Source organism: Anolis carolinensis, chromosome 4, assembly GCF_035594765.1.
Source record: "Anolis carolinensis isolate JA03-04 chromosome 4, rAnoCar3.1.pri, whole genome shotgun sequence".
Taxonomy (NCBI): domain Eukaryota; kingdom Metazoa; phylum Chordata; class Lepidosauria; order Squamata; family Dactyloidae; genus Anolis; species Anolis carolinensis.
Window position 1 is genome coordinate 81,446,152 of NC_085844.1, and position 240,126 is coordinate 81,686,277.

The following is a 240,126-nucleotide window of genomic DNA, read 5'->3' on the forward strand; positions in this document are numbered from 1 at the left end:
TTAGAAGGCACGATCATCAAGTTTGCAAACGACACAAAACTGGGAAGTTTTGGAACACTCCAGAAGACAGGAGCAGAATTCAAAACGATCTTGACAGACTAGAGAGATGGGCCAAAACTAACAAAATGAAGTTCAACAGGGACAAATGCAAGATACTTCACTTCGGCAGAAAAAATGGAAATCAAAGATACAGAATGGGGGACGCCTGGCTTGACAGTGTGTGCGAAAAAGACCTTGGAGTCCTCGTGGACAACAAGTTAAACATGAGCCAACAATGTGATGCGGCTGCTAAAAAAGCCAATGGGATTCTGGCCTGCATCAATAGGGGAATAGCGTCTAGATCCAGGGAAGTTATGCTCCCCCTCTATTCTGCCTTGGTCAGACCACACCTGGAATACTGTGTCCAGTTTTGGGCACCACAGTTGAAGGGAGATGTTGACAAGCTGGAAAGCGTCCAGAGGAGGGCGACTAAAATGATTAAGGGTCTGGAGAACAAGCCCTATGAGGAGCGGCTTAAAGAGCTGGGCATGTTTAGCCTGCAGAAGAGAAGGCTGAGAGGAGACATGATAGCCATGTACAAATACGTGAAGGGAAGTCATAGGGAAGAGGGAGCAAGCTTGTTTTCTGCTGCCCTGCAGACTAGGAACAATGGCTTCAAACTACAGGAAAGGAGATTCCACCTGAACATCAGGAAGAACTTCCTCACTGTGAGGGCTGTTCGACAGTGGAACTCTCTCCCCGGGGCCGTGGTGGAGGCTCCTTCCTTGGAGGCTTTTAAGCAGAGGCTGGATGGCCATCTGTCGGGGGTGCTTTGAATGCGATTTCCTGCTTCTTAGCAGGGGGTTGGACTGGATGGCCTATGAGGTCTCTTCCAACTCTACTATTCTATGATTCTATGATTCTATGGTAATTTCTGGCAGAATCGCATCATAGAATCATCTGGAGGGCCTAGACAACTTCCAAGAAATTACATATTTTATCAGATGGTAGTAGAGGAAACAGGGGTACTGGCTCCACAGGGACGAGGTCGAACAGAATATACAATTTTGCTTTCAGTTTGTCTTCTTTGGAAATCCTCTCTCATTTTACAAGAAAACAAATTCAGCCACTGAACATAAACACTGCTTTCTCTATACCAATGCAAAACAACACAAAACATTATTATATAAATCAACATAAAGCACTGTTCCTTCACAAAAGTCAAACACCCCTAGAACATTTTTGGCCAAGAAAATCAGAGTTTGCTATAAGTCAGAAATGACTCAAAAAGGCTAAACTGACATTGAGCGCCAATTAGACTTAGACAGTGCCCCATCCTTTATTATCGATGGAGTCAGTAGGTTTTGTACCTCCCCTATGAAATATCTAACAATATTTTTGGATGATGTGATATCAAATGTAATCGTTCTTAAATGGTTTAATTGTTTAATATGTATTAATTTTAAATTTTTAAAATTGATATTAAGTCATTGTATGTTTTCGGGCCCCTGGTGGTGGCTCAGTGTGTTAAAGCGCTGAGCTGCTGAACTTGCAGACCGAAAGGTCCCAGGTTCAAATCCCGGGAGCGGAATGAGCGCCCGCTGTTAGTCCCAGCTCCTGCCAACCTAGCAGTTCGAAAACATGCCAATGTGAGTAGATTAATAGGTACCGCTCAGGCGGGAAGGTAACGGCGCTTCATGCAGTCATGCTGGCCACATGACCTTGGAGGTGTTTACGGACAACGCCGGCTCTTCGGCTTAGAAATGGAGATGAGCACCAACCCCCAGAGTCAGTCACGACTGGACTTAACGTCAGGGGAAAACCTTTACCTTTACTCTATGTTTTCAAGGCATCTAATGGTTGCCATATGTCAGCTGCCTTGAGTCCCCTTCGGGGTGGAGAAAGGCAGGATAGAACTAAGGTACATAAATAAATAAATTACACTGGCCAATACACATTTTGGTGCCTCAAATGTCAGCCCTGTTTCTGGGTATATTTGAACTGCTGATTCCCAAAATGACACCAGTTCCCCCCTATCAGCTCTAGTTTTTGAGATGCAGAACATTTGCCATCTAACAGGCTCATCTGCTCACACATAGAAAATCATGATAACTACAGTAGAGTCTCACTTATCCAAGCCTCGCTTATCCAAGCCTCTGGATAATCCAAGCCATTTTTGTAGTCAATGTTTTCAATATATCATGCTAAATTCATAAATACAGTAATTACTAAGCATTACTGCATATTGAACTACTTTTTCTGTCAAATTTGTTGTATAACATGATGTTTTGGTACTTAATTTGTAAAATCATAAGCTAATTTGATGTTTAATAGGCTTTTCCTTAATCTCTCCTTATTATCCAAGATATTCGCTTATCCAAGCTTCTGCCGGCCCGTTTAGCTTGGATAATAATAATAATAATAATAATAATAATAATAATACTTTATTTATACCCCGCCACCATTTCCCCGTGGGGACTCGGGGCGGCTTACATGGGGCAGAGGCCCAAACAACATAAGGACAAAAACAAAAGTAACATAATACAATCACAATATAAAACAGATAAAACAGTAATGCAATATATCAATTAAAACAACAATACAGGATAAAAAATTACATTAAAAACACATAAAAGGTAAGACCGTAATAAATACAGGATAGATTAATTAAAAACCCTCTGGGGCTGATTAATTAATGACTGTATCTCCGAAGGCCTGCTGAAACATCCAAGTCTTCAGTTGTTTCCTGAAGGAAGATAGAGAGGGAGCCAAGTGAGACTCTACTGTACATCTAAGAAACTAGAGCTGATGTGATCTATCCAACACAGTTTTCTGCATCAGTACCCCAAATAATCCCAGGAACAGGCTTTAAAACCAGCATTTCTTTTGTTGGACTGTGTTATTGGCTCCAGCCTTACTTAAAAAATATCGGTGCATGTTAATATTCAGATGCTACATTTTAACAGTAACAGTGATTATATGCTTGCTTTGCATGGACTTAGGTCAGGAGAAGCACTTTTGTCAGGAACTGTTTGGTGGTGTGCAGGACTGCAGCTGTGCATGTCTATGTAACATACCTGTAGTTAAATGTAGCCCGAGAGTCCTCAGAAAAATCTTCTCTAGCTCAATCAGGAAATGCTAGGAATGCTGTTAATGAATTCCATTGATGCTGACCCTTATAGCTAAAGAGGCTAGTTTTCAAAATGTTGGAATGCATGCAGAGGGTCAAAGGAATGGAGACTTTAATCTTCAGCAAGAGGGAGGATGGAGGCTTTCTTTCTGCTGGAAGGAGATGCAGAGTGGGCAATGCCAAGCGTGACTGTACTTCCCAGTTTTGTGGACACCTCAGCCACCGTCTAGCCAGGTGTGCCTCACCTTGCTTGCTCACTGGGACTGTGCAGTAAGGTGCGGCTCTTTACCACAGACGTACTGTGTGTGTTTGTGTGGAATTTGGCCTTAGACAAAGCTTGAGGAAAACACCACCGGAGGCAAAGTTATCTGAGCAAAGAAGTAGTCACCAGCTCTTAGCTAATTATAGCTTCCAGTTGGAGTTACCGATAGCCCAGGGTGCTTTAAAAAAACTTCTATTGTCTGCTCAATTCAATACCAAAAATTGCAGTATCTACTTTTTAGCAGTGTTTTGCGGGGTTTTTTTCATGCATTAAGCATTTTGTGCATGGAAAGCACTTAATCACATAGAACCTGCAAAATAACATTTTGAGTGCTCAAAACTTTACCACTCCAGACATAATCTTGGTAGTCCTTAGAACTGTGCTGTCAAATACCGAGGTATATGATGCCAAAAAGGCTTGCTTTCTGTAGAATTAAAATGAATGAAAGTGACAGTCATAACTAACCAACAGAAACAAGGAAATCTTATTCTATTATCTTACAACCGCAGCAAGAATGACTTTTGCCAAATATTGGAGAGAGAAAGAAACTCCGGAAATAAGGTGTTGGACAAATAAGATCTGGGAAATAATGAATATGGATCAGTTAACATATTTATTAAAAAAAGCAACCAAGGAAAACAAAACAAAAAAAAACAGACAGACTGGGAAATGGTCAAAAGTTATTTAAAAGAAGAAGAATTCAAAGTAATTATCTGAACTGAGACAGAAGACAAAGTCTGTATAGCGTCAGGGTATGTAAAAATTTAGCAAGGTGTAAAACAGAGACACTAGAGTGTGATGGTGGAGGAGAAGATGGTAAAACTTCTTTTATGCAAGATGCCGTGTAAAAGATGGAAGTCAATTTTATATGTTTTTTTCTCTTTATTATTATTTTCTTTTCTTTTTTTCTCCTTTTATTTTCTTTTTTCTTCTTCTTTTCGCTGTTATATTTCCTTCTATTTTAATTTTATGTTGTAAAGCATTAATAAAAAATTATTTAAAAAAAATAACTAACCATGGCTTTCCAGCAGACAGAACTCACCAAGACATCTCAAAACACAATATTCACAGACACATATTGTGGATTAATTTGCACGGATCAGGGTAATAGCAATTCCCACATGTTCTGCACATCTTTGACAGAAAAGAGTTCCAACATAACTTTTTCTAGATTCACCTGAGCTTGGCTGATGCTCATCCTGATGCTCACTGATGTATTTTATGATTGTTATTTTACTGTTATTGTTTTAATTTATATGCTGTTGTCATATTGTTTTATCTGTTGATTGGGCTTGGTCCCCATGTGAACTGCTCCAAGTCCCCTCAGGGAGATGGAAGCAGAATATAAATATATAGTTTATTGACACAACGACGTTGTATGACACAGCAAACAAGATAGACATGCTGAATTTCGTCTCACAAAATCACAAGTCGAACACTTCCCAAGTGTCTAGGACTGTGTGATGTATTTTCAGATGATGCGTGCAGATCCCAGCAGGGTGGCCTTTTGCAGTTGGCAGATCGTAATTTTGTCAATGTCTATTGTTTCCAAATGCCGGATGAGATCTTTTGGCACGGCACCCAGTGTGCCCATCACCACCGTGACCACCTGTACTGGTTTCTGCCAGAGTCTTTGAAGTTCAATTTTGAGGTCCTGATAGCGGCTGAGTTTTTCCTGTTGTTTTTCATCAATGTGACTGTCACCTGGGATGGCAACATCAATTATCCAAACCTTGTTCTTTTCCACAACTGTGATGTCTGGTGTGTTGTGTTCCAGAACTTTGTCAGTCTGGATTCGGAAGTCCCACTGTATCTTTGCGTGTTCATTTTCCATGACCTTTGCTGGTTTGTGATCCCACCAGTTCTTTGCTGCTGGCAGGTGGTACTTGAGGCATAAGTTCCAATGGATCATTTGGGCCACACAGTTGTGCCTCTGTTTGTAGTCTGTCTGTGCAATTTTCTTACAGCAGCTGAGGAGATGATCAATGGTTTCGTCAGCTTCCTTGCACAGTCTGCATTTTGGGTCATCAGCTGATTTTTCGATCTTGGCCTTTATTGCATTTGTTCTGATGGCTTGCTCTTGGGCTGCAAGGATCAGGCCTTCTGTCTCCTTCTTCAGGGTCCCATTCGTGAGCCAGAGCCAGGTCTTCTCCTTATCAGCTTTTCCTTCAATTTTGTCAAGGAACTTTCCATGCAGTGTTTTGTTGTGCCAGCTGTCAGCTCTAGTTTGTAGTGCAGTTTTCTTATACTGGTTTTTTGTCTGTTGTGTTTTGAGGAGTTTCTGATTTTTGACTTCAATCAAAGCAGGTTCTTCACTTTGCTTTACATATTCTGCCAGGGCATGTTCTTCTTCTTTGACTGCTTGTTTTACTTGTAAGAGTCCTCTGCCCCCTGATCTTCTAGGCAGATAGAGCCAGTCAACATCACTGCGAGGGTGCAGTGAATGATGAATGGTCATGAGTTTTCTTGTTTTTCTGTCCAAATTGTCCAGTTCTGCCTGTTTCCAATTTATAATGACAGCAGTATATCTTATGACAGGTATGGCCCAGGTGTTTATGGCCTTGATGGTGTTGCCTCCATTGAGCTTGCTTTTGAGAATTTTTCTGACCCTTTGTGTGTATTCTTTGCTGACTACAGTTTTCGCATGTTCATGCTTGATGTTGTCCAGCTGTAATATGCCCAGATATTTATAGGCCTCTGGCTCGTGACCCTTTATTGTTTGGCCATTGGGCATATTTATGCCATTATTTTCAATGATTTTTCCCTTCTTCAATGCCACTGTCGAACATTTGTCCAAACCAAACTCCATGTTGATATCAGTGCTAAAAATTCGGACAGTGTTGGTCAGAGACTGGATTTCAGTTTCCGTTTTCCCATATAGCTTCAGGTCATCCATGTACATCAAATGTGAAATTTTGTGAGAATTCTTAGATGTTTGGTAGCCGAGATTTGTTTTTTTGTAAGATTATTGACAGAGGGATCATGGCAATAATGAAAAGCAGAGGGGACAATGAATCTCCCTGGAAAATTCCTCTTCTGATGTTGACAAGTCCATAGCTTTCATTTCCAACAAACAGTTCAGTTTTCCAGTGCTCCATCATGTTTTCAATGAAGGTGCCAACGTTTTTACTAATCCCGATGGCGTCCAGGCACTTGATGATCCAGCTGTGTGGGAGTGAGTCAAAGGCCTTTTTGTAGTCAATCCACGTCATGTGAAGATTAGCTTTTCGGCTCTTACAGTTCTCCAGAATCATTTTGTCAATCAATAACTGGTCTTTTGTGCCCCTACTTTTCAGTTTGTTGCCTTTCTGTTCATCTGGCAAGATGTTTTTTTCTTCAAGATAGTCTTGAATTCTGTCAGCTATGATGCAGTCGGTAGTTTAAACATAGTGGGCAGACACGTTATTGGCCTGTAGTTTCCTGGTGCTGCTCCTTTTGTTGGATCCTTTTGTATCAGGTATGTTCTTCCAGTTGTTAGCCATTCACTGATACTTCCTTTCTGCAGCATCTCATTGAATTGTTGGGCCATTTTTCCATGTAAACTAATCAGATGTTTGAGCCAAAATCCATGAAGTTGATCACTACCAGGCGATGTCCAGTTCTTGACTTTTTGCACTCGTCTGCTGATCATTTCAGTTGTTATTTCCATCTGTTCCATTTTGTTCTGTGAGAATTTTCCTTCAAACTCCTTTATCCACCCAGCATTTTTGTTGTAGTTTTTATTATTTTCCCAAAGTTCTTTCCAGTACTTTGTTGTTGCAGTTTTCTCTGGCTTTATGGTTACTGTGTCTGTTGTTTGGTTCAGGCTCTGGTAGAACCGTCTTTGGTCTGATTGAAACAGTTGATTTTGTCTGTACTGGATGATTCTGGCTTCCTACCTTTCAATTTTTCTGGCTGTTGCTGTAATTTGTTCTTTCACGATTTCCAAAGCTTCTTTAATTTTTCTGGTGTTCAGCCAGTACTTTCGGATCAGGTATTGCTTGATTTTGTCATTCTTCAGTTTCCTCTCTTTCATATTTTTCAGGTTACTTGCATCTGATCTAAGTTTCTTGATTTTCAACTCTAGCCTGACCTTCCACTTTGGTTTTCCAGTCGATTTTCTTTGGGGCTGCCTTTGTTGTAGGAGCCCAAGTTCTTCTGTTGCTATCACTGCTGCACTGTAGGCAAACTGGTTTGTTTGTTCAATTGATGTTATTTGGACAGTGGAGAGTGCTGCATTCACATCTTTCATGAGAGGCGCCAGGTGTCTCTTGGGCACTGTTTTTAGAGTTGGGAGCCGCTTTCTTATTGCATTTGCTGCAGCATGAGCCATGATCTTATCCTTGAGCTCTTGTTGTCTTGCTGTCAAGGTTTCTGGTGGTTCAACAGATGTTTCAAGTGCTGGTTCCTCAAATTCTTGCAAAAGCGCCACACTTTCTTCTGGTTCAATCTGTTCCACCATTCCAAGTGTTGCTGGAGTCTCTGCTGCTGTGTGTGCTGTGGTCTGATGGTAATCTACTTTGCAAATTTTCTGGATTTCTTTGAGTTCAACTTCACTGAACACTTTGTTTCTGATTATGAATCTTCGTTGGTCAGCCAGTCGGGGTTCTGTTATCTGTGAGTCAGGGTACTCTTGTTTCCATAGCTGATGCATCCTTTTTTGGTAGCCACGCCTTTGAGGTTCAGATTTGTAGTAGCATTTCATAATTGTGCGGTTTTCTGGCATTGTATATTTTTGCCACTTCTGTGACTGTTCATTTGGGTTTTGATGATTCCGTAGCCCACTTGTCGATGGATGTCCAGAATCAGCAGCATCCACCACGGTCCTTTTTATCCTGGGCGACGACCGAGCCAGTATAGACTTCGTTTGGGTTTGATTCTCCATAATGCTAATGGGTTAGGTGCTCTTGGTTGTGCTCCTCAGCTGAGGCCTCTCTGGCTTGGTTGGACCTGCCAGTAGTTACACTACCGCCAGCACAGCGCTCAGTCATCATTGGAGCAGCTAAGCCCCCCCACCACGTCAAGGTGGCACCTGTGGGGGGGCATATTATTATTATTATTATTATTATTATTATTATTATTATTATTATTATTGGCTCGTAGATTTTGGTACTGTTACATTATCCGGGCAGAGTCCAAAAGGGGATGCTAGGCAGAGAAGGAGAGTCCATTTTATGGGGGGGGGGGGAGTTGAAGGAGGAAAATTATTTCTCCTGTTTTCACTGGTTATTCCCCCTTCCCACTTCCCATTTCACAAGCGAGGGTTGTTTCCACAACTGCAACATGGGTGGGGGGGAATAACAGGAAAACAGGGGGAAATGGTTTTACTCCGTCAAACCCCCCTCACTAGGCTTGAGCAAATTTTTCGTTAGTTCGTTAAATTCGTTAAAAATTCGTTTCGTAAGTACTTTTGAATTGACATTTGAACCATCTGCTCACTGCCTTACAAATATTACGAATTTGAATAATAAAAGTACCTTTTTTCGTTTGTTGCTGATGTCTTCGGATGTAGCTGTAGCCCCTCTGAGAGGAGAAGCCATGTTGGCATGCCTCTCAGCCAATCAGAGCAGAAGAGGGAGGGAGGGAGAGGCATGGCCATCGATCTGCTAGCATTTTAAAAATGCCATTGAGACGCCCCCCCCTCCCCACGGGGACCACCGGCTCAGTAGAAGCCTTCCGCATTGCTCTCTCTTCCCTTCTCTCTCTCCCCTCCCTGCTTCTCTCTCTCTCTGAGAGGTCGCAGAGAGGGGGGGGGAAGCAGGGAGGGAGGGAAGAGAAGAGAGAAGGGAAGAGAGAAGAGAAGAAAGAGCCATGCCTGCTCCTCCTTGCCCTGCCTTGGAGCCTTCCCGTTTGGTTTTGCTTCTTTAAGGCAGTTGGCTTAAAGGGGAAACCCCAGAGCCTGTGGAGCCTTTCTAAAGAGCCAGAGGATATCCCTTTAAGAGATATCTCCAGGAGGAGACGCCAAACCCAAAACAGCTCCTGCTCCCAGAAAGGAATCTGGCACCAGCTCACTTGCAACAGATTCAGTGCCATGTAATCATGTGAGTTGTAGTTTTACAAAGTCCCTACCTAGCCTTCCCTGCAGAAGAGAGCCAGTGCCATGCCAAACTACAGCTCCCAGTTTTTTGTCAGATTGTTTTGAATTTCAACTCCCACAATTCCTAACACCAGACATGGGCAAAGTTTACCCTTGCCTGGTATAGAAGCATTCTATTCTTCTTCTCCAGACATGCCAACAGTATTAAGTGATAAAATCTTGGGCATTTTTTCCTTTAATGCTAAAAGTTCATAGGTTGTTCAGCAACAGCCTACTGTCTGGGTTGCTATGAGTTTTCCGGGCTCTATGGCCATGTGCCAGAAGCATTCTCTCCTGACGTTTCACCCACATCTGTGGCAGACATACTCAGAGGTTTTGACGTCTGTGCGAAGCTAGGCAAGTGGGGTTTATATATCTGTGGAAGGTCCAGGGTGGGAGAAAGAACTCTTGTCTGTGGGAGGCAAGTGTGAATGTTGCAATTGGTCACCTTGATTAGCATTGAATAGCCTTGCAGCTTCAAAGCCTGGCTGCTTCCTACCTGGGGGAATCCTTTGTTGGGAGGTATTAGCTGGCCCTGATTGTTTCCTGTCTGGAATTCCCATTTTCTGGGTGTTGTTCTTTTACTGTCCTGATTTTAGCTTTTCTGTTGAAATTGTCCATGTGCTTCTTGTGGATTTCAGTGGCTTCTCTGTGTAGTCTGACACGGTGGCTTTTAGAGTGGTCCAGCATTTCTGTGTTCTCAAATACTGGCTGTTAGGAATTGTGGGAGTTGAAGTCCAAAACATCTGGAGGGCCAAGGTTTGCCCATGCCTGATTTAGATCCATCTAAAAAAAGGGTATATTTGCCAAGCCCTTTGAGTACGACCTTGGAAATATCTGGCTATTGCTCATGCGCGTCCGCCATTAACGAATTACTTTTGAAACTAACGAATTTTCGTTAAATTTCGAAAAATTTTGAGGGCAAAATTCGGAAATGACATCAGAAACGAAACGCTGGCGCCCTCTACTTTTGAAACGAGTTTAGAATCAATTTTTTCATGGATCGCTCAAGCCTACCCCTCACCCCATAAAATGGATTATCCTCTGTCTAGTGCCCCTTTTGGCCTCTGTCCGGATAATAGAACTGTACCTAGATTTTTTGTAATATTTAGGTTTATATTTAAAAACATATTGGCGGAGCATCAGTGAGAGTATGGTCTACAAATAACAGATCTACTGCTCTACACCACATACTCCAGATATTTTATATCTTTTACCATCTTGATCACATTTTGATGTTGCTGGGCCATGTATGTCCCAGTTTTTATCTCTGAAATGCTGGAGTATATACTAGGTAGTGGAGGTTTTCCTACAAACAGAGTGAGACAGAAAAAGTGAGAGAGCCACAACTGAACTGTACTAAACAATCACAGTCCTGGTTGATAAGGTGAAGGTATTGTTAGCACATAGTTCTTCTGGAGAGATACATGGTATTCAGCTTATTTTGAAATGAGTTCTTCCCCACCAAGCATTAGATTTAGAATTTGGGTGTGCTCTTGGAATTCCTCATTGTTACAAATGTTCTTGGAATTCCTCGTTGTTACAAATGTTCTCTGTGGCACTTATCTGACCGCATCTCCTCATACCAACCGGCCCGCTTCTTAAGATCTTCAGGGGAGGCCTTACTCTCACTTCCATCATCGTTGCAAATGTGACTGACATCAACAAGGGAGAGGGCATTCTTGGCGGCTGCTCCTAATCTATGGAACACGCTCCCAAAAGAAATTAAAACATCTCCCTCCCTTGTCTCTTTCAAGAACCAACTAAAAACCTTCCTGTTTAAACATGCATTTAGCGAAGAAAATTAATCAGGAATGACAGGAATATCACATGTTACGGACTGGAGTAGAGTGCAATATATGTCTCGATATGATGACTCATGAACTTGAATGAATACTGTAGGTTTTTTTCTCTTAATCTGTTTATCCTATTATGCTTATATTATTGATGTACTCTGATTGTTGTTTATGTAATTTTAATATGTTGTAAGCTACTTTGGGTCCCGTGAGGGGAAAGGCAGGATATAAATAAAGATGTATTATTATTATTATTATTATTATTATTATTATTATTATTATTATTATTATTATAATATTATGACACAGCAAACAAGATAGACATGCCGGATTTCGTATCACAAAATCACAAGTCGAACACTTCCCAAGTGTCTAGGACTGTGTGATGTATTTTTGGATGATGCGTGCAGATCCCAGTAGGGTGGCCTTTTGCAGTTGGCAGATCGTGATTTTGTCAATGTCTATTGTTTCCAAATGCTGGCTGAGATCTTTTGGCACGGCACCCAGTGTGCCCATCACCACCGGGACCACCTGCACTGGTTTCTGCCAGAGTCTTTGCAGTTCAATTTTGAGGTCCTGATAGCGGCTGAGTTTTTCCTGTTGTTTTTTGTCAATGCGACTGTCACCTGGGATGGCGACATCAATGATCCAAACCTTTTTCTTTTCCACAACTGTGATGTCTGGTGTGTTGTTGTTGTTGTTGTTGTTGTTGTTGTTGTTGTTGTTATTATTATTATTATTATTATTATTATTTATTGCCTTTTCAGACTCTTTTTCTGTCCAACATGGGTCATGCTCTATATATCCTTCCATTTATATGACTACAATGAATTTTGCATAGGACTACCTTAGAAAATCCTGTCTTCAGCTGATATAGAATAAAACAGTAACAGCTTTAAGTAGGATTCAGCAATGTGAACATGGTAACATACCATATTGATCCTACCATGTGGCGCAGGCTGGATAGTAGCCAGCTGCAATAAATCACTCTGACCAAGAGGTCATGAGTTCAAGGCCAGCCTGTGCAGGAGTGAGCACCTGACAATTAAAATAAAAAAAATAGCCCTGCTCGTTGTTGACCTAAGCAACCCGAAAATAGTTGCATCTATCAAATAGGAAATTTAGGTACCACTTATGTGGGGAGGCTAATTTAACTAATTTACGACACCATAAAAATCACCCAGCAGCATTTGGAATGAGGAAGTATTGGCGTCACAGTGGATAATGAAGCAGCTGCTTCCCCTGTGGCCGGAATCAAGCATACCCTCAGGAAGCTGGAAGCTGGAGAAGATTAAATTGCCTCTGTGTCTGTCTTTGTCTCTGTCTCTATGTTCATATGGCATTGAATGTTTGCCATGTATGTGTACATTGTGATCTGCCCTGAGCCCCCTTCGGGGTGAGAAGGGCAGAATATAAATATTGTAAATAAATAAATAAATGAATGAATTATTTGCCTTCATTTGTAAATCCATTTCTGGGTCCAATTCAAAGTGCCAGTTTTCACTTATAAAGCCCTTCACAATTTGAAACCTCATAATTAAAGGGGCCCAAACTGGTGTCATTCAGGTGTTTTGTGCTATGTTTGCATTGAGCTATGTCAGTTTTTGGATCGCAGATTCTGCTGACATCCACACTTGGCCAAGGTGAATAAAAGACTCTGTTTTTTGCCTTCATCCTGTCTGTGTCTTATTTGGTCCTTTGGGAAGCGTGACATTCTGGGCTTCTGAACCTATGGTTCTTGCAGATCTGAAATCACTCAACACTTTTGTTGTTGTTTATTCATTCAGTCGCTTCCGACTCTTTGTGGCCTCATGGACCAGCCCACGCCAGAGCTCCCTGTCGGCCGTCGTCACCCCCAGCTCCTTCCCGGTCAAACCAGTCACTTTAAGGATACCATTCATTATTTATTTATTTATTTCAAATATTTCTATCCTGCCCTTCTCACTCGGAGGGACTCAGGGCATCTATCTTGCCCTTGGGCGACCTCTCATTCTTTTTCCTTCCATTTTCCCCAGCATCATTATCTTTTCCAAACTTTTCTGTTTTCTCATGATGTGGCCAAAGTATCTTTGCCTCTAATATCCTTCCCTCCAGTGAGCAGCTTTATTTCCTGGAGTATGGACTGGTTGGATCTTTTTTCGGTCCAAGGCAATCTCAGAACTTTCCTTCAACACCACAGTTCAAAAGCGTCTATCTTCCTTCGCTCAGCCTTTCTTATGTTCCAGCTCTCACATCCATAGGTTACTACAGGAAATACCATTTCTTTAACTCACTCAACACTACAAGTGTGCGAAAGTGATACTAAAAGTTATTGAAGACTATTCCAAACACCACAGACTTAACTAGCTGGCGGTTGTTCCAAGCACTATTGAACACTGTTTTCCTTCTACTGTGCTGCTGGCAATTTCTAAGATCTTCTCTTTCCCTAAAACCAGGTTGATACACCTATGTTATTTTTGGCACTGGTATATTGCCAAACCCAACATGCTTTTGGCAGATGTTGAAACCAGAACATTTTACAATCCCATTTTGCAAGACAGGTTGTCATTGTGTTGAATGCTTCCTTGCCTCTTGGTGCATGTATCTCCAGGGAACTGTGTAGATCAAGGTAGGAAATCTTTGGCTTTCTAAGTCCTTAAGTTCAGCCTTTTGTTTGCATGCAATTTTTCCAGAACAACTCCTTTTATTTTTAGTTTTAACAACCTCCACATGATTACCACATGGTCTCATGACATGTTTGAAAATGTCTTATCCTGCTTCCCAGCCGTCATGTGTGTGCTAGGCTGCGAACATAAATTTGCAAAAGTATGCTCTTTTTCCATGGAAAGGATCATTAAGCTGAGGTACTATTCAAGTTGATGGTTAAAAGGGAAATGTAATGGTCTTCAGTCCCCTTTGTGTCCCTAAATTTTACAAGACCCAGGTTTCCATTTTGCAGGGAAAAATGTGTCCCCAGATGCCACCAAATTTTATCAAAGTACCTTTATAAATCAAAACACATTGCATCCTTTCAGTTCCTAAAGTCCCCCTTTTTGGTTTAAACTTGTGTGAAACATTCGTAAGTGAAAAAACAGCACAGATTATTGGCAAGGTTTCTGTATAACTTAGAGCAGCTGTGGGAGGAATGGCCACAAAAAAAAGCCAACAGCTGTTTCTGCTTGAACTAAAAAGCAACAGAACAGAACAAGTAATGTAGCAAGCTATTCTGTTTTCTTTGTAAAAGTATGTATCCTTTTTGGACTTCATAATAAGTTTAATTTTTTTCTGGATCATATAGATAGAATGAACAGAGCCCCCGATGGTGCAGCGAATTAAACTGTTGAGATGCTGAACTTGCTGACTGAAAGGTCGGCAGTTTGAATCTGGTGAGCGGGGTGAGCTCCTGCTGTTAGCCACAGCTTCTGCCAACTTAGCAGTTTGAAAACATGCAAATGTGAGTAGATCAATAGGTAACTCTCTGGCGGGAAGGCAGCGGCACTCCATGCAGTCATGCCGGATACATTACTTTGGAGGTGTCTACGGACAACTCTGGCTCTTGGGCCAGAAATGGAGATGAGCACCACCCCCCAGAGTCAGACACAATTAGACTTAATGTTAGGGGGAAACTTTTACCTTTTACAGGTAGAATATAACATATCCACATTTCCTCACAAGAATGATTAGAAAACTACATGAGCGATGTATACCCAAAAAAAGATTTCCATATATACTCGTCCCCTTCCGCTGTCCCCTATTGTCAACACCTTATTAAATTCCACATTTAATTCCTATTTATATCCATCCCTTTTCCTCTGTTTTCTCCCTCCCTCCCTCTCACCACCTCCCTCCAGGAAAATCTTCTTTATAATTCATTCTATTTGTTTGATCATAAAGATAGTCTGGTTCAGTTCCTTGTATTTTCTATTTCCTTTTACCTTGACTATCAGTTCTTTCAATTTCCCTTCCCATTCCCCCCTGAGATATCTATTAATATGTTTATTTTTCCTATCCATAATGTAATCTTGGAGCATGTAATCTGCTAAATATTCATACAATTTCTGCATATCCCATTTTTATACTCTTTCCATCCCAGGACAATTGTAGCTCATGCCACAGCTTTAAAGCCTGCAGGAATCCTTTTGGGAGCTGTTAGCTGGCCCTGATGGTTTCCTGTATGGAATTTTTTCTGAGTGTTATTCTTTATTTACTGTCCTGATTTTTTTAAAAAAATATTGCAATTGGTCAGCTTGATTAGCATTCAATAGCCTTGCACCTTCAAAGCCTGGCAACATAAAATTAATAGTACTATTTCACTGAAAGACCCCAGCGGCCATCCAGTCCAACCCCCTTCTGCAGGCAGGAAAAGCACAGTCAAAGCAACCTAAACATGCCAACCCAGCCTTTGAATAATAATAATAATAATAATAATAATAAGAAGAAGAAGAAGAAGAAGAAGAAGAAGAAGAAGAAGAAGAAGAAGAAGAAGAAACTCAGCCGCTATCAGGACCTCAAGATTGAACTTCAAAGACTCTGGCAGAAACCAGTACAGGTGGTCCCGGTGGAGATCGGCACACTGGGTGCTGTGCCAAAAGATCTCAGCCAGAATTTGGAAACAATAGACATTGACAAAATTACGATCTGCCAACTGCAAAAGGCCACCCTACTGGGATCTGCACGCATCATCCGAAAATACACCACACAGTCCTAGACACTTGGGAAGTGTTCGACTTGTGATTTTGTGAAACGAAATCCAGCATATCTATCTTGTTTGCTGTGTCATACAATAATAATAATAATAATAATAACAACAACAACAATAATAATAATAGGAAACCTACTAGTTAAACTTTAGAGTTACTGCCTCTTACCTTTGCTTACCTCACAGGGTTGATTCAACTCCTAACAATCCCCTTTTATCTTGAAATCCCTTTAGAGAATGAACATCAGAACTTTTCAGGGAGGAATTCTGGGAAATGTATTTTGGGAAGGCGACGTCCCGTGTGCCAGAGAATTTAAAAGGCCCCCCACCTAAACTACATTTCCCAGCACTCTGCTCTCTTCTCGTGCTAAATCCTCAATGTGAGTGTGGTCTGCCTATCTCTCTCTGGGCTGGTCAAATGGCCCGGTCATTCAGCCAGACATCCTTCTCTCCCACCTGCTTACCTCGTGGCCCCCTTGGCACCCTCTTTGGGGAAACAGAGGGGCTTGTCTCTCAACTCTGGCCTCACCATCCTTTTTGGGGCCCTTTAGGGGAACCAAACCCAGCCCTTTATGGGGAAAAGTGGCACCCACAATGGAGACCTGGAGCCACTTACAAGACTTACATAATTCTTCTGAAAAGTCATAGGTCAGTGTTTTGTGTGGGCACCTCTTCTGTTTCTTCATATTGTGTCATATGTACAAATCTTACAGCTCTACTGCTTCCACTGTATAAGGTAAAAGTAAGGTAAAAGTTTCCCCCTGACATTAAATCTAGTCGCGTCCCACTCTGGGGGTTGGTGTTCATCTCCATTTCTAAGCCAAAGAGGCGGCAATGTCTGTAGACACCTCCTAGGTCATGTGGCCAGCATGATTGCATGGAGCACTGTTACCTTCCTGCAGAAGCGGTACCTATTGATATACTCACATTTACATGTTTTTAAACTGCTAGGTTGTCAGAAGCTGGGGCTAATAGCGGGAGCTCATTCCACTCCCCAGATTTGAACCGCTGACCTTTCGGTCAGTAAGTTCAGCAGCTCAGCGGTTTAACTTGCTGCACCATTGAGGACTCCTCCACTGTATAAACAAACCAGTTTATCTGGGAAGGGAACTGTAGGCATTGAGATTTCAGAGTCAAAACCTGAGATGTGGGGATGAACTTCCCTTATGATATGCCAAGAATTGGCCCTTGATGATGTCCCAAGAGTGGAACCATGAGGGATGATCCCTGACGTATTATTAAGCATGAAACATAGTTGTACAAAATATCCCATTCAAATAGAAAACACCAAGTCCAACGGATTATGAATGCACATACATGCACATACACTTTTCAAGAGTGCTCTATTGTCCTGAGATTCCTCGCCTTCATCTGGAGAACTAGAGAAGAGAGCCTAGAAACCTAGGTGATCTGGTAGAAATCTCTGGCCAATTCCCCCTTAAGTCAAGTTGTGAAGTGACCTTAGAAATCCAGTCTCTTCACTGTTTTACTATATGACGCTCAGGTGTTACTATTTATTCTTCAGCTATTGCTCTTTAGTTTTTACTAAGAGAAGGCACAATGCCATTTCAAACCTGCCAGATTAATTCCATAGCTGCTTGCTTCTTGAATTGACTCTCTTCCCTCCTTCCAAATCCCTTTTTCTCGTCGCATCTTTTTTGTCCGAGGGACTTTTTGACCAGCCACACCAACCAAAAATGTTGAAACTGTATGCTTAAATCCATGAGTCTCCCACGAGCCACTTTGGGTTTCCTGTGGGAGAGATAAAGCGGGGTATAAATAATATTCATCATCATCATCATCATCATCATAATCATCTCCTCTATTGTCTCGGATTTTTTGTTACAGTAGGCCCTCTACTTTTATGGAGATTAGATGTGCAGGATGTCTACAAAACTGGGAAACTACCAATTTAAAAAACCCACTGAGATATCATTTCTCTAAGAGTCTCTAGGTGAGAGGTCCTCAAACTGTTTAAGGCGAGGGCCAGTTCATGGTCTCTCAGACTGTTGGAAGACCCCCAACATGAACTACATAATTCCTATGCACATTGCACATATTTTATTTGTAGTGCAAAAAAGGGTTGTTGTTGTTGTTGTGTGCCTTCAAGTTGTTTCAGACTTAGGTCGACCGTAAATCTAAAGTTTAGGACAGGAGCCAGGTAAAAGATCTTAGAGCAGTAGTTCTCAACCTGGGGTCCCCAGATACTTTTGACCTACAACTCCCAAAAATTCCAGCCAGTTTACCAGCTGTTAGGATTTCTTGGAGTTGAAGGCCAAAAACATCTGGGGACCCCAAGTTGAGAACAACTGCCTTAAAGGCTTGCATCCAGCCCGTGGGCATTATTTTAGGGATCCCTGTTCTAGGTTCTCCAAAATGACTATATGGACAACTTCTGTTGGACCCAGAGCTTTCGATTTCTAATGAGAAAATATTATTCAAATCTGCAAATAATCAAACTAACAAATATGAACCTTCTATTTTCTAGTGTTGCCATGGCATTTGACTACTCAGCCAGAAAAAAGCACCTGATGAAGCAAACCAAGGCATGGTGATCTCATCTTATGGTGTTGTAGCAATGGCTGTTCTGATCCCCTCGGCAATCTGCAACCACAGAAGATTACCCTGTCTGAATCAGCATCGACATCTTAAAGCTGTGGAAGCTGTCAGACAATTCAAGAGATTATGGGAAACACCTGAGCATTAATTATCTAAAATTACAGTTTAGAATCAGCAACACCAGTTACAAGCAAATAAAATTTTTTTTATAAAAAAATATCAACTTGGAGTGAGTTTAGAAATCAAGAGAAGTGGATAAAACTAGAGTGTCTCTATATACAACTTCCCATATGCATTTCCATCAACTAAATGGCATAGAAAGGAGTCCCTAATGAAATAATGAAGTGTGTGGGGCATAAATCCTTAACTATTTCATCCTTGTAATCAAAATCAAATAATTATGGTAGTTTTCTCTCCATCTTAGGAGAAAATTAGGAGAAATTTATTTATTTATTTATTTATTTATTTATTTACAGTATTTATATTCTGCCCTTCTCACCCCGAAGGGGACTCAAGGCGGATTACAGTACACAGATACATGTTAAACATTCAATGCCGTTATTAGACATATAACATATACAGACAAACAATAGAGGCTATTTAATGTTTTCTAGCTTCCAACTAATAGACTGACAAAATTACGATCTGCCAACTGCAAAAGGCCACCCTGCTGGGATCTGCACGCATCATCCGAAAATACATCACACAGTCCTAGACACTTGGGAAGTGTTCGACTTGTGGTTTTGTGAAACGAAATCCAGCATATCATTCTTGTTTGCTGTGTCATACAACGTCGTTGTGTCAATAATAATAATAATAATAATAATAATAATAATAATAATAATAATATATTTATATACCGCCCTATCTCCCAGAAGGAACTCAGGGCGGTTTACAACAAAGATACAGACATATAATGCACAACAATATAAAAACACAATATTACACAAAAATAAAATTTACATTAAAATAACAAACAGTAAAATCACAGCAGCTTCATGAGGGTATGCTAGATTCTGGCCATAGGGGGAGCTGCCACTTCATCATCCACTGTGACATTGAGTCCTTTTTGATGGCAGTACTTCCTCATTCTTCATGCTGCCGGCAGTTTTTTATGCTGTCGCAAATTAAGTTAAATTAGCCTCCCTGCATTAAGTGGTACCTAGAATTCTCTACTCACAGACTCAACTGTTTTCGAGCTGCTTAGGTGGGCAGCAAGCTAGGCTATTAACGGTTGGGAGCTTAACCTCGACCCGGGCTTGAACCAATAACTTCTCAGTCAGTAGTGATTTATTGCTGCTGGCTACTAACCAGCTGCGTCACAGCCAGGCCCCTCATAGTATTCTCCCCATATTCAAACCCTCAAAGCAGGGGTTCTCAAACTTTCTGTACTGTTCCATTATTTGGACAGAGGCCACTAGGAAGTGTTAGAGAGAGACACGGGGTGGGGGGGAGTAGAAGGATGAAAACAATTTCCCTCATTTTTGCTTGTTATTCCCTCTCCCCGCTTCTCATGCCATAAACTAGGTTTGTTTCCACGACTGGGGCATTGGGGGGGGGGGATAACAGGAAAACACGGAGAAATGGTTTTACTCCTTTAGCCCACCCTCCATCCCCATAAAATGGACTATCCTTCTCTCTCTACTGCCCCTAGTGACCTCTGCCTGGATAATGGAACAGTGCCCAAACTTTTTCAGCTACCGATCCCATTTTGAAGCAAAAGTTTATTGTGGAATCCTAAGAAATGTTTTTATATTCTATTATATATATGATATATATTCTATATCAGACATGGGCAAAACATTTGATGCATTGCGTTTTGACCAACCAGACAGGCCAGTGACAGATGGGTGGGGAGTGTTTGTGTGAACTGATTGGAAAAAAAATGAACAAATTCCTGTGCACACTGCACATATCATTTGTAGTGCAAAAAAGGAAAGAATGAACAATACAATAATTAAAATCAAGAACAGTTTTGACCAGGGGTCCCCAAACTAAGGCCCGGGGGCCGGATGCGGCCCTCCAAGGTCATTTACCTGGCCCCCGCCCTCAGTTTTATAATATAATATTTTTATATCAGTTTTAATAATATAATATATTGTAGATACATATAATATTGATAATAATCTTATGTTATACAATATAATACTAATAATAATACCATATAATAATATTAATGATATGGTATATATTACATATTATATAATAGTATAGTGGTATAGTTCAAGATAGTAATATATAATGCTAATATTGTGTTATGCTAATAATATAATATATTGTATGTACATACAGCTGCTCTGAGTCCCCTTTGGGGTGAGAAGGGTGGGATATAAATGTAGTAAATAAATGCAGTAAATAAATAATTAATTTTAGACTTTGGCTCAGCCAAAGTCTGACATGACTTGAAGGCACACAACAACAACAACAACAACAACAACAACAACAACAACAACAATCCTAATTAACTTGACTATCTCATTGGCCAGTAGCAGGCCCACACTTTCCATTGAAATCCTAGTAGGTTTATGTTGGTTAAAATTGTTTTCATTTTTAAATATTGTATTCTTTCGTTGTTATTGTTGTTGTTGTTGTTACACTACAAATAAGACATGTGCAGTATCCTTAGGAATTTGTTTGTATTTTTTTTTTCAAATGATAATCCGGCCCCTCAACAGTCTGAAGGATTGTGGACTGGCCCTCTGCTTAAAAGGTTTGGGGACCCCTGGTTTTGACCAACATAAAGTTAACAGTATTCCAGTGGAAGATCCCAGTGGCCATCCAGTTCACCCCCTTCTGCCATGCAGGAAAAGCACAATCAAAGCACTCCCAACAGTTGGCTATTCAGTCTTTGTAACAGCAACAGCAACAGCAGCAGAAACCCATGGGACTATCCAGTTCAACTCACTTCTGCCAGGCAGGAAAAGCATAATCAGAGCAGTGGAAAGAGGAAACAGTTTTGAAAGCAAGGAAAACGAGAGGGAGAGGATCTGGGTACTGAGCCCCTCAATATTCTTAGTGGAGCTCCAAGGGATTCGTAGAGCAATATTTCTCAATCTGGGAGTCGGGACCCCTGGGGGGGGGGGTCACCGGGGGGGGGGGGGGTGTCAGAGGGTTCACTAAAAACCAGTTTTTTCTGTTGGTCATGGGGGTTCTGTGTGGAAAGTTTGGCCCAATTCTATTGTTGGTGGGCTTCAAGGGGTTCTTTGATTGTAGGTGAACTATAAATCCCAGCAATGACAACTCCCAAATGTCAAGGTCTATTTCCGCCAAACTCCACCAGTAACCAAATTTGGGCATATTGAGTATTCGTGGCAAGTTTGGTCCAGATCCATCATTGGGTTGTTGTATGTCTTTTGGGCTGTATGGCCATGTTCCAGAAGTATTCTCTCCTAACATTTTGCCCAGGGCCGTAGCCTGAAAAAAAATTAGTTTATCCATGCCTCACAACCTCTGAGGATGCCTGCCATAGATGTGGGCGAAACTTCAGGAGAGAATACTTCTGGAACATGGCTACACAGCCTGAAAGACATACAACAACCCTGTGATCCCGGCCATGAAAGCCTTCAACAACACAGTTCCATCATTGTTTGAGTCCACAGTGCTCTCTGGTTGTCGGTGAACTGCAACTCCAAAACTCAAGCTCAATGCCCATCAAACCCTTCCCATATTTTCTGTTGATCATGGGAGTTCTCTGTGCCAAGATTGGTTCAGTTCCATTATTGGTGGAGTTCATAATGCTCTTTGATTGTAGGTTAACTATAAATCCCAGTAACTACAACTCCCAAATGACAAAATCATCCCCCCCACCTCACTAGTATTCAAATTTGGGCGTATTGGGTATTTGTGCCAAATTTGGTCCAGTGAATGAAAATACATCCTGCATATCAGATATTTACATTACTATTTGTAGCAATAGCATAATGACAGTTATGAAGTAGCAACAAAAATAATTTTATGGTTGGGGGTCACCCAACATGAGGAACTGTATTCAGGGGTCGCGGAATTAGGAACGTTGAGAACCACTATCGTAGAGCATACTTCGAGAACTGCTGTCCCAAAGTACAGTAGAGTCTCACTTATCCAACATAAACGGGCCGGCAGAATGTTGGATAAGTGAAAATGTTGGATAATAAGGAGGGATTAAGGAAAAGCCTATTAAACATCCAATTAGGTTATGATTTTACAAATTAAGCACCAAAACATCATGTTAGACAACAAATTTGACAGAAAAAGTAGTTCAATATGCAGGAATGCTACGTAGTAATTGCTGTATTTACAAATTTAGCACCAAAATATCACGACGTATTGAAAACATTGACTACAAAAACGCGTTGGATAATCCAGAACGTTGGATAAGCGAGTGTTGGATAAGTGAGACTCTACTGTATTGAAGGAGAATTATTATGCAGCAAAAATATGGTTTTTGTGGCAAAAAAAGGAAAGAAAAACAAACGATAGCTGCTGGCATTGCTTATCAAGCAATCAGGTAGCAACACTTGCTGAAATTCCCTCTTCTATACTATTAAAGGTACAGAAGCCTACCATAATTTTCACCCTGGCAACCCCTTGAGTGCGGTTACAGTTATAATCACAATGTTAAACATTTTTAAGAAGTATTCTAATTGAGCAAAGATGAGTGAAGACATGCCCAGCTTGTTCCACAACCTGGCACAGATTTATCTGAGAGTAAAAGCAAACTTCTTAATGGAGTTGTATTGGACATTCATGATTAACTGATGTACATGTGTGTGTTTGGGGAGGGGGACTCTCTGCAGTGAGCCTGGCTTTTGGCTTGCTCCCATAGGTAGCTTTTAATGAGGAAGACCCAGATTAAGGCCTGTCTTGCAACCCTTCTGCCACCTATCCCACCTATCTTCGTGGCTGACTGCCAGGGGCGTTTGCTGCTCTGCTCTGCCAAGACCCATCCCTCTGAATGGCTAAGAAGAAACTGTTAAGTGTCTCCTTGCACTGTACATGGGCTGGGCCCTCTCTTTTTCAAAAAATTTAATTATTCACTAGGTGAGTCAGACTGGAAGCAAGTTCTTTTCTTCCTGTCTAGAGTGATTCAGGCAGAGGGAGGTGATAAAAACCACCTGAAACAAGAAGAGGAGACACAGCGGAAGTCTTGCCCCCTTGATCCCGAGACCCTCCTTGGAAGAGAGCGGGGCTGGAGTGCCTTTTGGACCCGGGGACTAGATCCCTCCTGAGTTTCCAGAAATGCCTCAGCATTGGCTTGTCACTTTGAGCTGCCTTGCAGCCTCTCTTCTCCTCCCTGCAGCTGTTGGCACCCGAAGAAGAGAAGGTGAGGCTCGCAAGCTGAAAATCCTCCTGTTTTCATAAGATTTCATTTAAGTCTCTCGCCTGCCCCACTGCCCCATTTAGCTCTCAGGGAAGTGCCTTCTCCAAGCTGTTGAACAACTTCTTGACAAGACAGAAGTAACTCAAGAGCTGTCTTTTAATGCGCATCTGGGATTTCCCTGGGCAGGAATAGTTCGTTGCAGACCAGTTTTCTGAAAATGGGCAATGAAGGTGATGGGACTGGCTCTTCACTTATTTACCTTCTTCAGGTTTGGAAATCCCTCATTCTCTACAATCTGCTCACCTTAATCTAGAAGTAGATGGGGAAGCACACTATGTGGTTGCGTAGCAACAACAACCCAATAATAATAATAATAATAATAATAATAATAATAATAATAATAATAATAGGTAAAGGTTTTCCCCTGATGTTAAGTCCAGTCGTGACCAACTTGGAATTTGGCAGAAAAATTAGGCAATACCTCAAGCTAAGTAAAGATAGTTTTCCCCCTGACATTAAGTCTAGCCTTATCCGACTCTAGGAGTTGGTGCTTATCTCCATTTATAAGCCGAAGAGCCAGCATTGTCTGTAGACACCTCCAAGGTCATGTGGCCGGCATGACTGCATGGAGCGCCATTACCTTCCTGCTGGAGCGGTACCTATTTATCTACTCACATTTGCATGTTTTAGAACTGCTAGGTTGGCAGGAGCTGGGGCTAACAACGGGCGCTCATTCTGCTCCCGGGATTTGAACCTACCGTGTTTCCCCGAAAATAAGACAGTGTCTTATATTAATTTTTGCTCCCAAAGATGTGCTAGGTCTTATTTTCAGGTGATGTCTTAGTTTTCCATGAAGAAGAATTCACATTTAATGTTGAACAAAAAAATGAACATTTTATATACTGTACAGTAGTTGTCATCACAAACCAGCATAACCAGACAAACTGTGAATCCTATTAATAATTTCTTGTTACTACCATTATTTCCATGTATAACACTCTATGATACGTACATTTACCAATCCTGAATGTTCTGGTTTGGCGGGCATGTTTCCAAACGAAAACTTTGCTAGGTCTTATTTTCGGGGGAGGCCTTATATTTAGCAATTCAGCAAAACCTCTACTAGGTCTTATTTTCTGGGGATGTCTTATTTTAGGGGAAACAGGGTAGGACCTTTCGGTCTGCAAGTTCAGCAGCTCAGCGCTTTAACACACTGCGCCACCACCAGGGGCCTTAATATTATTATTATTATTATTATTATTATTATTATTATTATTATTAACAACAACAACAACACTTTATTTATATTCCGCCCTATCTCCCCAAGGGGACTCAGGGCGGACCACAGTACAAATTCACAGCAAACATTCAATACCGTTTGGTCGGACAGGACAGAACAGACAGATAGAAGGAGGTATGTTGTCTTAAGTCCAATTTTTGTTGCTTTGGAGGTTGAGTTTGTGCTCCATTCTCTATGTCGAAGAGCCATCAGGACTCCCTCCTTCCACCTTCCTTTTGGTCACTGCATTTCTGATCTTGTTCTTTATGGTATCGTAAAATACCTCCCCTGCAATTTGTGGTACCTAATTTCTCTACTTACAGCTCTAAGCTGTTTTCGAACTGCTTAGGTAAACACTGAGCTGGGCTTGACAGTCGGGTGCTCACCCCGACCGGACTTCGAACTGGACACCTTTCAGTTGGTAGATCTTATCACTGCTGGTGATTTACCAGCTGTGCTACAGCCCAGCCAAATTCTTTATTCATTATGATGCAGTTGGATAGCTGAATTGAAGAGAACAGGGTCAAGGATTTAGATTCATGTCCCATCAGACCAATAGATATGTCTTTCATAGATCTGTAGTCCAAAGGGACCAGGGGTGGATGTTACTAATATTAATAATAATATTATGGATGATGATGATGATAACTTTATTTCTATTCCACCCTATATCCCCAAAAGGACTCAGGGCGGATTCCAACAAACAACGGCATACATTCAATGCCTTAAAAAAACAAATAAATATTGGCATAAAATCCCAACAAGACTCCTGTAGATTAACACAGGAGAGTTAAGTTTTAATTATGTTCTCATCCATAAAGTTAGAATAGATAGGTCCCAAGAGCTTAAAAGCTTAAAATAGATATATCCCAAAAGCTTAAAATATGCTTTCTTTTTTTTCTGAACTCTTCAGATGTGTTCACATATGCAATGTGCTTGCTCACCCATCCTATATGCCTTTTAGGACAATGCAATAATCTGTGAGGCCACTATTTTTTTATATACTTGTCAGTCCTGAAGTAGAGCAAGATGTTCAGTTTCCAAGATTTATCATTTGAGTGCCTACAATCTTTGTTTATCTCTCGTGGCAATACTCCCAGTAGAAGGCTTTTGTACAATAATGATATAATTGTCCTGGAATGGAGCCTGCATTTCTGTGAGTGTGTCTTTAAAATTATGTGTATACATCTAACATATAATGTTATATATGTATTACAGATTGGGTATTCCTTATCCCAGTGGTTCTCAACCTGTGGGTCCCCAGGTGTTTTGGCCTACAACTCCAGAAATCCCAGTCAGTTTACCAGCTGTTAGGATTTCTGGGAGTTGAAGGTCAAAATATCTGGGGACCCACAGATTGAGAACCACTGCTTTATTCAAAATGATTAGAAACAAAATTGTTTTGGGTTTTGTTTTTTTGGATTTTGGAATATTTGCATATACACAATGAGATATCTTAGAGAAGAGACTCAAGTCTAAACCCAAGATTTATTTATGTTTCATAGATACCTTGTGCACGTAGACAGAAAGTAATTTTATATATAAGATTTTAAATAACATTGTGTGTTAAACAAAATTGGTGCACATTTGAATCTAAGGCTCTTTGAGTCTCCTTTGTGGAGAGAAAAAGCAGAGTATAAACAGACATAATAATAATAATAATAATAATAATAATAATAATAATAATAATAATAATAATAATAATAATGGATTGGGCCATCAAAAAGCAAAGGTGTCACTGTACGTGTTCAATTTTGGTTTGGAAGCATTTTGGATTCCAGTATTCCAGCTAATAGAAGAATCATGTCAACTAGAACTTGACCCAATTGTCATATCTTGTTCTTACAGTTGTTGTAAAACAACCAAGTCATTACCCTTCACGTGGAGATATCTTTCTTTCTGTACATAATTCTGCAAGATATAATAATAATAATAATAATAATAATAATAATAATAATAATAATAATAATAATAACAATAATGACAACTTTATTCTTATACCCTGCCACCATCTCCCCCAAATGGGACAAATGTCCACAAGATATAAAAGCAAACATAATCAATAAAACAAAACACATTAAAAGGAGTATCATAAAATACAAAAAACCAAAATAAAACAGACTGAACATTACAGAGTAAAACAGATTACATTGGAGCTCCATCACACTAGGTTCCACAAAAAACAAAGACCAAAAGTCTAAAAAGGGCATGATCGAGCTATAAAATGGCTGGGCAAGGGATAGTGCAAATGGTGTACCATAGGGCCGGGGAAGGGAATGAAGTGCAAAACAAAGTACTTTCTGGTGAACTAGGGACCTGGTATCTATAACTAGGGATTAATCAATGCCTGCTGGAATATCTATGTTTTCAAATCCCTACAGAAGGAGGACGGTGTGGGGGCTTGCCTAGTCTCCCTGGGGAAGGAGTTTCAAAATTGGGGGGCCACCACCAAGAAGGCCTTCTCCCTCGTCCCCACCAGCCATGCTTGCGATAGTGGCGGAAGCGAGAGAAGCTCCCCCCCCCCCCAGAAGATGTTAAAGCCCACGCCAGTTCATAGGGGAAGATGGGATCACGTTGATATGTTGGGTCCTAAGCATTTAGGGCTTTGTAGGTCATAACCTGCACCTTGAATTGGGATTGGAAATTTATCAGCAGCTAGTGGAGCTGCTTTGATATAAGCACCGTGCACTCCTTGTAATTAGTTTATATAATATATACATATTTCTGGGGGCTCCACGAGAAAATTTTGCTTCAATAAGGGCTCTGTGGCTGAAAAAGTTTGAGAACCCCTGATTTACAGCCAAGTCACGAAGAAAAGGCTACTAGGATTCCAAAGATACCAAAGTGTGCGTTTATAAACTACTACTTTGTTGGCTTAATTAAAAGGTGTAAGCGGGTACATACAAAGTTTTTTAAAATTGCTAAATAGACAGTGGGGAGTAAAGGCGAAATCTATTCAGTTCTTTCTCTACATGCTCAACTCTTTTAGTTTATCCTCCTGTTAGGCTCTGATATTATGAGGTCACCAGTTTGGGAAAAGCATCAGACAGTGGAACAGATAACATTATTTACTCTTACTATGCTATGTTTGGTGATAAAAGTAGCCCACCACTATCTACTTTATAGCAAAACCTGTGATTGCTTTAACACAGAGACATGATTATCCCACCTCTAAGCTCCCGCTGTCAGCTCCAGCTTCTGCCAACCTAACAGTTCGAAAAGATGCAAATGAGAGTAGATCAATAGGTACTGCTCTGGCAGGAAGGTAACAGCTCCATGCAGTCATGCTGGCCACATGACCTTGGAGATGTCTACGGATAACGCTGGGTCTTCGTCTTAGAAATGGAGATGAGCACCAACCCCCAGAGTCGGACACGACTAGACTTAATGTCAGGGAAAAACCTTTACCTTTACCTTATGATTATCTTCTCCAGTTCATGCTTCTCACATACCATGTTCCTATATAATATTTTTTGCAGCTTTGGACTGTCCTTTCACCTTTGAGCATATGAACAGCTGAATATCCTTTTGACTTTCGGTTGCATCATTAGCCACTGCTTTATTCATAATCCTCTGCTCTTGCCCAGTAGCTCACGGAGTGTCTTCTAACCTGGAGTCGCAACTTCTGGCATAATCTCTTGTTTAATTTAGGATTGTCTCATCATAGAGTTTTTAAGATAAAAGAGTTCATGACCTATTTACCATCACCTTGTTCTGCACAGTAGTAACAAGGGTTAGCTATGATGTCACTCCCGTTGTCTCTCGACTTCATCAGAGGAGGTGCTTTTTGGTGGCATACCTTCCCATTTGTGACAGAGCTCGCCAGTGCCCATCCCACAACAACAACAATAATAATAATAATAATAATAATAATAATAATAATAATAATAATAATAATAGAAATTATCATTGAAAGTGAGGGCATAAATATGCCTAATGGCTAAACGATAAAGTGTCACCAGCCAGAGGCCTATAAATATCTGGACATATTACAGCTGGACAACATCAAGCATGAACATGTGAAAATTGTGGTCAGTAAATAATACACACAAAGGGTCAGAAAAATTCTCAAAAGCAAGCTCAATGGAGGCAACACCATCAAGGCCATAAACACCTGGGCCATACCTGTCATAAGATATACTGCTGGCATTATAAATTGGACACAGGCGGAACTGGACAATTCGGACAGAAAAACAAGAAAATTCATGACCATTCATCATTCACTGCACCCTCGCAGTGATGTTGACCGGCTATATCTGCCTAGAAGATCTGGTGGCAGAGGACTCTTAAAAGTAAAACAAGCAGTCAAAGAAGAAGAACATGCCCTGGCAGAATATGTAAAGCAAAGTGAAGAACCTGCTTTGATTGAAGTCAAAAATCAGAAACTCCTCAAAGCACAGCAGACAAAGAATCAGTACAAGAAAACCGCACTACAAACTAGAGCTGACAGCTGGCATAACAAAACATTGCATGGAAAGTATCTTGACAAAATTTGAAGAAAAGCTGACAAGGAGAAGACCTGGCTATGGCTCATGAATGGGACACTGAAGAAGGAGACAGAAGGCTTGATCCTTGCAGCCCAGGAGCAAGCCATCAGAACAAATGCAATTTTTTGAAATACAGAAGCCCAACCTGAACCTAGAATATTATGTTTTTAATCCTCAAAGTTGAATTTTAAATGCTCAACTCCAATTTTTACTAAGTTAAGAACTGAGAGTGCTCTGTTGTATGTTTGCATACACATAGTAGAAAATGATTTATTCTATCCTGGGGGTTTGCGCATTTGTGTAAATACTTTGATATCTTGAATGTTAACTATTAGTGAAGGAGTTTAATGGGGGATATTATAAATTCTGTCTAGGTGAAGAAAAACAAATGATTAGCATAAGAGCCAAACTGGGGGAAATCCATTTATTAATTTTTCCATCTTAGCCTTTTTGCCAAAGAATAGTTTTAATACTGCTTTAGTGTATCTCTCTCTCTCTCTCTCTCTCTCTCTCTCTCTCTCTCTCTTTCTCTCTCTCTCTCTATATATATACACACACACACATACATATACATATATATACATACAGTAAAGTCTCACTTATCCAACACTCACTTATCCAACATTCTGGATTATCCAACGCATTTTTGTAGTCAGTGTTTTCAATACATTGTGATATATTGCTGCTAAATTCGTAAATAAAGTAATTATTACATAACATTACTGTGTACTGAACTACTTTTTCTGTCAAATTTGTTGCATAACATGATGTTTTGGTGCTTAATTTGTAAAATCATAACCTAATCTGATGTTTAATAGGCTTTTCCTTAATCCCTCCTTATTATCCAACATATTCGCTTATCCAACGTTCTGCCAGCCCGTTTATGTTGGATAAGTGAGACTCTACTGTATATATATATATATATATGAATTGTGAGCAGGATCTCAAACTCAGTATCTTAGAAAACAGGAGGGGCCAGGAAGTAAATGGGAAAGAGCAGGCAAGGGAATAGAATAAGAGACTTAACATAATCTTGCCTTGTTTTCATGTGTGTGTGAGAGAGTATATTTAAGTTTATTATAACCTGTTTACATTTCCTGTGATTGAATAGGAGCCAAATTCAAACAGTTCTGTTGCCAGAAAGCCAAGCCCTTCCCTGAGCACAAATTGTACATATTAAACCAATTTAGTACATGTGCTTGATTTATGAGCTGCTTTCTGGATGTTTTTGGCTAGGCACATCAGCACCCATTTGTAATATAAGAGGAAGCAGCTAGACTGAACAAGTGTGGTGCATTATACCTTCTAGTTACTCCATTACTATGCAGCAACCATACAGTAAATGTGTAGAATGGAGACTATTCACTGAAACCTGTAGAAAGAAACATGAAGGCTTTGTTTTGGACCTGTATCCGTTACATTTTATATTCCAGCAAAGCATGACGAAAATCAAGCTGCTGCCTATCATGTTCATAGTAACACAAAAGAAAATTGTTTTCAAGGTAGGGCATTTTCAGCACAACTTGGAAAGTACCTTGTGCTTTTGTACTTTTAAACACTTCCTTCCCAAAAATTCAGCCTGCTTGACTTTGGATGTTATAAGCACATTGAGGAGAAGGCACTACCACTATTAAATTACAACACAGCTATGTCTGATAGCTTGGACTGCTTCAGCTGAGTAAATGCATCAGTCCATTTGCCTGAATGAACAAAGTAGAAATGTGCTGATCCCAAAATTCTGTCTTTCTAAGGACTGAAAAATAAAATGGCGCAATTCCTTCTAGTTTATCCAAATAGTAAGTCCTCAAACTAATAATCTGGCAGGCTGAATATTCACTGCTGATAAAATGCAGTCTTGCCTGACCCATTCCAATTGGAAACCATTCAGTTCCTCCATATTGTGTCCTGGTGTCTCCTTGAAGAGTGCAGGTTATGCATCATAACAATAAAATGTTATAGCACACTCATTCTTTAAAAACAGTTCATACTTGTTCATGATCTACTACTCAATGAAAGGTTTTGCTATACTATACAAAGCAGAAATCGATTTGTTTTTGAAATTCCTTGGTTTGCTCAATTTTCCATCTTATGTTTGCAATATGATCCATTGTGCCTCTTCCTTTCCTGAATCCAGTTTTGACATCTGGCATTTGTTGTTCCATATATGGCAAAGGTATACATATATGTACACAAGCTGTTGAACACTTGCATTCTGCATTCCAAATGCATTTGACTCCTTTTATATTTGCTTCTCATCTGTCCTTAATTCCTTCATTAGTTTCATCTGTCACCCAGTGAAGTATTTATTTCTTTTTGGTTATAGATAATGTCTTTTTACATTTCTCCCTTATAGTGTCATTGGCTTTAATCCACAGTTTTTCTGGCTTCTGGTCAATTAGGTTTAACAGTGCAATTCTATATTTACATTATCTTTTAACTTTTTAGGTTGTATGTTGGTACTACTCTTGGTTTAGTGCTCTTCTTTAGCTTTATTCTGAGGCCCCTTCCACACAGCTGAATTAAATCCCACATTATCTGCTTTGAACTGGAATATACGGCAATGTGAACTCAGAAAACCTAGTTCAAAGTAGATATTGTGGGATTTTCTGCCTTGATATTCTGGGTTATATGGTTGTATGGAAGGGTTCTGATACTAGTAGTTCACAGGCTATGTCACAATCTGCTCCTGGTTTTGTTTTTGCAGAGAGAATGAAATGAGCTTTTCCATCTTCTGCCTACTGTACTTGTTGGCCATCAGGTGAATCCTATGTATACAGTTGCCTATCTGGTTGCTTGAAACAGGTGTTTTCAATGAACAGATGATGCAAAATTCAGTCAGTTACTCTCCTGCTTCACTTTTTGACTTTAGGCTAAAGTACTGCAAAACAAATTTGTTTTATGAATGAAATCTAAAGGCTGGTTTGTTTGTGGCTGTTAATTAATCATCCCTCTGGCTGATATTTGAATTTTCACATCTCTCCAAAGTCTCTGCTTTCCAGTAAAGTGAGTCTACCTATTTACTGCCAGCCATGAAGTATCAAACAATGAAGTGATGCACAAGAACAGACAAATTAACCTTCAGGCCATGTCTGCAGTCTTGATGGTGGTTAGTCTGCTATTGCATCTGATCTCCCCAACTGGGGCTTGTGTTCAAAGCAATCCTGATTAGAGCAGGCATAGCTACCAGACACATGCTGTTATAGAATCAAAATATTGGAGAGCCTTTTTGGTCTGTGCAGGATATCAGCTCCAATATTTGTAAGCAGCGTAAATCAATTAGATATTTCTTGGTGGGGAATTTGAATGTTCATTTGCTGTTTAAAATTCTAGAGGAATTAATCCAAATTAGTTAGTCCACTATATGTTGTAAATCAGCCTATCCCAAACTAATACCCTCTGGATATGTTGAATGATATCTAGTTATCAAGTTAGGGCCGGCTGCTATCATCGGTAAGCCTGACCTTTGAACCTTATTGAATCTATGCGTATCTTCAGTTTTACTATGAAAGCCCAATGCAGCAATGGAATTGAATTCAGAAGCTTTCTGAAGGACTTTCAGGGGATGCAACAACACTAGGAAGCAGTGCAAATTTCTCTTGTAAAAACCATGCAATTACAGACATGCTTATCATGATGTAATTGACTTCAAAGATGCTATTGACAGTTACAAGACATTTTAAAAAAACCCACAGAAGATTCAAAGCATGGTTGGATGATGTCATGTAAACCAGTTGAGCTATGGGGTATGAAAATTGCTATGTGGTGCTAATTACGTGTGCCACTTAATCTGATTACTAGTAGTTCTTGCCATATAAGGTCGGTTTGGTTTGGTTTGGAAAAAATGAGCTAGCTGGATTATTTCTGACTGAGAAGGTAAACCTATTTTTGAGCTTTACTTCTTGAAGGAATGCTGAAAAGTATGGAGTTAAGGAGTTGCATGACTGAATGCTCTTCCATCCAACAGAAGTCAACAGAATATACAGGCCATGGGGAGGCTGTCTGCCTGCCTTGAGAAAGTACATAATGGGCACAGTTGCAAAGGTGAGGCTCACCACTGATAGCAGCCACTATAGTGCCACTTGGAACCGGTTTGGGAGGACCTGGTTTTGCTGCACAAGTGATTAGATTGACAGGTCTAGAACTGGTTTGAGGCCAGATGGGTAACTACACTAACCATGGGACCTGGCCTTAAAACACTATGACATTTTTTTCTTCCCATTTTCCGGAGAGACGCTCATCAGTACTTCAGAAGCATACTGGGTGGGGAAAAAAGTGAAATTGGTTGGTTGGAGTGAAATTAATCAGTTACCCCTCATAGAGGATCAATTAGTTTCCTGCTACCATGTTTTATCATTCTATATAAAACTAGCTGTGCCCGGCCACACGTTGCTGTGGCGAAGTATGGTGGTATTGGAAATAAAGTATTGAGGAATTGGTTGTAGTTAAGATAAAGGGTAAAGGTTTGGGTTAGGGTTAGGGTTAGGGTTAGGGTTTTTCCCTGACATTAAGTCCAGTCATTTCTGACTCTGGGGGTTGGTGCTCATCTCCATTTCTAAGCCGAAGAGCCGGTGTTGTCCATAGACTCATCAAAAGTCATGTGGGATGACTGCATGGAGCGACGTTATCTTCCCGCCGGAGCAGTACCTATTGATGCACTCACATTTGCATGTTTTTGAACTTCTGGGTTGGTAGAAGCTGGGGCTAACAGTGGGGGCTCTCTCCGCTCCCCCAATTCAAACCTGCGGCCTTTCGGTCCAGAAGTTCAGCAGCTCAGCGCTTTAACATGCTGCACCATCAGGGATATTATTTCCTAAAGGTTGTGAATATACAATATTTCTGATTTCTGGAAGAATCCTTTCTTGGGAGGTGTTAGCTGGCCCTGATTGTTTCTTTTGTGGAATTTCCAATTTCTCTGCTTTCAGAGTGTTGCTCTTTATTTACTGTCCTGATTTTAGAGATTATATTATTCTGCATTATTCTATCCCAGTAATTATTTCATATTAAAGTAGAATCTCACTTATCCAACATTCGCTTATACAATGTTCTGGATTATCCAACGCAGTCTGCCTTTTCGTAATCAATGTTTTTGTAGTCAGTGTTTTAAATTCATTGTGATATTTTAGTGGTAAATTTGTAAATACAGTACAGTAGAGTCTCACTTATCCAACATAAACGGGCCGGCAGAATGTTGGATAAGCGAATATGTTGGATAATAAGGAGGCATTAAGGAAAAGCCTATTAAACATCAAATTAGGTTATGATTTTACAAATGAAGCACCAAAACATCGTGTTAGACAACAAATTTGGAAGAAAAAGTAGTTTAATACACAGTAATGCTATGTAGTAATTACTGTATTTATGAATTTAGCACCAATATATCACAATATATTGAAAACATTGACTACAAAAATGCGTTGGATAATCCAGAACATTGGGTAAGTGAGGGTTGGATAAGTGAGACTCTACTGTAATTACTACATAGCATTACTGCTCATGGAACTACTTTTTCTATCAAATTTGTTGTATAATATGATGTTTTGGTGCTTAATTTGTATAACGATTACCTAATTTGATGTTTAATCGGCTTTTCCTGAATCCCTTCTTATTATCCAACATATTCACTTATCCTGCCGGCCTGTTTATGTTGGATAAGTGAGACTCTACTGTATATTGATAATCTCATATTATCTGCTTAGAACTGGATTATATGAGACCTCTTCTTCACAGCTGTATAAAACGCACACTGAAGTGGATTATATGGTAGTGTGGAGTCAAGATAATCCAGTGACAAGCAGATAATATTATAAATGGGTTATATAGCTGTGTGGGAGGGCCTTGAGTCTACACTGCCATATAATCCAGTGCAAATTAGATAATCCCTGGAAGAGGCCTAAATCTGCCTGTCCCCTGGGCTGAGCTGGTTGCTAGGAGACCAAATGGGCAGAGATTAGCCCTCTAACTGACAGCAATTGGATAAAAACAATTACTCCTTTCCCTCTAATTAGGACTTTATTTTTCTTTTCTTTTTGTTGTATCAACCTAGAGGCATGGATGATGGGTTGTGTTGTCAAATTTCGAGGTTGGGGGGCCTGTAGTTTTGTTGTTTTGTCGGTCGCCGTGATGCCATCACTCATTTATATATATAGATAAAGCCATCAGAAACTAGTTTGCAAATTCAGCAATTCTGGTGGCTTTAAATGATGTAGAATGATAAACTATGGTTTGAGCTAGATCATGATTCATTCTAGTAATAGTTTGACAAGACAACAGAAATTATGGCTATGATCATCACTGTACCCCAGCAAAAGAGTTTACTCACGTACTAAGAAGGCAGCCATGTGGGGAAAAGGTAGTTAAGAGGGGCTCACCATTGATTGCATTAACATTCGTGGTGCATCAGAGGTTATATATCATGGCATTTTTAGTTGCATTACTTCTCTCTACCCTACCTGCCAGATGCCTACATAGTGTGTATGTTCCTGATTACATCTCTGTATCCACATTCCTGTGACCATAAATAGGTATAGCAAGTGTGCTCAGGCTGCAGAGATATTCCAGGACACTCAGCAATGCTGATGATTAGAACTAGTTTTCTTTCTGCTTAGAAATAACTGTTTTTGCAAATGTGGTGTCCTCTGTTCATTCTATTCCTCCCAATTTTTTTTGGATATTTTCTGTGTATTACTGATTATGCTCACTATTTATGGCCTTTGTATACCACCTTCAATAACAACAACAACAAGTCCTGGTGACTTGTTCAAAACCAAACAATCTTTTTTTAGCCAAGCATAGATATGAAACTTTGCAGCACTCTTACTATATGTTAGCCCTACAGTTAGGCAGAACAAGCTGACCTTAGGCATGGAGTGTCAAGAGAAGGTTGCTTATGATTTACTTCATTCTTGTTGCATTTTAACTGGTAGTGGTGTGGAGGGAGAGCATGTGGGATTTTCTGCTTCATGTGTCAAAATAACTTTCCGGCTCCAGATAATATACATCTTGACTTGGGTTGTGTGTACGCCATTTATTGCTTTCCCTCAGCAGTAAAAGTTTGGAGTGAGTTCTGTGTCCATGATATGAAGGCTTTGTTCTGTGATGCCAAATCTAGGGACACATCACACAATTACAGTTGAATTATCTTCCTTTATTCGCCATGATTCCATCTGATAGAATTCCAGAAATTAAATTTTCTGCGGCACTGGAGCTCTCTGACTGAGCATTCCAAATGCTCCTGTCTAAACTGCAGATCCCACAATTCCATAGCGCAGAACCATGGCAGCTAAAAGGGCCTTATGTTTTTGTAATATGAATGGACTCCAGATGTTTAATTTATTAACACTAATGATGTCCCATCCGGGTGGGAGAAGCATCATTTTAGGACCTCTTAACACTGGGAGTTTTCAGCCCCATTTTTGTGGTTGTCAATGGGGCTTGGACAGGACCTGCTGAGTGCCATCAGATGACACTCAACAGACCCCACCCACATACTTCCTGAAGTGGAGAGAAGTATTGCAAAATGCAGAGGGAAGTTTTTTCCTCCCTCTCCCCACATATGATGGCGGAAAGGGCAACAGGCCAATACACATTCCCATGCGTTGCTGCTCTTTCTCTCACCTGATGGGACAATGAGCCTTATCCCATTCCCACCATATGATGGGGGAAGGAGAGAGGGTATGTGGGGTGGGGTGGAAAAGGTAGGCCGGGCTGGGTTGGGAGGGAGCGGTAAGGAGGAGACGAAGAGCATTTGGTGCGGCAAGGGGCAGTTGATGCAGTGAGGCAGTTCATGCGGGGGCAGTTGGTGTCTGAAGGGAGGGTCCTCCTATCATCTTGGGGCGGCAGTGGGCCACCAAGTTCCCAGGATGAATGGAGGAGAAATACCACTGCCGAGAGCTCTCTGGAGAGCTCTTGGCAGCACCATATCTCTGCGTTGGCCCTCCTTTCAGCCTGGGGCCACGCTGGGCCTTCATACTCACAAGGAAGGAAGGCCAAGGCAGACGAGGGCAAGAGGGAAGAGCTCAAGTGGTTGCGTCTGTCCCATGGGGCTGAGTTTACCCATGCCTCGTATAGATGGTAGCTGCAGATTTGTTTTGCTTTTATATGCCCCTTATGCCTTTTGCTGTCACCTACTGGTGAAATAGCACGGTCCCAGGGGCCATGTGAAGAAGTTCATACCATGGCGTTTCATCCAGTTCCATTCAAAATCAAATTGTATCATTTCTTAGAGCCCATCACACATTGTTCTTTCTTTGCACTAAAGTCTAATCCTGTACCTTGCATTTGTATCGTTCTTGTCGCACCTCAGGTTAGCTTCACCTTGCTAAAGAAACCAAGCCACACACAGGAAGTAGTCTTTTGTAGTTTATTTAGAAAATAGGCAAAAGATAGTTCATAAAAAGGGTAAAAGTTCAGTTCCAAAAGGTAGGTACAAAACCAAGGCTGTAAGCATTAAGTCCACAGAAACATAGAGCATAAAACAAGCTCCTTTTCATAGAAGCCAAATGTCCCAGCAAACAGAATATATCCACAAGATATTACAGGAAAGCAGACTTGCTTCTAGATCAAGCAATGGAGTTGCATTGACAAAGAGCTCTCTGCGAGCAGACTGTTTTAAAAGCATGACATAAAGGTGTTCCGTTGCCCTTTGAACTCTCGTTTATTGGCTATGTGAAGGCTTCTCTGCAACCCTCTAAATTCTAGTCTTGTAGCCCGATCGAGATCCCCAGATTCAAGGTCACTGAGCTCATTATCAGGCGGCAAAGCGTTATCCTCCCTTTCCACGCCCTGCACTTGAAAGTCCTCGCTAGAAACAACATCATGATTTATTCCCATGGGAACAATTCCCTGCTCTTCATTTCCCACAGCTGGAATGCTCCTATAATTCACAGCATCAGAGGCATCCTCCAATTCATCCTGAATCCCATCATTATGCACATATAACCCAGAATCTTCATCAGAGTCATGCAAAGGCACATCAGAATCACACAAAGGCAAAGGCTGAGCCATAACAGTTCTTCTGATCAATCTAAAATATCTGAACAACATCATTTGCACATGTTTTTAAGTATATGCCACAAAACGTATTATGGAAAGTGGATATAAGGTGGGGAATACGTATTCCAGGGATTTCTTCACATGTGCCACTGGAATAATTGGATATTGCCATGGAATGTGGTGATAGAAACGGTGCCTGCCCAGGGGACACAGGGACCTGTCACCTTACGTTCTGCTCCGTCCTGGCTTCCCCCCTGCCTCATCACACTGAGGGGAGCCTCTTAAACTCAACACGACCCATCTTTCCTAATGGAAAGACAGGGAGTCTTCCATCATCTGCCACCAGCTTATTTTTGGTGGCAGCAAGGCTTTTTTTTTCCAGTTTGGCCATGGAGCTGCCCTGGAAGTAGTTTTAATGGTTATGATGGGAGCCATTGGGCTATGTAGCCAAACTCATAAAAGCCCGTCATCACCATTGAAAAGAAACCCATGTGATTCGACTGAAGGTGTTATCGGATTACAGCTCCTATGGTGGATATTGATAAGGATGGCAGCTCACTCATTTCTGTCTTATGCCCACCCTAGTCATTTTGGCTTTTTAAAAAATCTGGAGGAAATGTCAGAGTTTTGTATCATGTGCTGCTTCAACCTGTGCTACTAAGGAAGCAGCAAATTACCTACATCTGAAGGAAAAGGAGGACTTCAGCAGAAGCACCCTGGGGAGTTTCAGAAAGCGAATGAAGCTGCTGACAGGCACCATGAGCTGAGGCACTGCCTGGGGCAGTGGGCTGATTAAATTCCAGGTGCTGTTGAGCAGGGTTTGAAGGGAATGAGATCAGCTCTACTTGGCTTGGCAGCCATGGCAAATCCTGCCTAGGTGTGACACGTAGGAACCGCTCAGGTGCTTGGAATGCAAGTGTCATGCCTGAACTTGATCGTATGTGTTGGCAGCCAACTGGAGGATTAGCTGGAGCAGCTGATGGGTGCTGTTCTCTGGGTCTCCAATACTAATACTTAAGAATAAGAGCATGCTTAGTAAAAATGCAACAAAAAGGTTTTGCTACAACTGACTTACAGAACGAATTTGGAAACTCTAATCTGCAGGCATTGGGATGCGAGAAAGGCTGACATGTCACTCTTGAAAATACATTCTCTCTAGTATTGTTATGAAGAAGTTTTCTGGGCAGAATTCTCTCCTCTTTTGTGTTTCATGTACTTACATGTACTTACAAGCATTCTGGAGGTTAAAAAACATTCAGTGCAAATCTGGACTTCAGAAGATAATCAGCATCAAAAATAAACCACATGATATTTCTATGGGTACTGGACATGGAAATTAAATTTAGCTGTTATGTCTTGTTGATGGTAGTAGAAATAAATAGAAGCTTTACCACAGTTTCTGAATCAAGATAAACCCTGCAGTATAATAAAATGTCAGTCAGGCTTATGCAACAGGTAACAGTATCTTTACTTTAGTTCAAAATTTCAAACAGGGCAGCAAAATATATATCAGTCTTTCTGAATTCACACAGAGAACATGGGAATAAACGGTTCCTTTAAATATGCCCCATTTGCCTTATAAATAACTAGGCTTCGGAGAGTATGGCAGCCATTTCCTCCCTAACCATTTTTAGTCTGCGCTCGTCTTCTCTCCGAGATGAAGGTGGCAGTTAAAACCGTTTGCCTCAACACCAAACTAGAGGCAGCAGCCAATCGGAATTCTGGCTTCTGGCTGGCTCAGCCAATCAGCTGTCGCCACATGCCCTTCCAGTCAACTCATTCTATCATGGTGTCTTTTTACAAACCCTTACATATTTTATGGTCTTATTAGACAAATTGTTGATTAACAGGTTATCTGTCAATAGACAATTTGTCTAGCAAAGATATAAGGCACAATACTTTTGACAAATGCTCCAGACTTTAAAAGTTGTGCCCACAAAACTGGCCTGGAAAATTGCCATGTATCCAAATTTTGTATCAGTTACTTATGCACATTAGGAATTCTGTAATGCCTATTCATTTGTTATTACAGTGACCTGGCAAACGCCTCAATGGTTGTAGCACCGTGCAGAAACTTATTCCTAGGGCAAATGGCACTTATTTTTATGTACCAAGCAAAAAAATTTTTTCAGATGTCTGAATGATATTTTTGAGAGTTTTTTTTTTTAAAAATGGCACCACCATTTTTGCTTTTCATAGTATTAAATTTGCTGATGTGCTTTCATTGTTTATATTTTAATATATTGTGTAAGGTGTCATCATGTGATATAAATTGGGAGCCTTTTCATGCCCTGAAATACCACACTCCTTTGAAGGTAACTTTTGGAACAGCTAGAATCTCACTTTATCAGAAGTCTTGCTGCATTCAGTAACTGAACCGTTTGCACCCCCAACCCTCAATTAGTTCATACTTAAGAGTCGGATTTCACAAACCTATAGACTACGCCTTCCAAATACAAGGCATGTGGCCAAATCTGGCCCACCACATCATTTTATGTGGCCCATGAGGCTTTCAATGCCAGGGCAACATACATTTATACTGTCTTACAATCACAAATGGCCCTTTAAAGGGAACCATAAGACTAATGTGGCTCTCGGTAAAAATGAGTCGGACACTCCTGGCATAGATAATGTGAACATAATATGGGTTGGGAGGGAGCAGTAGAGAGGAAACCAAGGTCATTTGGTGTGGTGAGGTGGGGGAAGTTGGTGTCTGGAGGGAAGGTCCTCCTCTCATCTTGGGGAGTCAGTGGGCCACCAAGTTCCCAGGATGAACGGAGGAGAAATGCCACTGCCGAGAGCTCTCTGGAGAGCTCTTGGCAGCGCCATGTCTCTGCCTTGGCCCTCCTTTCAGCCTGGGGCCACAGTGGGCCTTCATACTCACAAGCTGAGAGGAAGGCCAAGGCAGACGAGGGCCAGAGGGAAGAGCTCAAGTAGTTGCGTCTGTCCCATGGGCCTGAGTTTACCCATGCCTGGTATAGATGGTAGATGCAGATTTGTTTTGCTTTCTTATACCCCATACTGTTATCCATCACCTTTATTTGATGCATGGGGGGAAAGCAATGAAACAAAGAGATAGAGAAATGGAACACTGTCAAGAAAAGGCGGCACCTTCTTCAACTTCCCATGCCTAGCCTCTAAGAAAGCCCCACAACACAATTTGTGAAGATTAGAAGTAACATGGAAGACTATGCTACACTAGTTCAGAGGTGGAAAATAGTGTGTAGTCCTCCCCCCTCAAATATAGCATATTAGCATGTTGGTGAAGTTTGAAGTGTCTGGAGACCTGTGACTCCGACCAGCCAATATTCCATATCAGGTGGAGTCCAGCTACATGTTATCCCATGACTTTTTGGTTGACGCTGAATATACAAGCTAAATGTAATCTTCAAACTGCAGATGTCAAATTAATTATGTAGCGCTGTGGCGCAGGCTGGTTAGCAGGCTGGTTAGCAGCCAGCTGCAACAAATCACTCTGACCAAGAGGTCATGAGTTCGAGGCCAGCCCGTGCCTGCGTTTGTCTCTGTCTCTGTTCTATGTTATGGGATTGAATGTTTACCTTATATGTGTGCAATGTGATCCGCCCTGAGTCCCCTTCGGGGTGAGAAGGGCGGAATATAAATACTGTAAATAAATAATTAAATATCCAAAAATGTTGTGCAGGTCTATTTTGTTTAATAGCCATTACCTTTGTTTTTCAGCCTGTGATTGTAATGGGAAATCCAGACAGTGCATGTTCGACACTGAATTACTCAGACGAACAGGCAATGGATATGTGTGCCTCAACTGTATTGACAACACAGAGGGGCCTCACTGTGAACGGTGTAAGGAGGGCTTCTATCGCCAGTGGGATCAAAACGGTTGTGTGGCCTGCAACTGTGACCCTACAGGTAAGCAGGAATGCATGAGGAACAAAAATTGATTGAACCTTAGCCACCTTGAATCCAGAACAATTCGCTATGGAAGTGTTGTCCAGAAGTTATGTTTTTAAGGTTAACATATAACATAATATGTGAATGAGACAAACACATTAATCATATGAATTGGTACCATCAGGCCAAGATTGGTACCATCAGGCCAAGATTGCCTGCAGTTTCCTGCTAAGCAGGCACCTGTTTCCCACTGAGGATCAAACTAGTTAATATGTTCAATACATTTTCAAGAGAGGGGTCCTTTAAGTGGCGAAAAATGACTCATTGTTAGAGTAAGTAATTTTTCTCACCTACACATTTTACTTTCAATATACTTTCTTTTGTCATTGATTGCTGGTAACTAAACATAGACTTAATGTTCATAATTGTAAGAAATTAACATTCCCCTTAAAGTCTGTTTTGGCCCCCAGGTTTGTTGGGATGCAATTTGAGAAAAAGGCTAGAGACAAATTATACATTTTGTTTGTCTTACAGTTGATCTTAGCTAATTCTGTTTGTATTTCTAGAAATCTGTTTTAAAAACCATTGTGAGTTCTTTAACTATATGAGACCAAAACCAACTCTGCAATGCATTTGATGTCATTAATGTGAATTTTTATTTAATATATGAGAGTCTTTATAAAATAAATAAGACAATACAATCTTGTTGCAGCCCAGCCACCTACTTGATCCCCTTTTTACCAAAACACCACACCGATGAACAAGAATAAGTTTATTAAGTATCTAATATAAAAACAGTTTCCAAATACATCCATGAGTTAGCTTTCTAGAAGCTTAACAAAAGCAATGACCGACTCTGAACAGGAATTCCAAAAATCACTTAAGGCAAAAGCAAGAAACTGTAATCCAAGGTGTATTTCACTTAAATTAGAATTATATCCAAAAGCTTGAAAGCAGGAACATGATCATAATCCAATGGCTTGATACTTGAACTTGACTATAATCCTAAAAGATTGAATTTAAAACATGATTTGTAATCTAAATAGGCATGGAACTTAAACAGGAAAACAGAACAGAACCCCTAACTCGGAGCTCCCAAGACAGGCAATTTGAACATGAAAATCCAACGTTGATCTCTCCGCTGAACATTGACTCCAGTTCCTTGAGAATACTCCCTTGCTCATGATATCATTCTTTCTCACACCTGTGTTAAGCAAAGGCTGGATAGCTATCTGTCAGGGGTGCTTTGAATGCGATTTCCCGCTTTTTGGCAGGAGGTTGGACTGGATGGCCCATGAGGTTTCTTCCAACTCTATGATTCTATCGCTTTTCAAACAAAGAGCACTCTAAGAGTACCTCAATGTTCAGGTCACAACATCTCCCCAAACTAGGAGGGACACTTTGCATGTAGGAATGGTGTGTCTGTTATATCAATGCTGTGACAGCTTTTCTATATCTCCCTGTGATGCTGTAACTGAGTAAGATTCATAAACCACATATTCTGTAACAATCAGAATTGAAAACTCCAGTATGGCATTTCACTAGATTCTCCCTCCTAGGTTCTGTTGGAGTACAGTGTGATAACCTGGGTCGATGCCACTGCAAACCTGGCGTGAGAGGTGATAAATGTGATAGATGCCAGCACAATTTCCATTCCTTCTCAGAGACTGGCTGCATACCTGCTGGGCAGTTACAGTAAGTGGAGCTTTTAGATGCTGGAGGATTATGTGTTTGTAAATTCTCAATTAAAAATAATCCTGTTCTTAGGAAACAACACTATAGGTTTTCGAAGCATCATAGTTGCCGTTTTAAACATTTGCACAGATTTGTTGTGCAGGATTTACAGTAAAGTCTGCAGAAGATGCTTCAGCTATACTCCACAAAAAGCAAAATCAGCATGTTTAGCAAGTCTTGCAAATGTTGACGTGTTGTCAGTAAATGTTTGATTTTTATACCTATTTTATATATCTATATACTTGGGGCCACATAAAAAATTATTGCACCAAAAAGGATCACAACTGGAAATGTTTAAGAAGTCTTGTTCTAAACAATTTAGCTCAGTGTTCATAATGCTCTCAAAGTAAATCGCCAGCTGGCAAGAGAGGAGGAAAATATGGTAATACAAGCCACACAGCATCTTCTTCTGGAAGTGCAATGTTCTGGGCAGCAGCCTATTCTGTTTAGTGAATTAGTGGCTATCTCTAGTAATTTTCTGAGTATACAATATCAATATATCACTAAGGGCCCGGGCTGTGGCGCAGGCTGTTCACTCTTAGTCACTCTTGGTCAAATCACTCTGACCAAGAGGTCATGAGTTCGAGGCCAGCTCGGAGCCTGCGTTTGTCTTCTGTCTTTGTTCTATGTTAAGGCATTGAATGTTTGCCTTATATGTGTAATGTGATCTGCCCTGAGTCCCCTTCGGGGTGAGAAGGACGGAATATAAATACTGTAAATAAATGAATAAATAAATAAATAAATAAATAAATAAATAAGGTGGCTCAAAGGGGGGGGGGGTGACACGTAGCACCACCTGTTTCTTTCTATATTGAATTGCATGTGTGTTTCCATTATTATTATTATTATTATTATTGACACAAAGACATAGTATGACACAGCAAATGAGATATATATGCTGGATTTCGTATCACAAAATCACAAGTCGAACACTTCCCAAGTGTTTAGGACTGTGTGATGTATACATATTTCCATTATTATTATTATTATTATTATTATTATTATTATTATTATTATTATTATTATCAACACAACGACGTTGTATGGCACAGCAAACAAGATAGATATGCTGGATTTCGTTTCGCAAAACCACAAGTCGAACACTTCCCAAGTGTCTAGGATTGTGTGATGTATTTTCTGATGATGTGTGCAGATCCCAGTAGGGTGGCCTTTTGCAGTTGGCAGATGGTGATTTTGTTAATGTCTATTGTTTCCAAATGCCGGCTGAGATCTTTTGGCACAGCACCCAGTGTGCCCATCACCACCAGGACCACCTGCACTGGTTTCTGCCAGAGTCTTTGAAGTTCAATTATTATTATTATTATTATTATTATTATTATTATTATTATTATTATTAATTTCTATCCCACTTTTCTCCCATGGGTGGGATTCAAAGAGGCGTACAACATATAAAATTCATACAAATACATCTGACCACAATACATAATCAGTTAAAACATCATATCCCAATATAAAAATCCAATTAACATATCAAATAAAACAATTTAAAATGTACAGCAAGCACCATTTAAAGATATCTATAAGCTCTGGCCACTGAAGTTATTTGTCAAGTGTTATCAAAATATGGTGAGTATAAGACTTAATCTGAATGTTGTCATTGTTTATCATAGGATTTCCCACTGTAATTGTGATCCAGATGGAAGCACGGGGGAATGTGTGTCAGGACGTTGCATTTGCAAAACAGCAGTTACAGGAGATCAATGCAGCAGGTACTTGTACACAATTATATATGGTGAAAGATTTGTTTAAATAATTCATCAAATGAATTCTTTCCTTCATCAAAGAATTCATTTAATAGGCTAAGGTGTTTGTTTTGTTTTGTTGATTTCAAAGAGCATAGTTTCTTTCTGACTTGTTATGCATCAGGACTATGTGAATCAAATTACGGTAAGTGTGCAAGCATGGAATTATGAATGTGATGCCAAGATATCTGATTCCACTCAGTAAAATGTGGGGTTTTTAAAGTATCTGGAAATGAGGCCCAGCCGTGTCTGATTAAGACAGAGCAGAATTTCCAGAAGGAAAGAAGAAATCTTCCAGTCCTCTGTTCCATTTATCTTCATTTATAGTTTTTCCATTTCCCCTGTCTCTACTGTTGACATTTGTCAGCACATACTGCAAGTGTTGAAGTGCACAGTAACAAAAACCTAGAGCTACACAGTGCATAGAATCTCAGAATCATTTCCACAAGGGCCATCTAGTCCAATCTCCTACCACGATGCAGGTAAAGCACAAAGCACCCCTGACAAATAACCATCCAGCCTCTGTTTAAAAGCCTCCAAACAAGGAGCTTCCACCACATCCTGAGGCTATGCGTTCCACTGTTGAACAGCTCTTATGGTTAGGATGTTCTTCCTATTCTTCAGGTGGAATCTCCTTTCCTGTAATTTGAACGCATTGCTCTGAATCTTAATTTCCAGGGCACCAGAAAACAAGCCTGCTCCCTCTTCCTTATGACATCTTTTCCAATATTTAAACAGGGCGATGAGAGCTCCTCTTAGTTTTTTCTTCTGCAGGCTAAACAGACACAGCTCTTTAAAACACTCCTCATAGGGCATGGTTTCTAGCTTGTACAGAGTTACATAGAGTTACGCAGTGTAATTCTGGGGCCAGGCTGTGGCACAGGCTGGTAAACAGCTGCTGCAATAAATCACTCTGACCATGAGGTCATGAGTTCGAGGCCAGCCTGTGGCGGGGTGAGCACCCGTCAATTAAAAATAAAATATAGCCCCTCCTGTCAAGTAGGAAATAAGGTACCACTCATAAAAGTGGGGAGGCAAGTTTAACTAATTTACAACGTTGGAATGAGGAAGTGAGGAAGTGCCATCAGAGTCGATGATGAAGCAGCTGCTCCCCCCGGTGGCTAGAATCGGACATCTCCTCAGGAGAAGGTTAAAATTGCCTCTGTGTCTGTCTGTCTGTTGTCTCTATCTCGGTTTGATGTGTTTATGGGCATTGAATGTTTGCCCTATATGTACATAAGGTGATCTGCCCTGAGTCCCCTTCGGGGTGAGAAGGGCAGAATATAAATACTGTAAATCAATAAATAAATAAGAATGCTCATTGTATCGACTCTTAGGACCTCATCACATGGAGCTTGAGAAGTATGAGGGACTGTCTGTCTAGCAAAGGGAATCGTACCTTTTGATCCCCAATTGTCCCATTTCAAGTTCTGCCTTCCCATCACATGTGTTCCCCTCTTCTGGTTTTCACCCCTTGTTGCCTGCAATCCAAACCATCACACGGGGAAGCCTGCATATGATCATGTTTTAAAATGTAAAATCTCACGATACTGTAGCATAGGAAAATTACATCTGCGGATACATTAGGATTTTACACAGTGCATATGGAACTAATTATAGCATTTATTTCGAATTCATTAAAAAAATAAATCAGGATAAAATAATTGCTTTTAAAATACTATAAGGTGACATGGGTAATACTAATATCCATAAAAATATTAAAAGTAATTTACATTTTCAATTCAAATACAAAGAAATAGGGAGGCAGAGCAGCCCTTTTTCCGAGTTTAGCAATGCCTCTATTGCACAATATTTGTCATTTTAATTTTTTGGGGAAAAAATCATAGTAGTACTCAAAACAGAAGAGAAATATCACTGCTCTCCAAAAGATTTCCCATTTTAACACACTTTATAAAATCAGTGTGCAACAAAATGGGACAGCCAAGTTTGACAGTTCTCATCCTATGTGTTTTTCAGCTGAAACTACTGTTCTAGCATGTGCCAGGAGCTCAGAACACGATTACTTGCTTATGTTCTGGGCTCCCTCCTTTCAGCATGCTTCATCTCCATTTCAAGGATGAAGGGCAACCAATGATGGCCGGAAGTAGGCAAACGTCATGTGGTGGGCTCCGTGCCTCTCCGTTCTTGAAATGGAGATGAAGTGTCCTACAACAGGGGAAAAGCCCCATGTGGTACTTAGACATGACTAGAATGAGACAGAAGAAAATGAGTTTGGTATGAGGTTGTTTTGTTTCTAGTATAGTTCCATCTTTCAATACCTAGGATGACTCTACTTCCTACCTGAATATGCATGTGATCAGATATCCAAGTCTGTTCATAAAAAACGAGTAGAGTGGCAGGTCCAGAGCACCAAGAGACAGGATATTGTATATTTTAAAAGTCTTGATAGATTCCTGCTTAGTGAATGAACCCAAAGGGTGCTCACCAATGCGTCGTCTTCATCTTGGAAAAAAGTGACAAGTGGAGTGCCGCAGGGTTCTGTCCTGGGCCCGGTTCTGTTCAACATCTTTATTAACGACTTAGACGAAGGGTTAGAAGGCACGATCATCAAGTCTGCAGATGACACCAAACTGGGAGGGATAGCTAACACTCCAGAAGACAGGAGCAGAATTCAAAACGATCTTGACAGACTAGAGAGATGGGCCGAAACTGACAAAATGAAGTTCAACAGGGACAAATGCAAGATACTTCACTTCGGCAGAAAAAATGGAATGCAAAGATACAGAATGGGGGACGCCTGGCTTGACAGCAGTGTGTGCGAAAAAGACCTTGGAGTCCTTATGGACAACAAGTTAAACATGAGCCAACAATGTGATGCGGCTGCTAAAAAAGCCAATGGGATTCTGGCCTGCATCAATAGGGGAATAGCGTCTAGATCCAGGGAAGTCATGCTCCCCCTCTATCTACCTTGGTCAGACCACACCTGGAATACTGTGTCCAGTTTTGGGCACCGCAATTGAAGGGAGATGTTGACAACCTGGAAAGCGTCCAGAGGAGGGCGACTAAAATGATTAAGGGTCTGGAGAACAAGCCCTATGAGGAGCGGCTTAAAGAACTAGGCATCTTTAGCCTGCAAAAGAGAAGGCTGAGAGGAGACATGATAGCCATGTACAAATATGTGAGGGGAAGTCATAGGGAGGAGGGAGCAAGCTTGTTTTCTACTGCCCTGGAGACTAGGACACGGAACAATGGCTTCCAACTACAGGAAAGGAGATTCCACCTGAACATCAGGAAGAACTTCCTCACTGTGAGAGCTGTTCGACAGTGGAACTCTCTCCCCCGAACAGTGGTGGAGGCTCCTTCTTTGGAGGCTTTTAAGCAGAGGCTGTATGGCCATCTGTCAGGGCTGCTTTGAATGCGATTTCCTGCTTCTTGGCAGGGGGTTGGACTGGATGGCCCATGAGGTCTCTTCCAACTCTACTATTCTATGATTCTATGATTCTATGATTAGACCTTTCTTTCAAATTCTGTGGATGTTTCTATAAGCTCCTTAAACACATTCCTTAAGTGGTGTGGACTAAATTCTACAGCAAAGGCCAGGAGTATCTAGCTAACCTTTGTGACAATAAGAAAGCATGCCCTGGGGTGGGATTTCTTATTAGAGAGAAGTCCACCATTGCTTGCGTCCTTGATAATTACAACTCTAAGAGTGGAGGTGAGGCCATATGGCAAGATCCTTTCCAGACCTGTGTTACTGTTGAGGTACATTCCATACTGTTTAGACTGCACTTTTCTGTGAAATGTGTTTGCATACAAGAAGGATCTTGCAAGATTTATTTTCCCCTGTTCAGAGAAGGAACTTTAAGAATCTTATCTGTGGGGAGATTAGGAATTTCCTTTCCCTTGATATAGAGATATCAAGGGAATGTAGAGATATACATTCACATTCTTACATGCATGAGTTAGGCTAACCACTTCATCAGATATTGGCATATCTCTGAAAGTATACACATTCATTGATACTTCATTTGATAGGATGTGTTTTCTCTATTTCCACTAAACACATACACGTTTGCTGAGAGTCACCAAACTTGGTGTATTATCAGGCATCTCCTGAACAAACATTTTGGATTTCTTTATATTTATGACCTACGTTTGACCACACGGGGAAGATATAGGCTGATATCCCAAGCCTTTTCATGTAGTCAACGATCTCTAGTTTGGGTGAGAGGTTATTGTTTGACATGAAACAAGTTCTAAGGATTGTGTGTGCTACCTCTCAAGCTCTTATTTCATGTCATTTCTAAGGAAGATTATCAACATCAATCTGAGCAATGCCAGATAAGTTTGCTAGTAGCAGCTGCTGGCTTCCATGTCAGTGGAGTGCTTCACTTACTCCAAGTTTTAGACTGAACTTTCAGGGGATTTGGAGTCAACATGGGCGGCAGCAGTCAGAAGGAGTGGAGGCTGTTAAGACGATTGAGCAATGATCCTTCACAAACGAATACCCATGCCAACATAAAGGTAGATCAGATAGTGCATTAACTTCTGAAGAATGGGAAACCCAAGCTTCCCACCAAAGTAGGAAGGAAACCAACAGTCAGACAACCAAATAACGAGAACAACAACCTTCATGAAGCTTTTACATCTTTTGAATTGGACATGGTCCTCATAAATATAAAATGGCAAAGCAACTGGCCTGGGCAACCTACAGATGTAACAAATTAAGAACTTTGGCCCAAAAAGCAAGGTACTGGCTGCTGAAGCTGATGAACATCTGCATTTCATCCTGTCAGATCCCCAAAATCTGGAGGAAAGCAAGAATTTGGTGGGAATAGATTCTCAAGTTAGTTATTCCATTGTCCTTTCCCATATGTGTTGCAATGAAGGTATCTGGATTGATAATAAGATATGTCATGATCACCACCTTTTTTGCATATATGAACTCATAAGAAAGCAATCACATGATGTATTGATTTTTGTCTCTCACACAGTTGCAAGCAGGGCTATTATAACCTTGATGCGGAAAATCCAGAAGGCTGCTCTCAATGCTTCTGTTCTGGACACTCAACTACATGTACTAGTGCAAAAAACTATAGCATGCATAAGATTACCTCTGCTTTCCAACAAGGTAAGAATGTCACTGTCATCTGCATTTTCTTTTGCATGAGCAATACTTTGGGTGTTGCACAGAATTTTGTTGCAATTCCAATTGCCAGTACCAAACATCATAAGCTTGCATGATAGAATAACTGAATTAGATTGATATCCCTGTCTTTGTCCAATTTTCCTTTGGTAAGAATGTGTATCTTTTTAAAATCTAGATTTCATTTTACAGCTATTTCCCTGTTTCCCGGAAAATAAGACATCCCCTAAAAATAAGATCTAGTAGTGATTTTCCTGAATTGCTAAATATAAGCCTCCCATGAAAGTAAAACCTAGCAAAGCTTTTGTTTGGAAGCATGCACTGCCAAACAGAACACCAGAGCAGATCGGAAAATGTACGCTACGTACCATAGATTGTTGTACATGGAAACAATGGTAGTAACAAGAAATTCTTGACAGGATTCAGTTTGTCTGATTATGCTGGTTTGTGATGACACTACTGTACAGTATATAATAAATGTTGATTTTTTGTTCAACAATAAATGTGAATTCTTCTTCAAGGAAAAATAGGACATCCCCTGAAAATAAGACCTAGCACATCTTTGGGAGCAAAAATTAATATAAGACACTGTCTTATTTTTGGGGAAAACACGGTATTGGTAGATCAGATGTCAATCGCCTCTGAGAAGCCTGCTCCGACAAATGCATTTATTTATAACGGATAACAATGGCTTTTAAAAAAATCACAATTTGATTGAAATTGCTGCTAAAAGTCATCTGTAGCTTCCACCAAAATATCCATCTTGACAGTTAACTAGCAGGAAAAAAAGTATCTGCTTAGGTGTTTCACATTAGGATCAACACATCTAAAATGGCACCCTGCTGATTGTAATGTTTATTTATTGTTTAAATATGTGTCATCGTGCCCCACTCCCCCAATGAGTTAAAGACCATATATGGGCCTTTCTGCTCTCCAGTTTATTCCTACAACAACCATCTAAGTTAGGTCATACTGTTAATGGATGGCTCAAGTCATCCAGTAGGTTTCATGTCTTGTTGGGAACCTGGACCTAGAATTCCTAATTCCTAACCCAGCTTTCTAACCACTGCACCACACTGGAAGGTCATCTAGCCCCACATCCAGGGGATCATTTAGTCCTTAAAAGTAGGAATGTTCCTGTTTACCATGCCTCCTTCTTTATATGCAATTTTCTTCTATCTAAGATAAGAAGTGTCACAGTCACATTTCTTGAGTCAGTGAGTGTCGATTTGATATCCAAGCTCTTTCAATAAACTGTGATTTTCTTGTATTCCAGGGGATGAAGGCTGGCAAGCTCACGGAAATGGGTCCCCTTTTCAGCTCCATTGGTCTTCCTACCATAAGGAAGTTTATGTGGCAACAAGAAGACCAGGTCCTATCCATTTCGTGGCACCAGGTATGTATAGTTGTACTCTACAGAAGGGTGACAATACAGAAGACAATCTGATAGTCTCTTTGTATTCCTTAATCTATTCTAATATTATCACAACATGATCTCCAGCAGCTAGCTTGTTTCTCGAAATCAGTAGAACTAGAAATGAACTTGAAAAAACTGAAATGGATGAAAAATGAGCAGTGTGTCCAGGGGCGTATCATTATAAACAGAGATTAAATGAAAAAAAGTTATATATATATATATATATATATATATATATATATATATATATGAATGACAACAAGTACAGTCAAATAATTTGGCAAATGGCACATGAGCAAGAAAACGCAAGATTACTTGGATGGCTTTTAATCAAAATGGGACAATGATAACAGATGATAAGCTGCCAGTGAAGGTCAGAGCAGATATCTTTAACACTACAGTTTTAATGGCAATATTCTACACATCTGAAACCATGGACAACAACAAAGTTAGAGGAGGAAAAACTGGCGGTGACTCAGAGAGCAATGGAAAAAAAGATGTGTGACATGACAATAAGAGAGAAAGTCAGCAATAAAGAACTGCGTCAAAGACCAGGGTACATGATGTAGTCAGTAAAATCTATGAGGCAAAAAGAAGATAGCATGAACAAAAGACAACAACAACAACAACAACAACAACAACAACTTTATTTTTATACCCCTCCTCCCCAAGGGGAATCGGGGCAACTTACATGGGGCCAAGCCCGGACAATAACACTCAATAGAAAATAAAAACACATCATATAAAATACAATTTACACATTAAACAGTAAAAACACAGGGTTGTTTTATGTTTTCCGGGCTGTATGACCATGTTTTAGAAGTATTCTCTCCTGATGTTTTGCCCACATCTATGGCAGGCATCCTCAGAGGTTGTGAGGTATGGAGAAACTAAGCAAGGAAGGTTTATATATATCTGTGGAAAGTCCAGGGTGAGAAAAGTTTCTCAGACTTCCCACAGATATATATAAACCTTTCTTGCTTAGTTTCTCACATATGTAGCATGGACCCTGTCAAATTAATCTTGTCAGTAGCACACTTTTTGAGCTGTCATTTATTTCATATTTTCTTTGTAGCCAAGTTCCTTGGAAACCAGCAGTTGAGTTATGGGCAGACATTGTCTTTTGATTATCGCGTGAACCGACCTGGACATCACCCTTCGCACCATGACGTTGTCTTGGAAGGAGCCGGTTTTAAAATCAGCACTCCTCTTGCGCCCCATGGAAGGGTGCTGTCTTGTAGAGGCAGCAAGACATACACATTCAGGTAAATTGCTTAGGACGTCCAGGAACATTCGTCTGTATAATACAGTGCCACTTCCTTAACGATGGGAGGAAAGTAATTGAATCAGTTGTCATGGGCAGGTACACATATTGATGGCTGACCTTTGACAACTCCCATATTAAGTGGTATAGTAGAGGTAGAGGTTTTCCCCTGACATTAAGTCTAGTCGTGTTCAACTCTGGAGGTGGTGCTCATCTCCATTTCTAAGCCGAAGAGCCGGCGTTGTTTGTAGACACCTCCAAGGTCATGTGGCCAGCATGACTGCATGGAGCGCCGTTACCTTCCCGCTGGAGTGATACCTCTTGATCTACTCACATTTGCATGTTTTCGAACTGCTAGGTTGACAGAAGCTGGGGCTAATAGCGGGAGCTCACCTTGCTCCCCGGATTCGAACCGCTGACCTTTTGGTTAGCAACAGTTTAACCCACTGTGCCACCAGGGGCTCCTGGCATTAAATGGTATACATATGACTAAACCAAATCAATAGCAGTGTTTGAGTGAAACAAAAGCTGTCATATGGTTTATTAAGTCGTATACATACAAATAAACCATATGACAGCTTTTGTTTTGTAAGCATGTAGCATTTGGGTAGTTTTTTACAAGGTCATATATATATATATATATATATATATATATATATATATATATATTCACTCAAAGAATGCTACTGATTTTCCTGTACAGTAAATATAGCCTGTTAATTGCATATGCTCCCATTCAAGGTCCTATGTGCAGCTCATCACAATAATGGATTCTTGGCACACAATCAGGTGGTTAATGTGAAAATCAGTGGCTTTGACCATTGCTTAGCAAAAAGAGCCAATTGACTTTAGAAGAAAAGTTCTCAGCCTTTTTAAAGTGTCTTTCTTCAGGGAAGGCAAACAAAGAGTGATTTAATGCATGGCCTGCAGGTACAGACAAAACGTGCTCCACATTCTTTTTGGCCTCTGCCACCCAACCAGTGTCAACGTTAATTTAACTTCCTGAAGCACTGTTGAGATGCGGTGAAAGGTAAAGTGCAGAGGAGCAATGCAGCCATTCTGCTCCAATTATTTTCCACCCTGGGGCTAAACCAAAGAAGGTGCACATCTCAATTTCTGGTCCACAATTTCACTTTAGGTTTGTTGTATGTTTTCCAGGCTGTATGGCCATACAGCCCGGAAAACATACAACAACTCTGCGATCCCGGCCATGAAAGCCTTCGACGACACAATTTCACTTTATTTCTCTTTACCTTAATTCATCTCTTTTTCGGTGTCCCTTTTACTGTTACTAAGAATGTTAATGGCAAATACAAAAACCTGAAATTGCAAACATAGATTACTAACTGGAGCTGGTAATAGGGAGCACACCATGCCCCTATTAAAGCAGCTCCACTAGCTGCCGATGAGTTTCCACACCCAATTCGAAGTGCAGGTTATTACTAATAAAGCCCTTTATGCTTCAGATCCAACCTATCTTCGAGACCACATCTCTTTCTATGAACTGGCACAGGCTTTAAGATAAACCGGGGAGGACTTCTCTCAGTCCCACCTCCGTCTCAAGTGTGCTTGGTGGGTACAAGGGAGAGGGCCTTCTCGGTGGTGGCCCCCCGGCTATGGAATGCCCTTCCGAGGGAGATCAAGCTAGCCCCTACCCTCCAAACCTTCCACACACAATTAAAGACTTTTCCAACAATCATGTTTAGACTCTCTTATAATACATATGAGGACCATTTGACTCTTTTTTAGCACTTTACAATTCTGAGGTCCAATACTGCTATTTTATCTACAGCAATTGCTCTTTTATTGTTTTTACCAGGGGGTACCATGAATTTATGATGTTTATTGCCTATGTTTTGTTTTTCGCTTGTTGTATTTTGTACTTTGTGTCACACCTTGAGTGTTTTGTGAGCCGCCCCAAGTCCCTCTGGGAGATGGTGGCAGGATATTTATTATGTATTATATTTCTATGGGAGCCCCCAGTGGCACAGTGTGTTAAAGCGCTGAGCTGCAGAACTTGCGGACCAAAAGGTTACAGGTTTGAATCCGGGGAGTGGAGTGAGCTCCTGCTGTCAGCCCCAGCTTCTGCCAACCTAGCAGTTCGAAAACATACAAATGTGGGTAGATTCATAGGTACCGCTCCAGCGGGAAGGTAACGGCGCTCCATGCAGTCATGCCGGCCACATGACCTTGGAGGGGTCTATGGACAACGCCGGCTCTTCGGCTTAGAAATGGAGATGAGCACCAACCCCCAGAGTCGGACACGACTGGACTTAACGTCAGGGGAAACCTTTACCTTACTATTATATTTATATAGATTATACCATTGGATGTGGATGACACACTTTGAAGTGAAGAGGGCTGCACTATGCCAGCAGGCTACAACATTTCAATATGGCCATAATTTTGGCAACCAAAAGTGACATGGCATTATTCTCAGTCACTTTGAGAGGTTGTTCTATGTTGTTTTTGTTTATTGTTTTGGACCAGTGGGTCCAACTTTGAAGAGCACTTAAAAGCATTTTATTTTAAAAGACATTGGGGTTTTGGTGATTCCACTGAGATCCTTGGACATTTTTAGAACAAATGCCCACAGCCTGTGGATTGCATTATTTCCACCCTTTTCATTGGATCACCGAAGAATTGTATTTTGTTTATGTGTTTGTGCTCTAACAAACTCGAAGTGTATCATTTTCTTCCTAGAAATTTTAGCTTTTTACCATTGTCAGCAGTAAAACATCTATAGATTGCTGTTTTTCACTTTTAAAAAATCATTCGTAGGTATCCATGCAAAGGGAAATGTTGTACTTAAGTATAGCTGCACAGATATTTTTTCGCATGACCTCAATTTATTTCTTTTTCTCTGATCTCCAGGTTGGATGAGCACCCAAACAGTAACTGGAATCCTAGGCTGAGTAGAACTGAGTATCGCCAATTAATTGGGAACTTGACAGCTCTTCGAATCAGAGCTACTTTTGGAGACAGTGAGTTGGAATTAGGATGGTAGAACATGGTTTAAAAATGGATTGTGTACAGTTGTTCGGTTTTTTTTTTCCAACTGGCTGAGATGGTAGCAGGATATCTAAAAACTGTAAATAGGGACTTGGTTAGTTAGTTATAGCCTCTTTTCCCAAAACTGAGTGTATAATTGGTGCCACAGGAATGTGAGGCCACTGGATTGATTGAAAAAAACGTTTTCACTAAATTCCAGGGAAACTACTCACTGAAATTCAAGTGAAAATGTGTAAAATATCTGAAATGGGGATTCAGATGAACTGCTGAGTAGATGTATATTCATGAGACATCCACTCTGAGAGCCTTGCTTTACTTTCACAAAAATGAGACATTTGCCTTTTCAGATACGCTTTTCTTGGATTTGCTCATGCCCACTGCTTCGATTACTTGGTTTTGATCAGGGATCTTTGAATGGTATTTAGGGAAACATAAAAGAGTTGCCATTCTGTTAGAGAGATATACATGTTGGGTGAAGCATTTATCATAACATAACTGAAAATTCTGCTTATAGCAGCAGAAGTGAAATTATATACATAGTGTGATAAATATGATGCATAGTTTGATTGAAATTGTATGAAAGCTGTATGGGGATAAAGGTAAAAGTTTTCCCCTGACATTAAGTCTAGTCATGTCCAACTCTATGGGTTGGTGCTCATCTCAATTTCTAAGCCGAAGAGCTGGTGTTGTCCGTAGATGCCTCCAAGTTCATGTTGCTGGAGTGACCGCATGGCGCACCGTTACCTTCCCGCCTGAGCGGTATCTATTGATCTACTCACATTTGCATGTTTTCGAACTGCTAGGTTGGCAGAAGCCGGGGCTAACAGCAGGAGCTCACCTCTCTTCCCGGATTCGAACTCCCGACCTTTCGGTCAGCAAGTTCAGCAGCTCAGCAGTTTAACCAGCTGCACCACTGGGGGCTCCAGTGTATGACTGGGGTCTATATATCCTGAAGATACTATCCTAAGAATATTGAAGCTTGGAAAACTGCAAAAGGCTGAAGGAGGAAAAACTGCTAAACTGCTGAATTGCTAACAAATGAGCTGATCTGTTATTGCGAGACTTGCTGCTCAAACAACTGCTCCTGTTAGAAATTTTCCAGTTGGGATTTTGAGGTGCATGGTACTCATCATATTAACTTCCCAAGCATTCACTGCAATCTGCTTTCTATGTGTCTTTTTTTTTTTCAGCCACAGGCTACCTTAGTAATGTCATTTTGATTTCGGCACAGCCAACACCTGGTACGCCAGCACCCTGGGTGGAACAATGTGTGTGCCCCGCTGGATATCAGGGGCAATTCTGTGAGAAATGTGCTCCAGGATACAAGAGAGAGGATTTTGCTAGACGTGGAGCTTTCAGCAACTGTGTGCTGTGCAATTGCCAGGGAGGAGGACTCTGTGACCCAGACACAGGTATGGAAATTCATAGGGAGCCTATTGTTCTGGTCATTCAGGTTTTTTTTATTTATGTGGACAACCGTCTGGCCCTTAATAAGAAAGTCTGTGAATCTTCAACTTGTTACCAGAGTGTCTAAACAGGATTCTATAAGGGATAGTTGGGCATGACATCACTTTCCCCTTATTTCATGAACAAAGTGCAGCGTTCCCTCACTACTTCGCGGTTCGCTTTTTGCGGATTCGCTGTTTTGCGGTTTTTTAATAAACTCTAAAAGAATATTATAAATAATTAGAAATTACAATTTACAGCCTAAAGAAGGGAGGAAGGAGAAGCCAAAGGGAGAGAAAAGGAGCCCAAGCGGCAACGGGAGGATAAGGAGGCGATTTATCAACACACAATTGGTTGATAAAGACTTAAAAGAGTGTATAACTACTAAAATCTATATATATAAAAAGGTAATGAAATTTAGGCCTAGGACAAAACAACAAAACTACACATCCCAGAAACACTAAACTTGGCAGCACAACCCATCACCCATGCCTCTACGTTCATACAACAAAAAGAAAAGAAAAATAAAGTCCTAATTAGAGGGAGAGGAATAATTGTTTTTATCCAATTGCTGCCAATTAGAAGGCTAAGCTCCGCCCACTTGGTCTCCTAGCAACCCACTCAGCCCAAAGGAAGGCAGAGTTAGGCCTCACTTAGGCCTCTTCCACACTGATTTTATGGCAGTGTAAACTCAAGGCCCTTCCACACAGCTATATAACCCATTTATAATGGACTTAATGTCAGGGGAAAACCTTTACCCTTTACCTTAACCACCACCAATTCCTCAATACTTTATTTCCCATACCACCAGACTTCGCCACAGCAACGCGTGGCCGGGCACAGCTAGTAATGTATAAATATATAGCGTCCGAACTTTGCGGATTTTCAATTATTGCGGGTGGTCCTGGAACCTAACCCCCGCAATAAGTGAGGGAACACTGTAATGCCCAATGCAGGCAGATTTTATTTATTTATTATTTATTTACCATATTTATATCTTACCTTTCTCTACCCCTGGGGGTACTCAAGGCGGCTTACAGATGGCACTACATAGTGCCTGAAACATTAAACATAAAATAAGATTAGATTAAAATTGAACATACATTAAAACATAGTTGAAATACAATCCAATGTTGAGACATGTCATCAAAAGGTGAAGTCTAAGTCCGTTCCCTGATCAATTGCACGATTTCCAATAAATTTATTGCACTGAACTGTTTCTCAAAGGCCTGCTCCCAAAGCCAAGTTTTAACTCTCTTTCTCTTTCATTTCCTCCTTTTTTGAGGAAGAAGGCTTATTCCAAACAGGCAAACACATTAAACTAGGTCCACTTAGGACGCCACTCCACAGTCCCCAAACCTATTATTTCTTACCTTTTTTTAACAGTAAAAAGATCTCTCCTGCCCTCTATGGGACATAAAAAATAATGTTGCCAGGTGTTAGCTCCCATAAGCTGTTTTAGCCATTAGAAGCATTTGATCAGGCATGGGTGTCTTGGATTTCAACTTCCAGAAATCCCAGCCAGCTTACCGGATGTTAGGAATTGTGGGAGTTGAAGTCCAAAATACCTGGAGGGCCAAAGTTAGCCCATGCCTGCATTAGAAGCATCTTCCAGCCACTTACTACACTGAAAAAAAATGCCCACACTTTCTGATTGGTAAATGGATATTTTCTGATAAAATATTGAAAAACACATGCTAAGATTCGTGGAGGCATGAGTATAAATTTGGCATTTAGGATCTGGCAGGATGTATGGGTAGTTCTGGAATTTGGGAGGTTGCCCATTTCTGTTGATGTGCTTAATTTTTTTCAGATTTACTTTTATGTCTTTTTTGTAAATAGGACAGTTTGGCATTGGGATCCCAGTTGGTTGTTCTAATCAGAAGTGGTTGTAAATTATTAAAACTAAGGGGAAAATAGAGTATGTATAAGTAAAGTTTTGATTAAAGTTTTAATAATGATGTTAATAATATCCATCTTTTTATTAATATGTTAGTACTACATAAGTATTTTTAATTCTAACCATATTTTTTTTAAAAATCACTACACAAATAGAAGAAGCCTGTTTCGTATTTTGTTTAGAACCTGGCATTCTCGGAGTTCTAATAACAGCTGCACAAAGAACATCAAGACAAATTCAGCCTTTGAGCCATGTGTTGTCAAACTCTCTGCTATTATTCTTTTCACCGCTTTCTGTCTTGCTTTAGGAGAGTGCTATTCTGGAGATGAAAACATGGAGCCCATACACGCTGCCTGCCCAGCAGACTCTTACCGCCCCACCTGGAACCCACAGAGCTGCCAACCGTGCCCTTGTCAAAGAGGATACGGCTGTTCAGTCCGACAGAGCACAGGAGAAATTGTTTGCAACAAGTGCCTTCCAGGCACTGATGGTAATCCCTAAATTACCCATACACATAATAAAAGTGAAATTATCTATGTATGTGTTTGGCGGGGGTGTCCACTTACACGAACAGGCTCCCACTTCCACAAATAGTAGCTCCCACTACTCAGGAGACACCAACAGCCTTCACTCGAATGACATTGCAAGTTATAGAGAGCACTGTGAAATGTCCAAGAGCCCTCCACAAACACCATACTGCCCACCACCCAAGTGAAGACTTTCATACAGGGACAATTTCCTTCTAGATTTTCTGTTTTTCCTCCACCATAGACATCCCAGTGTTTCTTACTCTCTCAATTAGTGTGGAATTTGCATGACCCTGCCCACTGCATCTCCCATAACCCTTTCCTATTCTTTTCTGTGGCACACAGCAAACAGAGGAATTGATCAGCAACTGAACATAGAGAGGTTTGGGGAGAATTCACCATGATTTATAGGAGTTGTAGGTACTGGGTGACACCTGTCCTGCTGTATAAATGGAATGTATCCCTATTTGCAGCATTAAGACATTGAATTATGGAGGGAAGTACTAGAGAAAGGCACCTTAATGAAATCCACAAGCTCAACTCCTGACTCCTATCAAATATAATTATTTGCTGTAGTAGGCTAGGAGCCAGGAGATGGAAATGGAATCAAAGCTGAGAATTAAAGCCAGTATTTAAGTCAGGACATAAGGTCAAACCTGGGAACAAGATGGAGGAGGCCTATGCTTAGGTTTTCTAGCGTCAAGGGGGATGTATAGAGCGAGATCCAAATGTTGCTTGGTCATGATTATCTGCATGTTTTTCCTTCTCTCCTGTAGGGGTTCGCTGTGAGTTTTGCATCTCTGGCTATTTTGGAGACCCTTTGGGTGAACAGGGTCCAATACGGCCCTGCCAACCATGTCAGTGTCAAAACATTGACCCAAATGCTTCCTGGATGTGCAACCAATTGACAGGGGAATGCCATTGCAGGGATGGGTTCTTTGGAAATCCTGTGTCTCTTAACCCAGCAGAAAAATGCAAAGGTAACCATGATCCTGAGAAAATGAATCAAGGTCATCTCAGAGAATCACATTCCATTTTAGATTATAAAAACTAGAATGAACTGGACAGTGGGATAACCAAAGAATGAATAATTGTAATCAAATGGTTACCTAAAGTCTCAGTCAGTCAGTAGCCTTTATTTCATTCAACAAACCATTGGCTAAAGTAAAGAGAGAGTACAATGATGGAATACAGCATTTGAATAATTTATAACATTGCATTTGGCTTATGGTTAATAACAAGTATCTCCATTCTCTGTTGGTTAGATGACTATCTTTATAATCTAGAACAAGAACTGATTACTGGTTAGTAGTAAGTCTCCTAGGTACCCTTTGTTACACTCTCGACACTTACAGATTTTTCATGAAGCACTTGCGGTTTTTTGCCGCTGCAAAGAGAAATTTGGCCACCTGCTCCGTTACCCTTCTGTCAAGATCAGACAGTAAATAACTGGAGTACCAATTTAGGGTTCTTCCTAGCCATTTGGTGAGTAGAGGGGATATTAACCTTAGTCTATCATGCTTGTAAATTGTACAAATAAAAAAGTACATGTATTACAGTTTTGACATTACCCTCCCCACAAGGTCATGCTCTGTGTTCGTTCATATTTAGTACCTTTGTATCTACCCTCTAGTATGGCTGATTTGAGTGCATTAAATCTGGCCCAACTAAAAGCAAAGTGAAATTTTGAGACATTTAAATTTTCTAGATACTTAGCACCCCCCAAAGAATTAAATGTTAGCCCTAAACTCAATGGGGATCATGTGGAGCGCGCCCGAATCAAAATCTGATTGTCATGTCACTCGTTCAGTGAATTCCAGATCTTTTGCCTGTAAGGCAATAGGCTTGTGCACGGATTCGGTTTGGTCAGTTCCTTTTGGCCAATCCAGCTTGTTTGGCTTGTTCAGCTGGCTAAAACAGTAAGGTCTCAGCTGCAACGGCTCATGTGGCTGCCGGGTGCAGCTTCTTCCCTTCTATTTGGGAGCACGTTGCACATACTTCCTTAAACCTGTTCTTTAAACCCAGGCTTCCTCAAAAGGAAGAAATAAAAGGAGCTCAGGAAGGATGCTTCCTTAACCCCATTGTTCAAACCCAGGCTCTCTTGAAAGGAAGAAAGAAAAGGATCCCAAGAATGGAAAAGGGGTCCTAGTAAGTTCCCATTTCTCTCCAATGGGCTGGATCTTCCGGGAACTTTCAGCTGCCTGGTCAAATATAGATTTTACCATTAGCCAATTTTCGGGAGGGTCCCAAAAATGGATCTGGGTACCCAATAAAATTTGGATACCAAAACGGATTACCCTCCAGCCGAATTGCACATACCTAATAGACATGTCTGACAGACCTTTGAACTGTATGGTTGCTTCTAGGTACTTGAATGTTCATGTGTGGTTTGGAGAGCCACCCAATGAAGAACATGCCCAGCCTTTCCGTTAGAGAAACTGGGGTGATTGTCTCATGGAGAAGAAGCAGGGAAGAGCTACAAAGTGCTAGAAGGCAAAATCAGATGTGGCAGATGGCCTATCCAATATCCTTTAAAGATATCTTGTCCACTAATCACTAAAGTAAGATTACCTGTGAATGAAATTGGTCATTTTTTCCTTTGCCAGGGGCAAAAAAGATCTCTTGGTCCAGACCTAGGTACAATTGAAATTGTTAGATAGCTCTATCACATTTGTCTGGTCTGAAAAGCAGTTGGTTGCAGCTTGTATCTTGCATAAGGAGAAATACAAAATATTAATTGAATGAACCAGTGATTAAATGAATGAACAAATAATTTAATTGATTGGATCATATGTGTTTTTGCCTTTCTGAGGCCCCTTCTACACTGCCATATAATCCAGATTATCAAAGTAGATAATCCACATTATCTGCTTTGAACTAGAATCATAGAATCATAGAATAGTAGAGTTGGAAGAGACCTCATGGGCCATCCAGTCCAACCCCCTGCTAAGAAGCAGGAAATCGCATTCAAAGCACCCCCAACAGATGGCCATCCAGCATCTGCTTAAAAGCCTCCAAAGAAGGAGCCTCCACCACACTCCGGGGGAGAGAGTTCCACTGCCGAACTGGATCATATGAGTCTACACTGCCATATAATTCAGATCAAAGCAGATAATCTAGATTTTATATGGCAGTGTAGATGGGTTCTGAGTTAGCAAGGACTATCTCTTACAGCTGAAGAGTACGTTATTTGTGGGCCTTTCTGACACTAAACTTTCTTTTTCTTACCTGTGCAGCTTGCAATTGTAATCCAGTGGGAACTGTTGAGCCCCTGCAGTGTCAGAGAGATGGAAGCTGCATTTGTAAACCAGGATTCGAAGGACAAAGCTGTGAACACCGTCTCCACTGTCCAGCCTGTTACAGTCAAGTGAAGACTCAGGTTGGCTTTTGCTTTTATCATGTTCTCATATGTATCATTCCAACATCCAACCCACATTAGATCTGATAAACAAATCAATCTCAGATCTCCAAATGCTATCTGAAAATACATGTGACAATAGCTTCCCATTTATAATTTCAGCTGTTTGGGCTCTTTTTTTTTTACAGGTTCCCGAAAATTGGGAGTCAGGTGATTATACACTATTGGGAATGTTTGGAAGAATTTGGAAGCCATTAAAAAATCGTAGTGAATAGTATAAAGTATGAAGTCCCTAGGCCACAATTTTACCACTCTTGCATTATAAGCTAACTTCCCTAATAAATAATAAAAACATTCTTTATAGACCTCCCTCTCTCCCCGAAGGGACTCAGAGCGGTTACATACAAAAAGGCAAGCATTCAATGCTGTAGTCAACAGAAACACCTAAGGATAGTTTGAATCCTCATATGAAATTCTCCTTGAACTTAAGTATAGCTAGTTCTGTAAACCATTTGGGTGGGGAACTACCAGGATCGAGATGTAAATTGATCCAAGCTATTGTAAAGAACAAAGCCTAAAATAACCAGTATAAACTGTAATACATAAATAAATAACCTACATTCTAACTTTCAGTTTTGAATCCCATCACTTTTAGGTTCTTGAATGTTCTGGCTTTGCTGGCCAAGTCCTGAATGTTCCTTTTTACATAGTATCTAATCTATACATGATTTTCTGTTGCTTTGTGACATGGATAACATATCTTGTTTCTAGGTAGATCAATACCTCCAGAGACTACAGGGACTTGAAACACTTGTACACCAGATAAAAACCAATGGACACCAAGGAGATAGTGCAGAACTAGAGAAGAAGATGCGAGAGGCCGAAGAGATGCTCCAACAAGTCTTGAGAGAAGCCCAAAGCTTACAAGGTGATTTGAGCCTCTCAGATTCCCATAGGACTGAAAAGTAGGAAGTTGGGGAAAAGAAATGCTGAGAAATGTAGAAACCATTCTTTCCTCTTTTTTTCATACTGGTCTTAAGTACCAGTAGTGGAAGCAGATAAAATGACTCTTGTAGGTATTTTTGTTTTTGATTTTGAAGCCACCCTCTCTTTTTTTCTACTTTGGGTCATGCTCTTGGGTTATAGAAGCAAATATGAGAGAATATTTAACTGAATTTGGCAGTAATGTGTAATAATATTAGCTGTTGAGCGAGCTGCAAAAGGGCCATATAAAAATGGTGATGTGCTACTGAGCAGCCTATTAAGGGTAGGAAGATTTCCATCTTTGCCTCCATTTTCTCTGATAATTACCATACCAGCATGTCAAGACTGAGCATATTCTAAAGCAAAGCTTTTTATACTTGTTATCTTTACAAGTGGACAATGGCATACATTGTATTGATTAACCCATCGGCCGTATCAAAACATTTAACAAACACATTTAACACATACACATACAGCCTACAGCCTACATTACAATCAAAGTTAAAACAAGCAAGTTGTTAACAAAGGGTCAAGATCCTGATCAAATATCTGCATCACCCTACAATTTACCACAATTGACTCCAAATATGCAGTTCTCAACTGAGTTGCTTTAAATAGAAAAAGGGCTGTTTTGTATGTTGTTTTAGCATTCTGGCCAGCCAATAATGTAGTTTTTATATAAGGATTTTAGTATGTCTTTTGTATAATGTATGTTCCAAGGTATTGGTTCCTCTCTTTCTTACACTAGTTCCAGCTAAATAGTACATGTGTGATTTCTTCTACCTCTGCCGCTCCACAGATACAAAATCATTCATTATATGGAATTTGATTAAACCTTCCATGTCTGACCATTGTGTCCAGCTGCTCAAATCTAATTCTGGTAAATACCCTCCTGAGGTGTTTAGGCATTTCTGTCTTTAGATATTGGGCTGTTTAAAAACGACTTAGCCATTTACATGAGCTGGCTTTACTGAGGGTGGCAATATCTTTCTGAGCGTCTATATCCAGTATTCGTTAAGCGACAATCTTTGTATCTAGTTCTTCTAGGAGATTTGGATATAGAATTGGAAGTCCTCAACTTCTAATATTTTCAACTGAACTAGCCAAGAAGTCTGATATTGATTTTTTTTTTTGTCTGCTCTAACAGGCACAGTTTTGATAGTCTGTCATTAGCCATGGCATTCCATTTTAACCAGTAGTTGTATGCCCTAATTTTGGATAGGCCATCAACTGTATATATTCCCAGTTCTGCTCTTACTGTGGCAGCTGGGGTCCTTTTCTCCACTCCCAAAAAGCTTCTCAGGTGCTGTGATTGAGATTGCTCCAATAATGGTACCTGGTTTAGGCCCCAAACTTCAGCTCCGTATAGGAGCATGGGGGTAACCTTAGCCTTATATACTTTAAGAAGTGGGTCTAAAGATCCTGGTTAGCTATTATTTGTTAATTTAAGAAGTAGATTTGCATGTACTCTCGCTCTGGCTTAGTTCATTTGATGGTGTGGAGCCAGGAACAGGTCTCAGAAAAAACAACTCCTTGGTACATAAAAGTGCAAACTTCCTCTATTAGTTCACCATCCAGAAACCATCTATGTCTTTTGTGTCGTTTGCCAAATACCATTATTTTTTACTTTTATTTATTAATAATTAGGCAGTTGTTATTACAATAAGAATCAAATCTTCTCAGTAGCCTACGTAGCCGCCCTGAGTCTTCCTTTGGGGGTGAGAAGGACGGGATACAAATGTATGAAATAAATAATAGCCCAACTTGCAAATATGACATTAAGATCATGTCATCAGCATATAGCAAGATATTAAGGCATGTTTTAAGCACCTTAAGCATATGTACCTCTGGGTTGTTCAACTATTCAGGTAGATCATTTACATATAAGCTAAATAGTGCTAATATACATCTTTGTCTGACTCCTTTATATGTTTACTAGCTGTGCCCGGCCACGCATTGCTGTGGTGAAGTATGGTGGAAGGGCCTTGAGTCTACACTGCCATATAATCCAATGCAAATTAGATAATCTGTGGAAGAAGCCTAAGTGAGGCCTAAATCTGCCTGTCCCCTAACTGAACCCTGGCTGTCCCTTGGCTGAGTTGGTTGCTAGGAGACCAAGTGGGCAGAGATTAGCCCTCTAAACTGGCAGCAATTGGATAAAAACTATTATTGCTCTCCCTCTAATTAGGACTTTATTTTTCTTTTCTTTTTGTTGTATCAACCTAGAGGCGTGGATGATAGGTTGTGTTGTCAAATTTCGAGGTTGGGGGGCCTGTAGTTTTGTTGTTTTGTGGGTCGCCGTGATGCCATCACTCATTTATATATATAGATACTCCATTTGTCGTGGCTCCTTGCATCCCAAATCACACTTTCAGGTAGGCGTTAGTGTAAAATGCTTTAATCAGTGCCAGCAGTCTGGGTTCCATATTGAGGTCAGTTAATTTCCTCCATAACATCTCTCTATTTACAGTATTGAATGCTGCACTAAGGTCTATAAAGGCAGTATACAGTTGTTTCCCTCTGCTGACATATTTTGCAGTTATATGATTTAAAACAAAGCAATGGTCAAAGGCTGATCTACTCTGGCTGAAGTCAGCCTGTTCTTCAACAAGCATATATATTTCTTTTTTCCAGCACTCAACTCTATTCAGGAGATATCTGGCATATATTTTGGCCACAATATCAATTAAACTAAACGGCCTGTAATTACCAGGATTCTTTTTGATCCCTTTTTGTGTATGGGGTCAACTATTGCCATCTTTCATCCAACTGGGATCTGGCAGGTGTTTCATTATGTGTGTAAATAAGCCTGCTAATAGAGGGGCCCACTAGTCCAGATGTTTTTAAATAGACCAGCAGGTGGGTATTTTCCCCTGACAGCAATGAAGAATTCCTGTCACATGTTAAATTTCATGGTTTTACATGTGTCTACATGGAGTATTAAAATAAGTTGATTGCTAATCGACTTAGGAAGGGCAGGAGAGAAATACACTTTAGAAGTGGCAAAATATCAGGAATCCACATCATGTGATGGGCTTAGTAGCTGTTTCTTAAATGTGTAGAAACACTGATTTTACTGCATGTGATAAAGTTCTTGGAGGCAGAGACTGACACGTAGAGTGTAGGGAGGAAAAGGAGCTGGCAGGGGGACCAGACATGACTAGGACTAAAGAGCAGTGAGCTCAAAGAGAAGTGTACATATTTTCGACTGGGTTTCCATCCTCCTCTCCTTCTGTACCTTCTGTACAGGCTTCTTTTGAGATGGAGGGACAACTAGAAAATCAGCCTGCCTTTTAGCAAGCCTGGCAAATGCAAAAGCTTGTTTTCTGCTGCTCCAGAGACTAAGACATGGAATAATGGATTCACTTTGCAGGAAAGAGATTCCACCTCAACATTAGGAAGAACTTTTGAATAGTCAGAGCTGCTCGACAGTGAAATATACATTCTTGGATATCTCCTTCTCTGAAGCTTTTCAAGCAGAGGCTGGATGGCCATCTGTCAGGAGGGTTTTGACTGGATGCTCTTGCATGGTAGAAATGGGGTTGGACTGGATGAGTCTTGGGTTCTTTCCAATTCTGTGTTTATATGAATCTATGTTCTAGAGAAATCTCTTCCTTTCCAAGTGAGGATATCACAAGACTAATATGAACTGTATTTGTTGGTTTTGCTTACACATCCCTGGCCATATACCTAGTATATCAACCACTTTGTTTTCTTTTAAGAGAGAAAAAGTGGCTAATAATAATAATAATAATAACAACAACAACAACAACAACAACAACAACAATTCAACCTGCTTTGTACCTAGCCAAGTAAAAACTTTTTTTTTTTACTTTTCTTCACATTCAAGCTTCTGACAGGACCTTGGGGAGCCGTCTGTCAAAGATGAAGGCTCAGGGCTTGATCTACCAGAGTCGTTTGGATGAGATAAATGAGACAACTGACAGACTGCAGTCTCTGGGAAGACAATACCAGAACCAGGTGCAAGATACCAGGAGGCTGGTGGCAAGAGCTCGTACAGATTTGGAGCAAAGCAAAGCACAAATGGAAAGCATGGCAAGTATCTTCTTCAATCAACAGCACATTTAGATATAATAGTATTTGATTTCAGCGGAATTTGTGTAGCTGCTTAATCACTGTTACAGAATGTGTAGCTGAAAGATACGTTTCCATACCTGTTCCACCTTAACAAACACTACAAAACAATATATGTGGATCAAAAAGTCCTTCAGAATTTTGTTTACAATAGTAGCTATCCAAATGCACGTTGAAGACAACAGCCTTTCCTAGTATTTACCTCCTCAATCTGGTTTTAGAGGTAGGTACTGCCTCTTAACATGGCACTGTTGGGCTGTTATGTCTATTGTTATACTCATCTCTTTTCAAAGTTATTTTGTTAGTTCTTGAATCTATCAACTAGTAAGCCAGAAAAGGAGAAACAAATGGAAATGTGGTGCCTTCTATACATATTGGATGGCTAGGAGTAATGAGAGATGTAATTCATCATGTCTGGAGGGTAGCAGGTTGGGAAAGTCTGCTGTAATATATTCTCTACTCTTGTTGTTATGTGCCTTCAAGGTTTTTCTGACCTATGGTGACCCTATTGTAGTCTTTTCCTGATAAGAATTATTCAGATGAGGTTTGCCATTGGCTTCCTCTGAGGCTAAGAAAGTGTGACTTGCCAAAGGTTACCTAGCAAGTGTCATTAATTTCAACTCTGGTTTCCAGTCACAGTCTAATGCTCAAACCACGCTGGATCTCTCATATCTAGACTTAGACTATTTTAAATTCTTTATGGTCCAGAACACAGTCCAGATGCACTATTCCAGCTAGTTACCATTAAAAAGATGAAAATACTATCTGGAGTAATACTGACACTCTTCCCTAATGTCAGAAGAAGAGAATGAGCACACTTTCTTTCACTAAAGATCAGGAATTATTTCTTTTCTTTGCATCTCTGTGTGTGATCCAGCCAGAGGATAAGAAGAATTGAGTGCATGATGAAATGTATTGAATTCTAGAACATTTCATAGTGTGCACATGTTGATAGTTCTTTCTCTCCCTACTCAGATTATTCCATCTCCAGGTATCCCTGGGGGTTCAAACAGTTTTTTAAACCTGGCACAAGAAGCAATGGAGTTAGCAAATAGGTGAGTTAATTTTTGTTTTTACCCAGACTGCTCCAACACCATTCATGTCTTAAAAACAGTAGCAGCTCAGTATTTTTGAGAAAAAAGCCCATGGCAAGTGCATTAGCAAAATTCCTGAAAAAAGTTCTATTCACAGAAATAGAACAAAGGGAGAGGAGGGGTAGTAGCTTTATATGTCAACAACAGTTATGTTGCAGAAGAGATGCAATAGTGCAATCTGAGAAACCAGCTTGAAACATCTGGATAAAAATCAAGGGAACTGGGACTCAAAAAGATCTCGTCGTGGATGTTTACTACAGATCTCCGAGCCAGGATGAAGAACATGAGAAAGCCTTCTGTCAACATTTGACCAAACAGGCACAAAGAAGAGATATAGTTGTCATGGGTGATTTCAACTAACCCGTTATCTGCTGGAAAGCAAACTCGGCCAAGAGTAAAAAGTCCAACAAATTCCTCGCTTGCCTTGCAGACAATTTTATGGTCCAGAAGGTAGAAGAGGCAACAAGGGGATTGGCAACTCTTGATCTCATGCGGAGGACCTGATCAATGCAGTCAAAGTGGTCAGATCCTTAGGGGCAAGTGACTATGTGCTCCTGCAGTTTGCGATACAAAGGAAGGTTGAAACTAAGACAAGTCAAACATGCATTCTAGACTTTAGGAGAGCTGACTTCCAAAAACAGAAGGAAATACTGAGCGGCATTCCATTGATGCCAATACTAAAAGACAAGGGAGTTAAGGATAGATGGGAGTTTTTCAAAAGTGAAATACTCAAGATGCTAATGCAAACAGTACCAACAAAGAAAAAAATAAGACAACTGTAAAGAAGTCAGAATGTATGTCCAAAGAACTTCTAACTTTGTTTCTTCCCACGATTGTGAGGTCAGAAGTATTGTGCTCCAAAACTCTGTCATGATGATGATGATGATGATGATGATGATGATTATGATTATTATTATTATTTTATTATGACACAGCAAACAAGATAGATATGCTGGATTTCATATCACAAAATCACAAGTCGAACACTTCCCAAGTGTCTATGACTGTGTGATGTATTTTCGGATGATGCGTGCAGATCCCAGTAGGGTGGCCTTTTGCAGTTGACAGATCGTAATTTTATCAATGTCTATTGTTTCCAAATGCCGGCTGAGATCTTTTGGCACGGCACCCAGTGTGCCCTCACCACCGGGACCACCTGCACTGGTTTCTGCCAGAGTCTTTGAAGTTCAATCTTGAGGTCCTGATAGTGGCTGAGTTTTTCCTGTTGTTTTTTGTCAATGCAACTGTCACCTGGGATGGCAACATTAATGATCCAAACCTTTTTCTTTTCCACAACTGTGATGTCTGGTGTGTTGTGTTCCGGTCTGGATTCGGAAGTCCCACAGTGTCTTTGCGTGCTCATTTTCCAATACTTTTGCAGGTTTGTGATCCCACCAGTTCTTTGCTACTGGGAGGTGGTACTTGAGGCATAAGTTCCAATGAATCATTTGGGCCACATAGTTGTGCCTCTGTTTGTAGTCTGTCTGTGCGATTTTCTTACAGCAGCTGAGGATATGATCAATGGTTTCGTCGGTTTCCTTGCAGAGTCTGCATTTTGGGTCATCAGCTGATTTTTCGATCTTGGCCTTAATAATAATAATAATAATAATAATAATAATAATAATAATAATAATAATAATAATCTCTCCCAAAGGAAGCTCAAGCAACTTACAATCACTGAGCAGACTCAAAAAATACATTCAAGTCAATTCTTGTAAAATCAGTACTCCAACAGTTTCGACTTTGATATTGTGTTATGTAAAGGGGGTGGAAAGATAGCAGATACATAAATCAACCTCTCTGTCTTTCTCCTCTCCCTGCCCCACCCCCTAACAATTTAACTCAATTTCTAGATATTTCTCTTTTTGCCTTTCAGCCACATGCAACTGGCAAATACCATTGAGCAAGCATCCCGTGCCGCAGAAGATGCCTCCCAACAGGCATTAACATTGCTGCAGCCATATTTGAGTGGAGGAACCACACTGGCCAACTCTGTTCATGGACTCCAAGAAAAGTATGTCTAAAGGTGCTTTGCCTGCACTTTCAGGGCTGACATAATTAACATTCTTTTTTCCTCTTCATCAACTACATGATCATGATTTCAGTGCCTGCTAATGTGATGGAAGCTTTGTATGGGGAAAGAGGTTTTGTTTACTGAAGGGCACACAGAGACAGAGGGCTCCTCTGGGCCACCAGGAGCAAAGAAATCATGGATGCTTTTCACTCTGATGGGTAAAAGTATCTTGAAATATTTGAAGTGGGGTCTGGATCAACAGAAAACATGTCGTGTTTTTTATTGATTCAAAGACTAGGGCACAAATGAATTCAAATTACAAGAAAAAAAGAGTTGGGAGCAAAGAAATATCAATACTTGTATAACTGATTAGCAAAAAGGGGGGATCTAGGTTATGCCTGTCACTTGTTGCACTTCTCTGTATTTTTCATTGGTCTGCCTTTGGCGAACCTTTCGCTTTCTTTTTATCTGCAGAAGTTGCTTCCTCTTCTTTGAAAAATTCGTCTCTTTGTTCTCCTTCTCTGGGCAGGAAGCATCCATGGGGTCCTAACCCTTGTTAGGAGGTGCTGTGCTCTTAGCTTTGAATATGTTTTTAATTAATTTTATGGATTTTAACTTTTGAAAAATACCATTGATATTTAATTCTGTTTTAATGTTTGTATATTTGTAGTTTTAAAATTGTATTTAAATGCTTTTAATGTAAGCTGATTTGAGTCTCCTTGTGAAAAAAATACTGCTACTACTATTACTAATACTTATAACAGATGCTAGCTTTCACTCATACATGAGAGCTAGTGTTTGAGTCTCTTCTAATCAAATTTGGGTGATTATCATTATTATTATTATTATTATTATTATTATTATTATTATTATTATTATTATATTTATTGGATTGCTGTGAGGTTTCCTGCCTGTATGGCCATGTTCCAGAAGCATTTTCTCCTGATGTTTCACGCATCTATGGCAGGCATCCTCAGAGGTCGTGATTGCAAGGGATGTCTCTCAGAACAGGATTGCTTAAAATTTCAATAGTTTGTTCGTAAGAATACATTGGTCACTAAGAGAAAGCAGCCTCACATGTTTAGGTTTAAAAACTGTCTTTTCCTCTCCCCGCTCCCCCCAGATATGATGAAGCAAAGCTGCTCTCAAGTGCATTGGAAGCTGATGCTGGCAAAGCTGTGTCTGATGCCGATAAGGTCTATCAGGATAGCCAGCTGTTGTTTGGCTCTCTGACACGCTTACCAAAGGTTGACATAAACTTTTTTCAGGTGAGATCCATGTCTCTGTGCATGCAGGCACACATTTGCATGATCCAAGATATTTTGAGGAATTCTTCTCCATGTTAGTTAACCAATGCTTTCATTCCTTCAGGGTAGAGCAGGGGTTCTCAAACTTTTAGAGACCTTTTTGAAGCAAAGCTTTCCACGGAGCCCCAAGAAGTGCTAATATATTACGTTATCTTATGTTATAAATAAAATATATATATCAGGCATGAACAATTTTTTTGATGCATTGCATTTTAAAATTTGACAAACGGACTGGGCCAGTAGCAGATTGATAGAGAGTGTTTGCGTGAACTAATCGGGAAAATGAACAAATTCCTTTGCACGGTGCACTTTTTTTCATAATTTTTAAAATTATACATTTAAAAACAAAATCAAAATGTATTTTCCACACAAAGAAAAAAGGGGCAAAATAAGGAGGGGGTGGTAAGGGTTGTGGAGCTCTGAATAGTAGATTAAGATTATATAAATGTCTACTATATTGTCAAGGGAGAGGAAGGGGATTGAGGGGGAAGAGTACTTATGTTTGTTATAATTGTTACATCTATATCTTCAACTCAAGTACTATTTTACACACCATCTACAGTTTTAAAAGTTCCAAATGTCCTGTAAAACAAAGCAAAAATAATAGTAATAATTTCTCATACTATCCGATATCCTTCCAAAATTCTTTTCCAGTTCTTTACTGGAATAATTTTAGTTATTACCATACAATTCAATTCCCTTTGTTAGTAAATTAATATTATACAAATGAGAATCCACATTTTTGAAATGGCCGAAATGGACAAATTAACTTTGGTCCTACAACAAACAAATACACAGAAACTTCAAGATGGATGGAAACCTTTTATTGAATTTATAAAGAACCAAAGGAAGATAACCACAGCGAGATTCGCTGAGTAAAATAATATTAATAGTATATAGATACTGTGTGTGTATACTCTACATTTAAGAGACTTTAGAGGTTTAAGATAATTGATCTATCGGTACTGTTTAATTAGAATAGAAATGTTTGCAAGCCTTGCTATTTAGATATTGCATAAGGACATACATACATATATATACACACACAAATACATAATGTGTGTGTAGTGTTAAAAAAGAAGAAAATATCACACTGCACATACCTTGTTTGTAGTGCAAAATAAATAAAGACTAAATAAATAAATAACAATATTTAACCAACATAAACTTAACAATATTCTGGTGGAAGATCCCAGCAGCTTCTAAACAGCTCTTCTTATCCTCCTTTGATGTTTCAGGGAGAAGCCACTCAACTCCGGCAGAGAGCAGACTCCTTATCAAGCTTAGTGGAAACGTACATGGCAGAATACAGACAGCTACAAGGCAACACCAAGAACTGGGAGGATGAGATGAAAATGCAGTTGCAGAAAGGCCAAAATGACAGACTGGTAAGGCACACCCCTCTTAATGAACAGGAAGGCATTGCTAGGCAATAGCTTTTGGGAGCCATGAAATCCTTTCCCCACAGTTCCTCCCTACCTCTTACTGTCACCTCTTACTGTCACTGATGTTTGAATGCCTCCCTGCTTGGATTACAGATTGCCAGTTCTTACCTTGAATGAAATCCATGAATTTCATTCATGGATTTTTCTGCCAATGTTATCATTTTATTTTAAGGGCAACCTGTTTTCCTCTGAGAGCCAGCTTAGTGTGGTGGTTTGAACATTGGCCTACGACTCTGGAGACTAAAGTTCAAATTGGACCTCACTGCAGCATTTGACACAGTCGATCATAATCTTTTGACCCACCGCCTTGCCGTTGTTGGAGTCAGGGGGACAGCTTTAAATTGGCTGGCCTCCTTTCTTCACAACCGTGGACAGCGAGTGGAGAGGGGAGGCCTGGTCTCTGAAAGGTCCCCTCTACTTTGTGGGGTGCCTCAAGGGGCCATTCTCTCCCCTCTGTTGTTTAACATCTATATGCGACCACTTGCTCAGCTGGTCCGAGATTTCGGGCTTGAGTGTTATCAATATGCTGACGACACTCAGCTTGTGTTAAAGATGGAAGGTCGACCGGATTCTGTACCCGACAATTTTCATCAGTGCCTCAAGGCCATTATTGGATGGTTGCGTTCCAGTAGGTTGAGGGTGAATCCAGCAAAGACGGAGATCCTATGGCTGGGCTGACCGGGCAGTGGGGATATCCAGTTGCCAATTCTGGATGGTGAAGCGCTATGCCCGTCTTCACTAGTAAAGAGTCTGGGAGTCCTCTTGGACCCTTCACTGACGATGGAGGCCCAGGTCTCTGCCGTTAGCAAAACTGCCTTTTTTTCATCTTCGGCAGGCTAGACGGCTAGCCCCCTATCTGTCTAGGGACAACCTGGCTACAGTGATCCAGGCTACGGTCATCTCGAGACTGGACTATTGTAACGCCCTTTACATTGGCATTCCTGTGTCGGTGATCCGGAAGCTCAAATTGGTGCAAAATGCAGCTGCCCGGCTCCTTGTGGGAGTCCCAATGAGATGCCACATAACACCAATCTTACGGCAGCTGCACTGGTTACCAATTGAGCACCGGATCACTTTCAAAGTGATGGTACTTACCTTTAAGGCCTTACATGGTCTAGGGCCGATGTACCTGAGGGACCGCCTCACTCCCTACAAACCCCAGAGATCCCTCCGTTCTGAGGACCAAGACCTGTTGGAAGTCCCCAGTTTTAAGACCTTGTGTCTAACAGCAACTAGACGCAGAGCCTTTTCAGCAGTGGCGCCATCTCTCTGGAACACCTTACCACCTGAAGTCCGTGCCTTGCGGGACTTGTCAGCCTTCCGCAGGGCATGTAAGACACACCTGTTTCGGCAGGCCTTTGAGTTCTGTTAGATGTTTTAAAAGGTGCTTTTAGGATGTTTTTAAGATGTTTTTTAAAGATGTTTTAAGATGTTTTTAAATTGTTGATTTTAGCCGGTTCTTGTAAGCCGCCCCGAGCCCTAGGGGAGTGGCGGCATATAAGTTTGAAAAATAAATAAATAAATAAATAAATTCCCATCTGGCCATTAAAATTCACTGGAGGTCCTTAAGAAAATCACATTCTCTGAGCCACAAAGGGTGGCCAAGACAAGCCCCAAATCCTATCAAGGAAACTCCGTGATAGGTTTATCTTTGGGTCACCATGAGTTGGAAATAACCTGAAAGCACATGACAAGAACATGTTGTCAACTAAAAATGTGCCTTAAAAATAAAAGACTAGAAGGTAGATTTATTTCATATCCTACTATTCAAAATCCAACAGACAAATTCTAAACCCTTAAACATAACAGTTACCTGAACCCTGGGAATGAGTTGTATTTTCTGTGTGTTTCATTTGTTTTCTTGTCCCGCTGCCTCACTGCAGGTGTCAACTCAACTGTTGTCTCGTGTCAACCTTGCCAAGAGTAAAGCCCAGCAGGCACTGAGTGCTGGCAATGCCACTTTTGAGGAAGTTGACAGCATCTTAAAGAATTTGCGAGGTGAGTTGCTTAAAAGTCTAAGTCATGACCTAAGTCAGTGACTCCCAAACGTTGGTCGTTCAGGTATTTTGGACTTCAGCTCCTATCACCTTGTCACATGGCTGCCGAAAAAGGCAAACATTGCTTCACTTCGTCTCAGAGACTGGGGAAGCCATCACCCACACTCCACATCACCCAACTCCTTCAGCTGTTGATTCCATAGGGGGGAGTGTGGTGCACATGATGAGTGTGCGGCTTCCACAAGAAGCCTCCCGTGTTGCCACAGTGGTGGCATGCCAGTTCCACCCTCCTTCACCCACAGAGCTGGCACGGTGTCATCTGATGACACTGGCTCCACGGGTGACTGAGGCTAGATTGGTGCCGAGCTAGGATATCACCTGCAAATGGCTTTGCTTCCTTTATTTTGAGACAGCTTAGTTCACAACCTCTTAGCCACAAACAATTGGATATTTTAAACATTGTGGTTGTACACTCAGTGATTTCGGCTGTGACTTCTGTTCCCTTCTTCCCTTCACCCACCCTACAGATACAGATAAAGAAACTGTTAGTGCTGCTTGGGTTCAGTACCTGTCATGCTTGATTAGGGAAATATCTGAAATAGTCTTGGGTGGGGGGGGGGGAAGAGAAGATGATCTGAGATCATCTTCTAGACTCAGGAACCAGGATATAACTGGAGAAAACAAAAAAAGTGGGATGAGAGCTGTTAAATTTGCCAGTGTTGAATCACTTCAGTGACATGGTATTCCTGTGGGCGGTCCCCTTCCAAACACTGACATTTCTCTCCCAAAATCCTACTACGAGGGTTATCCAGAAAGTAGATTATGTTTTGGAATTAAAAATGGACAAAGTATAAGAGAAAACATTTACCATATGCAGTTGAAAGCCACACCCAAATACCACTTCTCAACATAGTCGCCATTCAAATCTAGGCATTTATCATAGTGATAGCTTGGAAACTCCTTCCCCACTAAATTGTGCTGCTGAGCAAGCTCAGGAAAGCGGCCTAGAGGAGAGCGGTGTAGGCTCCCGAGGAGAAGCAACCAGGATCGGCCAGGGCTTGCAAGCGTTTGCAAGCCCTGGCTGATCCTTCTTGGGAGCCTACACAGCTCTTTTCTAGGCCGCTTTCCGGAGCTTGCTCAGCAGCCAGGCTGAGCAGGCCTCCTTAGGTAAGCCCGTGCCTTTTCCTTGAGCCAGCAGAAAGGGAGGGGAAGCCACAATGTTTTGATTCTCTCTTGAGATCTCCTTGCAAAAGAAGTGAGAGCAGGGTTCTTCCTTGCTCGCTTTTGCTCCTCTCTTCCTGGTGCATTCATTGTTCAGCCTGGCTGTGTTTCAGCATTACAATAGCACGGGGATTTTGCTGTTTCATGGGGATGTCCGGCCCCACGCGACGGGTCGCACACTGTTGAGGGCAGAGGCGGCAGTATTTAGTGGGGAAGGAGTTTCCAAGCTCATTCATCGCTATGATAAGTGCATAGATTTGAATGGCGACTATGTTGAGAAGTGGTGTTTGGGTGTGGCTTTCAACTGCATATGGTAAATGTTTTCTCCTATACTTTGTTCATTTTTAATTCCAAAATGTAATCTATTTTTTGGATAGCCCTCGTACATGAGCCTGGCATGGTATTTTTTCTATTTAATGTAATCATTCAAAATACGGAAATTTCAACATATCTTGGTTTTTCCCTGTCTGTACTGCTAGTTATTTTACTTCTGGAATGAAGAGTACTGCGATTGGTAGAAAATCCCAGTATCCCCAGTGGTGTCTCTTTAAGATCAGTGCCTGGGGTCTACTCCAGAGCAGCTGGATTGGAGAGAGGGGAAAGCCCAGTATCCCCAGAGATCCCCCCCCCCCCAAGGTTTTCTTTTAAAAAAAATGGAGTGGGTGGGAACTTGACTTGTTGCTCATATGATAAATCTGAAAAAGAATGATTACAGGATAAAAAGAAAGTAATAATATGTGATACGGAATGACAAATAGAACTATGTGCTTCGTAACACTACAGCTACAGGACTAAACACCATGGTAATATGACATTCCTCCCCTAGGCATACACATGCATGGGATAAAGTCCTTTGTTTACCTTTCTCCCTTTTCTGCTTGTAGAGTTTGATCTTCGAGTAGGAGACAGGCAAGCAGAGGCCAGAGAGGCCATGCGAAAGCTTCCTCTCATCAGCAGTATGGTTGCCAGTGCCAATGAGAAGACAACGCGTGCAGAAACAGCCCTGGGCACTGCCGTAACAGAAGCTGGATCAGCCAGGAGAATGGCCGGAGAAGCAAAGGAAATAATTGGCGGCATCGATCAGGTAGAGGAGGAACAGGATGCATTAAAAAAATGGGTATGGGGATGATTGACACTGCACACTGAGGATTTCAACAAAACTCTACTTTATAATGGAGGTTTATTTCGGGGAACAATTTGTCATTCAAAACTGTATCACCAAATACAAGGAGATAACAGCTTTCAAGAGGTCAAAAGGTCTTTACATTTTGACACTTCCTGCTGCTCTTAATAGCTCTGAATTGCAGAATCTCATAATGTCTGGCTCTTGTGATGGCTTCCTCTTTCCCAGCCGACGAATCTGTTTCTTCAAATGTGAAGGCCTATGTGTGGTACCCTGGTTAAAGCAGGACATGTGAGATGCAGATTCTAAACCCCACTTTTTGGAGCCCTTGGAGCTCTTTGACACTGCCCCTATATCCCAGGATCTGATTGCTGATTATCTGCTTATCCAAAATTATCTGGCAGTGGAGACTTATATGATCCAGTTTAAAGAAGATAATCTGGGACCAGATCCTGGGATATAGGGCAGTGTAAAGGTAAAGGTTTCCCCTGATGTTAAGTCCAGTCATGTCTGACTCTAGGGGTTGGTGTTCATCTCCATTTCTAAGCCGAAGAGCCGGCTTTGTCCGTAGACACATCCAAGGTCATGTGGTCAGCATGACTGCATAGAGCGCCGTTATCTTCCTGCCGGAGCGGTACCTATTGATCTACTCACATTGGCATGTTTTCGAACTGCTAGGTTGGCAGAAGCTGGAGCTAACAGCGGGCGCTCACTCCGCTCCCGCGATTTGAACCTGGGACCTTTCGGTCTGCAAGTTCAGCAGCTCAGCGCTTTAACACACTTTGCCACCGGGGCAGTGTAGAAGGGGGAAATTCTGTGCAATGCACTGGGTGAGCTTGGGCCAGTTCCCCTCTCTCAACCAAAATTGATGTTGGGATATTGTAGATCAGTGGTTCTGAACCTGGGGTTCCCCAGATGTTTTTGGCCTACAACTCCCAGAAATCCCAGGCAGTTTACCAGCTGTTAGGATTTCTGGGAGTTGAAGGCCAAAAACATCTGGGGACTCCAGGTTGAGAACCACTGTTGTAGATGGCGAACTGTCTATGCTGCCTTGAGCTCAGTGGAGGAAAGTGAAGTTACAGATCGAAATCTATAAGTATGTTAACTACAGTTTTACTTTGTTCCCGTCTCAAGGAGATAAGGCGATTGGCTTTGGAAGCCAACAGGACAGCAGATGGAGTGCTAACCCTGGAGCAAGGGATTGTGTCTCTGCGGAAAGAGACCAAAGATACGGAAAGTGAATTACAAAAGAAGACACTGGAAGTGGACATGGATGCCGCCATGGCCCAGGAAGTGAGTTTACATTTTTCATGCAACCGTCTTTTTAAGGCTTCCGCTTAAGTGAGAAAGCCTGCTAATATTTTTTCATTATTGCCACCAGGCTCTTCAAATGTCACAGAGCGCCAAGGGAGATGCTAGCAGTGCTGGGATGGCTGTCCAAACCCTGCTTGGTACCTTGGAAAATGTTTTACGAATGATGGGTAAGAGACCTCCTGATTTCCTATCAGGGTTGCAAGCATAACTTGAGTAACAGTAGGAACCACTTATTGTAGAGCAGGGGTTCTCAAACTTTTCCAGCCACTGAGCCCTTTTTGAAGCAAATGTTTATCGTGGAGCCCCAAGAAATGTTTATTTATTATATTATATATAATGTATAATGTATATATATGAGGCATGGGCATTCTTTTTGATGCATTGTGTTTTAAAATTTGACAGACAGGCTGGGCCAGTGGCAAATGGATGGAGAGTGTTTATGTGAACTAATTGGGGGGGGGGGGGGATGAACAAATTCCGATGCACCTGCACATATTTTATTTGTAATGCCAAAAAGGGAAAGAAAGAACAATACAATATTTAATTACAGTATTTCAGTGGGAGATCCCAAGGCCTATCCAGTTCAACCCCCTTCTGCCATGCTGGAAAAGCACAATCAAAGCACCTCCTGAGTAGTGGGAGGGAAATCGGGTTTTGGAAGCAAGGAAGGCGAGAGAGAAAGGATCTAGGCGGTGAGGGAGCTGAGGGGAAAAGGTTTTTTGGAGGCAGAAGGAGGGCGAGGAGCAGGAAAGATGAGGGAAAACTTGGAGGAAGAAGGAGGAGGAAACCACAGAGTCCCCCTGTATGCTTCATGGAGCCCCAAGGGCTCCGCAGAGCACACTTTGAGGACTGCTGTTGTAGAGAACGGCATGTTTTAATTTGTTAAACTGAAAATTCAGGATAGATTTGATACTTTTTGGAGCCCTTTTCACTCTAACATTTTTAAGAAATTGGGAGAAAATGAAGATAGCCTTTGTAAGGTGGTATGTAACCTCTCAGAAAGACATATGTATTAAAATTTTAAAAATGCATAAATATAATCAGTTACAATATTTGATTTAACACTTTCTCTAACAATACTCCTATGTATTTGTTCTTCATTTTATTGCCTACATGCTTAATGAGCAGTTAGGTATGGAACTTTAATTCTGCACTAGCAAAAGTATCATTTATGTAAATCTGGAAGAATGTTTTAGCTTTAGGATTTGTTACTAATATCTGAAATTGAAATGTGTTGATTCAGAAAGTATTGTTATATGTGGCACATTTTGTTTTGTGACTAGTTTTTGGAAGGACTTAAGTTGCAAATCATATTGCTGAGACACATTCCACTGAAGAAATGGAGGAAGAGTGAGCTAATTGCAAGAATACCCATCTGAACACCTCATTTGACGTAGACTGCAAAATGGAATGGAGAGTGTACATTCAGAATTTTTTGTAATAAGCTTTTGTTTCCCTTGCTTTTGCAGACCAGCCCGAGGCCTTGGATGATCAAGGTGTGACTTTGCTTGAGATGAATCTCAATAAGGCCAGACAAAGACATAATCAATTGAAAGAGCTGATGTTACAACTGGAGCAAACATCCAGACGGCAGAAACTTCAGGTCCAGACACTGTATAAGAGCATTATAGAGATCAACGCAGATATCAAGAACTTGGAGGAGATACGAGATAATCTCCCTCCCAAGTGTTATAATGTACAACCCATTGAGAGACCTTGAAGCTTTACGAGGTCGGGGAAGCAAACTGACACGTATTCTTTCTGCCAGCACTTGGACTCAGCATCTGGATCAGAGAAAGGATTTGGGATGATGCAGGAGGTCCATCCCTCCTAAGGCTACATGTAATCCCACTGAATAGACTCTTTTCAAGTTGCATCACCACCATGCAGCCATTAATCAGTTGGGAAAATACTGAAAGCTAGTCCAGTCGATCCAGTCTTGGGGAGCAAGAAATAAAAAATGCCCTGGCTTACTGTGTGGACTCAGTTGGAGCCAGGCGCTGAATTACTATCTGATAACCTTTCTCCAAAGCTGGAGAAGGATGGAAGCTTGGAAGAATTGTCTTTTGGATTACAATTCCCAGAATCTTCAAGGTCCCATTGCCAGTGGCCATGTAGTCTATGAAACTGTGGAAGGTATAGTCCAAAAGTATAAGTCTTCCATGCTTTGTCTGCAATCCCATTAAATTAATTGCCCCCAGTCATCAATTGTTTTATTACTTCAAATAACTCTTTAACATTCATTTATCCCATCTGTATCTCAGGGCCCTTCCATGCAGGCCCTATATCCCAGGATCTGGTCCCAGGTTTTCTGCATTTAACTGGATTGTATGACACTGCCAGATTATCTGGGATAAACAGAAAACTGGGATATAGGACCTGTCTAGAAGGGCCTTCAGAAAATAGTTTCTCTTCAGAACACCTTACATAATATCTCCGTAATATCAAATGACAACAATTACAACAAACATTATTAACATGAATAGCATACACTGGAGGTTCTGAAAGCATATCTGTGTAACAGAACTTAACTGGTTCAATCACCATTACATCAGCTCAGGATACTGGGAAATAATTTTATAGGATTTTGGTAGAAATATTTAAAGGAGTGCTCAGTATTCGGATGAAACTATCACTCTCACCATCCTTTCTACGTAACTTTATAGAAATAATTTACTAGGTCTTCTTATCCATTTTCTTCCAGTTTTGCTACTCCATGTCCTGGGATGGGGCACTTATTGTCAGTAATGAGCCAAGTCCAGCATATATTTTAAAAATCTGAAGGACTAAAAGGATGGAGCACGTCCCAGAGTGGTTAAGGTAGTTTTGCAGTAAGAAGATACCTTTGCTGTCTTCAAACATGAGTTTAGCCAAAAACCATCACGGCTTGGCCTGGGCGTACGGGGAGGGAGATGACTTTTTATGAGGAAGATATACCGAGTTATTTAATTAGCTTTTGAAGTATGGGTTTCCACCATTACAATGTGTATGTTAAAAATTGTTCTAGAATGTACTTTTGAAAAAAAAAGTAATTCAAATTCGTGCTTTCAAACTGTGTCATAGACAAGTTTAAAGGTGCTATGTATTTTCTATCATTGATGAGAAGGAAAGCCCAATAAATAATGGATTCCAGTGGTTCAAGAAGGCTGCCATGTTTATTTCTTAGTTCTGTTTATCATTCTGGAAACTGGAGGAAAAAATGGTAGGGGAAAAATCAACTTGAATATTTAATAAAGGGAGGTAGTCAAGAAATTGATTGTGATTGTAGTAATGCCCAAGAACACATCTGTTTCATTAACCGAAATACATTTATATACAGTATAATAATGTTTATAATATCAATATTTTAATTCCAGCAGGGGTTGTTGTTGTTTATTGGTTCAGTTGCTTCCAACTCTTCATGATCTCATGGACCAGCCCATGCCAGAGCTCCCTGTCGGCCATCGCCATCCCCAGCTTCTTCAAGGTCAAGCCAGTCACTTCAAGAATACCATCCATCCATCTTGCCCTTGGTCGGTCTCTCTTCCTTTTTCCTTCTTTTTCCCCCAGCATCACTATCGTCTCCAAGCTTTCCTGTCTTCTCGTGATGTGGCCAAAGTACTTCATCTTTGCCTCTAATATCCTTCCCTCCAGTCAGCAGCCGGGCATTATTTCCTGGAGGATGGACTGGTTGGATCTTCTTGTGGTCCAAGGCACTCTCAGAATTTTCCTCCAACACCACAGTTCAAAAGCATCTATCTTCCTTTGCTCAGCCTTCCTTATGGTCCAGCTCGCACATCCATAGGTTAATACAGGGAATACCATGGCTTTAACTATGTGGACCTTCGTTGCCAGTGTGATGTCTCTACTCTTCACTATTTTATCAAGATTGGTCATTGCTCTTCTCCCAAGAAGGAAACGTTTTCTGATTTCCTAGCTGCAGTCTGCGTCTGCAGTAATCTTTGTACCTAGAAATACAAAGTGCAGCAGGGGACACCATACAAATAGAAATTCTGTAAACCAGGGATCCTCAAACTTTTAAAGTTGAGGGGCTGGTTCATGGTTCATCAGACTGTTGCAAGGACTGGACTATAGTTTGAAAAACAAAATGAATGATTTCCTATACACGCTGCAAATATCTTATTTCTAGTGCAAAAAAATAAAATAAAGAACAATACAATGTTTAAAATGATGAACAATTCTAACCAACATAAACTTACCAGTATTTCAGTGGGAAGTGTGGGCCTGCTTTTGGCTGATGAGATGGTTGAGTTAATTAGGATTGTTGTTGTTGTGTGCCTTCAAGTTAATTCAGACTCAGGGCGATCCTAAAGCAACCCTTTCACAAAGTTTTCTGGTCAAAATTTATTCAAAGGGGTCTTTGTCTCCTTCTGTGGCTGGGAGAGTGTGACTTGCCTAAAGGTATTCAGTGGGTTCAGAGCCAGAGTCCAACGTTCCAACCACTACACCACACTTTGTGAATTCCTTCCCTCTTTTTCCTGACAACCTTTCTTCCTTCCTTCCTTTTCTCCCTCCTTCCTTTCCTCCCTCCCTCCCTCCTCCCTCCCACCTTCCCTTTTATTTATTATTATTTATTTAATTTATATACCGCTCTTCTCCCCTCTTTCCTTTTCTCCTTCTTCTCTTTCTTCTTTCCCCCTTCCCTTCCTTGACTCCTTTCTTGTCTCTTTTTCTTTCTTCTTTCACTCCTTTCTCCTTCCTTCCTTCCTTCCTTCCTTCCTTCCTTCCTTCCTTCCTTCCTTCCTTCCTTCCTTCCTTCCTTCCTTCCTCTCTCCATCCATTCCTTTTCTCAGTGAATAGCAGAGGCGTAAGTGTAGCAGGAATGGCAGGGTCTGGGGAAAAAAAAAACTTTGGTGGGTCAGATCTGGCCTTAGTTTGAGGATCCCTGGTATAAACTGTTGAGTATTGCCACATGTGTGTCTTGTTTCCAGGATTTTCCATGCTCTAAAGTGGCACTTCAACGCTTTCCTATAAGGAAATAATCTTGAAAGCCAAAAAACATTTCATTAGCATAAGTTTATTATATCATTTTAAATACTTTGCCAATTAATTTGACCAGTTCATTTATGGCCCTGACAAACATTTTTTTAAACAACAACGATCTCCAGCATATTCCATTAGAGGGGAGCTGGCATCTTCAATACTTTTTTTTCTCCTTTTACAACTTTTTTTTAACTAAAGCAAATTTTACAGTTCAAAATTGCAAGTTCAGTAATGGAAAACAAACACTTTTTCCCTCCTCCCCTCCCTCCCCTTTTCCCCTGTGCAGCTAAAACCCATTTCTTTGTTGTGTACATCAGAATTTAGGGATTACTCCCATCTCAAACCCTTCCCAAGATGACCTTTCCCCGTTGAATTTATGCTACACCGTGTCCCCCACCCACACCCACCATAAGCATAATTGAGCATATGAAGGCAAAGAGAGGACTTGTAAGATATTATATAATCATTTGTACCACAATGCTATGTTCCTAAGGCATGCTGTCCTAAAACTGGATGAAATTGGATAGTGGCCTGATAATCCATTTTTTGTTCAAGAGTAAAGAGAGTCCGTCCTTCAAAGTTTTTTTTTTAACTGCCTTCATCTTTTGTTTCTGCCATGAAGCTGTCTGACTTTCAAGCCTTTCAGATGTCCGAGGTTTCTGCCAGATGCAAATACAGTCAGATACGTGGTTGACGTTGCACTTTGCAGCTTGGTATTGAGACATAATAGTGGAGTCCAGCAAGAGGTTGTGGCTGCTCTCAGCAACAGAGGCATGTGAAAGAGAGAGTACTTTGGAGATGCACGACAGGACAGCGAGCAGGCAATTTTTATAGAGTCAAGTAGGATATCTAAGCCTTCTGTGAGTAGAAAAATCCTCATCAAAGAAACTGTCTCTTTTGTACATCTGCCTATCACAGCAGTGAGTGTCCACGGATACTGAATGCTTTTGGAGTGCTACCAAATGGCAATGCCGGGCTTCACAGAGCCAATTTGGTCTTCATGTGTCCCATCATCCACTCTGATTCCTAAGTGTTTGTGTGGAAATGGCTGCCTAAGCTCTTCACTGGATGACATGAATACTCGACACAAAAGTCTGCGTCCACAGAAGTTGAATGGGGAGTTGCCAGGTTTTATTTACTCGCCTTCTAATGGATTTTTATGACTGTTTTACTGATGTTGATGTCTTATCGATGTGAAAAATTGTTTTTATTGTTTCATCACTGTTATTGTATTTTTATGTCGGGCATGGCCCCATGTAAGCCGCACCGAGTCCCTCCGGGGAGATGGGGCGGGGTATAAAAATAAAGTTATTATGATTATTATTAATGGAGAGCGAGGTGGGCAGGGAGGAGAACCACATAACATTATTGTCTACTCCTATCCCTATTCTATTTCCCAGTGTTGTTTCTCTGACATTTTAAAGGGCAGAGGAGTAGTGCAATCCTCATAGGTGCAGTTGGTCTTAGGGGTAATCTTCAATTTTTTTAAAGAGGCATCATTTTAAAGAGGGTTGTGACATATAGGGCAAGTATTACTGCCTGGCTTATGTTCACTATGAACATTATCCCAGTAAGTTTTGGACCTTCCCCAGATACAATTATGTCACATCCACATTCCCCAGATACAATAATTATGTCACAAGCCGCCTTGAGTCCCCCTCGGGTAGAGAAAGGGGGGATATAAATATGGTAAATAAATAAGAAATAAATCCACCGGCACAATGAACACAGGGAGGAAGGGCTATGTCCCAGTAATGTGAAAGTCAATTGCAATTTCATGTTTGTTTTAGATCAGTGCTTCTCTGTTGACTGGTTTGGGGAATCAGCAATTGTTTTCCCCGTGTGCCAGGAACCAGTACCAAACATAGGCCCGAGCTGTGGCGCAGGCTGGAGAGCAAGCCAGCTGCAACCAGCTGCAATGAATCACTCTGACCAGGAGGTCATGAGTTCGAGGCCCGCTCGGAGCCTATGTTTGTCTTGTCTTTGTTCTATGTTAAAAGGCATTGAATGTTTACCTATATGTGTAATGTGATCCGCCCTGAGTCCCCTTCGGGGTGAGAAGGGCGGAATATAAATGCTGTAAATAAATAAATAAATGTTTCTGCCCATTTCCTGGAATGGTTCCGGGACTGGTTACTGGTCCAAGGACCACTCTTTCAATAGCTCTGGTTTGGAGTAGGATTTGTAGTGTGCATGACCAGGATTTTCTCCCAGTGTAACAGAGACTGGTGGTATATTTATGCCCATTGGTTATGCCTATTTCTTTCTTCCCTATCAACTCATCCTGGACTAGCTAGCTGACACTGGTCTACAGACCACCACTTCGATAGCATTGATGGAGACTGCAATTATTGTTAACTGCCTCCATCCAGAAGTAGCTCCTGAAAACTCCAGACAACGAACAATCAAGGGCCAGTTAACACCTCCCAAACAGAGGATGTCTCCAGGCAACAAAGGCTGGGCTACCTCTATGCAGATACCACTCTGAATCCCCTTCAGGGAGAGAGAGAGTGGGATAAAAATGTAGTTAAGAAATATCCTCACTACTTTTCAAACTTCATGGCTACTTCATGCTAATTAAAGCTTCTAATTGTAACATTCACACTTTCTTTAAACAGGCAAAGGTTCTTTCTCCCATCCTGGACATTTCACAGATAAGTTTACACTCCACTTGCCTCACTGCCAACAGAACTTCTGAAGATGCCAGCTACAGATGTCGGTGAAACGTTAGGAGATGATGCTACTGGAACATGGACATACAGCCCGAAAAACCCACAGCAACCCAGTGATTCCAGCCATGAAAGACTTCAACAAGACAGATTTTGAAAAGTTGATCTGTTTCCCACTCACTGCCTCCCTCTGAAAAGAACTATTAGTTTTAAGAGTCATGCTACCCAAGGAGGCTAGAAGAGCCTGGCTAGGTCTGAGCTACAAAAATCCCTATTGCTGAAGCATCCCTAACACTCTTAAGCAACCTACACTTGTAGAAATATCACATGGAAGACTCATCGACACACCTGTGAGCCTGTACTAGTCTAGAAAGTTGGTAGTGCTAAATTGCCCTCAAATATCATCCAGTAATCCTTGCTTTTTCTCAGTAGCTATAACACAGCTTGCAACTGGCTGAAGTACAGAAACTACTTAATCCTATGCAGCTGCTGGCATTTATTTCATTATTATTATTGCCATACTTTGCAATGGGCATGGCAATGGGGAAATATCTCTTTCTCAGGATAAATTTAAGCAGCAACTTCATTTCCAGGAGCATTTGAAAGAATTCAGGAAAACAAGAAGGCCACACCTGAGTGTATAATTAATATATAGTTGTGGGCACAAAAGGATGTTTGTATGTGTTACTGATAAAGGAAAGCAGTTGAGAATTGAACCTGGATGAGGAGAAGTATTGTCAAATACACAACAAATGGTCAGACTTAGGCTCCTTCTACACTACCATGTAAACCAGATTATCAAAGCAGATAATCCACATTATCTGCTTTGAACTAGAGTCTACACTGCCATATAATCCAGTTCAAAGCAGATAATCTATATTTTATATGGCAGTGCAGAAGTGGCCTAAGGGCCCTTCCAGACAGGTCCTATATCTCAAGATCTGATCCCAGGTTTTCTGCATTAAACTGGATTATGTGAGTCCCCACAGCCAGATAATCTGGGATAAATAGAAAACCTGGAATCAGATCCTAGGATATAGGTCTAGTCTGGAGGGGCCCTTTGTGTCCAGAAAAAATGAGCTTTCGCCCAAACAAGGGACACTTAATACAATGTGTAGTCAAAGAGACACTGTGAGAAAATGGGATGGGTAACTCACCGCTTCCCCAGAGTGTAGACTCAACAGAAACCCCATTTTAAATTCCCACCCTTTCAAAAAAAGTATTTATTTACAATAGGAAAGGATGTGCTACATATTAAGCAAGTCTGCTTTTCTCCCTTATTGTACCAGCAACTTTTTTTCTTTTTTCTTTCTTTGCCCAACATTGGAATTTGGACTATTTTCTGCCTTTTTGTCTTGAATTCAAGGCCGAATTCTTCCACTGCTGACCTAAAAAGCCTGGGCTTTCTACCAAGTGGGTTAGAATCTCCTGCCAACTGCACCGTAATTTTAATGGATTGCAACAATAAAAAGGATCCAATAAAAGCTCTAAAAATAAAAAACGCACTGAGATTTATTTAGCTGATACGCGACGGGAGAGAGAAATGAATAACCTTTCTGGGTCCCAAGGGGTGCTGTGAAGGCAGAGTGTCCTTTCCCTGAATGCATGCTGGGAAGGTGGGCACCACAGCCTCCCCGTTTTAGGCACGTGGCACCTGATACTCAATGCTGTTCTCCTACTTTACTGTGGGGAAAAGGATAGCTTGATGGTATAGATCAGTGGTTCTCAACTTGGGGTCCCCAGATGTTTTGGACCTACAACACTCTGAAATCCCAGCCAGTTTACCAGCTGTTAGGATTTCTGGGAGTGGAAGGCCAAAACATCTGGGGACCCACAGGTTGACAACCACTGGTGTAGATGCACTCAGTTGCTTGGTTGTATGCAGCGCTTTCCTGCACTTGAGTGGGAAAGGGTGAGGTGGGGACATCAGAGTGGAAGAGGCAGATGCACGCAAGAGGCAGTGAAAAAAGAAAAAAAGAGAGAAAGTGAGAAAGAGAACTGTGATGAACAACCATAGGAAAGTTGAGCGATTGGGCTCTGTTGCAATGCCAGAGGAGCTTTACCCAGAGGCATTCAGGTACAGCTGACTCTTGAGGATGTAATCGATGACTGGTTGAGACAGGTAATCCACAACGTGCCCATCTCCATGCTGAAGAGCTAGTCTGCAGAGGAAAGAAACAGGGAGGGAGGAAAGGAGTCAATTTCTTAGAAGTGGGAAGAAATTGCAGACAACTTATCTGCTTGACAGAGAGGACATTGATCTCGCAGAATGTCTTGTACCAGTGCTATCATGTGGGATTGCTTTATGGAAACATGATTACATTGAATTTTATCTGGGTTCATTGTTGGGTATGCTTTTTGCATTCACAGGACTCACTTATGTAGGTATACATTGATACCTTGACTTAAGAGTTTATTTAGTTCCATGTCCAAGCTCTTAACTCAAAACACTCTTATCGCAAATTGAATTTTCTCATTGAAATGCTATTACAGTAGAGTCTCACTTATCCAAGACGCGCTTATCCAACTTTCTGGATTATCCAATGCATTTTTGTAGTCAATGTTTTCAATAGATAGGGGGCCGGGCTGTGGCGCAGCTGGCTAGTAACCAGCTGCTATAAATCACTACTGACCAAGAGGTCATGAGTTCGAAGCCCGGGTCGGGTTAAGCCTCCGACCATTAATAGCCCCGGCTTGCTGTTGACCTATGCAGCCCCGAAAGACAATTGCACCTGTCAATTAGGGAAATTTAGGGACGCTTTATGCGGGAGGCTAATTTACAACACCATAAAACTGCCAGCAAAACACGAGGAAAGGAATGAGGAAGTACAGCCACTACTGGACGGTGAAGCTCCCCCTCTGGCCGGAATCGTGAAGCTGGAAAAATGTTAAAAATGCCTCTGAGTCTGTCTAATGTATGTTGTTTGTCTGTTGGCATTGAATGCTTGCCATATATGTGTTCATTGTAATCCACCCTGAGTCCCCTTCGGGGTGAGAAAGGTGGAATATAAATACTGTAAATAAATAAATAAATAAATAAATAGATCGTGATATTGTGATGCTAAATTCATACATACAGTAATTACTACATAGCATTACTGCATATTGAATTACTATTTCTGTCAAATTTGTTGTATAACATGATGTTTTGGTGCTTAATTTGTAAAATCATAACCTAATTTGATGTTTAATAGGCTTTTCCTTAATCCCTCCTTATTATCTAACATATTCGCTTATCCAATGTTCTGCCGGCCCGTTTATGTTGGATAAGTGAGACTGTACTGTACTTCTGTATACTGTACTCATTCCAGCCTCTTGCACACACACTCTCTCTCCATGAAGCAAAACAGACTAGGAGTAAAGACCACACAAAATCAACCAAGATCAAAACAGACAGCAATCTTCCAAAGCGGATAAGAGCATGAGGCATGGAAGCTGCTCCCTTGAAGCCCTAAAGCCCTGTACTTTTGCACTAGCGCTCCCCCTTAACTCAAAATGCTGCTCGTATGTCAAAGTGAAACCCAGGCTGAGCGACAGTTCTAACTCTAAATTCTTTGAAGTTGGGATGCTCTTAAGTCGAGGTTTCACTGTATATTTGTATTAATCTCAGCCAGATGACTGGTGCTAAAAAGGAGAGTCAATGTGGTTGTTTTCTTAATAGTACGGATGGAGACACTCTGGCCTCCTGATATTCAGAACTACATATCGTACCATCAGTCAGCATTGAACATCCTGGGCAGAGCTGATGGCAGTTGAAAGCCAAAATAGCTGGAGAGCAGAAGGGTCCTTCCTCTGTTTTAAAGCATAATCAATCTCCTTTTCTTAAAACAAAAAGGATATCTATACAAAGAGCAGTCTCTGAAGTAGGTAGAATACATAATAAAATCACGCTGTTGTATCTGGGTTATTACTTGTCAACTTAAGGTGAGGGATTATATGGTATAGTTTGTCATATTGGTAACCAACACATTAGAAGCAGTAGGAGTACTACTGGTGTTACCACTGGTGGGGAACAGACATGTATCAAAATATGTAGAAATAGACACGTAATCAAAGGATTAAGATCTGCTCAAAGGTATAGGAGGTGGACAAAACAGCCTGTTGGCTTTAATGTCTTGAATTCTTTGCAAACTTTGTTACTTCTGACACCTATTCCTCACCTGTAGCCCTCACTTCACCTACCTGCTTTTGGTGGAACTGACAATGGCCATGGGGTGATTCACATCGTCCTTCACAACCAGAATATTGTTCTGTGGAAAAACCATTGACAGAACATTGGCATGAGTTCGCCTTCTGTGCTGATGATGCCCGGTATTGAAATATCACTTCTGTGCCAAGAGTTCAGACTACTTAGTGCAAGAGGCAAAGCTTTTTCAGTAGCAGCATCTTCGCTCTAGAAGCTTTCTCTCTCTCCAAGTATATTTAGCTGCACTTAATTTGATGGAAATGCTGGAGTTTTCTTTTATTCAGGCAGGCATTTTAAGGGAGATGCTAGAGTAATTTACATGAGAAGTAATCTCTCTGCAAATAATGTTGGCAATTTTTAACTTAACTAGCTAGTCTCTGTTCTTATCTTCCATGAAATATGTTATTGACACTTGTGACTTTATTGTTAGGAGTAGAGCTAAGGCCTGGACCCTCTTTTTTTTTTTTGCACAAGTACCATTTTGAAAAGTATGTATCTATATATTTTTCCTCATTTATTAGACTTGGTGGGTTTTTATTTTATTTTATTTTTATTGATGGCCTCTTTCCGTGCATTGATGCTTAATGTAGCATGATTTGTGGCATCATTGTGACATCACCCTTGTAAGATCACCAGGGTTCATCTTTTATGACATCGCAAGGGTTGTCCTTAGATATCAGAGTTTGATTCTGAACTCTCCAGGCATGGTTAGTTTTGGCTTGGCGACCCAGTTAGATGCCTCCCGGACTATTCTGGAAGGCCAGTTGATGTAGTAGAAATTTCAGAAATAAATACAATGCATGAATACTTTTCACAGAGAGTGACCATGCCAAGTGTTCTTTCTTCATCTTAAGTGGAAATATGGATATCTGGCCATTAAAAAATGAAGAATTATGGAGTACTAGTCCCAATCAGTCAGTCTCTAAATTTGTGGTTAGTTGACAACACCATTCCATTGTTTCTTTTTCAAGAGGAGTGAAACCAAAGATACCTTTGATAGCACAACAATAGAACCATAAGGCAACATGGGCAGGCCAGCTACTAACTTATTTCTATTGGAACGCCAACATTTTAAATATGGAATATTTCCCAAAGAAACAAATAACTTCAGAGCAGGATCAGGCAGATATAGGCCACCACATCAAGCTGAAATATTTGGGTGACAGGAAAGGTCAATGACTTGTTAATTATTTATTTTCTTAAAATTTTATCTCTATTACCAGGATTGGGAATTTGTTGGATTATCTGCTTCATGTGTCAAAAAATGATGGGCTGGCTTTGGGTTTGATAGCCTTGGTTATGAGACAAAGCACAATTTACTGCTTTGTCTTAGGCAACAAAATGTCCTGAGCCTGCCCTGATGCAGAGCTTTGGCTGGAAATAAAAGAGCTAATTCACTTTTCTTCTTCCCCTGAATGTAGAACACATAGAGTACAGTGTTCCCTCATTACCTCGCAGTTCACTTTTTGTGGATTCGCTGCTCCGTGGTTTTTCAATAAACTCTAAAAGACTATTATAAATCATAAAAATTATAATTTACAGCCTAAGGAAGGGAGGAAGGAGAAACCAAAGGGAGAGAAAAGGAGCCCAAGAGGCAGCGGGAGGAGAAAGCGGCCATTTATCAACACACGATTGGTTGATAAAGACTTAAAATAGTGTATAACTACTAAAATAATGTATAAACATTAAAATAAATATAGCATCCCTACGTTGTGGATTTTCACTTATGGCGGGTGGTCCTGGAACCTCACCTCCGCGATAAGTGAGGGAACATTGTATTCTCATACTTGGTTAATTGTTATCTAATGATAAATACACACAAATGTCTATACAATGTAAATGTGCTATGTAATTTAGAGCATCATGTACAAACATTATAACATTATATTACAGTTTCCTTTAAACATTACAGTCTGGAAGATACTCCTGTGAATTACAACAGTTGACTGTACTTATTATCTTCATTATTGTTGTCAACTCTCAGGTTATAATGTTTGTACATGATGCTCTAAATTACATAGCACATTTTATGTTTTGAACCTTTATAGTATTTGCTTATCTTTTTCACATAGAAAGAAGATAGCTCTATACTCAGAGAGGCCTGACTATTTCTGTGGCCTTTACATGTCACATCTCTTTTTATGTTTTGAACCTTTATAGTGTTTGCTTATCTCTTCGTAATTGTTATCTAAGCAAGTTCCAGGCATTCCTATTTACAGGAAGACATTCCTACCAGGATCCCCATAATACAAATAAAACAGACTAGAATAGGATGGAGTTGAATAATAAAGTAGGGAAAAGACACCAGGCATCTTGGTTGCATTTTTCCCCATCTCAGAGGCTTCCCACACATGGATAAGTTGTTAATTAAATAATACTTTCCTGGTGTTTCTTGACATGCCCAGGTTGATATCTGACAGGTAATGTACCATCATTAACAGGCAGTGTTTGCTTTGCTACTTATTCATCCAGTAGAAAATATTTCTTCCTGTTATATATGAAATGACAGTATGCCTATTCTTTGACAGTCAATGGAACTACAGTACATGAAATAACATTGCCAAGTTGTCACCTTTTCCTCATACAGGTAAGGTTGTAAATTGCTAACCTTGCTTAAAACAAGTTTGGGCAATCGTAGCTCTACATATGCTTTGGTCTGAAGCATCCACAATCCTACCCATTCACTATCCTGTTGAGGCTGATGGAAGCTGTATCTCCCCACTCCAACACACAAAATATGGATTGCTACAATTACCCGACACTGCCTTAAACAGTCATCTGAGACAAAATATGCCTAAAGTGGGGAAATGGTTGAGTGAAGTGACATCAGTGAAGGCAGGAAGCAAAGTGTAGATATAGGACTTACTTTGTACTTGCGAAGTATTGAGGAGTGGTTCATGATCCTGTCTGTGTCAGCACCATCTCGTGGCACAACAACAATGCCAAAGTCCCCAACTATTACCTCCATCTGTTACAAGATAAAAAGAACACATGTGTTGTCGAAGGCTTTCATGGCCGGGATCACAGGGTTGTTGTATCTCTTTCGGGCTGTGTGGCCATGTTCCAGAAGTATTCTCTCCTGACGTTTCACCCACATCTATGGCAGGCATCCTCAGAGGTTGTGAGGTATGGATAAACTAAGTAAGGAAAGGAAAGAATATATATCTGTGTAGAGTCCAGGGTGTGGCAAGAGTCCTTTGTCACTGGGAAGCTAGCATTAATGTTTCAGTTAATCACCCTAATTAGCATTGGAAAGGTTTTTATCTCTTGCCTGGGGGTATCCTTTGTTAGTCATTAGCTGTGCTCTGCCCTTAGAGTGTTGGTTCCCATCCACTGTTTTGATTTTAGAGTTTTTTTAATACTGGTAGCCAGATTTTGTTCATTTTCATGGTTTCTTCCTTTCTGTTGAAGGATCCCTCTCTCCTCTGCAGGAGTCTACCGGATACCATGCAGCTGTGGACAAGTATACATAGGGACCACCAAACACAGCGCCCAAACAAGAGTCAAAGAACATGAAAGGCACTGCAGACTAATTCAACCAGAGAAATCAGCCATAGCAGAGCACTTGATGAACCAGCCTGGACACAGTATATTATTTGAGAACACAGAAATGCTGGACCATTCCAACAACTATCATGTCAGACTACACAGAGAAGCCATTGAAATCCACAAGCATGTGGACAACTTCAACAGAAAGGAAGAAACCATGAAAATGAACAAAATCTGGCTACCAGTATTACAAAACTCTAAAATCAAAACAGTGGATGGGAACCAACACTCTGAGGGCAGAGCACAGCTAATGACTAACAAAGGATGCCCCCAGGCAAGAGACAAAAACCTTTCCAATGCTAATTAGGGTGATTAACTGAAACATTAGTGCTTCCCAGTGACAAAGGACTCTTGCCACACCCTGGACTCTACACAGATATATATTCTTTCCTTTCCTTACTTAGTTTATCCATACCTCACAACCTCTGAGGATGCCTGCCATAGATGTGGGCGAAACATCAGGAGAGAATACTTCTGGAACATGGCCACACAGCCTGAAAGACATACAACAACCCAAAAAGAACACACTTTAGTACCAAAAAGGAATACTTTGTTTGGCTTCTTTCAAGTGTGAATAAGCTTCTGAGTTACTTATGCCTAGTGAAGACGGATTTCACATGCTTAAGTGCACTTTGGATCCATTTATCTTCTAAATTGAACACTCAGCTCAGTCATCTTTCCAGAAAATGTTTTAAAGCATGTCAGGGCATATTTATTTTCTGCCTGAGCTATTGTTTCATTTCTCTAAGATGCCCTGGAAACTGAAGAACTGGGAGGGGAGTTTTGGAAATCAGTTCCCAAAACACTTGGGAGGAAGTCATGACAGTTACCCTGACATAAAAAGTGATGTATGATTTGTTGCTGTAATTTTCTGTCAAACTGATTTTGACATAAGGCAACACTGTAGAAGAGAGATCTCCATGGGTCCTGTTCATTAAGAACTCTGTTCAAGTCTTGTAAACCCAGGGCCATGGCTTCCTTTATTGGCTCGATCCATCATAATGTAGGCTTTCTCTTTTCTATTGCCCTTCCACTGGGCTGGGCTGTATATGTGTACAGTAGAGTCTCACTTATCCAAGACTCGCTTATCCAAGGTTTTGGATTATCCAAGCCATTTTTGTAGTCTATGTTTTCAATATATCATGATATTTTGGTGCTAAATTTGTAAATACAGTAATTACAACATAACATTACTGCGTATTGAACTACTTTTTCTGTCAAATTTGTTGTATAACATGATGTTTTGGTGCTTAATTTGTAAAATCATAACCTAATTTGATGTTTAATCCCTCCTTATTATCCAAGATATTCGCTTATCCAAGGTTCTGCCGGCCCGTTTAGCTTGGATAAGTGAGACTCTACTGTATTTTAATTGCTGGAAGGATTTCCAGGTCATTAGGCAAGCCATGCTACCTCCCAAGTTTCCGTTGAAAAACATACAGAAGGGAGAAAGAAACAGGCAGAAGGAATAGCTTCAAGGAACTGGCACAGAAGAAACACCAACATCACAATAAGGCTACCGTCCACATCAGCTCTATAGCCAATGGGTTTTTAAAGCTAACATATTGCTTAACATTAGGATTGGCTGCGGATGTTGGAGGTAAGTTCTGTTCATAATGCAGATTCCTGTTAATGGTAGACAGATAATTCAGAGTCAGTAATAAATATCAGACTTCACTGTATAATATCCTCAAATGCACCTATTTATGTGATCCATAGCAGTAGTAAAGGTAAAGGTTTCCCCTCGACATTAAGTCTAGTTGTGCCCAACTCCGGGGGTTGTTACTCATCTCCATTTCTAAGCCGAAGAGCCGGAGTTGTCCATAGATGCCTCCTAGGTCATATGGCTGGCATGACTACATGGAGCGCCATTACCTTCCTACCTATTGATCTACTCACATTTGCATGTTTTCGAACTCCTAGGTTGACAGAAGCTGGGGCTAACAGTGGGAGCTCACCCCATCATGCAGATTTAAACCGCCGACCTTCCAGTCAGCATGTTCTGCAGCTTAGTGGTTTAACCCGCTGTGCCATCACGGCCCCTACAGCAGTAGTACAAAGTATATTTTTTCATTAGGAAAAAATACAGCCATTCGTTTATACTGTGGAAAGTGAGGTAAAGATGGGCATCCTGTGCTTTCTCAAATATGTTGGACTACAGTTCCCAATAATGATCGTTCATCAAGATATTCTTTTAAAAAAACCCTTTGTCACATTTTCATTTTAACTGGTGCATTTACTTTTTAGAAATAGGAACCCCTGGTGGCGCAGTGGGTTAAACCCTTGTGCTGGCAGGACTAATGACTTGAAGGTTGGGTTGCTGACCTGAAAGTTGCCGGTTTAAATCCAAGCTGAGGAGAGCGTGGATGAGCTCCCTCTATCAGCTCCAGCTCCTCATGCGGGAACATGAGAGAAGCCTCCCACAAGGATGGTAAAAACATCAAAAACACCCTGGGCAACGTCCTTGCAGACGGCCAATTCTCTCACACCAGAAGTGACTTGCAGTTTCTCAAAAAAAAAAACTTGAAAAAAACCTTTTAGAAAAGGTCAACACCATTAAAAAGAGAGAACAAGTGAACTGGCCTCCTGTTTGAACCATTCTCTTTCCCACTTCTGAATTGGTTGTCTACAAACATCGAACAATGTAAGGTAAAGGTTTTCCCCTGACGTTAAGTCCAGTCGTGACCGACTCTGGGGGTTGGTGCTCATCTCCATTTCTAAGCCGAAGAGCTGGCATTGTCCATAGACACCTCCAAGGTCATGTGGCCGGCATGACTGCATGGAGCGCCGTTACCTTCCCACTGGAGTGGTGCCTATTGATCTACTCACATTTGCATGTTTTCGAACTGCTAGGTTGGCAGGAGCTGGGGCTAACAGCAGGCGCTCATTCCGCTCCTGGGATTTGAACCTGGGACCTTTTGGTCCGCAAGTTCAGCAGCTCAGCGCTTTAACACACTGTGCTACCAGGGCCCCTGGAACAATGTAGAGGCCAGGAATATATTGCATATATTTCTCAACTACATTAAAATCTGTAAATTTTATTCAAATATTTATTTATTGGTATATTATGCTGCTGTTCTCTTTCTGGCACAGGTCTGTCTGCAATTCCTCTTTTCAGTCTGAAAAATAGTTCAGCTTTACTGCTGCGTTTTATTGGGCTGTTCTCAGATTCCAAGCCCCTAAAGCAAGATGGATAGGGTTTTGTAGCTATTATTAAACATACCGCTTGCAGAGTTTATTTTTGAAAAATGCTGATTTCCTGCACTGTTGTGGAGACATTTCTAACCATATTGGGTCCTGGAAGGCTCTCTCTGCTCACATGCCACATTTAGCACTTATATTATGTGATCGTGTGCTCCGTCATACATCTTTTTGGGATGACACTCTGCAAAAATGCCCCAAGAGCATTCTTTCGTTGCTGTGTTTTTAAATGTCTTGTTGTGTGTAAATGACAAATAAAAATCAAGTACAAATAGTACATTAACTAACAGAAACTGTACAATGACATTTATCAAACCCTTACCCTCCTTACCTCCCACCTATGACTCCTGACACTACTCAATGTGAATCTTATACCTATTAAAACCTACCCTTATATCTGTTTTCAATAAATTCCCCTTGAGACTACTTTAAAGTCTACATTTGTCTTCCTTTCCAAATATCCAAATGTGAGCCTCCATTTTTTATCGGTCTCATTGTTTCCTCTCTGAATACCATTAGTTATCTTGGCCATTTGAATATATTCTCATAGTTTTCTCTCCACTCTTGTCCCCCTTCTAAGATTTTGTTATTGTTAATCACGCAGCAACAAAGCTGTACTGGCAAATTTCTTCATTTCCTTTGCTGATTCTCTCTCTGAATAATCCAAAAAGATGCATTTCTGGGGGGTTTTCTGAACCTTTTTAGTAATCATTTTGTTTGTTTCTTTAACCGCCTTCTCCCAAAATTTTTGTATCAACCTACAGGTCCACCAAACATGGAAAAAAGTACCTTTCTGCATCTTCCAACGCCAGCATTCCCCTTGATAAAAATTTATCTATTTTAGCTATTATCTCTGGGGTTGTGTAGCTTATGTAGAACAATGTGTACATATTTTCTCTAATGGATCCAGTTGTTGAAAATTTAAATCCTCTTTTTCATAGATGTTCCCAGATTTCCAAATCAATATTTTTCCTTAGATGTTTAGTCCTCAAAATCAGTGAGAGGAATTACTGAAAGGGTGCATGAAACAGAATTGCTTACTTTTACACTGTGGACTATTTGGGATACAGAGAATTCTTTTATTTTTATTTATTATAATTCAAACTTAGGTGGCCATTCTGTTTGAGACATATACAGGTATCAAAGAATTATCGCATGTGGCAGACAAATCAGCATTACGGTAGGAAAACAGCGTCTTTGCTCTGAAACTATAATGTCATGTTGATTCCTTTCCTTCAGCTCTCCCAGTAGTAGACCTTTTGAAGGCATTTCTTTTACAAAAAGAGACTGTCAATATATTGATAATAAATGATATACTTTCTAGGCTGTTTTCCACTGGGAGAGCAGTGGGAAAGGACCAATGTCATGTCCAAGGCAAAGATGCTGTGGTCTTGCTGCAACTGTTATTTGTCTGCCTTATTTGATAAAATGGGAGAGATAGCTAATATCCTAGAAAGCAGGATATGAGTCCAAAATGACCTTAACAGATAAGAGAGTTGGGTCAAAACTATCAAAATAAATTTCAACAGGAGTAATGTAAGATACTACACTTAGGCAAAAAAAAAAAAATGAAATGCACAGATATAGGATGGGTGACACGTGGACTGAAAACAGTACATGTAAACGTGATTTAGAAGTATTAATAGACACAAGGTGAACATCAGTCAACAATGTGATGTGAGTACAAAAAAGCCACTGTTATTCTAGGTAAAAGGTAAAGGTTTCCCCTGACGTTAAGTCCAGTCGTGACCGACTCTGGGGGTTGGTGCTCATCTCCATTTCTAAGCCGAAGAGCCAGCGTTGTCCATAGACACCTCCAAGGTCATGTGGCCGGCATGACTGTATGGAGTGCTATTCTAGACTGCATCAATATGAGTATGGTGTCTAGATCGAGGGAAGAAACAGTACCAGGGCTGGACTGTAGCACAGCTGGTAAACCACCAATAGTAATAAGATCTACCAGCCGAAAGGTGGCCAGTTCGAAGCCTGGTCAGGATGAGCGCTTGACCCTCAAGCCCAGCTCACTGTTTATCTAAGCAGTTCGAAAACAGCTTAGAGCTGTAAGTAGAGAAATTAGGTACCGCAAATTGCAGGGGAGGTATTTTACAATACCATAAACAACAAAACCAGAAATGCAGTGACTAAGTGGAAGATGGAAGGAGGAAGTCCTGATGGGTCTTCATCATAGAGAATGGAGCAACAGCATCCCCCTGTGACTGAATCCGAGCTCAGTCTCAATCTCCGAGGCATCAAAAAACTGAACTTCAAGACAATATACCTCCTCTGTCTGTCTGTTCTGTTCTGTTTGTCCAAACGGCATTAAATATTTGCCATGTATGTGTACTGTGATCCGCCCTGAGTCCACTTGGGGGGATAGGGCGGAATATAAATAAAATGTTGTTGTTGTTGTTGTTGTTGTTGTCGCTCCCGCTTCCGTCACAAGCGCGGTTGGTGGGGACGAGAGAGAGGGCCTTCTCCATGGTGGCCCTCCAGCTCTGGAACTTGCTCCCCAGGGAAATTAGGCAAGCCAAACCCTGGTGGCATTCAGGAAGAGCTTGAAAACCTGGCTCTTCACACAGGCCTTTGGATAAAGATTGCCCATTCCCATCACAATCCTGTTCCATGACCATTTCTGCACTGGTTGCACTTTTTCCTGGTTAATTTGACATTGACTCAGGGTTTCTCCCATCCCAAATAGCTCTCCCACGAATCTGCAGCACCTTATCAGTTATCTCGAGTTTACAATTTTTACAATCTGCACTTTACCTAGTCTGTTATTACAACCTCGCTGTTTTTAATTTCATGTTTTATTAAGTCTGTTTTTTATTTTTATAGGTTAATGTTTAAATTTTATAATTGTGTATGTTTTGTCTATTGATGTATTGTATACGGTTATTGTTTTTATCCGGGCTTGGCCCATGTAAGCCGCCCCGAGTCCCCTTCGGAGAAGATGGAGGCAGGATATAAATAAACTTATTATTATTATTATTTTATTATGTCACAGCAAACAAGATAGATATACTGGATTTCGTATCACAAAATCACAAGTCAAACACTTCCCAAGTGTCTAGGACTGTGTGATGTATTTTCGGATGATGCATTATTATTATTATTATTATTACTAGCTGTGCCCAGCCACGCGTTGCTGTGGCGTTGTCTGGTGGTGTTGGTGAGAAATTGTTGAGGTAGTGGTGGTATTGAATGTCTGTTGTATGGTTGTCTTTATGTTTAGTATGCACACTGAAGTGGATTATATGGCAGTGTGGAGTCAAGATAATCCAGTGCAAAGCAGATAATATAAGATTCTAAATGGGTTATATAGCTGTGTGGAAGGGCCTTGAGTCTACACTACCATATAATCCAGTTCAAATCTGATAATCTGTGAAAAGGGCCTAAGTGAGGCCTAACTGTGCCTGTCCCCTGGGCTGAGTAGGTTGTTAGAAGACCAAATGGGCGGAGCTTAGCCTTCAAACTGGCAGCAATTGGATAAAAACTATTATTCCTCTCCCTGTAATTAGGACTTTATTTTTCTTTTCTTTTTGTTGTATCAACCTAGAGCCGTGAATGATGGGTTGTGTTGTCAAATTTCGAGGTTGGGGGGCCTGTAGTTTTGTTGTCTTGTCCGCTGCCCTGATGCCATCACTCTTTTATATACAGTAGAGTCTCACTTATCCAACACTCACTTATCCAACGTTCTGGATTATCCAACGCATTGTTGTAGTCAATGTTTTCAATGCATTGTGATATTTTGGTGCTAAATTTGTAAATACAGTAATTACTACATAGCATTAATGTGTGATGAACTACTTTTTCTGTCAAATTTGTTGTATAACATGATGTTTTGGTGCTTAATTAGTAAAATCATAACCTATTTTGATGTTTAATAGGCTTTTTCTTAATCTCTCCTTATTATCCAACATATTCGCTTATCCAACGTTCTGCCGGCCCGTTTATGTTGGATGAGTGAGACTCTACTGTATATAGATGATGATGATGATGATGATGACAATGATGATGATGATTATTATTATTATTTATCATCATCATCACTCTATTCCTCCTGGTCACATCTCACCTTGAATACTGTGTCCAGTTCTGGGCACTACAATTTGCTTCAGGTCCCTCTACCTTTATTAGAATTGAAAATGAAGGCTTCATGCCAATGGAAAAGGAGACTGGAAGCAGACGTACCACTCTGTGGCTTCATTGTCACATTAAAAACTACATGGAATATTATGCTGAATTAGTGGCTGCTGGGATGTCAGAAGATGGAATGAAGGAGGGACAAGAGAAAAAGAGCAAAGGAACAAGCAACAGCAGATTACAGCTTTGACCATCTCATTGTAACTACTCACATCAGCTTCATTCCACAGGCCTGGGATGCAAAAGGATTCTAGCAAGTCACTGCCACACAGGAGGAGGATTCGGAGCTCTGTGGGAGAGAAGAAAGAGACATTGAGATACAGACATTGTTCTCAAAAAATAGCCTTGCACTTATCTCTTTCTCAAGACCTAGAGATAGAAGGACAGAGATAAAAGATGCCGAAAGGAGAGGAAAGAGCTGAGGTTTTGACAGAGAACTATTTCTCAGATTTTGTTTTCAGGCTTGGCTGCCTCTCACAGGCATCTCCAACCTGTGTGCCTTGCGTGATTGTGCTGCTACTATAAGTAGCCTCTGGAATGATTTAGACAATTTATAAGAGTGTCGTAGCAATTCTCCAATGGACTGCGTAAGCAGATTGCATGTACTGCTTGCTGCAGGCAGGATGTCTGTTAATGTGCCTGTCAGGATAGGATGTGTAGTCAAAATGATGACTTCTAGGAGTCATTTCAGTTCTAAAACACCAAAATATATAAAGAACTCTTTTGTAAAAAAAAAGCAACTCAAAACAGCTCAAGCAAATTATTATTTTTCTCATCAGATTCAAATTGATATAAGAGGGGTGGGCAAAATGTATCTCCCCAAGGTCATTGTATCGTGCAGATTTTAAAATTCTAGACAGAAAATTACTCCAAATCAATCAAAGCTACACCTAAATACATCAAAATATACCTCCATGGCAGAATTAACCCTTCACAACCCTATCCCCAAGAAACCGGTAGAAAATTAGTGAAAACTCAACTGGACTGTGGCGCAGGCTGGTTAGCAGCCAGCTGCAACAAATCACTCTGACCAAGAGGTCATGAGTTCAAGGCCAGCCCGATGACTGTCTCTGTCTCTGTCTCTGTTCTATGTTATGGCATTGAATGTTTGCTTTATATGTGTAATGTGATCTGCCCTGAGTCCTCTTCAGGGTGACAAGGGCAGAATATAAATACTGTAAATAAGTAACTTCAGATTCATTTCAGTGAAGGAGCAGCTAGGAATTCTGCATTCTTTTGGAGCTATTTGTCAAACTATTAAACATATTGGGAACATATGATCACCCAGATGCTATTGATCTGCAGTTCCCAACCACCTTATGCATTATAGCTAATGGTGAATAATGCTAGGAGATGGTCCAACAAGACACGGAAGGCCACATTTTCTTCATCCCTCTTTGAAATCACTGCAGTCTTATCGCTGGAATAATAATAACACTTTTTATATATATTCTGCCATATCAGGGCAGATCCCAGTACACATACACGGCAAACAACCAATGCCATTTGGAGACAGGACAGAACAGAATGCATGTGCTTCTCTATGTGTGGACTCACATATCAGAGCAGCACTTGCTTGCAGAAATTATGTGACACCTTAAGTGTTGAGAACTATAATTCTGTCCTCCAAGGAAAACAAAATGTATGTGCAATTCCTAGGCCCCTTATACACTGCGCCATATCCCAGGATCTGATCCCAGATTATTTGCTTATTACAAATTGATCAGAAAGCCAGAGAGAATCAGAGTCACAGGATGTGTACCTGTGCGATGGTGTCAATGGTATATGACAAGTGGGATGGCTATATTCATCTGGATGTATTAAATCCTAGCATATGACATCTCACTGTCTTAAAGGCTTCTGTGCTGGGAATCTGGGCCTTACAATGGGAAAAAACCCTTTTCTTACTTTGTTCTAATCTGATGTGAATTCACTCTCACATATTAGAGTGAAAACTGGAGATGGCTTCTGTCCTTCTACAGCAGTATAGAAAAAAAGAATTTCAACAGGTATTACTTTTTGTCTGGGTTGCATGGCAAACAACACCTGTTGAAATGCACCTTTCTTCACAACAATTAGAGGGTCAGGAGCTGCCTCCAGTTTTTAGTCTGGCAACACTACACATACGTGTACACACAGAGAGAGATGGCTGCTTTGATTCAGTTTGACTGAGCATTATTCATTCCATATATTTTCCTTGCTGTGGCTAACAACAGTGGTGTGGAGTATGGTGGGGCTGTGACCACTGAAAGGTGATAAAGGATAACTTTCCCCTATTTAAATCTGATCTTCCTACAACCACCTCCTGTATAAGGAGGAGACATCAGGGATCCAGTCACAAAACATCCATATCACATGCTGTTTGGTCCCCTAGGAAACTTGTCACCTTTGGTTCCTGATACTAATGGTGTTGGAAGGGACCCTTTCCCTTTGCCACATTTAGCAAATATGTTTTTGTTTTTTTACTTTGACTCATTGGTGATGATCTTGACTTACCAATCTCTTCATATCTCATCACTGTCCCCAAATTTGCATTCTCATCTGGGTGGGAGGAAGAGAGGAAAAGAACAAGGTGGAACTTAGATTTCACAAAACCAGTGGCAGGTCTACCCATTAGTACACTGCTCTGATGTTTAATGCAAGTCACAAGTAAATAATCATTTATTCATACAACTGTACTTAAAATAAAGCAAAAGGTAAAGGTTTTCCCTTGACACTAAGTCTAGTTGTGTCCGACTCTGAGGATTGGTGCTCATCTCAATTTCTAAGCCAAAGAGCAGGTTTTGCGTAGACATCTCCAAGGTCATGTGGCCAGCATGACTGCATGCAGCGCTGTTACCTTCCCGCCAGAGCGGTACCTATCAATCTGCTCACATTTGCATGTTTTCAAACTGCTAGGTTGGCAGAAGCTGGGGGTAACAATGGGAGCTCACCCCGCTCTCCGGATTCGAGCCGCCAACCTTGTGGTCAGCAAGTTCAGCAGCTCAGCAGTTTAATCTGCTGCACCACCAGGGGCTCCAAATATTTAAATACTTAAAGTACTTAAAATAGGTTATATAAAAATACAATGTTAAAACAATGACATTAAAATCAATGTTCCAAACCAGTGCTACTTATGATATTTAATGTTTGAGGCTCGAAATTCCTTTTCATCCAATGTGCTGGACTGATTCCATATTTGTGTCCCTTGGATACAAATAATTATTTCCTGGAAACTCTCTAAGGATCTGTAACTAATGGTTTGTGGATGGTTACTGGTCCGGGGCCACACTTTGAATAGCACTGCTCAACATAATAATAACAATAGGTGCTACATAACACACATGGCAACAGATCTGTTGACAACCAATGTGATGACTACATTGTAGTTCTGTACCAGACTTCAGAGATTCAGGTTCTTCTAGCTTTGGGTCCCTCTTCCATTTATGACTTTTGTAATTTTGACCACATTTCAATATTGCTTGGTCATCTATGAAATGTTCATAGGTATCCAACTGCTGCTCTCAACTAGAACTGAACCATGGAACGAACAAGATGTGTTGAATTGCCATTCAAGAAATAATTTGGTAGGTCTACTCTAGGTGTAATTAACCAACAGGATTCAGGTCATTGACTCCAGGACAATTTCAAGAGACTGATTTTTTACACTCACAGCTCATGACTTTTAACTAGTAGTGATAAGCTATATTTCTTTAACGTACCCACAAAGGTGAAACGCTCCATTGGGGGACGAACACAGCAAATCCTGCTCAGGCTCTCACCCACTTTCCCCAACAGCTTCACTAAAAAAAGGAAAAAGTAGAGAAAGGGAGAAAAATCAATGGCCAAAATAAAATGAGAGCAGTTTTATGCTTAGAAATGAAACAGTATTTTGCAAAAGGCTTTATCTCACATACTGATGGTAGTACAGTAGAGTTCCGGCTATCCGAGTTAAAGTTATCCTTTTGGATAACTGGATCTGTTGGATAATAGGGAGGCCCAGCCTAGGGAAACCGGGGGCGCATTGCTGTTTAGCAACACGCTTCTTGTTTCCTCAAAGTATCAGTCAGGCCTTTACCGAAGGGAAGAAACTCTTCCCTTCGGTAAAGGGCAGAGACTGGGGAAATGCGGAGCAACACCTCCGCATTTCTCCAGGCAAGCGCTTTAACCGGAGGGAAGAGAAAACTCTTCCCTTCGGTAAAGGCCTGACTGAGACTGGGGAAATGCGGAGCACGTTGCCAAACAGCAATGCGCTCCATGTTTCCCCAGTCAAGTGCCTTTACTGGAGGGAGGAAACTCTTACCTTACCTTCCATGGCTGATGCATGGCTGTGGCGGGGGAGGGGATACGACGTGGCACCTCGGATAATATGGAGTGTCAGATAAGCGGAGCACGTATAAGTGGAACTCTACTGTATTTGTCATTACAGTTTTGATTCCCTGAACTGCATCAAAATATTTAAAATATCACCACATTTAAGTGAAAAATCACTCTGAAATAATAATAATAATAATAATAATAATAATAATAATAATAATAATAATAACAACAACAACAACAACAACAACAACTTTATTCTTATACCCCGCTCCATCTCCCCGAAGGGACTCGGGGCGGCTTACATGGGGCCATGCCCAAACACAACAATATAAAAGCAAACAAAACAATAAAGCAAATCATTCAGCAATAAAACATCAATATCGATAAAAATGGTCGTAAAAGGTCAACATACAAAATAAGGTGTTAAAAACATGGATTAAAATCACAGATCTGGGCCAAAGTGCAAAATATGTCAGAGTCATCAGAGAGAGGTAGTTGCCCAACTGACGTAGTCATTAAAGTGCTAAGTATAATACTGAGAAGGCATACCTATGGGTCTATGCTAAGTAGACAAATAGGTCGAATCTACGAAGGTCAATTATCAAAGGCCTTTTGGAAGAGCCAAGTTTTCAGGCTCCTCCGAAAGGAGAGGAGGGTGGGGGCCTGCCTGATCTCCCTGGGAGCGAGTTCCAAAGCCGGGGAGCCACTACAGAGAAGGCCCTCTCCCTCGTCCTCACCAACCGTGACTCTGATATCTTCACTCTGAGATTTAGCATGAATGGACGTACAAAAATATAGTCAATCCTAGCCATGTTTACCTAGAATACAGTTGCAGCAATTTCACAAACTTATATGTAAGTGTTTAGACCAGGGGTTCACAAAAGTTTTCAGTGCTGAGCCCTTTTTGAAGCAAACGTTTCTCGTGGAGCCTAAGATACGTTATAATTTATATTACTTTAAATGTATATGTATATAAGGCATGGGAAAACTTTTTGACCATCATCTATTTAACAAGATTTAAGACTCCAGGGGCCATCTAGCCCAACCCCCTTCTTTCAAATAGGAAATGGGAGGGAAATAGGGTTTTGGAAGTGAGGGTCTGCAAGAAAGGCAAGGAAAAACGGCTTTGGGGGCAAGGGAAGTGAGGGAAAAAAGGTTGGGAAGGTGGGAGGAGTGCGAGAAGCAGGAAAGAGGAGGGAAAGTTTTGGGGGGGAGGGAACCACAGAGCCCCTCAGTATGCTTCACGGAGCTCCAGGGGCTCCGCCGGAGCACACTTTGAGAACCACTGCTTTGGACTGGAGGAAGTAATAATATCACTTCATTCTGCTTTGATCAGATCCCACCTGTAAATTTGGGTTCTTGGCATAACAGTTCAAGACGGATATTGATAAAAGGTATAGAAACAAACCTTGAGGAACAAGGTTGGGAAAATGAAGAAGAGAAGACTAAAACATGACATTACAACAACCATATTTTAGGAGCTGCTGTCAATTGGGTGTGATAACGCCACACCTCTGGAGTTTATGACATAAAGCACTGATTCAAATCTGAATAAAAGTGATTCTGCAATTGCATTAGGAAGAACATCCTTACAAAAACACCTATTGATAGTGGAACAAATTGCCTGAAAGAATGGTTTTTAAACAGAGATTGGATGGCAATCTCTCAGGGGTACTTTAGATGTGTATTCCTGAATGGCAGATGGTTAGACAGAATGGCTCTTGTGGTCTCTTTCCAGCTCTTAAGAGTCTACGATTTTATGTAGCAACTGGATGATCAGTCTAAGGACCTTATCCCTCGGGCAGGAGAAAGGGGGGGGGAGGGAAGTGGAGGAAAGAGAAGGAAAGTCCCCTTAAGAATGGGGACTTGCTCTACCCTGACTAGATCCATCTTCGGGGATGGCCAGCCATCCCATGACCTTTCCTCATCCTCTTCCGGCTTTCCTCCATTTCCTGTCGCTCTCTTGGATCAGGAGTTGGGGGAAAACCCGACTCCTGAAAATGAACTCCCCTGACCATCTTCACATGTTGGTGAGATGGATTTCCACACACAGCCACTGGAAGTGGCTGTGTGTAGTGGGAAGACCTCAGTGGGATTCCATTACACCAGCATATGAAGACAGTCAGAAAATGGGGGAAAATTAGGCACATTGCAGATGACATACAAATGGGAATAACCAAATACTAGCATTTTTTCTTTTAAATGAAAAGCAGCCTAAAGTTTGATGTGTGGGAGCATGCATAACTCTTTTTCTGCCAAAACCTTTCCTATATAAAACTGCCTTCAGACATTTCTCCCCTTTTAGATGTTTATATGTATAAGTTATGTGCATGAACCCTGAAGGGAGGAAAGCAGCAGGGAGCTAGTGTTGGTTTTGAAGCAGGGGGAAAAGGTTAGTGAGACAGAGGAAAGAAGTTCTTTCCCTTGGCACTTTTTCCAACCTCTCAGTTGGGATCCCACCACATACTTTTATATGCAACATCGGTTATCCCACAGAGCCTGATCCTAGTCATATTTCCTCAGGAATACATCCTACCAAATTCAATGGGGTTTACTAACAAGTAAAGCATGCACAGGACTAGAGCCTTTGCTTATCCCCCCACCACATAACATCATTTGCACAACGCTTTTTTTTAGTAAGAATACTGTTTTCAAACAACAGCCTAAATGAGAGAAGCTATTACATGACTGCTGTATCTTTCTGTTACATGACTGCTGTATCTTTCTGCAAGAAAGTATGAAGTATGTTTGGAAAAATAACCAAAAACAATCTATATAATAAAAGTGAAAAATGTGTATGTGTGTATGTGGCGGAGGTGTCCACTTACACAGACAGCCTCCCGCCTCTGCAAATAGCTATAGTTTCAACTGAGCCCTCCCTCCATGACATGCAGGTTATGGTGAGCACCATAAACATGTAGCCCAAACCCTGCCCGCGTCCTCCATAAACACCATTCTGCCCCCCACCCAAGTGAAGGCTTTCATGTGGGAACAATTATATCCTAGATGTTCTGTTTTTCCTCCAGAATTGACATCCCAGAGTTCCTTATTTTGCATGACCCAACCCATTGCCTCTACCTTAACCCTTTCCTATGGCACACATTTAACAGAGAAATTGATCAGCAACTGAACAAGAGGTTTGGGGAGAATTCATCATGATTTACAGGAGTTGTACTTGACCTACATCCAGAGACCACTGTGAATCCAACCAGTGATGGATCTGGTCCAAACTTGCTACGGATGATGGGACTTGCAGTACCTTCACTGATACTATGACCCCCACCAACAATGAACTGGGACCAAACTTGGCACAGAGAAAGTAAAAGTAAAGGTTTCCCCTGACGTTAAGTCCAGTCATGTCTGACTCTGGGGGTTGGTGCTCATCTCCATTTCTAAGAGCCAGCATTGTCCGTAGACACCTCCAAGGTCGTGTGGCCGGCATGACTGCATGGAGCGCCATTACCTTCCAGCCGGAGCGGTACCTATTGATCTACTCACATTGGCATGTTTTTGAACTGCTAGGTTGGCAGAAGCTGGAGTAACAGCGGGCACTCACTCCGCTCCCAGGATTTGAACCTGGAACCTTTTGGTCTGTAAGTTCAGCAGCTCAGTGCTTTAACACACTTCGCCACTGGGGTTCAGAGAAGCAAAGCAGTAAATGGTCATTTTCTCATGTCCTGGGGAACATAGTAACTCAAGCTAGCAGTATGAATCTGATTAAGGAGGCACAAAATCTCACAATCGTATCTTTCCTTCCCTAGTAACAAAGTTACAGCAGTAATAAACTAAATGGCATGCTGCCTTTTCTTTATAATCAGATTCAGCTGCCTGAGGCCGGCTCTTCAATCCACATGGGCAACAAAAGATGGTCTTGTTTACCTTTTCCTCCCCATCTGTAGCCTTTGCTTGAAAATCTATAGCCCTGGAGGTTTCCGCAGCCTCCTCTAAGGATGTCTGGACAGAGTTTGTTGCTTCCTGTGGGGACCTACCTGCAGTGGGTTTGTTTGCGAGGTTGTTGTTCTGATAGATGGGCTGTGGAGTCTCGTTCTGTGGCTGTCCAATCACTGGAGTCAGGGATGGTGTGTTCACATTGGAGAGGATGCAGCCAGTAACCCGCTAGGAGAAACAGCAACTGTCAGTAGGGATTTACAGCATTCAAGACCATTGGGAAAATGGGTTATAGTTATGTTCACCAACCATAATATATCTTTCCCTATTTTCAAAAATATACCAGGTTATACATCCTCTTTGACAAGTTCCTGCCTGCAAAATTCTAGCTCAGGGGTTCTTAAACTTTTTCAGCCATGGAGCCCTTTCTGAAGTTTGTTGTGGAGTCCCAACTTCCCAAGAAATGTTTATATATTATATTATATTATATTATATTATATTATATTATATTATATTATATATTATATTACGTATCAGACATGGGAAAACTTTTAGATCAACATAAACTTAACAGTATTTCAGTGGAAGATCCCAGGGGCCATCCTGACCAACCCCCTTCTGCCTTACAGAGAAGGGACAATCAAAGCACCCCCAAAAGATGGCTAAGCAGCCTTTGTAATAACAACAACAACAACATCATGAACATGTCAAGATACTCTGGGACTTCCGAATTCAGACAGTCAGAGTTTTGGAGCACAATACTCCTGACCTCACGATCGTGTTAAAAAACAAAGTATGGATTGTCGATGTTGCAATCCCAAGGGACAGCAGGACTGAAGAGAAACAACTGGAAAAGCTAACACGATATGAGGATTTAAAGATCGAATTGCAAAGACTCTGGCACAAGCCAGTCAAGGTGGTCCCAGTGGTGATCGGCACACTGGGTGCAGTGCCTAAAGACCTTGGCCTGCCCTTAAACACAATCGGCGCTGACAAAATTACCACCTGCCAGCTGCAGAAGGCCACCTTACTGGGATCTGCACGCATTATTCACTGATACATCAGACTTGGGAAGTGTCCGACGTGTGATCCAATACAACAACCAGCAGAGTGTTGGCTGTGGACTCATCTTGTTGTGTTTCAAATAATAATAATAATAATAATAATAATAATAATAATAATCACAATCTGCCAACTGCAAAAGGCCACCCTACTGGGATCTCATCCAAAAATACATCACACAGTCTGTTAGACACTTGGGAAGTGTTTGACTTGTGATTTTGTGATACAAAATCCAGCATATCTATTTTGTTTGCTGTGTCATAATAATAATAATAATAATAATAATAATAATAATAATAATAATAATAATAATAGCAGAAACCCCAGGGGCCATCCAGTCCAGCCCCCTTCTGCCATGCAGGAAAAACACAATCAAAGCACCCCCGACAGATGGCCACCCAGCCTTTCCAACAACAACAACAACAACAACATTTGTTGTTGTTGTTTATTAACCCTATGAGCCATCCTGTACAATCTACTTCTGCAAGCAGGAAAAGCACAATCAAAGCATCCCCTGAGCGGTGGGAGGGAAATAGAGTTTTGGAAGCAAGGAAAGTGAGGGAAAGGATCTGGTCAGTGAGGAACATGAAAAATAAGGCTTTTGTGGGTGAGGGTGGCAAAGAAAAATGGCTTTTGGCGATAAGGGAGGAGGGAAGGCTTTTCAGGGTGAGGGAGGCAGGGGAGAGGAAGGCGAAGGAAGAAGGATGGAAAGCCTTGAGGCGGAGAGAAGTGTGGAGCCCCTCAGTATACTTTGCGGAGCACATTTTAAGAACCACTGTTGTAGCTCAAGCATGGGCAAACTTTGGCCCTCCAGAAGGTTTGGATTTCAACTCTCACAATTCCTAACAGCCAGTAAGCTGGCAGGGATTTCTGGGATTTGAAGTCTGAAGTTTGCCTGTTCTATCTTCACCACCTACTGGCACCTGAAACTAAGCAGACATGAACACAGCCAAGCTTGACTCACAAACAGTTGGGTTTTGACAAGAATTATTGTAATAATGAAACTAATAGATACAACACAGTTGGATTCAATGAAAGATCCGTACACAAAGCAAGATTGGGCTGCACTGAACAAGAAGGATCTCAGGATTTGCTAAGGAACAGGTAAAAAGGACAAAGCAATTTGGAGTTGGCAGCCTAGCCCTGGGTTTTTGAAAATTATTTTGGAAATGATAGTTTTTAATCTGATTATATGAGGCAGTTCTTAGGATCTTAACCAAGTACGTAAATTCAGGATCACTTAGCATTATGATCAAGGGTATGGAGAACAATCTCTATGAGGAGCGGCTTAAAGAGAGGGGCATGTTTAGCCTGCAGAAGAGAAGACTGAGAGAAGATATGATGGCCATATATAAATATGTGAGGGGAAGTCATAGGGAGGATGGAGTAAGCTTGTTTTCTGCTGCCCTGGAGACTAGGACGGGGAAGACTGGCTTCAAACTGCAGGAAAGGAGATTCCACTTGAATATGAGGAAGAACTTCCTAACTGTGCGAGTTGTTCAGCAGTGGAACTCTCTGCCTCGAAGTGTGATGTAGGCTCCTTCTTTGGAGGCTTTTACACAAAGGCTGGATGGCCATCTGTCGGGGGTGCTTTGAATGCGATTTTCCTGCTTCTTGGCAGGGGGGTTGGACTGGATGGCCCACAAGGTCCCTTCCAACTCTATGATTCTATTATTCCTAGATACCTTTGTTGCTGATGGATCACAAGGATACAGCCTTGCTTGGTAAATTTCAATCCAAATGGTCAGGCATTCACAATACTGCTGCTTCCTTAGCATTTTTACATGACTTGGGGGCCAAATAAAAAGGCTGCCCTTTATTATAACATCCTTTCTGTGTACCCCGTTTTCCAGAGGGAGATCTTGGCTGAATTTTATCACCAAGAAAAGCACATTTTACATTTACAAAGGACATGTGGTGTCTCTATTTGGGAACACCCTTCTAAAAACTGTCTGAAGGGCATTGCTTTTATATTCCACGTCAAAATGCTTTTATTTGGCCAGGCATTTTAAATGTATACGGTACAAATAGTTTGCTGGGATCATGATGTGTCTTAACTTTATTGTTTTAATGAAGTTTTTAAAAGAATATGCATGGGTTTTTTTAAAGTCATACTCCACTCTAAATCTTTTCTCGAATGAGGCTGGCTTAGAATTTTTAACATAATCAAAGAAAGGAAACGAGAAGAATAATAAAGATGGTCATGATGGTGGCAACCAATATAGCTCAGGAATGATGTCAGTCCAACCTTGCTATTAGGAACATACATAGACAGACACCAGTATTGCAATTTTTCTATTAGGCACCAGGAGGTGCTCACTTCTTTCTTTCCCTCCTTTAAAAAAAGAAAGATGCTGTACATTCCCATTGCATACACAAAATTGTTGCTGTGACTTAATTGCCAGTATCAGAGAAATTGAAAAAAAAAAGTTCACCTTGCGTCAGTATGCAAAGATTCATGCTACACTTCAGCATCACGTGTAATTACTACGGCGTTATCTAGTTTTGCAACTATACAGTATCTCTATAAGCAACCTTCCCTTCAATTTCATCTTGCAGAAATACTGATTGGGCAAACCAGTACACAGATTTAATGTAGTTTAGTACAATTTCATGATAGTTAAATGGATAATCAAACATCTATAACGTGTAAGATTGTGAGGCAAAATACGGGACTGGGCTCCTGTACCTTTAATGGTATCGTAAGATCTCATCTGTTCTTGGAAGATAAGCAGGTAGGGAAATATCTCAAAAATTAGCAAAGATTCTCTTAGGCCCATTCTACACTGCCATATACAATCCCAATTATCTGCTTTGAACTGGATTATATGGCAGTGTAGACTCAAATAATCCAGTTCAAAGCCGATAATTTGGATTATTTGATTTGAAAATCTGGATGATATAGCAGTGTGGAAGGGGTCCTAACGTCACCCAGGAGGGAGAAAATCTTTCAAATTTTTACTCCTGTATGTAAGAATAAATATTCCTGTATGTAAGAATAAACATTTCTGTATGTATGAAGATTTCCATCTTTATAGTTGTCATAAACACTAAAATGAAATGAGGGCTTTAAACGATTGTGACAACAGTAGCTTCAGATATCTTTAATTCAGAATAAACAATGCAAAGAACAATCGATCTTAATTGTTGAAATTAAACATGAAAAAAGTATCATGAGCAACTCTGGGCCAATTAAGTTGCACATTTATCTGGCAGGCATTTATTTCTGATTAAACATGAATAGGATTGCAGTATTAATGTGCTGTTTCTATGCATATTTATTGCCATTGTTATGCTATTCCACACAGTGAATATGAAACATCTCAGCGAGCTTTGGACAAGAAAGATGTCTTTGTTTTTCAGAGGCACCAACTATTATTTACAACATTTCGACTCCGCCTTTCTCAACCCTGGAGGGGACTCAAGGCGGTTTACACATAGGCAACTATTTGATGCCTTAAAACAATGCACACTTAAAATAAACATTTTAAAATAGAATAAACATTTTAAAACTACTGCCTCTTTCTGGTAACAGGATGTTTTCCCCTCAAAAAACCCAGATGACAACTCTGAAGAAAGAAAAGGCATGCTAATCGATTCATGTCATATTTTTCTGCAATGCAGACATTTCAAATAGTTCCTTTTTGATTGCTTTCAACCTTATGGTTTAAACATTTTAAATTTGAAATGGCTTCAGCAACTAACTGGTAGTTGTTACATTTTAAATTAATCAGACCAACAAAAAAATCACAAAATAAAACGCTGTCACAAGAGTGCACTGTGAGATTTACAAACCTGCATTTTTCATAGCAAAGAGCAGTTCCACAATAATGTGGAGCTGCTCTTTGATACTGCACTTTCAAATGCTCCGAAAGTTTCACATACATTTTATGCTTTTAAATCATGTCCAATGTGCATTAATTCTAAAGGGAAACTGTCACAGGGTTTACTTGGCAAAGTTTGTTCAGAGAGGGTTTGCCATTGCCTTTCTCTGAGGTTAAGGGCCCTTCCAGATAGACCCTATATCCCAGGATCCGATCCCAGGTTTTCTGCTTTAAACTGGATAATATGAGTTTGCACTAGGGTTGGGTTCGAATCCCGTTTAATCTGGTTCATTTGTGGTTTTGTACCGTTTCATCCATTTGGATCGCACAGAACAGTACAACCCCACGGGAATAAAAGAAACAGTGAAACGAATGTCAGAGGGGAACGGCTGCCATTGCCCTCTGCTGATTTTGTCGCTTGGCTGTAAGCCCTGGCTTGCAGGGCCTTCAGCCAAGTGCCGGGCGCTCGATGCTCATAGGCCCTGCCTGCCGGGCCTACAAACATTGAGTGCTCAATGTCTCATAGGCCCGACTCATAGGGCCTACAGTCAAGCACCGAGCGCTCGACTGCAGGCCCTGCAAACCAAGCCTATGAGCCACCGAGTGCTCGATGGCTCATAGGCCTGGCTTGCAGGGCCTACAGTTGAACACCAAATGCTCGATACTCATAGGCCCATATTGCAGGGTCTACAGTTGGACACCGAACGCTCGATGCTCATAGGCCTGGCAGCCAGGGCCTATGAGCACTGAGCGCATGGCACTCAATTGTAGGTCCTGCAAGCCGTGCCTACTGTTGAGCGCTCAACCGTAGGCCCGGCTTGCAGGTGCCTGGCACTTTGCTGCCCAAAACCTGATTTTTTCCCCCCGGACCTTGGATGGAAAGACCCATTTGTAAAGGCACCCATTTCCATCACTGGCAGACAGAAACAGAAATGGGGCCATATGAATGGAACAACAGAAACGGTAAGTAATTTTATACAAATGCACAACCCTAATTTGCACTGCCAAATAATCTGAGATAAACAGAAAACCTGGGATCAGATACTGGGATGTAGGACCCGTCTGGATGGGCCCTGATATAGAGTGATTTGAACCCTGATTTCCCAGAATGCTAGATCAACACTAAAAAAATAGTCTTCGCTGGTTCAATGTTCACATATATTGGAGGTGTGTGTTTGTGTTCCTTCAATTCAGATATTGATTCATAGTAACTGTGAATTTCATACGGGTTACTTAGGCAAGAAACACTCATTCTGGATCTACACTGCCCTATATCTCAGGATCTGATCCCAGATGATGTGTTTATCTCAGATTATCTGGCAGTGTAGACTCATATAATCTAGTTCAAAGCAGATAACCTGGGATCAGATCCTATGATATAGGGCAGTGTAGATCCAGCCTCAGAGGTGGTTCTGCCTGTTCCTTCCTCTGAAATAGATCTTACAGAACCTGGTATTCCTTGGCAGTCTCCCATCCAAGTATTTACCAAAAGCGGTGTTGCTTAATTTCCAAGATCAGATGGGATCTGGCGGATTTCGGGTATTTAGGCCTTTTCACATACAGTAGAGTCTCACTTATCCAACACTCGCTTATCCAACGTTCTGGATTATCCAATGCATTTTTGTAGTCAATATTTTCAATACATAATGATATTTTGGTGCTAAATTCGTAAATACAGTAATTACTACATAGCATTACTGCGTATTGAACTACTTTTTCTGTCAAATTTGTTGTATAACATGATGTTTTGGTGCTTAATTTGTAAAATCATAACCTAATTTGATGTTTAATAGGTTTTTCCTTAATGCCTCCTTATTATCCAACATATTCGTTTATCCAACATTCTGCTGGCCCGTTTATGTTGGATAAGTGAGACTTTACTGTACATTATATTGCTTACAAAAACCCTATAAGGTAAATTGGCATACTTATATTCCACCAGTTTCCACCACAGCCGTATAACCCAGAATATCAAGGCAAATAATCCACAATGTCTGCTTTGAACTGTGTTATCTGAGTCCACACCGCCATATAATCCACAACTTGTTCCTGCTTCCAGCATCAATCTAATTGATCAACTCACTTTCATTAAGTCCCGGTGGTGTTCCAGTACACTGCAGGTGGTCTGCCAAGTATCTTGATAACATTCCCAGGGGTCCACCCTTTGGTGAGAAAGAAATAGAGAAAAACTCATTTGATCGTCAGAAACTACTTTTGTCAAAGATGTGTGTGTGTACAAGCATGCTTCTTGATCTTTTGTACAGGATTATTTATAACCAGATTTATTGCTGAGTATTTAATAATAAATGTTGCCTACTATAAATGTTTCTGGTAATTAATCACTTTACCAGAAATCATGCCTTACTTTTGATTTTACGGCGCTGGCTTCCAATAAATTAACTTTCATTTGCACACCTGTGTGTGTCTATTTATACATAGATTCCATCCTTTTACTTTATACTAGAACCTGTCAAGCACTGATCCAAGGACAATCACTCTTACTGCCAGCCTACAACAAGGGAGGCTATTAATATTGTTAATGTCTTTTTCTCTTTTTTTCTGAATCTTCTTTTTCCTCTGTTTCCCCTTCTCTTCCTCCACATCAAAATGGTGACATTCCTGGTTTTGTGCATTTTCTGGGCTGTATGGCCATGTTCCAGAAGCATTCTCTCCTGACGTTTTGCCCACATCTATGGCTGGCATCCTCAAAGGTTGTGAAGTATTTTGGAAAACTAAGGACGGGAGGTTTATATATATCTGTGGAAGGTCCAGGGTGGGAGAAAGAACTCTTGTCTTCTGGATGTCGGTGTGAATGTTGTAATTAATCACCTTGATTAGCATTGAATGGCCTTGTAAGCATCATTCCTGCCTGGGGGACACTCTTTCTTGCTAGTCTTATTCTACATTCCATTTTCTTTTTCTTTCTCTATTTTGTCTTCTCTTTCTCCCTGCAAAAGATGTTACTTGTCACAGTTAAAATATAGTCAGTCATCCATATCCATTGATTTAGTACCCACAGATTCAGCCATCCGTAGGTTTAAATTTTTTTAATTCCAAAAAGCAAATCGTGATTTTGCCATTCCATATAAAGGAAACCATTCTGTAGAGCCATTGAGACTTTAGTATCCATGGATTTTTATATCCATGGGTGTCCTGGAACCAAACCCCAGTGGATACCAAGGGCTCACTACAATTGTATCAATAATATAGATAAAAATATAAAAAGAGAAAACTACATAACAAAGCAGGCAGGGATAACAACTCATTGACACAGAAAAAAGCACATAGAAAAAGGAGACAACAAACCCTGGAATGAACAACAGTAAGGAGAAAAAGAAAACAAAGGCACACAATGATCATGTCTCAGGAATGGCTCGGGATGACTCACTGAACCAGTTGCTATGGGGTGCTACAGATCATTCAGTTTTTAGAATCACTTATCATTGGCTCTGACCTGAGAACTGTCAAAATTAGATGGAAAGGGCTTTTTCTGGCACAGCCTCAAGGCTCTGGAATGATAATTCATAGGAGGGGAAGATGAAAATGCCTCATGCTACATATGTATGCAGAAGCAAATCCCTCTGGATTCAGTAGTATATCTTCCCAAGAATGTACCCATATGATTAGAAGTTTGAAAAGGTGCGTGGGTTTCATCCTAAAGCTGAGAGTGCTCATGTGTTCTCCTATAGGACTATCCTATAGAAGGTGTTGTTATGCACAAGGCTATCCAGTTAATACCTGGTCTAAAGACACAGAACTATAAGAAGGGGGGGGGGCAGGAAATCAATGGCAGCCAGCACTTGAAAAGCAATTAATAGGGATCATTGGGCTGTATTTGCATAAATCACAGGGGATTGTAATAATTGGGCTTCTATCATCCTATACATATACAATGAAGCGTTTATATGATAACTTGTATCAAAACACACATTTACAACATTATCACATGTCCCCTCCCTGGGGCCCTTTTGCCAACAAGCGTGGCAAAACAGCAGGCACATGGGGCAATGGAGTTGTCCCACGTGCCACTACGGTGCAGCAATGCTTCCCTCATCACACAGGGGAAGCGTTGCCCAACCGAGGCAGAAGTGTGCTGGCTTCATTGAAGCCATGTTGATGAGGAAGCATCCTAGGATGCTTCCATGCCAGTTGGGGGCTGGACCTCTGCCGGAAGTTAAAGGACGTCGTGTGATGGGCTCTGTGCCCTTCCGTCCCTCAACTGACTGGCAAGGATCCTAGGACACTTAAATTGGTATGTGTGATGAGGTCCTTAGATGTTTCATAGGATCACTGCACTATGTTTGAGTTACTCAACACAGTTGAATAGAGATGCAGCCAGGTAACTTGACTAATTCTAGTGTTGAAAGGATCCTTCTGAAAGCTGAGATCTTCCTCTTCTCAGAGAAGCAGAGGGAGGATAAACCTATGAGTCTTATCTCATAACTTCTTGAAGGCTTATCGAGTTAAGTTATTAACCTCCACCAGGATGGGATTTCCTTTGTTTCAGTCTTGGGAAGGGAAAACATTTATGGAACGTCCAAGAGCTTGAGGGACCATCTGGAGCTACAAGAACAACTTAACATCCAGCAGTGCAGACATGGAGAAGCATCTCCACTTAAGGCTGTATGAGAGCTTCAGTTGAATGTATGTGACATTTCCTTGCTTGTATGCATATTCTGTTACAGCATGCTTTTTAAGCTGTTTCTCCCTGTGTACTCTCTTTGGCTTAGTTTCATTTCATTTTATCTTTTGAGTCTAAATTGAGCAGAACCTTAGTCACTAAGGCTCAGCCAGGGCCGGTCGGAGATAAATTTAAATATTAAGCGGGGGCGCTGAAAAGCGCCCCCCACCGGCCCCGCCTCCTGAGCCCTGGCCCCGCCTCCCACCCAGCGTGCCCTGGCCCCGCCTCCCACGCTGCGTGGGAGGCGGGGCCAGGGCACGCTGGGTGGGAGGCGGGGCCAGGGTTGGCCCCGCCTCCCATGTTATTCGCCCTGACCCCGCCTCCCACGCAGCGTGGGAGGCGCGGCCAGGGTTGGAAAGAGGGAGGCTTCGCTGCCCGGGGAGCGGAGGAGGGGATCCTTCCTCCCCGGGCGGCGAAAGAGGGAGGCTTCGCCGCCCGGGGAGGGGAGGAGGGGATCCTTCCTCCCCGGGCGGCGAAAGAGAGAGGCTTCGCCGCCCGGGGAGGGGAGGAGGGGATCCTTCCTCCCCGGGCGGCGAAAGAGGGAGGCTTCGCCGCCCGGGGAGGGGAGGAGGGGATCCTTCCTCCCCGGGCGGCGAAAGAGGGAGGCTTCGCCGCCCGGGGAGGGGAGGAGGGGATCCTTCCTCCCCGGGCGGCGAAAGAGAGAGGCTTCGCCGCCCGGGGAGGGGAGGAGGGGATCCTTCCTCCCCTCCCCGGGCGGCGAAAGAGGGAGGCTTCGCCGCCCGGGGAGGGGAGGAGGGGATCCTTCCTCCCCTCCCCGGGCGGCGAAAGAGGGAGCCACAAGGCCAGGGCGCACTGGTCGGGCGGCGGGGCACCGTCAGAGCGGTGCCCCGCCTCCCGCCCAGCCTGACGGCGCCCCCCGGGACCTGCGCCCGAGGCGGCGGCATCACATGGCCTCAATGGTGGGGCCGGCCCTGGGCTCAGCAGATCCAGCCCCCCCAGATTAACGTAATTTATCATTAACATACCAGATCACATTTTCCCCAACTACAGCTGATTGTTTTATACTACAATTTAATTTACAATCATTATTTCAAAGTTCGCCTTTGCTGGTTTTCAGTTATGATCAACCTACAATACTGGAGTCACTTTTCATTTTTAATTATATTAATGTTGTCCTTTCTACACTGATGTAATCTCAGTCTGTCCTTTTAATATCTCTCTTTCAGATTAAGGTTGATTATGTCAAATACCTTTACAAATAAAAAGCCAAAAGTATCTTTAAATTATAACAAAACAACAGTTTTAAAATTGTAAATCAAGACTAAATGTAGACTTAAAAATTAAGATATAACAAAAAACAAATTACCAGACTAACTGCAATTTATACTATCAATTAAATATAATCTTGTTCACCTTATTGTAGGAACAAAGATGAATGAGGGATGACCCAAGGATTGAATTTGCAGCTCTGCCTACCTCTAAGCTAGGTATGTTATTCAAGCATGAAAGCAAAATAACTCCTATTGATGCATTTTATTCCTTTAAGAAAAGGAGTAGATGAGCAAAATTGATAGTTGGGGTGTCTCTGTGGGTGGCCATGACGCAAACAGGTATACTACTAACAACATGTCAATCTAAGCCAAATTCTTAGGTAGTAGAAAGCATAGTATGAAATGATAGCACACAAAGGTTAATCTAGTTATACAGTAGAGTCTCACTTATCCAACATAAACGGGCTGGCAGAATGTTGGATAAGCGGATATGTTGGATAATAAGGAGGGATTAAGGAAAAGCCTATTAAACATCAAATTAGGTAATGATTTTACAAATTAAGCACCAAACCATCGTGTTATACAACAGATTTTACAGAAAAAGTAGTTTAATGTGAAATAATGCTATGTAGTAATTACTGTATTTACAAATTTAGCACCAAAATATCACGATTTATTGAAAACATCGACTACAAAAATGCGTTGGATAATCCAGAACGTTGGATAAGCGAGTGTTGGATAAGTGAGACTCTACTGTAATTAATAATAACAGTTCTAGCTTCAATTGATATATGCAGATACATGCAAAGCAAGGGGTTTTACTTTTTCCAACATTGAGAAAGCCTCATAATTGAATAAATAGTGTAATGTTTTCATCTGTATAAAAACAGAGACATGAGCTTTCCTTCGCTACAGATGGAAGACCTCTCAACACTGTGAAAACACTGCAATTTTACACCACTTTAACTGCTATGGATCAATGCTATGAAATCCTAGAAATCGTAGTTTGGCAAGGCCCTTAAAGACCCTGTAAAATTACAACACCCACAATGCCATAGCATTGAGCCATGACCGTTAAAGTGGTATCAAACAGTATTAGTTTGACAGTGTGCAGGCACCCTGAGAAGGAGTCTCTCTCCAAGTTGGGGCAAGAAAAATGGCTTTTCTCTGATCGGTAGCAAGTCAGACATACCTTCTTCCACCCATGCTGCAACCTAACTCAGGAGAAACACTTGGCAGGCCTGATGTGGGACCTCCACATAGCATATCAGGCCTTTAATAAAAGAAATGCTAGCAATGGGACATCACTTCATGGGGAATAAATCTGAAATACAGTAGAGTCTCACTTATCCAACATAAACGGGCCGGCAGAACATTGGATAAGCGAATATGTTGGATAATAAGGAGAGATTAAGGAGAAGCTTATTAAACATCAAATTAGGTAATGATTTTACAAATTAAGCACCAAAACATCATGTTATACAACAAATTTGATAGAAAAAGTAGTTCAACAGGCAGTAATGCTACGTAGTAATTACTGTATTTACGAATTTAGCACCAAAATATCACGATGTATTGAAAACATTGACTACAAAAATGCGTTGGATAGTCCAAAACGTTGGATAAGCGAATGTTGGATAAGTGAGACTCTACTGTAATTAGTTCCAGTTAGGTTGATCTAAGGCAAGGTGATATTTAGACTTTCAATAAGGAATTCTAGGTGAACCGAGTCTCCAATGGTCTGCCTGTTCCCATTAGCAAGAGTTCCTCAGGACTGAGAAGGAAATGTCTATCTTAAGATCACAGTGAGTGTCATTCTCCCTTTATGGAAAGGGAGAAGAGTGTACAGTAATTCATTGTTCTTTGGAGTTTATTCTTTTTTGTAGGCAGATTTATTGCAGTTGGGCCTCCTGGACAGATTCATGGTAGCTGAGAGATCTTATGACTGATTAACTGTACGGAGATATCCTGGATGATTTGCTTGTTGCTGCTGTAGTGTCACATAAAATTGAGTTGCATCTTTTTACTTGTTTGGCATGAATTCCCAGTCCTGACTGCAAGGTCTGGTTAACCCTTCAGATGACATGTGTCCGTGTTCATGTGAACCCTCTTCAAGATCAGCTTTCCTTCAACCTGTTGCAATTCACATGCAATTCACAACTCCTAATTCGGAGCCTCCGGTGGCTCAGTGTGTTAAAGCACTGAGCTGCTGAACTTGCAGACCGAAAGGTCCCAGGTTCAAATTCGGGGAGCGGAGTGAGTGGCCGCTGTAAGCTCCAGCGTCTGCCAACCTAGCAGTTCGAAAACATGCAAATGTGAGTAGATCAATAGATACCTCTCCGGCGGGAAGGTAACGGCATTCCATGCAGTCATGCTGGCCACATGACCTTGTAGGTGTCTACGGACAATGCCGGCTCTTTGGCTTAGAAATGGAGATGAGCACCAACCCCCAGAGTCAGACATGACTGGACTTAACGTTAGGGGAAACCTTTACTTTTTACCTAACTCCTAATTCATCACTGTCAGCTAACAGTGTAAACTCATATAATCCAGATCAAAGCAGATAATGTGGATTATCTGTTTTGATAATCTGGATTATATGGGAGTGTAGTTGGGTCTTGCTTAATAAGAAAAGAATTTAACAAGTGTGTGTGAGGGGAGAGGTTTCCTACAAGAAATATTTTTCAACGAAGGCTCCTTCTACACGGCCATATAATTTTGATTATCAAATCAGATAATCCACATGATCTGCTTTGAACTAGATTATGTGAGTCTACATTGCCATATAATCCAGTTCAAAGGAGATAATCTGGATTTTATATGGCAGTGTAGAAGAGACCTAAGAATATCTTCAAATAGGGAAATCTTTCAAAAAATACTACAGTATTAACAAAAAAAATCCCAGTATAAGTGTCCCTAAATACATTCATAAATATGTGAGCTTGTGAAGGGGAAAGTGGAGTTGTTTTCCCCTGATTAAAGTTTCCTATCAGACCAGAAAGATCAAACATGCAAGTTTTCATTTAATCCTAAAACAAAATCTTATTTAGATTCCCATCCATCTCATTTCTATGAATTCGGATGAAACCAACAAGGACTCCTCAGTCACATATCCCATCCTGGACATTTCCAGGCATTAGAGCAGTCAGGTACACCTGTCTCTCAGAGGAGGTAGAAGTGCACTGTGAAAATGTGCCAAAATTCCCAAGGTTTCCTACATCAAACTTGGTTTGTAGTAAACGGAAATAGAGGAAAAGAAACAAAAAGGGAAAATGTCAAACTCACCGCTGTGCAGGCAGCCCAAGTCTTAATTGAAAACTTAATGAGCTGCTAAATTGGGCTGTTTCTTAACCATTTTCAGAACAGCTAAACTAACTTTTTCTTATTCTCTCACCTGAGGTTCTCAGAAATGTGAACTTGCTAATTAAAACACTCTCACTGATAATATTGCAGAGCACTCATTCATGCCAGACCAGATACCTCGAGATAGTGTCACTGTCAGGGGGAGGTTGGGTTATGAGATGTGAAAGAAATTGCTCAAGGTTATCCATTCCAGGGAAAAAGATGATATAGTAACGGAATTAGATAATGTCTGAAAAAACACACCGCAAAGACCAATGCTGATTTCATGGGACCTCATCCCATTTGGAGCAGAAAGCAATAATCTTCTTATAGTAGCGTTTCGTGCCTTTTCATTTTAAAGAAAAATGGTTAATTTATTCATCTCCATCACACATGATGGACTCCATCAATTTCTAGACAAGCCCTCCTTTTACTGAGCCATCATATGGGGAAGTGTAATCTCTGCCCATACCTCATTCTTTTTTTTTCTTTTTTAAATTAAGGTAAAGGTAAAGGTAAAAGTGTTCCCCTGACATTAAGTCTAGTTGTGTCCGGGTTGGTGATCATCTCCATTTCTAAGCCAAAGAGCCGGCGGGGTCCATAGACACCTCCAAGGTCATGTGGCTGGCATGACTGCATGGAGCACTATTACCTTCCCGCCAGAGCGGTACCTATAGATCCACTCACATTTGCATGTTTTTGAACTGCTAGTTTGGCAGAAGCTGGGGCTAACAGCAGGAGCTCACTCCACTCCCTGGATTCAAACCGCCAACCTTTTGGTCAGTAAGTTCAGCAGCTCAGCAGTTTAACCTGCTGTACCATTGGGGGCTCCTTTTTTAACTAAAAAAGGGAAATCTCGCAATTGCGGAAATCCAGAATCAAAATTAAAGTCCTATGAAATACTGGTTACTGCTTCAAGAACATTGAAGAAAAATACACCTATGCGCTCTGTGTCCAAATTGAAAAATCCCAGGTTTAGAAAAAGGAAAAATATACATACAGCAAAGTAGTGATATATCAACATTGAGTATTTCCCAAAGAACAAATTTTAATTTAAAAAATACTGTTGAAGTTTCATGCAAGATGATCTATGGCAACAAAAAGAGCATCAAGAGACATTTCAAGACTAGTCACAGGATAGCTGACACCTTCATGTCACTAAAATTATCTAAAATGGAGAAATGTGACAGTTCCCATCCCACCTTAAAATATGCGCCTTTGGTCATCTCTATTGAAATGGGGAGCCCTGGAGTCGATTGCTCCTCGACTAAAAAAACCTCTGTTTCTATATACCGTGTTCCCTCCCTACTTTGTGGTTCGCTTTTCGCTCCCTCACTGCTTTGGGGATTTTTTTGAGTGGTGGCGCATGCGCCAAAGGGAAATTGGCAGGCACTGGAGAGGAGGCCACTGAGAAGAAGCACAGAAAGAAGGCTTGCGAAGGGGAGAAAGGCCACCTAACTACTAATATAATGTGTAAATATTAAAATAAATATAGCACCCCTACTTCATAGATTTTCACTTATTGCGGGTGGTCCTGTAATGTAACCCCCACAATAAGTGAGGGAACACTGTAATTTAAAGAAATTTTAAAGACGGAGTCCAACAGGCAACTGGTGAAGGCACTCTTATCATGTTTCCCCGAAAATAAAACACATCTTTGCTCCCAAAGATGTGCTAGGTCTTATTTTCAGGGGATGTCTTATTTTTCCATAAAGAAGAATTCACATTTATTGTTGAACAAAAGAAGAACATTTATTATATACTGTACAGTAGTTGTCATCACAAACCAGCATAACCAGACAAACTGTGAATCCTATCAAGAATTTCTTGTTACTACTATTATTTACAGCTCCGGCGGAAAGGTAACGGCGCTCCATGCAGTCATGCCGGCCACATGACTTTGGAGGTGTCTACGGACAACGCCGGCTCTTCGGTTTAGAAATTGAGATGAGCACCAACCCCCAGAGTCAGTCACGACTGGACTTAACGTCAGGGGAAAACCTTTACCTTTACCTTTACTATTATTTCTATATACAATAATCTATGGTACATACATTGACCAATCCTGCATGGTCTAGTGTTAGGTTTGGCGGGCATGCTTCCAAACAAAAACCTTGCTAGGTCTTACTTTCAGGGGAGGCCTTATATTTAGTAATTCAATAAAAACCGGGTGGCTGTATGTCAGGAGAAAATACTTCTGGAACATGCCCATACATCCCCGAAAACATACAGCCGCCTTGTGATTCCGGCCATGAAAGCTTTCAACAACTCAGTAAAAACCTCTACTAGGTCGTATTTTCAGGGGATGTCTTATTTTCGGGGAAACAGGGTATGTCATTTAATGGGTTACATGAGACTCCATCTTTAAAATGATGTTAAAGTGTCCAGAAATGCGGGAAAGGCAGCATAAGATTATGTCCCTAATGAGTCCTCTTCCTTGGAACCAGCCTTTCCATCAGGGAAACTCGCTCAGATTCCCAAGCTCCTAAATATGTAGGATCCCCATTTCCTTCAGCATCTTCTCCCTACTAGGTATTTGGGAAGCTGTTGACATAGTTGTGTCAAAGTAGTTACACAATTGTGCCTAGACTGCAACAGAACACATGCTGTGTCTTTTCTGACAAGTGCTACATGGGGGGAAAACAACCTTTTAATAGCCATTGTGAAAAGAACATGATCTTTGTGATGCACTATTATACCTTATCCAGTCGGAGGACTGAACAGCCAGCTGGCACATTGTCAGGCGATGTCGGCTGGAGACCAAACCCTGTAAATGAGAAGACAAACATGTGGGATGAGGTCATAAGACTCCAAACCTCCCTCCTGTCTTAGAGCTTGGTCTCAGATTCCCACATCTATCTATGTGAAATATATTGATGACAACTGTTTTAATTATGCTCATGAAAGAAAATCACTTGGGAAGTTTCACTAGAATTTCAACAACTTCCACTATATGATCTACCTGAGCCTGAAACAATCCTTGCATCAAGTTCCTGTTGTTAGCACTATTGTTTAGTTGTACAACGCATTCTCCATCTTTTCTTGTTGTTGTTACTAAAGTTTGAACGGAACTATATGAGTCTACTCTACAATGTCATATAACCCAGTTCAAAGCAGATAATCTGGCATCAGAAACTAGATTATATAGCAGTAGCAGACATCCCTAAAAGTAAATCTACTGCTATAACTTCAGCGATCTGATAGACCTGGGTTCAAATTAAATTCCGTCTTAATTCATCCATTGATTCCGAGCCTAGTTTGCACACATAAAGGGACATTTCTCCTGTACAGTTCCTGGGTCTTTAAGTGGCAGCTCCCAATCACAGGCCTGCAAAATGAGAGCATAAAAAACAGTTTTTCAATGTACACTGATTTTATAGGAATTTGGCATTTTAAATCCAGGAATCTCAGATTTACTCCATCATGTACAATTTTTACAACTTGCTTTAACAACTTGTAAGACATGACTGAATGAAATTTGTATTGAAATTAGTAGCGACATCTGTGAAGCACTGTGTATTATATGAAATTTTTATATTATTTGTATTGTATTTTCCCAATGCAGCATTAAATACATTAAAAACAGCTACTGGCCTATGATCCATCAAGGAAAAATATGCTAAAAAGATGGCCTTCGTTTGCTAAAAGGGCCCAAAACATTTTAACCTAAAGATGGTTTTCAGACCTTCTACAGGGGCTGCAAATTACAAAAGGACAATCATAAATACACAGCATTTATATAAGAACATTAATATGCTTTCACATTGCATATAGCTCTGCACACCCACTTCAAATTGAAGCTGCAGAAATGTCTCAGCCAGGAATTCAAAAACCACTTACTGGCAGAACAAAAAACATTGTCTAAAGGTCAATAGCTTTATATATATATATATATATATATATTGTAATGAGATGGTAGGAAAACTAGAGATAAGTTTCAAGGACATGGACATGTTCTGGGATAAACGGAAAACCCAGAAATTTATATTACGTGAGATGGTCAGCTTCCTCATTTAGGCCACTTTGAGTCTCCTTGTGGAGAGAAAAGGCTGAATATAAATAAATAAATAAATAATTTTATTATTATTATTATTATTATTATTATTATTATTATTATTATTATTATTAGTTTCAATGTGTAAGTTTTAATGACAAATTTTAAACTTCCACTCTATCTAACTTTTGTTTGCTGCTGGTCAGTCGTTTAGTCGTCTCTGACTCTTCATGACCTCATGGACCAGTCCACGCCAAAGCTCCCTGTCGTTTAGTGTATTTTAATATGCATTTTATGAAAAAATGTTTTAATATGTGTATTCTATGGGGTGTTTTTAAATGATTATGTGTTTTCATTATGTGTTTTAGCAATGTTGTAACCTGCCTCAAGCCCTGAAGAGAGGCAGGTAAGAAATAAAATTATTAATATCATTATTATTATCATTGTTATTATTATAAATTTCTTTTAAAAGATATTAAACGCTGGAAGATTTTGTAAGGGTGGAGACCAATTTCTTCAATCTGAAGGCTTTAAGGGTATATATAGACCAGAATGTGTTTGGTATCTTTAGCAAAGAAAATATATATATTGGGGTGCTGTGTGGTTTCCAGGCTGTATGGCCGTGTTCTAGCAGCATTTTCTCTTGATGTTTTGCCTGCATCTCTGGCTGACATCTTCAGAGGATCTGGTGGTAGTAAAGCAAGTGGAGTATATATGTGTATACACACATATACATATACCCGTGGAATGCCCAAGGTGGGAGGAAAGAACCACGGTGTTGAACAAGTATAAAGGGTGCAATTAGCAAACTAGATTTTTATGTGTTGAGTGGGATCCAACCATCAGCATGTGAATAGGGCATTGCATGGAAGTAGCCCAGCCCTTGTTTCATCTAAGGGCCCTTCCAGTCCTATATCCCAGAATATCAAGGCAGAAAATCCCACAATGTCTGTTTTGAACTGGGTTATCTGAGTCCACACTCAGATAATGTGGGATTTTCTGCCTTGATATTCTAGGATATAGGGCTGTGTGGAAGGGTCCTAAATTGTTCACTGCCTAGAGCAATGATGGGCAACCTTTTGCATTTGGTGTGTCAAAATTCACCAAAAAACCTAGCACGACTTGGGTGGTGTGTCACTTCGAGAAAAAACCCCCCGCAATTTCACAATATATATAGTTTAAATAAGAAAAATATATAATTGTAATATATAACTATTTAATAAATCAAAAACTATTTACTACAATTATTTCCATGTACAACAATCTATGGTACGTCTTGCAGTTTCCACGCTGATTTCTCTCTATTGTAGTTTCAATATAGTCATCACTGACCTAGAGGCATCCTATGTCTGGGTAAGCCTCTAAGATCCCACTCAACACATAAAAATCTAGCTTCTTAATTGCACCAAACTCTAATACATGTTAGTAAGACAGACAAAGGTCTCAGCAACACCCACAACATCCACCCTCTTCAGCTAGAAACATCTGCTTGGAAAAGGGGAAAGGTTTACACCTACCTGTTTCCCATAGGAGTCATGTACAGGTGAGACAATTCCACCAATGACAATGAACCTTCCTGTCTTGTGTAGATAGTCACGGGCTCTTTCTAGTGAAAGGGAGAAAAGCAAGGGGATAAACAAGTCTGCAATTATGGGAACTCAGATCATGAACAATTACTCACACCAGCCCTGACCACTTGTAATGTAATCCAAAAGGATACAATTTCTCATCAGTACATCAAAGTGCACTGAGCAGTGACATGAAATAGGGCTTTGTTTTTGTGACATGAAATAGCTTTGTTTTTGTGGCCTTTTAAGTCATTTCTGATTTACAGGAACTCGAAAGTAAGCCTATCATGGGGTTTTCCTGCTAAGACCTGTTCAGAGGAAGTTTTTCTGTGCCTTCCTCTGAAGTTGAGAGAACACGACATGCCCAACACAGATCCCCAGAGTCACAGTCCCATGCTCAAACCACTATACTACATTGGATCTCATTGTATCAGGTACCTGGCACCAACTTTCCCGGTCTCCACATATTGCATTAGTATTCTGATCTGAAATACCTCAAACCTACAGAGAAAAATCTACTGGTGGGAGCTGTTTCTACTTCTTCTCATAGAATCATGGAATCATAGAATAGTAGAGTTGGAAGAGACCTCATGGGCCATCCCGTCCAACCTCCTGCTAAGAAGCAGGAAATCGCATTCAAAGCACCCCCGACAGATGGCCATCCAGCCTCTGCTTAAAAGCCTCCAAAGGAGGAGCCTCCACCACAGTCCGGGGGAGAGAGTTCCACTGCCGAACGGCTCTCACAGTGAAGAAGTTCTTCCGGATGTTCAGGTGGAATCTCCTTTTCTGTAGTTTGAAGCCATTGTTCCGCGTCCTAGTCTGCAGGGCAGCAGAAAACAAGCTTGCTGCCTCCTCCCTATGACTTCCCTTCACATATTTGTACATGGCTATCATGTCTCCTTTCAGCCTTCTCTTCTGCAGGCTAAACATGCCCAGCTCTTTAAGCCGCTCCTCATAGGGCTTGTTCTCCAGACCCTTAATCATTTTAGTCGCCCTCCTCTGGACGCTTTCCAGCTTGTCAACATCTCCCTTCAACTGCGGTGCCCAAAATTGGACACAGTATTCCAGGTGTGGTCTGACCAAGGCAGAATAGAGGGGGAGCATAACTTCCCTGGATCTAGATGCTATACCCCTGTTGATGCGGCTTTTTTAGCTGCCGCATCACATTGTTGGCTTATGTTTAACTTGTTGTCCACGAGGACTCCAAGGTCTTTTTCGCACACACTGCTGTCAAGCCAAGCGTCCCCCATTCTGTATCTTTAATTTCCATTTTTTCTGCCGAAGTGAAGAATCTTGCATTTGTCCCTGTTGAACTTCATTTTGTTAGTTTCGGCCCATCTCTCTAGTATGTCAAGATCGTTTTGAATTCTGCTCCTTTGATTGTTACCATAACAGCAGCTTCCTCTTCTTGTCCATTATCTTTTCACCCCTTTCCCCAACACTTGGTGATGAGTACATAACATAATCTCGTGTCACTGTGTAGATTATACCATTGAACATGAAAGGCACTGCAGACTAACTCAACCAGAGAAGTCAGCCAAAGCAGAGCACTTGATGAACCAACCTGGACACGGCATATTATTTGTGCACACAGAAATGCTGGACCACTCTAACTACACTGAGAAGCCATTGAAATCCACAAGCAAGTGGACAATTTCAACAGAAAGGAGGAAACCATGACAGTGAACAAAAACTGGCTATTAATATTTTTAAAAAACCCTCTAAAATCAGAACAGTAAGTAAAGAACAACTCTGAAAACAGAGAATTCCAGACATGAATCAATCAGGGTCAGCTAACACCTCAGAACAAAGGATTCCCCCAGGCAGGAATTAAGCTTGCTAGGCCATTAATGCTAATCAAGATGATTAATCACAACATTCACACTGGCCTCCACCAGAGAAGAGTTCTTTCTCCTACCCTGAAGCTTCCACAAATATATGAACCTCACTTGCCTAGCTTCCAAAAAGACCTCACAACCTCTGAGGATGCCTGCCATAGATGTGGGCGAAATGTCAGGAGAGAATGTTTCTGGAGCATGGCCAAGCAGCCCGGGAAATGCACAACAAACCAAACATCAGGATGTTTTGTCCAAAAACCTCTACAGTGCTGTGAAATGCCTACTTGTGGTAAATGACTAGTGCACCATAGTCCTAGCTTCCCATCAAAGCCCATAATCGTGGCCCACATGCCTATTTTTCTCTCTGCTACAACATAATTGATAGTCCTCAGTCTATAACTGGCTTACAATTAAATCTAACACTGAAGCCTCTAGGACTTATCATCAGTACAGCACTTCTTCCAACAAGGAAAGAAATTGCAGATGAATATTACATACAAATTAAAGGGTGACAGATTAACCTGTCCTCATTTTATATTTCTAAATCCGGCACTGTGACTCTGGGACACGGTTTTGCATTTAATTGTCTGCTGGCTCTGAAGGAACTGTGGCATGCTTTTTCTCAAAAAACACCCACAAATCCTTATCCTACTGACACAGTTTGCTTCGTAATGAATCTGGGCTAGTAGTCATACAGCTGGGATGTGGCAAACCTGAATGCGACACCATAATTTGCAAATATTTGAGAGGTAGAAGTAGATAGTGGTAATTTTACTGGGGAAAGGAGCTGATCAATTGAAGCTGCATTGATCTATTGAAGCTGGCCTGGAGCTTTTATATGAGGAGAGGCAGAACATTATGCAGCCCAAGGGAGCGTCGGGTGAGGATACAGAAAATTTAGCTGCACATTTTAAGAGACTTATTACACCACTCCTTTATGTTGCGTTATTCCATTTGTAATCTGCTCCATCCAGTTTCATAAGGGCAATTGATTACTGCTGCACTCTATGGCATCCTTCTTGCATTTATGCTTTAACCATCTCATCACATTGAGAAAGGAAAACATGGGTGGCCACCATCCCTTTAAGAGTAGAGAATCGCACCTCTCATACGGTCAGCAGTCCTGTTTCGAGTTCTGCCTCTCCATCACACTCACACGTGGAAACATAAGTGCTGGTATTACATTCATCTTACGTTCATCACAAGGTTAGTATTACTTTTTTGTTTTTAATCAGAAGAAAAAACAATATCTGAAAACCAAGAGATCCCTTGCCCTGCCCAAAGCCCCTACATTAAAGGAGACGGACACCAGTTTAAAACCATTTCTTTCCATGGGATCATATTGTTCTGCATCAAACCCATAGGATACAAAAGACAGTGATCCAGGTTAAAACCATTTCTTTCCATGGGATCCTATGGTTCTGCATCAAACCCCGTAGGATACAAGAGACAATGATCCAGGTTAAAACCATTTCTTTCCCTTTTTAAAAAATGTTTATTTATTTTAATGTATGTTATTTGAATGAATTAAAATAAATAAATATTTTTTAAAAAACATTTCTTTCCTTGGGATCCTATGGTTCTGCATCAAACCCCATAGGATACAAGAGACTGCTGACAGTTGGCCAATGAAACAGGAAACTTTTGATGGTTCCCATCGCACCTGTTTTTCAGTTGTAAAGATATGAGTAAAGTATGATAAGAGGTAGGAGCCCTGAACACGATCGCTGTCCCATGTTCAGAGTTTCTTCCTTTCAGGACATTTCTGCCTCTTTTCAACCCTGGAACATGTAATGAGCTCTGTACCTCTCCATGCTTGAAAAGAGGCTGAAGCGTCCTACGAAGGGAAATGAGATCAGATTGCCGGAGTTCCCTCCTTTCAGGACACTTCTGCCTCATTTCAACCACGGAGGGCTATGCATATCAGCCAGAAGTAGTTTAACTCATGTGATGAGCTCTGTGCCTCTCCATGCTTGAAATGAGGCTGAAGTGTCCTGCAACTGGGAAATTTCTCAATTTGGTAAGGTGGTAAGAGTGCCATTTGCATATTTTTCAGTCTTCATTAATGGCAATGACACCATTAATGTGCATTAAATTAGGCAGCAAATTATTTGAAAAAAACCTGAACACTGAAAAACTCAAGTTATTACCAAAAAACAAACCAACCTTGGTATTCAGAATCATTTTTGGATATCTTTCTTCTGTCTCTTTCAAAAGCTTCCAAGATGGTGCCAGTAACAACAGCAGACACTTGCATGCATTATCTAAACAAATATTTTCCCCATTTAGAACACTTGTATTATAAATATGCAAATTTCTGCACTCTTAACAATCATAGGAAGAATTAATAAAGATTGTTTTGATCAGTCACAGCCCTATTATAAACAGGTCCATGTAATTTTACTGAGGAAAAGAAGCACAGAGGTGAGCAATATGCAGTAATCATAATGCAATGACAAAAGAAACAAAGTTCCTTTTCCAAGCTCTGAAAAAAGGGAAAAGTTATGATTACACTCACTCATTCACAACTGTCAAGGACGTATCACCATCCCTGGAGGTCATGAGGAGCCAAGAGACCTCCTCCACTATTCTTTTCATCTTTCCTTTTCAGTAAAAAAATCTTTTCAGATAAATCTAAATTTTCATTAGCTTACAGAAGAAATTGAGGAAAGAATTGCAGTTGCTCGCCCATTTCTGACAAAGAATAAGAGCAGATTTTATCAGAACCTTTATCAGTAAGTGTGGAGATGTCAGGCAGAGGGGAATTTCTTTTTCTTTTCTTGTTCTTATTCACGTTAGATGGTAGCGTTATTTAGTTTAGAATACATGTGATAGAGGCTTGGATGTTGGAAGAACAAAAATAAGTTTATTTCAGGCACAGAGCTTAGTGGTTGCAGTAACTTCTTTAAAGGCACTTAGATAATGGTTGCAAAACTATCAACTGATCACTTTGGATCTAAATGGGATTGCTTCCCCTTGTCACGACCCAGGCTACAGAGCACCAATAACCATACGCAGAGGCCAGATTCTATCTAATATCTTTATTAAGGAATTATATAAAGTTAGTAAAAGCAAATGTAAAAGTTAGTCCAGAAGTAGACCTTTCAGGGAAGGTCAAAATTAGTCCAAAGAAGCAATGTCCAATACGAAATATTAAGGTCCAAAGTTGTAATCCAATAACCGAAACACTCACTTTGCCAGGCTAAGTGAGGGGAGATGACAAGGTCCTTTAGTCCATAAACTTGAGTAAGGCTAGGAAATAACTTGATACTTGAAACAAGGCTTAAAACGTGGAACAAGGTAACTAGGAACAAGAACAAGGTCCGTGGAATAACTTGGTAAAATCCGTGGAACAAGGCAAGGATTGGTCCTGGGAAACAAGGCAAAGTCCGTGGATAAACAAAGGCTGGGAAGCAAGGCGAAGGCTGGAAAGCAGGGCTAGGCTTGAGCAGGAGCGAGGCTTGAATCGGAGCGCGCTGTCCAGACACAACTCGCTCCGTAGGCTGACGAATTGACTCCGCCAAGTTACTACGCGGGCAAAACACCTATATAGAGTCTAACTTTCCCACCGATGCAGTTCTCTGGGAATCAGAAACGAAAGCCAAACTCTGAGACCAGATGTTAACCTCCTTAAAGATTCTCACGAGAAACAGTCTTAATTGGCTACATTCTTAGCTGCAATTCTTGCACTCCTGCGCGAAGTTGAATCCAAACTTCTCTGTTGTTTACAAAACTCCCGGCGCAAGAACACGGGAGAAGTAGGCTCTGGGGTTGTTTGACATACTTCTGGGAGACAACTTTCTTGCAGGTGCAAGGTTCCCAGATCGGCCTGGGAAAGATCTGGCTGAGAGGAATCCAGTTCAGACTGGGAAGGTAAAAAACCCAAGTTTTCATCTTCATCAGGAATTACAGTGTCCTGAGCAGGACTACAAGGCCCATGGGTCATCACACTATCCCCCTCCTCAAGGCCCCTCCCAAACTGGGGCCCTCTCCCCGAGGCGCGAGGTCGCGGCTTGGCGGGATAGGTCTGATGAAAGCGACGGGTTAGATCAGGAGCATGGACTGTGGAGGCGTCTTCCCAAGAGCGTTCCTCAGGGCCAAAACCCACCCAGTCAATGAGATATTGTAGGCGGCGGCGGTGAAAGCGAGAATCCAAAATGTCCTCAACCTCGAACTCCTCCTCCCCATTCATCAAAACAGGAGGGGGGGCCGGTTGGTCTGTATCAGGACGCACACCATCCGCCGGAAGGAGCAGGGAACGGTGAAACACTGGGTGAATGCGCAATGAACGCGGAAGTTGGAGTTTGAAAGTCACAGGGTTTAATTGCGCCACCACTGGATAGGGGCCAATGAAACGGGCATCTAACTTCCGGCAAGGGCGGTGGGAGGGCAGGAAGCGAGTGGACAGAAAAACCCGATCTCCTACCTTGATTTCGGGGCCCGGCTGGCGATGCTTGTCAGCGTGGCGTTTATAGTCTTCCTTGGCTTGGTCCAGTTGCTGGAGCAAAAGTTGTTGCACCGCTGTGAGTTCCTGCAGCCAATCCTCTGCTGCGGGAACTTCTGAAGTTTCAATGACAGGGGGGAAGAAACGTGGATGGAAGCCGTAGTTTGCAAAGAACGGCGTTTCTTTTGTAGAAGCTTGAACTCCATTGTTGTAAGCAAACTCAGACAGTGGTAACAGAGAAGCCCAATTGTCCTGTTGGTAGTTTACATAACAGCGAAGATATTGCTCCAAAGTGGCATTGGTGCGCTCCGTTTGCCCATCTGTTTGGGGATGATGAGCTGAAGATAAGCGAGAGTCTATGCCCAATAGTTTTTGTAGTGCCTTCCAAAAACGAGAGGTGAATTGAGATCCACGGTCTGTGACTAAACTCTTGGGCAATCCATGTAGTCTGAAAACATGTTGAAGGAATAGATCCGCAGTCTCTTTGGCCGTGGGGAGGCCTTCGCAGGGAATGAAATGGGCTAACTTGGTGAAAAGGTCCACCACCACTAAGATCGTGGTGAATCCACAGGAAGGTGGTAGGTCAGTGATGAAATCCGCGGAAATTATTTCCCATGGGCGAGATGGGGTAGGAAGGGGGTGTAAAAGCCCTGAGGGCTTCTCCCTTCGTATCTTGGAGCGCTGGCATACTGGGCAGGTGTTGACATATTTTTCCACATCCTTGCGGATCTTGGGCCACCAGAAATCTCTTAGGATCAAATGCATAGTTTTAAATAGCCCGAAGTGTCCTGCTGGTTTGCAGTCATGACACAGACGAAGCGCTTTTCCCCTGCCCGGTCCGGGTGGGATATAAACGTGATTTCTATAGCAAAGCAGCCCATCTTTAAGCGAAAAGGGAAAATGCAGACCTTGGCGAAGTTGGTCCTGCGCCCAGGCATCTGCTTGCTGACTAGCCCTGATTTCTTGAGCACAGATGGGTCCTGGAGTAGAGGAAATTGAACCAATGGGAATGGATTTGGTGTTCCCCACCGTGAGCGTGGCAAAGTTCTCGGGTTGTAATAGTTGGGATTCAAAGGTCTCCTTGCGTCCTGCAGCGTATTCCGGTTTACGTGACAGGGCGTCTGCTTGCTTGGTCTGGGCTGGGGTCACATAATGAATCTGGAAGTTGAAACGTTCAAAGAATAAAGCCCAACGTTGCTGCCTCTGATTTAGTTTGCGGGCAGTTCTTAGATGTTCTAGATTACGATGATCAGTGTGGACTTCAATGGGGAATTTGGCCCCTTCTAGCCAATGTCTCCAAGTTTCAAAGGCTGCCTTAATGGCCAGTAGTTCTTTTTCCCAAATGGTGTAATTTTTCTCTGGTGTGGTTAGTTGACGAGAGTAAAAGGCACAGGGATGGAGGTGATCTCCCTCCGGTTGTAAAAGTACGGCCCCAATTGCCACATCAGAGGCGTCCGCTTGCACAACAAAAGGGGTTCCAGGATTTGGGTGCTGTAGAATTGGCTGGGAGGTGAATAGTTTCTTTAGTTGCTGGAACCCTTTCTCTGCTTGATCAGTCCAGCGGAAAGGCTGCTTTCCACGGATGCAGCTAGTGATGGGGTCGGACCAGCGGGCAAAATCTGGAATGAACTTGCGGTAATAGTTCGCGAACCCCAAGAAACGCTGCACCTCTTTCTTGTTAGTTGGCGCCCGCCATTCCAATACTGCTGAAACCTTGGCTGGATCCATGGAAAGCCCTAGAGGCGAGATGCGGTAACCCAGGAAATCTACCTCTTGTAGATCAAAGGCGCATTTTTCCAGCTTGGCATAAAGTCCATGATCCCGCAATCGTTGTAACACCATTTTGACGTGGTTCTCATGTTCTGATTGTGATCTAGAAAACACCAAAAAATCGTCCAGGTAGATTATCAAGAACCTGTCTAGATAGTCCCGAAAAATGTCATTGACAAAATGCTGGAACGTTGCGGGAGCTCCGCATAAACCGAAATTCATAACTCGGGACTCGAATAATCCGAATTTGGTCTGGAAGGCGGTCTTCCACTCGTCCCCTTCCCTGATGCGAACTAAGTTGTAAGCCCCCCGAAGATCCAGCTTGGTGTAAACCTTGGCTCCTCGAAGCCGATCCAGTAGATCCGAGATTAAGGGCAGGGGATAGCTGTTCCGCTTGGTGATATTGTTCAATGCTCTGTAGTCCACCACCAAGCGTAGTTCCCCTGACTTCTTCTTCACAAACATCACTGGGGAGGCGGCTGGGGATTGAGAGGGTCTGATGAATCCCTTGCGAAGGTTTGTCTCTATGAATTCCCTGAGAGCTTCTTGCTCTGGTTCAGTCAGGGAGTAAAGATGCCCTCGCGGGATCGGGGCCCCCTCCACCAAGTCAATGGCACAGTCATAAGGTCTATGTGGGGGTAATTTTTCGGCTTCTTTCTCATTGAATACATCCCAATACTCGGAGTACTTCTTTGGCAAGGTGATGATGGGCTCGGTGTCTGAGGCATGGCAGACCTTGGCTACGAGGCAATGGTTTTGGCAGTACTGTGAAGCAAACTGCAGTTCTCTGTTGGACCAGGAGATGTTAGGGTCGTGGAGAGTCAGCCATGGAATTCCCAAAATCACAGGGAAATGGGGAACCTCGGTAACAAAGAAGGAAATCTCTTCCATATGTTCCCTTATCCACATCCTGGTGGGTTCCGACCACTGACTTACGGGGCCCGTCTTGAGGGGGCGGCCGTCTATGGCTTGCACCACACGGGCATTCTTGAAATCATGATATTGTAATCCCAGAGAGTCGGCATACTCTCTATCAATGAAATTGTTGGTAGCTCCAGAGTCTATCATGGCGTGGATCATGACGGGTCCCCTTTTTGCTGACCATAATGTGACCACGAGAAGGAACAGGACCCCGGTTGGCGGCTCTTGAATGGATTTTTTGACCGGGTTGGCGAGCCTCTCTACACCCGGTCGTTGGCTTCCCCCGCCGGCTGTGTGCCAGCCGCCTCAGACGCCTTCGTCTCCGTGGAGGACGCCGCCGCAAGACGGGCGGCGGGCTTCCCTTTGGCTGGGCACTCTCTGGCGAAGTGGCCCCCATTCCCGCAATACCAACAGAGATTTAGGCGTTGGCGGCGGGCCTTCTCGGCGGCATCTAGTCTGGGACGCACATTGCCCAACTGCATCGGCACCTCCTCGCCTCCTCTGGGGTATGGGGTTGGCGGTGGGGGTCTCCACATTGGTCGTGGCTGAACGCTGGCGGGAGCGGGGGGTTTTGCCCCGGCTCTACTGCCCTGGCCTCGAACCCATTGTTTCCGGTTGGCAATCATGACTTCAGCCCGTAAACATTGATCAATGAGTGCCTCGAGGGTCTGGGGAGGATCCACCTTGGAGATTTCTTCCAGCATTTCAATGTTGAGACCCTCCCGAAATTGTCCTCTGAGGGCAACATCATTCCAGCCGGTGTTGTGGGCCAGCACTCGGAACTCGGCTATATACTGAGACATAGGTCTGTCTCCTTGGAATAGGCGACGGAGTTTGTGACCGGCTGCCTCCAAATTGTCCTCGATTCCCCAAGTCTCTTTAAGGTGGTCCAAGAAGCGTTGCGCGGATCTTAGGTGTGGAGAGGCTTGGTCGAACAGTGCCGTCGCCCAGTTGGCCGCTGGCCCGTCTAGAAGACTGTAAACCCATGCCACCTTGATGTCTTCTTGGGGAAATTCGGCAGCACGGGCCTCTAGATAAGCTTGGCATTGGCGACGGAAAACATGAACCTTAGAAGCTTCTCCAGTAAACTTGGTTGGCAACGCCATGGCCGGTAGACGGATTCCGCGTTCCTTCAAACCTTTTATTTCTCCATCCTGGGCATTGAGCTTATCACGGATTCGGTCCACCTCATCCTTGTCGATGGTGTAGGTAATCGGCTGGCCGCTCGGCCCAGGTACGACTCCGGTAGACATACTGGCCTTGGTTAATTGGTGCTTAGGGGGGCGGAGTCAAACTGTCACGACCCAGGCTACAGAGCACCAATAACCATACGCAGAGGCCAGATTCTATCTAATATCTTTATTAAGGAATTATATAAAGTTAGTAAAAGCAAATGTAAAAGTTAGTCCAGAAGTAGACCTTTCAGGGAAGGTCAAAATTAGTCCAAAGAAGCAATGTCCAATACGAAATATTAAGGTCCAAAGTTGTAATCCAATAACCGAAACACTCACTTTGCCAGGCTAAGTGAGGGGAGATGACAAGGTCCTTTAGTCCATAAACTTGAGTAAGGCTAGGAAATAACTTGATACTTGAAACAAGGCTTAAAACGTGGAACAAGGTAACTAGGAACAAGAACAAGGTCCGTGGAATAACTTGGTAAAATCCGTGGAACAAGGCAAGGATTGGTCCTGGGAAACAAGGCAAAGTCCGTGGATAAACAAAGGCTGGGAAGCAAGGCGAAGGCTGGAAAGCAGGGCTAGGCTTGAGCAGGAGCGAGGCTTGAATCGGAGCGCGCTGTCCAGACACAACTCGCTCCGTAGGCTGACGAATTGACTCCGCCAAGTTACTACGCGGGCAAAACACCTATATAGAGTCTAACTTTCCCACCGATGCAGTTCTCTGGGAATCAGAAACGAAAGCCAAACTCTGAGACCAGATGTTAACCTCCTTAAAGATTCTCACGAGAAACAGTCTTAATTGGCTACATTCTTAGCTGCAATTCTTGCACTCCTGCGCGAAGTTGAATCCAAACTTCTCTGTTGTTTACAAAACTCCCGGCGCAAGAACACGGGAGAAGTAGGCTCTGGGGTTGTTTGACATACTTCTGGGAGACAACTTTCTTGCAGGTGCAAGGTTCCCAGATCGGCCTGGGAAAGATCTGGCTGAGAGGAATCCAGTTCAGACTGGGAAGGTAAAAAACCCAAGTTTTCATCTTCATCAGGAATTACAGTGTCCTGAGCAGGACTACAAGGCCCATGGGTCATCACACCCCTTACTACTCAGACTCTATAAATAAACCTAAATAAGTTCCTTTACTTGCTTAATTTGATACACCTAGAGATCTGAGTTTCCCTGGTATCCCTAACCTGGAACCAGTGTCTTCCCTGTGACTAAAATCACAGACTAAACTGTTTTTTAAAACATTCCCTCCTTTTCCTCCAAATGACGGTTGGCTCCGCCCTCGTTACTATGGCAACCTTCCTCAGAATGCTGAGCTGGTTACCATCCCCCACGCAATAGTAACTAATACTTACCCTTATAAACATAGTTAAACATGACTTTTAAAATGAAATTAAACATGACATCTATAAATCAAAATAAAAACACACTTCTTTACAGTAAGGCTGGTTCCAAATGATACAAAATTCACCGCAAAGAAAAGCAGGATTAAAACAAGAAGCAAAGAAATGCAGACTACAGGCCCTTCCACACAGCCATATAACCCAAAATGTCAAGACAGAAAATCCCACAATGTCTGCTTTGAACTGGTTTATCCGAGTCCACATTGCCATATATTTCAGTTCAAAGTAGAAAAAGTGGGATTTTATTCATCTGTGTGGAAGGGGCCTACAAAGCAACCTCACTCCTGAGATACCTCAAAACATGGACACACTGATGGACCCTCTTGGATGTACTTTGACATCTTCTCCAAGTAAACACTACAGCATATAAGGTATATCATACACTAAGATGAGATGAATCCCTTCTACTCTCTCATCTACCTGCTTCTAACTATAAATGGTTGCCTTCCTCACCCAAACTGGTACCCTCCAACATTTCACAGAAGAAATTGAATCACAATGGTCCACAATATTAGCAACTGATGACACCACCCTGTTGTCTTGTTGTCATCACGTTCTTTATGCAAACAAAAACAATCAGTTATTGGTATGATCACTTGTACACATTGCCACAATTGCACAATGCCGGCACTTTGTTGATGTGAATTTAAACAATCAGACTTACACAAAACTTTGGTTCTGGTTGTGTTTTTCCTACCAAGCACATGCACAGTGTGTTTTTTCAACCCTCCAAATTGTGCAGTCATGTAGCTGCAAGGTGTTCCTACATTTCACAATTTCGCAGCAGGAGGACATTATCACACAAGCAAAAGTTATAGAAGAACAGTAATACTGGACTCATTGACAGATTTTTCCTGTCAATGAAAAGAGACAAACCAATCACAATATAAGTGCAATGTGACCACAAGAGGGGCACAACAGGAGGTAAGCTTTTATCCTGACATAATTGCACTTTATCAATCTCGTGTGATAAAGTCCTAATACAGTAGAGTCTCACTTATCCAATATAAATGGGCTGGCAGAACATTGGATAAGCAAATATGTTGGATAATGAGAAGGGATTAAGGAAAAGCCTATTAGATATCAAATTAGGTTATGATTTTACAAATTAAGCACCAAAACATCATGCTATACAACAAATTTGACAGAAAAAGTAGTTCAATACGCAGTAATGCTATGTAGTAATTACTGTATTTACGAATTTAGCACCAAAATATCACGATGTATTGAAAACATTGACTACAAAAATGCATTGGATAATCCAGAACATTGGATAAGTGAGACTCTACTGTACCCTGTTTCCCCGAAAATAAGACAGCCCCAGAAAATAAGACCTAGTAGAGGTTTTGCTGAATTGCTAAATATAAGGCCTCCCCTTAAAGTGAGACCTAGCAAAGTTTTTGTTTAGAAGGATGCCCAACGAACAGAACACCAGAGCATGCAGGATCGGTAAATGTACGTACCATAGATTGTTGTACATGGAAATAATGGTAGTAACAAGAAATTCTTGATAAGATTCACAGTTTGTCTGGTTATGCTGGTTTGTGATGACAACTACTGTACAGTATATAATAAATGTTTATTTTTTTGTTCAACAATAAATGTGAATTCTTCTTCATGGAAAAATAAGACATCCCCTGAAAATAAGACCTAGCGCATCTTTGGGAGCAAAAATTAATATAAGACACTGTTTTATTTTCGGGGAAACATGGTATATACCTTTAGTTTTTAACTGGGACAAAAGTTGGAAGCAAAACTCATGTTTAGAATTTCCTTTTGGGTGTGTTATCTGATCCATATTTCCTTGCTTTTGAGGAGCTACAGCCCAACAACTTTAATCCTGGCTTTAAACCAAACATTTCTTTCTCTTCAGTAAATGGGTAGGAACCTTCCAGGGATTATTAGGAAAGTCTTAGCTGCCTGTCTGTGGGACTTTGACAGACTGTACCCTCTCCTACTTTGTCTTTTATCCTCAAGTGTTGTTTTTTTTTTGTCCATCCAAGCAATAGGAAGGATGAAGATAAGAAAGACAAGAAACATAGTAACACAGAACAGCCTTTTCCCAAAAAAAGGCATACCAAAAACATCTTCCTTCGGCTCAGAAGAAAAGTTAAATGGTGTATCCAGACTGCACAATTACAGCAGTCTGATTTCACCTGTCTCCAAGCTATGGCTTCTGTTCCCTGATGAGTTTCTAGGGGAAAAGGAAGCAAATGCAGCCAATGGGCACAAATATTATGCAAGTGTAGAAAAGGTATTTTTAAAAAACAGGAAACAGACAGCTCAGGAATACCAAGGGAAAAGGGGGAAAGCTGGAGAGGAGGAAAATCCTACCGTCACATATCACTTTTCTGCAGGCATACCAGCGCAGAGGTAGAACAGACCCATGACATTAAGGTAGGTGATGGGAACATTACAGAATGGTGCGCTATTGATAGGTTTTACCCAGCAATGAGTTAATAGTGGAGATAGACTGAGAACCTTTCAAAAGTTTTTTAGAAGGAAATACTATTTCAACGTGGGGGTTTTAAGTTTGACTATTATAAAATCTAATTTTTTATCACATTGTTTAACTTCCTTCTGAAGAAAGCCATGATGAAGAATCCTTTGAAACTATTTGATGTGACCTTCTTTTCTATAGTATATTTATTATGGCAGAACTCTTGAGATGTGAACATTAAGTTTGTGTTCAGAAAAGGTATTATGTGTGGTTGTCAAGGAAAGGAAGGGAGGGGGGGAGATAAAAAGAAGAGGGAAAGGAAAAAATATTTTTTAAAAAAGCAATACGTAATGCTATTTGGACATGCTAGAATGTTACAAATAAATGTTTCCTGAAAAGGTTAAATATGTTGAAATAATGTTAATGGAAACATTTGATTATGATCTTAAACGTCTTTCAATTTATGCAAACTGGGTTTTTATAGTTATCCATACTTGTGTATGTAAAACAGTCAAATAGCTCAAATCACAAGAAAATATTTTATTGCCTGTTCCCATTCTTATGGGTTTTTTAAATTAATGTGATGTTTTGAAATTCTCTTGATCATGAAGATAGATTCCCTAACTTGCAAGGAGTTCCTTTTTTAAAAAATTACATTAGGATTTTTGCTTATGATATTGAGGGGTGGGGGAGAAATAGCTGGTGGCACTATTTTTTTTTTACAGTATTTATATTCCGCCCTTCTAACCCCGAAGGGTACTCAGGGCGGATCACATTATACACATACAGGGCAAACATTCAATGCCCATAAACACATCGAACCGAGACAGAAACAGACAGACAGACAGACAGACAGACAGACAGACAGACAGACGCAAAGGCAATTTAACCTTCTCCTGAGGGGATGTTTGATTCTGGCCACAGGGGGGAGCAGCTGCTTCATCATCCACTCTTTCGGGTTGCTAGGTCAGCAATGAGCAGGGGCTATATTTTATTTTTAATTGACGGGTGCTCACCCCGCCACGGGCTGGCCTCGAACTCATGACCTCATGGTCAGAGTGATTTATTGCAGCAGCTGTTTACCAGCCTGCGCCACAGCCACTATTGCAATTATCTAGATGGAAACAGTTTTTCCTAAAACATAATAACCAATAACTCTAGTTAGGAATAGTTTGCTTCGATTTTGCTTTGAAAATGCTTTAATTCGAATGAATGGTAAAGTATGTTATACTTATTTTGCACAAGTTGCCATTTGAATACAGATTTAGACACGTTTCATTATTTTTGAATGTATATTTTCTGATTGTATATTAGATTGTTTGTGTCAGATAATTAATAAAATAATTTTCAAAAATAATGGGGATGCGACAGCGGCAACAGGACGTGCATGCATGGCATCGTGTAATAGAGAGTATCACCAAAGATCAGCAACAGTAGTGATCCAAGGTCAACACTGGTTTGCCTGCCTCATTTGATAATGTCCTTAGTGAGGAAAGCATTCATTTCTAAGTGCTTATAGCCTGTCTGTTTAATTATCATGGGAGCTGCAGTCCAACATACAGAGAGCGTCAGCTACCCAATCATGATATAAGCAGTTTTATTATACAGTTACACACATAGCTATTAGGAATGAAATTCTAATGGAAATTGACAGAGGCTTTCAAACTCTGGCATAGCAACACCCTCCCTCTCCCACCTAGCATGATACCTCTCTGATGAGAGACTCTCTGACAGATAGAGCTTGATATACAATCACACAAAAATGCTGCTTTTATATAACAAAGGGGTTGTACGCTAAGTACTCTCAAGCTTTTCAAGTTTGGAGAGTTCAGGCTGTCAGTATGCCTTAATTTTATCCTCCCTGTCCTTGCTAAAACTCCACATACAGGCATGCAAGACAGCTCCCCTTTGGAGAAGACTGTCAGCCTTAGATCTCAACGCTCTGGCTTTGCGTCTCCCAGTGTCAAAACCTTCACACAGGGTTCAATCTCTGTCCTTAATACTGGCTGGCAGTGAACTCCCAGTTAAAGTATATCCAAAGACAGGAGAGCTGTAAATATCCTAAATACACAGATCCTGTTTGATCTGTGTATCTGTGTGTTTGAAGCTAAACAAAGTCAACCTCAGTTCATAGTTGGATGGGAGACTACCAAGGAATAACAAGCATGGTAGGCCATATGTCAAAACCAGCTCTGAGTATTTCTTGGTTAAGAAACATGAGGTTGCTTGAAGTCAACAGGTGATCTGAAGGCACACAGAGTTGGGAGTTTGCCAAAAATTCCTGCAAGTATCCCACACCTTTTTTAAACTTAGAGGTTGTGTGCTACAATCCTTAAGAAGAGGAGTCCTCTCCTCCATTTTGGCAGAATATCCAGCAGCCAAGGCTCAAAATCCATGCCCACAGCAAGTATTAGTATTCAAATGGTTACAAATGGGATAGAAGAAAAAAAATGTAATTGGGTCTTACAGTTTTTCCTTTGCCTGAATAGCTCATTCACCTGTCACTGGGACTGACCACTGAGATGCCTAATGCTTCACAATGCAACACTGTTGAGGCTATACAGTAAATCTTAAGGCTAACTTTCAAGGGTCTTTCCCAGGGGCTCAAGGCTGGCAAAGGGTCCCAGCTCAACAAAACTTCCATTCTCAATTTGCACAGCATATCCAGGAAAGCCACTGTTTATTGTTTAAAATAACTGACAGTGAAATTGTACACTTTCCTAGAAAAATAGGAAATTTTCAAACCAGTGAGTCGGAGGCTTGACAAGAAAGACGGGGAGTAACTGCTCTTCCCAATCCAAATCTCCCCAGCAAACAACCCCTCCATTATTTCTGCTCCTACCTTAATCCTGTCAACTAGGCTTTGGAACTAGATATAGCTAAGGGGAAAAAAAGAACTGGCAGAGAAGAATATAAGAGGAACAAAGTAAACAAACATACTATCCACCCACGAGTCTTGCTTTGCAAAAGCACACACTCTCTTCTCTCACACTGAAATGTTACATTGCCTTGGCTTTTGGAATAGGTTCACCAGATTAAACACTGGAGACAATCCCTGTTCCCTCCATGGTTATACAGAAGCATGAATTTCAGCAAGGTGTTGCTTGTTATCTGGTTGCCTGACAAGCAACATCAGCTGAAATACCTTATTCTCCATAACCATTAAAGCTGGAAGAGCTCTCTTCAGCTATCAATCTGGCAATCCTATTAGAGAATACACTTTTGCCAAGGCAAAATATAGTTGCATTTCAGGCTCTGTTTCCATGAGCATGAAACCCACTGGGAACCTGGGTGAAGAGTCCACATATAATTTCAAAACTAAATTGGAAATCTCAACTCTGTATTATTATTTTCACCATCCATTTCATTTTAGCTTCTCTGATACTGAATGAAGATCTGCTAGCTACATGTGATGCAGGTTTGTTGATGGCTCCCCCACTATCCCAACATCCTTAGTTCTTGGTATCCTGTACCATGAGAAAGATTGTGATGAATTATATTTTTATGTTTCTGTCCATCATAAGAAAATGACTGGCGTAAGGGGGAGGTGTCAAAAATGGATCACACCTTGTCACGGGTGTCAACTGGCACAGTACATTTGAAAGTCAGAACATTCGTGTGGCCCTCAGGGACTGAAACTACATTCCCCTTTTCCTAGGGCAGTGGTTCTCAACCTGGGGTCCGCAGAGGTTTTTTGCCTATAACTCCGAGAAATGTGTTGTCGAAGGCTTTCATGGCGGGAATCACAGGGTTGTTGTGTTTTCCAGGCAATATGGCCATGTTCCAGAAGTGTTTTCTCCTGACGTTTCGCCCACATCTATGGCAGGCATCCTCAGAGATATACCTCACAACCTCTGAGGATGCCTGCCATAGATTTGGACAAAACATCAGTAGAGAATACTTCTGGAACATAGCCATACTGCTCGGCAGAGGCGGTCCACCGATGAGGCCATTTAGGTGGTCGCCTGTGGCGCAATCATTCCGGAGGCACAGTTGAGGCGCCCCTGCATGAGCACGGTGCCGCCGCCTCCTCCTCCTTTAGGCCAGCCACCCGTTCGCGCGGGCGATTGTAAGCCCTGCGCACACGCACAGGCCCATCACCAAAATGGGCGATGGGCCTGTGTGCGTACGCAGGGCTTCCAATCCCCGTGCACTTGCAGGGCTTCCAAGCGTGGACACCACCATCAACCTTGCACCCTGTGGTAGCAGTGGTGGGCGAGGCTGCGCCGCATGGCTCCAGCAGGGCGGGCGGGCGGGCGCACGCCGGTGTGGGCCCGCCTTCCAGGCGGTGTGCGCACTCTCCAGCCACTTCAACCAGAAGAAAGCGCCGGTTGAAGCAGCCAGAGAGTGCATACGCCGCTCGGAAGGTGGGCCCACAGCAGCGTGCACCCGCCCACCCTGCTGCCACTGCTGCCACTGAAGTCTGTAGCAAGGCAAGTGGAGTTTATTTTTCAGCAATTGGTTTGTGGGGGGCGCCAAAATTCAGAGGGGGGGCACCAAAATTCTGTTCACCTACTCCTCAAAATTACCTAGGGCCGGAAAACACACAACAACTCCCAGAAATCCCAGCCAGTTTATCAGCTGTTAGGATTTCTGGGAGCTGAAGGCCAATGTCGCACCTCAGAATAGTTCACCTTGCTATTGACACCAAGCCACACACAGAAGATAGTCTTTTGTAGTTTTATTGATCAAAAGCAGTATATATATAATATAAAGCAGGCAAAATATAGTTCCCAAAGTAGTTGGAAAACAGAGTCAATAAATCCAATGATCCATAGATAAAAGCAAAAGTCCATTCCCAAAGATACAACAGTCCACAGTTACAAGGATTCACGAGCAGGAGAATTTCCAAAGCATGAAGACATAGACCATCTGATGAAGTGAGAATTTGCTTTGACAGAGGTTTTTCTCCCAACACACAGTTTTAAAACCAACCCAAAAATGCATTTCTCTTCCCTTTAGAGGCTTCCCATTTTCCAGCTAATCTCAGGCTACGCCGAGGCATTCCTTTCCATTGCAAACGATCTGCCTGAGATAGCAATGGAGCTTCTTGACTGTCAAGGCCAAACAGTTCATTATCTTGCAACCTGAACAGGAGCCTGAGACAAATCAAGCTCATTATTTCCCATGGGAATGTCTCCCTGGTTTTCATCTGTGACAGGCTGGTTCAGGAGTTCATCCACAGGCTGTGCTTCTTGCACTTCTGAACCAGCCTGTGTAACTCCATGATTCCCCATCCCCATGACATCATCCTGGAATTCATCTTGCATCCCATCATCTGACTCCTGCATCTGTAACCCAAAATCCCCTTCCTCATCTTCACTCTGGCACTGCTGCTGAGTCACAACAGCCAAAAACATCTGGGGACCCATAGGTTGAGAACCACTATCTTAGGGGATACTCCTCTGTCTGGAGTCTGAAGCTAATGGCAGGGAGGATGATGCTACTAGACTTGAATTCTGCCTCTGCCCCATAATAATTTATTTTATTTTATTTATTTACAACATTTATACCCCGCCCTCCTCACCCGAGGGGACTCAGGGCGGCTTACAAAAATTGGCAAAATTTAATGCCCAAAATACAATCATAAAAACAAAACAATATAAACAGATCCATTAATAACATTACTTCTAGTAATGATTGGAAATAAGGACCCTGCATCTTAAAATATATTAAAGCTACCAACACTGTCAGAACTGCCTTTAAAAAGTATGTGTGAGAGGGAGAGAGTGTGTGTCGGTGCTCACCGTGGATGGACATTCAGCACAAAAGCCTGTATCTATGAATAGGTCTGCAGTTGCCATGGAAATTAATTCACATTGTTGGAAGAAAAGCAGTAGATCACTCCTGGCATTTTGACACTCTTCGATAATAGGCTCCTACTGCACTTCAGCCTCAGATTTCCTTAGAATCAAGTTGCAAGATGACACTAGTTAAAGTTGAGAAAGACAGACCTCAAATAATCAGTATCCCTGTCTCAGCATTTTCTAGCTCAGTGGTTCTCAACCTATGGGTCCCCAGATGTTTTGGCTTTCATCTCCCAGAAATCCTAACAAGCTAGTAAACTGGCTGGTATTTCTGAACGTTGTAGGCCAAAACACCTGGGGACCCACAGGTTGAGAACCACTGGTCTAGCTGGAATGAGATGAAAATAGATATAGAGGACCTGGAGAAGCCATGAACCCATCAACTCAGTGTGGCCAAGATGAAATCTGATGGGAGGAACAATTCATCACCTCCTGAAGAGGCAGGTTCCAAACCTCTGAGATACAGTGTCCTTCTCCTGCTAGCGATGACATTTCCTCCGAAGAGTGGTATAGTAATAAATTTGTTAAGTGAGCAAGTTAATTGTGAGTATTCTTACAACCATTCATTCTCTGAGGACCTGCAGTTATTATAATTCTCAATTAGAGGTGTGCGAAATTCCAGAGGTCGATTTGGGTTTCGGATTATTTTGGCAATTCCGCAGATGAACCACCAAAATACGAACTGGGAAGGACCCCTCCAAAGCCTTACCAGAATGAAACACAAGCTGACAAATCTTTCAGCTATAATTTGGGAAGGATTAGTTGATTCGGACTTATTTTTCACGAGATCTTACTCCACCACCCCAGCGGTAGGGCTGCGGCTGCTGCTGTGCTTAACAAGAGCAGTTGCACACAGTTTTATTTCCTCATTAGCCTAGCCATAGCCAATCAAAAAAGAAAGTGGATCGTGCAGCTTCTGTCCAAACTGGTCTATATATAGCCCAGGCAGAGCACCTCCATTTTATGGTATGGTGGTGTGTTGGGGAGAGAACGTGCAACTCCATTCACTTATCTTCTGTTCCTGTGCAGTGCTGCTCCCTATGACTTAGGAGTCAGAGTGCCAGCACTAGCTTTTTGAAAATTAAATAAATTATTTTTCTTTTGACACCATTCTTATCTTGTCCTTTTCTTCCAACTTTTATTTTCCAAATTCTGCTAGGGAGGTGTGAGTGGGCTTTCCTTTGAGGGTGGATGTCGTGAGTTGAAAGGACATTTATTTTATTTTACTCTGCTAACAGTACTAGGATTTTATTTAACTTTTTTTGCTTTTGAAACTTGAAGTGCCAGCCCTGCCTACCTACATATCAGTACCTACCTACCTTCCTTACTGTTTGTGTGTGTGCTGGTACAGCTGTACCAGACGCTCCAACTTTATTTTCTTGCTCCAATGTTTGCAGTCATAGGACAGGCCACCTGTCAATCATCATTAAGCTTGGTTCCGCCCCTTGTTCAGGGCTCTGGGAGGGAAGGAGCCATTTTTAAGTTAGTCTCTCTTAAGGAAGCTAAGCTATAGGACGTAGACCAGCTCGTCCCATAGAAAAGCTTCATATCTCAAGAACATCCGGGGATATAGAACATCTGGGGATATAGAACATCCGAGGAATCAAAAACAGAAATTCCAGGGGAAAGGTCCCAAAGGTTCTGACTAAGAGCTCACAGCCTCTCAGCCTCACAGCTCCTGAGGGAAACAGCCCTAAAGTTTCCAGAGAAACCTCGGAGAGGGAACAGCACCACAGATCCACAGAACCCCAGCTGAAACATCTGCAAGCCTTGGTTGGTAGGTCCACTCGATACCCAGACGCATTTGGAGTCGGCAGTGGGTCCTACATCAGCTAGGCCCAGATAATAGACAGCCTGGGAGAGGTTATAAGGGGATTTTCTTATAGAGAAAGCACAGTTATCCAAAGCCAATTGTCTGTCACACCCAAATACCACATCTCACGTAGTCGCCATTCAAATCTAGGCACTTACCATAGCGATGAAGGAGCTTTGCAACTCCTTCCTCACTGAATTCTGCTGCTTGCTTCTTCAACCACTTGTTTCCAACAATGGGGGCGTGGCTGGCAACACAGCGTTTCACAACGCTGCGCAGCTGCGGAAAAGGGTGATTGATTGGTTGATAACAAGCGACAGAATTTAGTGGGGAAGGAGTTGCAAAGGTCCATCACTATGGTATGTGCCTAGATTTGAATGGCGACTATGTGAGATGTGGTATTTGGGTGTGGCTTTCAACTGCATATGGTAAATGTTTTCTCCTATACTTTGTTCATTTTTAATTCGAAAACGTAATGTGCTTTCTGGATAACCCTTGTATTTCATAAATATTTTTGCACTGCAAATAAGATATGTGCAGTGTGCACAGAAATTCATTTTTTTCAAACCATAGTCCAGCTCCCCAACTGTCTGAGGAACCGTGAGCCAGTGCTCTGCTTAAAAAGTTTGAGGACCCTTGCTCTAGAGATTACAATTCTAGTCAGGATAACAACAACAACAACAATAACTTTATTCTTATAATCCGCCTCCATCTCCCCGAAGGGCCTCAGGGCAGCTTACATGAGGACCAAGCCCAGAATAAACACGGAATTCATGGCGTTCCATGCAGTCATGCCAGCCATATGACCTTGGAGGTGTCTACGGACAACGCTGGCTCTTCGGCTTAGAAATTGAGATGAGCACCAACCCCCAGAGTCGGACACAACTGGACTTAACGTCAGGGGGAAACCTTTCCCTTTCCCTTTTACTCAAGGTACAAAATTAAAACACATAACAAAAACAATGTAATTAAAAACAATTAAAACCAAGGAACTAAAAACATCATAAACTACTTCAATCAACATCACAAAAGAAAACACAGAATGGAAGTTGACAGAACGAGAATCAATCCATAATTTGGGGGTTAAAACAAAATAGGTCCTCCTAAAAGGTACTGCACATAATGGCCTTTGGGCAACTTAGATACATCTATCTTGATAGTCCTCGCTATAAGGATGCAATTCCCGCAGGTAGGAGATGTAGAATGATAGTGGCCATGGTTCCCGGCTTCAACCATTCTTCCAGAGCCTCCTGCCTCTTTCACTGTTGGAGGATTGAACTGTGTGTCACAAACTTGATGCTTATTCTCAGGTGTATAGGAGGACACTGCCCTGACCTCAGGCCTGAAGCAAAATTTAGTGGCCAGTCCAGCTTACTATTGTATATGAAATAGGGGAGGCATGTACAAATTTGTCCCATGCCTCAGACAACAAAGCATTTTCAGCCACCCAACTCCAGACGTAAGCACTCTATGAGTCTCTTCACTAATGCTGATAGTATCTCTAGGTAAAGTGAAAAATAGGGATGGAGGAAAGGTGGTCAAACGTGAAAGGCAGAGTTTGAGATCATTGGGATGAGATGAACAAGTAACATGTTTTAATGGTGCTAAGTTTTTAATAATGATCCCGAGGCCTCACAACCTTGCATTAGGGTAATAATTACTCCCAACTACTTTGATCTTGTCTGGAAATGTGGAAAAGGTATTGGAATCTGGATTTGTATGCAGCATTTAATTTTGATGGAAGGCAGAGCTGGCTTTAAAAATCAGTGAGAAATGCCAAATGATTCCAGTGAATAATGCATCGTTGTGAAATTCCCCTGGTTGTCTTAGAAACAAGACTAGAATGAATTATAAAATGTTCCTATTGTCCACCTCATTTAGGCTCTTGTAGACAGGTTTGCCAGGCTGAAACTCATATTCTACATTGCAATTGAAAGCTTAAATGAGCATTTGGAAACAGCAGCAGTTGGGGGAGAGGGATATGTGGAGTCATCTCCACACAAGGAATAATGAGGAGGAGGAGGCATTTATACCCGCCTCTCCCTCGGAAGACAGCACTAAGGAAAAGGTCTATAGTATTTACAACAGAAAGAACAAATAAATAAATAAATAAAAGGATGATATGAGGGGTATCCAGAAAGTAGATTATATTTTGGAATTAAAAATGAACAAAGTATAGGAGAAAACATTTACCATATGCAGTTGAAAGCCAGACCCAAATACCCCTTCTTAACATAGTCCCCAATGAAATCTAGGCACTTCTTATAGCGATAAAAGAGTTTGGAAAGTCCTTCCCCACCAAACTTTGCCGCTTGGCTTGTGTCCTCAACCCTTTCCCACAGCTGCGCATGTGCATGCGCTCAACTTTCCCCCACGCTCGTCCTGGATTGCTCTTCTAAGGTTTTGCAAGAAGCACACCTTTCCTGTCCCAAAAAACGGTCACCATGACCTTCCTCGCAAGCATTTGCAAAACGCTATGAGAAGTGCCTAGATTTCAATGGGGACTATGTTGAGAAGTGGTATTTGGGTCTGGCTTTCAACTGCATATGGTAAATGTTTTCTCCCATACTTTGTTCATTTTTAATTCCAAAATGTAATCTACTTTCTGGATAGCCCTCATATAAAGCAAGAGTGGTTTTGAAAAAAAAAGTGTTAGTAATCAAAAGTTGCATATTTACAACTTTTATGTATGGATGTGAATGCTGGACAGTAAAGGGGAAAACGACAGGAAGAAATCAATACATTGTTGTGTTCGAAAATATTTGGTGCTGGAAGAGAGTTCTAAAGATGCCATGGACTGCCAAAAAGATCAAAGAATGAGTCAGAATCTAAATCAATAGCCAAGATGACTAAACTGAGGCTGCTGTGCTTTGGCCATATCATGAGCTGACATGACTTACTGACATAAGTCAAAGCCGACTTGATGGCTAATAACAACAACAAATCATGAATGTTTACATTCAAACTTGGGAGTTAATCATGTAGAACAATAACGACCTTGTCACACTTGGCGCCGGAATCACTGTGGATCCCCACACTGTGGATCCTGGCAGTGTCCACCCAGGAGGTGTGGGGACCTATCGCCCCGCGCCTCGTACCGTTCCGGTTTCTTCCCTCCCTCATCACATGGCAGGAAGCATATGCTGGCCAGCTTGCCTCATTGAGGGCAATGCAACACGGGAAAACTCCCATATTGCTGCCGCCGGCTTTTTCAGTGGTAGCACTGATTCCGCCACAGTTTTGCCCAGAGCCACTCCGGAAGGACTTCTCTCATTTGTAGTGGGAGCCGGTGGGCTCTGTGGCAGAGCTGTGGCACAACTGGAGTTGCCGCCAAAATTTACTACATATGATGAGGTTGTAGGAGATACTATCAATAAATGCCTGGGTCTGCATGCATTGATATCCTTTCATTCAAGCAGGCTCTTTGTTTTGGTCTCTTGCTCTCACCAGATTACATTCCAAAATTGTTTTTAAACTGGGCTAATACAGACAGAACCTAAAATTAATCTTGTGACTGTGAGCCCTTCCACACAGTCATATAACCCAGAATATCAAGGCAGATAATCCACAATATCTGCTTTGAACTGGGTTATCTGAGTCCACACTACCATATAATCCAGTTCAATGTGGATTTTGTACAGCTGTATGGAAGGGGACAGTGTTTCATCATTTGAATTATTTTTAATGCATACTGTATATACTCGAGTATAAGCCTAGTTTTTCAGCCCTTTTTTTAAGGCTGAAAAAGCCCTCTTAGGCTTATACTTGGGTGAAGGTCCTGGTTGGCTTATATTTGGGTCAGCTTATACTCGGGAATATATGGTTCATTTATTATTTTTCTCTATTATTATTGGTATTATTACATTTATTATTTTTCTCTATTATTGTTACATTTATTTTACTCTATTTTTATTATTAATAATAATACATTTATTATTTCACTCTGATCTTATTATTATTATTATTATTATTATTATTGCATTTATTATTTTACTCTATTTATTATTAAAAGGATACATAAGCACATTTACATTGAAGAAGATGAGAATAATGATTTGATCAGAGTTGGACAGTCTTATCTTAAATTTGAGCTTTATGTAAATATTCAAAAACATTTAACCTACTGATGCCTCAATTAATGAAATTTTATTGGTGTCTATTTTTATTTCTGAAATTTACCGCCCTCGGCTTATACTGGAGTCAATGTTTTCCCAGTTTTTTGTGGTAAAATTAGGTGCCTCGGCTTATATTTGGGTCGGCTTATACTCGAGTATATACGGTAATTATCTCATTATGTATAGGTAAGTATTCCAAAAGCAAAAAAAAAAAAAAAAGACTAACCAGAAACTGGACGATCCCAGACAGCAAACAATCAAGTGCCAATTGACACCTCCCAAACAACGGATGCCTCTAGGAACAACAGCCAGGCTACCTCTATGCAAACAGCCTCACTGATTGACTTTGCAACTTCATGACTACTCAATGATATTCAAGCCTGCTAATTGGAAGAGTCACACTTGCTTGAAACAGACAAGGGTTCTTTCTCCCATCCTTGACACTCCACAGATATATATCCACCCCACGTGCCTCATTTTAACAGACCTCACAGACCTCTGAGGATGTTTGCAGAGATGCAGGCAAAATGTCAGGAGAAAATGCTACTAGAACATGGCCATACAGCCTGAAAAACTCACAGCAACAAAAAAAAAGTATGGAACACCTCTGGTATCAAGCATTTTGGATAGGGACTCCCTACTTGTACATTCCTCTTCAACGCACACAACTGCAAACATGCATCCTTATGTGTTGTCAAAGGCTTTCATGGCCGGGATCACAGGGTTGTTGTGTGTTTTCCAGGCTGTATGGCCATGTTCCAGAAGTATTCTCTCTTGGAGGAGAGAATACTTCTGGAACATGGCCATACAGCTCAGAAAACATACAACAACCATGCGTCTTTATGCTGAGGTCATGAAAAGGGAAGTTATGTTGGTCTATTGGGTGTGTGTGTGTGTGTGATATAATCCATTGTTAGGTACTACCTTGTTTAAGATCAACTTATTAAAGGAGTGTGCAAGCTTTAGAGATCTTCAGAATTGTTGATTGGGCATTACATGGTTGTTTTTAATGATAAACTATAATCCAGCATCCAGATGTTTTGGAACTGAACTCCCATCAGCCCAAGGGAGCTGATGGTTAGGGACAAAATCTGATGAGAACTATGGTAGAAAGTATCTAGAGTTCCCAGGTTAGGTAGTCCAAACTAAGGTAAAAGTAAAGATTTCCCCCTGACATTGAGTCTAGTTGTGTCCGACTCTGGGGGTTGGTGCTCATCTCCATTTCTAAGCCGAAGTGCCGGCGTTGTCCATAGACACCTCCAAGGTCATGTGGCTGGCATGACTGCATGGAGTGCTGTTACCTTCCAGCCAGAGCTGTACCTATTGATCTACTCACATTTGCATGTTTTCGAACTGCTAGGTTGGCAGAAGCTGGAACTGACAGTGGGAGCTCACCCCGCTCCCCGGATTCAAACTGCCGACCTTTCAGTCAGCAAGTCCAGCAGCTCAGTGGTTTAATCCACTGTGCCACCGGGGGCTCCTTAGTCCAAACTAAGTGGTATAAAAACCAGAGGGTGGAAAAATAACAAAAATAGATCAGATATTTTGATCATGCAGCTGTAACTGTGACTATATATTACTAACAGAGACTTTTAGGGGCTATTAAGTGTTTTCCTCGTGGTCAAACAGCTCAATGGGGAGTATCAGGTCCAACAGCTCTTATATCCTTTTAAAAGATTGGAAAAAATAATCTCCCAGTACACTCTGTATCCTAACTCTTCTTTGTTTCATATAAAAAGGAACAAGAAAAAGGGTGCAATTGGGTAGAACTGGGGGACAGAAGTGGGCTGCAAAGAAGACCCGCATTCTTCTACCCCAACTTTGGAGAAGTCAAAGTCTAAGATGAAATGACTCTCCTTTTTACCATTTTTTCTTCCATTACAGCAACACAAAACTGTTTTTAGAATCATGGCAACTATCTCTCTGCAATGGCCACCCTTGGGGCCAGAGGGAAAGCGTAGTTTGGGGACATTTAATTGCAGAGCTGTCATAACTGCCCAGAGATTTCTCACTGTGAGCGACAACCCTGGTGCTCCTTGCTGTCCCATGGCTTTAGGGTGACAGCGGCAAGTGGGGTGAGGTGAGGTATTAGAGAAATGCTTGGCTGCCTGTTTAAAAAACACTTCTTGCTGATTCTATTTGCAGTGGCAGGTCTTTTCGCAGCAGCCATCATGCCTCAGCAGCCACAGCTTAGTCACATAAAGCATTACAGCCTGTTTTGGACAACCCATAATCAATAAACCTTCTGATCCCTATTTTAGATGCTAAGGGTGGTAAACAAATATCATGAAAAAACCATTCCCACTTTATATAATTTGAGTTTTGAGTTGTTTGCTTGCTCTAGTAACTTTCGAAGTTTGCAAAAAGCTCAACAAGACAGAAGAACTGATTTCTATCACTGCACTTCCTTGGTGGTGACAATGGATAAAGAATGTGAAATATACATCCAGATGTTGGGCTGCAGGATCTAGCAGCCTTTGCCAGGAATGCTGGGACTGGTAGTCCAACAGTATGCTCTCCAGCAGCAACTGAAGAGCTCACAACTCTTGCCATTGTATTCAACAAAAGTACAGTAGCTGGGGGGTAAAGGGACAGAAGAGCATTGTATTGAAGTACACAAAGAATCAACTCCTTCTGGATCAATCAGTGGATCTTTCCTCTTTCACAGACACATATAGCTGAATACTGGCCTCAGCAAACCTTGATTTGTGTTTTTATATAAGGGCACCATTTATAATATAACTAGCTGTGCTCTGCCACGCGTTGCTGTGGCCAATTGGAATTGCAGTGAGTAGACTCGTTGCTTGTAAGCCTGGGCGCTTTGTATATATGGGCCTCCTTGGTTGGACTGGTTGAATGGGTCGGAGTGCCCTGATGGCTTCCAAAAGTGAGGGTTTTTGATGTAGGGGAAATCTTGGTTGGGCAGGTTGAAGAGGAGTGAATAGTCTTGCTGCTTGGAAGCCTGGCCGCTTTCTACTTTGTGGAATTGTTGGTTGGGAGATGGAATAGTAATGAATAATCTGAGTGTAGCAAGTATGAATGTTGCAATTAGTTACCTTGATTAGCATTGAATGGCCTTGCAGGTTCGAGGCCTGGGTGTTTCCTGGTCGAGGGAATCCTTTTTTGGGAGGTGTTATCTGGGTGTGATTGTTTCCTGTCTGGAATTGCCCTGTCTTCTGAGTGTTGTTTTGTATTTAGTGTCCTGATTTTAGAGATGCTATTGTTCTGTTTTCTTATTTGACCAGAGTTAATTATTACATATGAGATAGAGTAATGTTATGTATTAATAAATATTAGATAAGTGAAGCTTCAGAAGCGGCAGTTTTTGGAAGATGGTAGCGGTGTCTGTGGCGGGAAACGGATTGCGCCCTTGAAGGGAGGGGTGGGGGTTGTGCTTTTTGTGCTCATGCTGGCCTTTGGCGCAGTTTTTGGGGGGTTTTTAGGCCTCATGGAGGTTGGGGATATCTAGTTTTGTTGTATGAACCTAGAGACGTGGATGATGGGTTCTGTTGTCAAATTTTGAGGTTGGGGGGCCTTTAGTTTTGTTGTTTTGCCCGGTGGAGCGATGCCATTCTCCTTATATATATATAGATGGGTGTTGAGTACAGATGAATTTTGGTGTCTCCAGAGAAGCCTGGAACCAGGGCTCATTTACATGGGCCAAACTAGGCAGGGCAGAGATGAACAAACTTCATGCTGTCCACATGATGCACATGGCTGACTTGTCCTAATGTCCAGAAAGGCTGTGTTAAGTCAGGGTGCCCTGAAGTTCTAGATCTCACCCATAGTTTGGGCATGTGTAAATAGTTGGGGTTATTCTGATTCGGAACTGGCCTTGAACTGTTAACACAGCCATTCTTGGCTCAGGTAGTGCAGGGATAGGGGATGGAATTTACCATCACCATCGTATCTTCAACTGGTTGCTGGTGGTCATCACTTATCACACCCACTGACTCTGGATGGAGCAACAAAGTAATTGGAGAAGGGAGAGGGGGGAAAAAGAAATGATTCCTTCTCCCACCCCTCCTGTCTCCCAAGCCATACATGCAACCGACAATTACCACCAGCAATTTCATTCACAGCGGCCACTGCTAATCTGAAGGCATGATGGAGATGGTAGCGGTGACCATCCACCAGTCTCAAGTCAGGCCGATGTATGCTGCTGCTGCCACCGCCACAAGACTCTTGGCCAAAGTTATCCAGTGGACATTTGGTCTTCATCTATAGATGAGAGAGTATGATTTGCCCGAAGTCACACAGTGGATTTGAATGGCTAAGCAGAGGCTCAATTCTGATTTCCTACAGTCCTAACCTAACAAGCAAACCACTAAGCCACATTGGATTTCATTTCTCATTTTATACATGACCTCTATCCTCAAGAAGAAGGCACAGCAATCTAAATTGGTTTCATTGCCATTCTTGCCTGTCACAAAACTCAAATTTATATCCAGATTTGACAGCATGAGATTTTCCTCAAGGGATCACTGTATCTTTACCAACACTAGGCTTTGGGCTTCATATGCAGCAGGGATCTCAAAGGAAAAGACTTTATAGCTGCAGTGGACAAGTAAAAATGTTAACCCCATTAGTCTGCTTCAGTATAAAAGAGTTTCCTGGTAACACCTTTGAGATTAACCAGCTTATTTGAGCACAAGATTTTGTGGACTCATGAAAGTGTATGCTAGAGCAACCCTGTTAAGGTGCTGTTGGATTCTTTTATATAATTTTATGCCATCACGCCTGCAATTTATATGCCTCTTTTTTGGACCAAGAAGCCTCCGGTGGCTCAGTGTGTTAAAGCGCTGAGCTGCTGAACTTGCAAACTGAAAGGTCCCAGGTTCAAATCCGGTGAGCGCCCGCTGTTGGCTCCAGCTTCTGCCAACCTAGCAGTTCGAAAACATGCCAATGTGAGTAGATCAATAGGTCCGGCGGGAAGGTAACGGCGTTCCATGCAGTCATGCCGGCCAAATGACCTTGGAGGTGTCTACGGACAATGCCGGCTCATCGGCTTAGAAATGGAGATAATAATAATAATAATAAAACTTTATTTATACCCCGCCACCATCTCCCCAACGGGGACTCGGGGTGGCTAACATGGGGCCATGCCCAGAGCAATACAATATAAAATATAAAAATAACATATCATAGCACCATTAAAATACAATAAATAATAATAGGCATTACATCAAGAAATAAAAAAACAATAAAACAAGGGCAGGCCGCGTAAACACAGAGATAAAACCTGGAGTGAGAGGGACAGAGGGGTACTCCACTGCGGGCAGGGACATATGGAAGTGGGGTAATCTAGAGGGTAGATGTTCGGGGTGGGAGTGACACAGAAATATATGACAGAAATTACTCACCGAAGGCACAGCGGAAAAGCCATGTTTTCAAGTCTTTCCTAAAAGATAACAAAGCGGGAGCTTGCCTAATTTCAGTGGGTAGTGAGTTCCACAGTCGGGGGGGCACAGCAGAGAAGGCCCTCTCCCTTGTACTCACAAGGCGGGCCTGGGATAACGACAGTGGTGATAAAAGGGCCTCCCCGGATGATCGTAAAGATCGGGCAGGTTTATGGAGGGAGATACGGTCACGAAGGTAGGTGGGTCCCAAACCGTTTAGGGCTTTATAAATGATGGTCTGCACCTTGAATTGGGACCGGAAGATGAACGGCAGCCAGTGGAGCTCCTTAAACAGGGGAGTGGATCTCTCCCTGTAACTTGCCCCCGTTATTAATCTGGCAGCCGAGCGTTGGACCAATTGTAATTTCCGGGCCGTCTTCAAGGGAAGCCCCACGTAGAGCGCATTACAGTAGTCCAGTCTAGAGGTAACTAAGGCATGGACCACCGTGGTCAAATCAGACTTCACGAGGTTGGCGCACAAGTTTGAGTTGTGCAAAGGCCCTCCCGGCCACCGCCGACACCTGTGCTTCAAGCGTCAACGCTGAATCCAGGAGGACCCCCAAACTGCGAACCTGTGATTTCAGGGGGAGTGCAACCCCGTCCAGCACAGGCTGCCACCCAATACCCCGATCCGACGCACGACTGACCAGGAGGGCCTCTGTCTTGTCGGGATTGATCCTCAGCTTGTTCCTCCTCATCCAGTCCGCCACAGCGGCCAGGCACTGGTTCAGCATCCGAGGGGCTTCCTTGGAGTCAGATGGAAACGAGTAGTGGATTTGCGTGTCACCCGCGTAGAGATGGCAACACCCTCCAAAACTCCGGATGACCTCTCCCAGCGGTTTCATGTAGATGTTAAATAGCATGGGGGATAAGATAGACCCCTGCGGAACCCCACAGGTCAATGGCCAGGGGTCCGAGCAGGTGTCCCCCAGCTTCACCATCTGGGAACGGCCTTCCAGGAAGGACCGAAGCCACAGCAGAACCGTGCCACCGAGCCCCATCCCAGAGAGCCTCCCCAGAAGGATACCATGGTCGATGGTATCGAAAGCCGCTGAGATATCCAGGAGAACCAGCAGGGTCACACTCCCCCTGTCCAGTTCCCTGCGGAGGTCATCCACCAAGGCGACCAAAGCCGTCTCGGTGCTGTGCCCAGGCCTGAAACCAGACTGCGAGCAGTCCAGAAAATCGGTGTCGAGAAACCCCTGGAGCTGCGTGGCAACCACCCGCTCCAGAACCTTGCCCAGAAATGGGAGGTTGGAGATTGGTCTGTAATTGTCACAAACCGATGGGTCTAACGAGAGCTTTTTTAGTAGCGGTTTTACCACCGCTTGCTTAAAACAGGATGGAAATGACCCTTGACCCAAGGAGGCATTTATTATAGCCACAAACCACTCCAACAACCCATCTTTGGCCAGTTTAACCAGCCAAGAAGGACAAGGATCCAAAGCGCAAGTGGTCGCCCTCACAGACCCAAGGATCCCCTCCACGTCATCAGGAAGAACAAGCTGGAAAGAATCCCACAAAATCGGACCGACAGGTGCCTCGGTTACCTCCGCTGCAACCACAGTCAAGCTGGAGTCCAACTCACAACGTATCCGAGCAACTTTGCCTGCGAAATGGTGCGCGAACTCGCTGCACCGGGTTGCCAAGTCATCGGGAAGCTCCTGGGTCTCAGGGGGCCGCAGGAGCTCCCCAACAACTCGGAACAACTCCGATGGCCTATTGGCCGCAGACGCTATGCGGGCAGTCGTGAAAGCTTTCCTGGCTGCTCGCAGAGCCACGGAGTAAGCCTTAATAGCGGCTTTAGCCCGTGCTTGGTCGGACACATCCCGAGATTTCCTCCAGATGCACTCTAGTCCCCTCCTCGCACGCTTCATCGCAGCCAGCTCCTCAGTGAACCAAGGAGTTGACGTGGCTCTACGCAGCGAGAGGGGACGTTCGGGAGCGATCGTGTCCAGTGCCCTTGCTAACTCACTATTATAGCGATCAGCCAGGACATCAACAGGATCGCCAGTCTCCAGAACAGGAAGATCCCCAAGAGACCTCAGGAGTCCATCTGGATCCATCAGCCTCCTGAGGCGGACCATCTTAGTAGGCCCACCACCCCTGCGGAGGTTAGAAGACACGGCGAAACTTACACAGATCAGATGATGGTCAGACCATGACAATGGAAGGATGTTTTGTTCTTCCACTCTGACTGTCCCACCGTCCACAATGAAGACAAGGTCCAACGTGTGTCCCGCCTGATGTGTGGGCCTAGATATAACTTGAGTCAGCCCCATGGTCGTCATGGCAACCATGAAATCCTGAGCTGCACCTGTTAATGAGCACCAACCCCCAGAGTGAGACATGACTGGACTTAACGTCAGGGGAAACCTCTACCTTTTACCTTTTTGGACCAAGGGGATCAAGGGTGATGCAGGGTCTGAATTTTCCATCTTGTTAAATATGATTTCCAGAACTTTGCAAACCAATAAGATGCAGAACTGTAACTCTTAACGTTGTCACCCCTTTTGCATGATTTTGCAGTGAGTTTTGGAATATAGTTCCATTTCTTGTTTGTTTATTTGTTTGTTGCCCCTTATGGTTGGTTTAACTATGGCATCACCAATGCACATTTTGTATTTAGGGTCAGAAATAGTGAGTGTCCGCAATGCACACCCTGAATTTCATAGTTAAGCGAGGATTTAAACCTGTGACTTTGCAAAACTATCCCAACATACTTAAGAACAACATTATGCTAACGGTATTACTGGATTATACTGTATTAGCAATTCTTGGCTTGCTCTAAGGGAACGACAGTGGCATAGCCAATTTCATCCAGAGGGCTTCCATGGATGAGGTGCTTTGTGACCTCATGAGATGGGCTACTTTGTCCGTTGTATGCCACTTGTTCTTCCCTTTCAACACAGAACCCATTACATGACACGGGCTCTATGCCGAAAGATGAGAGCAAGTGGTTTTGGGGAGGTTTTTGGGGTTTTTTAAAAATTAGTTTTCTTAAAATAATCCATACATCAATACTTTCAATACTCTTATATTTCACACTTAATTCATTGTGTTAACTATCTCTCTCTCTCTCTCTCTCTCTCTCTATATATATATATATATATATATAATCTATCTATCTTGTATGTTTCTTTTCACCTCTGTGCCCCCCCCCTTCCTTCGAGCCACTTCAATTTACATTCTCCTTCCAAAATACCATTTCTTCTTGTGGAGGTAATTTCCCGTCTACTTCTTTTAAACCCTTCTCAATAATTTTTCCCCAAACCTCATCAAAGTCATTTTCCTTCCATACCCCTTTCCTAACTCTTAACCTACATGTCAACTTACTGTTTATTGCTAATTTCCATAGTTCTTTATACAGTAGAGTCTCGCTTATCCAACATTCGTTTATCCAACATTCTGGATTATCCAACGCATTTTTGTAGTCAATCTTTTCAATACATTGTGATATTTTGGTGCCAAATTTGTAAATACAGTAATTACTACATAGCATTACTGCGTATTGAAATACTTTTTCTGTCAAATTTATTGTATAACATGATGTTTGGGTGCTTAATTTGTAAAATCATAACCTAATTTGATGTTTAATAGGCTTTTCCTTCATCCCTCCTTATTATCCAACATATTCGCTTATCCAACATTTTGCCGGCCCGTTTATGTTGGATAAGTGAGACTCTACTATACCATTCTTCTATTTGTATGTTTATTTTACCTTTCCAGTTCCTTGCTATCAACAACCTTGCTGCAGTTAACATATTATTTATTGCATCCTTCTCTGTTTTTTTTTCAAATTCTTGACATTATATAATGACAACAATGCAATACCTGCACTTTTTCCAATCTTCTTATACATTATAGCTTCTATTTCTCTAAATACCTTTCCCCAAAATACATTTACATATTTACATTGCCACCACATATGTATATATGTTCCCACCTCCTGGCAACCTCTCCAACAATTTTTTGTGGCATTTTTGGGAGAGCAAGTGGTGTATGCCATGGTGGTGGTAACACGGGAGGCTTCCTGTGTTGCCCTAGGAGCAATGGGGGGAAGCGGGTGGTGACACTTCCCCCCATGGGATGGGAGCCAAGGTAAAGTGGGCGATGCAGGGTGTGAAGGGTTCTCCACACACCCCCTCCGGGACCCCATGGATTCACCACAATGCGTGGCAAACCCATGGGCCTTTGCGATGAGGTCTCTAGTCAAACACTCAAACCACTACACTACATTGACTCTCTATGGCCTCTTACAAAAGTAAGAAGCAAAATGACAGGGCTGTGTTTTGATGAATAATCTAAAATGTCAATGAACAGATATTTAGCAAAGTGATAAAAAATTTAAAGCAAAGTGGAATGAAGTTGAGTGGTGACCTCTTAAACTCAGATGGGACATTAAAGATTGGGATATGATAAAAGACAAGTGAGGACAAAGTAAGTGGCTGGTATGGAATGGTTTGAAATGAGGGATTATAGAGTGGAGGAGAAAAGAAAGTCCAGAAATTGATTTTGTTCAGATATTAAAACAGAAATTAGAGAAAGAGAAAGGCTTGATGTGTTCCATTTATAAGAAAATACAGTAGAGTCTCACTTATCCAACACTCACTTATCCAACGTTCTGGATTATCCAACGCATTTTTGTAGCCAATGTTTTCAATACATCATGATATTTTGGTGCTAAATTCGTAACTACAGTAATTACTACATAGCATTACTGCTCATTGAACTACTTTTTCTGTCAAATTTGTTGTATAACATGATGTTTTGGTGCTTAATTTGTAAAATCATAACCTAATTTGATATTTAATAGGCTTTTCCTTAATCTCTCTTTATTATCCAACATATTCACTTATCCAACGTTCTGCCGGCCCATTTATGTTGGATAAGTGAGACTCTACTGTAGTTGAAAAACAATATAAAGTGAAGCAACACTAGTCGAGCTCTGGAAAGAGGATATAAACTGTAATGAGTCAGAAACTAAACACTAGAGTAATTCAATTAAAAAATGTAACATATTAGGGCCAGAGAAACACAACAGAAAATATTGACCAAATGGTATAGAAACCCCACTTAAATTAGCCCACATTACTAAATCATCATCAAAACTATGTTGGCATAAATGCAGTGAAATTGGCTCTTTTATGCATATGTGGTGGGTGCTGTAAGACACACTGGGACTCAAAATGGGGAACTTTGATAGCTAGAATAAAAGGAAAAAGAAAATAAAAAGAACTAAATCATTCTTCTCGATTGATCAAGTCAATTAATATTCAAACTGAAGTTCCTAGTGGGTGGAGGGCAAAGGGAAAGGGACAGGGGAAGAGACACAAACAAAAAAACTGCTGGACACAAGTGGTTGATAAGTGTGGGATTCGGATTGCTAAAATTCACCAAATAAGACACACTATATTGAGTGAAAATGTAAATCGGAATCTAATTACAGTAGAGTCTTACTTATCCAACACTCGCTTATCCAAAGTTCTGGATTATCCAACACATTTTTGTAGTCAATGTTTTCAATATATCATGATATTTTGATGCTAAATTCGTAAATACAGTAATTACTACGTAGCATTACTGCGTATTGAACTACTTTTTCTCCCAGATTTGTTGTATAACATGATGTTTTGGTGCTTAATTTGTAAAATCATAACCTAATTTGATGTTTAATAGGCTTCTCCTTAACCTCTCCTTATTATCCAACATATTCGCTTATCCAACGTTCTGCCGGCCCATTTATGTTGGATAAGTGAGACTCTACTGTACTAAGATTTGTCTTATTCTACTTGTGTTAACAATGAATCAATTAATTTAAAAACTTTTTTTAAAGTAATCTGAAAAAGTAGTCTTCTTCACCCTTCTACTAAAGTCTTCTCGGGCTTTTCAGAGTTGTTCCTGCTAAAACATTACCATTATCACAGAGTCCATCCTGTCCATGAAGTTCTTCCAACAAATGGCTGGCTCTATGGAGAGCAACTATGGCCTCCTACATATCTGGCGAAAGCAACTCCTATAATGATTCACCACTTGCTATACTGACTAGAACCAATGGGAACTCGAGGGCAAAACCAGCTGGAGAACTGCAAAGTATCCACCTCTTCCTGAAAGATATAGTTGCTGTTTCTTTTGTTTTTCATTCATAAAACATGCATGAATGCAATGCAACACTGGCAGGCTTTGGTTTCTCCTATGCAGCGATGTAGATCTTGTTCTTCTCCAGTTGTTATTGGATTCCATGTCAGTATGGCAAATAATCAGTAATGATGAGAAGGACTAGACATCTGAAGGAACAAAGATGAAGTGATGCTAAAGAAAGAACAGGGTCTGTAATATTTACTTTTTTGGAACTGGTCTTAAATCTCAGTTTTGTGGAAACGTGAAGTATAAATTAAAAACATTTTTTTCCAAGCTCCACTAAAGAAAAACCTCCAAGCTCTCCAAAACCTCATAAGTTAAAATCTTTTCCAACCACAGCAGTTTTCCATGGGCCAGAAAATAATAATAGCAGCAGAGCCACCTAAGTAGGTAGATTTTTCTCAATTATGCAACATGCAGTTCCCATCAACACTGTGAAACGGCACCATCATGGTAAGCTCTATCACGTGACTTACTTGAAATCTGAAAATGTAAAATATAAATATATAACGGGCTTGCTTCTACAGAGTTAGAGGTTACCATGTCCCCAAAGGCAACCACTTGCACCTTCTCATGAAAGCCCATCCGGCATTTCAGAATTGCGACTCCAGGCCAATCTCTGCTTATTTAATATTTTATGTTCACTTAATGGGACTTTGGTGGGATTTAACAATGATTAAATACAGTCCATTCTGTTCTATACTATGAGCTTTAATTGTGTCTTAACTTGATCTTTCCGCCAACCACTGAGTTGTCCCATTCTTCTAGTTAGATACCATTTTGGCAGGCATTACAGAAGTAATTACATTCTTTACTTCTTAGGTGTATTTTGGAGGCTTCAAAGACTAAATATTGTTTAGAACGATAAGGACAGAGGGTCTTTGTTGTTTGTAGGGAAACATTTTCTTTCACTGTCACTGTGTTAAAGAATCCAACCACACAATTACAATAACCCCAACTTTTAAAACGGCTATAGTCCAGGTAGAAGCACAGGCCACCTTTTGTGACTTTTCCAAACTCCCAATTAAGGACACATTATGCAGCTGTCCCAACATATAAGTTAAATGGTTTTCATAATATTTCTTTTGGACAGACTTCACAGAGCGAATACAAATGCGTACTTTGCTTCAGGGCTTTGATTCCTCTCCAGAACTAATGCTGATTTTGCTCTCCATTTGGCGAGTCAGCACTTCCTGCCCGTTAAATTATAGCCTTGGGTAAGAAAGCCTAGATGAGGACAGCTCTTTTCCTGGGTGATCAAATGCCTTCTCAGAGAGGACAAAGGGGTCCTTGCATTTTCCATCCCACAGGACAAAGGGCAAAATGTAGAAGACAGGCCTTACTACACAGCAAGATGTAATTGTCGTATTTATTTGTCGTATTTGCTTGTCCTCTTATTAGCTCAAGGTAGCCTACAGAGCTCTTCTCTTTCCTACTTTATCTTCACAAGAGCCCTCTGAAGTAGGTTAGGCATAAAGAAATGTCCAAGACCACTCTATTTGTCCCATGGACCAGAAGGGATGTGAACCCAGATCTTCCCAAGTCCCTACCTAGCACTCTACCTACTACAGATCTGGGGCATCATTTAAACTAGTGAAGGAAAGCTGTGGTTTTCCTGATATTGTTGGACTCTAGCTCACATCAACCACAGCAGGATCCAATGGTCAAAGAAGGAGAGATGACAGACTAGCAACATCTGGAGACGGGCATGTTCCCCCATCCCTGAGAAATTATTAGGTACGATCCCTCGGGAGTGTTCCCTTGCTACTTCGCAATTCACTTTTCACTCCCTTGCTGTCTCATGGGTTTTTAATAAACACTAAAATAATCATGTTGTGGCACCGGGCTGTGGCGCAGGCTGGTTAGTAGCCAGCTGCAATAAATCACTATGACCAAGAAGTCATGAGTTCGAGGCCAGCTCGTGTCGGAGTGAGCACTCGACCATTAAAATAAAAAATAGCCCTGCTCATTGTTGACTAAGCAACCCGAAAGATAACTGCATCTATCAAGTAGGAAATATAGGTACCACTATGTGGGGAGGCTAATTTAACTAATTTACGGCACCATAAAAATCGTCCAGCAGCGTTTGGAATGAGGAAATATCCAAGAACTCGGTGTCACAGTGGATGATGAAGCAGCTGCTCCCCTTGTGGCTAGAATCGAGCATATCCTCAGGAAGCTGGAAGCTGGAGAAGGTTAAATTGTCTCTGTCTCTGTGTTCATATGGCATTGAATGTTTGTCATGTATGTGTATATTGTGATCCGCTCTGAGTTCCTTTTGGGGTGAGAAGGGTGGAATATAAATACTGTAAATAAATAAATAAATAAATAAATAAATAAATAGTATAAATCATAAAATAATATTATAAATCCCTCTTTCTACTTCCTTCCTAAGGAGAAGCCTAATGAAGGGAGAGAAAAGGAGGTTGAAGCTGCTTTGTTTTCGCCTCACAAGGCAGCGGCAACAGCGGGAGTGCACATGCGCGTGATTGAGAGACGAGGAGGGGACAGAGACACTACTTGCAAACAACACAAATATAGCATCCCTACTTCACGGATTTTCACTTTTTACAGGTGTTCCTGGAACGTAACCCCCGCGATAAGTGAGAGAACACTGTGTATATGTGTGTGTGTGTGTGTGTGTGTGTGTGTGTGTGTGTGTATATATATATATCCCTTTTATTCATAGGTTTTGTTTAACGATAGAATCTATGTACAGTTCTTGTTGATTTCTGTATGGCTTCCTTAATGAATGAACTTCTTAGAAGGTTAGCCTCTGGGTTAATAAAAATGGGATGTCTTTCAGATTGGTCAGCTCCGAGGTTTTTGGCTTAACAATAAAAATGTTCCGCATAATGCCCCTGAAAGCTCGATAAACTGAACAGAGGAAGCTGTCACGACCCAGGCTGCAGAGCACCAATAACCATACACAGAGGCCAGAATCTAACTAATATCTTTATTGAAGGAATATATAAAGTTAATAAGAACAAGTGTAGAAAATAGTCCAGAAATAGACCTTTCAGGAAAGGTCAGAAATAGTCCAAAAAAGCAATGTCCAATAAGAAATATTAAGGTCCAAAGTTGTAATCCAATAACCGAAACACTCACTTTGCCAAGCAAAGTGAGGGGAGATGACAAGGTCCTTTAGTCCATAAAACTTGAGCGTGGCTAGGAAATAACTTGATACTTGAACAAGGCTTGAACGTGGAACAAGGTAACTAGGAACAAGAACAAGGTCCGTGGAATAACTTGGTAAAATCCGTGAAACAAGGCAAGGATTGATCCTGGGAAACAAGGCTAGGTCCGCAGATAAACAAAGGCTGGGAAGCAAGGCGAAGGCTGGATAGCAAGGCAAGGCTTGGGCAGGAGCGAGGCTTGAATCGGAGCGCGCTGTCCAGACACAACTCGCTCCGTAGGCTGACGAATTGACTCCGCCAAGTTACTACGCGGGCAAAACACCTATATAGAGTCTAACTTTCTCACCGAAGCAGTTCTCTGGGAAACAGAAGCGAAAGCTAACCTCTGAGGCCAGATGTTAAACTCCTTAAAGATTCTCACGAGAAACAGTCTTAATTGGCCACATTCTTAGCTGCTATCCTCGCACTCCTGCGCGAAGCTGATTCCAAACTTCTCTGTTGTTTACAAAACTCCCGGCGCAAGAACACGGGAGAAGTAGGCTCTGGGCTTGTTTGACATACTTCTGGGAGACAACTTTCTTGCAGGTGCAAGGTTCCCGGATCTGCCTGGGAAAGATCTGGCTGAGAGGAATCCAGTTCAGACTGGAAAGGTAAAAAACCCAAGTTTTCCTCCTCATCAGGAATTACAATGTCCTGAGCAGGACTACAAGGCCCATGGGTCATCACACTATCCCCCTCCTCAAGGCCCCTCCCAAACTGGGGCCCTCTCCCCGAGGCGCGAGGTCGCGGCTTGGCGGGATAGGTCTGATGAAAGCGGCGGGTTAGATCAGGAGCATGGACTGTGGAGGCGTCTTCCCAAGAGCGTTCCTCAGGGCCAAAACCCACCCAGTCAATGAGATATTGTAGGCGGCGGCGATGAAAGCGAGAATCCAAAATGTCCTCAACCTCGAACTCCTCCTCCCCATTCATCAAAACAGGAGGGGGGGCCGGTTGGTCTGAATCAGGACGCACACCATCCGCCGGAAGGAGCAGGGAACGGTGAAACACTGGGTGAATGCGCATTGAACGCGGAAGTTGGAGTTTGAAAGTCACGGGGTTTAATTGCGCCACCACTGGATAGGGGCCAATGAAACGGGCATCTAACTTCCGGCAAGGGCGGTGGGAGGGCAGAAAGCGAGTGGACAGGAAAACCCGATCTCCTACCTTGATTTCGGGGCCCGGTTGGCGATGTTTGTCAGCGTGGCGTTTATAGTCCTCCTTGGCTTGGTCCAGTTGCTGGAGCAAAAGTTGTTGCACCGCTGTGAGTTCCTGCAGCCAATCCTCTGCTGCGGGAACTTCTGAAGTTTCAATGACAGGGGGGAAGAAACGTGGATGGAAGCCGTAGTTTGCAAAGAACGGCGTTTCTTTTGTAGAAGCTTGAACTCCATTGTTGTAGGCAAACTCAGACAGTGGTAACAGAGAAGCCCAATTGTCCTGTTGATAGTTTACATAACAGCGAAGATACTGCTCCAAAGTGGCATTGGTGCGCTCCGTTTGCCCATCTGTTTGGGGATGATGAGCTGAAGATAAGCGAGAGTCTATGCCCAACAGTTTTTGCAGTGCCTTCCAAAAACGAGAGGTGAACTGAGATCCACGGTCCGTGACCAAACTCTTGGGCAATCCATGTAGTCTGAAAACATGTTGAAGGAATAGATCTGCAGTCTCTTTGGCCGTGGGAAGACCTTCACAGGGAATGAAATGGGCTAACTTGGTGAAAAGGTCCACCACCACTAGGATCGTGGTGAAACCACAGGAAGGTGGTAAGTCAGTGATAAAATCCGCAGAAATTATTTCCCATGGCCGAGATGGGGTAGGAAGGGGATGCAGAAGCCCTGAGGGCTTCTCCCTTCTTATCTTGGAGCGCTGGCATACTGGGCAGGTGTTGACATATTTTTCCACATCTTTGCGGATCTTGGGCCACCAAAAATCCCTTAGGATCAGATGCATGGTTTTAAATAGTCCGAAATGCCCAGCTGGTTTGCAGTCATGACACAGACGAAGCGCTTTCTCCCTGCCCGGTCCGGGTGGGATATAAACATGATTTCTATAGCATAGCAGTCCATCTTTAAGCGAAAAGGGAAAATGCAGACCTTGGCGAAGTTGGTCCTGCGCCCAGGCATCTGCTTGCTGACTAGCCCGGATTTCTTGAGCACAGATGGGTCCTGGAGTAGGGGAAGTTGAACCAATGGAAATGGATTTGGTGTTCCCCACCGTGAGCGTGGCAAAGTTCTCGGGTTGTAGCAGTTGGGATTCAAAGGTCTCCTTGCGTCCTGCAGCGTACTCCGGTTTACGTGACAGGGCGTCTGCTTGCTTGGTTTGGGCTGGAGTCACATAATGGATCTGGAAGTTGAAACGTTCGAAGAATAAAGCCCAACGTTGCTGCCTCTGATTTAGTTTGCGGGCAGTTCTTAGATGTTCTAGATTACGATGATCAGTGTGGACTTCAATGGGAAATTTGGCCCCTTCTAGCCAATGTCTCCAAGTTTCAAAGGCTGCCTTTATAGCCAGTAGTTCCTTTTCCCAAATGGTGTAATTCCTCTCTGGTGTGGTTAGTTGACGAGAATAAAAGGCACAGGGGTGGAGGTGATCTCCCTCCGGTTGTAAGAGTACAGCTCCAATTGCCACATCAGAGGCGTCCGCTTGCACCACAAAAGGGGTTCCAGGATTTGGGTGCTGTAGAATTGGCTGGGAGGTGAATAGTTTCTTTAGTTGCTGGAACCCTTTCTCTGCTTGATCAGTCCAGCGGAAAGGCTGCTTTCCACGGATGCAGCTAGTGATGGGGTCGGACCAGCGGGCAAAATCTGGAATGAACTTGCGGTAATAGTTCGCGAACCCCAAGAAACGCTGCACCTCTTTCTTGTTAGTTGGCGCCCGCCATTCCAACACTGCTGAAACCTTGGCTGGATCCATGGAAAGCCCTAGAGGCGAGATGCGGTAACCAAGGAAATCTACCTCTTGTAGATCAAAGGCGCATTTTTCCAGCTTGGCATAAAGTCCATGATCCCGCAATCGTTGTAACACCATTTTGACGTGGTTCTCATGTTCTGATTGTGATCTGGAAAACACCAAAAAATCGTCCAGGTAGATTATCAAGAACCTGTCTAGATAGTCCTGAAAAATGTCATTGACAAAATGCTGGAACGTTGCGGGGGCTCCGCATAAACCGAAATTCATAACTCGGGACTCGAATAATCCGAATTTGGTCTGGAAGGCGGTCTTCCACTCGTCCCCTTCCCTGATGCGAACTAAGTTGTAAGCCCCCCGAAGATCCAGCTTGGTGTAAACCTTGGCTCCTCGAAGCCGATCCAGTAGATCCGAGATTAAGGGCAGGGGATAGCTGTTCCGCTTGGTGATATTGTTCAATGCTCTGTAGTCCACCACCAAGCGTAGTTCCCCTGACTTCTTCTTCACAAACATCACTGGGGAGGCGGCTGGGGATTGAGAGGGTCTGATGAATCCCTTGCGAAGGTTTGTCTCTAGGAATTCCCTGAGAGCTTCTTGCTCTGGTTCAGTCAGGGAGTAGAGATGCCCACGCGGGATCGGGGCCCCCTCCACCAAGTCAATGGCACAGTCATAAGGTCTATGTGGGGGTAATTTTTCGGCTTCTTTCTCATTGAATACATCCCAATACTCGGAGTACTTCTTTGGCAAGGTGATGATGGGTTCGGTGTCTGTGGCATGGCATACCTTGGCTACGAGGCAATGGTTTTGGCAGTACGGTGAAGCAAACTGCAGTTCTCTGTTGGACCAGGAGATGTTAGGGTCGTGGAGAGTCAGCCATGGAATTCCCAAAATCACAGGGAAATGAGGGACCTCGGTAACAAAGAAGGAGATCTCTTCCATGTGTTCCCTTATCCACATCCTGGTGGGTTCCGACCACTGACTTACGGGGCCCGTCTTGAGGGGGCGGCCGTCTATGGCTTGCACCACACGGGCATTCTTGAAATCATGATATTGTAATCCCAGAGAGTCGGCATACTCTCTATCGATGAAATTGTTGGTAGCTCCAGAGTCTATCATGGCGTGGATCATGACGGGTCCCCTTTTTGCTGACCATAAAGTGACCACGAGAAGGAACAGGATCCCGGTTGGCGGCTCTTGGATGGATTTTTTGACCGGGTTGGCGAGCCTCTCTACACCCGGTCGTTGGCTTCCCCCGCCGGCTGTGTGCCAGTCGGCTCAGACGCCTTCGTCTCCGTGGAGGACGCCGCCGCAAGACGGGCGGCCGGCTTCCCTTTGGCTGGGCACTCTCTGGCGAAGTGGCCCCCGTTCCCGCAGTACCAGCAGAGGTTTAAGCGTTGACGACGGGCCTTCTCGGCGGCATCTAGTCTGGGACGCACATTGCCCAACTGCATCGGCACCTCCTCGCCTCCTCTGGGGTATGGGGTTGGCGGTGGGGGTCTCCACACTGGTCGTGGCTGAACACTGGCGGGAGCGGGGGGATTTGCCCCGGCTCTACTGCCCTGGCCTCGAACCCACTGTTTCCTGTTGGCAATCATGACTTCAGCCCGTAAACATTGATCAATGAGTGCCTCGAGGGTCTGGGGAGGGTCCACCTTGGAGATTTCTTCCAGCATTTCAATGTTGAGACCCTCCCGGAATTGTCCTCTGAGGGCTACATCGTTCCAGCCGGTATTGTGGGCCAGCACTCGGAACTCGGCTATATACTGAGACATAGGTCTGTCTCTTTGGAAAAGGCGACGGAGTTTGTGACCGGCTGCCTCCAAATTGTCCTCGATTCCCCAAGTCTCCTTGAGGTGGTCCAAGAAGTGTTGCGCTGATCTTAGGTGTGGAGAGGCTTGGTCGTACAGTGCCGTCGCCCAATTGGCCGCTGGCCCGTCTAGAAGACTGTAAACCCACGCCACTTTGATGTCTTCTTGGGGAAACTCGGCATCTCGGGCCTCTAGATAAGCTTGACATTGGCGACGGAAAACATGAACCTTGGAAGCTTCTCCAGTAAACTTGGTGGGCAACGCCATGGCCGGGAGGCGGACTCCGCGCTCCCGCAAGCCCTTTATTTCTCCATCCTGGGCGTTGAGTCTGTCGCGGATGCGATCCACCTCTTCCTTGTCGATGGTGTAGGTAATCGGCTGGCCGCTCGGCCCAGGTACGTCTCCGGTGGACATTCTGGCCGAGGTTAATTGGTGCTTAGGGTGGCGGAGTCAAACTGTCACGACCCAGGCTGCAGAGCACCAATAACCATACACAGAGGCCAGAATCTAACTAATATCTTTATTGAAGGAATATATAAAGTTAATAAGAACAAGTGTAGAAAATAGTCCAGAAATAGACCTTTCAGGAAAGGTCAGAAATAGTCCAAAAAAGCAATGTCCAATAAGAAATATTAAGGTCCAAAGTTGTAATCCAATAACCGAAACACTCACTTTGCCAAGCAAAGTGAGGGGAGATGACAAGGTCCTTTAGTCCATAAAACTTGAGCGTGGCTAGGAAATAACTTGATACTTGAACAAGGCTTGAACGTGGAACAAGGTAACTAGGAACAAGAACAAGGTCCGTGGAATAACTTGGTAAAATCCGTGAAACAAGGCAAGGATTGATCCTGGGAAACAAGGCTAGGTCCGCAGATAAACAAAGGCTGGGAAGCAAGGCGAAGGCTGGATAGCAAGGCAAGGCTTGGGCAGGAGCGAGGCTTGAATCGGAGCGCGCTGTCCAGACACAACTCGCTCCGTAGGCTGACGAATTGACTCCGCGAAGTTACTACGCGGGCAAAACACCTATATAGAGTCTAACTTTCTCACCGAAGCAGTTCTCTGGGAAACAGAAGCGAAAGCTAACCTCTGAGGCCAGATGTTAAACTCCTTAAAGATTCTCACGAGAAACAGTCTTAATTGGCCACATTCTTAGCTGCTATCCTCGCACTCCTGCGCGAAGCTGATTCCAAACTTCTCTGTTGTTTACAAAACTCCCGGCGCAAGAACACGGGAGAAGTAGGCTCTGGGCTTGTTTGACATACTTCTGGGAGACAACTTTCTTGCAGGTGCAAGGTTCCCGGATCTGCCTGGGAAAGATCTGGCTGAGAGGAATCCAGTTCAGACTGGAAAGGTAAAAAACCCAAGTTTTCCTCCTCATCAGGAATTACAATGTCCTGAGCAGGACTACAAGGCCCATGGGTCATCACAGAAGCTCTGAAGAACTGAGTAGGGTAGAGTCCTCAAATCGCTCTCCCTACATAAAGATCTATGACCAAGTATAAATAGCTAGGATCAGGTTGTTGCCTCTTCAAAAATGTCTATGGATGGATACGGTGCAAAAAGAGATCAAAAGGTAAATGGTTTATTTTATCTGAAATGCTCTTCAAAGCCATTTTAATCGCATTTCTGTCCAGACTTACTCCCAAAAAGTGGAAGGCAGCATAGATGGGATAATTACATTTTTAAAAAATCGAATAGAAATTGTCATTCTATCTCATTTAATCGGTCATGTAGAATACAAGAGACCTGCCGAACCCTAACCAATTCCTACTTTCACTGCCCGACATGGGTTATGTTTCTTGGATCTACTGACATTGGTAAACTGGGGACCCTTTAATGCTACACAGTTATAGTGCTGTTATTACTATATTTATGCAGCATGATGAGGGCTCTGTGTCTGGACTGTGATACTTGATGTTAGGGGCTCACATTATGGACTTATTCATCCAGACAGAAATGATGCTTCCATACAGAAAAATAGCACTTTCCCTATCTTTTCTCCAGACATCTGTGTGGGTTTTATGTGCATTGAACTTGTGTGTGTAGAATACCATTCTACTTTGAGGCCCTCCACCTACAGCCAGAAACACATGTTATCTCAAAGGGAACTAGATCTGGGGGTGCTTCCATACACCCCAAAAATTCGTACCAAAGCAGGTTTTAAATACTTGTACAACAGCACAACAGGCAATAATTTCCTGTCCAGATTAATTGCATTGATTAATTCTTTTCCACGTTATACATCATATATAATATTGGCTTGTTTCTGAGCACTCACACGGTAATGAATATTTGTGCAGCTTCTAAGTCTAACAAAGACGAACATTTTAAGCAAAATAACGTACAATGGCTGTACTCTAAGTGACCTCAAACAAATATTCAATACAATGAACCATATATATCTAGAAGCTCTACCTCATATTGCACCACATTGGATTCAATACAATGAACGATATATATCTAGAAGTTCTACCTCTTATTGCACCACATCGTATTCAATACGATGAACCATATATATCTAGAAGCTCTACCTCATATTGCACCACATCGTATTCAATACGATAAACCATATATATCTAGAAGCTCTACCTCATATTGCACCACATCGTACTCAATACAATGAACCATATATATCTAGTTCTACCTCTTATTGCACTACATCGTATTCAGTACGATGAAGCATAGATATATAGAAGCTCTATGTCATATTACACCACATTGTATTCAATACGATAAACCATATATATCTAGAAGCTCTACCTCATATTGCACCACATCGTACTCAATACGATGAACCATATATATCTAGAAGTTCTACGTCTTATTGCACTACATCATATTCAGTATGATGAAGCATAGATATATAGAAGCTCTACCTCATATTACACCACATCGTATTCAATACGATAAACCATATATATCTAGAAGCTCTACCTCATATTGCACCACATCGTACTCAATACGATGAACCATATATATCTAGAAGTTCTACCTCTTATTGCACCACATCGTATTCAGTACGATGAACCATAGATATATAGAAGCTCTACCTCATATTATACCACATCATATTCAATACGATGAACCATAGATATATAGAAGCTCTGCCTCATATTACACCACATCGTATTCAATACGATGAACTATATATATCTAGAAGCTCTACCTCATATTGCACCTCATACCACCTAGTGAGTAGTCCTTCCCTGTATATCCAGTATTTTCTATAGGTTTGGGAACTGTCATCAATGTGACCTGTTTGTTGTTCTCTTAATGGTACTGCCATTGATCATGTTTTGTACTAAATGAAATGGAAAAGACAAAGCTTTCAAAATAATGTTAAAGTTTTTTTCTCTAACTAACTATTGTTTCTAGTTGTATTTTCTAGCTTAATTTTAAGGGATGCGATGTTATTCAATTTAATAATGTTTTATTAATCTGATTTTTTAAAGCAAGGAAGGAATGAAAAATCTCAAGCAACATTACAAGTAACTAAAACAGGGCTTTTAAAAAATTAATTGCTCATTTTTTTTCTTCCTTAAATGATGTGACAAGTAGCAAAAGTAAGTTACTTTCGAAAACTTCCCAAACTCTCTAAAGTAAAAAGAAATTGCTTCAGGTGAAATGGTTTGATGTTACTCCTCACTACTGAAATCATGGACAGAATGCAAGGACATCAGGATATATCTGCAACAGTGAAAGTTATCCTCATGGCAGGCTACTAAAATTCTTGAGAACACCAGATGCCAGTCACTGATTACTTCTAATATACTGAGATTATTGTATTTAAGAATTGCAGCAGAGGATTGAGAGAATCCATTCACTGCCATTTGACCCTGGAGTGACATGGCTTCTAAAAACTATTTTAGAAACAGAAAACAAATTACTCAGTGGAATTTGGCAGAGGCACATCCGGGGCAGCAGATTTGCAACCATAATCTGTGTTAAGAGTGTGCCAGTCCTCATGGCCTCTTGTAACCCGTTACTTTTTAGTGTTCTACATGCACTAAGTGCATACAATAAACAGAAGTGATGGTAAAAGGAACTAGAAGAAGCCACCTCATACCCTGTTTCTCCAAAAATAAGACATCCCCTGAAAATAAGACCTAGTAGAGGTTTTGCTGAATTGCTAAATATAAGGCCTCCCCCAAAAGTAAGACCTAGCAAAGTTTTTGTTTGGAAGCATGCCTGCTGAACAGAACACCAGAGCATGCAGGATCGGTAAATGTACATACCATAGATTGTTGTATGTGGAAATAATGGTGTAAAGAAGTGTGATGTTTTAGTTTATAGATGTCATGTTTAATTGTGTTTTGAAAGTCATGTTTGGCTATGTTTAAAATGGGTAAGTATTAGAGTTAACAATACGTGGGGGAAGGTAACCAGCTCTGCATTCTGAGGCAGGTTGCCATAGCAACGGGGGCGGAGCCAACCGCCATTTGGAGGAAAAAGGAGGGAATGTTTTAAAAACAGGTCAGTCTGTAATGGTGGAATTACAGTGAAGACTGATTCTCAGTTGGAGGATCAGTGTGGCTCAAATGAAGGAATTTGAGTCAATTCTAAAATAAGGTGACTTTCAAACTACAGTTGAGTCTCACTCATCCAACATAAACGGGTCGGCAGAACTTTGGATAGTGAATATGTTGGGTAATAAGGAGAGATTAAGAAAAAGCTTATTAAACATCAAAATAGGTTATGATTTTACAAATTAAGCACCAAAACATCATTTGACAGATAAAGTAGTTCATTACACATTAATGCTATGTAGTAAAGGTAAAGGTAAAGGATTCGCCTGATGTTAAGTCCAGTCGTGTCCGACTCTGGGGTTTGGTGCTCATCTCCATTTCTAAGCCGAAGAGCCGGCGTTGTCCGTAGACACCTCCAAGGTCATGTGGCCGGCATGACTGCATGGAACGCCGTTACCTTCCCGCCGGAGCGGTACCTATTGATCTACTCACATTGGCATGTTTTCGAACTGCTAGGTTGGCAGAAGCTGGAGCTAGCAGCGGGCGCTCACTCCGCTCCCCGGGTTTGAACCTGGGACCTTTCGGTCTGCAAGTTCAGCAGCTCAACGCTTTAACACGCTGAGCCACCGGAGGCTCCTAATGCTATATTGTAATTACTGTATTTACGAATTCAGCACCAAAATATCAAGATATATTTAAAACATTGACTACAAAAATGCGTTGGATAATCCAGAACGTTGGATAATTGAGACTCTAATGTACATTCAAAGCTCTACAAATCTTCAGCTTGAAAGTGGCAATCCTTAATTGACAAGTAAGCCTCACTGAAATCAATGGGACCAACATCTGAGTAAACATGCACAGATTTGTGCCATTAGTTGACAATGTATCTTTTATGCAGTACAAGTACGTGATCTCTCAATTGACAGACTGTTTTATCTAGCAGTTTCTCCAAAATGTATTGGCACCTGTTATGATTTGTTACATATTGGTTCTATCAACAGTGGATGGACAGTGCTGAGTAAAACTGTTGCATGTACATCTGACAGAGAATGTGTGGACCACAAGATATTATTGAACTGAAACTCTCAAGAGCCAACATGAACAATAATAAAGAATGAGGAGAACTGTAGTTCCACAACATCCAAAAGGATCACAAATTTCTCATAGATAAATGGAGGAATGGATGAATGCCTTACTGCCCTGTTATTTATGACTCGAACATTAAAAATATTTTTAATGCTCAATAGCTTGAGGTATTTGAGCCCCCGGTGGCGCAATGGGTTAAACCGCTGAGCTGCTGAACTTGCTGACCGAAAGGTCAGCGATTCAAATCCGGGGAGCAGGGTGAGCTCCCATTGTTAGGCCCAGCTTTTGCCAACCTAGCAGTTTAAACATGCAAATGTGAGTAGATCAATAGGTACCGATCCAGCGGGAAGGTAACAGCAGTCCATGCAGTCATGCCGGCCACATGACCTTGGAGGCGTCTACAGACAATGCTGGCTCTTCGGCTTAGAAATGGAGATGAGCACCAACCCCTAGAATCGGATAAGGCTAGACTTAATGTCAGGGGGAAAACTTTATCTTTACTTAGCTTGAGGTATTGCCTAATTTTTCTGCCAAATTCCAAGCTTTGGCTAAATGAATACTGTGAACTTCTAAAGGTTGATAAAGCAATTAAATCTTTTAGCTGCAACTCAGCTCAGAAATTCCTGAAACTATAAGTCCCAATCAACACTATGGGCCAGTCTTCTGAGACTAGAATGGCATTGTTACTTATTGATTTCATGACTGGCAATCTAATGGTCAGAACTGTCATGATCTTGCATACTGTGAATGAGCCTGATACATAATAGTTTGTTTTCCCATCCCTCATAATTTTATATTTCTGTAGCAAAATAATTGTGTCAGAGTGATGTTTAACTCTATCATACGCCAAAGCCAAGTGGTACAATCCAAATAAAATATCTCCATATGGCCATCTTCCATTAAATTGTACATTTAAATCGGAGGATGAGAGGACATTTAGTGAGAGTGCTCAACCATTTTTCAGCACCTGTCCACCAATATTTTTTTGTTTGGTGCTGCTTCAGCAAAATTTAAGAAAAATGAAGGCAAAGAAGGAGATGATGCTTTGTCAAGAGAATCTGCAGAAGATTCACATTCAAAGCTGATTTTTTAATGGTAAAAAGTAATGACGTAGAATGCAGTTCTTAGAGAAGCTTTTACTTTTATTAGTAGGAAGTGGAACTTCAATCAGAAGCAGACACGTTCCTCACTTTAGGTGCTGCATAATGGCAAATTAAGGCACACTTCTGCTTGAAAAGAGTCATTTTGTGCTCCTTAGGATTCTGCTACATTTTTCAATCTTCTGTGGCAGGAAAAAATGAAATTGTGCAATTCATTGTGCTCACAACCCCATCAACCACTTGATATGTTGCCTGTGATTGGGTGTTTAGTTAGACCCAGATCAGAGGCAGGAAACCTAATTTATTTACAAGAATAACATGTATTCTGAATGACAGAATTCAACTTCTTAGGAATCTCATTTTACGTATTTGTAAATTTCAAGACATAGCAATGTTATTCTGGAATATCAGTCTACAAAAGCATCTTGTAGCACTTTTGAGACTGGGGAAAAGACAATGCAGCCCAAGCTTTCATAGGCTTAGTCTAATTCTTCAGATGCATCTGCAAGATCCTGGTGCATAATTTACAATGTTGTTTTTGTTTTTTAAGAGACCAATGCTAAAACCTTGCATGCTTTGGCCTGAGAATAACACCATGGAACGCAACTGAGCTTACTTCTGAGTCATCATATATAGGATACTATTGCCATTTTTAGTGAAACTAAAAGAAGCCAGACATGCATTCCAGATTTTAAGAGAGCTGACTTCGGGAAATTTAGGGTAAATCTGGGTGTGATTCAATTGATAAGAATGCCAAAAGAGAAGGGAGTTAATGATGGATGAGAATTTCTTTAAAGTGAGATACTGAGGACACAATTCCAAACAATGCTAGTAAGGAGAAAATAAATAAGAGAAGTCTAATGAAACCAGAATGAATGTCCAAAGAACTTTCAACTGAACTAAGATTTAAAGGAGACATGTACAAGAAATGGATAGAGGGGAAATCACCAAAGAGAAATTCAGACAAATAATCAACACATGCAGGAGAAAGGTCCAAAAGGCTAAAGCGTAAAATGAGCCCAAGTTTTCTAGAGAGATTAAAAACAATAAAAAAGGTTATTTGTTTATGTCAGTAGAAAAAGGAAGAACAAAAAAACGATATGGCCTCTACATGGAGAAGACTGTGAAATGCTAACAAGGGATAGGGAAAAGGCAGAGTTGCTCAACATCTTCTTTGCCTCAGTTTTCTCCCAAAAGGAAATTGGCTCAACTTAAGCAATATGGAGCAGACAAGATACTAGAGGAAATGCAACATAAAATAGGTCCAGGAATACCTGGCTACTCTAAATGAATTGAAGTCTCCAGGATCAGATGAACTACCCAATATACTCGAGTATACATCGACCCGAATATAAGTCAAGGCACCTAATTTTACCACAAAAAACTGGTAAAACGTATTGACTCAAGTATGAGACAATGGGATTTTGGGCTGCATCAAAAGGAGTATAGTGTCTTGATCAAGGGAAGTCATTGTGCCTTTCTATTCTGCTTTGGTCACATCTCACCTGGGATAACACTATGTCAAATTCTGAGCACCACAGTTTAGAAGACATATTGACAAGCTGGAATGTGTCCAGGGGAGGGCAACTAAAATGATCAAAAGTCTGGAGACCATGCCCTATGAGGAGCATCTTAAAGAGCTGGATCAGTTAAGTCTGCAGAAGAGAAGGTTGAGATGAGACATCATCACTGTATTTAAATATGTGAAAGGATGTCATAAGGAAGAGGGAGCAGGCTTGTTTTCTGCTGCTCTAGAAACTAGGATTTGGAGCAATGGGTTCAAATTACAGAAAAGAAGATCCCATCTGAATATTAGTAAGAACGTCTTGACTGTAATTGCTGTCCAGCAGTGGAACTCTCTGCCTCGGAGTGTGGTGGAAGCTCCTTCTTTGGAGGTTTTTAAACAGAGGCTGGATGGCCATCTGTTGGGGGTGCTTTGATTGTGGTTTGATTGATCTCTTCCAACTCTATTATTCTATGACTATATTTTAATTCCGAAAGCAAGATGACACGATGATACAATGGAGTCTTGGTTATCTGACATAAATGGGCAGGCAGAATGTCAGATAAGTGAAAATATTGGATAATAGGGAGGGATTGTTCACTTGCTGGCCTCCCCTTTCTGCCTCCTCTAGGCCCTGGTTCCCTACCCGCTCATCCCAGCAGCAAAGACACAGGAGCAGCAGGAGCAGCTGCTTTTGCCATCCTCCCTTGCTCGCCTGCTCACTCATCGGCCGGGTCCTGGTTCTGCCGCCACCACCGCCTTTGTCTCCCACCCCCGCTCTCTCACTCACTCACCTGCCCTCCCTCACTTTCTCATTCACTCACCGGGCTGGGTTCCAGCAGTGGTGGCAGAACCAGGACACAGCCCAGTGAGTGAGAGAGAGAGCAAGGGAGGGCAGGTAAGTGAACAAGAGAGAGAGGGTGAGCGACAAAGATGCAGTGGCGGCAGGAGCAGGAGCCTGGCTGCCTCTTCCAGGCTCCTGCTTCGCCTTTGTTGCTTGCCCTCACCCTCGCTCTCTCATTCACTCACCAGGCTGGGCCCCGGCAGCGGCGGCAGAACCAGGACATGGCCTAATGAGTGAGAGAGAGAGCAAGGGAGGGCAGATGAGTGAGCAAGAGAGCGAGGGTGAGCGGCAAAGGTGCAGTGGCAGCAGAAGCAGGAGCCTGGCTGCGTCTTCCAGGCTCCTGCTTCACCTTTGTTGCTTGCCCTCACCCTCGCTCTCTCACTCACTCACCAGGCTGGGTCCTGGCAGCAAGGGGAGAACCAGGACCCGGCCCGATGAGTGAGTGAGAGAGCGAGGGAGGGCAGCAAAGGTGCAGTGGCGGCAGGAGCAGGAGCCTGGCCGCCTCTTCCAGGCTTGTGCTTCTGCTGTTGCTGCCACCTTTGTCACTCATCCTCCCTCTCTCTCTCACTCACCTGCCCTCCCTCACTCTCTTGCTCACTCACCGGGCTAGGTCCCAGCAGCAGCATAGAACCAGGATCCGGCCTGGTGAATGAGTAAGGGAGGGTGGGTGAGTAAACAAGGGAGGGCGGCCCCGGGTCTTGGATAATATGGAATGTTGGATAAACGGAAGTCGGATAACTGAGATTCTACTGTATATGTTTCCAGCTATTTATTGGGATCATCTGTTTTCCTATATTTACCTCTTTGGAGGTATCATAGGTAAGGCGACCATTGTCATTTCACCTTCAAAAGAAAATTTAAATAATTCAAGTAAATAATTCTATTCCTGATTATATAGCTGATTATATAGCTCACAGAATATGGATATCCTAAGTGCAAAATTCTGATTTCCTGATTGTTTATAATGTGAGTTTTTGCCCGGAATGTCTTAAAAGGGGGAAAACCCATGACATCCTCTTGTCAGTCATAGCCCTTAGCAATTTGGGTAACAACACAATAACCTTAGCTTGCAAATGTGACACAGCAGGCTTGTAAATAGCTGTGCTAGGCAGATGGTACCCCGTGGTGAGAGACCTGTTGCCAGGCAACGGGAAAAGGAAGCCTTTGGAGAAGCTGATTTGTTTCCTTTTGACCACAGGTTACCATGGCTATGGATATATTTATGTACACACTGGCCTGGCAGGTAAATCTAACTAACCTCAGCTTTATCTGTTCTATGACATGAAGGGTGGGGAGTGTGCGGACCTCTAGACGTCACTGTACAACCCTAGCCAGCATGCCAATGGTGCATAATGATGGAAACTCCAATCCAACTATATCTTAGAAGGCCACACAGTCCTTATCCCATTGATAAGAATAAGAACCTACAGTGCATTTTACTCTCTCTGAATAATAGTACATTGGATTATATACTCAGCTCTTTATAAATGTTATTTTAAGAACTATTCTAGGCTGACAGATGGTCTCAGAAATAAGACTTTTCATTAAAGCAGAGCTTTCCATACATTTCATGTTGGTAACACGCTTTTTAGACATGTGTCATTTCGTGACCCAGTAATTCAGTTTTACTAGCAAGCCGGAGATTAATTCAACCCCTTATAAGAAATATGGACACCTACATAAACGGTAATCGCAAAATGTATAGGGACACAACATTGCTCGTGAAAATATTTCATTGATTTTTTTTAAAAAACATGATTTATTGCATATTTCACATAAACATAAAGATTTCTCATGACATTCATATGACACCTACACACTACAGCTGATAAACTAACATGTCACAAAGTTATGTGCTATAAGTATGGGTTTGGGGCTAAACTTCTAAAGAAGCAGATAAGACACAGACAGGATGAAGGCAAAATCAAAGGCTTTAATCTCAATAGGATGTCAGCAGAGACAGCACTCCAAAGAACTGACATACTCACAACTGTGAATGTATGGGTTTATTTATAGTACATTTTGTTACGGATTGATTATGATAAATGGAAGCTCTTACGTGTGCCCGCAATCCAGAGTCACCCGCAGAACAATAACATGCCACTCAGGTTTGCAGAACAAAATACAGGAACTTTACTGATTCCAAGAGATCAAAAACCGTAGTATTTACAATGCTCCCTCTGATCATTTACAGAAGTCCACAATCATAAATAGTCCTTTCTCAGTCCACAAATCTGCTTCAAAGAAGAATACAGTCCTGGTTCTTCTCCTTCTCATACTTCTGGCCCCAGATGAATTTTTCCTTCACTTAAATCTGTTTTATACTGACCAGTGATCCAATCATGCCAGCAGGTGAATAGTGATGAGAGTCATTGTTCAACCCAAGAGGGGGAGAGAACAAAAAGCAAATGCTCCTTGACTGAAGATTGTTATTATTCAAGTGCCACATCTACCTTTGGCTTTTGTGTGTGCAAGTCTGGAAAATATGTATAATGCTCTATTTCACTGGGCCAACTCATCATTTAAAATACTGCAAGCTTCCGAGTGTAATTATCTTCCCCAAAAATGAAGACGAGTAAACAGAATAAAAATAAAATCTGTTGTATGTTTAGGCTGAGGGCCAACAGATGGATTTGCTTATTTATGGAACAAAGAAAAGATGTATTGTGCTTGAAAGACTTAAGATTTTCTATTTGGGAGCAGGGAGGGGAAATCTGAAAACAAGAAGGAGGAGGTTGATGGATTTGCATTTTGTCTTTTATGTGAGGCAAAAAGAAATTACTTAAAGATAGATTTGTTTTGAATTAAAGAACACAATCCCAGGCAACTCTGGAGGAAATGACTAGATGGGTCATATTCGGGCCAGGACCAGCCCTACTGTTCATTTGAATGATGCTGCTCTCACAGGTTGCAGATTTTGGATGTCATGAATTCCAGCATGCCATCAGTTACTTCATTTGTACTTAATGCATTTTTACTGGGAGAGGTGGGACATGAAAGAAGAATCCCACAAGGATGGTAAAAACGACAAGCATCAGGGTGTCCCCTAGGCAACGTCCTTGCAGACTGCCAATTCTCTCATACCAGAAGTGACTGTAGTTTCTCAAGTCACTCCTGACACAGAAAAAAAAACTGGGTGAGGTGCTTGGTAGATGACGCATCAGAATTACATCACTAGAGATGCAACAATGAGTAGGAAGCACCATTTGCTCATCTAAGCCAGGCAACATGAGTCAAGCTTGTTTCAAAGGAAACTTGGTACTGCTTAGAATTGTTCTGAGTCAACATCAGTAATGGTGAGAAATCTTGCTCACCACAATAGATCTTCTTCGCAATGCATAGCAACAAGCATTCTAGCATGTTGGCAGTCCATACAAAGTGTCTGATAAAGGATGAGGCTGAAGAGATCTGATCATTTCTCTACTTGAATTGTATGGATGGCCCTGTTCATGTTCCATTGGCAGGAAGACTAGCATCAGCTACACAACTACCCCGCCCTTCTCCTTGAAGGCTCAAAAATAAATTTCAAGTACTGTAAAAGCACCAGGAAATGACATCTGTGTCTTAGAGAGTCACTGACAGTGTGAGCCTTTTTATGATTCAATATACCATATATCTTATATTTTGCCCCAATAAGCCCTCATAGTAGTGGCTATCTTACATCATGTAACAAATAAAACCCAATTTTAACTGAATCATCGAAGTACAGAATAACAGAACAAGAAATCCAGCATCAGAGCTGCAACAAAAGAACAACAAAACAAAAAACAATATGGTTGTTCTGTGTTTTCTGGGCTCTATGGCCATTTTCCAGAAGTATTCTCTCCTGATGTTTCGCCCATATCTATGGTAGACATCCTCAGAGGTCGTGAGGTATATTGGAAAAACTAAGCAAGAAAGGTTTATATATCTGTGGAAGGTCCAGGGTGGGAGAAAGAATTCTTGTCTGTTGGAGGCCAGTGTGAATGTTGTAATTAATCACCTTGATTAGCATTAATCGCCTTGCCAGCTTTATGTCCTGGCTTCTTCCTGCCTGGATGAATCCTTTGTTCAGAGGTGTTAGCTGCCCCTGATTGATTCATATCTAGAATTCCTCTGTTTTCAGAGTGTTGTTCTTTATTTACTGTTCTGATTTTAGAGTTTTTTTAATACAGGTAGCCAGATTTTGTTCATTTTCATGGTTTCCTCCTTTCTGATGAAATTGTCCACATACTTGTGGATTTCAGTGGCTTCTCTGTGTAGTCTGACATGATAGTTGCTAGAGAGGTCCAGCATTTCTTTATTCTCAAATGATGGACTCAAATAATATACTGTGTCCAGGTTGGTTCATCAGGTTGATGTTTTCGCCCCATAGATGTGGGCGAAACATCAGGAGAGAATACTTCTGGAACATGGCGATACAGCCCGGAAAACACACAACAACTCTGTGATTCCAGCCATGAAAGCCTTTGACAACGCAAAAAACTATATGTTAATCATCACCTGGGTCTCATTCAGCAACTGCAGCCATCAAGAACTCATTCAGACATGCTTGTTCATTCTTTCCTGTCTATCATTACACAACTAAAAATATCCATCACATATACCGTATAACACAACAGCTGGAATGTCTGTATCCCTAGGTACCACCCATGGATATCAGTGTCTTCCAGTGAAGACCATTCATGTCATTATCATTATAATAGAGTTTCATTTATCCAACATAAACGAGCCGGCAGAATATGTTGGATAATAAGGAGGCATTAAGGAAAAGCCTATTAAACATCAAATTAGGTTATGATTTTACAAATTAAGCACCAAAACATCATATTATACAACAAATTTGACAGAAAAAGTAGTTCAATGCTATGTAGTAATTACTGTATTTACGAATTTAGCACCAAAATATCATGATGCATTGAAAACATTGACTACAAAAATGCATTGGATAATCCAGAACGTTGAATAAACGAGTGTTGGATAAGTGAGACTCTACTGTACTTTATTGAATGTAAACCGAGCACATCTTGAACTCTGGCAATCAACACAAATAGATATATAGATTTATAACCCCACTCTCCATACAAATTTTGAACTTAATTTAAAAATGAACACAAATAAATAAAGATTATAGCAGGCTGCAACAACAAAGCATGGCTGTTACATCAGGTCTGGGAAGATACTAACTCCATTTTATTCATCTTCTCTCTGAACTCTCCACAACTCGGCAATATAAGAACTATGGTTTAACATGAACACTAGATTTCGGCATTTCCTTATTTCACCTTTGCTCCTTAACCCATTTTCATTTTGTCTTGCTGTGTTGTAAATGGTAAGCTAAATAGCAGGGGTTGTTTTATTGTGTTGTCAAAGGCTTTCATGGCCAGAATCACGGGGTTGTTGTGTGTTTTCTGGGCTGTGTGGGAGACCCTGGACCTTCCACAAATATATAAACCTTCCTTGCTTAGTTTTCCAATATACCTCACAACCTCTGAGGATGCCTGCCATAGATGTGGATGAAACGTCAGTAGGGAATGCTTCTGGAACATGGCCATTCAGCCCGGAAAACACACAATAACCCGGTTGTTTTGTTGACTGCTGTAGGCAAACTATTTTAGGAGCCTCTTCAGCCTAAGAGGTGGACTAAGTAATAACTAATAAAGAAACTGGTGCCAAATATGAATGTGTGAATCAGCACAAGGTGAACAGTATTTAATTGTGTTACATGAAAATGCAAACTACTCCTTAAAGTCCTTTTACTGTGATATATAATTAAGTGTCCTGCAGCTAGAAGTCAATTCTACAGAACCATACACATTTAAATTATTTTTCACTACCATATTTCTCAATAAATATTTAATGAATCTATGTTGAGTGACTGAGCAATACCATTTGTTTCATGTAAATTTCATTTCTGTTTTTTCCTGCGGTAGCAGAATGGCACAACTGGGGGGCTAACCCCATTATAAAGGAAAAGAATCTTTATTTTTTAAACTCCTCATATGCTACTTTGCCAATATTAGCTCTACATTCGCAGCAAAGCCGAGCAGAATATATAGTTTCTGATGACCAAGCTAACCCTTGTTAGCAATTTCAATAGAAAGGAGAAAACCATGAAAATGAACAAAATCAAGTTACCAGTATTTAAAAGCACCAGAATCAAGGCAGCAAATAAGGAACAACACTCAGAAACATGGGAGCTCCAGACAGCAAACAATCAAGTGCCAGTTAACACCACCCAAATAGAGGATGCCTTCAGGCAACAACAACCAAGCTACATCCAACAGATATATCTATATCTATCTATACACATAACAAAAGTGAAAATGTGTGTGTGTTATGCGGCACAGGTGTCCACTCACACAGGCAGCCTCTGGCCTCCACAAACAGACTATTTCCCAGTGATATGGAGCCACCAAGTCACTCCCTCCCAGGACATTGCAGGTTACAGCGAGCACATCCCAGTGTTCTTTTCTCTCACCATTTGCATGACCCTCAGGGCTGGCTGGAGATAATTTAAAATATAAAGCGGGTGGGGAAAATTGCACCCCCCCCCTCCGGCGCCCCGGGAGGCGTGGCCATGTGCCGCGGGAGGCACATGGCCATGCCTCCTACGGCGCCGGCGGGCCCCGCCTCCCTCATCCTGGCCTCGCCTCCTGCGCTGCTCGCCCTGACCCCGCCTCCCACGCTGCGTCAGAGGTGGGGTCAGGGCGAGCAGCGCGGGAGGTGGGGCCAACCCTGACTCCGCCTCCTGCGCTACTCGCCCTGACCCCGCCTCTCACGCAGCGTGGGAGGCGGGGTCAGGGCAAGCAGCGCAGGAGGCGGGGCCAGGATGAGGGAGGCGGGGCCCGCCAGCGCTGTAGGAGGCATGGCCATGTGCCTCCCGCGGCACATGGCCACGCCTCCCGCAGTCAGGGTTGGCCCCACCTCCCGCGCTGCTCGCCCTCGCCCGTCTGGCCTTTTCCAGCTGGCCAGACTGCAGCGGAGGTCCCTCCAGGCTGCGATCGCGGCCTGGAGGGACCTCCGCTGCAGTCTGGCCAGCTGGAAAAGGCCAGACAGGCGAGGGTGTGTAGCGTGGGAGGCGGGGCCAGGGTTGGCCCCGCCTCCCGCACTACTCGCCCTGACCCTGCCTCTCGCACAGCACCATGCCCAGCTGGCCAGGCGGCGGGAAAGTCCCTCCAGGCCGCAGCAACCGCAGCCTGGAGGGACTTTCTCTACAGCCTGGCTGGCTAGGCAACGGCAGCCGAGCCAGGGCGAGCAGCGCGGGAGGTAGAGCCAACGCTGGCTCTGCCTCCCGCGCTGCTCGCCCTGACCCCGCTTCTCACGCAGCGTGGGAGGCGGGGCCAGGGCACGCTGGGCGGGAGGCAGGGCACCGCCCTGACGGTGCCCCGCCTCCTGCCCAGTGCGCCCTGGCCTGGCTGGCCTTGCCCAGCCGGCCATGCTGTAGTGGGGGAGAGCTCGCTCGTCGCCGAACAGGCCTTCCTGTTCGCCGGCGAGCGAGCCCATGGTCCCCGCTGGGGGGGGAAAGCCTGACGGCGCCCCCCCCGGGACCTGCACCCGAGGCGGCCGCCTCACGTGGCCTCCATGTTGGGCCGGCCCTGATGACCCTGCCCACTGCCTCTCCCTTAACTCTTTCCTACCCTTTCCTATGGCACACAGCAGAGGAATTGATCAGCAACTGAACATACTACAGAGAGAGGGTTGGGGAGAATTCACCATGATTTCTAGGAGTTGTAGGGATTGGGATGTATAGTTCATCTGCAACCGAAGAGCCCTCTGAACCCCACCAAAGATGGACCTGCAACTAACTTGGCACACAGACCCAACATGGCCAAGTATGCATACTGGCGAGGTTTAGGGGTGATTGACCTTGACATCCAGGAGTTATAGTTCACCCATCTTCAGAGAACACTGAACTCATCTGATGATGGATCTGGACCAAACTTGGCACACAAATTCAACATGGCCAACTTGAAATACCAGTGGACTTTGGAGGTGATTGACCTTTATCTCTGGGAGTTATAGTTCACCTGTATTTTGTTACCTTTCTGAACCCCACCAATGACCGATCTGGACCAAACTTGGCACACAGATCCAACACTGCCAACTTTGCATACTGGTGGACTTTGGGGTGATTGACCTTAGCAGCAGAGAGTTATAGTTCACCCGTATTCAGAGAACACTGAACCCAACAGATGATGGATCTTGATCAAACTTGGCACACAGACCCAACATGGCCAACTGTGAATACTGGCAGAGTCAGGGGAGGATTGATCCAAGATTTTTGGGAATTGTAGTTCACCTACATCCTTACGCATTTTCTAATGGGAGTATTCATTAAAAAACAAAAGCAAAGAGAGTTCTTTTCTAAGACATAGTGTAACATATGTCCAAACTGATATTACCTAACACCCAAAAACAAACACCTGCTTCATTTCCAACAGGCCTCTAAAGATGCTGGCCACAAATACAGGCGAAACATCTGGAGAGAAAACTACTGGAACACGGCTATATTTAAAATATTTGTGTGTTGTAGCTTAAAATGCGAAAGGCATTTTTTTTAATAAAGCAACAGGAGTAGACACATAGCTATAGTTTTCTAGAAACACAGATAAATGAAATCCATGAATTCTTGATTTCAATAGTATAATAAGAGAAGGACAAGAGAATCATCTGCCTTTGCTAGCACATGGACAAGAGTGCAGATTGCAAAATGGACAAAGACAATGAAAACAATAGCATTTAACAGGGCCTAATGCTCTTTTGCTTATAGGCTTAGCAAGGGGATCAGGTTAGGGAGAGTGGCACTGTCTGCAGCTTTTCATTACCTAGATCACTCATCTCAATACAATAAAGCTCCAATTTTGAATATGCTAACTGCATCTTGGCTATTGGTTGGTCGAGTATGTTTTTATTATATTTTATATACCTTGTTTTTATATATTTACATGTTTTAAATGCATGTGCTGTATTTGGGCCTGGTCCCCATGTGAGCCACCCCAAGTCCCTTCAGGGAGATGGGGCAGGATATAAAAATAAAGTTGTTGTTGTTGTTGTTGTTGTTATATAGCATTTTTGTTAGACAAAAGGGTCAAAATTGCCATGGCAATTAAAGTGATATCACACTGCATTAATTCTACAGTACAGATGTGCCCTAAAGTACAGTATAGATGTGCCCTATTCCACTATCAAACAGTTCTTACAATCAATAGCTTCTTTCTGTCTAATGTTTAGGTGGACTTTCTTTTCTTGTAATTAGAGTCCATTGATTCATGTTATATGTAGCAAGACACAAGCCTGCATCATCTTCTATAAGAATTTCCTCAGGTATTTAAATATGGCTATCATATCACTACTTAGTCTTTTCTCCAAACCAGACATAGGCAGCTTCCTAAACCATTCCTCATAGGGCTTGTTGTCCAGATCTTTGACCATGTTGGTTGCTCTCCTGTGGACATTTTCCTCCTTGGTCACATCTTTCTTTAACTGTGGTGCCAAGAACTGAACAAAGTATTTGAGCAGAATAAATTGGCACTGCTACATCCCTTGGTCTGGACACTTGTTGGTGCAACCTAGAATTGCAATGCTGTTTGGGATTGTTGCATCATAGTGTTGAGTCATTACTAGTGTGTGGTCCTCAAAGACCCCTAAATTTATTTCACATTTACATAAAGCCAGGTGTCACCCATCCTATATTTGTGCATTTTATTCTTTCTGTCCACATTTTTCTTCTAAATGTAGTACTGTACTTTACATTTATGCCGTTGAAATCCATATTGTTGTTTTTTGCCCAGGAATCCAATCTATCAAGGTAATTTTGAACTTAATCACACAGTAAAATCAGCATTTCTACACATTTAAGAAACGGCTACTGATTAATCCCTTCACATGACAAAAGCTCATACTGTGGATTTCAGGTATTTCGCCATTTTTAAAATGCATTTTTCCCAACAATTCCTAAGTGGTTGGCAATTGACTTCATTTTAAATTCCCCACACAGAGACAGGTAAAAGCATCAAATTTAATATGTGATAGGAATTTCCCATTGCCTACTTGTAAACATAACAATGACATCATTCTGGAGGAAGGAGCCAAGATGGGCAGTGTATTATTTATTATTTATTTATTTATTTACAGCATTTATATTCCGCCCTTCTCACCCCGAAGGAGACTCAGGGCGGATCACATTACACATATAGGCAAACATTCAATGCCTTTTAACATAGAACAAAGACAAACAAACATAGGCTCCGAGCGGGGCTCGAACCATAATATTTTTGGGACCGAGGAGGAAGAAACAGTAATTTATATCTGTTTGTTATCAATGTGAGGGAGCCTCCGGTGGCTCAGTGTGTTAAAGCACTGAGCTGCTGAACTTGCAGACTGAAAGGTCCCAGGTTCAAATCCAGGAAGCAGAGTGAGCGCCCGCTGTTAGCTCCAGCTTCTGCCAACCTAGCAGTTCAAAAACATGCAAATGTGAGTAGATCAATAGGCAGGAAGGTAACAGTGCTCCATGCAATCATGCCGGCCACATGACCTTGGAGGTGTCTACAGACAATGCCGGCTCTTTGGCTTAGAAATGGCGATGAGCACCAATCCCCAGAGTCGGACACGACTGGACTTAACATCAGGGGAAACCTTTACCTTTACTTTATCAATGTGAATTCAATAGAGTTACTTTTTGAATTTAGAGATATCTGTACTTATAAAAAGAAAATATAATATAGACTAAAATAGAATAGAAGACATCCCGTTTAAAAAGTACTTGTGTGAGAACAAATACAGAGGATTTTTTCAAGTAAAAGAAAATGTGAGAGAAGACAGTGAAAGGAGAAATATGTCTCCAATGTGATGGGAAGGCAAACTGATAATTTGAAAAGAAAGCTGAACGAAGGCGAAGGTGTGGTGGGGGTAGGAAAATCATTTGTTTAATTTCCAAACAGGGCATTGTGAAGCTTAAGGGAAAAACTACAATCCCCAACACTTTACTTATCACGTGGGATGAAGTCCTTTGAATCCTGACTCTGTCCTTTGGGGTGTTAATTATTATTTCAAGAACCTGAGACTGGCCTGACTTGCTTTTGAATTGTTTGGCCCTTTTTGGGACATACAGGCTTGTTTTGCTCCTTACACATACCATATAGGTCCTTACCTGGGGCAAACCCTTTTCATCTGGGTACATGTACATGTTTGCCACAGCATAGCTGAGTTTAATAGGATCTCTCCCCTGATTGTTTAACATCTGCAATTGTACCCAAGCCAATGATTTATTAATATTAACATCACACCTCCTTTCACATTTTCACAATCTGGAAGACACCAGTTACCACCATAATGGAGATCTTTAATCTCTTCCTATATCCTGCAATGTAGGAAGTGGACTGGACTCAGTGAGGAAGCTTAATTCAAGAAATTCTCAACTTGAATCTGTGTTGTTTTTATTCCAATGTACAACCCCCAAGCAACGAAAAGATCTGACATGGTGGGCCTGGCGGGAAGTGTGTGCCATGCAAGGGTTAGAAATGCGATGAAGCTACATTTTTATTCCTGTCTAGATTGGGAGAAGCAAAAAGAAAAGTCAGAGCTGTATGACATTGGAAAGCATGAGCCAGCAGATTTATGGCACAGCATCCTCTGAGCAGGAACATTCAGTATCAACAGCAATAACCCTAAATACTTCTAGATGGATAGATAGACAGAGACGTAAAGGTTTGTGTTGGATGTAGGACAGAAGAATTACTCAGTTTGTTTTGAAATTGAGATTTTATTACTTTTTTACTAGCCCTATAGGCCAATTAATCTTTAATTATCAGTAATAACAACTGATTTTCACAAATGTAATATGACATTTACATTTAAAATAAAGTATTACGTCTTCTTTTCATTTTTAAAAGCTACCTAGTTTAAGACAACAAAACAATGGCAAAGACAGTATAAATATGTCATGATATACGTATCTAAGAGCTATTTAATGCAGCACCTACTTGATGTGGGTGTATTATTCCCACTAATATAATGACACTGTATTTAGCTAAATCACGGTCATGGTTTGTAAGCACAATTTAATATATTACTAATACTAAATGTACAGTTGTAAAAGTTCAAACCCCCATGCCTATGAGAATGAGTATTGTTATCAACTCTAATACATATTCTGCCCTCCATGGTCAGTATTTTTATACTTCACTGTAGGTTTACCTTTCTTCACGTGAACAACATAAAATAAGACACATCTGCTCTAAGAAGCTAACTATCTGTACCAGGGCTGAAAACATGTGTCTCTCAATGTTTTTGAACTGAAACTCCCAGAAGCCTGACACAGCATAGCCAATAGTGAGGAATGCTGGGAATTGCAGTTCAACAACATCTGGGGGCACCCTTCAACTTTTGTTTTGATTATAGTAAAAGCAACAAAATCAGAAAGGGGAAAAGGAAACAAAGCTTAATGAAATATTTAGGCAAGGACTGGGGAATATGATGCTCATAATGAAATTGAGAATGCCTTAGCATGTCTGAATAGCTGCCTCCCTCCCCCCCCCCCCCCACACACACCTGACAATTCAAAAGAGATCACTTATAAGGAAATAATTGTGTCTTCTATATCTTTTTTGGTTTGTAAGAGTGTGCTCCATAATTGTTATTTCTCCGGCTTCCAAATCACCATATTCTTTTTTAAAAACCAGTTACAATCAACCTCAAATTCTAAAAGAATTTAAAAAGTTATTAACGTGTTGCTGAATTTTAAAACATAACTCATGGAATTCTGTACTTGCTGAGATTTTCCCTAGAACCACAGAACCATAAAGTTGGAAGAGACTACATGGATCATCTAGTCCAACCCCCTGCCATGCACCCTCAACAGATGGCCATCCAGCCTCTGTTTAAAAGCCTCCAAAGGAGGAGCTTCCACCCTAGTTCAATGAAAAAGAGTGTAAACTATTTTTAAAGAATTCTCAGCTTCAATGGAACATAATAATAATAATAATAATAATAATAATAATAATAATAATAATAATAATAATAATCCTTTATTATGGTCTATGGATCCACAGCTGTGTTTTTTTTTTTTGTGTCAGTTGCTTCTGGAGTGAGAGAATTGGCCGTCTGCAAGGACATTGCCCAGGGGACGCCCGGATGTTTTTGATGTTTTTACCATCCTTGTGGGAGGCTTCTCTAATGTCCCCGCATGGAGCTGGAGCTGATAGAGAGAGCTCATCCACACTCTCCCCAGGTGGGATTTGAACCTGGCAGCTTTCAGGTCAGCAACCCAACCTTCAAGTCACTTAGTCCACTATGCCATCTGGGGGCTCCAGTCCACAGCTGTTGAATAAATAGCATATAGGAATTTACAAATCCCTCATAAGCGGGGAAATAAACTATACAGATACATACTACACAGTGTCAGGTAATACCCTGATCGGAAACTAGGCTCTTTCTCAGTCTTGCTGCCACTGCAAGGAACTTTGCCACCATGGGGGTCACCCTGTGGTGCTTGCCTTCCAAAAGATGTCTGACCTTCCCTTGCGGGGAATGATCGGACAATCAGGTCAGGATTGGGTGTAAAAGTTGTCCACGTTGAGCCGAGTAATAGCGACACAACAACAAGATGTGTTCTAATGATTCTATTTCATTTCCACCGCAAGGGCATAATCTTTGGGAATAGGGGATGCCGGATAGTCTGCCATTTAGCAGCTCTGATGGAAATACATTTAGTCTCGCTTAGTCTCGCTTCAATGGAACATTAGAAACCCCATCTGAAAAAATGACAAAAGAATCCAAAGGGGAAAAACAGCCTTGTATGGCAAATAAAGTGAGTAGGATATATATATGTTGTTGGTATTGGCTGGGGACATACAAAAAGGCTAGAAGAGGTGAATAGTATATCAAGACTTTCATTAAGTGTATACATATATGAGAGGATTTGAGGATTCACAGATTATTTCTCAGTTATTCAGCATCATCTTTCTTCAAACATACCTATGGAAAATTTGAAAAAGAGAGAGATGGACACATTCTGGGACAAAATAATAAAGATAGATACGAAACTAATAAAAACACTGTATAAACAGTTAATATGGGAGACAGAGGATGAACATGTGAAGGAGGTGATGATAAAGTGGGCAAGAGATGTAGGTCACACGATAAACATGAGTGAGTGGGAAGAAATGTGGTCAAAGAAGCTAAAATACACATACTCAAGCGAACTAAAAGAAAACTGGTACAAAATGTTTTACAGATGGTACCTAACACCAGAAAGAATAGCTAAGTTTAGCAAGGGCAAAAAAATGGGAAATGTTGGAAATGTGGCAAACACAAGGGTGATTTCATACACATGTGGTGGAAATGTAAGAGAGTGAAAAAATTCTGGCATGAGGTCCATAGAACAATGGAAAAAATATAACAAAGGAAATTTGAGTTGAAAGCAGAATACTTTCTGTTAGGGCTCACGGATTTTCAAATGGATTTAAATACAAACAAGCTGTTTATCTACTTTTCGACTGCTGCTAGGATATGTCTAGCCCAACTATGGAAAACTCAAGAAGTCCCCTCCACTGAAAAATGGATATTAAGAATCCTAGACATTAGGAATATGGACTAATTGACACAAACATTGGTGCAGAATAGACCACACGGACAATCGACAGATTGGAATAAATTAAGACTTTACTTGAAGAACGAGAAAATAGAACTTTACTTAAGATGGACTCAAAACAACCCTCGGACAGATAGTTTACGAAGTCTAATGTTGACAAATGAAAGTGATTAGGAAAACATGATCTGCAACTCAGTACGATTTATCTAATTTTCTTCTTCTTTTTTAATACAATTATTCCCCCCCCCCCCACCTCCCTCCCTTACCTTCTCTCTTCCCCTCTCTTTCCCCAAGGACACTTTCTTACCGATCCTTATTCCAACTTTTTCTTTCTATAAATTGTTCCACCACTTTTATTGTAACTTTAAAACCAAAAATAAAATTTAAGAAAATTTGAGAAATATTTCCTAATACGAGTACTGACTCATGATATAAACCTGGCTTAAGGGGTGCAATTTATGTTTGCCAAAAAAAATCACTTTAGAAGGCAAACTGTACAGATGTTTAAAGTTCTTTGCCATGTTTTCCCCATCACAATAAACCAACTGAATTGGAGAGGCAAAGACTTCACAGAAATGAAAAAGAAATGAAAAGAAAAGTAGGTAAAGCAGGCCTTTTCTTGTATTGCATTTTGAGAGAGCTATAGTTACCCTTTCCCTCCCCATATTTTGCTGACACATAGAAAATGAAATGATATAAAGTGAAAGGGCTACATAGACAGTATGTTCTCTCAATTCCTAGGATGCAGCTCCTGGCATTTTGCTGTGGGGCCATGTGCTCTTAAAGCACACAGTGGACAAACAGCAAAGTAGCATGTAAACGCCTGTCACTTGGAGAGGAGAGGGAAGGTGGATGGGAAAGCCAAAAATTGTACATAGTTGTTTGTAAATGTATTATGACATTGTGTATAATGTGAAATATATTTTTGTTTAAAAGGAAACCCATGCAGATGTGACAGCCTTGGTACGTATTTGCATTAATGTGAAGAAAAGGGCAATAAGAGCAACCACGAGCACAGCAGGCATCTGGCAAGAGGAAAGATGACTTCCTGGTTCTCATCATGCCTCTTGTATAATCTGCAGCTGTATGACTGCGTTCATTTCGATTTATTTCATTTGTATAGCAGTATTAGCGTACGCCAATGTGCCAGACTCAAATGCCACCTTTTCTGCAGGTCTTTCCCAAAGCTTTTCTATATGTTGGCCTCCAGTTAGACCAGGGGTCTTCAAACTTTGTAAGCAGAGGGCTGGTTCACAGTCTACTTGAAGCCCCATCTCTCGGGGGTGCTTTGAATGCGATTTTCCTGCTTCTTGGCAAGGGACTGGATGCCCCAAAAGGTCTCTTCCAACTCAGTAATTCTATGATTTTATGATTCTATGATTCTACTTTTTGAGCAGAAGGCCAGTTCACAGACTGTTGGGAGTTGAACTACAGTTTTTTTTTTTAAAATATGGACAAATTCCTATGCACACTGCGCAGATCGTATTTGTGGGGCAAAAAAATAATTAAAGAACAATACAATTTTTAAAATGAAGAACAATTTTCACCAATATAAATTTGCCAGTACAGTAGAGTCTTGCTTATCCAACATAAATGGGCCAGCAGAATGTTGGATAAGCAAAAATGTTGGATAATAAGGTGGGATTAAGAAAAAGCCAATTTGTTGTCGAAGGCTTTCATGGCCGGGATCACAAGGTTGTTGTATGTCTTTCGGCCTGTGTGGCCATGTTCCAGAAGTATTGTCTCCTGACGTTTGGCCCACATCTATGGCAGGCATCCTCAGAGGTTGTGAGGTTGTTGTTGCCTCTGAGGATGCCTGCCATAGATGTGGGCCAAACGTCAGGAGAGAATACTTCTGGAACATGGCCACACAGCCCGAAAGACATACAACAACCCAAAAAGGCTATTAAACATCAAATTACATTATGATTTTACAAATTAAGCACCAAAACATTGACAGAAAAAGCAGTTTAATACATGGTAATGTTATGTAGTAATTACTGTATTTATGAATTTAGCACCAAAACATTGCAATGTATTAATATTGACTACAAAAACATTGACTACTAAAAGGCAGACTGCGTTGGATAATACAGAATGTTGGATAAGTGAAGGTTGGATAAGCAAGACTCTACTGTATTTCAGTGGGAAGAGTGGGCCTGCTTTTGATAGATGAGATAGTCAAGTTATTTAGGATTGTTGTTGTGTGCCTTCAAGTCATTTCAGAATTAAAGCAACCCTAAGTCTACTGTTTAGGATAGTGGTTCTCAACCTGGGGTCCCCAGATGTTTTTGGCCTTCAACTCCTAGAAATCCTAACAGCTGATAAACTGGCTGGGAGTTGTAGGCCAAAAACCTCTGGGGACCCCAGGCTGAGAACCACTGGTTTAGGACATGGGCTGGGTAAATAAGCTTGGAGGGCTGCATCCAGCCCGTGGGCCTTACTTTGGGGCATTAGAATAAAACCCTGGCCTGAGTCAATCCTGTGGCAGACAGTCCTTGAAAAATAAAGACTGTTTCCAGGACCAAAGACAAACGGGCAGGCCTTTTATTGTAAGGAAAGAAGCAGACTGGCCCTCAGGAGTAGACATAAATCAATTTTTAACATGCCAAAATTGTGCATTATTTATCATTCTGTGTCTTTCTCCGGCTAGCGAATGGGTGGAGAATTTCTTCCTTTAGCTGTGTTCAAAGATGTCAGTGGAATCCTACCAATAGGGCTGTTTTTCCAAGCAGCTGGGCTGTATTTACAAAGTGAAAATAAAGGAGAGCGGCAAGACATTCTCCCCTAGGAATCTTTGCTCTCTCTGTTGTTTTTGTAGTCACGCAATTAGGTCCTCTCCCTTCTTTATTATTTTTCTCAAAGATGCCTTTCCCATTTTGGTCTCACAGATTTCTCAATGAACGAACTGCTTAGCTTAAACATCTGCCACAACTGCATAGTAGGAAAGTTACCAAGGCGGATGAATTGTAGCAACAAACAGGCTGTGAGGTGAAGGAGACTACACAATTCCTATTCTCAACCGCGAAGCCATTTCAGCACTTACAGCTGTGGACAGCAAACACCCTTACACTTCCTGCCAAGCCAAAGCATGCAAACAGCCATCAGGACGATCATTTCAAACAGACGCCAAAGATACACGGGCCTAGTTTTACATGTGCATAGGTAGCTATTAATAGAATCACTATGTTACTATATTTCCTCAATGGTAAGATGCCATCGATTGTAAGATGCCATCGATTGCAGCCTAACTTCAGTACCATCACCACCTCTAAAAACATATAAGATACGCCTCCAATTCTAAGACACACCCCATGTTTAGAGATATGGGGGAGTGTTTCTTAGAATTGAAGAAAGACAGTATTAGTACAAAAATACTTTTGAAAAGGGCAAGGAAAGGAAAGCATATTATTATTCAACAATAAATTGGGGTGCTGTGTGGGTTTTTTGGGCTGTATGGATATATTCTAGCAGCATTTTCTCCTGATGTTTCACCTTCAGGATCCTCCGAAGATGCCAGCACAGATTAAGGTGAAACATCAGGAGAAAATGCTGCTAGAACACAGCCATACAGCCCGGAAAACCAAATCACACCACGCCCCCAGTGATTCCGGTCATGAAAGCCTTCGACAATACAGTCCCTACATTGCATAGAAAAGGGTGGTTGCTATGAAATGATGCCACAGAGTGTACATAGAATTGAGACATATAGTCCCAAGTGTTGACAGTCTAAGAAAGGCCAATTGAGTCAGTTTGGGCAAAAATAAATCTAGCCCTGACTGCACACTTCTCTTTGGACATCACCATCATCATTATCATCATCATCATTATTGTTATTATTATGTTTATGTTTATTATGTTTATTTATATCCTGCTTTTTCTCTCCACAAGGAGACTCAAAACAGCTCACAACTAAAAGCATTGAAATACAACTTAAAATATACAAGTATTAAAACAGTATTAAACACCATTAAAAGCATATAAAATCACAGCCGCCCCGACAATCTTAAAAACTTTCTTTAAAAACCTGTCTGAATAAAAACCTGAGGCCTGAAGGACAGCAAGGAAGGGGCATTTTGGCTTCTCTGAAAAGAGGGGAATTCAAGAGTCAAGGGGCAGCCACCGAGAAGAAAGGCCCGCTCTCCTATTCCCACCAATTGAGCTTGAGATGGGACCAAGAGAAGGGCCTTTCCTGAAGATCTCAGGGCCCAGGCAGGTTCATACACAGCTGAGCAAATAGCCTGGACCTAAACTATCTAGGGCTTTAAAGGTCATAATCACAACTTTGAATTGTGCTTGGTAACAGATTGGCAGCCAGTGAAGCTGCTGCAACACGAGGGTTGTCCACTCCCCGTAGCCAGCCCCAGTGAGCAACCTGACTGCAGCTCTTTGGACCAGCTGAAGTTTCCGAGCACTCCTCAGAGGCAGCCCCAAGTAGAGTGCATTACAGTAATCCTGACAAGATGTAACTTAGTCATGAACCACCATGGTGATATCTGGCTTATGACTCAAACATCTCAGGCGAACACCAGATCCTTCCTAATTTACACACCAGAAGCTCTTGTTGGCATTTCTCTCTCATCACCATAAAACCTACACCCATTCAACTGAGTGTGATAAAGAGTCAGCTCCTCTTTGGGCCTTGCGGGGGATGTGTATGCCCTTGCCAGAGATGGTATCGCTGAGTGAGAGGGCGGTTAGGACTGCAATGAGTATGGAAAGGCCTGTTTACAGAACACACACGGGGCAGGCACATTATTCTGGGGAATAGAGATCTCCTCAGACTCATAGAATTGGAGGAGACCACATGGGCCATCTAGTCCAACCTCCTGCCATGCAGGAAAAACACAATCAAAGTATCCCTGCCAGATGGCCATCCAGCCTCTGTTTAAAAGTTTCCAAGGAAGTAGCTTCCACCACACTCTGAGGCAGAGAGTTCCACTGTTGAACAGCTTGTATGGTCGGGAGGTTCTTCCTAATGTTCAGGTGGAATCTCCTTTCCTGTAATTTGAACCCATTGCTCTGCGTCTTAGTTTTCAGGGCAGCAGAAAACAAACCTGCTCCCTCTTCCTTAGGACACCCTTTCACATATTTATACATGCCTCTCAACCGTCTCTTCTGCAGGCTACTTAGCACTTTAAGTTGCTCCTTATAGAGATTCATAATCTCCAGACCTTTGATCATTTTAGTGACCCTCCTCTGGACACCTTCCAGCTTGTCAATATCTTTTTTAAACTGTCGTGCCCAAAATTTGATACAGTATTCCAGGTGAGGTCTGCCCAAAGACAAATAGTGAGGCACCATGACTTCCCTCGATATAGACTAGGCATGGGCAAACTTTGGCTATGACTGCATTTTATGAATTTTAATGTTTTACATTGTAATTATGTATGTGTGAGGTTGTATTTCTGTGGTTTTTGTCTTTTCAGATTTATGTATTGCCTGTGTCTTGTTGGCTGCCCCAAGTCCCTTCAGGGAGATGGTGGCAGGTTAGAAATAAAATTTATTATTATTATTATTATTATTATTATTATTCAGCCCTCCAGATGTTTTGAAGTCCAAAACATTTGGAGGGCCGAAGTTTATCCTTGCCTGATCTAGACAACCCAAAATCCCATTGGCTTTCTTAGCCGCTGCATTACACTGTTGGCACATGTTCCACTTGTTGTCCACGAAGACTCCAAGATCTTTTTCACATGAACTGTTGTCGGGACAGGCCTCACCCATCCTGGATCTGTGCATTTCATTTTTTATGCCCACCTCAGCTTCTGCATCAGGGGTAATGTGGGAGGCAGAGGTGAATGGGCCCCACCGCAGACAATGGCCTGGATGAAGTTGGTGGTTGGGCCCCAAGCTCTGCTAAGGTGGCCCTCTCCGTTCCCCAAGCTATCTCTGATTCAAATGGCCAGTGAGCCAACCTCTCCCCAAGGGGAAGGCTGCTACCATCTTCCAGATCTCCTAATAATAATAATAATAATAATAATAATAATAATAATAATAATAATAACAACTTTATTTTTGTATCCCGCCACCATCTCCCCGAAGGGACTCAGGGCGACTTACACGAGGACAAGCCCAATCAGTCACATTTGCATAATAAAATATATAATTAAAAACAAGTATCAAACTAAAAACAGATTAAACAAACCATGGTTAAAATAACATAACTATAAAAACATCAAAAATATTAACAATCATCCGCAAACCTTTAACAGGTCCAATCCTAGGACATAATGGGCGACTAACAGACTCATTGAGGTTAGAACTGATGTATATATCAAAGTAAAAATACATGAAGTAGGCAACAAAGGTAGGGAAAATAGTCCTGAGATGGAAACAGCTGTAAGGTGGCAGGGCAGATTTCAATGTGAATAGGAGCCTAGTTATAACTTGTCTAGTCGAATGCACTACAGAACATCCATGTTTTTAATTGCTTACAGAAGACAGCGAGGGTAGGTGCTAACCTAATCTCCCTGGAGAGGGAAGACAGGAGCAGAATTCAAAAAGATCTTAACAGATTACAGAGATGGGCCGAAACTAACAAAATGAAGTTCAACAGGGACAAATGCACTTCAGCAGAAAAAATGAAATGCAAAGATACAGGATGGGGGACGAAGCCTGGCTCGACAGCAGTACGTGTGAAAAAGATCTTGGAGTCTTCGTGGTCAACAAGTTAAACATGAGCCTACAATGTGATGCGGCAGCAAAAAAAAGCCAATGGGATTCTGGCCTGCATAAAAAGGGGTATAGCGTCTAGATCCAGGGAAGTCATGCTCCCCCTCTATTCTGCCTTGGTCAGGCCACACTTGAAATACTGTGTCCAGTAATACTGGGCACCACAGTTGAAGGAAAGTGTCCAAAGGAGGGCGACTAAAATGATCAAAGGTCTGGAGAACAAGCCCTATGAGGAGCGGCTTAAAGAGCTGGGTATGTTTAGCCTGCAGAAGAGAAGCTGAGAGGAGACGTGATAGCCATGTACAAATATGTGAAGGGAAGTCATAGGGAGGAGGGAGCAAGCTTGTTTTCTACTGCCCTGGAGACTAGGATGCGGAACAATGGCTTCAAACTACAGGAAAGGAGATTCCACCTGAACATCAGGAATAACTCCCTCACTGTGAGAGCTGTTCACCAGTGGAACTCTCTGCGGCGGACTGTGGTGGAGGCTCCTTCTTTGGAGGCTTTTAAGCAGAGGCTGGGTGGCCATCTGTCGGGGGTGCTTTGAATGAGATTTTCCTGCTTCTTGCAGGGGGTTGGACTGGATGGCCCGTGAGGTCTCTTCCAACTCTAGGATTCTATGATTCCAGAGCTGGGGAGCCACCACAGAGAAGGCCCTCTCCCGTGTTCCCACTTGCGAAGAGGGAGGAAGCGAGAGATGAGCCTCTCTAGATGATCTTAGAGATCTCCTTGATAAGACAGGCTGCCACCCCTTCTGCTGCAGATCCCTCCTGCTGCCATCTTCATCCCTCCTCCTCCTCCTCCTCCATCCCCGCCTGAAGCATCCCAACGCCCCCTCCGTCCTGGGCTGCAAGAGGGGATCCTGCGCCCAGCATCTCCGCCTGCCCTTTCCCTGGTCACAACCTCGATGGCTCCGCGCCAAGCCCTTCCTCCCTGCTGCAGAGAGATCCAGGCCTCCCTTCCGCGCAGCACTCCTCTCTCCTAGCCCTCGGGGTCCCTTGGGCTTTCCGATCCCTTTCTTTCCGATCCCTTCCTCTCCATCTTTCCTTTGCTCCATCCCAAAGGGCGGTGGACTCACCGAACATCTGGATGTGGCCCTTAGTGACCGGGTTGAAGCTGCCGCAGGCCAGCAGGATGACGTGGGTCTTGGTGGTCTCTGTCATGGCTCTTGTCCCTCACGCTGGGTCTGGGGGGGTCTTGGTAGGAGCGCTTTCTCGGAAGCTCTCCGGCGCGCCTGGCTTCTTTTTGTGTGTGTTTCTCAGTGCGCCTGCAGAAAGAGGGAGGGAGGGAGGGAGGAGGGAGGGAGGGGGCGAGGACGCCAATGACGTCACAGGCTCCCCACCCCCACCCCTTTTAACTCCTTCAGTGCCAGGAAGAGGGAGAAAATGGGTGGAGGAGGGTTATATTCGGGGCAAACGCGGGCTCCAGGTGAGCATCATCACCCTTTCTTAGCCTCTTCTTAAGCAATCTCAGCTGGCCATGGATAGATGAGACACACAAGGAGGTATCAGTTGATCTACACTTGCCTGTATCCTGGGATCATCTCCATCCCTATCTGCATAAAATAATAATAATAATAATAATAATAATAATAATAATAATAATAATAGAGATACCCAAGCAGGTATCAGTAGATCTACATCTGCCTGTATCCTGGGATCATCTCCATCCCTATCTGCATAATAATAATAATAATAATAATAATAATAATAATAATAATAATAATAGATGAGATACACAAGGAGGTATCAGTAGATCTACACCTGCCTGTATCCTGGGATCATCTCCATCCCTATCTGCATAATAATAATAATAATAATAATAATAATAATAATAATAATAATAATAACAACAACAACAACAACTACTGGGGTCTGCACGCATCATCCGAAAATACATCACACAGTCCTAGACACTTGGGAAGTGTTCGACTTGTGATTTTGTGATATGAAATCCAGCATATCTATCTTGTTTGCTGTGCCATAATAAAATAATAATAATAATGAGGATTTAAAGATCGAACTACAAAGACTCTGGCACAAGCCAGTCAAGGTGGTCCCTGTGGTGATCGGCACACTGGGTGCAGTGCCTAAAGGCCTTGGCCTGCACTTAAACACAATCAGCGCTGACAAAATTACCACCAGCCAGCTGCAGAAGGCCACCTTACTGGGATCTGCTTACATTATGCGCCGATACATAACACAGTCCTAGACACTTGGGAAGTGTCCCACATGTGATCCAATTCAACAGCCAGCAGAGTGTCTGCTGTGGACTCATCCTGTTGTGTTTCTAATCAGTATTATTATTATTATTATTATTATTATTATTATTATTGATTGAAGTCAAAAATCAGAAACTCCTCAAAGCACAGCAGACAAAAAACCAGTACAAGAAAACCACACTACAAACTAGAGCTGACAGCTGGTACAACAAAACATTGCATGGAAAGTTCCTTGACAAAATTGAAGGAAAAGCTGATAAGGAGAAGACCTGGCTCTGGCTCATGAATGGGACCCTGAAGAAGGAGACAGAAGGCCTGATCCTTGCAGCCCAGGAGCAAGCCATCAGAACAAATGCAATTAAGGACAAGATCGAAAAATCAGCTGATGACCCAAAATGCAGACTCTGCAAGGAAGCTGACGAACCATTGATCCTATCTTCAGTGGCTGTAAGAAAATTGCACAGACAGACTACAAACAGAGGCACAATTATGTGGCCCAAATGATTCATTGGAACTTATGCCTCAAATACAATCTCCCAGCAGTAAAGAACTGGTGGGATCACAAACCTGCAAAAGTATTGGAGAATGAGCACGCAAAGATACTGTGAGACTTCTGAATCCAGACTGACAAAGTTCTGGAACACAACACACCAGACATCACAGCTGTGGAAAAGAAAAAGGTTTGGATCATTGATGTTCCCATCTCAGGTGACAGTCGCATTGACGAAAAACAACAGGAAAAACTCAGGAGCTACCAGGACCTCAAGATTGAACTTCAAAGACCCTGGCAGAAACCAGTACAGGTGGTCCTGGTGGTGATGAGCACACCGGGTGCCATGCCAAAAGATCTCAGCCGGCATTTGGAAACAATAGACATTGACAAAATTACGATCTGCCAACTGCAAAAGGTCACCTTACTGGGATCTGCACGCATCATCCAAAAATACATCACACAGTCCTAAATGCTTGGGAAGTGTTCGACTTGTGATTTTGTGATACAAAATCCAGCATATCTATCTTGTTTTCTGTGTCAGACTATGTCGTTGTGTCAATAATAATAATAATAATAATAATAATAATAATAATAATAACTTTATTCTTATATCCCGCCACCATCTCCCCGCGGAGATTCTGGGTGGCTTACATGGGGCCAAGCCGAACAACACAATTAAAATAGAGTAGACAAAAACATAATGCACAATTCACAATATATCATAGGTAAAAACAAACAATACAATATATAACAAAATATTATAACAGTAGTTTATAAGATCAACCAACCACCAGGCACAATTTCTAATTATATCCTAATGGTAAAGGTAAAGGTTTTCCCCTGACATGAAGTCTAGTTAATGTCCGACTCTGGGGGTTGGAGCTCATTTCTAAGCCAAAGAGCCAGCGTTGTCCGTAGACAACTCCAAGGTTATGTGGCCAGCATGACTGCATGGAGCATTATTACCTTGCTGCCAGAGCAGTACCTATTGATCTACTCACATTTACATGTTTTCGAACTGCTAGGTTGGCAGAAGCTGGAGCTGACAGTAGGAGCTCACTCTGTTCCCCGGATCCCTTGTAAGCTGCCTTGGAAGATTTGTGTTTTGAAAAGCAGGCTGAAAATAATGTCGAAAATATATAAATACTTTAAACAATATACAACAGAGTGAAGCAATTGCACCATGATACTGGATATCACAAAAGAAGCAGAAATTATTACTTTTGGATTTTTTATTTCGATATACAGTAGAGTCTCACTTACCCAACATAAATGGGCCAGCGTAATGTTGGATAAGCGAAAATGTTGGATAATAAGGAGAGATTAAGGAAAAGCCTATTAAACATCAAATTGCATTATGATTTTACAAATTAAGCACCAAAACATCATGTTTTACAACAAATCAACAGAAAAAGCAGTTCAGTACATGGTAACGTTATGTAGTAATTACTGTATTTACAAATTTAGCACCAAAACATCGCAAGGTATTGAAAACATTGACTACAAAAACATTGACTGCTAAAAGGCAGACTGCGTTGGATAATACAGAACGCTGGATAAGTGAAGGTTGGATAAGTAGGACTCTACTGTATGTCAACGGTTTAAAAAATCACCAAACAAGGTTACAGATTATCTTTTGGTATATTAATTGAAAACTCTTCCAGACAGGCCCTATATCCCAAGATCTGATTCCCGGTTTTCTGTTTATCCCAGATCATCTGGCAGTGTGGACTCATATAATCCAGTTTAAAGCAGAAAACCTGGGATCAGATCCTGGTGGCACAGTGTGTTAAAGCGCTTAGCTGCTGAACTTGCGGACCAAAAGGTCCCAGGTTCAAATCCCGGGAGCGGAATGAGCGCCCGCTGTTAGCCCCAGCTCCTGCCAACCTAGCAGTTCAAAAACATGCAAATGTGAGTAGATCAATAGCTCCAGCGGGAAGGTAACGGCGATCCATGCAGTCATGCCGGCCACATGACCTTGGAGGTGTCTATAGACAACACCGGCTCTTCAGCTTAGAAATGGGGATGAGCAACAACCCCCAGAGTCGAACACGACTGGACTTAACGTCAGGGGAAACCTTTACCTTTTACCTGAGAAGCATCTGCTTTATCCATCTCTCTCTCATTCACATCCATACATACGAGGGTTGAATGAAAAGTAATGCCTCCACCTTGGTAACTCCTCAACAGATGGCAGTACTGGTATGCGGCAGGTACTAGCTTGTTCAGTAGACTCTCCTCTACAGTTCCATTTGGTGGGAAGCCTTAGCATTGAATGGTTGTTTTGTTAAAGTGTGATGTATGGAACCCTGCGCAGACAGTGAGTCAATGTGACTTAAGCAACGTGCAGTCATTGAATTCTTGACAGCAGAAGGTATCACCCCAAAGAAGATTCATCAGAGAATGCAAGCTGTTTATGGTGATTGTGTTGATGTGAGTACTGTGCGTCATTGGGCAAGTAAGTTTAAAGATGTTGAGGTGGGAACATCTGACTTGCATGACAAACAAAGAGTTGGACGTCCTGTGACAGCAACCACGGAGTTTCACAAGCAAAAGGTTGACAGATTGATTCAGGACGATCATCGTATCACTCAGAGAGAAATTTCAAGCATAATCGTCATTTCACAAGAACATGGGGGTCACATTATTGCTTTGCTTGGCTATCGGAAGATCTGTGCATGATGGGTACCCAGGGTGCTGACACCTGAAATGAAACCGCACAGACTTGAAATTTGCCAGGAACTTCTCTCGCATTACGAGAATGAAGGTGACGCCTTTCTCCATTCAATTGTGACAGGAGATGAAACGTGGGTACACCATTATAACCCGGAGATAAAGTGTCAGTCTATGGAGTATCGACACAAAGACTTGCCCTAGAAAAAGTAACTCAAGACAGAGCCCTCAGCTGGAATAATCATGGCAACAGTGTTCTGGGATGCAGAAAGTGTTATCCATATTGATTTCCTTGAACCTGGAACAACAATAAATTCAGAGCATTACATCACAACACTGCGAACTTTGAAACAATGGCTAACAAAGGTCCAAAAGGAAAAGGGAAATGTTTTCCTGCAGCATTACAATGCCAGACGACACACTTCATATGCCACCACAGCAGAGACTGGATCTCACTACTGTACGGCATCCTCCATACAGTCCAGATTTAGCACCGTCTGACTTCCAGCTGTTCCCGATAATGAAAGAAGATCTGCGGAGACACTATTATGCTTCTGATGAAGACGTTGAGAGAACTTTGAGATGCTGGTTGCGGAAACAGAGTGTCTACTTCTTCCCTGACGGCTTCAGAAAACTTGTTCCTCTTTGGCAGAAATGTATCCAATTGTCTGGTGATTATGTGGAAAAGTGAATAGTGGTAGTTAAAGAGCACATTCTAAGGATTATTTCTGCATTTGATTTATTAAAATATTCCCATCCAAACCCAAGTAACGAAGGTGAAGGCATTACTTTTCATTCAACCCTCATAAATCGCCATCCAGATCTTTTTCTTTTATTTTAAACCAAGAACTGGTCTGCAAGTATCTATTCTTAGAAATATATTTAAGTATAGATCTCATCATGCTTATAATGCAAACCCGCCTCTTCCTCCTCTTTTCTTAACACCACTGTCTTCTTGTCTTCTTTTTAAAAGATTTCAGATCCCCTTACCCTGAAATCTGATAAAGGTCTGTATGGAGCCATTGATGTATTTCCTCTTTGTGGCTTTTATTCTGAATCAACCAAATCCATTTTGCTTTCTCAAAAGACTTAAGCGATTTGGGGTTTACTTTCAGCATGTTATTTGACAAGCTTTTCTTCAGCTAAAGGCTCAAGCAGATCAATGTCACCATAAAATTCCAGCTGTGACAAAAGTTTCCTAGAATGGTGGGAGAGCAAAGTAGTGAAACATTTAACCCAGGCAAGACAATATTGTTACCGCTTCAGGGCTGCGTCATAGATCTTTTCCTCCAGTTCACAATGTTGACAAAAAAAATGTATTTTAAAGTTCATGTACATTTTCATTACAGAGGACACTTGAGTTAGTTGCAGCAACCTATGTTTCAAAGGTGGGAATGGTTGATCCTGCAGGCAGCATGAAACAGCCGCTGTGCCCCACAAAGTCCTCTGGATCTGTGTTTCTGAGTCATTTCCAACATACAGTGAGCCTAAGGCAACCTTTTTACAGGGTTTGTCAAGATTTGCATCAAAAGGAGTATAGTGTCTAGATCGAGGGAAGTAATGGTGCCTCTCTATTTGGCTTTGGTCAGGCCTCTCCTGGAATACTGTGTCCAGTTCTGGGCATCATAGTTCAAAAGAGATATTGACAAGCTGGAAGGTGCCCAGAGAAGGGCCGGGCTGTGGCGCAGGCTGGTGAGTGGTTTTAATCATCATCATCATCATCATCATCATCATCATCATCATCATCATCATCATTATCATCTTTACTTATATCCTGCTACCATCTCCCAGAGGGACTCAGGGCGGCTCACAAAAGGTGTGACATACAAAATATAACAAGTGCAAAACAAAACATAGGCAATAAACAGTCAACACATCATAAATTCACAGTATCCCCTGGTATTATTATTATTGACACAACGACGTTGTATGACACAGCAAACAAGATAGTTATGCTGGATTTTGTTTCATAAAATCACAAGTCAAACACTTCCCAAGTGTCTAGGACTGTGTGATGTATTTTCGGATGATACGCGCAGATCCCAGTAGGGTGGCCTTTTGCAGTTGGCAGATCATCATTTTGTCAATGTCTATTGTTTCCAAATGCCGGCTGAGATCTTTTGGCACAGCACCCAATGTGCCCATCACCACCAGGACCACCTTGTACTGGTTTCTGCCAGAGTCTTTGAAGTTCAATCTTGAGGTCCTGATAGCGGCTGAGTTTTTCCTGTTGTTTTTCGTCAATGCGACTGTCACCTGGGATGGCAACATCAATGATCCAAACCTTTTTTCTTTTCCACAACTGTGATGTCTGGTGTGTTGTGTTCCAGAACTTTGTCAGTCTGGACCCGGAAGTCCCACAGTATCTTTGCGTGCTTCTTCTTCTTCTTCTTCTTCTTCTTCTTCTTATTATTATTATTATTATTATTATTATTATTATTATTATTATAAAAGAGGTTCATTTTACAACATCACTTTCCTTGAACCACAAGGTGTTCCTGAGCACTGGCTTGGTTTGTCCTTCAGTCTTGACTTTTGACTCATTTCTCCTGATTTGTCCTTCACTCTTGACCTCTCAGGGTTGCTTCTTGATCCTGCCTCCACATTTCTTGTTTCATTTTTGTTTCACACTTTGGTCCTGACTAATGCTATGTCCCTTGGCTCCTAATTCACCTCCCACTGTTCCTTAAAGCTTATCCTGGTGGTCGGTAGTCTTTTAGCAGATGATTTAGCTCTTGTGCCTTTATGAATTGTATGAAACAAGGAATTTTGTTAATTGCATTTTGACACGAAGAGAGAGAAAAAAGCTTCATCAACCCAGGCCTACACTACTGTTACGAATACAGATGGAATCGATCCTCCTTTGCATCTAATTGAACTAACACTTACTGGAATAAGCAATCTTTTTGTCTGTGGACTTTCACACTTGGAGTGCTCTCAGCAAGCCCTCTCCTTTCCAACCAAATGGAAACTACCCAGGCGCAGCAGCTCCCAACCTGGCAACACAGACATCTCTTAAAGAAATGATTATAGCATGGACCAAAGGACTAAGTGGACTGACCAGAGTGTGAAATTAACTTTATAGATGCAACCTCCTGGTGTTGAAGTTTTTTCAAGAGCCACTCAAAGCCTCTCAAATGGTAGGAACAGAACAGAACCTAGTAATATTTACTTCTAGCTAAATTTTATCTTGAGTGGTTTGAAACTGGAAGCCATCACATATTCATTGCAGAAAAAGTTCTCAACATCCTAAGTCATGTTTTTTAAATTTTAATTTTCACTAGAAAATCACCAGCTATCCTTTATTTCTAAAGCTGGTTAATTCATTTTGAGAAAAGGGATGCATCTGCTTCAAAGTGAACAAGAAATGCATGTTTTTAATAGAAGAGGACTATTGCATTACAGTGGAGTCTCACTTATTCAATATAAACAGGCCGGCAGAATGTTGGATAAGCAAAAATGTTAGATAATAAGGAGGGATTAAGGAAAAGCTCATTAAACATCAAATAACATTATGATTTTACAAATTAAGCACAAAAATATCATGTTTTACAACAAATCGAGAGAAAAGGCAGTTCAATACATGGTAACATTATGTAGTAATTACTGTACTTATGAATTTAGCACCAAAACATCACAATGCATTGAAAACACTGACTACAAAAACATTAGCTACTAACAAATTAACTATAAATATAGAATTGCATAAAATGAAATTACAGTAACAACATTGTCAGAAATTAAATCCGTAAAAAGTTCAGTTCTTGCTGCCTAGAGAAACAGCTGTGGATCTGAGCGAGAGGCAGACTGCGTTGGATAATCCAGAACATTGGATAAATGAATGTTGGATAAGTGAGACTCTACTGTTTATTTATTTATTTGTTTACAGTATTTATATTCCACCCTTCTCACCCAAAAGGGGACTCGGGGCGGATCACAATAGACATTTACATGGCAAACATTCAATGCCATTAGACATACGGCATGTATAGACAGACACAGAGGCAATTTAAATTCCAGCTTCTGGCTTCATGAGGGTGTGCTAGATTCCAGCCACAGGGGGAGCTGCCACTTCACTGTCCACTTGTGACACTGAGTCCTTGATGGAGTACTTCCTCATTCTTCCACACGGTGCTGGAATGTTTTATGGTGTTGTAAATTAGTTAAATTAGCCTCCCCGCATAAAGCGGTACCTAAATTTCCTACTTGACAGATGCAACTGTCTTTTGGACTGCATAGGTCAACAGCAAGTTAGATTATTAATGCTTGGGAGCTCACTCTGACCTGGGCTGGCTTCAGACTCATGACCTCTCAGTCAGTAGTGATTTATTGCAACTGGCTACTAACCAACCGTGCAGTCCGGTTATATTACATTACCTTACATTTATATCTCACCTTTCCAGCTTTCCCTTTTATCACTAGATGAGGTAGGTTGGGTTGAAAGAATGGCTGAACCAGAGCCACCCAGACAGTTCCATGGGCAAATGGAGATTTGCAATTGGTGGAGTGTTGTGTGGTTTCTGGGCTGTATGGCCGTGTTCTTGCAGAAAATTTTCTGATGTTTCACCTGCATATGTGACTTGCATCATCAGAGGATTTACAATTGGGTTTTTTCATTCCAAGAGCAATGCTGATTCCTAAACTATAGAGCTTTTCATCATTAGGAGAAGTAAAACACTGGACCAATAACAAAGAAAGTTGAACAGTACTTTCTAAATTTATTTAAATCTCTATATTCCGCTTTTGCATTCAATTAATAATAATCTATTGTGTCATTTCTCAAATTGCATTCATGCCCTAATAATAATAGTAATAATAATAATAATAACAACAACAAGAAGAAGAATACTAATACCAGGGGATACTGTGAATGTATGATGTTGTGTTGACTGTTTATTGCCTATGTTTTGTTTTGCACTTGTTATATTTTGTATGTCACACCTTTTGTGAGCTGCCCCGAGTCCCTCTGGGAGATGGTAGCAGGATATAAATAAAGTGTATTATTATTATTATTATTATTATTATTATTATTTTAGTGTCATACTATATCTTTGCATGCTCTCTAGCCGTTTCAAACGGCAGAAGGAAGCTTCCTTCTGCCAGTTGAAGCAACTAGGGAGCGCTCATGCTGCCCGGAAAGCAGGCCCACGCCGCCCAGAAGGTGGACCCACGCCAGCACGCAGGGGGAGCTTCCTTCCATCGGTTGAAGCAGCTGGAGAGTGTACATGCCGGCCGGAAGGCCCAGGTCGGCTGGAAGGTGGCGCCATGTTATCAAAGGCGCAGTTGAGGCACTCCCATGAGCGCCTCAACATGCATGTGCGCATGTATGCTCACACACCCAGGAGCACCTCAACGGCGCCCCTATAAGATGGCGCCACAGGCAAGTGCCTAGTTTGCCTGGCGGTTGAACCGCCCCTGCCACTTGCCCTGCTCAAAGCCCCTTAGATTAAAAGAGACTGATACCCTCTAATATCTATCCTCCAGAATACCCCACTCCCTTATGACCCTGTTCGCTGTGGTTTTTATTTTTTATGTCTTTCTCACCCCGAGTTTTAACTTAATGTTCATGTGGTCTGCCCTTGTTTTCATTGTCTCCTTGTTTTATTTTGTAATGGATATTATTTACTGTATTGCTTATTGTACTGTGCTGTGCTGTTTTTTATATGCTGTTTACATTGTATTGTTTTGGGCATGGCCCCATGTAAGCCGCCCCGAGTCCCCGTTGGGGAGATGGTGGCGGGATATAAAGAAAGTTTTATTATTATTATTATTATTATTATTATTATTATTATTATTATTAAAGTCTCATCTTCCAATGGGAAAATTCTTCTGCCCCAAACCCAAGAGGATAGTGATCCAGGTTAAAAACATTGCTTTCCATGGGATCCTATTATTCTGCATCTGATCCCATTGGATACAAGAGACTACTGACAGCTGGGCAATGAAACAGGATGGGCAATTTTGATGGTTCCCGTTCCACCTGTTTTTCGGTTGTAAACATAGGAGTAAAGTGTGATAAATGGTAGGAGCTCTGAACACGATTGCTGCCCTATTTTCAGAGTTTCCTCTTTTCAGGCCATTTCTGCCTCTTTTCAACCGTGGAACATGTGACGAGCTCCGTGTCTCTCCATGCTTGAAAAGAGGTTGAAGTGTCCTACCAGGGGAAAATTTCTCAATGTGATGAGGTTGATTGCCGGAATTCCCTCCTTTCAGGACATTTTCGCCTCTTTTCAACCATGGAGGGCTATGCATGACAGCCAGAAGAAGTTCAACTTATATGATGAGCTCAGTGCCTCTCCACATTTGAATATAGGCTAAAGCGACCTATGGCTGGAAAATTTCTCAATATGATAAGGTGGTATGTCTCTATACTGCATTACAGAGCTGATCTTGGCTCAACCTGTCAAAGCAATGCTGCCACTTATACGGAGCTGTTCTAGGTGCTGCATCACTGCTGTTGGCTGTGTTATCTTCGTGCCTCTAATCTACTTTCACCTTTGTTTGACCATCCACGATTCTGCCAAAATATGAAAGCTCAACACATGACAATAAACAGAGCTTTTAGTCTGCAAGAATGTTGCATCCAGATGCACAGTATTAATAACACTTATCCTCCATGGAATCCCAATTAGTGCTATCAGACCCATTTCATACTACTTTTAACCATTAAGGCTACATAAACTCAATTTTAAAAAATCAATCCAAAATGTATCTCTGGCACGTCTTATCTACTTTTGCTTTTGTTTCCCCCCCCCCCCCCCCCGGCTCTTCTCTGTTCTGCTCTTAAATCTGACACACAAAAGGGAAAAAACTATCATACCATAAATTATCTTATGCATATTGTGGATATCAACGATGGATTAAGAAGGCTCAGGTCCAGGTTATTTGGCTGACCGCATCCCCTTGTATGAACTTGCCCAGGCCCTGAGATCTTCAGGAGAGGCCCTTCTCTTGGTCCCATCTCAAGCTCAATTGGTGGGAACAAGAGAGAGGGCCTTCTCGGTGGCTGCCCCTCAACTCTGGAACTCCCTGCCCAAGGAAACCAGAAAGGCCCCTCCCTGCTGTCCTCCAGCTGCAAGCTAAAACCTTCTTATGCAAACAGACTTTTAAAGATAAAGGTGTTTAAGATCTAGTCAGGAGGTGCTGTGGTTTTTAACTGTTTTGATTTATTTTAACTGTGAATTTTTTTAGTGCTGTTTGTGTTTAATTCTATTTTAATGTTTGCATTTTTGTGTATTTTAAATTGTATACTAAGGTTTTTATGTCCAGCCACTTTGAGTCCTCTTTGAGAAGATAAAGTGGAGTATAAATAAATATAATATAATACAAGGGTCCCCAAACTTTTGAAGCAGAGGGCCGGTCCACAATCCTTTAGACTGTTGAGGGGCCGAATTATCATTTGAAAAAAACAAAACAAATTCCTATGCATACTGCACATGTCTTATTTGTAGTGCAACAACAACAACAACAACGAAAAAACAATACAATATTTAAAAATGAAAACAATTTAAACCAACATAAACCTATCAGGATTTCAATGGAAAGTGTGGGCTTGCTACTGACCAATGCGATAGTCAAGTTAATTAGGATTGTTGTTGTTGTGTGCCTTCAAGTCATTTCAGACTTTGGCCGAGCCTATGTCTAAAATTAATTATTTATTTACTGCATTTATTTACTACATTTATATCCCACCCTACATTTCCTACATTTATACCCCGAAGGGGACTCAGAGCAGCTGTATGTACATACTATATATTATATTATTAGCATAACACAATATTAGCATTATATATTATTGAACTATACTATATTGAACTATACCACTATACTATTACATATATAATATGTAATATATAATATATAATTAATATTATTATATGGTATTACTATTAGTATTATATTGTATAACATAATATTATTATCAATATTATATGTATATATAATATATATTATTAAAACTGATATAAACATATTATATTATAAAACTGAGGGCGAGGGCCAGGTAAATGACCTTGGAGGGCTGCATCCGGCCCCCGGGCCTTAGTTTGGGGACCCCTGATATAAGATGATGATGATGATGATGATGATGATGATGATGATGATGATGATGATGATGATACTGTAATTGGTTGAATTTCTAAACTTGTTACTCTGTGTGTGAATTCCCCACTGGATGTGTCAGCTTCATGCTATAGTGAACCAGCTTGGCAATGTTGCTGGGCCAGAAGGAATCTTTTTGGAGTGAGAGCCATTCTCTTGGAAGAAACCCCAAATATTCTCCATTTATTTTTCTGTCTGCCATAACTGAGGCCACAGTCTCAGTGGCAGTGGACCATAACATGCCACCTTCATTCACTCAGCAGCTGAGAAAGGTCCCAGGGTGGGCAGTAAAGACTTTTAAGCTTTGGGCAAGGCAAAGCTTAATCCTCATCTCCTCAATAAGCATTTTTCTGTCAATGGCATAACAGTAGAAGACATATGTACATGTGGGAAGGCATGCATGAATGTAGTGCTAGCAGCACAAGAGGCCCCCAGCCACTAAGGCTCTGGAGTATTTGTTTCAAAGGTACCATTGATAATCCAGGCCTTGTAGCAATGAATTCTATGGACTGCCTAAGCCTTTTGGGAATCAATTGTGTATATACTTTATCATGAAATCTTAGTTTCAGTAGAGTATGCGTGTTTAGGTTTCCAATGAATGAATAAATCTTGGCTATTCATAATCTCCATAGCACTCATAATGGTATCTTTCAGTCTGCACCCATCTCTCCTACCATTCCTTGGTTGACAAAACAGGATAGATACACAGTGTTTTCTTTCTTTGCCAATTTCTTCTTTGCCTTTCTGAAGAAGAAATATTTATTTAATAATGTATCAATTTATACCCTGCCTTTCTCTATCCTAAAGGGGACTCAGGGCAGCTTGTAAAGGTAAAGGTTTTCCCCTGATGTTAAGTCCAGTCGTGACTGACTCTGGGGGTTGGTGCTTATCTCCATTTCTAAGCCGAAGAACCAGTGTTGTCCATAGACACCTCCAAGGTCATGTGGCCGGCATGACTGCATGGAGCGCTGTTACCTTCCCGCCGGAGCGGTACCTATTGATCTACTCACATTTACAGTGCTAAGTTGGCAGGAGCTGGGGCTAACAGCAGGTGCTCATTCCGCTCCTGGGATTTGAACCTGGGACCTTTTGGTCCGCAAGTTCAGCAGCTCAGCGCTTTAAAACACTGTGCCACCAGCCCCCCCCCCCCCCCCCCCCGTCAAGGCAGCTTACATATGGCAATTATTCAGTGCCTTAAAATACATATAAAACGTAAGCTAAAATAAATTGAATTACAATTAATACATATTAAACATTAAAATTACATTCAGTATTAAAATCACACCATCCAGAAATTGTAGTTTAAGGCTGTTCCATAGTCATTCTAGATATTCCAGATCTATTATTGCACTGTGCTATTCTTTAAAGGCCTGATCCCAAAGCCAGGTTTTTACTTTCCTTCTGAAGGTTAGGAGGAAGGGGGCTGATCTATACTAGATCATGGTAGCTTGTTTTTTTGTTAGATTTTTTAGCTGGACTTCTTGGCACCTCTTTCGTCTGCATGACAGTCTTCTTTAAAACCTCTTTGGTGTTTGAAAACACCCAAGCGCCTTTTAAACAAACTCCGCAAGTTGTCAAGATGGCATATATGCAAACCGAGCCAAATTTCTAATCTATCAAAATTGAAAGATGAAAATAGATAAACAATTCGATTGTACATGTAAAGCACGAGCGCTTGTCTGCAAGTGTCACCTAGGGCTCTTTTAAATGAGACATTTAAAACTTGTCTAGGGGAAAAAGCACTCAAGAAATACTCTCTAGTGCAGCAATTATATTAGAGTCATAAATATCTCTGGGTGTTTTTAGGAGGAAAAATTCTTCGGGGAATACAGATGCCTCAGGGCTTGTACACATGTGCAGATGTGCACACACATACAAAAAATATTGGAAGTCTAACTTCAAAACTGACAAAATGAAATAAGGCCAAAGGCTTCCACAAACATATTATTTTGTGCATTGTCTGGAAGGTCTGGTTTCAAAAACTGTCAAATAATAAACGTGTGATGGTGAAGTGCACATGATGAGTTTTCTAAATGGCAAATTAATTATGTCAAGCTTCTGGGAAAGATCGCTCCGGTCTTTCAAGTGGGGCACCATGAATATTACATCAATGACAAGGCATTCCTAGATTTCATCCATTAGAGTAATATAAGGAAGTCTCTCAAAGTGGAACCAGTTGTCTGAAGAGAATGGTTAGACTAGGTGAGGAGAAACAGGATGACACAATAGAAATCTAGAAAAGATGGCAGAGATGTCAATTGTAAATCCCAATTCTGCGAAAGAGATTACTTTACCTGTGACAAATGGTCACTTTGAGCTGTCCAGTCAGAAGGGACTTGAATAATATTGAAGTATACCCTTAGGCTTAGATTCATTTTTTTCCTGCTTTTTATTGAAGACAGAAGAGAAAGCTACAGTCGTGATTATTTACCATAAATATTATAGCAGATATGACAGGCGCACTTTCTTGGGGATTTAGATAATAGTATGGGTGACAGTGGAAGCATAAGATGAAAACAAATTATATGTTCCATGGTAGCAGAATAAGACAGTAGCATGAAAAAAATGTTTTTGGCTTATGTTAGAGCAGTGGAACCAGTTGGAAAATGTATTGCACTGTATTTACTGACTGCCTCTGGGCAAGCTCTGGAAAGTTGGTTTTGCAGCCTTCTGGTTTTGTCACCTGATGTTTGGAAAAATCAAAGGTGAGACTACATATGGCTAACGCTTCAACAACAACAGATCTTTATTACGGTCATAGACTAGCATAAGGGGGGTAGAGTCTCATAAAAGCATTATACACTAAAATTATTACAGTCTAGGCTAAATGCTAAAATACAGAGGTGTATTAAATAATAATAATAATAATAATAATAATAATAATAATAATAATGGTTCGTCAATGTTGCAATCCCAGGGGACAGCAGGATTGAAGAAAAACAACTGGAAAAGTTGACACGATATGAGGATTTAAAGATCGAATTGCAAAGACTCTGGCACAAGCCAGACAAGGTGGTCCCAGTGGGGATCGGCACACTGGGTGCAGTGTCTAAAGACCTTGGCCTCCACTTAAACACAATCAGCGCTGACAAAATTACCACCTGTCAGCTGCAGAAGGCCACCTTACTGGGATCTGCACGCATTATTCGCCGATACATCACACAGTCCTAGACACTTGGGAAGTGTCCGACATGTGATCCAATACAACAGCCAGCAGAGTGTCTGCTGTGGACTCATCTTGTTGTGTTAATAATAATAATAATAATAATAATAACAACAACTTTATTTTTGTACCTCGCCTCCATTTCCCCAAAGGGACTTAGGGCAGCTAACATGGGGCCAAGCCCAGGCAATTACAGTAAAGCAAAATAAAATACATACATGACACGCATCGTCAACAGGTAAAAATGCTAACACAGTAACATAATAAAACAGTCAAATAGTAACAGTAACATAATAAAATAGTATAAAAAACAGGACAGGAATTAAACAAGGTCGAACTGGGCCAAAGTATGAGGAATTAAAATTATAAATCCTATGAGTGAGGTAGATAGATAAAGTTCTGCATTTAGTGAAAGACTTGGGGTGGGATAGATGATGAAGTTATTCTCAAGTGAGGGACGGATAAAGCGCATAAGATAGACAATTGACAGACAAATGACTATAATATAAAATACTGTTTAAGACAAAAAATGACTAGAAGTAAATGAAAAGGGAAGAGAGTCTGGAGAAAGTGGTAGGAGCAGTCAGGGAGTATGAAAGACCTAAGAGCTCCATGGATCACAGTTTGAAAACCACTGCTATAGATCATATAATTTCAATTCCAATTATTCTTTAAAGGCCAAGCCAGACTCTTTGTACATCTGGGTGAATGTCATGCTACATCACTGTCTAGAATAAAATAGAGATATTTTTGCAATTTTGAAAATTATATGTAGCCAGATATAAGAGTAGCACTGGTGCCATTTATTCTGAATAAAGGGGCATTTATAATAAAGTATAGTTTTAAAACAGATCTCTTTGAATGTGTTTAAATGGCTGCCTTAGACCCCAGGATTGGAAAACTTTGGCCTTCTAAAGGTTCTTGTGCACTACGGTCCCAGACTATGCATGCTGGAGCTGGTGAGATTTGGAGTCCCACTTGAGAGTAGGTAAAAGTAAAGGTTTTCCCCTGACATTAAGTCCATTCTGTAGTTGGTGCTCATCTCCATTTCTAAGCTGAAGAGCTGGCATTGTCCGTGGACACTTCCAAGGTCATGTGGCCAGCATGACTGCATGGAGCGCCATTACCTTCCGGCCAGAGCGGTACCTATCGATCTACTAACATTTGCATGTTTTCGAACAGCTAGGCTGGCAGAAGCTGGGGCTAACAGCAGGTGCTTACTCCGCTCTCCGGATCTGAAACCTGTGACCTTTTGGTCCGCAAGTTCAGCAGCTCAGTGTTTTAACACACTGCACCATTAAGGGCTCCTTGAGAGGTATGGAATCCAAAAATTCCACATGCAATAGTTTTCTCAATTTTCCAAGTGGTGGTAGTGATAGGCTATATTTCAGAGGAAGAAACTGGCTAACCACCATTGAATATTTCTTGCCTTTAAAGCCCTATTGCATTCATGGGTTCACCATAAGTCAAGAGGTGACTTGAAAGGTCTTTGAGCAAAATGTTTCCTGTATGATTCACAGACTAAGAGGATATAGTTTGCCTGTGATTAAATGGAGAGGAGGAGGGAAGTAGTCATGACCATTTCTTTTATGCTTTTTCTAAAAAGGATTCTAGTGGCACATGTGCCCTACATAGCTATAGCACTTTGATACGACTCCACCCTATTGCATCCTAGGTTTTGTAGTTTAGTGAGAAAGGTACTTAGAATTCTTTACTGGGGACTTCCAGTCTACCCTCATAATACTAGACTTCTCTAACAGAAAATATAAACAGTACTTCCACCCAAGAACAAATTTAAGGATAATCAACTGACCAATTAGCCAATCACATCTCATCAAGTGGTCAGGACTAGAGAAATGTCTAGCCTATACAGTAATTTTAAATAACAACTAGCTGTGCCCGGCCACGCGTTGCTGTGAGGAAGTATGGTGGTATGGGAAAAAGGTATCTTATATTATCTGCTTAGAACTGGATTATATGAGGCCCCTTCTACACAGCTGTATAAAATGCACACTGAAGTGGATTATATGGCAGTGTTGAGTCAAGATAATCCAGTTCAAAGCAGATAATATAAGATTATAAATGGGTTATATAGCTGCGTGGAAGGGCCTTGAGTCTGCACTGCCATATAATCCAGTTCAAATCTGATAATCTGTATTTTATAGGCAGTGTGGAAGAGGCCTAAGTGAGGCCTAACTCTGCCTGTCCCCTGGGCTGAGTGGGTTGCTAGGAGACCAAGTGGGCAGAGCTTAGCCTTCTAACTGGCAGCAATTGGCTAAAAACAATTATTCCTCTCCTTCTAATTAGGACTTTATTTTTCTTTTCTTTTTGTTGTATGAACGTAGAGGCATGGATGAGGGGTTGTGCTGCCAAGTTTAGTGTTTCTGGGACGTGTAGTTTTGTTGTTTTGTCCTAGGCCGAAATTTCATTACCCTTTTATATATATAGATGTGCCGTTACTCTTGTTCTTATTTCTCTGTTACTCTCTGGCCACTGAGTAAGGGACAGCTAACCAAATATAGTTCCATCATGTCTAATTTATTATTACATCTTATTTAGATTGTCAGCATGACGGCAAATTAACACTTTGTAAGCCACTTAGAGAGTCTTTGTGGCTGAAGAGCGGAGTATAAATACTCTCAATAATAATCAGAAGATGCCTGAAATTTCTAAGAGCTATGCAGAGTTCTAAAGATAAAACAATACTTACAAAGAGTCACAATCTAATATATTTAACACAAAAGGTAAAGGGGGTGGAAGGAAGAAAGGAGAAAAGCAAAAATTTGACCTTTTTTTGGTAGGGAACAAACAAGCTCCCTGTAGCTGTAGCTTCTCAATCGTACCTCGAGAAATCTGACTTGGCCATGGTGGTCCACGCATTGGTTACATAAAGATTGGACTACTGCAATGCACTCTACGTGGGGCTGTCTTTGAAGACTGCCCGGAAAATGCAACTGGTGCAAAATTCATCAGCTAGATTGTTAACAGGAGCTAGTTACAAGGAGTTGACTACACTGCTCCGGAAGAAGCTCCACTGGCTGCCGATACGTTTCTGGTCCCAATTCAAAGTGCGGATCATGACGTAGAAAGCCCTAAACGGTTCAGGTCCTGTCTATCTTCATGATCGCATCTCTCCCTACAAACCAACGTGGGATCTAAGATCATCCAGGGAGGTTCTCCTCTCACTTCCGCCACGGCTGGTGGGGATGAGGGAGAGGGCCTTCTTGGTGGTGACCCCCCGGCTCTTGAACTCTCTCCCCAGGGAGCTCAGATTAGTGCCCACCCTGGCCATATTCCGGAAAGACTTGAAAACATGGTTGTTTCAATGTGCTTTTGAATAAACCAGCTTGCACCTTTACCACACAGTCTGTCAAAGACAGAACGCCACAAGATAAAAGATAACAGAGTTTATTGGAGTTACAGAACCAAAAATGCCCGTAAAAGACAAGGGCTAGGCAAACACTGGCCTTAAAAGTAAAAAGAGACAAGAAAAACGTTCAAAAGATAAACCGAATTAAACCGGAGTTTAATTCGGACTAAATCAAAACAGCTTGCTTCAGCCTGGGATTAAACAAACAGAAGCCGGCGAACAAAAGGTTCAAAAGAATGCAACTAATTGGCAGCAGATGCTTCTCTGCTGCCAAAAACTATGTTTGAGTAACTTTAGAAGTTACTCCTCCACACAGCAGGCAAATTCCCAATACAAACACAGCAGACGAGGGTTGAAGCAGTCAGCGTAGTCCCAGTCCGTTCCGAAGGTCGTAAGGCAGATGCAGACGTTTGTAGTTCACCAGTTCCAACGACAGACACAGGTAGGAGAATCCGAGGCCGTAGTCAGTTCAGTCCGTAAATCCAGAGTAGCAGATGGCGTCCGTCAAGAAGACGACGGAAGGTCAAAGCTATTAAGATTAAGCAGAGGTTGCACAACAAAACCCCACACAATTCCTCCCGCCGTCTGAGCCCAATGTCCAGGATAACTTACGTAGTCAGCAAACGAATCACACCCGTCTTCAGGAAAACTTCCCACACAGATCCCAAGCGTTCGTCCAGATTACCTTGCCCAACGCAATTTGCTATCGCTCCCAAACCCCATTTTATGCCAGTTACAAGTCCTCATCGCTATCAGCTGTTCTCCTTAGCCCGGGCATTTCCTCATCACTTTCCTCATCAGAACTGGAACACCTCTGACTACGCCCCACAGCATCCCCAGCTGTGGATCCCGTCCCATCCCTCCAGCTTGTCCACGGGTCTAATCCTGAAGGTCCCCAATCGTCTTCCATAGTATCATTGCCAGTGGCACCCAAATCCTCCCTTACCCGAGTCCATTCCATATCATCTTCTTCCGAGCTAACCACCTCTTCCCCCATTCTCTCAGTAAACCCCTCAAAAGAATCTTCGTCAGATGGTTCTGCAAAGATATCTCGCAGCCGCTTCCTTTCTCGCTCCTCGAGAGTATCTGACTCTCGAGGAGTCTTACGCCCACGTCTCCCAGTAGTAGAGCCATGAGGCTCAACCATAACACAGTCCTAAATTGCTCCTGCCCAGTTCCTAGCACTTTATTCCACTCTGGTTCTATTACCCAAGCCTGCCCCTCCCAGGCAACCTGAATAGTCCCATTCTTGTTATGTAATTGATATGTTATGTGTTCATTTTAATATGTTTTAAATAATTATTTTGTTATGCATTTTAATCTTGTAATGTGTATTGTGTTTTAATTGTATGTCAAACTGTGGTTCTTGGGGCTTTGTCCCGATGTAAGTTGCCTTGAGTCCCTTCGGGGAGATGGAGGCGGTTTATAAAAAATAAATTATTATTATTATTATTATTATTATTATTATTATTATTATTGACACAACGACGTTGTATGACACAGCAAACAAGATAGATATGCTGGGTTTCGTTTCACAAAATCACAAGTCGAACACTTCCCAAGTGTCTAGGACTGTGTGATGTATTTTCGGATGATGCGTGCAGATCCCAGCAGGGTGGCCTTTATTATTATTATTATTATTATTATTATTATTATTATTATTATTATTATTATTATTATTTGAAACACAACAAGATGAGTCCACAGCAGTCACTCTGCTGCCTGCTGTATTGGATCACACGTCAGACACTTCCCAAGTGTCTAGGACTGTGTGAGGTATCGGCAAATAATGTGTGCAGTTCCCAGTAAGGTGGCCTTCTGCAGCTGGCAGGTGGTAATTTTCTCAGCGCCGATTGTGTTTAAGGGCAGGCCAAGGTCTTTAGACACTGCACCCAGTGTGCCAATCACCACTGGGACCACCTTGACTGCCTTGTGTCAGAGTCTTTGCAATTCGATCTTCAAATCCTCATATCGTGTCAGCTTTTCCAGTTGTTTCTCTTCAATCCTCTTCACCTGGGATTGCAACATCAACAATCCATACTTTTTTTTTAACACGATCCTGAGGTCAGGAGTATTGTGCTCCAAAATTCTGTCTGTCTGAATTCGGAAGTCCCAGAGTAGCTTGACATGTTCATTCTCTGTAACTTTTTCCGGCTTGTGATCCCACCAGTTCTTTGTCGCAGGCAGATGGTATTTGTGGCACAAGTTCCAATGAATCATTTGAACAACTTATTATTATTTTATTGTATGACACAGCAAACAAGATAGATATGCTGGATTTCGTTTCACAAAATCACAAGTCGAACACTTCCCAAGTGTCTAGGACTGTGTGATGTATTTTCGGATGATGCGTGCAGATCCCAGTAGGGTGGCCTTTTGCAGTTGGCAGATCGTCATTTTGTCAATGTCTATTGTTTCCAAATGCCGGCTGAGATCTTTTGGCACGGCACCCAGTGTGCCCATCACCACCGGGACCACTTATTATTATTATTATTATTATTATTATTATTATTATTATTATTATTACTATTATTATTATTTCTCTGGATCATAGCTGAGGTTAGGCTTATGTGCTCCTTGCCATTGCGAGGCTGGGACTGCAGCTTGTTGTAACTACAGTAGAGTCTCACTAATCCAAGCTAAACGGGCCGGCAGAAGCTTGGATAAGCGAATATCTTGGATTATAAGGACTGATCAAGGAAAAGCCTATTAAACATCAAATTAGGTTATGATTTTACAAATTAAGCACCAAAACTTCATGTTATACAACAAATTTGACAGAAAAAGTAGTTCAATATGCAGTAATGCTATGTTGTAATTACTGCATTTACGAATTTAGCACCAAAATATCACGATATATTGGAAACATTGACTACAAAAATGGCTTGGATTATCCAGAGGCTTGGATAAGCGAGGCTTGGATTAGTGAGACTCTACTGTATATAGACTGTATCTTTAATAAAATCCAAGTATTGTGTTGTTCACATGCATGCGTCATTTTTAGTAGCTAGTTGAAAGAATGAATGCTTGCCCAGTAATCCATTTGCATTTATTGTCAGCTGGAGTTTCCTGTGCATCCAATGGATATGTGCATGAAATGCACAGTCAGAGTGCAAACGCCGTAGATCCACGTCACTACAAATTTTTCCAGACAACTTCCTTCTGATTGTTTCATCCAAGCCAGGAAATAGAAAGCCACCAGATCCATAATAATAATTTGGGACTGCTGCTGTTTGTAAACGAGAGGGCGGGTAATCAGAGCTGGCCTTGGGTGCTGGAGCCACCTGCAGGGCTACAACCAGAAAACCATGGATGCGTATTTAATTAATAGCTGTTTCCAGCTCCTTAGTCATTTAGTGCATCAGATGGCCAGATGTGCTGGATTTATTTTTTGAAAAGGAGTTTAGCTCGTATTCAACATCCTTCCTAGTACCACACACACTAACAGTCCAACAATGTCTTGAGGGCCACAAGTGTCCCATCCTCATAATATTTTGATAAATAGATGTCGATAATTAACATATTTATTTTTAAAACCTTGCAAAATAAAACCATCTGTCGGGGGTGCTTTGAATACAATTTTCCTGCTTCTTGGGAGGGTGTTGGACTGGATGGCCCACAAGGTATCTTCCAACTCTAGGATTCTATGATTCTAAAGCATTATTGTGATTTCTTACAATGCTAGATTTTCCTCAGTATTACAGCAAGCATTTTAATATCTCATCACATGAAAAGAGCCAGAGATATTTATTAGTGTCTCTGTGGCCCCTTCCACACAGCTGAATAAAATCCCACATTTTTTTTGCTTTGAACGGAAATCTATGGCAGTGTGGACTCAGATACCCCAGATCAAAGTAGATATTGTTGGATTTTCTGCCTTAATATTCTGGATTATGTGGAAGGGCCCTGTGCCTCCCAGGTTCTGAATGCAGGGTATGACTGGGAACCAACATAGCTGAAAGAGCCTTATTAAAATACTAGCTGTGCCCGGCCACGCGTTGCTGTGGCGAAGTATGAGGCCCCTTCTACACAGCTGGATAAAATGCACACTGAAGTGGATTATATGGCAGTGTTGAGTCAAGATAATCCAGTTCAAAGCAGATAATATAAGATTCTAAATGGGTTATATAGTTGTGTGGAAGGGCCTTGAGTCTACACTGCCATATAATCCAGTTCAAATCAGATAATCTGTATTTTATAGGCAGTGTGGAAGAGGCCTAAGTGAGGCCTAACTCTGCCTGTCCCCTGGGCTGAGTGGGTTGCTAGGAGACCAAGTGAGTGGAGCTTAGCCTTCTAACTGGCAGCAATTGGATAAAAACAATTATTCCTTTCCCTGTAATTAGGACTTTATTTTTCTTTTCTTTTTGTTGTATGAATGTAGAGGCATGGATGAGGGGTTGTGCTGCCAAGTTTAGTGTTTCTGGGACGTGTAGTTTTGTTGTTTTGTCCTAGGCCAAAATTTCATTACCCTTTTATATATATAGATCAGCTCACTGGGCAATATTAAAGCTACTGTATATTCAAGTTCTAGCAGTGTTCCATTGAATGTTTGGCCCAGATTCTTAAAAGACTTTTTTCTTCTGTAAATGAACTCAAGTGACTGCAAAAACATGACATATATTCACATGGAGACTGTTTATGATATTTATATTTCTATAAATATTCTATTTTTATTAAAAATAGTCTGAATGAAATATTCAGCTCTTTTTCTTTTCCCTACTAAAATCAAAACTTCCGTGCAATCAGTGTCTTGAGACTGTGAGTACAGGCTATCAACCAAGCAAAGGTTGTAAATTAGAAGGAAAACTAGTTTGAGTTGGGTGTTCTGAGAGGGTTAACACTCTTGCATAGTTTGTGAGTTCTCTTGTATCCGATTTTCCTCCTGAATGCTCTAATGATGGCTGTGGCAAGGAATGCTTTCTCACAGCTCCAAGTAATGCAGCATTTGATACTCAACTTACAGAACACATCCATACACATGCATGCGCGCACACACACACACACACACACACACACAATCTGTGCTGCTATAAGGTTGTACTGTACTCTGTGCTGGACAGCTCTCTAGCTGATCTGACCTTTTGGGGATGATCAGAATATGATAAGATAGATAAAATTCTCTTCAACCTTATGCAGGCTTTGGAGAAGTCCGTGCAATGTGAAGGATTGCCTTTCTTGAAACATTTCTGCAATTCTAAGAAAACTTGGATTAGGGCTGATTTAGAGAGTAGTTTTGTGAAACCCTATAGGCCAAGAGATAAATGACCCTAAACATCATTGAAAATATGGGAAGAATTTGAGAATGGGAAGTTATTTCCCTGTAGTTATATGCATAGGTTGTCATTTCAGCCCAGTCCATGCATCCATTGCCATGCCAGTATAACTGTAGACTACGTTCCAATTTCTTCTGAAAAATCTTTCTAGTTCTCTATTTTCCTGACATTTTCAAGCTGTAATATTTTAGTAAGATGAGGGAAGGAAATTGGTCATGTTCACAATTTTCTCTGAGCCTCAAGTACATTTAACAGACTTTTCTTAAAGGCTAAGTGACTCATATTCACTTTCATGGTGGTCTATTTTCCAGCATCCTTTCCATCTGACACCAAGTTAAAAAAAAACCTATAATAAGTAATTTCCCCACTAGCCATGAATTAGGACACTATTGATTTTGTGTGTGTTCATTGATTTTGTATGGCTTATTATAGAAAATAAAAGAGCACTCATTATTACAAATATCCCTTTCAGTAAAGTGAAATGAAACTTCAGCCCAAACTACTGTTTAGCCTCTTGGGATTCCACCCAATATTGTCCTTGGCTGACAGATACAACTGTAAAAGAAAGACCACCTTTATCACTTTTGTTTTGTGTAGTCAGAACCTTACTGAATCCACCCAAGGTTTTCATTCAGCACTTCCATGAACAGCAACTTAGAAGTCACCTCTGGGAAATTCAAAAATAGCATTCTCTAGATGGCAACATTATCCTGCTTTATTTTTCAGGGTTTTCTATCCAAAGGAACACTGCTTTTGAGCATGGAAGATCCATTAACTTTCACTACTTAGCGAAAATATCCAGCTCAATGTAGCACAAGTGTAATGGGCCCTTGGTATCAGTGGGGTTTGATTCCAGTAGATACGAAAATCCATGAATAGTTGTGTCCCATTATATACATTGGAGTAGTAAAATAGAAAAATCACACTTTGCATTTTGGATTTCTCCCCAGTCCATGGATGGTTGAATGTGTGGATATATGTCAGCTGTAGAGGCATAATTGAATTAATGCTGTTTAAAAATAATTGATAGGTGAAAGCACGTACAAACACACAGTAGTATGGGTTGTTGTGTGTTTTCCAGGCTGTATGGCCATGTTCCAGAAATATTCTCTCCTGACGTTTCGCCCACATCTATGGCAGGTATATACCTCACAACCTCTAAGGATGCCTGCCATAGATGTGGGTGAAATGTCAGGAGAGAATACTTCTGGAACATGGCCATACAGCCTGGAAAACACACCACAACCCTGTGATTCCAGCCATGAAAGTCTTTGACAACACACAGTAGTATGCCTACAGTGCAATAAAGAATAAGCTGGGAAAGAATAGGTTACTTATCAGCCATTTTCCTACTCTAGGATTTGTTCAGGTCTTTCCTACAACAGGTAAAATAACAGCAGCTATTTCAGAATCCTCTACTGAACATGAGTGAAATGGAAAGGAGAAATGTGACTGCTTCATCAGCTTTTCTGCAGCATATGAAAAAACATAGAATTCCGTTTGGCCACCAAAGTGAAAAACATAAAAAGGTGTGGGCTGGTAAAAGAAAAATATCAGTTCGGGATGCTTGAAGATTCAAAAACTACTTGTTTACTTATGGTTACCTGACCCGGTCGCTTCATCTCTGCTAGTTTTGAGTAAAAGCTTAAATGAAGCATGGAACCAAACTGAGAATAACGAATGCACTTTTTTGTACACATGCACACAAATCTTGGTGTAGTTATCCTTCCATATTCTTACTTTTGATTTGATTGTCCATTGCTTTACTAGCAAAACCAACACAGTTTGTGGTCACATCAAGTCCTTTGGCAGATTCCTTTGTTGCTATCCATGAATAATGTATTAGTGCTGATCAGGCCTAGTTCTTTGCTTTTGCTCTCTCTTCATGAGTTTATCTTAGAATCATAGAATCGTAGAATTGGAAGAGACCTCACAGGCCATCCAGTCCAACCCCCTGCCAAGAAGCAGGAAAGTCACATTCAAAGCACCCCTGACAGATGGCCATCCAGCCTTTATGTGATTGTGACAACCAGATTTGAAACTACAAAATACCATCTAGATTAAATGGAATTATGCACCACTTAAAAATATCTATGCATCAGTTATAGCAGAATGGCACCACTTTTAATTGTCATGCTATGGAATACTGGGACCTAAAATTGTAAGGTACCTGGAATTCTCTATCAGAGGGCTCCAAATTACAGATTTTCATATAACACAAGATGAAGCTACAGTTGTGTAATGTAGAATACCCTAAGGATGGGTTTTACTGGTGTGAACACAGCTTCAAACTGAAACCAAATGCTGCAACAAAACCAGAATAACCTCTGACCAAAACTATGCATTATAGTTCAGTCATTTGTCCCTGGGCAATCCCACATGTATGGTTGTGCACTTCGTGTAGACTGCTGAAGCTGAAAGAGGATTGGATGGGGGGGCCTGAGGGGTAGTCCAATGATAGACACATTTAGAGAATCTGAAGGGGATCCTTCCTGCACAGTACTCCCAAAATGTGCCATGAAAGCCAGACTTATTATACATTGGCCTTTCTCTTATATGCTGTCCTGTGCAAAAGCAGTATTTTTTGAAAATCTAGTATTCTTGTGATGTCTGCCTGAATGGAACAAAATCATTTACAGACAGAAAGATTTAATTGGCTTTTTCGACAACTTCAAGGTTTTAAAACAACCTGTACTAATGAGCTTCTGTATTGATTCCTGCCCATGTTCAGCAACTGGAACCTGATAATCATTTTCATATGCCCTCGTGTGATTTGCCAGTAGTAGTTAAAGCTGTTTCATGGAAGATGATGCAAGTTCAAAAAAGCTGCAGCAAGCCATATTTTTAGTATTTTGAAAGCTTATAGCAACTGTAGGAGACTGCATTGTTTGAGCAACGGTAAGAGACTGCATTGGCTCTCCAGGAGATGGCCATAACTCTCCACCATACTTACTCTTGCAAAAGAAAAGTAAATTTAAAAAAAAAACACCCTCCAGATAAGCGAAAGTCATTTTCAGTAAAAATCCTTTTTCTAAAAAAATAAATAAAAAAAAGGTCTTTCTTGGGCCCAAACTATCCTGGGAGGCTGCAAAAAGTAGTAAAAACATGACCTTTCATTTAGTAGACATCTTGGGACATTTTTGTGTTAATTGCTAAAATTGTTCTTGGTTCTAATGTATCAGCAGGAAGAAAATCACCAATCCCAGGCAGTTGTATTTGTGAGTGACATGCAGAGTAATATCACTGAAAGTGATTGAGCCATGATCAGATAGAAAGTGTTGTCATTAGGAATATACATATATAACGTAATGTAATCCAATGTTTTGCTCTTCTGCTTTTTTACTATTTTTCAGTGCTTTTAAATTGTTGTGATTTAATGTGTTGTTGAAGGTTTTCATAACTGGAATCACTGGGTTGCTGTGAGTTTTTCGGGCTGTATGGTTGAATTCAATTGGAGAAGTGAGCTATATCAGAGCATTTGACAAAGTTTATTGTAAGTAATCAATAAAAATGAATTAAAAAAAGAGCACTTGATAAACCACCCTGGACACAGAATATTATTTGAGAACACAGAAATGCTGGACCACTCTGACAACCACCATATCAGTCTACACAGGGAAGCCATTGAAATCCACAAGCATGTGGACAATTTCAACAAAAAGGAGGGAACCATGAAAAAGAACAAAATCTGGTTACTGGTATTAAAAAAACACCAGACTCAAGACAGTAAATAGGGAACACCACTCAGAAACAGGGGAACTCCAGACAGCAAACAATCAAGTGCCAGTTAACACCTCCCAAACAGAGGTAGCCAGGTTATCTCTATGCATAACCCTCATGGATTGACTTTGCAGCTTCATGGCTACTCAATGCTATTCAAGCTTGCTAATAGCAAAATTCACACTTGCTTTAAACAGACAATGGTTTTTTTCTCCCACCTTGGACGATATACCATATTTACTCAAGTCTAATATGCCATCAAATCCAATGCACACCCCAATTTTCAAAACAATGAAACCCCAAAAAGTATTTACCCTAATAATGTGCACCCTAATTTTGGGAAGGTAATTTAGTCAAAAAAGGCAAGAATGACAGTATATACACTCCATTTGCCTCACCTCCAACAGATCTCTCAAGATGCCAGCTACAGATGGAGGTGAAACGTCAGGAGTGAATGCTACTGGAATATGGCCATACAGCCAAAAAAAATCCAAAAAAAACCCCCACAGCAACCCTGTTGTGATTTAGGGCCCTTCCAAACAGGCCCTATATCCCAAGATCAGATCACAGGCTTTCTGTTTATCCCAGATTATCTGTCTGAGAAGACTCATATAATCCCGTTTAAAGCAGAAAACCTGGGATCAGATCCCAGGATATAGGGCCTGACTGAAAGGGCCCTCAGTCTTTTTGACAGAACTGTTTGTTTAATGTTTCTTTTTCTAACTTGTGTGCCAAATATGTTTTAGCCTTGTTTTTAATTTGATCTGAGCCACCGTGGGTCCTATACCAGGAGAAAGGTTTGGATAGAAACAAAATGAATAAATGAAACCATCACTAATCTGGTACCGGTCAGTAAAATATGGAAACCAAAATCTGTTGCAACTACATTTGAACCACACTTGAAAAGGAAAGTTGCAAACCTGGAAGAGATGCAGAAAAGAGCATCTGAGATGACTGAGGGAACAAAGCAACTCTACTATGAGAAAGGTTTACAAAGTTTGAACAAAAAGAGACATGACAGGTTATGCACAGAGCAAATTGACAGAGAGATATTTTCTTCTCCCTTTCATAAAACTAGAACCCAGGGTCATCAACAGAAGTCGAATGGTGGCAGATACAAGGCAAATAAAATGGTAGTGTATTAGATAGATGTGTGTGTGCATAGATATATACTCTATAACATTAGAAGCAGTATGTTTCTCTATATATGTTTCTAGTGAGTAAACACAGGACGGTGCTTTTGACCTTTTGCCCTACTTGTGGGCTTCCCATATTTGACTACTCTGTTAGACTAGATGGGCTTTTGGTCTGGTCCAGTGCAGCTCTTCTTATTCCTTTTCCGGGGCTAAACACAAAGACCTCCATTTTAACCTTAACTGTAATTCAGATTATTTTTTTAAACTACAATCTTGATTGTTATGAAAGACAAGCTTAAAACCAGAACAGTTATTATTTTCTCTCTGAAAAGTAAGTAGAGTATCTTCTTTCTCTCTCTCTCCTGTAAATGAGATATACTGCTGCCGAGGAAATGGAGGCAGGAAGAGGACAAATCAGTGGAACGCACTAACCTAAATCCCCCAACTGTGTTAAATTGATTGGATTCAGGGATGGGGCGGATAATCTTCTGGTACAAAGCATCTAACTGTCAGGCACCGTTGAGTGGTTCTCTGTATGGACTGCAGCTTATTTTATGGAGATACAGTATTTCAAAAAGTTCAAGAGCCAATCAGTCTATTATCTGAAAAAAGCACTTTTTCCAACCACTGCATATTGGATATGTTTTGTACATATATACAAGCAACTCTGAGTCTTACGCAAATTTGGATTATCCACATAACCTTTGGTTTACATCCAAAATAAAGGGATTCAAGCCTATGCCGCTGTGCAGGTACAATTGTAAGCAAATGTAACATCAACATATTAACAGCTCAATCCTAGGCATGTCTATTAGAGTTATGTTTGACCATATTCATTGAAAGGTATCTGCTAGTTGCAAAGTATATTTTAGGATGCACAGTCTGAGGATGTATTGGGTTAGACTTTATGGGAAAAGTGAATTTTGAAAAAAAGAAGAGAAATATTATGTGTTTGGGGAATGTGTCTGTGTTGCAGTCCCAAACATGTTGCAGCCTGTCTAGGAGTTCATTCAGATGACACTGTTAATTTGAATACAGCTCATGACATCACAATAAAAAGGGGAAGTAATGACTATAAAGCCAGGGATCCTCTCCATCTACTCATCTCTATCTACTCATCGGAAATTGAATGGTCATAGCCAGGGCCATAGCCAGAAAAAAATTTCAGGAGGGGTTATGAAAATTGGGGGGGGGGGGTTTGAACCCCTGACCCACCCGCCCACCGGGTTCAGACCTGTCAATATCTGCTTGAGATAGTGCTTGGAGGGACTCCTAATGTTTTACGTTTCATAGACTTAGCATGGGGATTTGGTTAACCAGTTAAAATTCATGAGTAAACCAGGTTAAGAGGCTATTCGTGGGTTTTCTCGGGGTGAAACCATAGGGGGAAACTGAAATGCAACTGCTTGGAGGCAATGTCTTATGATATTATCATCATATGATTATTCGGTACTGTTTTATTATCCGGGTGGAGGCGATAGACAGAGATAGTCTATTTTATGTGGGGGGGGAGGAGTTGAAGGAGAAAAACAATTTCCCCCATTTTCGCTGCTTATTCCCCCTCCCCATTTCCCATTTCATACAGGAGGGTTGTGTCCACAGTGGCAATGTGGGTGGGGGTAATAACAGGAAAATGGGAGAAATGGTTTTACTCCTTCAAACCTCCCTCTCCCCTAAAATGGACTATCCTTCTCTGTCTCAGACTGAAAGGTTCCAAGTTCAAACCCCGGGAGTGGCGGGAGCGCCCGCTGTTAGCTCCAGCTTCTGCCAACTTAGCAGTTCGAAAACATGCCAATGTGAGTAGATCAATAGGTACTGCTCTGGCAGGAAGGTAACAGTGCTCCATGCAGTCATGCCGGCCACATGACCTTGGAGGTGTCTACGGACAACGCCGGCTCTTCGGCTTAGAAATGGAGATGAGCACCAACCCCCAGAGTCAGACATGACTGGACTTAAAGTCAGGGGAAACCTTTTACCTTCTCTGTTTAGCGTCCCCTAGTGGCCTCCACCCAGATAATGAAACAGTAATTATTCTTCTCTTTGAATATATTGGTTTGATAAGATCACTGTCTACTCTTATAAAATCGATGTGACAAATGTTAATTGTTCCATCAGTTTTGTATCTGTATCTATTATATATTGCAAAAGGGATTATTACATAGTTATAGTAAGACTAAGAAAATAACTGCATTTTGGTAAATACATGTTTCTTATACTGATTAGTACATTTTTCCTATTCATCTTTTAATATAATCATAATTAAAAACATACTGTGTAACTGCTTCATTCCCTAAGTTCTCCTTACAACAGAAGGTCCCAGGTTCAAGTTCAGCATCTCCCAGTTTACCTGGAGAAACAATTTGTCTGAAACTGTGAAGAAACACTGTAGCCTTTCTCTGCAACACCGACAGGATTAACACGTGTCTGCCTGGCTGCCTGCTTGCCTGCTAGAGTGACTTGTCCAAAGACACAGACCAAGGCTTTGGGAGCCAAACTAAAGGGCTATCTCAGTCACTTTGGATGAGCCAATGCGATTTCTGTAGTCATAGCTAAACTCCTCCCTGAGAGCCAGTGTGATGTAGTGGATTGAGTATTGGATCAGAACTCTTTAAGTTTAAATCCCTGTTCAGCCAATGGAAACCCACTGGGTGACCTTGGTCAAATCAGACACTCTTGGCCTAAGAGAAAGGAAAGTGTAATCTTTTTCTGAAGAAATCTTGCTCATCCCATAAGTCAGACATGTAACAAACATTTTCTTGTTCCAGATTTTCCAACCTCATTTAAATAAACTTTGATATTTATATGAAAATGCTTGCCACATTAGACACAATTAGTTTTGCATGCAAAATGATCCCCATTTGTCTGAAGGGCTTTGAAGTGATGTATGGATTTTCTTTTGGTGTCAAATCATTCTCAGGGAAAGTGGCTTAATACCAAGGTGCTGCCTCATGCCTCATATCAAAACTATGATGCAGCAGGAAATATTTCCTGACTCTAGAAGAAAGATATTGACTGCTTTTTGGCTTTTGGCTTCCTTCTGCACTTCCTTAATATGGCATGAATCCAGAACCATGCCAGGATGTGCTCTAGAAGTACTAAGAATACTGATTAAATCCGAGTACACACAGTGTATACAAAACGGAGACCCAGTATGGTGTAGGGCAATGATGGCCAACCTTTTGCACTTGGTGTGTCAAAATTCACCAAAAAACCTACCATGACTTGGGTGGTGTGCCACTTCGAGAAGAAAAAAACATAATTTCACAATATATATAGTTTAAATAACAAAAAAATTATTATTGTAATATATAACTGTATTTAATAAATCAAAAACTATTTACTACCATTATTTCCATGTACAACAATCCATGGTACCTATTGCAGTTTCCACGCTGATTTCTCTCTATTGTAGTTTCAATGTAGCCATGAATAATGAAT

At 41.6% G+C, this 240,126-nt stretch overlaps 2 protein-coding genes and 1 long non-coding RNA gene across 5 annotated transcripts; 1 reads left to right on the forward strand and 2 right to left on the reverse strand.

The window, feature by feature from the left end:
• The first annotated feature begins 22,974 nt into the window (after nucleotides 1-22,974).
• On the forward strand, nucleotides 22,975-83,654 carry lamc2 (laminin subunit gamma 2). 3 transcript variants are annotated; one of them, XR_010006130.1, is made up of 24 exons: nucleotides 22,975-23,761; nucleotides 42,218-42,406; nucleotides 43,948-44,083; nucleotides 45,754-45,852; nucleotides 50,841-50,977; nucleotides 52,269-52,388; nucleotides 53,485-53,674; nucleotides 56,548-56,657; nucleotides 57,876-58,097; nucleotides 60,339-60,521; nucleotides 61,335-61,538; nucleotides 63,795-63,937; nucleotides 64,688-64,844; nucleotides 68,751-68,956; nucleotides 69,971-70,050; nucleotides 71,966-72,103; nucleotides 73,227-73,371; nucleotides 74,649-74,798; nucleotides 76,739-76,853; nucleotides 78,958-79,157; nucleotides 80,331-80,489; nucleotides 80,578-80,677; nucleotides 81,980-82,816; nucleotides 82,917-83,654. XR_010006130.1 is itself a non-coding variant. In XM_008114717.3 (23 exons), exons 1-23 carry the CDS (start codon nucleotides 23,677-23,679, stop codon nucleotides 82,228-82,230), a joined length of 3,519 nt encoding a protein of 1,172 aa, XP_008112924.2. In that variant the 5' UTR covers nucleotides 22,975-23,676; the 3' UTR covers nucleotides 82,231-83,654. The 3 variants fall into 3 exon arrangements, 2 of the variants coding, with proteins under 2 accessions (XP_008112924.2, XP_062836793.1); XM_008114717.3 differs by having other exon boundaries at nucleotides 81,980-83,654; XM_062980723.1 differs by lacking the exon at nucleotides 22,975-23,761 and adding an exon at nucleotides 35,256-37,195 and having other exon boundaries at nucleotides 81,980-83,654.
• Nucleotides 83,655-85,507: 1,853 nt separating this feature from the next.
• On the reverse strand, nucleotides 85,508-207,829 carry nmnat2 (nicotinamide nucleotide adenylyltransferase 2). Its single transcript, XM_003223418.3, has 11 exons — nucleotides 207,618-207,829; nucleotides 131,081-131,169; nucleotides 128,269-128,336; nucleotides 118,398-118,476; nucleotides 111,530-111,656; nucleotides 106,943-107,023; nucleotides 105,738-105,782; nucleotides 103,454-103,530; nucleotides 95,215-95,316; nucleotides 92,345-92,412; nucleotides 85,508-90,324 (listed from the first exon to the last, which is right to left on the reverse strand). The coding sequence occupies exons 1-11, from the start codon at nucleotides 207,700-207,702 to the stop codon at nucleotides 90,222-90,224; spliced, it is 924 nt and encodes a 307-aa protein (XP_003223466.1). The 5' UTR covers nucleotides 207,703-207,829; the 3' UTR covers nucleotides 85,508-90,221.
• An 18,752-nt stretch (nucleotides 207,830-226,581) lies between these two features.
• Nucleotides 226,582-227,706, reverse strand: LOC134298982 (uncharacterized). Its single transcript, XR_010006131.1, has 2 exons — nucleotides 227,172-227,706; nucleotides 226,582-227,088 (listed from the first exon to the last, which is right to left on the reverse strand). It is a non-coding gene; the product is annotated as an uncharacterized LOC134298982 (long non-coding RNA).
• Between the last annotated feature and the right edge of the window lie 12,420 nt (nucleotides 227,707-240,126).

Coding starts and splice junctions, on each gene's coding strand:
- lamc2 (XM_008114717.3), top strand. CDS start 23,677: ATGCCTCAGCATTGGCTTGTCACTTTGAGCTGCCTTGCAGCCTCTCTT. Junction 58,098..60,338: donor ACTCTGTGACCCAGACACAG/GTATGGAAATTC, acceptor GTCTTGCTTTAG/GAGAGTGCTATTCTGGAGAT. Junction 61,539..63,794: donor CCCAGCAGAAAAATGCAAAG/GTAACCATGATC, acceptor TTACCTGTGCAG/CTTGCAATTGTAATCCAGTG.
- nmnat2 (XM_003223418.3), bottom strand. CDS start 207,702: ATGACAGAGACCACCAAGACCCACGTCATCCTGCTGGCCTGCGGCAGC. Junction 131,170..207,617: donor GGGCCACATCCAGATGTTCG/GTGAGTCCACCG, acceptor CCCTTTCACTAG/AAAGAGCCCGTGACTATCTA. Junction 118,477..128,268: donor CAGTCCTCCGACTGGATAAG/GTATAATAGTGC, acceptor TTCTCACCAAAG/GGTGGACCCCTGGGAATGTT.